The 288,358-nt window shown below is 42.0% G+C and overlaps 1 protein-coding gene across 4 annotated transcripts; it reads left to right on the forward strand.

Annotated features, from left to right (window-relative positions):
• The first annotated feature begins 98,202 nt into the window (after positions 1 to 98,202).
• Positions 98,203 to 223,288, forward strand: trps1 (trichorhinophalangeal syndrome I). 4 transcript variants are annotated; one of them, XM_030412587.1, is made up of 11 exons: positions 98,203 to 98,745; positions 120,770 to 121,260; positions 152,655 to 153,356; positions 154,961 to 155,076; positions 160,375 to 160,987; positions 161,362 to 161,576; positions 162,032 to 162,233; positions 162,321 to 162,561; positions 168,831 to 169,647; positions 213,385 to 213,507; positions 218,872 to 223,288. In XM_030412587.1, the coding sequence occupies exons 2-11, from the start codon at positions 121,248 to 121,250 to the stop codon at positions 220,462 to 220,464; spliced, it is 4,635 nt and encodes a 1,544-aa protein (XP_030268447.1). In that variant the 5' UTR covers positions 98,203 to 98,745; positions 120,770 to 121,247; the 3' UTR covers positions 220,465 to 223,288. The 4 variants fall into 4 exon arrangements, with proteins under 4 accessions (XP_030268447.1, XP_030268446.1, XP_030268449.1 ...); XM_030412586.1 differs by lacking the exon at positions 98,203 to 98,745 and adding an exon at positions 98,757 to 99,349; XM_030412589.1 differs by lacking the exon at positions 98,203 to 98,745 and adding an exon at positions 98,757 to 99,335.
• Positions 223,289 to 288,358: the final 65,070 nt, after the last annotated feature.

Raw genomic sequence — 288,358 nt, forward strand, 5'->3', positions numbered from 1 at the left:
TTATTTTTATTTTTCAACACATTATTTGTGTCATGGTGCATTGCTGCATCATTCCTTTTGCGCACTGTGTCTTGAAGACTCCGTTTTAGCGACAGAGTGAGACATCTCGCCTCTGTTCAATCTTTGTGTGAGAGTTGACACATGCACATGACTTAATGGGCAGGACGTAGCCAATCAGAGGCAGAGTAGGGTGGGTCATGTCAAGGGAGGTAGTGTGATCTAAAATAACTGCTACAGCTGTAGCAACTGTACGCCTGCTGACTGGCTGGAGTGTATATATTCTATAATAAATATATAAAAATGTATGTCTATATGTGACACACATAACATTATATTTCTGAACTCTAAATTTCTGCTCATCTATCTGCTGAAACAAACAGAATGCCATTGCCAGTTCCTTTTCAGACTGCTCACAAGAAATAATACAAATTTAGAGAAAAGTTAGAACCAGCCTCCCCCCCCCCCTCATATTTTCTCAAATAAAAAGACTTTCTTTGTCTTTCTTATCCCTTCGGGTAGCTTTGACCTCCATTATCAGCTAACCACTGCTCCAGGCAGCTGGAAACAGTCTTACTGTGCTATCATTTATTCACTATGGTTCATGAGCTAAACTGATGCGCACACTTTAGATGTGTAATATTTCCCCTGTACCCTGGGGCCTGCAAAAGCCAGTGATCCTGCCTTCAGTCCTGCCCAGGCTAAGAGCCCTGTGGTCAGAGGTCCGGGGGCAGTTTTCCCATTGATTCGGTCAGTAATCCTTGCCAAAAGGTATTTACAGCCAAGTCCAAGCCAATGTGAGTGAGGGTGGGTGCATACTTGAATTGCCCTTTGTCAATCATGCAAAATTCCATCGATTTTTTTGAAATTCTTTTCCATCTTTCTTTCGATCTTTTCTTGTCAGAATATAATAATTTCTGTCCTCCTTTTGCCTCTCTTTACCTCTCCCTCTGGCACCATCCTGCCCCACCAACATGTGATTAACCCCAGGAATGGAAAAGTTTCCCCTGTCCACTTTGTCTAAAATTACATGCCCTTGAGATATTTTGAAGTGCAGATTGTCTAAACAGACTTGTCCGTGTAAACGAGGATTGTACGAACACAGTCCAGAGGAACAGGCTGCATTTTTCACTTTATTTTTTAACCAAGCGCTCGCAGCTATGGACTAATTTAGCAGTTGTTAAAAAAACACACTGGGATTTTGAGAGATTGGCCCACCGATTAGGTTGCCTGCTCGGTGATGAGAATACAGACATCAAAATTGTCCTCCATGGTAATAACTTTACAAACTGCAACGTAGTTTATGCACATCACACAAAGGTATCAGATGCCTTGGCACAAACTCAAAAAAATTTCCATAAAAGATGTTTGTGCTCCCAAGCCAGTGTGTGGGCTCCTGTTTCCAGAATAATAATTTAATCAGCAGTGTGTGAGTGACGGTAGCTGACTGCGATCACCTTAGATTCCATCAATTGAGCTAATTGATCCTTTTGATTTATGGAAGCGGCAGTTTTGTATGGATTTTTTTGTAACGGAGAAAAGAAACAGAAATAATAATAAAAACCTTACTATTAATCTATAATAAATGAACATGGTGGATGTCTTTCTTTAACCTTTTTTGAATTAAGCAGCACTTCAGACTGCAAGAATAGCACTGACATTCATCCTATAAAGTTGCTATGGTGACTATGTGAACAAATAGTTTCCTATTTACACATCAAACAGAGGCAGAGCAACATTTGCACTTATTTCGTGGTGTGCTTCCTCTAACCAGGTGAATTTAAGTCACGTATTAGCTCTGCTGTGGTCTCCATGAAATCCTCCATATCTGGCTCTTTAGCTAAGAAATGTTTCAATACGGGCAGGTAGGGTACAAGTTGTTGAGGTTGGTTCACCCTTGGAGACCCACTGCACAATAGTCAATTGATCCATTATTAAATTTGCTCTATGTAACAAATTATAGCAACTTATCATGTATTACTCACTTTTTTATCGGCCATATGTGAGTGCATTGTAACGTGATGTAAAAAACCAGACCTTCTCCGCCTCTCTCGGTTGCCTCCGCTGTTCACAAACACCAGGTTTTCACAGTAATTGTGACAGGAAATTACTGTAATGATCCTTTTTGCAATATATGATGAGTACTCATTTGAAATATCACAGTAAGCTGCAGTGAATTTGAATTTAAACGGCATTATGAAGTGTCCGTAAGAAAAGTAAATTTGGTACAATACAAGGAAATACTGTTAGTAAAAAATACTGTAGAGCACCATACAAAAACTGAGTAATAAGATATCGTAGTTTCACGTCAAGGTACACATGCCAACATGTCTAAAGGCTTATGACATGCTTAAAGGCTAACATGCTAACATACTAACAACAGGCTGATAGGCCTACAAGTGATCCGACAAGGTGCACACGCAAACATGCTCACAGTCTATCATGCTTTAAAGCAACATGGCTGGGTATATATAAAAACACAGTACATTGCTGTAATATTACTACACATTTATGGTAAATTTGTGTATTTACAACAGTCAAAGGATTTGACTTGATGTACGCCCTCAATTGTCCCGTCTCAGGGCCCCTCCCTGCTCCGGTAAGAGCGAGCTACAGTAGCTAACGTTAGTTTCGGATAACACAACATAACACAACACACAACAAAAAGTTCCACAGAGCACCTTTAATATAGAGAAGATTGATTAGTGCAGCTACAGGATAAGAGGCTCTCGTGCACCTTTCGCATGCAGGGCACGCTTTTGGTCCGACCGATATCTAAAAAGACCCTGTCCTTGAACTTTTCCACTATAATCTGCTTACCTTCAACTTCCATGACTACAGTTTAATTCTACAATATTTTAGCCTGAGTGCTCGTGGAGGATCAATTTGTGTGTACTTGCAATCAGTGCTGGTTGATCGATGACGTCGTGCCTACTTGGTCGATTTCTTCCTCCTTTTTGGATGTCGAATCAGGACACTTTGCTCAAAAGTGCACATTTGAGTGCAAGTCTTGAACTCTATGAGAGCATCGCATTAATTTGCCTCATGCATGAGAAAATTCAGCAAAGCACAATGATTCTTCCGGAATAAATGTTGCCAGCAGACAATGCTAATATGGCTGAGCCTTTATTCAGTATTCAGAAGAAAAAGCTCTGATTAGCACATAACAAATCCGCTATATGTGAGTAAGCAAAACATAAAGTACAACGCAAATGTCCAGATGTGCTTTCTTCAGCATGCTCAGATATCAGATTGGTTGGCGTGTACTGTATGTAGCAGTAAGAGCACACAAACAACCAAACAATAGCTCTTTATTCCCTTTAACTCTTGCTTTCTTCCTCACAGATGCTAACGCACAAAGACGTCTGTGACACACACATGTGCCGATACCCACTTCAACCCCAATCGAACAAACAAAAGGGGAAAAGAAACAAAAACACAAATCCACTTAAACCGAAATTAAACATTTTATCATGCTTTAAGCACATTTCATCCCGGCAATCACATAAACACACAAATATATTCAGGAATATTTTCCCTCTGCGAAACATTGTAACGATTATCGGATTATCGTTTCATCTTTTGTTTTGGTGGATCTGGACTCCCGATTTAAAATTCTAAACAGATCGGATAAAAGGACGCTTTGAAGTCTGATGACTGTTTCACTTTGGTTCTCCTCTTCTTCCCCCTTTTCTTTCTCTTCTTGTTTCTTTCTCTTTTTGTCTGTTTGCCTTTTTATCTCTCTCTGCGTCGGCCCGCATGTCTCGAGTTGAGGGGGGAGGCTTTTGTGTTTGGTCCAGACGTCTCCCCAGCAAGCTACCGAAGCTTCTTGTACACAGCTGGCCTCCAGAGGAGCGTTTGTTTCCTCGGTATTGATCTCTTGCAGGATGTTCTCTCCTCACTTTTCTACCCTTGACGGGTCAAAAGTCAAGATGGACGCTCAAAGATGAATATCTGATGCATTTCTTTCTTCTCTTCTTCCTCTAGCTCCTTTTTTGCTCACTTTATCGCTCTGTCTTTTCGCCGCATGCTTCCCTGCCTTTCTTGTTTTCCTCTCACATGTGTTGCGGTAGTGACGCTAATTGACCGTTCTTAAACACCCCGCAACCTAAGCCTTGTTTCTATGATGACATAATTCAATTCCATTGTCAGATTACGTAACAAACTCCTTTAAGAATGAGGTATATGCATGCCACACACACACTCACGCGCACACACACACACACACACGCACACACACACACACACATGCGCACACACATCTGCTTAGTCACTTTTCCAGTTGGCATGCTTGTCCAAATGGAGTAAATAATCAGGAACACCAAGGTAGAATCAACGTGTGTGTGCACGTGGGTGCTCGATTGTGTGTGTGTGTGTGTGTGTGTGTCCGTTTGTGTATGGGACACCGGCGTTCATGGTTGATAGAGAAATGATGAAACTATTAAATTAATTAAAAGACAGATTCTCCGGTCATGGTTTACTGGGACACTGATACAAACACAGATACAGTGAGCAGTCGCACACACACACACACACAGACACACACACAGTACTTGTTTTGTTAAAGATCCCAGGGAGGACAAAGGTTTTTTTGTCATTTTTTTTCTGAAATGACCTCCAGAGAGCTGCCGGTCTCTAGTTTAACGTGTGAAGAGAGATATACTGTACGCTGGGTTGAAATGTGACGCATCAGTGTGTGCGGTCTCTGTCTGCTCTTAACACTCCACATGTTGACAAGTATAGTGTGAGTCTCTGATGGCAGCAATGTTAAATGATCTAAGCAGAGTAAAAACAAAAACGTCATTAAATACAGTTTGCAGCGGCCGTATCAGTTTCTTATATAATAGCCCCTTTGTCAGGACAGAGCCACGCTGTTATTTCATATTAGTAAGGTTTCATTAAACCTCACTAAGCCGGCATGAATGATTTTCCCTCAAGTTCGTCCAAAAATAAAAAATTCTGTCACACTGATGCTGAGAGAAAGACTGATGGACTGTCATAGAAAAATCAACTGGGTGGGAAACAAACAAACATGAAATGGCTCCATACCGTTCATCCAGCGTAATGCAAGTTTCTGGAGGCCCAGAGATCCTAAATTGATTTGAAAAGACGTCCTTTTTACCCGTGTGGTCGAGCTTGTCGACCCACTTCCGACAGCGTCTGCGTCAAAGTCCCGTCCCAGTTCAAAGCCCTTGTGCCAGCGGTGCGAACACTAACACACCTTTTGTCCCCCAGTCTAAACCACTAGCTGCATCGCTAACTGAGCTAATTAGCTAAGGGTCGCTACAGTGAAGAATTCAGCCTTTTTTTAAAAAAAAAAACATGTAAATAACGTCTTTTCAAATCAGTTTGGAGCCTCAGGTGTTCTGGAGACGTGGATTACGACAAGCTGTATGAAACCATTTTATGCTTTTGTTTGCGTTTTTTGTATATGTTTACAACAAGTCCCCACTTCAGCTGTTGCGCAGAATGCTGCAGCACAGACTAGCTGTGGAGCTTCAGGTTTAGGTTAACTTACTTCATGTTGCTCCAAAAGATGGAAATTTAAACACCTACAAACTTTTTACAACTGGATGAACTCCTCATTTGCTGATTGATGAAGCTTTTGTATTACTGACTTTACAGTCACATCAGCATGTTCTTCTGTCTCTAATGTCTAATTAGTATTAGTATAATGTTGATTTTTTGAAATATACATTAACTTGTGATTTTTCTGTCTTTTCTTTGTATGTTTAAATCATTAAGAATGTTTTGCTTTGAGCTACATTTGTATCATATTTTATCAGTAAAATACTTTTCAAACTATATAATTGTATCTTTCTGGCTGCATCTCACTGCTCAGTGTGTGCTCCCCTGTTCTGTACAGTTTCTTCTACAACATCTTTTTATAAGTTGAAGACCTTCCTGTGTTTATTAAATTCACTGAAGATTCCCACTCAACCGAACTGCAGTCAGACACCCAAAGATTAGCCCCCCGCAGAGCAGCCTGAATCCATTTTCTCCAATTCGGCTCTAAAAAGAAAAATGCCCTAAAGTGGTATTAATGGTAGACTTTCGTAAGGATTCCTGCGGTAGCAATGATTCATTTTATCCTCTCCAACACACCCAAGTGTAATGTTTAGCCCTGATAAACCCCCGGCACACACACACACACACACACACACACAAAGGGGACACACAACAGTTAATTCGCACCAGAAACAGATTACAGAAAAGCATAATTAATGGGGCTCTTTGCTGCAGCTTTTATAAACACACCAACACACAAATGTACAAAAAAAAAATCCACAGATATTAGTACATGGTGTTTGCTCTCTCTGTGGCCACAGTGCCTGTCGCCGGTTATCATTCATGTCTACATTTCCTCTCTGTAATTTGAACGAGGGCGTGCTGCTGAAAGCCTGCTTGGAGCCCACTGACCTGAGACTTGCTAAATGACAGACAGAGGAGCCGGTGAACATAATGACACAGAGACGTGTGATAAGCCAGCCCCTGTTAAGAAGAGTATCTGCATGCTAATCAGCATCAGTGATTCCTTTATTTACCCGGCGGCTGTTTGCCAAGGGGGTCCAACCTCTTCAAAGTGTCTCTTTGCTTCACATTCACATTCACATTCGCATTCACACGGCTCGGTTGCTTCTGCTCTGTAGAAAAACACATTACCCAGCTGCTCCACCAGAGGAGCTGTGGGTTCATTTAATTGCTCAAGGGCACTTAAATGGCAGTATCTTATAATTAAACCTGCATTAGTCAGTATGTGGATGAGGGGTCGTTCAGTCTCCCAAACTGGAACTCTGTGGAGCAGTTTGAACTTCTTGTGGCATGTTGTTTTGCATCTGTGCCTGATAAAAGCTCACTAGACTCCACCTGCCCAGCAATAAGCAGCAAACACAAACAAAACAAGCAACTGGAAGTTTTTAGATAGAGAAAAGTAGACTGAACCAGGACATTAAATATTGGACTTATTGTCTCTGAAGCCCCGTAGTGGCCATAAAAATCAGTTCATATTTAATAAGTAGAGTTAGGTCTAATCCAGTGTACAAACTTCAACTGGTGTAGATCGAGAGGCCTTTTAGCATGCATTTAGTAAGTGGGAACCCCAGGATAGCCGATTAGCTCGACACTTGGGTTAAAGGTGCAATATGTAGGAATTTTAAACATTCAAAACATTAAAGGTGCAATAACTTAAAACGGTCCACTTGTTAAATTCAGACTCCCAACAAATACAAACAGCATCTTACCAGGGTAACTGCTAACTGCTGCTAAATGTATTCTGTTCTTACATCCATGACTGAAGTTGCTGTTAGCTTATTAGCTCAGTTAGCCATGCAACTGACCGGACTACCAGGGGAGTGCTTTTGTTTACACCACTAGTGCAGGAGCTTTGGACAGCTGGGAAAGAGGTTTTCAGGCTCATGGCTAGTTGGTTAGCATGCTAACTTCGGCACTGCAACACAGTGCATAGATGTCTGTGATATAACATGAAAACTGTTATTTCTTGACATTCTGTTCATAGTTTGTTCATTTTTGAATGAGCAGAATGTGATGTCTGATGTTATTTCAAAGAAATCTATGAATTTAGCATGCTAACCAGCTAGCCCCCTGAATGCCCCCACAGTTCTTGTGTTAGTGGTATAAACACCAACACTCAACCAGACTCAAGTTAGTTGAAAGGACCGCTAGGTGCACCGCTAACTAAGCTAAATAGCTAACACAGGTTACAGTTATGAACTGTTAGTGGTAACTCTGGTGATATGATGCCTCCCCATTGGTTCGGAGTATGCATTTGACAGGCGGCCAATTCCTACGTAATGCCCCTTAAAGTGCTGCTACAGTATATCACTCCAACTGACATCCTCAAGAAAAAGAGAGTTGGTCCAGGTTATACTATCGATGCTACGTGCTACAATACTTTCGTAAAGCCATGTTTTGATCCTGTCAAAGTTACTACATTATGCTGTAACCTCAACACTTCCTTTATCTGTTTCAAATTAAAAGCCCTCTAGCATTTCAGACAACTGAAACTTCATTTTGTAACAAGGCTTTCATTGTGAAACATTTGAAGGAATATACTGTGGAAAAACATTGGTTTGCATGGTTCTCATCATGTGGCACCAGTAACGTACCTTCTGGCATATTCTCCCAAGTTGCACGAGGCCCAAAGTCTAATAAGAAAAGTTGACTCAGCATTGCAAGGATAAAAGTAATGGACTTGTAGACAACAGAAATGTTGTTTTTCATCACTTTAACTAATAATACAGAAAAGATGATGCCAGTTAAAGACATATCCTGTCTCTTAAAGCAGAATGAATCCATTTTTTAGGGCCAGTGGTGACGTCTCCGCAATGACCTGAAGCTCACTCACGTTCGACATGTCATCCAAAGTGGTTCCACACAGCAAACAGCTGTTTATTTACATATCCAGCAGACATAGAGCAATTTAACCAGTCATCTGTCCCCATTCATCTTGCCATTTTACATACATAGTAATCTCACAATATTCAATCTAGCTCCGTCCTCTCCCACTCAGCAACATATGTGGGTCCTTAGATGCTAATTGTGCGACTATAATGAGAGCTGTTTTTACTAAAAACAACAGCTTGTCGCAGCTGAAGACAGCGCTGTAAAATGCAGTGAGAGCTAACCAAAACATGAAAGTTCAGGATTGGTAAAATGAAAACCCTGAGCCGACAACTGCTTCAAATTCCGACGATGATTCTCAGTGGGTTCATCATGATCGTGATTCTATTTACTTGTGACAGACATAAAAATATTGATTAGTGCAGCTTTAAATTTCTACTCGAGAAACATTTCAAAGATTGCTCCTTTTGCAAAATATCCCTAACAGTTTTTCACAGTCTCCTGCCGTACCTTTGCTGCTGTAAAATATGGGCAAATCTCAGGTTGGAATATTTGCTATAGTAACACTGACCATTATCGCTGAACTCTCTAAAAACTAAATATCATGTTGAAAAGTTTTGCTAGCCAACAATAAAGTACTTATTCAGGCAGGGTCCTCCTGCCCAGACCTTCCCAGCCTCTGTGGGGCTCTGACTCGTTGACCTTTTACCTCCCTCATTAATGTAACAAGTAAACACCAGTTCCTTAGGTCTAATGTGACCAAGAGGCTCGCTAATGTCCCTTAATAGGACTAATATGCAAATGATCTCATAATCACACTTCACACAGTGTGACGGCCGGTAGGTTTCGTAGAATCTCTGTAGAACGTCTAATTAATTCACCGCTCAAACCTCATTACCATATTTTGGGAACAAAAAATTGATTTGCATATTTTCCAGGCACCTAGCCTGAGTCCTGATGATGAGGGTTATGAGAAGGATGCAGGCTCGCATATTTGTTTACAATGATAACACACAATATATTCATATTCATATTCATTTTCAGGCACTCACACACACACACACACACACACACACACACATACACACACACAAACACAGCATCTATCTATCTATCTATCTATCTATCTATCTATCTATCTATCTATCTATCTATCTGTTTCTGATCGAATTTTGCCTTGACTCATGTATATTCATGATCAATCAGAACTGAGTGCAGTTAAGCATAGCCTATCAGATTCTACCCCGACACTCCTGGATTTACATATTTTAATTGCTGCCGCAACGACTGTATTACTGACGCATCACCTAACTCTTGGAGACACACACACACGCGCACACACGCACACACACTCTCACACACACACACACACACACACACAGAGTCTCTCTCTCTCTCTCTCTCTCTCTCTCTCTCTCTCACACACACACACACACAGGTAGTTGCCTCTTGGTAAATTCAGATGTTCAGGATCTGTTGGTTTCACTCTCTAATCCTCTCTCTCTCTCCCCTTCTCTGTCTCTCTATTTCACTTTCGCTAGTAATATCAGTAATTATTCGGCTACTTCCCAATCATCTGCCTGGAATTGAATTTAGCTATCTGTGTGTGTGTGTGTGTGTGTGTGTGTGTGTGTGTGTGTGTGTGTGTGTGTGTGTGTGTGTGTGTGTGTGTGCGTGCGTGTGTGTGCGCGCACACGTGTGTGTGTTATTGTGTGCGAGTCTCTCCCAGTGCAATTGCTTGTTAAGCCGTTTCAAAAGCAGGTGCAGTTCGTCTGAATGACTTCTCTGTTTTCGAGGTAGCTAACTGCTTTAACCTGCCAACTTATGTGAATTGTCAGTGTGTATGTGAGTGTGTGTATAATGAGGGTGACGTCAGTCATCAAGTCTGACAGTTCCCTTCCTGAAAACACACCTAAGAAAATACACACTGCCATGCACATATGTGCCGGCACACACAGGCCCCCCTCACAGACGCAAGCTCAAATTCTCACAGGGCACGGACACATGTGTACAGGCAAACACGCATGCAAACACTCTTTCTGAAAACACAACACACACCTCTTGCCGCTGACAGATGAAAAGCTGACATCTTCCAAAAAGTCAACATTTCAGTCGTTGACCTTTTCTGATTGATGGCCCTGTTTGAGAGACCACACTGTTTAGGGGATTCAGCTTCTAAAGGGTGCACAAGGGGTTTTTAAATGGATAAAACACAACAATAACAACAGATAGAGTAAGAAAAGGTTAGATTTCTATAAAACGCTGCACTTTTTTGTTTTGGAGGCAATTCAATCCACCTATGTAGTAAAAAACTAATACAAATAATTGTTGCAGAGAATACTTTTGACTTTGTAAGTGTGAATGCATGATATGTGATATAATAATGGGAGATGTGTCGGAAGGTAACAAAAAGATCGCCAATAAACAGAACTGTTCATATAGAGCCAAATTAGTTTTGTTGATTTAAAAAGTACAGCATCTGCACGCTCAAATACAGTAGGTGGCGGTATGCCTCTCTGTCTAACTTTAAGGTTGGTTCTGAAGAAGAAGAAGAAGAAGAAGAAGAAGAAGAACATGGTGTTGTTGCTGCTTCACCTGAGTACATGTTGACTTTTTTGAAATCTTGTCAGAGCTACAGAATATCAAATTGTGAAATACAAAAGTCAGGGAGCAGGGAGTTATCGACTGAAAAGAAAAAAAACAAAGTTACTAAACAACCCTAATCAATATTGTAAATAAAAACATGAACACTTGAAGGAAAAAAAAAAGTAGCAGAGAACTGAAGTAACTGAAGTAGAAACGACCTGCCCGACCGACACAAAAATCTTGCTGCCGTGGAGCTGGAGGCTGCCCTCCTTCTGAAACGACTCCTGTGGATATTTGAACCTGAACGGATCTGTGTTGCACCCAGTGGATATAAAAGGGGATTATGCACAATAATATCTGGTCACTGCCCAACACAACCACAGTCTGAACTGACGGCCGCCCGTGCAGCCCCACCGGAGCAGTTGGATGCTTCATGCCACACTCGGTGACAGCTAAATGGTCGGTAATAAGATGGAGGAGCCTCTCCAAGACAAACTGATTCTCCTCTGGACACAAGCCTGCCTACCTGCCTTTTTTCTTACAACTGCAGATATCATACCATTCACGCAACATAATATATAATGTTATGTCAAAAGCACAAATAATGATATCAACACTACATTATTTGATTTGATTTACTGAACTTACCAGTTAAACTGTACTTCCACCAGTGAGCCACCAGGTCCACTTACAGATGAAATCTCCTGCATTATGTCACCAAGTAGCTGGGTAGAATGGATAGAAAGTAAAAATAAAGATATTATGATAAAATACTACTGTAGTAAAAGTGACAGGTACCCATAGTAGCAGGAATTAAGTAAAGGTATCCAATATTAAATTAACTTTAGTAACAAAAGTCATTGTTTGGTCAATAAAAGTACCTGTCAAAGCAAATTATACTTCATATACCTGTTATATTATCAAAAATATACCATGGGTCGACAGATTATCATATCCGATTGCCAATAAAGCAAATCAATTTAAAATACTCTATGTAACTAGTAACTAAAATGATCAAACAGATGTAGTGGTGTAAAAAGTACAATATTTGTCTCTAAAATGTAAATTAGTGGAAGTATAAAGTTGTAGAAAATGGAAATACTCAAGTAAAGTGCAAAAACTGTATGTAAGTACAGTACTTCATCAAATGTACATTCCGTACTTCATCAAATGTACATTAGTTACATTCCGTCACTGTCATTGGACAAAGTCAGGCTAGCTATGTCCAGTCTTTATGCTAAGCTAAGCTAACTGGCTGCAACTTCAGCCATTGATTAGCTGTGCAGACGTTTGCGTCAGTCTTCACGTATGACTCTTAGCACGAAAGCAAATAAGCACCTTTCCTAAATGTTGAACTATTAACTGTTTCTTTACGCGACAATACACATGTTTAAGATATGTATGCTCCTTCAGCCACAACATTGCATCAACAAAAACACGAAAAAAGGGCTGCAAAGAATCACGGAAGCTGCAGTTCATCGATGTGTGACAAAACAGCATTACAACGAAGTACTGTGGTGCTAACGAGATGCCCTGGCCTCCAAATTGTGAGGAAACATCACATCCTTGTGATTTTCAAAGTTTTCCACGTAAAAATTAAACTAGTGATTCAACAATGATCATTCCTACTAATCATGAATCATACTGTAGTCGCAGTGTCTGTCACGACAAATGCAATGGGATTTTTTCCCCCAGCGTTGTGCCACCCTACGTGTTATTTATTAAAGAAAGGATCTGTTCTGATAAAGACAGAAAAAGAAGAAAGACAGATTGACAGACAGGCACACAGAGACACGGACAAATGCAGTGGAAGTATAATAGGTACAAGAGCCGAGGAGAGAAGAAAAAAAATTATAAAAAAAACAGAAAACTCTGCGCAGGGGTTCCCTGCGTTCCAGCCTGTCTCATTGTAAATTCCCTCATTTAAAAAATGGTGAAATTCATTTCTCACACAGATGGGAACAGGCAAGGCTGATTTCATTAAAATACCCCATCTGTTGGAGGGGGAGAGAGGGGGTGAGAGAGGGAGGGGGAGAGAGGGAAGGAAAAAAAAAAAAAGACAAACAAGGGTGAACCAAACAAAACAGTTCTCCTGTCCTGGAATAATTTGTTTCCCCTCCAATGATGTATGTGGTGGGTGTGTGTGTGTGTGTGTGTGTGTGTGTGTGTGTGGAAGTGATGGGAGTCAAATTTGAACAGACAGGCTGCCATTGCTAGAATTTGCAGAGAAAGACAGAGAAAAATTACGCTTTTCTAGAAGAGAGAAAGAGAAAGGCACGTAGAGAGTCATGGTACGAGAGGGCAGATGTTGGATGATCCTGCAAATCGTCGGGGCTCATTCAGGAGATAAGGTCCTGTTTTTTCATATCCAGCAGCACCAATGTTTATTTGAGTTTTTAATTTCAGTGTATGTGACGTGGTATAAGGGAAGGGAAAGATCTGGGGGATGGTTAAAATCAAATGATGGTGAAGGAATCCCTGATAGCAAAATTGTACCAGACACTAACAGAGTGGAATGATGGCACTTGGGCGGTCCACTCCTGTTTGTCAGATCTGAGCCACAAGCGGGCCATATCGCTGCCACATGTTTTGTCAAGAGCGAACTGAATAAACCAAGAACCGGCCCGGGTCTGAGCTGGGGCCAGCCCACCAGAACAGACATGAGCTGTGGCCCAGATTTGGGCCTGTTCATGTTTATAAGGTTTACTCTTGGCTGACATTCCTTATTCTTCTCCTTGTTCTTGTGTTTGTCTCAGTTTTTACATTCAGAATCAAACTAAATCATATTTATGCTGTTTAATTGTTGAACAAAATTAAAAAATGATAAATCCTGAACTTGGCAATATTAAAAAATGAAACAGTATGGCCGATCATACAGGGGACTTAACTGAGGTTTATCCAGCTGTGACTCAGCAGATCAACCAGACTGTCCGCACCAGATGTTGGCCGCCTTCCACGATTTTGTTGTTGGCTGGTTTGAAACCGATAAAGAAGAGGAGATGTTGGCAGCATTTTTTTATAAATGCGTTTCAGATGAAGATCCTTTCTGAAACAGCCCGAAAACACGAGGGCAAATTGCGTTTCTAAAACTGGCGCGTTCGACTCATGTGAGAGGATGAGGGATACATGAAATTCAATAACGGTTAGATTGATTGGAGGAGGATGAGAAGTAGCGGGGGAGACGGAACAGAGCGAGGGCACTTTACTTTACATTTGTTTTCAGATTCTTCGAGTTTTTATTGAAGCCCGATCTCTCTTGTGGGTGTGTAGCGGGGTGGTGAGAGGGCATGTGATTGATGTCCAAGTGGGAGGGTAGGGTGAGTTCAGATTGCTGTATAATTCATTGTGTTGTTCAATCTTTTATTGCGTTCGACCAACAAAATTTCCCTACAGAGGTACTAAAGTTTATCCTCCAAAAAGACATAAACTGACAAAGAGGTCTTAATGAGGGGTGGAAGACGAAGAGATGCGGACAAAGAAGCGTTATTAACATCTGGACCGGCCAACCACGCTGCACATCTGATTTCGGGGGGGGATCCAGTAGAAGTGTATAAGTTCAACGTAAACTGCAAGACGCATCTCTTCCAATGCTTTGGGGTGAAGCTGGCACGAGCTTATTTGGTTTTTCAGGCCCAGAGGAGGAGAGTTTTTGTCCCGTTTGATGTTTGTTTTTCAGTGACAAGCGATTCTGCTAAACCGCGTTTTTCCAGGTGGAAAGTGATATATACTCAGCTGCCACAGAAACATACCCGAGAGGAGAGGTCGCTGTGTTTCAGTCCGCATAAATATGCCACTCGCGAATGTACATACGACGAGCGGGTCCGATGACCTCGTGCTGATGTCATCTTTGCTGTATTTATTACTCTGTGTAATTGTGTTTGAGCTGCATATTTATTTATGTGGCTTTTTTTTGTAATTAAAGCAAATCTACTGCGGGACGAGGGCCGGGACGTGTTTCCCCACGGGGACAATAAAATACATCAGACTTTCAAATTAAAAATCATAACGAGTTACACGGAGAAAACTGCACGTCTCATTCTGATGGGCACACTGTGGATTCAACTGTATAACACAGGCATAAATCAAAGGAGACGTCACATCGTAATAACATTGAATATCTAAACCAAGTCGAGGTAGGATGGGTTGTCCAGTAATCGGCTAGTAGCAGCAGCAGCATTGATATTGATAGTAACACGGCTGTGGCGCGGGTGGTAGAGTGGGCTGTCTAGTAATCGGGAATTTGCTGCTTCGATTCTGGGCTCCCCCAGCCAGAACCAGTAGTAAAAGGCAATTGCGGTTGAAGTAGTAGGAGGTAGAATGAGTTGTCATGTAGTTATTGTAGTAGTACGACTGTGGTGTAGTTGGTAGACCAGGTTTTCCGGTAGTTGGCAAGTTGCCAGTTTGATTGGAGGTTGTGGTTGCTGATCACTGTAGGTAGAAGGAGTTTTTTCCCATGGAAACAGTGGTAGTTGCAGCACTAGCGGGTAGAATGTGTTAGCTGGCTTAGCAGTAACCGTAGCATTACGGCTGTGGCGCTCGAGGAGGCGCGTGTGGTCGCAGTAGCAGCAGGAGGAAGGAAACAACACCTGCGCCGCATCCCTCTCATTAGCCCGTCCCTCCTTCCAGTGTTTTTCCGGCTCCTTCCACTCTATCAGCCCCTTCCCCGTCTCCAGTGTTTTTCCGTTTATTTCCCTCACCCGTGTTTCTCCGCCTCACTCCACCTGCACCTCATCCCCTCATTGGTTTAGTTTAGTCCACTATTTTGTTCAGCCATCTCGGAGACATCCTGCTGTTCCCTTTCCCGTTGCCTAGTTTCTGTTTTTCCTGCTCCTGTTCAGTTTCCTTGCCTGTTCCTGGCATTGCAGCCACATTTAACCTCATCCATTGCACTGCCTGCCTGTCGTCTTAGGCATTTGGGTCCACCTTGACACCTAACCCCATTAACGTTTGGATAAAGGGGCGGATCTCGGAGTTTTTCTTTTCTCACTGTCGTTATTTATAGTCCCCATGAACAGTGGTGGCCACCCCCAAGACCCTCTCTGCCCCCCCTTATAAAACATTTCCTGGGGGGCACCTCTGCCCATGAACCGAAAGGGCTGTTGTTATTTGCTTCCTCATGTTACGTAATGATAAGTACGACGCTGAATGTAACATGCTTCAGTAAACGCATTCTTGTGGCTCCACCATCAACGCATCAGGTGAGACCGCTGGGTTCACCAGTATTTACATATCTGGAAAGCTTTTAAATCTTGCTGTGTAGGTGCCTCATATAGACTTACAGCCCCCTGATCCCATAGATTCTTTTTCAATAAAATCGGCTCCGTCTTGCTAGCTTTCCCCCTCTGGCAGTTATTATATAGAACTGCCAAACATAACCTTTGCAGCGTCCAAAACCTATGAGGGACTTGCAAACAGCCCGAATTACCTTTTACAAACATCTAAGAGGTGGGAAAAGATAAAAACTCACAGAAAAGCAGCCTCCCGGTTCACCTAAATCACTTAGCCTCACTTATGGTCGTGCTTTTTTTTTTTTTCCCCTCAGCCCCTCATTAATGATTAATTTATTTGACTTTTTGAAAGTTTGGAAGTGACACGTCTGCCTGGGAGATATCAACCCCATAACCCACGCACTTCACTAAGAATTAGAGAATTCTTTCTTTTTCCCCCCGGCAGAATTTTTAATGCCTTACGACTCAAATAAAAAAAAAAAAAAAACCCAAATAAGATACACAGTTTATAAAAATGAATTTATTGAAGTTTTCATGAGCGCAAATAGGCAGTAGGAACCAGTTAATAACATTAGTACCATAAATGTGTGTGTATGTCTGTCCTGTTATGCTGACATCATCCCACTAAGGAGACTCAGCAATAATGCCAGCACACAAAACACACTTTCTCTCAGTGTCTCAGTTTCTTTCCGTAACACACACACACACACACACACGCACACACACACGCCAGCAGCCAGCCACACAGACTCAGTGATAATGCACACTGGGCATTTATCTTTACAGTGAATTATGGCACACTGCGGTCTCATTGACTCCAAGCACAAATGTGCGAGTGTGTGTCTCAAAGTGTGTGTATGCATAAGTGTTGAGTTATGAGCCCATGCTCAGCGGTGTGCACGTACGCGCGCGTGAGTCTGCGTGCGTGCGTAAGTGTGTTGAATTGAATTATGGCGTTGCGCTATCTCATTGACTTCAACTGAGTCCCATTCATCACAACTTAACCATGGAAATAGACTTTATGGACAAAATGCTGTTTTAGCAGTGTGTGCGAGGCCTGTGTGTGCGCACGCAAGTCTTTGTGTGTGTGTGTGTGTGTGTGTGTGTGTGTGTGCGTGACCATGGAAACGCCCCTAATGAACATTACAGCGTGGGTGTGTGTCAGCAAGTGAGAGAAGGGATCAGTGTGTGTATGTGTGTGAGGTGAAAAAATAGAATGAGAAAAAAACTGTTATTGCTGTTTTGATTTATTTCTGATTCTGCATCAAGGAATTATTTTCCCGGCAGCGGTGCAATTACAGGTCCGAAAAAACCTGAAAGTGGACGCACACGCGCGCACTTGACGCACACAAACACACACACACACAAAAGTAGGCTCCCATCAGTTAGAGAGCCGACAAAAGAGGGATTTATGAGGCTGTTTAAAGTAACCTAAAAAGGCACAGGTGTGCGTGCTGCTCCTCCACATTCATACAGTATGTACAATCCATTCACACTGACCTTTTACTATAATAACATAGTTGCTATTTCTGTATGGGTGTGTGTGTAAAGGTCAGCGCGAAGTAAAAGTAAATGTGAGGGCTTGCACGCGGGCAGACAGAGGGATTCATGTTCCCTTCAAAAGGAGGCTTACAAGTTTTACACATTTCGAGGCCGGAGCTGAAAGTTTAGTGTCCTGCAAAAGACTTTAACAACAGCAATGATTTCTGCTCCTGCTAAATCATATCCTCATGTGTGTTATGAGAGATGACAGGGGCCACGAGCAGGAGAGGAGATAGCCGAAGAAAACCAGCACTTAGAGATCTCTGAGAAGGGACACGTCGGCCGCTGTTAACTCGTTCTTTTTAGCAGCAGCGTAGGGTTGGGCGGCGCAAACACACACTTTGTGGCGCTGAGTTTACCTCCGCGGTGACAGCTCAATAACAGCAGTTGTCTCCTAGGTTTACGCTTGGCAGTACAATCACACCTGCGTTTCTTTCTCTGTCGCCCGCGCCTCTACTCGCTGACTACTTTTTGAAAACGTCGAGCCGTCTCTCTCTCATCGAATCGCCTCCTCTCTCCTCTCTCTGTCTACTGCGGTGTTATATCTTGTAAACTCCCCCCGGTGCCGCCGCTCCTGCCAGCCGCATGATTGCCACTGAGGAGTTTTTATTTGTCCAGTTGAAGCTTAAGTGTCGGTCGATGCCCCTACATCTCCATCCAATCTCTTTTTCCCTGGTGTTTATCACGGCTGTTAAAACTTTTCATCCCTCTCTTTTAATCTTTGGATCTCTCCTCGGCAGGGCTCGGGATAACCTCTTGGATGCGACGGCGGTTTCTCACCGAGTGTAACTGAAGTGGACATCAAAACATGAGTTGAAGGAGAACGATTCCACTCTTTCCACATCCGAACGGTGAAAATAGTGAATCAGAACATGTCTTTCTAACTTTTGTAAAGCTGTTGTGTACTAGTGGCTTTTACAAAAATGATTGCCACTGGTAACTTGAGGGACATGGTGACATGAAATGTGTCATACCGTTACTTTGATGTGATCCAGCTGTCTATTGCAAAGGATATTTTTCATTTTCGATCCTAGCCCCCCTCTTCATAAGGATATTCTGTCTAAAGAACTGTTTGAAACTTAATAAAATCCCATTTAGTGAATGAATAGCTTGATAATTACTTATATGTCAGGGGCAGAAATCACAAGAGGTGTAAGGTAGCTAGATGGGAGCCACGTCAGGACAATCAGGAGACAAGCTTGTCTTTGAGGCCTGGCACATGGTCATCATACTCTTGTGTGTGCATTCACAAACGTCCACAACGACTTAGTTGCGCCTCCTTTGAGAGCTCTCTGAATTTGAGACATTGTGGTCTGCAGCTGTACCATCAGGGTGTGGGCCCCCTGTTGATGATTGGCTCATTTTCTGAGTGGTGCCATCAGCCAATCGCCTCCTCTTCCCCGTCCAAGATATCCAACCTATTTTTAAAGATGAGAAGAATGAGGAAGCAGAGGCAGGAATACGACGAGGACACAGTCGCTGTGCGATGGTAACATTAATGCAGTCCACAGTGTTTATTACAGCCATGGCAGGCATGTGAGTATTAACATATTGATATTCTTTTAAAATGTTAAACCTGGACAATAACCCCCCAATGTTAAAAATGTATACTAACCAAAAGTTTGGGAATCATTCCAGTATGTCACCTCCAGTGGCACGGCTGCAGTCGCTGCAACGTAATCCTTTGGCGCAACTGTGACCGTCAAAGTGCTCGCTTTACCGCTCACAGGCTGAGGTTGTTATTCTATATTGAGTGTCTGACAACATTACAGAAAGGATTCCAACAAAAAGATCTTTCAGTTGAAAAATAAGATCCGTTTTGCAACCAGACACACAACGCTCACTCTGAAATCTCTCTAGCTTGTCAAAATCAGTTAAATCAAGATTGTGACTAGTAAACTTTGGAAATAAATCCCAAACTCTCTCCAGCTCTGACTCACGTTCCCTGCGTTGTGGTCCTGCTACAACCTTGAACCTCGTGAGATTTCAGAACGGGACTTGTCCTTGAACGAGAACCCTGTTGCGGCCGCCAGCTGAGACGATCTGCTCGACCGATCCCAAAACTTTTGCTAAGTATGAACCCTGAATACACACCATAACGTATGAATATAGGGCCCAGGTGCATAAATGTAGACTTTTACTGTTGTTCGTCCTCACCAAGTATCAATCGCATCGTGAACTGTGTTCAATATCGTGTTGAAAATGCACAAAATCGTTAGTATTATACAGAAATAAGGATTTGCACTTGCACTTTGAAATCCAGGCAGCCCGAAATGTGACATTCAGTGCGACAAGGCAAGTTGAGCACGTGATGCAATTAATTGCTCAAAACCTGCATTTTGAAACACGTGACACTTTGCATCCCGAGATGCTGAACACACGCACATCGAAAAGAACAGAACACACACACACACACACACACACACACACACACACACACACAAACACTGACAAATGATGGAGAATGCTCTTCTGACCGTGCACTCCAAAATATGCTGAGTCAATGAACTTAGCCAACCGCTGTCTGTAATTATGAATGTACTGCTCTGTGTGTGTGTATGTGTGTGTGTGTGTGTGTGTGTGTGTGTGTGTGTGTGTCCGTCTGTCTTTTGTCTGGCTTTTTCCTTTGACTTCACCTGACCTCAATTTACCTGCTGCTTGCCTCCAAATGCAGCGCCACACACACACATATACACACACACACACGCACACACACACACACGCACACGCACACGCACACACACACACACACACACACACACACACACACTCACGCCCACGCTCACTGAGTCACAGATGCACACTTTTTTGACTTTCTTTGTGCACACACACACACACACACACACACACACACACAGACACAGACACACAATCCTTCATATGAATAATACATTACTCTATAAGAGCTGTCCTAAAGTCTGGTGAGGACCAGAGTGAACAAGAAGGAGAGTGTGAGAGAAAGTTTCGGTGTGTTTCTGTGTGTGTGTGTGTGTGTGTGTTGTTTAGAGTTTCTTAGTATTATTAAATGACTGACTCTGACTTTCTGCACAAAGTTGCACATAAGCTGTATACAGTGCTGCATTTATCTCTCTCCATGTTTTCCCTGCGCGTCTCTGAAGGCTGTCAGGTCGCATATGCCAACTGATGACAATCTGATCCGTGTGTACTTACGTCTGCGCTCGTGTGTGTTGGCGCTATAACCTCTATGCCAGCCCCGAAGTAGGTCCCTCCGTTTAGGGTGGTGATGGCCCGATTCGTCTTTCCACTTGTCAACTTCAGCTTCCCCAGAGACACGAGGGACAGAAAGACAGAAACGAGAGAGAGAAAGAAACAGGGGGAGAATAAGGACGGCAAGAAAACAGTGGATGTGTTTGTAAAAACTGAAACTTTGTCTGCCAAAGCACATTTTTCTGTTTGTAAATTCAAGACGTTAACAGATATCCTGTTTATTTACCCGAGCAGTCGGCATCTCGTTCAGTCGATGGAGTGGTGGAATATGTTTATTGTAATATTATACACTGATATCAAGATGAATTACTGATGTTGCCAAAAAAAGTCAGTTTGGGATCTCAGGGCTTCCAGAGACTTGGATTACGCTGAAAGAGCTGTTGGGAGCAATTTCATGTTTTTGTTTTCTTCTGTTTGTTAAAGAAAAAATAAATGTTTCAGAACGAGCCACATCTACTTCAGTTATCTATCAGAATGCTGTGGCGCTGTTTTGCTGTGAAGCTCCAGAAATATTATGTTATGGACTACAAAACATCACTCGACTTTCAATCGGCACGGCGGTAAGTAGATAAAGACTGTTTTTTTAAATGTTTTTTTTTTTGGGGGGGGGGCGTGAATTTATCATTTAAAGAAAACATAGGTAGGGAGCAATTGTTGGAAAAAATGAATCCAAAGATTGCAAAAGGATTGATTTCCCAGCTGGCAGTGCAGGTCAGGGAGCAGTCTGAATTTAAAAAATGCATCTGGTTAGTATTTTGTATAGATATAGCAACACGATGGGATTCACTTTCCAAAATCATCTGCATCAAATGTAATCAAGGCAGCAAATCTTTTTAAAAAAAACTAAAAAAAAAACAAAACAAAAAAACAAAAGTGAAATAGTGAAGATGCCTTTTTAACTGATACTCAGCAAAACAATATTAAGGCATTATCGCAGGTTTTGTTCTTTTAAAGTCAATGTTTGTATGTTTTAACTATATCTTCGTCTAAAATCAGGACAACAGTCAGGATATCATAATAATTCACAATAATCGTGATATAAAAAAAAAAGATGTGAAGTCTTGTGCAACTTTTGCCTATGAGTTTGTCGACTGCAACTGTTCATTTTGTAGTTTTTTGTTTTTTTTAAATCAATTTAGTTGCCAAAAAACAGACGAATCACATTCCAATTGCCAGCGTTTTTCTTTAAACTCAATTTCTTTACCTGTATAATATAATATTTACAAATTAGTTTTTCCAAGCTAATGATGTAATGAAAATCTGATATTGGTGACAACCTGATCTGCCGGACTGCTGACCATGTTACAATTTATGCGATGTCTGATTCATCTTTGTGACTTGTGTCAGGCAGCAATAATTATTAATTGCGGTGTCGTCAGTCATGTAACAAAATACGGCATTCAATCATTCTCCCTCGTTAAAAATGCCAAAAATACCTTAACGGGCTGTTTTTTTTTCCCCATTTCATATCACAACTTTAATTTACTTCAATCTAAATGTCTCCTACTCCACAGCAAAGTCCACTCTCAGTGTTTGAGCACCAGAGGCTTTAAATTTCCACATCACACTGGCGTACGCTGAATATCGGACCGGGACCGGCTTCCAAATATCTGTGATGTCACAACTCATGCTCGTAGCCCCGCCTCTTAAAACCTGATTTCTGATGAGCGCAGAGAAAATGCACATGTTCGGCAACCAATGTGAGAACAGCCCTGTAGCACCAAAATCATTTTAAACAGTAAAGCTCAAACATTCAATGTAGGAACAAGAAAGAAAATACACATTTTGGACCAGGAGGGGGACTTCGATTACTTGTAGCATGCAGTCCAAACATAACAGGGATGGTCCTTTAAAGAAACTGAGGCAAACAGCTGAAGAACAGGGGAGGTAAATAGGGCAACTCTTACTCAAAGTCTAATGGTTCCACTGTCTAGTATAAAGTAATAGCAGAGACTGTCCATATATCACTCCGGTATCAAACTGCCTCCACTGCCAAGTTCTGTCACCATCTGCTTCTGGTACCAAACGCCAGGGGAATTTAATCTTTGTCTCACTTCTGCTCAGCCTTGGAAGCCTGCTGTTGTATAGTATCACGTATGTGTGTGTGCATGTGTGTGTGTGTGTCTGTGGTTCGGGGGTTGATGGAGAGGGAGACTAATTGTGTTTCCATTGTTCAGGTGTCAACAACTCATGGTGGGCCACTTGTTTGCATATTGTTAATTCCCCCCGCTGTGTACAGCTCTGCATGTTTTCTACCTGATTTGCGTCTGAATTTGTGCGCGCGAGTGTGTGTCCTGCCAAGTCGGGAGGTCCCTGCTAGCTGACACTCGATTCGACAGGCCTGCTGACACTCTAGCATTTAGCCGCGCGCGTGCCCCACGAGCGCGCGTGTGCCATATGAGTGACAAGGTGTGACACACTAGCATTTGTCTCGTAAATGCCAGAACAGAGAGCTGACACCAAAGGGCAGAGGGATGGCAAAACGGGAGGGAGAGGAAACGCAGGCACGGAAAAAGGAGGGAGTGTAAGGAAGGAGAGAGAGAGAGAGAGATGAAGCGAAATTGGGTTTGCCATGTTCTCACATTTTAATTGGTTGTTCGGCTGCGTGTTTGATTTTTTAATTTTTTTTTTTAAAACGGCACGCCGCTAATCTGCCTTTGAAAAATATGACAGCCCAAAACCTGCCAAGGAATTTCTCTGGCTCGGGCACCTTTTCATTCGGGGATGTTACAAACACTTTAGCGTTTCGGAGCGCAGAAAACACTGCAGCAAAATCTCCATCCCGACGAGTCTGTTTTCCGGTCTTATTTTGTAACACAGGGAAAAGAAATCTGCCAGCGAAGACGTCTGCGTTGAGAGATCGTTTCAGCATATTTCCAATACAAGTATTTGTCAGGATTACTGAAGTGATTGTTGGTGCTCGCAGAGGCCCTGATGTGTTTGTTCTCTCGCAGCAAAGGAGCTGTCCGAGGTGCTCGTCTGCATTATAGACAGAATAAATAGTGGACGGAGCCTCTGGGTCTGACAAGCGAGGCCAACGCGAAGGCGCCTTGAACCTGCATTCTTTCTCACAGCTAGTGGGGGGTGCAAAAACACCACTGGGTTTCAAAAAAGAATTCTGATTTTGTGTAAGCTTATAGAAAAAAATGATCCTACTTCCCACTTGATGTATTACCTCGGTGAACAGTTTCCTAATGAGTTTATGATCTCAATTGCTTGTGTCAAGTCTTCTTCAACAGGGCATTATGTTCGTTCTGTAAATTATGCTCCCATCTAGAGCTGAGTAGACGATAAAACCTAGTGAATGAGTCAGATCCAATCAGGTTAGATGCAAAGCAATGTGTGACCTCCCCGCCTCCCCCCTCTTGCCTAAATATGGTTATTTCTGGCTCCATAAAACTATGACGGCAATGGCCATGACGCCAGACTGTCCACAGGCCAGTGGATGACATCATGGTGACATTTCCCTCGGTCTGCACCCTAATGGTTACTGCCGATTGCGAGTTCCAGCCAGTGACTGGTAAATGTTATCACAAGTTTGTTATGCATCTTATTGGTGAGTCTTGAGTACTGTGCATCAGCCTGACAATGGCTTGACAATGGTTGACAGCTGTGGCACTCACCACATTTATCACGTGTCTTCCTCATTTTCACGTGGAAAGATGTGGTTTTTTTTGCCATCTTACACCTAGTTTGACTTTCTCAGCATGTTCTGTGACACAAGCCCGTAAGAGTAGAGAGCGCTCTTGAAGTACAAGAGGGATGAATTAATTTCTACGACTGTGTGATCGCCTGATTTATGTTTAGCCAGATTTGGCTCAAAACTAAAACTTTTTCTTTTTATTAAAGCAAATTAAGGAGCTTTATTCACGTTTATTCATTTGAATCTTATTTAATCGGGACAATGCAGTTTAGCATGGCTTCAGTGGTCAGTATCATAAAATACATATCAACACACATATAACCTGCATCTAAGTACAGTGAATTAAAAACATATGTATAGATTGTCATGTACTCAACATTAAAAGCCTCGCACGCCCACACAGGTTTTCTACATTAGTTGATAAGGCCCCTCGCACATTGAATTAACCAATTAATCAATATAAGTGACACCTGCATAGAGGCTTTAAGTGACTGTAATAGTGTTATCACATTTTTTTTTTCACTAACATTTGCTTTTAGTGGGGGATGAGGTGTTTAATCAGAACTGCACCTCACAGCGCTAATTTTAACTCCGATGACCCATAGCTTCTGCATGAACTCGGTGATTTGAGAGCCGCGTGAATAAATATTTTAGATTCCATCTTACATCCGCCGAAATGTAGCGAAGTCATGTTGAGTCAGGGTCAAATGAGAGCGCTAATTTAACAGCCAACCATCAGGATAAAGTAGTCGAGCTCATATTTGTTTCATAGCTTGTTCCACTGCTTTGAGGAAACCACATCAGATGAATATATAATGCACAGCGCCACTGGTTGACAATTTGCATAGGAGCCCTTTCAAATGATGCCCACGCCAGCGGTGCCAGGTCTCGGGCTGTTGAAATACTGGAGCTACTGCTCAGTGACCTGCGAGCGTGTGGCTTTTTTCTGATCGTGGATGTTCTGTTTCTTTACTGTAGGTGAAACGCAGCAGGGTCAATAACTAAAACACAGAGATGAGTCAAAACATATTGATTGAAAACTGAATCAGTGCATCCCACTGTGGTTCTCTGAGAGACATCACTGAATATTAAGTTGCGGGGTTGATAGATCTTTCGAAAGTTTTGCCCTCTCTTTGAAATCTAAACAAGTCCGGGAACCTTTTGAACCTTTCTCTCTCTCCCTGCTCTGTCAATAATGGCCGTCCGTGTTGAACGGACTCGGCCGGTGCAGAAGTCATTTAAAGAAGGAATCTGTCAGATTTCAGCCTCGGAGCCGAGATGAGTGAGTGCCAGTCGCTCCACCAGGCTCCGACTCATTAAAACATATTAATTCTCCCGTCGCGTTGGGACCCAAACTGTGTAAATGCAGTCTCTCACCCTGGGACCCAGTCTCATTAAAATATGAAAGCACTTGTGTCATGTAGGGACACAGCAGACGCCTCACGTCATCCATGAGGAGCTCCGATTATAAGTAAGAAATTATGTTTGTGGTGGAAACAAGAAAACGTCTGATTCCATTGGTCATATGGGGTTATTCCTAATGGTGATTTATGAATGATCGTCTGTTGCATCAACTGTAAGCAATTCTGAAATGAAGAATCCTAAATACAGCTATGAAATGTATGTAAGAGAGTATAAAGTTCAGAAAATGCAGAAGGAGTCACAAGTTGAGAGGTAAATATGCTGTTAATCTTGGTTTGTGTCACTCACATTTTAGAAAGCTTGTGTCAATCACTGATATTTCTCTCGTGCTCTCTTGCTCCACCATACTGTTCTTAAGTTGGCTGTTAAATGGTCAAATGCCAAATGGCTAAAGATTCTTCGGAATGACTTTAGCAGGTATGAAACAGAGTGGTCAGACTCTTGTGTTGGGGTAAGGTAGTCATTCCATGGTGGTTTTGGTGCAGTGCCTGTTCCAGACCATAATTAGCCTAAATGTCTATTTCTTTCTTTAGCTCCCCCCTTCATACACAGTTATTGCTGTGCAATATGACCAAAATCAGATGAAATAGGTCATTCTATATCCAGATAATGATACATAATAATATATATATAACTTACAATAATTCAATGAATACCAATAAAAAGTATAACAGTATCTCTTATTCCATTTTGAATTATATACTCGACAAATAAAAGGAACTAACTAGAGGCTTTATGGAAACTGAAAACTTTATGGAAACTGGAGTTTTATGGAAACTTTGTAGCAAGCTTGTAACAATATAAAATATAAATTCATAAAATGAAGGGTTATCTCCCCTTTGATCAAATCCAATTTTCTTTTTTATTTCATTGTGCACAACAAGGAATACATATCAAGCCGTTGTTGGGGTTGTTTCAGTAAAATATCCTGCACAGTCTTTACTTTAAAAAAAAAAAAAGTTTTTTGTTTATTGTGAAGTTGAAGTGATATCAGTCAAGCTGGTTTTGGTTTATTCATTTTAGGAATGTTTTCATCAGTTTTTGGAAACAATCTCCTCAAATATAAACAGGTAAACACTTTTGCAGCTTTAGCTGAAAACAAAATGTTCCTAATTCAAACTGTGCCTCCGTGGATCCGTTGTGGAACTGTGTCCATGCAGCAGTAGTGGCCTCTGTTTTTAGAGTGCCTCGAAACAATAGACATTTCCATCATATATCCGATATCTACACAAACAAATGTGAATAATTCTCCAAGTCAGTTGTTTGTCTTTTATACAACTTAAAAAAACATTTTCCCATTCACTTTAACCACCACTAGATATGTGAGACCAGTATGTAAATATATATGTATCTGCGTTGTCTTTTTTAAGTCAGTACAAAATGGTTCGCATGTCTTGATTCGTTCTTACTTTTCACTCTGCTTCTCTTTCGACCTCCTCTCTGATTGTCACTGCAAACGGCCTCACAAAACAAAAATGTTTCAGACCAGGCTTTACAAACCTCAGCTGTTTTTTGAAGGAACTGATTAAACACAGACACCGATCCATGCACACCCACACACACACCCACACGCGCGTAAACACGTAGCTCGTGTGTGATTTTACAGTTTGGGTTTTACTCTCTGGTACACTAATGACACATTTTGAGGGAATATAATCAATTCATTCGGATTCAGGACGTCATCAAAAAAAGTCTGATCCCCCTCTTCTCTCTTTGTGTGCCTGCGTGTGTGCACGTACTGCGTTTTCATCCCATTGTTGGGACAGAAGTGCGTGTGTGTATATGTGGATGTCATTGTTTGAGGGGAACATGGGACAAAAAAAAAATGACGAATGGTTTTTTAAACTCGTACTGACACGCTATAGAAATGCATTGTGTGTTTTTATGTGCCTAGAGAGCAAAACAGTGCGAGTGAGAGCGCACCTAGTGTACTGTGTATGTTTTTTTCCCTGTTTGTGTGTGTGTGTGTGTGTGTGTGTGTGTGTGACGGCACAGTTCCCATGTGTTTCTTTCCTGTGTGCAGTCCCAATGGTCTGTAAGTGGGGCTTTAATTATCTTAACACCAATAAACCTCTGTGTACTGAAAACCAATTTGGCCAGCTTTGAAATAAGCATTTTCTTTCCTGCTCTCAAATATCAGGTACATGCAAAGTAAAACCCTGTTTTATAACGATTCTCCCTCTGAAAGGCAACATTATATCATTACTACTTATTACAGAGACAATTGCATTATTTCATTCAAGTGCTAAATTCACAGCGCCAGCACAAATGTATGAAATTACTGCCTTATTCATTATCTTTCATTTCATTGATTTCTATCAAAATGGCCTGAATATTTCAAAGAGCATTCGTCAGTAAAAAAAAAAAGTGTTTCGGCCTGATATTATATCCACATGCATTCAAAGATGTTTACATCTGTAAAAGAGCGCCACGATTTGCAGTAAACAAGGTCCCTCGTGTGGTGAGGACCACTTTGAATTTGCTTCCAGTTATGGAAAATGAAGAGAATGAGAATGCAAGTCTGAGTCTAGGTCTCTCAAGGCAATAAGATGCAAAACATAACCAGAAATGACTTATGAAAATGTGTTTTTCACCCTAACAGTTGCATTTATCATTATTTCAAGTCAGACTTTGTCTATTTCTTTTACATGTCAAAAACAACTTCAGTCTCCAGGATTTTTATTCCTGAAAGAAAATTAAAATTGATAGGACAAAAAACGTATTGATGTCCGTGTTTGAATAAGGTTCCCATCAATTGACACGGCGCTTTCAAGTTCAGGTGAAAATATCGGGTTACTGGATATATCTGTGCGTAGAACAATGCCTTTTCTTGGTCATCCATCCTGTGCATGTCTGTGATCAGGGTAAACAGGTAGGCTGTAACCATGGTAACAACTTTGTGACAGGGTAACAATCGGGTCAGGATCCAGCATAAGAAAATAGAACACCTGTTGAGTTTGGGTCGTGCTCGATTACTTTGCTCCTGGACTTGGTCAGGTTAAAGATGTGGGCCGAGCACACTCAATTATGTATATTTTGATATTTTCTGATAATTTAATAAGGTAGGAGTTCAGGCCAGTGTTTAACTGAGTCATGATAAGCTGTATTAGGCCCTTGTAGCAATGCATCAGGGGGGATGTTCCCTCCACTTTTTGTGATTTGGATATCCTACCGTGAATGTAACCTCTATTATTCACTACTGTAGTGTGCGAATGTATTTGTGTAAATTGAATGTAAAAACATCTGAATCTGTGAGAAACGAGTTTGCGAATGTTGTTAGTGCGACACATCATTTTGCGAGAAATGTTTCAGACAGTCGAATCCCTCAAACTTCATTTTTCATGAGAGGCCTGTGAGCCACGAACACACAAACAAAGACAAGAAGAAGAAGGAGAAGAAGAGAAGAAGAAAAGAAGAAGAAGAAGAAGAGGAAAAATCCTTATCTTCAAACACTGCGGCTTACACTCCTCGGAGATTCTTGTGGCGCCTGTGCGTGTATATGTGTGTGTGAGCCTGTGTGTATAATTTCCATGTCAGACAACGAATTCATTTTGTGTGTGTGTGTCTTCTTGTGTGTGTGTGTGTGTGTGTGTGTCTGCGTGTTGTCTGATGTGGTTTTGTTCAACAGAAAAACAAGCCTTTAAGTTTCGCAGAGAAAATCCTCAAATCCCCAAATGGATTGATAATTACAAACAGGACACGACTGATATGTGTATGTGTGCGTGTCTGTCTTTGTGTTGTGTGTGTGTTTGTGTCAGTGTGTGTGTGTGTGTGTGTGTGTGTGTGTGTGTGTCACAGGGCTGTAGCTGAACATATTTTACGAGTTTTGAAGGGAAAAATAATTACAAATTCCTGTCACAGCTCAAAGAATAAGGAGAAGGGGGCAAAGACGGAGATACAGATAGTCTGCGATTTACATCGTCAGCAGCAACCGGAGAGACGGATGGAGAAGCGCGGAGACCGGGAACGATAGAAAAACAAAGACGCAAATGTTTTTTTTTTTGTGGTCGAGAGAAAGAGGAAAGCATAAAGTTCCTTTTTATGTGTACAATATTAAATCGCTCCTGCCGCAAGATGCCAAGCCAGGATGATTTCATTTAGTCCCGTTACAAACACAGTTCCCCCGCGGTAACAAAAGCTCCTGGCCTGGCAATTAAAGCGATTCTTAAGTGGTTTAACCGTTAATACGATGCCAAAAAGCAATTACGTGTATAACCTTTTCTCTCCATACCGCGTGACATAATCCGTTTCCTTTTTCTCGATTCTCTATACTGTTTTTATTCGATTGCGCAAAGAACTCTGCCGCATTCAAAACAGCTTAGGAAATATTGTAGGTTTTCTGACAGTTGCGCCAAGAAAGCATCTTTGATGTGAAAATTAAGACACTGCCAGAGAGAGACAGCGAGAGCAGAAAAGGAGAAGGAGGGAGGGAGGGAGAGAGGGAGACACAAGAGGAGGCGAGGACGACAAAGAAAGAGAGAGAGAGAGAGACGGGGGGGGGGGGGGGGGGGAGACAGAGAGGATTGTTTAAATGAGACATTTTGATGAATGAGCATAGTTTTGGGCCAGTGGCAGTACAACTAAGCCAGAAAATTATAGACTTCCAAACAACTTCACACATAGAAAGAGAGAGAGAGAGAGAGGCCTTGAATTCAGCAGAATACAATAGAAGTGAAAGAAGAAGAAGAAGAAGAAGAAGAAGGCAGCACATCACACAATAGAATAGCGAAGAATAGAACTAAACGGAATAGAATGAGAGAAAGAGGTTTAATAATTCAGAATATAGGAAACGACAGAATTATGAAGTCATGCTATAGCAGCTCTTGTGTGATGCCATTGCCTTTCCTGTTCTGCCACACTCTGCGTCTGGTTAGTTACCGTTGGTGGTCGGGTCGGTGCGTTTAAGGCAAGAGTGAAACTGGTTGGGATTAGGGTGGGTTATATCAGTGGTAAGCCAATCAGAGGCAGCAGGATCCATAACCACGCCTGTGTGACAGAGTGGTGCTTTGAGCTAAATGCTAACCTTAGCATACCGTACTATCACGCTCGCAGTTACAGTGCTAACATGCTAATGCTAGAAGGATATAATGTTTACAGCACCGTGTTCGCCATCTTAGTTAAGTGCGATGACACCATTGATATGTTGAAACTTTTCTCCACTTTATGTTTTTTTAGGTTCAATTTTCAGTTTAGCAGAACCAGTTGGTTATGGGTGGGAAAAGATCATGGTTTGGCTAAATGACCTGTTCTTTTCACCACAGACACAGCTGGAGACTGGATGGTTTGTCTGAAGTATCTATTTTTTGTCGTCCCATACAACATATTCATCCCTAGAAACCACAAATGATTGTCATGCACAGAATAGAGTAACATTTCCTGATTAGAAAAGGGTTTTGTGTGTTTAAGTTGAGGTTGAAGTATTTGCATGATCGTCTAAGGGCTTCACTTTTAAGGGAAATATCAACCTTTTCTACAGCGGGCTTTTTGTTGCTTGAAAAAAAAAAGACTTTTGCTGTGTGGAATTGTACCGATGGGACTTTTTGAGCTGCAGATTTTAAGTGTAGAATTTGTGAGAGGAGTCAAGAAGTTCATTTTTGTTTGTCATGTCACATCATGTCATGTTCTTAGCATGTTTCAGCAATTGCGATGGTATTTTTATAATGAAAGAAAAAGAGTGTTGCACACAAATCTGTTACAAAGTAATACATATATACATATATAATAAGACGACTAATATGTAGATTAAATAGTGTGTGTATGTGATGATGCGTTATAGCTACTTGTGTGTTTGATATCTGTGTGTGTGTGTGTGTGTGTCTGATAGTAATGAACTGGAGGACATGCAGTGCAGTCCACAGCCATCTCAGTCATCATTTTCTGCCTTTCTACCACTGGAGGCAGCAATGGCTCACACACTGACTCTCCTCCTCCTCCTCCTCCTCCTCTTTCTTTATCCCTTTCTCTCTCTCACACATACACACTCATCAGCGCACACAAAACCATCCATCAAGTGTGCGAAAGATCCTTAAGGCCTTAACATTTCTCTTGTTTGGTGTGATCGAGTGCTTGACAACTCTGTCTCTTTCTCTATTTCATTCCCTCGTTCTCCCTCCGTCCTTCCCTCTCGTTTCTCCCGTCCGCTGCCCCTCCGTCTCTTAATCTTCCTTCCTCACATACATGCACCCTAAATCTCTGCAGTCCCCCTCTCTTACTCACTCCATACCTCTCCATCGGTCTCTTTTTTTTACTGCCATGCCCACTCTCCTTATCCTCTCTTTGCTCGTTTGAATCCTTACTTACTGCCTCACACACACACACACACACACACACACACACACACGCATTCACCCCCGGAAGGTTGCAGTTATCAATCATGGTGATTGTGAACTGTATCATCCACTAACATCAATGAGGGTTTTGAGGAAGATGACATCATTCATCTATACATCACCGCTAATATGGTCTTCATTTAGTGTTTCTTGAAGTGGTGGAGAGAGACAGACAGAGAGGGAGACAAAAGCTCCATTCGGATGGGATTAGTTTCCCGAACGACGTCTGAGATATAATTACTCACAAAGGGCGGCGCTGCTTTCATGTAGCCATTCAGATGTGATTAGAATCGCTGAGGTTCTTTCGGACGATATTAACGGAAAACTTGTTACAGTTTAGTTGAAGTTCTCTGAGACAAATTGAGATCCAACTGAGGCTTCCTTTGGAGACAGCCACTGTCCATCAATCATGATGTTTTTCTGTTCATTTCCCCGTAATGGGCTCCCAGCAGGCAGTGCAACTGGTAGGCAAACATCACGAGTTGACTAAAGGCTTTGGTACGACTTTCTACAAGACCTGGCACAGCGTTGCAGCATTTATGCGGTTGTGTTACAAAAAAATAGATGGAACTGTTCACAATACCGAGTCATAAATATGTTATTTTTCAAGCATAATGACAAACACAAAATCCGGGTCCAGCCTCTCGAATATGAGGTCTAGCTCCTTTTACTTTTCTTGTGTGATAGCAGACTCAATTTCGGAAAAGGTTCTGCTTTGAGAGATAGTGAGGAGCCTTTTTCACAAAACAAGAAAGCAGGTTAATCAATAAAAAAACAAAATAGCACTCACTAGAGTGCATACTTTTGCACTCACTCATTGATACCAGCCTCCTAAATATGCCATTTTTTTCAATCGAGATCAATGCATTATTTCTTGAGAGATAATCCTGAGTGTTGAAAAACGAGCCGTGTTAAAGAAAGTGAGATCAATGTTCTCGATATTTGGATCTGCACCCAAAGTTGGTGGGGTCCATTCTGGGCTGAGACCCATCCTATGGATATCTCTGCAGCAGATTTGTGTAATCCTGCCAACAAACCAACAAATAGACATGGATGAAAACACAATCTCAGGCAACAATCGCTACTCGTGGCCCTAAAAAAAAACATTGATGAGAGGACTAGACTAGGACTAGTGGCTCATGTGTATTTATTAAAGGAAATGGCCATTAAATTGTTTGCTGTTTCTTATGTTATATCAGATTGGTGTCCCTGACTGCGTGAAAGGTAGCAAGCTTTCCACCCCAAGAACAGTGCCAAAGGTACAACAAAGTTTTTTGTGTGTTTTGAACAGCTAAGACTAGAGTTAAATTAAGTTACAGGAACATATTTTTACTGTATACCCCATTAAAAGTCCCTGAAACTGGAGTAGTACTTTCCAAAGTACAAGAATTTGGAGAAGGGTCTTGCAGCACAGAATACTTCTGAGTAGTGGAGTATTAGCAGCATATGATGGATGGCCCAATGACGAAGTCCAGATGTTGTTATGTAGTCATGTGCAATGTATCATGTAAAAAAAGCCAGTCGAGGACTAATGTGCCTTATCTTTGCAGATCATTTGACTGCGGAGGAAATGCAGAAACTAACAATAACTTTGCCAAGGGAGTTCCTCGGAAAGTAGCCCCTGGGATTAAAAGTTTAGCATGACAGCTGGTTAATTAGTTAAATTAGTTCTTAGATAAATTAGTTAATCAGTTATCAAAACTATTCCATAGAAACTACAAATTTTTTCCCAAAACAGGGCAGAAAGAAAAGTCACAAAGAAAAAAATAATAATTTCAGTACGGTTGTTGAGTTCAGTAAATTCAGACTTTGGTCTCTGATTTGGGATCATTGTACGACAGTAAAAGTAATGATTTGAAAGAGAAGAAGAGGAAAACTACGATGGAGTTCATAAACAGAGAAAAAAAACAGCAGACGAGTTGCATCAGAGATGTGAGAGAGGCAGAAACAGAAAGCGGGACAGTGTGAAAGAATCAAACAAAAGTTGAAGAGAAAAGCAGCGGAGGGAGACAGGAGAGGAGGTGTGGGGAGACAGCGAGACGGAGAGACAAGAACAAATGGAGTCCTCTGTTGGGTTGTGATGGATGCTGCAGCAGTGCAACCTGGGATTGATTTGGGGGAAGGCTGTCTGTCAGCGAGCCAACCGGAGAGAAGAAATAGGTGTTGGCGGAGTTGGGATTGATTTCCATGATAAAGGACAGTAGTAATGGTCAGTAAGTGTTTGGCTGCTCTCATCCGACCTCAGGAAATACAGAATTATCTGCCGGAGCTCACGGTTCGTGTCAACGTCTTTCCATCTGTGACTGGAGAGTTCATTTTCGGGACGATTCATGGGCTTTGTGGGAGAGATAAAATGTTACAACCACCATTCAATACGTCTTAAATTTAGAGGGTTCAGTGTTAAGGTGTCATCATTTTGGCAGTCAAAGGCCTTAACTTACTGTACCTGTTAGCCTTTGAAAAGGTCTTTTTTGCATCTATTTGCTGCTATGAAAAAAAACACATTTTGAATGATTTATCATGTTTTATGTGTTTAACAGCACGGCATGATTACAAGTTTTCTGTACTGCATTGTTCCTTTTATTGTGAAAGAAATGCGTTGAGTTGAAATGCAGAAATCCTAAAAAAAAAAATCTACTTAAATTTCAGCTTGCACATTTCTTTTTTTCTTTTTAAAAAAGATCCTACTCACATGGACGCTGACCTCGAAGTAGTTCAGTGGGTTTTTGATCCTGCTCGTCGGGACTCGGAGGGGCCCTGCTGGTTTTCGTTCGAGCCAGTGAATGCAGAAATGAGTCACATGTGGGGCGGCAGGTGAATGCAGTTAACCAGGTGGTTTGATTGAAACCCAGCCGCGCTCCGGACCTGGAGGACCGACCACTGCTGACGAGCCATGAATTAATTCATAAAAACTGTGTTTTGTTGCTTTGATCTGTTTCGCTCTGACAGCACCTGCAGAGCCGAGCGCGACTGAGACCTGCGAACAGTTCGAGTTTGGCCTCTTCAGGTTGTTCGATGTCTTCGACACGCACACATGTTTGCGTACGGTTGCTGTTATATAATTAATTGTGATTAAAGCTGCAGTGATTAGTCAATCAAACTGAAATTTAGCAAAATCAATTAATTGCTTAAATGACTGATTGTTTCCTTTACTTTTGACAGGGAAAAACGGCAAACAGTTGCCGGTTCCAGCTTCTCTGTTGTTTCTCTTTGCCATTTATGACAGTAATTAATTTGTTTTCTGACTGTTGGCTGGACAAATGAAGCAATCTAAAGACGTCACTTTGGGCTCTGGGGAACTGTGATGACCATTTTTCACTTTTTATTTATTTATCCCTTTTTTTTTTTTTACATTTTATAGACTAAACGATTCATTAATAATCGTTGGTTGCAGCCTTTGTCGAATGTGTGCTGTCAAGAGCACCAGCTTTGTATTTAGACAAAGAATTACACTCAGCAACCTAATGAGAAGAAGCAAGAAACAAACATACCTGGTGATTATTTTTTATTTTTTTTGTTAGTTTGTTTGGTTCAATTGAGGAAGTTGTTCAGATTCTTACACTGGGAAGACCTTTCACCCGACAGAAAAGTCAAAAAATTAACTAACTTCTTTTTCTGTAAACAAAAATGGGGTTCGAATCAGTTGGAAAGTGAGTGGAGCTCGTCTCCACTCTGTATCCATTTGTGTGTTTTGCATTTTGCGAAGAGGCCCGCTGCAGCCCCGAGTAACATCTCGCATAGTGAGGGGAGAATTGAAACCATTTAAATTGGAGACAGAGTATTGACGATATGTAAACCACACGGAGGAAAACATCTTTCTACGGGAAAGGAGAGCATTAAAAGAGTCAAAATGGATCGACCACATCAGGCTCGCTGTTCTTCTTCTTCTTCTTCTTCTTCCTCCTCGCTGCATTCTTTAAATTAGCTTTTTCCCCGCATCTCTTCTTTTCCTTAAATCTCTGCAGTTGCATCTCTTTTTGTCCTTTTTTCTCAGGTGCCGCCTTAAATCTCTCTCCTGCCCGTGCGCCTCTCTTTTATGTGTGATGTTATCGGAGCCTACATCTTGTTCTGCTCTCTCTTTATTTACAGCATTTATGTTAATTAATATAGATTTTCTGCTGGCGATGAGATTTCCCTGCTAACTCTTTCGACTGTTTCAGCACAAAAAACAAAAAAAAATCCTCGGGGGTTTGAAGTGACGCGCACTGACATTTTTTGCGCTAAGACGTAATAAGTTGAGAACTATGGGCGAGAGTATAAAAAAAAAAAAACGTTATGGCAGCACTGAGTAAAATATGAACTATGAGCAGTCTGAAATACATGAAAAGAACAGCAAGAAACGAAAGAAAACTACGATATTGAGGAAGAAATCGAAAAAAGAGAGAATTTGAAGGCAAGGGAGTAAGTGTGAGTAAGGCTCAGAATATGAAATGCACCGTACGAAGGTCAAAGGTCATCAGCGAACGGCAACCAGAGCTCGATACGAAGCAGAGAAACAGGCACATGATGGTGGCACGGAGAGGAGGAATATTTCCCCTGGATTTCACACACAGTGACGGGAATCGTGTGTCTAGGAATGAAAAAAATAACAGTGTGTGTGTGTACCCGCCCATCAAGGAGAGCACTGTGGAAAATCCATCTGGATCGTACACACACACACCTGATGACGTCACAGACACACACACACACACACAAACGCACTCACGCACGCTCTGGGTGCAGAACCGTTTTATTTTTGTTTCTAAATTGGAAGTAAAAGTTACACAGACTAAACTCACTGAACCAGGAGGGAGGAGGGAGGGAGGGAGGGATGGACAGGAGGGAGAGAGGGAGGGAGGGGGAGGAAAAGAGAGGGGAAGATGAGAAAATGGGACGGAAAAGGCAGAGATAGAGGAGGAGAGGGACGAGAAACACGTCCGCGTAAAGAAAGACGGATGACAGAAAATCTTGCGCGCACACACCTCATCAGTCTGTATATGACCCCCCCCCCCCATACATAAATATCAAACTATGTTATGCAGGTACAACTAATCCCCTATGTGTGTGTGTGTGTGTGTGTGTGTGACTGGAGTGTAGGGGAGTGTGTGTGGTGGGGAGGGGTCCTGGCACGGCACGGCAGTCATTTCCCTTCTAGACTCAACATCATACAGATACACACACACACACACACACACACACATGCACACTCACGGCAAGCGTTGGAATATCATTACGGTAAGAGCTGCAGTGAGCAGGCCCCTGACACAAGCGGCCCTTTGTTCGATCGCAGACACACACACACGCAGCAGACCCAGACTCAGGCCTTCCATATCGCCAATATAATTACAGCTATTACATCTGACTCAAATATAACTTTACATCTCTCTCTCTCTCTCTCCCTTTGCTCTCCGTCTGCATCTCCCTCGATCGTCCCTCCTTCTCCCTCGCTCCCTCTGTCTCTCCCTCTTACTCTTGGGTACTCATGTCGGAGCCATGTATAACCATTTGTGTGTGTGTGTGTGTGTGTGGTGGCATAATGCTATATAAACATTACCTCAACTAACGAGCGGTAACTGGTCTGGCCCAAATTTTGTGTGTGTGTATGTAAGAGTGAGTGTGTGTGTGTGTGTGTGTGTGTGTGTGTGTGGCTTAACTTAATGACCTGTACAGTCAGTTTTTTGTTCGCAGAGCTTTTGCTGTGAAACGAGGGAGAGGAAAAAAAAAAAAAAAATCTCCATCCCTCGCTCTCCACCTTTTCTCTTTCTCTCCCCGGTCCCAGGCCGAACGAGGGATTGCGAATGGATGAAAGAAGGACGGACGGCGGATTTTTCTACCTCGAGGCTACTGAAACTCAACAGTTACTTTCGGTCCTCGTCAGAGAGCAGAATCATCAATCCAGATATGTAGTTTTGGAGAAGATATTTTTGATTGGAAGAGAAAGATCTTCACCGACTGAATAAACACAAGTCCTTCATTTTTATGTCTGGATAAAACTGAATTAAACAAACCGACCTTAAAGGACAACACAGTTTCATACTGTTTTTACTGTGGCGGACCCTGCCACCTTTCTCGCTTTAAAACTGTTTTCTGGGGATGTCATTCTCCTCTGAGAACAGCTTGTTTATCCAGATGTGGAAAAAAACCAAATATTTCTTAGTTTACATTAAATCAATTTTATTGTAAATATTTAAACTCTGGGTGTTAATTTCTTCTCCTAAACTACGGGTTGCCCCTTTAAGCAAAGAAGAAATCCCACAAGCCAAAGCAAAAGTGAGCTCTTTTACCGCTTTCGTCCACTTTGTTGCTTCATAAATTCAATTGATTGTCGTTTTGTTTTGAACTCTTCCGAGAATGAAGCAGTTTGAATACATTCCCTTGACCTCTGAGAACTTTAAATTTTGTGTTTTAAACAAGAAACAATGAATACATAAATCCTCCTCATCGTATAAATGTTTGTGTCGGTCTCGATTCTTTTCCCGAAAATATATAGAGATCTCTTGAACTCCGAAGGAAGAGTGAACTCGTCCAGTTAAATTATCGTACATCTATGAACACACACACACACACCAAAAAAAGTCACACTTCTGTTGAGATTGCAATAAAACTTTTGAGACCTTGTTTTGTTTGTTTGTTTGTTTTTCAAGGATCTTTCGCGACTTTCACATCGAATAACACTGAGGTTAATTAACAGAGGCTCGGAAAATTCAAAAATTCGGGATTGCTTTTGGGTTAAGAAGTGAAAACAAACTCCATTAGCAACTTCATTTGATCAAAAAATAAAACAATCGAGGGCAAGCTCCTTTTAGAGTCGAGGGACCTGAGGGTAAAAAAAAGAAAACACAGTTGTGCGCAAGGAACAACAAAGTCAGACAACCGACAGCGACAAATAGACCCATTAAAAGCAATTACAAGAGTCATAAAAGAAACGTCACATAGTAAAGCTCTAGATTTCCAACGGGAGTGAAATAATCAAGGCCGAAATTTCCATTTTTAAAGCCACGCCGCATGTTTTTGAAGCCAGCGTGACACCGTTAACCGCCGTTAGTCACGTCCCGCTCTGCAGAACTGACCGGGTAGGAGAGGTGGAGGGGAGTTTTCGCCCGGCGCACCTTTAAGGGACGGTGACAGCGTCGTAGTTAAACTCAAGGGTTCAAGAAAAAAAAAAAAGGTAACACATGCTGCACAGAGACGGCCGAGACTAGCAGCAGCTCCAGCAGCAGCTGCAGCCGTGTGTCCCCGCCTCCCAGCTTGTACTTAAAAAGAAACGTATGTCTTGGCTGTAACCCTCCTAAATCCGTGATATTTAAACATCTCCCAGGCCTTTTCAAAAGCCATTTAGGCTTCAAAAGAAAAGGGGAAGGGATTAAACTGTAGCAGTGTAACAAGGCCAAAGACAAGACTTCACTCATTTTCGGTCTTCTGAGACCGTTTGCCAACTAGTAGCCGTGACATCTGATGGTTTTCTCCCCCCCGACCGCCACACATGTGCATGTTGTTACGTCGAATGTTATTGGTCTGTTGTCTGCAACATGATCGACAGTTTAAGTTACTCTGTGAGCTCTCTCTCGTCTCCCCCCCCCCTCGCTCTGTGTGAAGCAGTCGTTTTTTTTCCGCGGCTACAAGGCCGGCGAGCCCGACTGAGTGTGTGTGTGTGTGTTTGCTGGTGACAAATTAGTGGCTCGAGCAAAAGGCCTTTCTGTAGGAGACAGTGTGGGTGGAGGACGCTAATGGGGAACAGTCATCTGCCATTATATACGCGACGCACCCACACACACACACACACACACACACACACACACACAGAAAGTAATTTGCTGTACGGCATAGACATTAGACATTAATGAATAATGTATTGAGATAAACTGTTTGCGAGAAAAGAGCAAAATGCATCTTAGAGAAAATGACATTCAACAGTTTTGATTTTGCACTTGTCCTTCCGTAAAGGAGCAGTTCACCCCGAGAAAAAGGGAAAGCACAGTCGTTATCTTCTCACCTCCATGCCGATGGAGCGTCAGGTGAAGTTTTTTTGTAGTCCTCGAAACATTTCTTGAGATTCACAGCGAAACATCGTGGCAGCAATTGAAGCAGACGGGGACTTGTCTTAAAAGTGATTTTTTTTTTTTGCGTGAACTTACCCTTTAAGTGAGGGAGAGCCCTGACTGTTTAACATAACTGTTTTGTTTCTTACTTGAAACTGCCTCGGGCACATTGCAGTTTTAATGAAAAAAGTTGAAAGTTCCATGTTGCGGGGAATTCGTCCTCACTGAACATTTCCTTCCTCGGACTGTAGAATTTTTTGTTCACCAATTACTAAACATGATTTTTTAATGCGTGTTCCGGGGCATATGTATCAGTTATAAACTTTGGACAGCTGCTTTTGTAAAAACATTTTTTTTAGCTCCTCGGCCGTTTAAAAAACGAAATGTCTTTGTTTTCATTTTTATGATGTGTGACTTTGCACGCTGATATTTTTTATTAAAGTCCAGCTTATTGTGCTCGCCCAAAGCTATACATCTTAATGCACGCGCACGCACACACACACACACACACACACACACACACACACACTTGGATTCAATTCAATACAGTAAAGTGACAACTGTGCTAAATCATTTTTATCAGGAACAGGTGTGTGTGTGTGTGTGTGTGTGTGTGGGCGTCACTGAATCGAAATTAGCAATAACCTGTGTCCATACTGGCAAATATCTTTCTTTCTTTCTTTCTGTTCTTGCTAAACTTTTTTCTTGTCTCCTCCTCCTTTTCAAGTTCAAGTTTCTCTTCCAATCTTTTTCTCCCCCAACACTCCCATAATAAAAGGAATTGATTCAGTGGATGTGGTCACCAACAGGACTTTTGCATCACTGTGCACCTCAGTTTACTCACAGATTCTGCCCGCTTTCATTGTTCTGCAGGGGCAGCGGATCAACAATGGCCGGGCTCGGAGTCGTCGTCTAATTCTTCATAAACAACGAGACAGAAACACGAACGCCAGATTCACTGCGTCGCGTTCTGCGCCCTCTCTCCGCTCAGTTCTCTGCGTCTTGAACCCTTCACTGCAGCGAAAACAGAGCTTTCAGACGTCTCAGATGTTCGCTCTAACCAAACAAAGTTCTGGTCGGGAAACCCTGCAGGTCCCGTCGCCACCACACCGTAATCCACGCGCCTCGTCCTGGTTCACACACATTATTAAAAAACGCACGAGCACACATTGCACTGGTGCATGTCTAAGAGACAGCATTGATTTTAAACGCCAATTTGCTCTAAATCTCATCCCCCCTCCTGCTTTCCTTTTGTAAAATAAGATTTCCTGCCTCACTTGTTTTGTTTGACTCTTTCCTTTGACTTTTTTTCTCTTCTAAGTCTTTTAATGCACCCTGGTTTGATTTAGTTTTTTTTAATCCAAAACAGCTCCTTGTCACCCCCTCGATTCCTTTCTGTCATTCTTTCCAGTATTATTTATCCGATGTTGGTGATGACAGGGGTCATTTCTCTAACTGCACAAACAGCTTTCACCAACACTCGCCGACCTGTGAAACACCGATCATACAGTCCGACGAACCTAACTTGGCCATGAAGACACGGTTTGTGGCTGTCTTACCTTAAACCAGCTGTTTTTGCCTCACTGCTTTATTGGCAAAAAAAAAACAACAACAAAAAACGTTCGAGGTGTTCATAAAAATCCTGAACTCTCATTAGAAACTGATCTGAATGCCACATGACGAGGAGACGCAACCCCTCTGGATCACGTAGTGAATTTGCACGAACATCAAAGTGGAACACGGGCGCCGCTACCCAATAATTTATGAGTGGCCGGTGTAAATTTTAAAACTGACTAAATTAGTAAAATGAGGAGGCAAATTAGAATGACCTGGTTAAACGTAACTCGTACAGACAGCAACAAACAGAGTTTGTCAGCAGGAGTCCAACACACGGTCTGCATATTCAGAGGGAGCCACGCAGCTGGAGCCGAGAGCAGCAACCAAATACGCCCGGATCGGTTTCTGTGTTTGCAAATTGGTACAATTGGTTAAGTGTCCTAATATAAACACCTATTTGATGGAGGAGCCAGTTTGTATAATAAAAGAGAGCCAGGATGCTTATAAATCACTTGATGTATGTAATTATGTTCTCTGTGCTGGAAGGGACGTTTTCCTCATGAAATATTGAACAATTTCCACTCATTACTTCCCCACACACATACAGTTTACCAAACAAAAAATGTCCCTTTACATGTCCCTCTCCTTTGAAAAAAAAAAGGGGGGGGGGGGGGGGTGGGGGGGTATTATAAATAGTAATTTTAGATGTTGTTAGAGGTCAAGGATAAACTTTTCAATGAGAGGTACTTATGATCAATATCACCATAACATGTTCTGCAAAATCTATTGTAAAAAAAAAAAAACATGCTGTTATGCCAAATTGCACCTAATCAGACTCCATGTGCAGCAGGGCAACAGTCAGACATAACCACTGAGTCCACTTAGAGCTGCACTGATTAATCACTTAGTGGTCATCTACTGAATGAATTGGCAGCTTTTTTGATCATCAATTAATCAGTTTTTAACTTTAAAAAAAGGAAGAAAAAAAAGTCAAATTTCTCGGCTTCCACCTTCCTCAATGTGAATATTTTCTGGTTTCTTTGCCGACAAGAGTCTTTATTCTTCAGTCTTTTATGTCTTCAAAGCCTGAATCTCTTTGAAGACATTTGAGGACATCTTCTTTGGCTTTTTTTCTGGACACTGATCATAGTTTCTCACAATTTTCTGACATTCAAAGATCAAACAACCAATCAATTAATGGAGGAAATAATCAATGGATTAATCGACAGTGAAAACTTGAAGGTTAAAGTGCAAACATCCTGCTCAAGCCCAAAAGTCCTGTATAATTCAATCAAGCCTAACCCCATATCCTGTTTGTTACTGTAAAGCAGCTGACAAAAGCCCACCCTCCATGAAAACGTATTCAAATTAGCTATATCTGGGCACTTGGCTCTTCATGAATATAAACCCATTGATAGATACCATATACCTAAATACACCAGATTCTTTTCATCATCATGCATTATTCCATGAGAAATTAACGAAAATGTCGACACTTGAAATGTTAAAGAAAGAGACAACAAATTCCTGGAATCATCCCTTTATCCGGATCGTCACCAAAAGTTAATTGGTTCTATTCTGTCCCAAAACCATCCTCCATCCAAGTTTAGTGGAAATCCATGACGTAGTTTTTGTGCAATCCTGCTGACAAACCAACTAACGAACGGACACGGATGAAACCGCTTACCCCCTTAGTTAGTTGCAGTCCCATAAGGGATTGTATGCAGACAGAACACCATGTCACATGCATGAACTGTCACAAACTGGTAGCAGCCAACAGTAAACGTAGCAAAACAAGATAGCATGTAAGCTCCTTGCTGGGCTGTAACAAAACATTTTTGTAAGTTCACCGCGGACAAGTTCCTAATTTAGCTTTAAAAGTCAGTAATTTATTCGGTCAAATAATAAAAATAATAGACTTGTGAAATAACTGGGTGCTGAAATGCATGGGAGACTCCGTTTCAGTAGAAGAAAAACTAAACAGTGCGTCAGGCCTGTGGACAGTTCAAAACTGAAGGGCCAATATTTTGCAGAAGAAGCAATAGCATCAAGACTTTTATACTACATCTGTTGATGTATGCGGTCACAGCTTTTATAACTTTACAATTCAGGAAATCTAAACACTACTCATGTTTGCTTTGCAGGACCTGTGAAATTTAATAGATTTGTACGTTTTCATTGGATTCGAGGCTTTTTCCTGGAGTTACAGCGTGTTGACAGCGGCAACAAAAATATCCCAGGCCCCCGTAAGACGCGCAGAAAAATAACATTTTTGCAAAAACATCTGAATGAAGTCCTTAAGGAACTAATTTGCAGTCAGCTGAACAAAGATATATGATAATGTTTGTTTACTGTGTGTGTTAGCGTGTGCAGATTTTTGTGAGTGTGCCTCTCTGCAGGGAGCACTGTTTAACACACACACCATCTGGACTTCTTCAAACAGTGCATCAATCTAACTTCCTCAGCATCAGCTTGTGTGTGTGTGTGTGTGTGTGTGTTTGTGTGTGTGTGTGTGTGTGTGTGTGTTTAATATGCACATACTGTATTTGAAATTTCTGTGTCTACATGTGATGGCTAAGATTTGTGCATACACGTGATCATTTGCTTGCATATTCATGTTTGTGTGTTTGTTTATGTTATTTATTGTTATTTTCTTTTGCAAGAGACTTTCAGGTTGTGTGTGTGTGTGTGTCCGTGCCTGTGTGTGTGTGTGAGTGAGTGAGTGAGTGATATTATTCATCAAAAACATTGACTGTATAAATCATAAACCGCGATCTGAAAGAGTGAAGCCGATGCAGAAGTGCCTTAAACCTGCATTCTTTCTAAAGGCCAGCGGGGAGCTCCGATGGTTTCAAAAAGAACTCTGATGGTACGTAAGCTTATGAGAAAATTACCCTACTTCACACTTGATTTATTACCTCAGTAAACAGTGTCCTAATCAGTTTACAGTCTCAATGTTTAGTTTCAAGTCATCTCCAATACAGCATGATGTTCATTCTGTAAAACATGGTCCCACTTAGAGTGAAGTGGATGAAAAAACAGGGTTTGTTTAAGGGCTTTGCTACCTTGTCACTGACACATCGCTTCCATTGCATATCCTCGAGTTCTCATCCAAGTATGGTCACTTCTGGCTCCGAAAAAAAGAAGGTGGCGATGGCCGTATTGCCAAACTTGAGGCTTTAAAGCAGAATTGTAGAAACCAGTGGGTGACATCACGGTAGGTTCACAAATAGAGAATCCTTAACTCGTGGTGACTCAGGCAAAGACAAGATGTTGTCCATATTTGTGAGAATATGCTAATTTACCAGCTCCTCTGCTACAACAGCTTGAGGATATATTTTTGGTTAAGGGTAACACTCTCATATTATCAGTGATTACACCAACAGTATCCCAGAAACTTCTTGCAGTCAAGAAGACAGAGACAGTTCCAGCTACATTTGTGGTGACAAAACCCAGATGTTTTTGACGAAGTCAGGACATCGCCAGCAGTGTTTGTGGCAACCAGAACAGGCATTTTAAGCCAAAACACTACCATCAATGTTTTCTGTGCCTAAATCCAACCAGACCATAAGCTTGGTGTTGCCCCAACAGAAAATAAAAAAAAGGAACCTAAAGGAAGGCAATTTGTTACAAAAAGAAATGTAAAGTTTCAACATACCCAGTCTTTGCAGAAACACACATTGCCAACATTTATTCTGGTGATTTGTTTTTTATCTGTGGCGCGATTCCAGACCTCAGAATCGTTGCACACATCTCTGATTTTTTTCCCAGAGATCCAAATGGAAATTCAGTCTGATTATCAGTCTTTGTTATTTATGAATGTGGTGAAAAGAAATGTACCTTGGCTGTGTTTTCTCCTTCCTGCTCACCATGTTGTGTCTCGTATTACCACAGACAGCAAACACAATGCTACTTCTTCTAAAGAGATAAAGCGTAAGCTCACTTTAGCTGTGATTTGCCATAATCAACTTTAGATCTACTTAGATTGCATTGTCGACTGAGGGTTATGTGGTTATTGTCTCAGACGGTTGCCCACATCCACAGTCTGCAGCAATTAATATGTATCAGTGTTCTTTCCATTTGCGCTAATTACATCTTTTAACCTGACGTTACCGATAATGCACATTATGCCACTCTTACTTGCACTGCCACAGCAGGTAATCAAATCTTCTATTTCCATTTTCCCCATTGCATTTCGACTTATTATTGCAGTGCTACATCCATTACACCCTTCACATCCATCCATTCGGTTGTCAGATTGTGACTGTTTGCCCACTGATTCCCCGACTGGAGAGCCAGGTATTATTAAATACGGAGTTCATTTTATTTAAACAGTCTATTATGTAGCCAGTCAATAAGTTGGTCACCCAGTCGATCAATCAACTTGGCTGTAATTCAGCTAGTCGGTCGTCCAATTGTGCATCCAGTCAGCGGGCCAACCAGTCAATCAGTCATCCAGCCAAGTGTTCAGTCAGCCAGAGAAACAAGCAGCCAAACAGTTTGCCAGCGAGCCAAATAGTAAATTACCCATTCAGCCCAGCAGCCAAATACAAACAGCCAGCTAGTCGGACGGACGGACGGACAGAAGTGTAATTAGTGATAAGTGATTAGGATGTTCCAGTCATTTAGGATGAACAACTGCATTCTGCAATTAGGGGATCTCTTATTCCCTCCCTGTTTCTCCACTCTCCCTCCTCGTTCGATACTTTCTGCTCTCCAGTTACAGTTCTATGTGTGTGTGTGTGTGTGTGCGCGGCTGGACACACATCACAAACACAAACATTAGGATTCTGCTCTTTGCTGCACTTAGAGAAACTTCCATTGAGAATCCATTAGCGGTCTAAAAGCACTCAGACTAATTATGAATATAAATTCACTGGAGCAGTGTGCAGACACACAAAAAGTTGTTTTGATAAAACAAAAATATTTCACTTCTTCCTCTCAGTTAATGCTAAATTATTTTATTCATTCTGCGTATGTCTCCTCGATGCATGAAAGTGGGGTTTTTACATCTTAATACGTAACTATGAATGATGCCGTTGTGTAAAAATTTGTTTATAAAGCCATGCGAGTTCTTAAGTGAAATGATTAGATCCGCTGATTAAATCACATTGTCAAGCTGTTACATTCTTCTCTACATGATTAACAATTGCACGTCAGTTAATTACATATTTGTAAAGAGCAACTAAACCACCTGTTTCGTTCCATTGCAGCGCAGAATGTGGTGTAATAGAGAACATTATAGATTTTTTGACTCTTTATAGGGATGTAGAGGATAGAATGCTATATTTTCTCTGGATCAGATCATGGCGTTATGAAGTGACTGCACATTGGTTTTCCTGGGGTGTCTTGCAACCATTTAAAGGAGCAATCTGTAAGATATGGCTAGAATTTCTGTTTAAAACATTAAATAATGAACTATCTTTGTCAAGACCATGTGAAAAAACAACAGTGTTGTTGTTATGTTGAAGGTATCACTGTGTTGCAGAGATGTTTACATAAGGCAAACTTTATGTACAAATTGGCATTCTGTAAATCGCCTCTGTACCTTATACTCAGTCTTCAAACTGGCATCAGTCCATCTCAGAGGCTGTGTTCAGTCCCAGTCCAGTTTCCAGCTGTGTTCATTGGGAGGCCCGTCTAATGTCAGCAACAACACACACTTCCCAACACAACAACCCAACACACTTCCCTCTTCATTTTAACATAAATTTGCTTTCAGCAGTGTACACAGTGTAGTCATGAGGTATGCTGTTCTTTAGCTGCAAGAACATTAATAACTGCAGCATTTATTTCACTTAACTGTGATCTGTCATCCGCTGTGACAAATCAATAAACCGCCTACAGTGTAAAATGAATCCAGTGGTAGTAATATTCAGCTGTTTTTACCTCCAGGCCCTCCACAAACTCGAAGCCTCGCCCCTCTTGCCTCGCTTTGTCTCATTTTCTCTGTCTTCTCCCTCGTCATGTCTCTATTCTCCAATCATGCATTTCTGTGAACCTCTTAACCCCCCTAGAGAAAGGCAGGAAAGGCTGGAATATTAGGTTTCGGCTGCTAATGGGACGAGTTCACAAAAGGCCATCAGAAAATGGCTTCTATTTTTTTCCATATTTATTGGTGCCTCGTGGAAGTGTTCAATTTCCTTTTTTCACCACGCCGCCATTAGATTTTTTTTTTTATCAGGGGTACAGTCCACGACCTGAGACGAGAAAGGATAGCTTGAGGATTTTTGACTCACAGACCTATACCTTCTGAGAGAGCAAGAAAAGATGTCTTGTAAAACAAATTATCTACTGTGTGCAAACAAAAACAATTAGGCTCAGCTAGTACTCCCCTTATACACATTTTGGTGTGATCATTGGCCTGTATCTCCAAATCATTACAGATGTACTTCACTGCTGGAAAGGTGGCCCCTTGCATAAAACTGGGCTGTTTATGCAGTAGAACGACATAATAATTTTTGAAATTGCTGCTTTGTGATTAGAGACAACAGAGAGAAGGAGCTTTGGTATAACCTTTTGCTCGCACTGGACACTCCATCTAATAGTTGATGTACTGCGGGGTCGGCGGTGCCTGGTTTTGGCCTCGGACTCCATTTTGAAAACAGGAAACAGTCAGGTGGCCAGCGGCTAATCAACAATATTGCATTACACATAAACCGTATGCTGGGATATTTGTTTGACAACATAAACGAGGATGGTGGTTCATTTTTGATCAGCGCTGCTTTGTTTCACAGTTTGATCCGAGTTGTTTCAGCCTCCGTTCTCCAAGGACAGAAGCAACATGGTGGCAAATTCTGGTTCACAATATTTCTCTCTTGCAGCTTAACAGTAAAATATATTTCTCAAAATCATTTGAAGTACTTCGGTGGAAGTGAGATTTAATTTTTGCTGTTAAAAGGCAAAATCTTGAGCTGATAATTATTTTTTCCTATGCAGCTGAGGGAATATAGTACGAATGACAGTAACTAGTGCTTAAGCAAATCCCTGTGGGCGTCGGCAAGAATGGCGGTAATCAATTATTCATCATCTACAGTTCATCATCCATAATCTCTCAAATGTACAGCAGCCACTCTATGAAAAGGTTACTGCTTCATCCTCCAAACCTGACTTGAATAATATTTTGTAAATGCTGAATTTGAATGGTGCATTGCTAATTTTGGTGCAGAGCTTTTTCAGTTGCCTCGTAATGTGACCATAAGTGCTAATCTCGAGGTTACAAGGTTGAGTCATGATTTGGTGAGGAGACATTCGGCTCATTTATTGAAACAGTCTCGGCCCCAGAAATGGCTCTGGTCTGAGGGAGGCTGCCACATCTACCAAGCCTCCGCACAGTGGTGAGGACAAATGTCCCTTTTTGTCTAGACTTGATTGTCTGAAGACTTTGCGTGGTCGCAGGAAATCAAAACTGAGTCAACAGCGGCGGCAGATTTGTGCCAGACGCAGTTGTAATGGGATCAAAGTGTCCCTGCATGAAAGGAGTTAATAATTGTTGTTTACAGAAGACAGCCGGAAAGATACGAGACAAGAGTGCATGTGACAAAAAAAAGTTGCGATGCAAATTTGACCCCGGAGAGTCACGAGCTCACAGTTTCATCTGTAAAAACCAGCAATCCCCAAAGCTTTTATACCCACTCTCTCTCTCTCACACTCCTCCTCTCAGTAACTACATTACAGCAATAACAAGATAATGTTATGTTACAGAATGAATAAAGTCATTTTGACTCAGACCTCCTCTGCGTATGCTGATAAAGAGGACGGATCCATTATCAGTGCTTTACGCTGACACAGACGGACGGACAAACACTCAATTAATAAAGAAAATCTGACAAGATGGCTGTAGCTTTCAGGGCATCAAGAGTGTCAATTTAAAGGAATTACAGTGAATGACAGGTTGTTGTTTTTTTCTATTGTGTTAAATAGCAACAGCAATAGCATATATATTTAGTGTACACTAGAATGCCCTCAACAAAGAGCATTTCGTACCACAATGAGGTTGCCCTCAATGGAACAGTTTCATGAAAAGTTGTATTGAGACAGTCAGAATTAATTGCGGTGTGTCTACGCGAGGACTTTGTAATGGGGCTTTTATACACCACGCTTTACAAGGCTTCAACGCTCTTTCAGTCACAAGTGCAGCACACAAGGTTCTAGCCTGAGCTCTGTGAGCAATCGAAGTTAGATGCCTTGCTGAAGGACCCTTTGGCATGTGAACCAGACAAGGTGGGGATCGAACCGGCAATGCTGATCATCACCGCTCTCTCCTGAGCCACAACTGCATCCCATCGCATTTCAATATTTTAGCGAATCCAACACGTGTAAGTTTGATAAACAGACTCTGCAGCTGCACTTAGATCAGTTCATTGTTTTGTTTTTTTCCAGCTTGCGACTTCGCTGTTTTCATTCACTCGAGAGGCTCTCATCAGGAATGTTTCTAGGTACACTTCCAGCCCAGCACCAGATGACAGGTGGATAACGTCAGCGACTTTAGCCGATGAACATAGCGGACATTTCTGCTCAAAAGCTGGTGGAGAAACAAAACAGAGCTAAAACGACAGTGGAGTTTGAGTTGCTTTAAATGTTACTAATGCTGCTGTGTATCTGTGAAAATAGGCAACACTTTGCTAACAAGTTCAACTTGATGTGTGATAAAGTATCAATGTATGCAGCTTGTTCTGCTGCCCAGAGTTGGAGTGTGTGTTTGTGTGTGTATAAATTGAGTCGGTCCCCCACAATATTTAAAACACTTGCATTTACACCCCACCAATAAAAGCATGAAAGTAACGGCGGAACAAAACGTTTCCACTCTAAACTGACAAACAAAAGGTTCAAATTGGTGCATAAAAAAATCACCAGGATTCAGGAAGGTAAGCGTTGGACCCTCAAAATGTCCTGAGTGAGGACCCATCCTTCATGTTCGTCCCCGTCAATGTTGAATTGGACACTTACGCCGTTGCCTTCATGCCTGTGTGCACATGTCTTTGCATCTGTCTGTCACCTGTAGGTCAACAAGAGGCCGAAAGCGTAAGAGTAAAGAGTAAGAACTCAAATACCACGTGTAACCGCCGTCGCTCGACATAAATCCCCGTTATTGTCGGCGTAGATTTTTTATTATAATGCTTATGTAAGGGACAAAGAGCAGAACAGCAGTCATTATGCTCCGGAGAGAAGAGAGAGGAGGAGTGGGAAACGGAAAGGGGGAAAGGGAGAGTAGAAAATGCAAAGTCATAATTGGGCTATAAAGAATATTGTTAGCAGTAAATGATCCACATAATGTGCTGACTCAGCAGTTCTCGGATCCCATCATGAGCCAGCAGTTTCGGCGATGGCGGCCCGTGTCACTCATGGATAGACACACAGGACTTAAGGTCAGAGCCGAACCACCTCTCGGGCTCTTCAGAAAGCAAAGTTCATCCCGGGGTTGTTCCCCCCTCGCCCCGACGGATCCGCTCCTTTTTTCTGGAGCCGAGAAAACAACGAGCGCGACGTCCAAAGCATCAGACGACCACCATCATATCTAGTCGTGGTGGGAACTCAAGCAGAGTTATACGCTGTTTTGTTTTCCCGGATGAATGAACGCACCGCTGAGTTTACTTAGCTTATTTACTACCGCCTGACTGAAAATAATTTTTAATGGGTTGCTGGGAGAACACAGGGGAAATGAATTGTTGTAGAGCGCTGTTCAGATTTCACAGCGCCACCAAATCTCGAGAAGTTACTTTTCATTTAATGTTTTTTCTTTATTTTCTCAGATGAGCAAAACCAGAGGCTCGATGTGAAATGCAAACTCTTTTCCAGGAATAAAGACAAGGCTTCTAGAGATCTGGTATGCGGAGACATCTGAACTTCATCATTGAGTATGTTTATCCCAAGTCGGTGTCCCATGTTTTATCCCGACATTACTATTTTCTGCGGGGCATGGCTGGTGGCAACCAAGCATTTCAGCTTGAAAGTTTTATTTTTCTTCTTTCTTCTTCTCCCCAATTTTTCGGCCACACTTGTTCTGCTTTGCGGATCCAGAGCTCTCAGTGTCATTTCAGCAGAGGTGACGTTAGCTGGACGCCGTGGTGTTTTCTTGAGCCGGATAAATAAGCCTTACCTAAACATGTCATTACTTGAAGAACACTGAGTCCATGTGCTCCTCCGTTGGTCCAATTTTTCCAATTTGGGAAGACGTGCTTCCAATTTCTGGTGTGTTCCTGAGCTTTTCAGTTGTGATGTGCAAGAAACGAAAACAACACATGAAGAAGATGTATTGCATGATGTATTTTGTTCCAGATTGTTGCTGCACCAATGCGTTTCTTTAAGCCGCTAAAATAACACCATCTGTGACTTGTTGTCAGGGCTAATGCCAATAAACAATTTATATGGACAACTTAATGCCATGTTATAAATTAAACGTCAGCAGAAAGTTGATATGCAATACTTGGATTAAAAAAAAGGTTTCTTGGCATTAACCAACGTCCACCACTTTCTGAAAATCTGAAAGTTTAAGATAATTTAAGCCAAAGCATGATGTCTCCATAACCCTAGCAAAATATTTTTTGTGCCTTAATATAAACAAGGGACATTTATTCTGGCGATTGGGTTGTGAATTTCTGTGACCCCGCTGACAGTCGGTCGCTTTGCGCCTCTTGGTCGGATCAGACAGCCATCGGGGTATCAAACAGCTTTGTGTGAACGCAATCAAGGCGCATTGGAAAGGTAGATTGACACGTTACAGAAGCAGACGGTATCTTTTCTCCCGCCATCATTCATAGATCTCTGGAAATATTCACTCACGGGGACTTTTCCCATTTAAAACATCCATTATCTGTCCCCCTGTGATGTTGGCACATGAAGCTGACTGGTGAAAATGACACAGAAATGACATGTGATTCTGATTAAAACGACGGGGAACAAACAGATTTCGACAGATAAGGTCGAACGGCGGGTGCACTGAGCTCCCGCGGCGCTCTGGATACAGTGTTCACATGCCACTGTGTCGGAGTGTGTTTTGGACCTACCCTCAAACCCAGCTGGAGTGTACCTAACTGTCTCTGACGAGGGTGAGATGTTTACATGGATAAACGCTGCGAATGGGATAATCAACGAACCTGACCACACTAAAAGTATGTGAAAGAATCCAGCAAGTGCTCCAAGTTTTTGGTGCAGAAGCTGACTAGACATCAGCACAGACGACAGCCCAACCTGACCTGCCTCCTGCGCATGAATCATTCATGAGACGAGTGGAGACCGTCGGGACTCTTTATGGTCTAATTTAGACCTGGCCGGCGTCCCTGCAAACCCCTCAAGTTGGGAATCTTGTCCCTCGCCATATTGGGTTTGATGTCACGACTCCATCTGGATCCATTTTTTTTTTAGGGCAGCCATCTTGTCTCGCTCCTGGCAAACATTTTGCCCATTTTACTTTGGATACGGGAGGGGATTTCGGCCCGCGTGAGGATCGTGATTAGGGCGGCAACGAGGGTGGCTGGTTATTATAGCGTGTTCGAGGGGGTCAAGCGCTCCAGTGGACTCCGGCCGGTAATCAGTTACTGTATTCGCGCTCGCCTCTGTCGTGTTTCTGGAAGCAATCGTCCGGGCTCTACAGGTGAAATCGAATACGTCGACGCTTTTGTTCCAGCCTCGCTCCTCGTATCTCTCACTTTTTGTTATTTTCATTGTCTCCCCTCTCGCATTATCCACCCTCCCCACCCTTCCAGGTCCCTCGCCTCCAATCCTCATCTTCCCTCCTTCCTCTCTTCGGCGTTTCGCCCGCTCGCTCGCTCGCCCTCCTCTCGCTCCACTTGCATACGCCGCGGAATCAGAATGGCTTTCCGTGGGGAACTGCTCTGAATATTATCTTAAATTTTTCATTCCTCATCTGCGCTGCTAGTTTTACCCTCAATTTGTTGCCCAGAGCCAAAAAGCAACATGGGACCCCGCGAAACGTGCACACGCCACAGAAAATGCGATTACGGCCTATCCATCTCTCTTTTCCGCCCGTCTCTCTCTCCCTCCCACTATCCACAACAACATGGGAATGGTGGAGCGTGCTCACACCTCCGACCGAAGCACTTCTCCCTCTCCGTCTCTCGTTTCCCCTCCTCCCCGCCTCGGCTTCCCTTTTAGTCCCTTTTATTTCATGTTTCCCTCTCGCTCGTCACGATCCATGTTATCACTCCTTCTCTCGCCACTTCAGTGTCTCTTTTCCTCCGCCTTCCCCTCCGTCTACATTTCACTCCCTCGTGCTCAGAGGTAATTCTCTCCCTCCTCTCCCGAGCCTTATTCATCATCATCACCCTCCTTTTCCTTCTCTCCTCTCTCTCTCTCTCTCTCTCTCTCTCTCTCTCTCACACACACACACACACACACACACACAGTATGCACTTACATTGACATGCACAAATCCAGTCTGCATATCAGTGTCACCGCCTCTGGACAATATAGAGGGTTGATAGCATTTGGGTGGGTTGATGTAAGGGGGGAGAGAAAGAAGAAATGATCCACAGAACACATTACACACTATATATCCTGTAAGATGAGCCACTTTTTACATTTGATTATGTGACTTCAAAATAAAGGCATATTACAAATAATAGCTACTATATATACACATCAGGTTGTAGTGAACCAGCGGATGTGAAAACAAGTTAGTTTCAGAATTATAATAACGGGGCGGACGTGTCTAAGGGGAAAAGCCAGCGTCTTGTTATCGGAAGGTCGCTGGGTCCATTCCCCTGGTTTCCATGTCGAAGTGTCCTTGGGCAAGATGCGGAGCCCAACTACTGCTCCATGATGTGCTGGTCGGCACCTTGCATGGCAGCCACGGCCATCAGTGTATGAATGGATGATTTACTGTGGGTCGCTTTGGACAAAATGCCTTAAATGTAAAAAAAAAAAAATCACCAATCACACAAAAGTAGTATATTACAACTTGTCACAAGGACGGGATAAAATGAGCCTGACGTCGGTGTAAACAGTCAAAAGTGAATACTGATATAAAAACGACACAAAAAATCAAACGATTTTGAGATCATTTTGAACTTTATAAATGCCGCCAATTCAACAAAGGCGAACACCGCTTGTCGAACATGCTCGCGTAACATTTTCAGTCAAGTTTAAACTGTAATCTTTGTGAGCGTGCGAGTCTAAATATATTTGTTTGTGGCTCAAACTTACCATTAGTCACCAGAGAGGTATTCATAACATCATTATGGAGGGCACATTTTTTACCCCACAACCTCCATTTTGACGAAACCGTTGTCAGATCCACAGCTACGCTACGTCTATGACTTCACCGACTGTTTTGCGGCTTGCGTCCAAAAACACATCTACTGTATTTGAAGACTAGACAGGATTGATAACTTTAGAAACATGACGAATTCACTTGGCACGGCAACAATCATTTTTTCCGCCGCGGTTTCGCTAACCGCTCTCTCCTACACACTGCATGTGTTCACGTTCGCCGGGTGAGTAAAGAATGAGCTGTTTTGCTCTTGTTTTGGAGAGTGTTTTCATCCCGTGATGTTCGAAGCACTGAGCACTGTATATTAAAAAAAAGTGTGAGAAAAGGATGATTATAGAGAGAATAAAGCGGCGAGACAGACTGACAGAAAGACAGCCTATTTATTGTGAATTCGGCAGTGAACGACATGAATAACAGGCTGTCTAAATGAGTCAGATATGCTTCAGCCAGAAAAAAAAGAAAAGAAAAAAGGGAATAAAGAACGGACACACACAGGCACTTTAAAAAGACATGGTTTTTTTTTTGTTCGCATCATGCACGGAGGCTGTAATTTCCCAAAGGCTCTATCTCCATTGTGAGGAAATTCTCATTCTTATTGCTACAAAGGAGAATCCTGTTAAAGTGTCAAAATGTTGTCGGCCAAGGTCTTAATCATTCGGTAACAAGAGGAGGCAAATGAAGGGTTACACACACCACGCGTGTGTTGGCGGGGCGATAATAGATTTGATTAACCTCGATTTAATCAAGGCAGAGCCGTCTCGGGCGCCGCAGTTTTCAATTTCAGTGACATTTGCTTAAGATGAGAATAAAGCGGTGGGAGACGGGAGATTCTTTTGGAAACGACAACAGGAAGCGTGATGTAGCTCAAACGAAACGCTCGGGGAAACTTTCAGCAGTGCACCTCCGCCGAAGATCAATTTCTGTTCTTTTTGAGGTTCATGAAGGTAAACAGGAGTGGTCGCTCTCGGCCAGGGATGCACAAAAGGCGGAATAAAACAAAACAGACAGGATTACATTCGTATGTAGTCCTTCAGTTGTCGCCTTAATTATGTATTGTAATCGACTTGTTTGTTGTTTCTCTCTTTTCTTAGCCCCTGGCAATGGGCGCCTGCCGTTAGCAGACGGACGATGTCTTCCTGAGTATCAAGCTCTTCCGAATTTTCAATCCGACGCCGTTGCATGTTACAGTTACCAAGTCAACGCCGGCAAACGCAATGAAGACAAGTACGGGTACAAACGCGCGGCCGCCAAAACCAGGTTTATCTCGCTTTAACACGCGCGTTTATGAAAACACAATGCACTGAGAAGGGGATTGAGGGATGAAGAAAAAAGAAACAAGAGGAGAAAAGAGAACGCTACACACACACGCACACACACACACACACACTGGGGAGAGACGATAAATTAACATCATGTGTCGTCATAGACAGTTTACCCATGTGACATTAGCTAAGATGATGGATGAGCGTGGTTTATAGACAAAAATATGTCTTTGTGTGTGTGTGTGTGTGTGTGTGTGTGTGTGTGTATCTGTATAGAAACAGACAGCGACTGAGCAGATCCGTGCCTCGGGGCCTGTGAACGTGCAAATATGTATGATTTTTGTTTTCATGTCGCGCTTCTGCGGAGACTAAACCCACTTATTGTTGTGTGTGTGTGTTTTGGTGACGTTTCCCCCCCTTCTTCTTCTTCATCCCTCCATCTCTTCTCCCTCTTTCTTTATGGCTTTGTTAAAAAATGTTTAATGGCGGGCTACATTTGTCTGACCTAAAGGTTATTTGATTGTTTTTATGCCTTAATCCATTATGTACATCAGTAACGTTGATCTTTATTAGACGAGGCAGGGTCTCAGCCCAGTGCGGAACCAGTGATAATCATCACATTAGGTCGCTGTATATACACTGCAGCACATTTGTAACCTTGTGTGTGTTTGCATGTTTGTGAGTGAATCTATTAACATATCATCATGTCCTCCAATGTGCATTTAATTAAACCCGTTTGGATCAGTGAAATAGATCAATGGGAGACTTACAAGAAACAACTGAGACAAGTATTTAGAAGAACTGGAGACAACAGTAACAGTAATAAAGCATCGTGTGATGTATTTATTGCCTTCTTGGGGAGGGGGGCGACATTTTTTGCAGAAACATCGCAGCTGCAGCGGAGACGAACAGTTGAGCAACATCTGATGTAATTCTCCCGCCGCTCCTCGGCTCCACGCAACAGCGGGGACAGCGGTGGGACAGGAGACAGGGGGACCCTCCGGTCCTGACTGCTGCTCGGTTGCATATCAACCGTCGTCCGCAGAGAGATCTGATTAGTAGCCGTTTGTTTGTAATTGTCCTGTCGAAAATGTCTGGAGGCACGGCGCAAACACATTTGGTGGATTTACAGCAGTCCTCACAGCCAAGGTTGCTGCCTCAAAGTGTGTGTATGTGTGTGTGTGTGTGTGTGTGTGTGTGTTTGTGTGAGTTTGAGAGCGGTGTGCTTTTTTTATGTGAACTGTGATTTAATCTGTTTTAAAGTACAGTTTACATCAGAAATAAAACCTGGGGTGGGTGAGGGTGAGTTAAAGTTGTGCCTTTGACTTAAAAACATTGAATTCAAGCTTGGCTGGATTTAGACAATTGTGTGACCATTGACTGTATAAAATATGGACTTCCCGGTATAGAAATAAAGGAAAGCCAATGTGGAAGTGCCTTATAATTGCATTTTTTCTGAAGACCGGCAGGGGATTGCAAAAGAAGTCAGATTGTGTGCAAACTTTTGAGAAAATGCCTCTTACTTTTCACTTGATTTATTATGTAAATAAGCAGTTTCCTAATGAGTCTATGGTCTTAATCGCTAGTTTTAAAGCAACATTACGTAGAAACTGGCATTTTGCGCAATTCGGGATCCCCCACAGTTTCTGACTGTAACAATTTGTCAGAACGTAATGTAGGTGCTCACGTCAAACAGATGATAACAATGTCGTGTGCTGAAGTAAACATGTATGTAACGCTGCGATCCTGCCCTCTAACTGAAGTTACATAGTGCAGAAACAAGTGATGTGAGTGGCTGAGACACCCAGGCGACACAACACAACACATTTTACAGCGACAACTTCTGCAGAGTCCCCTCACGCTTCCCTCTTATCTTGCTTATTATCCAACTGCACCAGTGACTGCACCGTTGACTGAGATCAGAAGTTTCAGGAGCAGAAGAAGGAACTTTTCCCACATTTATGACACCACAAGCACATAGTTTAAAGCAACACATTAAGTTTTCTCAGGATGTAAAACACTCAGCGCTATTTTTTTTTCTTAAACTGACGTGACTTTCACACACACACACACACACACACACACACACACACAGACACTCAGATTTTAAAAAAACTGAAATGTCCCAGATGTTAATAGGAGCTCAACAGGGGGCTCTAGAGTAGGCAGGATTTTCAAAATTATGGCCACCAGATACTAACAGGGAACGTATTGGGGTGGTTTCGAGTGGTTGGGATTTCAAAACAAAAGCCCCTAAATGGTAACACGATCCACTGGGAGGCTCCTTTGTACCCTAGGTTTTTAAAATAAAGATCTCCCAGTTGGTAACTGGTACTTAATTGTGGGCCATAACCCGGATTAAAACAAAGAGAAATGTCCCAGGTGGAAGCGATTACTTATACAGAAGACTTTCAAAATAAAAATCTCAACGACTGTTTTCTTCACATTAACAATTTTTACACAAAGGAGTTGACCTCAGCTGACGGTTTACCCTTCCTTCCAGTAAACACCTCGGCATATTGTTCGTACACTATTTCAAGTCCTTCAACTTTTACTCTCATTTTGTCTCCTTTTGTTGCTTTTATTGCTCATACAAAACTTTGCCACCTTCATACTTTTGCAGTGGCTCCCTCAGCAATGCACTTTAATCCGCACAAATTCTTCAGAAATTGCATTCTCCAGTTTATTTTTCACTTCTATGAAGCTGGCAGGCTCAAAAGAGACATATTTTAAAAGAATAAAAGCGTGAAATAGGTGCAGCCAGGGCAACAATTTCCTCATTTCAAGTTCCGACTTTGGCTCGAGCCTCAAGAAACCTTTTTGTTTCCGACTCTGTTAAGATAACTGAGATAACATTACTGGGATTATTGCCTTAGACTTAACTCTCCAAAGATGCAGAAGGCCCCAAACAACTATTCTGATATAGTATAAGATACTTTAGTGGTCACTGTTCGTTCTGATTTGTCCATAAAGATATTGATTCCTAACTTCCTCGTGTGATTGCGCTGTCTAAAAGCTTTTGTGTTGTTGTCTACATGGACACATTATCCATGTTTGAGGCTGCATATCAATCAATAATCACAGAGACTAAATGTTGTGACAAAATGGTCGGTGAGCTCTCTTCTCCTTCTCACGATAAATGTTTTTTATACCACATAAAAGATTTTGAGCTGCCGTAAAAAAAAATTACATAATTGTTGCATTATTCCTTATTCCTCAGCGTTAGCTCAAACATTATCGTGAAAGTTACACCATTGGAAATAAATGGGCACAAAGATCAACTGAAACAAAAAAAAGGCAGTTTGAGCTTTTCCCTGAAACCGAATTATGATTCACTGTTGTGCCAGCGGCTCTTATGAGGAAAATATGTCCTTATCCCCCAAAAGTGACGCTGGTGATATCCACGAATACGGAACAAGCTGTCAGAGATCCAGAGAAAACATGCCAGGTCTGGTTTTGGGTTAATTAACCCTTTAAATCTACTAATCGCCTCTCCAACTTGAAATGCATGACCTGAGGACTGTCAGCACTCCACGGTTGGTTGCCAGTGTGTCAAAAAAAAAAAAAGTGCAGCAAAACAGAAAAAAAAGTACAAAGTGAGAAGGCGTAGATGGAAAGCTGGATTTGATCCCACACAGAAAATGGCTTTGATAGCAATGTGTAAAAGTAGACACTGGTAGCGTGTAGACAGTTGGCACCATGAGACACACAAAGACAGAGAGAGAGCGACACATCGAGAAAGAGAGAGAGAGAGAGAGAGAGACGTTGTGGTTTTTCTTCTCATGGATATATAATCAGTTTAAGAGGAAGTTTTTTCCCCTCAGCTTTGCTTTGATGCACAATCACATTTCGACCCGCACTGTAATTCTCTGTCTCCGTCTTCATCTGTCCCTCGCTCCCTCTCTCGGCCGGTGTTTGATGTGGTGGCACCCTGGCATTGTTCTTGCTATTGTGCCAGTGTGGAAAAGAGGAACGGGAGGAGGGACATGCGAACGGGACGGAGGGAACGAGACAGAGATAGATGAAGGGATGGTATTGCAGTATTGATGTGGCATTGAGGGCCCCAGTAAAGCCGAAAATCTGGATATAATTGACAGCTACGCTGGCAGATCTGGGAATCCCATCAGAACGCAGCGGAATGTTCTAGAAGGTTCCGTAATGACCTCCGAGAACTTTTCTGGAAGGGCCAGCGGGCAGCGCGACTCGTATATCATCGCATCATCATCGCAAATGCCGAACATTCATGTTTCTAATTATTCCCCGCTGTGCTCAGTCTTTGTTCATCTTCCATTACGCTGTCCTTATCTCTCTCCTATGTGTGTGTGTGTGTGTGTGTGTGTGCGTGCAGCTTTAGATGAGTCCATCTCCGAGTGTGTTTGTGATTATGTATGTGTATACATTCATGTGTCTGTGTCTTTTTATGTGAGGATCACTGTGGTTTGGGTCCTTTCAGACAGTTTTCATCTGTGTGTGTGTGTGTGTGTGCTCTTGCGCTTCAAACTTTACGAGGGCCAGCTTTCAGACGGTGGGTGGGGCATTTGTGTGAATTCCATTTCCAATTTCTTACCGCTACCCTGTGTTTTTTGAGTGCCCCCTCGCCCCCGAGAACAGAGTTACAGTGGTTGAAATCTCCCCTATGAAATACGGCGTCTTCGGCTGCGGTAGATTTCTCCGGCATGCTATTTGCCTTTTTTTTTTTTTTTTTACTGCTGGAGACATAAAAGCATGGATGCCTGGAACTGCCATACGATTTCACGCTACCATTCAAGTCATCTAATAAATAACCTGGATGCCTGGCCAGTAACTTAGCTTTAGAGGCTAACATTAGCAACCTGTGCTCCTATCGTGCATGTTTGAACTGATATTAGAGAGTGCAGCAACCTCACTGCTGGGCTTTAGTTACATTCTGGGCATCAAAGAGGGTGAATGCAGCATTAAAATTTGTCAAAATGCAGGACTGTCGCGCACACGATTTAACCGTAGCTAGCTAGTTCCATCCCTGTTACTGGGGTCATGTAACTGACCACAACATCAAATGTTCAACTGACTTTAGCGGGAAGACAAGTTGTCGGTGTTTTTCCGGTGATTTCATTCACTCACTTGCGCCCGCCCACATTCAAAACATCCACTCTGAGGACAAAGTGGTAGCGCAGGCCGAGGTCAAAGTTTCGGGGGGTTGGCTTGAACAGGCTTTCATTTCCTGCAGGCACTGTGGATGCCGTAGAAGCTGGCCAAGTTTAACATGCTGGCTTTGTGATGTTTGTTTGCGGATGCGAGTGAAGCAGACATCACAAGAGCGAATGATGAATAGAAGGACGCTTTATAGCCCTTCAGTCTTTCCTAGTAAGCACTGCTCCCTACGATTTGATTTGAAGCTGTTATTGTCGGTGTTACTGCTTTAACCACCAAAATGTATGTGAATTTCAGCCAGATTGTGCCGACTACTTCCTCACTTTGCTGAAAAATGTGGCGTCACCTGGAGTTTTTGGGGTGAGGACCTCCTGAGAATCTTGCTCCTTCATTACCTCTCTGCAGTTTCGCAAAGGTGTACTCAAAATGGAGTGTTTCTTTTTGGCTCCGCATTGAATTTGAGCAGGATGAGTGAAACGTCCACTCCGTATAGTGCCCTTAAAAGTCCTATTTATAAAAATGTAAAAATCTGAAACATAGTTTATAAAATATATTATCATCTGTCAGTGATGACACGAAATATTGTTGACTAATAAGTGTTCGAAATCTCAATTTATTGCTCATCATAAACAGTTGGGTGTCTGCCTGACAGCATGGGAGTATGTAATGAGTTGACAAAGTCTCTGAAAAGATGGCGGTCCATGTTTTGTTCTGCATAAAAAAAAAAAAAAAGAAGAAAAATACCCATGACTTAAGTTTTATTACTATGAGATTCAAAGATGTTCACAGGAATAAAGATGTGCATGTTTTTATAGTCTTTATATGGGTTGTGGTTGTGTTTTTGTGGAGGCTTTTTGCCACTTTGATGCATTTTTGTAGGGCTCGACTCCGATGGTGTGATATTTTTGTTCTCTGCAGCCCTTTGTTGTTTTGTACGTGTCAACTTTGGTTTCCAGTCCAAAATGTGTGTTAAACCAATGAGCAGGACGTTTTTATTTGATTCGCCGAAAGACATTTTTTCGGGGGAAAAAAACGGCTCCACTTCAATACGACCTCATCTCTTCGTCATTTCGTGGTCATTTTATTTATGACGGCGAGCTGACAAATCTGCTGAGGCGTAAAAGCCCTCATCGGAGCAGTATCTTTTCTTTTTTAAAAGGGAAGTATCGCACAGCAATCGGCAGGAGAACAGTTGCACCAGCACCAGAAACAGAATGCATCGAGGGTTCAACAAGTTATTCATAACAGATCATATAATCCTGTCAGACGGAGATAAGGGGATTACACAATCTGTTGATCTAAAGTGAAGGTGAAGCACACCTGCTTCGTCTTCATGTGGTACACAAACGTGTTTCCAGTCGAGTGAGTCCGACGGTGTGCTCGAACGCCTGCAGGTGCGTGGAGTGCACATCTGTATCCTTGATAGAGTGTTTCAACTGTCCTTGCCCAGAATCAAAGGAGAAAAAAAAAGTGGTTCATTCTTTTTCTCTGTCCAAAAAATGGGCCAGGAGTGTGTTTGTATTGCCTCTTGCCTCGCTCTGAATCTATACTCATATTGGTTTGGTCATCTCACACTAATGCCAGAGTCTCCTCATATCCTCCAGCAAGATACCGAACCCCAAATGGCTCCTGATGGGCTGGCATTGGTTTATGAGACTGCGAATGTCTGATCATAGATATATGTTAGGGGGCTTTTTCAGGGTCGATACTGACAGTGATTATTAGAAATCAAGGCGACTGAATATCAATATTTGGGGACCGATATTCATCTGCAGTAAAAATGAAACTCTTTGTATCAAAATTTCGATCTCAACTACGTTTATTTGGGTGGGAGTGCACTTTGGATTGGAAAGTGCCGCATTGCTCCTGACGAGCAGGTCAGCACCTTGCATCAGCCTATGGGTGAATGTGGCAGATGTTGTAGATTTGTGTTTCTATCTACTAGCTTCACCAAGTTGTGCAGAGTCCTGCTTACACTGACCGTCGATGGAATCGGTTCAAAGTCTGACCAAATACTTCCAGGAAGGTTGTGATGACGTCAGATGGCAGCTTTCTCATCCTGTTTTCACTTTTTTAAGCAGTAAGCTGGTAAATGCCAAGCGAGGTCAATAACACCAGCCCGACAATCTGTGGTGGCAAGTAGCTGGCCGCCAACAGCTGTTGCACAGTCCGATAGTAAACGCTCTAAAGATCGCTGACTCCAACATGCATCATCAGTTAAAGACACTTCAAGTGACTTGAGGTTATGATGGAGACAGGATGAAGTGTTAAAGTGGCAAAAAAAAGACCTGAAAGTACTAAAAATGTTGATACTACATTGCGTTTTTAGCTAGTTTTTCCAGAGCTGAATACGGAAATCAATCATATGTCACCTTGATGAATCCAATCTGTCTTTGTTTAAACTTTGAATGCAAATTGAAGACCTGTGGTGGTGTACCCTTGATATTTTGCTCTTGGGGAAAATACAAAAAAAAAAGTGGAAAATGTCACCTGTACCTGTCAGGCGTGACCGTGTTGTGTGCGAGATTCAACGGTTCAGCGGCGAATTCGCAAAGCGTGTGTGAGAAAGATAAAGGGCGATGATGAGAGACTGAAAGGGAAAAGGAGAAAGAAAGAGACAGAGACGGTGCAACTGAAAGAGAACGAGCGAGGCAGAGAGGAAGGAGGGAAGGAGGGAGAGAGAGAGAGGGAGAGAGACGGGGGGAAAGGGAGAGGAGGGGAGACCGGCAGATGATTGATGGAGCCAAAAAGCCGATTTCTTGCTTCATCTGATCTGCATTACTCTGCAATCAGCAGACACTCGCATACACACCGGCAAGCACACACACACACACATAAACACACATACACACAGACACACACCTTGCAATCAACGCACATACACACCCTCAGCGTCTCTCTCTCAGACTATTAGCCTGCAATCAACATACAGGTTACTGATCAGCGGCTGTCATCAACAGCATACACACTGCATACGTATAGACAGAACACACACACACACACACACACACACACACACACACACACACACACACACACACACACTAAACACATTCGTTGGGATTGGACGTATATATACACTTGAATACCGTCCCTAACTATGATTTTGACATACTTGTACTTTGCTTCATCTGCTCCACTACATTTTGCAGGGAGATATTGTTCTTTTTCTTACTCCATTACATTAACTGACAGCTCTAGTTACTTTTTTTTAACTGTTTTAAATACATTATTTACACAACAGATTGGACTATTTTGTCGTTTAAAAGATAATATGGTTACAATCACAGGAGCCACGCTGCTGCCTAATGTGTGCTTTGATACTTTGAGTATTTTTCTGTTGCTCGTGCTTTGACAGAATGCTATTTTATTTAAGTAACCATATCTAACTTTTTCTTCCACCTCTTGCACCCCCACACACTCTGATGTAAATTGGCATTTGAAAAACAGGAACTGCAGAATATACTGAAGGATGCCAGTTTCAACACGTGTTAATGGACTTATGGCTTTTCCTCTCTCTCCCGCCGTGTTTTTACAGCTACTTTGGCATTTGTGTTTTGGACACAGATGGCCTTGCTCGCTTTCTTTTTTATTTTCCCTATTGATCCCCGAAGGACAAATTCATCTTCTTTTGCTTGCCTCCTCAACAGGAAGGTCAAACTGTAGGGTCGGCTACACAACTGCTCCCCTGGAGCTGCAGGCCTTCAGTATCTCGCTCAAGGACATCACTTTCATTTTGGCCGCAAAAACAAAATATACAGCCTGAAAACCAGAAGCCTTGACATTTTTAGCATATTAATCACATTCATGGTTGGAAACCATGCGTATTATGAATCGTGTTTAATTGCGCACTCCGGGATAATCTAAAGATAATTACTGACCATTGCATGATTAACATATTTCAATTAATCCATCATTTACATCCTAATCACCCTCGTCTTCCCAAGCAAACGATGACTGTTTATCAATTGGCAACATAAATGTCATGTAGTGTATATCAAATGTGTACACACAGTCAGATTATCATATGACGTGGACAAATACATTAAATACAACTTGAACACATTATAGTTTGAACTGGACACGGACATGCTGCCGCTGATTATGACTTTTATCTCTACATTAGAGTGAGCCTTACAGATCCAGGGAGAATTATTAACTTTCATTGGCTGCACCTCCGTTGCAGCTGTTTGGTGCCTTTCTAAGTGAATGGGCCTGAACTGACCCATAAATGAGGACAGCAACAGTTGAGCTTAGCTAAAGGGTGCAGACTTTGGGGTATTTGTGTAATAGTTTAAAAAAAAGTGTATCTTCAATGAGAACCATGCAAATTCGATGTCAAATGTTATTGCTAGGGGTGTCATGGTTCTCCGAAACCATGATTCAATTTGACTTCAATTAAAAAACAAATGTTTTAACACTGACGGCTATGCCATCTGGATTTGTAAAAGTTCAACAGATCATCGTTTTTATGCCCCAGCTACTGTCATTCACATTTCCAAATTCTTCTTTAAAAAGATAATGTTACTTTAAAAAAGCAGCTTGACATTATCCTGTGGCTTTTTGCGGGTTAAAGTTGAGCAAAGTTTAAATCAATATTCAGCAAAAATAAAGAGTCCAGAGTTCAACAACAAAAACAAAAAAAAAATAATAATCATTAGGGATTCAACAATAAACAGCAAAAGAATTACTAAGTTCGTTAACATAAATCTGACCTGAGCAAACCATCTTAGCAAGCAAATCAATAAAGGATCTCTGACAGTTTGACCATTTCAGTTCAGTTCACGCCCCAAGAGTGAACCCTCTTCTCAAAGAAATCAATAAAGGATCTCTGATACTGTCGGAGTTATCTTAGTTCCAATCTGTTCTTAGTCTTTGTATACTCAAGATAAGTGTACAAAGACAAATGACTAATCGTATGCTAGCTTTTTCGTCTTCAAAGTGTTTTTTTTAAGCATCCCTGATATTTAATAATCGACTTCGATAATCGAATCGAAGTCATTATGATGAAGCTTCGATTTATAATCAAAATCGAGACACCTCTAGCTGTCACATGTTAATGTGTTGGTCTGATTCAATTATCAGAGGTCGAAGGAGGACAGACTTTTGAAATGATGTTAGCCACACTGAAGCTGGTAGCTACCTGGTTGTGAGACCGCCATGAGACCGCCATCGAGAAGTCATTATAGAAGAGACATTATAGAAGAGACACATAACCAAAAGCATTTTATAAAAGTCTGTAACACTGGAGATGGTGTTTGTATGACTTGGTTTTTTTAAAATCCTATTTGTCTGGTGTTTCTATACATGCACATGTTTATGTCCTGGTGAAGTTATGGCTCTCTGCCCATTCATTTAGATGGAAGTCCTGTTAGTCCTCGGCCAAGATGGCTGCCGAGTGGCAAAACTTGCCTGTATGGACTTTGGTACGACTCAGATAGTATAATGTCTCACACATTTTGATGCACGTACTGTAGATAAACCTTGTTGACTCTGAATATTGACATTTTAGTTTGTCTTTGAATGATGAAACAGATTTGTCACTCCCAAATTATTTTTAGATTAAAGATTCCCGCAGAAAGGATATTAGAGAATGCAGAACACCTGTTGTTGGATTCTTCTGAGCTACACTTCTAATAATACTTCAGAGCCTGAAATGTGTTTTACATTATTGTTTCTGTAACAGGGAACTATGGGGTGGTGAAAACATACTTTTACTCATTTCAAGATTTACAGTGACATACACTCTATATATTGTACAACATACCCAGTATGCACAAACTCTACGTTGATTAAATTTGCACCAGTACAAAAACTACAACCCGCCCTAACATGGAGATGAGAAATGAGAGCGCAGATCTGAAAACATTCTAAAGTCAATGAAACAAATGTCCCTCTCGCTCTTTCGCTCCCCCCCCCCCAACAGAATGACTTATTATGAGTCTGATGTATGTGCAGCCTTTCAAAGCGAATGCATGCAAACACACACCCGTGCACAGTCCACGTGCATGACTGATTAGTAACTTAATGTTAGTGAAGCGTCATCATTTTTCAGTTGAGTGCTGGAGGTTTGTTGGTATGAATTATGACCTCTGTAAAACCATCCATCTACCACTCTCCCCGTTTTACCTCCGTCCTCCCTCCATCCCGTGTGTGCGTGTGCGTCTCTCTCTCTTTCTCTCTCTCACTCTCTCTCCTTCTTCTTCGTTTCTGTCGTCCTCCCTCGCTCCCTCTCACCGCTCATCCCTCTGCCTGCCTGATCATCATAATCAGATGTGATTTATAGTGACGCGCACGCATGCAAAACGTGCGCACACGCAGGGCCCCGCGCGCACACAAATCGTTAATCAGATATTTGTCCTGCGGTGTGTGCCATCATAATTCTAACGATAACAGAATCTCCAGGAGATTAAAAAAAAACACACGCTGCAACAAGATGCTGTCTGATAAATTACTCTCCTTGAGCGGTTTATGTTCAGATGCACGCACACTCCTGAGAAAAACACACACACACGCGCGCCGATACCTGCTTAACAAACTGCCCTTATGTATCTGAAATGACTAAATTAATTAAAGCCGACAGGACAGGCACACACACACCTATCTCCGCCATTACTTTCTCATCCACCTCTCCCGCCTCGCTCGTTCTTGATGTGCTACACACTGTCGAAGTTCAGCCGATGTAGAAAATGCTAAATGATGTCATAGTGTGCTAATGGGATTTACGCTGCGAGCATGTTAATGATCGCCGGGAGCTGATGTTAAAGGTGCAATCAGTAATATTTCACCGGCTTCGCTCTCTCTCTCTCTCTTTGCACAAAACGGTTGTAATTTATGAACGGGGGTCTTGAAGTGTGGCTGATCAATGCCAGCAGCTCAACAGCCGCCGAGCTAACCGGGGAGCTGTTGCACACCTGAAAGAGGCGGGTCTGTTTGGGAAGTTCGTATCAGTGAAATGTAAAAGTAACGACAGCTGGGGAGATCACTAGGCCTGATGTCTTGTCAACTTCTCTCGCAGGTGTGAAAATAAGACATTTTTGCGGGTCGACTTCACTGAGACTGATACTGACTTATTGAGCAAACATTACATTTTGTTGCTTTTAAAGTTTTGACTGAAGGCGGTTAACCAGCTGGACTTTTGCTAAATGGATTTTTGAGGATTCGTAAGACAGAAGCTGAGGTTTGAAGTTGCACACTCGAAAGATACCAGGGACGATTTGATCTTGAAATAAAGGCAATTAAAACTTGTTGATTCATGTCGAGCTCGGCAGAAAGCACACAGATATTTTGGTGTTAAAGGACAAGTTCACCCAAAAAGTGATAATTCAGTCATAATCTACCAACCCCATGCGGATGGAGAGTCGTGTGAAGTTTCGTAGTCCACAGAACATTTCAGGAGCTTCGCAGAATCTATCTATCTATCTATCTATCTATCTATCAATCTATCTATCTATCTATCTATCTATCTATCTATCTATCTATGTTAGATATAACATGATCTGCTCGGCAACGGTTTCCACAGTATTGGAAAAGACGCTTTTGCACGTTCGTCTCTTAAAATCAGATTTTCAATGAGCACGGGGCACTTTCAGCAGATGAATGTGGGAACAGCCGTCTCGTGTCAAGCTCCCAACAACACTCAACGCAGTGAAGTTCAAAAAACATTCAACTGCAGGATAAAGGAGGGCGGATACAGTAGAAGGAGAAAAGGAGGCGAGGGGGGATGAAAGAAAGGGAGAATAAAAGAGACGATGGGGCAGAGAGGTAGAGATGGAGGATTAGCAAATTGGACTGCGTTTTATGGAGCGCTTTGTCAACTCGGGGTTCAGCGTCTGGCTCAAGGACGCTTCAGCGTGACCCCGCTCGACCTCCTGGGCCACTGACACCCGCTAACAGGGTGGAGGTTGGGCGCACATAAGCACAGTGATAGCCTTATTGCCTGCATTATCTGCGGCGTGTAAGCGTGAGTGACGTAGAGTTCCAAACCATCCGGAGAGAGTGGATAGAAAACCAGGACAGATGGAGCACTCTCATTTTTTTTAACGGTTTGCTTTTTTTTTTTTTTATTTGTATGAGAGATGTTTAGAGTGTCCCTGCCATCCTTGCTTTCCCTCCATTTCATTCATATTGTATCTCTTTCAGACAGGAAAAGAAAGCCGTACAAGTGCATGTGAACTTAAAGAGAGGTGAAAGCGTCGAGGCAGACGGGACTCTGCTCGGAGCGTATCTGCAGTTTTCGGTCTTACAAGAGAAATTTCACTTCCACAGCAGAGCAGAAGAAGCCACCGAGCTTTATTTCATCGGTCGAAAGCTCAACATCAGAATCAGAACAAACGACCGCAGAGTGCCTCCCTGATCTGACAACATAAACTTTAGTGTTCAGTGACTCCTCATGTTAACTGCCTCATTGAGAACTCTAACTAATATTTGAGTTTTCTCCGTAGTCGCAATGATAGCTGTGACTCGCCACTGTATAATAAAGGAGAAACACATCTGTACATTGGATACCTTTCGTCTTGAGGTACGTTATCGATACACTGGTGCCAAATATCGATATTTAAAAATGTAAAAAAAAATGTGTTTGTTTTTTTTTTGGCCCACTGCCACCACCCCTCTTTGGAGGACAGCTTTATCTTTATTCAAACATGGGTATACAACCAAATAAAATGTTAAAAATGGTTTCAGTAGCTCTGAAACCCACACATATAGATATTTAATGATAGTTGTACTCAGTGTGTGTGTTAAGACGAGTCACTGTGCAATATACTCTTTGTTTACTTGGCTGTCATTCATGTGAAATTGATTGACAATGTTTTGTAATTCCTGTGAAAGGGATTCAATACAGTCAATAAATTCTGAATTTCTTCAGTGACACAGATATCGTGATGTTTTGTGGATGAAATTTCTTGCAATATATCGATTATCGCAGAATCGCTGTATCGTGATATTATCGTTATCGTGAGCAAAATATCGTGATAGTATCTTATCGCAAGGTACCTGGTGATACCCAGCCCTATTGGATACTGACGTTCATTTGTTCTTAAATGAAAGATGTTATGCATGAGACGTGAAAATGGGCTTGAAAACGGATGGTGTTGTACATCGCCACAAGATGGATATAGTTTCACAAATTCTTCAAAGAGTTGCTGTGACGAAAGCTCTTATCCATACTGGTGTGAGTCATCAACGGTGACCCTGGCGATTGTCAGAGAGCACATCAGTAATCACACACGTCGGGTGGCTGATACACAGCGGATGTGGTGACAGACGCTTGAGTTGGAATCTCTGTTGGGAAACCCTGAGGGAAGCTACAACCTTCTCATTGTCTTGCGGTGAAGATGAAGAGAGGGGGAGAGGTTCCCCTCTGCTCCCACCCAACCAGGAGGAAATCAAAAAATCTCTCCTGGCGAGACCCTGAGTTCTAATTTTCGACATTTTACTTAATTTCCTTTCCATTTCCTGTTATCTGGCGTCTCTCGCCGCGCTCTCACACATGGATGGAGTAAGCACACACAAATAAACGCACACACACACACAATGGCGCAAAAGTTTTAATTGATCGGTGTGTACGTCGATCAGAGCTGTGATTTCCCTGCGGGTCATTTCCCAGGCGCTGTGTTTCGTGTGTGTGTGTGTGTGTTTGGTTATTTAGCCTTCCTCCATCTCCTCCCGTGCAAGAAATTGTCTTTGTTCTTTGATTTGTAATTAGAAAGAGAAGCTCCCTCTACCTCCTGCCTTTATTCGTCACCTTCAGCATCTCACCTTTCTCCAACCTCTCTGTTTTTTTTTCTTTTCCATCCCTCCACCCCTGTCATCTCCATTTCACCCTCCCGTATTCATCTTTTTTTCTCTTTCTTTTTTATGCGTCTCCCCCCCGTCATCCGTAATCAGGTACTCTGTCCACCTTGTCCCGGTCCACATCTGGGAGCATGTGATGCAGTTTGATCGCGATCTCCGTTTCCATTTAGCCGCTTGATGACTTCATCTCCCTCTCATCACTGGATGTGGAATTCCTCGTGTATCACATGCCGGCTTACTCGACCGCCCGGAGGATGACTATTGGACCACTGGATTACCACCGAGCTGCAAGCATGTCATCCCTGTAGCCTGGTAACAACATCTGATTGGAGGCACCGATATAAAGCGAGAGGACTCAGTGTTTTTGATCTCACTTTTCTTGAACTGGATGACCCGGCCTCCTCCCTTCGCAGATGTGGCTGCGATGGTCTGTTCTGTATTTGTTTGATGTGGAAATGCAAAATGCATTTGAACTCATCACGGCCGTCAAAAGCAAGCTTTCTGTAAACAATACTGCTTGTATATTGTGAACCTGTCTAACCTTGGTGCATGCTGACAGCAGCAGCAAACATGTCTGTTCTTTTAATTCTATCATTCTTTTTTAACCTTAGTCTCTTGAAACAGATGAGCTTGAGTCCCATGTATTTCAAGCAAAGCCATGACATACGTTTATGAAAGTCTCACAACATTAATCCTGCTGTGTTTACAGTTCTAAGAGTTCACAGAAGCGAATTATTGTCATCATAAGCTGTCACTTTGTAATTAATTTTATATGGAAAGTTAAATAAAGCAGATTTGTTCCTGATGAGAGCATGATGGATGAAAACAAATGTTTCCTTTGCTCTTGAAGTAGTTTGTTGTTAAGTTTCTGTCCAAATGTTTATGTTTAAGCTGCAACATATTAGAAGTTTTATTATTCTGCCAGTTGAATTCAAAACAAATACAGGGCCTTAATCGCTAGAGCACACTAACCGCTAACTGCTGCTAACTGTAGCTGTCGTTAGCTAGTTAGCTCAACTAGCTGTGCAGCTAGCAGTCGGGACTCAGAGTTTGGAGAACCGAGGGAGTGACGGTGTTCATATTTCTGAGTCAGGGCTAGCTGGTTAGCATGCCTAATGCAGTAGGCTATAAATCGTTGCAACACAATACAGATATCAATATGTCAGAACTGTTATTTCTTCAGATTCTGTTGATAATTTACATGTTTTTAATGTTTTCACATATTATACCTTTAACGTGAGTGAAGTGAAACAAATGCTAGTGATTGATGGCACTAACTGTACGTTTGCAGCCAGTTAAGAGGCTGATTTAGCCAAAAGGCCATGGTGCTAATTTGACATAATGGCAAGTCATCTGTCCAGAACAACTTGTACCATGACACTTTGTTTTTATGTGTTCGACTTCTCATGATTGTAGAAGTCCAATGTGTTCATTCATTTGAAACGTGAGTATCTGAATTCAATTAATTAACTTTTTTGGTGTGAAAAAACGCTCAATAACTTGAAGGGGTATTATTGTTGTTTTGGCTTCCACTTTTTGAGATTGGAGGTGCAATAATTGGCCACCTGTCTAAATCGTATTCCAACAGATAGGGGGCAGCATAACACCAGAGTAACCCCTAGCTGCTGTTAACCGTAGCTGCCGTTAGCTAGTTGGCTAAGCTAGCCGTGCAGCTAGCACTCTTATTAGTTGACTGTGCCGGTACTGGGAACATCACATCTTGAGGTAACGGTTAACTGGTTAGCACGCTAACTATATCGGATATCTCTATCAAAATACATACTTTTATTGTTATTTCCTCACATTTTGTTGATCATTCTAATAAGATTTTGAATGGTGTGATCTAAATGTTTTACATATTGCACCTTTGAATTATGTCACACTGCAAATAAATTCACCCCATATGCACAGAACTGATCTTGGGGGGTAAATCTCATCTAAGTCCAGAGTGGATAGCCTTTTGTATTGACAACGCTGACAGCCAAGCAAGTATTTTTCAATACTTTCCAGAACATTTAACACCTATTTCTAAACATACTTATCTCTAAACTAAGTGTATTGAACCATTACTTCTTCTGACATTCAAAATGTTGAGGGTTGTACAGAAGAACTTGAACAGTTGAACCATGATGGCCCATTGGGAAAAAACATTTTTTCTTTTTTTTTTTGTTGCTGGACACAGAAGCTCTTCCAATGCTTAAGTGGAGTGGTATCCCCGTAAAAGAGGGCAGGTCGTCAGGGTCACCAAGGTTCATTGTCAACAAAGACAGACAGGGAAGGAATCGGGGAGGAAAGAGAGAAAAAACAGACAACAGCGGGGCGAAACCTCATCAAAAAGGGAAGAAAAAAAAGAAAAAAGATATACAAAGTTTAAAAACAGTTTTATGAAGACAAGAAGTCGAAAAAGAATGAGACAGAGGGAGGGAAGAAGGGGCGGTGGCCGGGGTTGATGGCCACGCATGAAAACAACAAGAAAAAGTTTAAAAGAAAGAGAAGAAACTTCACCGCAGAGGAGCCGATTGCATGTTCAGATCTTTAACTGCTGGTCAAAACAACTCCGCATGCATGCACAGCCCCGACACACTCGGAACAGGGTTATTCTAAGCGATAATGTCTTTAGCAGCGCAGAGGCCTCTTTGGATTCGGGTCCTGTGGCTGGGAAGCTCTGAACCCACAAGCTATGATAGACACTAGCTGCTTCTGAGGCATGAAAAGCCAAATCATCTCAGTCATACACTGCACAAATGATGATATGGACATGGCTTTCATTTCCCTTAACAAGGGAGAGCACATGGCCCCAATTACAGGTTAACCTCAGTTTCTTCTGGCTGCTGCTGCTGCTCGGGATGACTCTTTGCTAATCAGTCACTTCTAGAAGAGACAAGTGATGCTATAGATAAAAGTAGTGATCCCAGTGCCAACATTTCTAACATCGAACAATCACCATTGTGTAGGTTTTGAATGAACAGTTGCGTTTCTTTCCCGATTGACCTTTTGTTAGATGTGGGCCAACAGTCAAAACTGGCCATGGACATCAACTTTCACCGTTAAGCATCATGTTGGTGATTTTTGGATGAAATTTTCCCGAGATATTAACTACAATAATTTGGTAAGACTTTATAACAAGTGAATTCAACTTAATGAATGGTTATTTCACTCATAACAAACAATGAAATACTTTATTAACCACATAGTCAGCATTTTTGTTTTCTGTAAAGTTGCAACTCATGTTTATAATACTTTGTAAAAGGTAAAAAAAAATAAAATAGTGCGTCGTTGATTTACAAACATTATTTGGATGGGTGACGCTATATGAAAATCATGGGTATACTCCTGTTTTTAAATAAACTTGTATTGCCAACATTATTTTATAAATTACTGAGGGAATCCTACTAAATGTACTGTCTTTTTTATTTCATTTTCATGTTCTGTCTAAGTGTGCCTTTTTCGTCTTTTTAAAATTATGTTATTGTTATGTTATATCGTTATTTCATCGTATTATCATGGGTGTTATGTAAATTTTTGCCTGTATTAGATAAAAAAAACAAAAAACAAACAATAATACTTTCTCAGTTTGAAAGAATGCCAAACTTTGCTACCACAAATACATAACAATTTGGTAACCAATGCATTGAACGCATCAGAACAGAGGAAACTCCCCGAAATACAAAATTAACTTACAGTAATCTGTTTATCCTGCATTAATTAACAAACAGTGCTGCACAGGAAGCAGCATTTAATTTGTATTTTTAGTGGTTAATTGTGAGACCAAACATGAGGCTTTCAGAGCGACATGACAAACACACAGGCATACTTCGGTGTGAAATGCCTGATGTATTCATTTGAATATGAATTCATTCATTCTGTAACTCGTGTGTTCAGTAGCACGGCTATAAATATGAATTCTATTATTCTTTACTCTGATTTTTGGACCCAAGGCACGCTGGCCTGAACAGGGAAACTGAACGCCACCTTCAAACTGCCCTTGAGCAACACATTCCACTGTGTCTTCCATCTGTTTGGGGTTTCCTCACACTACAACACATTCGGCCTTCCTCAGCTGCAACATACTGGCTGAGAGGGGCATCTCGTCGACGGCCACCTTACAAAATAATACCAAAAAGAAACCTGCAAACACCTGGGGGAGCCCCTGAAGCAGCAGCAGACAACAGCCGGATGACCGGTGGAGATCCAGTCCGTGTCCATGAAGGTACCGGTGGAGGTGCGTCGGCCTCCGCGTCGTGGCGTCCTGTGTGTGAGGGAGCCGTTGTGTTTGGAAACTAGACTTCACAGGGAGGCCCCGTCTGTCCCCCGCGGTCGCTCCCTCGATTTTTATTCTTCTTTTGTGTCTATCAGTCGATCTGTTTGTCCGTTGTGGTCGGTGCTCATTTTAGCCTCAGGACAACCCAACTCTACGCACACACACACACATACACACACACACGCTCAGTATTTTGGCGTTTAGCTCAAACAAAACCACAATGGTCCAGCCCTTGGCAAGACGGCCGAGATGAACTGACCACTCTGACGTCCGTCTGGACACACACATATATGCACGGGCACACACACACACACAAACAGTAGTCTGAATAATGTCTGTCATTTTGTCTGTGTGATGTCATATAGGATTTCATACTGCCATCTGTTTGATTTCAGAAGAATATTTGAACACTTGAAGTATTGTTTCCGAAGATCTACTCGACTATGTCTTGTACTCTACCGTTACTGCTACCACTATTCACTCGCAGTAAATATATTTATGAATGGAAGAATTAAGATATGACTCAAACTTGGAAACGGGCCGAAGTCTGCACTTTGTCCTGGGGCTGGAGTGGGAATAAGTATTTTCTTCACTTATTGACGCTTTTGAGTGGGCACACCGCACCCTGACGCACAGACACACACCCTGTGCAGGGCCCCAGCTAAAAGCAGAGGGGACTGTTTCCTGTCTGTCCAACCACGCCCTGAGTGAAAAGGAGGAAAAGCGTACAGGGCCACTCCTGTTCTTTTGGCAAACAGTTTATCTGTGACCTGAACTTTTTTTGTTTGTTTGTTTACCTTGCCAGAAGGCGGCGCGGTTCTGTGTTACGAGAGAAAGTCAGATGCAGACGCTTGAAAAACCCTGTAGGACTGAGAGCGTGAGAAGATGAAGACCACGAGCCGAAAATGTGCCGGCCTAACAGACTCTTTCCCTTCTCCATGCCACTCTTAAATACGTGAAGTTGTGCGAGAAGAACGTCTATCACAAAGCCTTTGACCTCATCTATGATGAACACCGTGCCAGCTTTTTAGCAAGCCACCTGTCATTCGTTTCCTCCATCCTCTGACGAAGGCCACTAGACAGAAACTTTGAGATTGAGATTAGAGACTATCCCTCCATCGCGTACCGTAGTCCACATTTCTAATTTCCAAGATCGTCCGACCCAGCAGCGGTAACTAAGGAGGGCGGGACTTAGGATCAGTCAGCCCTGTACCTCAAAACGATCGTTATCTTGGACAGGATACCGTGACAGATTTGTAGTGTGGGTAACTCTGTGATTCCCTCCCATACTAACCACCACTGTCTGTTACCAAACCCCATTCAAAACCTTTCAAATGAATTGGAACACCAACTGGGTTCCGGGCATTATCACTGCACTGATGCTCTCGTAGCCAAACGGGAGTAAAAATCCCAGCAGCCAGGTTCCACCATTGATATACTTCATTTAGATGTCCACTTACTTGCGTGCATGTTGTCGTTTTCACCGTGTTCCTCCTCTGCCATTAGAGTCACTGCCATGAATGTGTGTGTGTGTGTGTGTGTGTTTGAACTGTTTGTGATCATTCTTGCCCCGGTGGTCATCGCAAGGATAAAAAGATTATGGAAATCCTTTAAAACTAAGGAAATGTGCGCATGTGTGTGTGTGTGTGACTGTGTGTGTGTGTGTGTGTACCTGTGGGTGTCTGTTTGTACATATGTAGATTTTTTGAGTTGTGTGTGTGTGTGTGTGTGTGTAGGTGTGTGTGTGCACTCAGGTACATAGTATAAGAGAAAAACGTAGCCATGTATAAAATTGGCTTCGCTGGCTGGTTGCTCATATTCACTCAACCAGCCTTGTAGCTCCACACAGAAACTATCGTTCAAATCACCTTGAATGGTGATTCTCTCTCTCTCTCTCTCTCTCTCTCCCTCCAGTTCCACAGGCTGAGCTCTATTTTAGCAGCCAGCCATACGAGAGTGGGCGAGGATTCAAATTGAAACCTGCCCATTTATGAATCAAATTTGTTCTGCGTATACATTTTCCATAGCGCGCGCGGGACTGCATCAGCCCGTGTTTGGATAAGTCTGCACATTTTGCAAGTGCGCGCGAGGGGGTTTGGGACCCTTGCTCGTAGCGCGAGGTCCATGTGTGTGTGATCAATTATGAATAATGTCATTGTTCCCCTCATCAACTTTGTTTGGAGCACTCTTGATTCAGCCCAATGCTCTGTGTGTATAAAAAGGTTTGATTCTCGCGGAGGTCTGGATTTATTAATCCTCCCGCCATTTAGCTTCCTCGGCTTCCTGGAAAACTCGTGTTGTTTATTCGGGCAGTGGTAACCAAAACGCTGCCGGGCATCAGTCACAGACCTGCTGCTCCTTTCCGACCCAGGTGGTGGACGGAGGTTAAAGTGCTCTCTCTCTCTCTCTCTCTCTCCTCATTGATTTCACCTTTTGAAAATCCACTCGAGTCGTGAAGAGGAGAGCTGAGGGAGAGCAGAAACTGACACATTGAGACTATTGACGCAGGGCTTCAAATGTACAGATCAGTTTCAGCATACAGTGTCTAAAATGGGGTATTTTATGTTCAGCGTTTTAGGACAAAACTAGTCTTTGGAAATTAGTTTTTCTCGTCTTTTTCTTCTTTAATGAAATGCATTAGCGTATACTTACAAATACACTACTACATATATGATGATTTTTTTTGTTTTTTGGTGTCATGTCCATATTAAAAGGAATTGTGGGTACTTGAATCAGTAAAGCCCAGTGAAGTCTGCACCCCAAGAAGTGACAGTTCACAAGAGCAGGGGAGTCCAACATTTGTCTGCATCTTCTTCTTTTTTTTCTTCTTATTCTTCTACTTCCTTTTCCTCTTCTTCGTCGTCATCTTCTTTTCTTTTTTTTACCTTTTCTTCTTCTTCCTTTCTTCATCTTCGTTTTATACTTCTTCCTGTTCCTTATCACCCTCCTCTTTTACTTTTTGTTATTGTTGTTGCTCTTCTTTTTCCTTTTTTTCTTCTTGTTCTTCTACAGTTTCTTCCTCTTCTACTTCTTCTACCTTTTCTCCTTCTTCTTCTTCCTTTAATTTTCTTCTTTAACTTCTTTTAATACTTCTTCCTGTTCTTTATCATCCTCATTTTTTTCTTTTTGTTGTTGTTATTGTTCTTCTTCTACCTTTTCTTTTTCTTCCTCTTCTTCCTTGTCTTCTTCTTCTTCTTCCTTTTCTTCTTCTTCTACCTTTTTCATCTTATCTTCCTTTAATATTTCTTCCTGTTCTTTAGCATCCTCCTCTTTTTCTTATTGTTCTATTGTTGTTGTTCTTCTTCTTCCTCTCTGCTTGGTTTTCCTAATCTCTGCTTTCTTGTTCTCCTCCGTTTTCCTTCCATTAACACATAAAACATTGCATGCAAGGGGAAATAACCCAGGAGAAATCTGTTGTTAAGATGTTAAGGTTAACTCCTCGTCCCGTCTGACACCAAATATAATCACGGAAATGACCAAAAAATTAGAATCATTATTCTACAGAAATTCCAACAAGTTTACTTTTCGGAGTAACTTCCCTGTAATCCAACTTGACAGATTTTGACTGTCAGAGCGCAGCTTTCAGTCAGCGTGATCATTTTACTTCCTCTCCATAACAAAGCTACCAGCGGAGCGGAGGCGTTTTAGGTTCCCCCTACATACACATTCAGCTTCTTTCAATTGCAAATGATGAACTGGGTGAGTGCACGCGCTTTGGGACTTTTTCCACGTCGACTTCAGAGTTAAAAAGGGAATTACTTTGACATACTGTAAGCATGCTGGTTTGATTAAACTTGTTTGTGAAACGCTTTTATAAATGAGGCCGCGGGGCAGATAAAATGTGATCAAACGAGCCATGAATGATTAGTTACACAATAGACTCTAACTTAAGCACATCCAATATTTAGCCAGAACAATAAACACATCTGGAACACCGCATAATAAAAATAATTTCTGAAGGCCAATTACAAAGAGTGTATTGAGTTTTATAAATCCAGGATGGCTCGTCCGGGTCTGGGTTTTGAATGTTGATTTTTTGGGCCCTTTTTTAAGAACAAATCACCAACTAAATTTCAGAAAAATTAAAACAGCATGTTGCTGGTACCAATGTGGGGAACTTCAGCGTTGTCAATCTTTTTCTAGTCTGCGCGTTCCCCAGACATCAATGTTTTCAAGCACGGCACATGGAGAAGGTTTTAAACTTTGCAAATTCTCCAGAAAGAAAGACAGAAATCAAGACACAAAGACAGAGATCAAGAAAGAAACACAGAAAAAGAGCCTATTGAGAGATAAGACGGGTTTTTTTTGGTTTTTTTAATGTCTTACACAAACGGAATATCAAAGAATTGGTAAGGGATCGCCGATTTTGAAGGCTTTAGACAGAAAAAGAATGAAAGAATGAAAGGACTGAGAGGGGAAATAGAGTCGGCTCACTCCTGTATAAATGAATGCTCCCTCACTCCTCATCTCCCCTGAGCAGAAAGAGAAGACGAGGGGAAAAAAAGAGGCAAAGCGAGCGTACATGGTGAGATGGAAAATGTGAGGAGCAGGCCGGGGCCGAGCCGGCGGTTTCACCAGTATAACTGTCCTATTGTCTGACTCAACCGGAGACTGAGCGCACAACACACACGCACACACACACACACACAAGAAGACAGAGTGCTGTAGTCATGACCGTCATCGAAAAGAAAATTCTGATGCTCATGTGTTTGTGTTTGCGTAAACCATGACCACAGCGTCGGACCGAACAGAAGACACTGTGGAAGTGATGATAATGACTGATGTCATTAACACATGAAATGCATGACACTGTGACCACTAATCACGGCATTGACTCCATTCAGTGGCGGTGAAACTAAGCCGCTTCGGACAAAAATGCTCGGACAAATTAATGTATTTATGGGAAATACGTTCATTCACTCTCTGGCAGAGAGTTAGATTGGAAAACAAATTGCAGTCCGGCAACTGTGCATTAGACATAATGCTAGCAGTTGGGCGGAGGCGATGATGGAATGTAAAGAAGTGTATTTAGTCATGTGCGCACTTAAGAACAATTTCAAGTTAATGTACTCTACTGCATTTTCATACGCGTCTTCAGAGGCAAATGTTGTACTCGACTACCGCTGTCCGACAGCTTTAGTGACTTACTTTACTTTTCAGATTATAATTGTTCTAATCAAAAACACATATCTCTACATGTGATGATTTTGAAAGTGTTTTTTTTTTTTACCGATATATGATGATCAACCTTTAACATCCTCAGGAGTAAATACAACCTACACATTAACTTGGCGGTCATATCTGTTGAGTTTTGTAAAAAAGTAAATGTAAAAAAGAGGGACGAGCTTAAATAACCACAGCTGAAGCTCCAAAATAATCACACAACAAAACTAAAACTAAACGAAGTACAAAGCTCGGTATGTACAGGGATTGCTAACAAAAAAAAAGTGGCAGGAAACACAAGAAACAAACAAAATGGCACCAAGAACTACACAGACAATCTGCCAAGAGACGGAACACACATGGACAAAATATATGGTGAACAGAAATAAAGGCAGGAATAAGACAAAGGCAGGAAGCGGAGAGCTAAACATGACGCATCAGGGATGTAATCTGCAAAATGAAACTAAACTAAATGAAAAACCCAAACACGGACATTATTCATCTCAGAAGATCCTATATAGTAGTAAAACACTGAGAAATCCTTTTTATACTGTATGTACATCCCGCGGATGATACTTACATACTTTAACTCAAGTGAGGCCTTGGATGCAGGACTTAGTGTACTGTACTGTACCATACTGAAGTAAAGGATCTAAATACCTCTTCCACCACAGGTTAGAGGTGCTGAAAGGCTTATTCAGCCATATTCAGACTGAGCCACACCGAATGTCTCCTTTCTTTGAACTAAGGTAACATGCTAACGGTTGTAGCATTATATTTACTGACATAAATCAAGTAATATAATACAGAGAAACCAGCTATTTTCCCACACCTCTCTAGGAGCAACTTCATCAAACTGACTTGAATCTACTTTCTCACTCTTGTTTGTCTTTTATTTTATCAATAATGGCCATTAACTGTGTCAGAAATGTGTTAGTGTTAACAGTCCAAAACCACAACTATTTACCTGACTATGTTTCAGCATCATTATGGATGTAATGCATAAAACTATTATAGTGAACACATGTTATCAGTGCCATTTGTACGTAATGTATCACCAGCTCCCGTCGTGTTGAATTATCATTGCTTACGTCGCCTGTCATCATGGGAGTTTGTGCCACACCGCGGGGGTGTGAGAGTTTCGGAAAGTTCAGCGCACTCGCACAGCTGCAGACAAGCGAAATGAAATAAAAATTGGATAGTTTATGTGTTACTGTTCGCTGTAACCATGACTTCCATGTGATGGTTACCCTTTCTGGAGCTAAAAATTGGACTGAGTGAGTTTCGGAAAAAATAAAGAAAAAAAAAAAACTCCCTTCATTTGGCGTAAGCTGCTTTTTCATGCACCTTTAATACCCCATCATTGAGCCTGTCTGTCACCATGAATAAACCTGTAAACAGAATATTCCAGTCGCAGCTGTGGTGTCCTGCACTCAGAGTAAACAGTCTGCCAGCTCCCCTCAACGACTGAGCGGGAGGTTCCTTCCTAATGCAGTGGAAAATAGCGATGATCCCAGCGGTGGCGGTAAAAGTCGGTGCTTATCAACAGCGTGGTTTCTGTTGACATCAAGTGGAGGTACATTTATATATACAGTACATTCATCACAACTCTCCGGTCTCATTTTTTAACAGAGAAAAAAACAGAAAAAAACTCCTAGATCTAACAAATAAAATAACAACATCGGGCCAAAACACACCGACAGACCTGCCTGGTTTAATCTTGCTGTAAAGAAAATGGAGGAAACCTTGGAAACAGGCGGTGGGAGTTTGCACAAACAGCGAAAAAACCAAACGTGGAAGGAGCGCCCTGATTCAAACTGACAGTCAGACATCCTCACTGGTTTTCCGCTAATCTAACGGTGAACTTAACTGGATTATTCACACAGAGTTATGTTACCTGCGTGCGTCCAAAGGCAGGTAACATGAGCGTCCATGTTTAAAAGGATAATTCTTTGTATAAATTTCGTGACGGTGCTGTTTCGCGCAGGTGGAGCTTCGTCGCATTAAAAAACCCAAACGTCTGCATAAACACAGTCGGTGAACTGAGAAGAGCCACTTAAACGTTCCAACATGGTGATGATGTGTTTACATGTGACCACCAGGAGCAGGGATACTTGAGCAACAGCGTTAGAGTAGCCAGTGACTGTGACGTTGGAAGCAAACTTTTGAAAATGTTGCAGTAAAGAAAGAAAGTGAATCCAGGCATGTTTCCACGAAATGGTTTGAACCTATAACATTGTGTCGTTTCGTCAGACGATGGCGGTGTACGCTGTTATACAGATCCAGGTTGCAAACTGCAAACAAAATCAGTTGTTTGCCAAACACCAATAAATCTAAATGTAGAGATAACATTGACAACCTGTGAGTGGGGATGTGGGAATTATTCTGGGAATGGGAAACTTCTTCTTTTTCTTTTCTTTTTTCTGTTCCTTTTTCTTTTCTTTTTCCTTTTTCTACTTCTTTTTTCTTCTTCTTTTTCCCAATCTTCTTTTTCTTTTCTGTTTTCTTGTCTTCTCCTTCTTTTTCTTTCCTTTTTCCCAATCTTCTTCTTCATCATCATCATCGTCTTACTTAATTTCCTATTTCTTCTTCTTCTTTCTTTTCTCACTCTCCTCATTTTTCTACATCGATAAGTATAAACTCACATTAAACCTGATTAAAACTTCGTCTTTTTTGGCCTCTTCTTCATCGTCTTCTTCTTCTTACTTAATTTCCTATTTCTTCTTCTTCTTTCTTTTCTCACTCTCCTCATTTTTCTACATCGATAAGTATAAACTCGCATTAAACCTGATTTGAAACTTTCCACGTCGCATTGAGACTAATTTTCAAAGGTAAAAAAAACAAGTCAAGCTGGCATAAAACCTTTTCTGTAAAATGAATGAGCTTCTTTTTAAAATGCGATGCTCCAATTAAGAAGTCAGTAGATAGATAGACAATAGAGTCTATTTCAGGCAGTACATCAGTTCATCCTATATTGTTAAACAGATAAGCCTCAACTGACTGAAAGGATCTAAACTGTATCTGTCAGTCTGTAGTTCTCCTCTCTGCTCAAATGACTAAGCTTTAAGGGACACAAAGGTCAACGTTTTATAAACTGTATTTCCAAACCAGAGCTCTCTTTGTCTCTCGTTGCTTAATGCCATGTGTCACTGCGGGACCCAGATAGATTTATATCTGGACTTTTACGTAAAGCCTCAAAGTTTCAAAACAACATTTTTAAATCTCATCTAAGTCCAGACACTCTCTCTTGCTCTCTCACTCACTCTGTGTGTGTGTGTGTGTGTGGGGGGGGGGGGGGGGGGGGGTGTCACTGCAGAGTGAACGACACCATGTGCAAAAAGACAGAGACGGGAGGGCAAACGAAGACCGCGGGAGGGAAGAAGACGGAGAGAAAGACTGGGTGTTGATTTGTGAGCAGAAGTGTGTATGTAAAATCTATAAATGTTGCACTGACACATGAACAGACCGGCAGCCGGTCAGCATGTAAACTGAAACCAGATTTACTTTTCGCAAGTTATGCTTTCCACTCGACAGCATCGCCGCCATTCTCTCCCTCTCGTTCACGCGTTTGCTCCCCCCTCTACCACTTCTGCCTCTCCTTCTGTGAAATCTAGTAAAAAAGAAAAAAAAAACAAAACCTTGAAGCTGCGTCACATTGTAAATTAATTTTCATAGAAATTGTCCTGGGCGAGAGGGAAATGGAAATGAAAGAAGCATTCCAGCGATATAATTAAACAAACTCTTGATTTTACTGCAGGTGAGCAGCAGATATTCAGATATGACGCTCTGTGGAACGGGTTTTTATTTGATCTGTGCATTTGTGACGGATGAGTCTGAAACTGAAACCTCTCAACGCCTTTAGACAAATGGTCACCAGAGACATAATGTGTGAATAAATACTCACTCTATACCAGTAATATATTTCCAAGGGCTACAGTATGCACACTGGCTCAGATTATAATAATGTATTGCCACTCGATTTAAAATATTATCTTCATCTGATCTGCATAATGTGAATATTGGAACATTGCAAAAAATATAATAAACATTTAGAAGTTTGATGTGTCCGTTGACTCAAAATGCAAGGAAAGGCAGTATTTTCAAGATGCTTTTTTTTTGTTTTTTTTTTTAAGTTGCATCCAACTCTTTAAAACTTGTGCAAAGTTTTGTTTTATACTTCCTAAAACAAGCAAAAACTATTCTTTAAAAAACCAAACCGAAAAACATCGCCACCGGTCACTGACTTTCTAGCCGAGTTGCTCCCATAGGTTTTGTGGTCAGAGAGCAGCCGAAAGCTGTGGTCTGCACTGCTAAAGGGCAAGTATTCATACATTCTTGGTCAAATTTGGTCAACGTAAATCTCTGTACATTCAGCAGAGCACACAGCGCAACGAAACACGAGTACGGATTTGTGGTTCGGCACCTTTTTTCCAATAAGAATATCCCTTTAAGTCGTTGAGCTGGATGCATTCAGGTCTCGTGGGGGGGGGGGGGGGGGGGGAATTACAACAACTTAAGAAATCTATATAAAGAAAACATCTTCAATCGTCCTTTTCCTTTTAATCTACTCGTAAGACTGATCAGATCATGTAATGTAACACTTGGAGAGTTCTTTTGTTTGTTTACTCACAAAACATGAACAATAATAATGTTTTAGTGTGCAGATGTTTGTTTGCATGTGTGGGAGAGAGAGGGAGCGGGATGGGGATATATCAGAAAATGTGTTTCTGTTCATTCTTGCGGCTGTGGTGCCGTTTCTCTCTCACACACACCAACACAATCACACCCACATATCCATGTGCTCAGTCCATTACACATCTACAAAAATAAGGTAAGAAAGATGTTTTACATGTTGTAAACAAATATGTTATGATTCCTGTGTGCTACTGTAACAACATTACATTCGCAGTGCTTATATATTCGTAAGTGCTTTTGGCGTTATTTTTCTTTTGCATAAATCTAAACTTCAAAAATCCCAACTGACACTTGTTGACATCACATACAAAATACAACTTTTTAATTAGTCTTTTATTTTGACACTGGAAAACAGGCCAGCATCATCTTTACTTGGTTGTCCAATTGTTATCTTTCAAAATACTTTAGTTTTCTTTATCTGCTGTCACACACTGATGTCTTTATACAGTAACAAGGAAAATAACCACTTGACGTCATGTTCTGACCACAAAATAATGAGAATATTTAGTAAAAATGATCGATGTTGTTGGATATAAAACCCCTCTGTGGGTTTTTGTGGTGCACTGAGTCACGGCTGGGTCTGAATTAGAATATTTTTTTTCGTTGTGCCACATTTTAAGTTAATATTTTTTGATGTCTCCTCTCTTCTGATATTCTTCAGTAAAAGTCACATAAGTGACCAAACTACAAACATGACAACACAAAGTTCAGTTCAACTGTTAAGTCATATTTGTTTTGGTATCCGTCACTGCGCCCTGTCTCCAAGGGGAAAAAGTCACTCATCGCTCATTACAATAAAACTTATTTAAACTCCTTTTTTAGTAAGAATGTCATGCAGAATATGTTTAATATAATACAAATGTTACATAGTCAAACTTTTTTGGAAGAATAGTGTAGTAATAATATAATAATATAATCAAATTTAACATAATAATGATATTTTCAGGAGTTGGCGGACACACAACCAGAACTGCATGGCCTTCCAGCACACAGGGAGGGTTTTGGGTGTGCCCTTCTGTCCACAGCGTCACACAAAACCTGCTCCTGCTGCTTTTGAATTGAAGAAAATCAGACTGGAGACTTACGCCTTCAAATTCACTGTTATGTACATTCATGAGCTGGCAACAGACTCTAATTATATAAGAACGAACAGTATTCCCCTGTTTGATACCATCGGGATGACTCACTCCTCATCAAACCGGTCCTCCAACAGCAGCGCTGCAATTAACATGATACTAATTTAATGATCATGCAATGTAGAGTTCAGTTTGTGAGGGCAACACACGTGAACTATACATGTATGGAAGTATATATTTGATCTCCCTGACAGGCACTCAACAGCTGCTGCTATATACACAGACAAGTCTGCATCTCTGTCACGAAATCTGAACATAAACGAACCCTGGAAGCTGGAATTCATGGATGAACTGCATTCAGGTCAGTGCACAAGCATTCGCAACAATGGCGAGAGAACCTTGATCGGGTATCTTTTTTAACCCTAGTTAGATTTACACTTTCCTATATGGAAGACGCTTTAAATCAAATATCAGCTGCGGCGTTTGGCATCGTGGTGGATTTGTAGCAGCATGGGGATCCATCTTAGTCGTTAGACTATGCGAGAGCTCTGCGTGCTCATAATGACCGAGGTCGTTTTACAAGATGTTCCATATGGTGCGAAGACTATTCCCTCAGCGTGTTACGCTTATCCTGAAACCACAAATCTCCCACCCAGACGAGGATAAAGTGAAACATGACCTCACCAATCATATCCATGGGCTTAAAAAAGGTTCTTCCATAAAGTCAATCAAGTTACTATGATTTCCAAAAGACTGAGTGTTTGGTAAATACTGGGCAAACAGATGGACAGCAGGATATAAACGTGCGCTCGCTTACAATCGTAATACTTTTTATTTGTGTGAAATTGGATCAACAATGAACCAACACCAGCTGCCACTCTCCACAAAGGAGCAACTTTTTACAGCCACCTTTAACCGTTGGGGTTAAATATTTGATAGTCAAAGAGGTGAATATTGGGTGGAGTATCAGTTGTAATGGGCAACTCCTCCCTTTATTGTAATCGACCACTTAGCGGAACACATGAGTCAGATCACAATTATTTTTTGACATGACTTGTTGTTCCGGGCGTGATTCAAAAAGGAGAAAACAGATAACACACCTCGTCCACTGGAGCGCATAATGGGAGCCACATTGTTGTTGCCGGGGCAACAATAAACGTGTTTACTTGTTTGTGCGCTGTTAGATAACTACATTTAAAAGATCTTGATGAGATCATTAGCTGACAATCAATGTCATCAAATACCGTGTGAAAATACACTGCTCAGATCAGAATACAAATAACAGAGGGAAGGAAAAATGTCTGCCAGTTTCATGGTAAATAGGTGGTAACGACCAAGTAACATATTTTAAATTTTTCTGAAATTAGCCCCAAATCTCCACATTAATTACATCAAGGTTTATTGAAAACTACCCACAACATTATTCAATGATAATATTCTGCTATTTTCCAATAAGCAGCTGATAAATAGAAACTTAAACTTGATTCTGCTTAACTCGTGCCATTTTGATTTTCAACCGGTGTCTGTCTAACTTCCCCTCAGCAGGCCACTAAACTGAAGTGAGTCGTTGCATTCTAACCAGATTAAGCGGCGTGATCAGCAGATGTTGGCCAGAAACAAGTTGGAAGTTTCCTGGAAGTGTATGAAAGAAATGACTTGCTGTATTGACTGCATACTGGAAAAAGAGCTGTGTTTTATTCGAGGTAATTTTCAATAACCTTTATTCTCAAAGCCTCGCTGTTCGGTTGGGTTTTGGCGAGAGAACTTCTTGGTAAGGTTGAGAAAGACATTGTGGTTTGGCCTGAAATAACTACATCACTGACGTAGCCTCGGTCGCTAATGAACCCGAGTTATGTACGTAAATTCAGCTATGTAATGTACGTCACATGCCCGCGTTACTACATTAGTGACTTTGTTTAACTCACCGTTGATTTATGCTTCCTCTTCACCTGACTTCCTCCTTTACTGCTGTAATATCACTAAGGTGAAAGAAACGTGAATATGTGTCATAATAAGGAGCTCTTACATGTGACCTGTTGGTTTTGGTAGTTTTTTTTATGTTTAAGACAGGCTGTTTTTATAACAACACCGCAGATGATACTCCCCTTAGTAGAATGAAGCTCCTCCAAAGGACGCTGGGTGTAACGTCTCACCTACCTTGGGTGTGATTATACTTTCTTGAAAACTTCTCACACCTCACAGTCAGTGATAGAAGCCATATCGAGTGTGGGCAGAGTCGCCATGTTAACCTCAGGGGATCGGTCTCACCGTCGGGAAAATCATTTTGTCGGGCTCGTCACACCGCTGCACAGAAGAATCAGCCCTCTTGGCCACTTCCATTTCCAGTGTTTTCCCTCTCCTCTCTTCTCCACTCAAGGTAGCCTCATCTGTAAAACTGTGAGAGATTTCAGTTGTGATGTTCCTCTCTAGTTCCAGATCTGGGACATAGTTGGGTCCTAAGTAACACATACAGTAATTATGGGTGTCATCCTACTATAGCATTGTAAAGGATTTGTGACTCATTTCTCCATCTCTTTGCACAGAAATTGTCACGTATTTAGATGAATACCCAATCAAGATGACGCCATTCAGCATTATAGCAACACACAGTCTCCAGTGACCATAGGATGAAAAAGTAACTCATTACAGGGTTGGACATCCGACTAAGTATAATACTTACTGTATGATGCAACTGCTATTACATTTGTTACACAAGCTCTGCCATCTGACAGAGCTCAGTTAGCCAGTTTGAGCACAATGGTAGCTAGTATTAAGAAAAAAAACAAACAAAAAAAAAAGTTTCCTGGCTGATTTTACACATGCACCACAATATGTCTGAAGGTCTGAACCAACTGACTGACAACATCATTTCCAAATTTTTGTCCAAAACTGGTCCGCTCGTCAGGTCCCATCGGATCCTGACAGGTCTCAAAGGATTCAGGTTGGTTAGTCATGCTCTAGGCCTCATACCTAACCACTGAGAAGGTTGATAACTGCTTTAAAGTATATATGAAGTATGTAATGGATATAGAATAATGACACCATTAGGGTTTACATTGGTTCACTGCAAACCTTGCCTCACTTGTTCACTACACAAGCAGTCGCCCAGGAAAAGGAAGGACAACTGATGATCCATTTCTATTATATACTGACTGACTGAATACATGCCCTGTATTGTTCTTATTTGGGGAAATGAGCCAGTTGTCTTTACCCACAGTGGCGCCAACAATAATATGTAATATTACATTGGTAAGTTTTAAATAACATTCACTTTTGGACATCAACAGTGTTTGTAACCCTGCCATCAGCCCTGTCATCCTCAATATGTGGACTTTACACTCACATAATCACCTGACTTCCTCCTTTGCTATGGTAAATGATGAATACGGCCACAAAAGTTTGCTGCTAAAGTAAACGTGAGTCGAAATAAGACGCTTTCCCTGTCGACATGTAATGGTCATTTTTACAATGAGGATGGGCTGACCTCATCACCAGGCAGTGCTGGTATGCAAGAATGAAGATTCATGTCTCCACCGACTGGAGAATATTCACATTTGCCAAAAAATATGGTGTAGCTGCAGTTCAGACATGTAACCGCTGGCCGCCTAGGATATCATCTTCCCTCGCTAAACCATCTGAGCTTCATCAGCCAAGATGTAGTGATGTCAGTGATGAGGGGGAATCTCCTCTGGATGTTCTGTTATGACAGCAACAGCCCATCACTTTCAGTGGAGGCCAATTTTACTGTCGCTCAGGCTCTTTGTTCGCAGATGATACAATCTCAACAGAAAGAGCCTCCTTTCACTGAAGGTCAGGTGACATCAAGATAGAGATCCCCTTGCATCTTCCACAGAAAGTCAAACACATCAGAGATGACAGGTCTGATATTGAGAGACCGTTTCACTCGTTATCCTCTATATCTTACTGACTTGCTGCCTTTTAATGGCAGCCCCAGCTGCACTGCCAAAGCTCTTGGTTTTCCTTTACATGTTTTGTTTTCTAACAAACTGGTTTATTTCATCCCTGCAGGGGTAAAAGAAAAAAAAGACCAAAAGAAAGACTTAAACACACAAAGTCTTTTCTGTGGTGATAAGGCAGAATTACATAGAAATTGTAACCACAGGTTTTTTGGCTCATTCCTTCCATTAATCGTGATGGATGTGGTCATGATCCTGGCTACAATCTCTTTGCTGGACCACCACTGCGAAAAGTCATTCTTTTGTAAGCCCATGGCTTGTGTGTTCAACCCAGCCTACAGATAAAGAACTTGGCAAGAACTGAAGTTAAAAGAAATGAGGCTTGCTAAAAAAACTAAAAAAACTAAAAAAACAAAACAAACAGCAACCATGCAGAGCTGGAGTTTCCAATCCCTCTATGACTCTTTGCAATGAAGGAATTTGTGATGAATTTAATGACGTCTTTTTTGAAACGACAGTGTCACTAACACTTAATTGTTAAAAGATGTCAAATTCTTATTTCAGTGGCAGTAAGTTGCTGCTGTGTAAAAACGGGTAACACTTTATCATAACCAACATTAATAAATGGTTAATTTATAGTTAATTAAAAGTAATTTTCACTTCACAAAAAAGAACCTAGTAAAAGTAGAAGTACCTATTCAGCTTTACTCAAGTAAAAGGCTCTGAAATGTACTCAAAGTATAAAGTGAAAGGTATTATTTATCTGAGCCAACAACTTCAAACGGTTCACTTAGGGCGATGGGCACTTCTCAAAATCTGCTCTGGCGTCATTGGTAGTGTTGCCTGATCACTTTCATCCATGTTGCTGCCTATTCTTCTCATTCTAGCCTCCCTCTCTGACTTTTTCTGTCTCGATACGTCTTTGATATGCACTTACAGGTTGAAATCAAATGTCGAGAAGGCGGTGTGCAATGACTGATAATAATTCGATAATTCCCCTCAAAAGCATTTAAACTAAAGTAACGAGCCTGTTCTAAAAATATAAGGAGTAGAAAGTACAGATGCTTGTGTTAAAATGTAAGGAGTTAAAGTAAAAGAAAGTTGTCAGATTAAATAAATACTCAAGTAAAGCACAGACGCCAGAAAAAAAATCTACTTAAGTACAGTACCAAAGTGTTTGTACTTCGTCCCTTTACGACCCTGTGAAAGTTTTTATTGTGGTATTTAAAACTTTTTACTTATATGCCCTCCTATCATTATTCAGCCTGTTGTTTCTGTTGCCAAGGTTAGAGATTAATATCATTGTTAGAATTTGGTAATGATGCCCTGAATAAACAGTGGATTTCATGCCAGAGGGAATCTAAGGGTCATGGCTGTGAATAAGTTAGAACAGTGAGAAAAAAAATAATGGATTTACCTTGGCAGACAGAAAAATGAGTTATGAGGTTAAATGACACCAAACAATGAATCTAATGTGGAAAAAGCCAGTGTGTCTTGGTGACTCAGAGGGCTAAGGTACCGACCATCTAAAAAGCAATGTCCTAACTTTGAGTCCAACCTGACGACTGGTCCCTCGCGGCCTTTCCTGTTGCTGGGTACCGCAGCGTGGCTAATAAAAGCAAAAATGCTGAAAAACACACTGAAGTGAAAAATTGAAGAAGATGTTTTGAAAAACACTCCGAATCACCAGGCAGTTGCAGAAGAAACGTGGCTGAAGGAACCTCTTTGTCTGAGTAATTGCCCACTGTCCACAAGACAGGCGTCTGCCAGTGAGCCGCACTGACCAACTGGAAAAAATCCGCAAGCTGCCTCCAGACAAACTGGTGTGGAAAGAGAATAAACAAGGTTAACCAAAGTAAGAAAGTAAGCACAACATGGTAGACTCTGGTTTAACAGAGCTAGATGGAGCACTAAAACCAAACACCATCGCACGGTACATATAAAATGCTTCAGAGGTGTTTATTGATTCATATAGAGAAGGTCATACCAGGTCATTAAACACCTGAGAGGTGACTCCTGCTGACACTGTTGTGGCCAGTATCAGTGCGTCTGTCGGCCAGTCTGTGTGTGACTATGTGTCACTCTCTCTGTTTAAATCATGGAGTGTAAAGGGGAAAGATTTAAAGGAGCATTAAGTGTCAGGTTTCAAAAGGACGGTCACGCTGGACCATTAAACACCGAGGGACAAACTTTAAGTCTGTCAGTGTCGGGGTAGTTTTTGTGGACGGGGTCATAATTTTACATAATCTCCCAGGAAAAACTCTGTGTGCCTTTTGACTTATATTTTACTGTCCGTTACCTCTTATATTCTATAAAACTGACCGGGCAGTCCACACTCCCCTGCACATTTTACCAGTTTTTAAAGATAACAGCGGCAGATACGAATAGGGAGCCTCCACCAGATTCTGTTTCTTTGTTTGTTTTTCAGATTCAGACAGATGAACGCAGCTGCCATCTGCTGCTTATATCAACACAGATCTGCCAACACTTTCACATACTTCCTGTATTTTGCACATATGTGTTGTTTGCTTTTGTGTAAACTGTTTTCCGAGCCTTTAAACAAAAAGGGATTCGATGCGTACAGAATAAAGAAAATGCACCTCTCTGTATATGCTGACTCAAAAAGCTCTTGTTCTCACAGGGATTATGCGTACTGCTGATTACTGGGATATGGTTTGTTGTTGTGTATATACACACTTATTCATCGCCCTCTTTGTATGCTGTGATTAAGGTCAGCTCCATCCAAAGCTTGGCAATAAAGATGAAAACTGCATTGATCTGAAGCTGCAGAGGATTCTCGCTATTTGTTTTTTCAGATGGCGGAGTCAAAGGAATCTCTTTATCTCTTGACCCTGGTATGAGCAAAATATATGCATCTTCTGTTTTTTTAATTTCTGAGCTGAATACTGAACATCATTTCACCGCATATTTGAGCCTCATGGGGGCCAGACTTGTGTTTTTGTATGTTTTGGTCCATTTACTAAAGGTCAGTGCTACAGCAACCATGTTTTTCCTGTACCATTTCTAGTCTGATTCCTTTTTGTTTTTGTGGTCAATTATCAACCTTAACCAAGTCAATCCTGAAAGTATACCCATGACTTTTTAAGGAAGTGCATTACCACCACGAAAGCTGATTAATTGCACACATTTTCATTTATTAAACCACAACCAACCATTGCCAGTGAAAATCTAGCTGCACGACTCGGGCAGAAATTTTCAAGAACGAGGGTTGTGTTTGAAAGTTTTATTCAAGCTATGTTTAGTCTTGTTCACCGACTTCCTTCCTCACTCTCTGATTCTCCTGGAAGTTTTGGCGACCAAATGAAACATACCGTTACCTTGAACAAAATGACAGCTTTCTCTGGGGTCTGACTGTTGGAAACATTTGGGATAAAGTAAGTGCACAACTCAACAAAGGTCTGGTCTAGATATTTTAATGCAGAAATGTTACAGATTGTATCTTTAAAATTTACTTTTAATTAAGTACAGAACTGATACCAGTTCAGTCTTTCCCTATCATTTCTATTTAAGATAGCACAAGGCCAGTTTTTGTCAGTCAGTATTTTCCCGGGATCAGTTAAATCAGATCGAAGCATTCTGAATTAAGAAGCATCAAAGAAACAAAGACAAATACAGATATAGCAACTTGGTCACTGGCCTTAAGCTTCAAAATGTGTGGAAAAGTTGTGGTTTGGTTAGATTTAGGCACATAAAATATGGGGCAAGGGATAGGTACCAAAACTGCCTGGTCAGGTTTAGGAAAAGATCCTACTTTGGGTAAAAATAAATGTGTTCGCTCTCTTAATGTAAGTAACATAAGTACACCACTCAAGAAACATCATTTCTGGCATTTATGGTTCATCTACTGGGAAGGTCCAGTGTGCAACCAATTCAACCACCCCAACTCACCCCCAAACTTAGACTTTTCTGGCCATTTATACTAATGGCTACTAATACTAGTAGTGACACTAGAGGGGATACTACAGCGTCAAACGTAGAAGTGTTGAGCCACAGACCAGGGTGCCATATTTGCCATTTTGACTATTTAAAAAATCTCCTTAGTTTATTTCTGACTACGAGAGCCACAACAGCAGCTGGTGAGATGTGACATCTATACCTTGAAACCAGAAAAAGAATCTAAATAACTAAAAGAGGTCTGTGATAACATTACTGAAGCATTTCAGACAGCAACGACAGTGACAGCACAAGACAAAAACAAAGTTTTGTGATTACGTAGAGCAGTACAAAACCAGACAGATATATCTATGTGAAGAAATAAACAGTCCAGACAGTCTGGTCCCAGGAATATTAAAAGCGACATTGCTACAATACATGCAGGGGCAGCTGACAAGAGAAACAAACACTGTCCGTACAAAAAGGGGAATATTAGTCGCAAATGAATAGAGGAAGCTATGGGTGAGTGCTAAACAGGCTCTTCCTTGAGGACAGAATTGAAGAAACCAAGGAAATGATGGAGTAGAGCAAGTAAATGGGAAATTTCAAAAGGAAAATCGATGGGAGGTTTATGTACAAGACTTCGGCTGGTGGCAGGTGTATTATTTCTCCAATGTGACTTTTTCCTCTGTGGTCCGTCCAAAGCCTGCACCACTCAGGAGGTGGTGGATCCTGCAGAGTGTATGCCTGGAGGGCTGCAGTATTGCCTTTGTTAGCAAAAAAATTCTTACCTTTGGCTTTTGAAGGGCAGTGTTTGAAAAAAGGAAACTCCAAAGTTCACAGTGGCTTCCTTCCCGTGGGGACGATGGGAGAAGAACTGTGAAGGGAAGGGTGAGATACTTAGCAAACAGCCTGTGTTTTCATACCAAGCTAACAAGAGTATATTCATTATTCATGCCATTCAGTCCCCCCTGCAAACATTCCTGTAAACTAGCCTTTGATTATTTTTTCATCATGTCCACCATAAGAAAATCTGACTGTGAGTGAGTGAAGGCGCACCACTAAATCACACAAAAGCATTTTCTATTTCACCGACATTCATCTTGTCTGTGTTGCCTCATTCGACCCACCCACACAGAACATCTGCGTGACACTGAAATGTTTTGAGTAACAGCGTTAAATGAATTATGTGATATTTAAAGTTGTGTAGTCTGCCTCCTGTGTCCAACAAGGATCACATCAAATAGAATCTTAAAACCTTAATTAAAAGAATGCACCACAAGTAGATGCTCTTGCTGGACGTCTTTGCTGAAATGATCATTTTAATGAATCCATTTACTGGCCGAGATTTTGATCGTGCTGGCCGACGTTTTCCTTTGCCCCCTGGTTAAATAGGTAGTGAAGGCAGATAAGAGTTATTAATATGTATGCACCTCTGATCTTACAGTGTAGAGGACAGACCACATCAAATTGGTTCAGATTAAACACATTAAAAAAAATAAATAAATACACACACACACACACACACACACATATATATATATACACACACACACATATATATATATATATATATATAATATATATATATATATATATATATATATATATATATATATATATATATATAGCCTGAGGTTTTGATTTAAGATATTAGTTTGGACCTGCTATGAGAGCTTTACTTGAGTTTTACAGGTGGCTGTGAAAGACTGATTTATATTTTTAAATACTTGTAAACACTTTAAAACATATTTGCATATGGATTATTGTTAAGCTTCATTAAAGGATCATCTTAAACTCTTAGCAGTAAAACAATCTAGACCTTCATGTGGATAAACTGTACACGAAACGGAAGACACACTGCAAATGGTAAAATACCAAATAAAGGGCTGATTTAGCCATAAACTACCTTGCAACATAAGTTTATATGAAGCTTCACTGCGTGTCTAATTCATCCTATTATCCTTAAAGTTGGCGTGCTGCAGGGGTATGATTAGCCCACATCAGAATTGCAAAATATCATCATATAATCCTTTGTAATCTCATATAATTCAACAATGTCTTCAGAATAAGGCCCCTTAGTTATGATATTTAATCACATTTTGCTGCTTATACTTCTGTGCATTTAAATGTGACATCCATTTTTTATAATGGTGTTTTATCATTGCATTATTTGAAACTTTTACATTACTAAAGTATGTTCATACTTCTTTCACAAGTGTGTTTCATTGATGACCACAGGTTACCTTGTGGGGTTTTAGACCACTAGTGGTGCTGTAGAGCAATGTTTTGATGAGTGGAGTCCAACGTTGTTTGTGTCTCATGCTGTAAGAGAGCTTCTGATGTTAATGTTCTCATATGTCTTGCTCGTCAGTCACTCTACTGCACTGTGATTTTAGTCATTGATTTTTACACAGTTTTAACAGTGTAATTAACTGTCTTCTTGTTTTTTGTTCACTGTAAACAGCCACATATAATCAATAAATCATTTTGTAATGCACTTAAACTAAATATACAAAACTTGAAAGAACTTGAAAGTTGTTGTTTTTTTCAGATCTCGTCAGACCTTTCAGACCACTTCACAACTTATGAACACATTTGGAGTCGTAACATTTGAAAGGATGAATTTAATGTGCGGAACTCCATCAATTCAATAAAGAACTTTTCCAAAGAAACATGAACAGTATTTACACCCCAGGCTAGCACTGTTTTGAGAGCTAAAACTCTGGAAACCAAGGTCTCTTTAATACATTATGATATCAGTCATGGTTGTTTACCTTTACAATAATGACAACATTCCTATGATAAAGGTTACTGCTGAATACAGTCTTTAAGTGTCACTTGAAGAGTCAGTGTTTTTGATTTTATCTGAGTAATGTCAGCTGATTTGCTTTAATTACTGTTATTCTACTACTGTTACGTTATTCTGAGTAAGTGCTTTTTTATTTTGGATGAGTAGTTGATTTGGTTTTAATAACCATTTAGGCTAGTAATTAAGTGCTTTTCACTTCAAGAGTCAGTGTTCTTTATTTTTCACGAGTGGTTGATCTGGTTCAATATTAACTATGTAACAAAGTGAGATTATGGTATTTGTCACTTTAAGAGTCAGCGCTCTTGATTTTATCTGAATAACATCAGTTGATTTGGTTTAATTACTCTTTAGTTAAGTTACTCTGACTCAGTGCTTTTTATTTTTCACGAGTGGAGTCAGTGTTCTTTATTTTGCATGAATAGCTAATCTGGTTCAGTAATAACTGCGTAACAAAGTGAGATTACAGTATTTGTGACATTAAAAGTAAGCGCTCTTGATTTTATCTGAGTAACATTAGTTGATTTGGTTTTAATTACTGTTTAGTTAAGTTATTCTGAGGCAGTGCTTTTTTATTTTTGAGTGAGTGGTTAATCTGCTTCAGTATAAACTGTGTAATTTAGTAAGACTGCAGAGCACGTCACTTTAAGAGAGTGTTAGTTATTTTGCACGAGTGGTCCATCCGGTTCACTATTAACTATGTAACTAAATGAGACTATCGTGTGTGTGTCACTTCGAGAGTCAGTGTTGTTGATTTTATATGAAAAAGTGCATTTATGTTATCAAGTCATTCTGCGTGCTTGTCACTTTAAGAGTCAGTGCTTTATATTTTTGAATGAGTGGTTGATCTGCTTCAGTGTTAACTGTGTAACTAAGCGAGATTGCGGTGCCTGCCTCTTTAAGAGTCGATGTTGTTGATTTTTATCTACAAAACGTGTATGGGTTGTGTTAAGTCATTCAGAGTCCATGTCGCTTTAAGAGTCAGTGTCGGTCATGTCGGATGAGTAGTTGATCTGCTCCAGTATTAACTGTGTAACTTGGTGAGATTGCAGTGCGTGTCACTTTAAGAGTCAGTCTTCGGGTGGCTTCTTGATATTAATAGAGCTGCTGTGTCTTCCTCCTCTGACGTAATGCCCACAGCCTACAGAGAGACAGGCGGAGGGGTCCTGTCACAGCAAAGCGATAACACTAGTCTGAACCAAAAAAAAAAAAAAAAAAAAAAAAAAAATTACAGATAACGAGCTGCTCTGCTTTGGTTTGCTGTCGGCCAGCAGACCCGGGCTTCTGGGCGGCAGAATAACAATGACCAATAACATCGGAATATTACTACAGAACACCAGAAGTCACTGAATCAGTCGGTTAGCAGTGTTGCCGCGAAGCCTTTAACTGTCTCTCTCTACTCCCTCTCAGACCAAAGAAAGAAACAGGGACAGCCAAGACACAGTCACCCCGTCCGACATCATCAACAAACAAAAACCCCACAAAGAGACGAACCGGCCAGCCAGCACAGCCAGCCCGCCACCATCTTAACAGGCTGCTGAAAGAGACACACACTGAGAGAGAAAAAAGAGGCTAATGCTTATTTTTTTGATCAACAGGTAAGCAGCTACCCAAAAGAATACAGCACACGAATGCACACTCACTCACAGCCCTTTCTCTTACTAGTTGGTGCAGTGACATTGTAAAAAAAAAAAAAAAAAGGAAAGAACACTCTAGAGGAGAAGAAACGGCAGCGGCGGCGGTTTGGAGTTTGTAGATGGCGAAGCGCGTGCATGGCGAGAGAAAACACGAGATTAGCTTCGCGTTGAAGGGGGAAGCTATCAAAGTGGTGTGTTTAAGGGAGACAAAACATTGCTCTGTTAGCCGCGGTGGGTAGGTTTCTTCTCTCTCTTCTTCTTTTTTTTTTACGACGGGCAGCAGTCGCTTTGCGTCTTATGTAACTAACGGCCTGAGCAGCGGCGTCGGGAAGGAAAGAGGGATCTGCTGAATGAGAGAGAGAGAGAGAGAGAGAGAGAGAGAGGGAGGAAAAGAGCAGCAGCAGCACCCGCTTTTCCAATTCACATGGCAATTTACATTTAGGTTAGGACACCCAAACGCCACACAAATACAAATTGGGGGGCTAGCTGTGGGGAACGGCTTTGATTTTTGAGACTTGAGTTTTTGAAGCCCAGCAGCAAGGGGACGTGGAGTAAGTCGCCTCAAGTAGGTTTGTCTCTGTGTGTGTGCGTGTGTGTGTTTTAAATAAGTTTTGATTTCTTGTGATTTTTTTTTTTTTTTGGTTGTTGTTGTTGACATTCATTGACTGAGCGTCCAGAAGCCGGTGCCTTCCGATTTGAGGGGAGGAGAGGGGAGGGTGGGAGATTTTGTCACTTCAAAAAAGTCTCTCATGTATCATCTGTGTGATTACTTTTGTCATTGATAACTTTTTTCATTACTATTCCGGCTGCAAACTTGATATTCTAAGTTCACATTTTTCTGGGTCCCTCCGAGTGACGCACGTCGCGGAGAGAGAGAGAGAGGGAAAGAGTTTTTTCTTCTTCTTAAAAGTGCTGAAAGGTGGACTTTGGAGGGGTTTTTTTTTAAGAAAGTGGTGGAAAGTAGTCCAGATCAGAAGGGGGATGTGCGTGTTGATCAAGTGCTTTTACAGGCGATGTGGCGATGTGTTTTTTGTTTTGTTTTTCTTTTGCACCTCTTTCATTGTTAGGAAGCTCCGAGAGCGCATGGTGGATGTGAATTGTCGTAAAAAAAAAAAGGTCCCCCCCTCTCCTCTCCCCTCACCTCCCCTCCCCTCCCCTCCCCAAACATCCTGTCTTATCAACTTTAAAGAACTTCCTAGCTCTGATATCACGCGACGATTCTGTTTTTGTCTGTCTGTCTGTTTGTTTGTTTGTTTGTTTGTTTGTTGTTGAAACTTTCCATGAGTGATGCCGGGAAGCCCTGAGTTGCATTTCCACTCAACTTTGTGAAAAAAAAAAAGTTGCCCCCCTCCTCCTCCTCCTTCTCCTCCTCCCCTTCGTTGTAAGAAACTGTGATGTTCCTTTGAGATAAGGGAGCCGGGTAGGCATGACAACTCTGTGGGGAGAGCGGAGTATGTGAAGCCAGCACAATGAGGCACACACTGCAAGGAAGCTTTTTACATAGTCCTTCACAGTTCTCCAAATCTGGCCCCCCGAAAGAACTGCTTATGTGCCGAGCGACTTTTATTCAGCAGATAACCTCGGTTGATTTTTTTTTTTTTTTTCTAAAAAAGCAGAGCAGGGCCTGCGAGACTCCGCTCTGACCTCACGCTTGTTCGCAGTTGTTCGAACAGTGGACAGTTTGTTGTTTTATTAAGCAATTTCATTGAATCATTTATTCACCGGGTGACCTCGTGAAGTTGCAAAAACTTTTGTCGGGGCTGTCTTGCAGCAGGTCTGTTGGCATGTTTGGTTCTGAGGCTTCAATGTTCGAGATCAAAATTTCTACACTGATTTGTCAGAAAGTTAAAACACTAACTTTAAAATGTACTTCAGAGTTTTTTCCCCTTTTAAGTTTTCTGTGACCGAAACAGCTTCACACACGGGGAAAAAAGGGTTACAAGCGCTCCCTTTTCGATTCATAAAAACTATGGGGATCTACTTGAGGAAAACGCAAACGGACAAAATGATTTATGAAACTTTCAAGGTTTAGTTTTGCTTCGCGGTTTTTATAGGCGGCACACTAACGCAGCTCTCATTCTGAGGCAGTAAATGCTGAGCATTTGTTTGGACTTTTTAAGAGTACAGCTTTTATTTTTATGAAGGACAGACAAGTCTTCTCTGAGATTTAGAATAGTGAGAAAAGTTTGTTTTTAACTTTTTTTGGGGTGGAAACAAAACTTCAATATGTTGTCAAAGTCAAATCAAGCTCTGAGTATTTCAGTTTCGGTTAAAGTTGAGAATCCGGTAAATTTACGTGACGTGGAGCTTCATGTGTTACTTTTTCTCACAAGTTTCCTTTGTTTTTCTTGAAATGATAGTCCTCGTCATCTGTCAAGAGTGATATTGATAATGGCACTTTAAAGGGGCGCTGTGTAGTATTTGGAGAAGCAATTCAAAAGTCAGAATTTCAATATTTACAATATGACTGAGGTAATAATACAAACAAAACAAAAAAGAAGAAATATTTATCTTTTCCACAACTGAATCATCAAGCTGTTCTCAGAGGAAAACAAGCTCCCGAGAACACTATTCGAAGCTAGAAAGGTGGCAGGGTCCGCCACATATAAACAAAGTAAAACAAAAGTGAAGAGAGTTTGTTTATGTAGTTTGTTCAAGCATAGGATGAAGATCTTCTCTGATTTTAAATTTAAAACTACACAATGCTCCTTTAAGGCACTTTTGAAACAAGTAAATCAAACTGCCATCATCTTTTAATTTAGTTGTGAATATTTTCAGACGGTCCTCTGCTATCCTGTTCCGTCCCGTCCATCGTGTCCTTCAGTGCTTTCTCCTCACTCCCCACACGCTTGCATACGACGCGCTCCGGCCTCACGTATCGTCACCCCATCACCCTCAACAGTCCAAATAATTGATTCCTATATCCGCAGATATCATGCATGTAATATGCCTTTGTTAAACTTTTTACAAACACTTAACAAGTTCCTTTAGACCGTGTAAAAACACTTGATCCAGCAGCCTATCAATCTATAACTTTTTGAAAAAACGTTCCTCTTTCCAGACACTGGATATTATTGTATCTTACGGCCTTGTTCGTAGCTGCTATTAAACGTCAAAACAGTTGACGACTTCCTAAAGAGAACCTCTGCTTGTAAAACTCTTTTTTTTTCCCGTATGTGTGTGTGAGACGGAGTGGGAGAGAGCACAGCACTTTTTCCTGTGTGTGTGTGTGTGTGTGTGTGTGTGTGCGCACGGAGACGGGCCATGGCTTACTCATATGGCTGCAATATGTGAAGTCTCTGCGGTGGAACTGGGAAGAGAGAAAGTTTTGAGAGAGAAAGACTCAAACAGAACGAGAGAGAGAGAGAGAGAGAGAGAGAGGGAGAACACATGGAGAGAGGGAAGTCAGAAATGTCCTGTTCAACTAGCTGGAATGTATCTCCTGTGTTTTATTGATGGTTTGATGTTCTGTAAGACACGAGGAACAACTGTAGTGATTTTGTGGGCTGCCATGCATTTTTCCTTTGGTCGTTTCGAGGCGAAGCGCCGCGTTAAGAGGGGGAAAAAGTTTGAGTTGGAGTGTAAAAAGGCCAGACGGCGTGGTGTTACAGACAGGGAAAGGTTTTTTTTAATGCAGCGGTTTTCAAACATTCGTCATAATTGATCATTTCACAAGTTGGGAAGGAGTTTACTTTTCATTGATAAATGCTTAATGTAAGTGCGTTTTTAAAAAAGAGAGGCACGTTACCTGCTGTCGAGGAAAATAAAAAGGAAGGAATGCAGTAAGGAAAATAGTGCCACTCGGAGTCCGAGCCAAAGTGTGTTTGACATAAAGACTAGAACGCCCACATCTTTACAAATAGTGGGTCGAGACCGTACACAGTGAAATCAATAACTTCACCCACGCTGCGTAAGAAACAATAGAGAACAAAGTTTATGGGATTGATAGAAGCTCCTCGACTTATGCCGAACTTCAGCTGTACCTCGTCGAGAGCCTTCAAATGCTGATTTCCTTCATTGGCTATTAATCTGGTCGATAACCTTCACCATCAATCGACCATTTGCTCACTCCTTAAAATGTCAGGAAAGTTAAAAAAGCGTTGGATCGCTTTCTCTCAAATGTCCTGTTCTGTCCACAAACCAGTGACGTTCAGTTTCATAGAGGAGTACAGACGCCACAAAACCTTCACATTTGAGAAGCTGAAATCAGAGAATTTCAGAGATTTTCTTTTCTGAAAAGCTGACTGAAAGCGCGATTAAGCAATCATCAGAATAGTCTGGGAGTGATTTATGAGTCGGAGACAACACGCACACCACTTGCTTTTTTTTATTGGCCAGGGAATCCGATCCCTCGACAGGCCTGCACGCATTTTTGAACCTCTGCATTGATTCATTTAAAAAAAAAAGAAGAAAAAAAAAAAAAAAAAAGGTAAATGTTTCGGTCACAGAGATGTCTGGAGAATGGTCTGAAATGTCGAGGTACACAAATGTATGCAGGAATTACTATTGTCAACTCGACCTTATCCCAGCTCTACCCTCGTCTACATGACACAGCAGAAGGTTGGGTGGGCGAGGTGAGGCAATTTATTTACATCTCCTGCTGAAATCTGTCGCTGCTGAGAAGAATGCAAGTTATTACTCCTGTGTTACTGTCTCTCTGCTTCTTGTTACGTGTCGTCTCTCAGAGTGGCCGTGTCGTGTTGCTCCTTGTCGTAATGTGTTTCAGTTGCTCGTGTCTTATTGTTGCCGCTCCATAAACTGGTATTCCGGTGGTGGATGGGATATCAACATGCTAGCAAATGAAGTAATCCCCTTTTTAAAGACCTGTTGCCCGCTGAGGGGAGAAGGAGTGTGTGGCAGCGAAACACGCGAGAATGAGTTGAGTTAAACAACTTGCATTGCTGAGACAGTTGCTGAGTGTTTCAATTGTTTTTAAAACTTTTGATTTAACAGTTTTCTTTAAAGTTTTGCTCCTGGTTTTGTTCTGATGATACGAGTGCTCGCAGCTGACGTCTCCATACGTCACCATTTAGGGTCCTGTGCTGATAAACTCAAACAAAGCAGATACCACAGTGTCGACGGGATCACAAGAGATAGGCTTTAAAAGTGTCTTCCTTCGTGTGGACGCACAGATCTAATTTATTTCTGATTTCTGATCCCATTTGTTTATGGTCGGGTACCGTCCTAACCCTTGTTGTTTCTAATAAGCAGGAAAAAGATAGCATCTATTAGAGCAATCAGCCGTTAGTCATCTCGAGCCTCGATGCAGTTCAGATAAAGGAAAACCTCCATTTGTCACGGATAGTTTATTTAAAGGAAAAAAAAAAACTTTTCGCAAGGGCTTCTGGCTCTCTTGGCTCGCTCTGTGAGTCGCACTGCTTTATTACACCGGTCTCTTGCTTTGCTCATATCCCAAGGACACAATTGTTTTTAACTTATTTTAACCGTCTGGGCACATTGTTCTGGCCCTTTCATTGCTTTATATTAGCTGCTTGTAACGTCTGCGATACAGTATTTTGAGCGTATTCCTCCTTTGAATTTACTGGAAGTCGCTCTGGAAAAGAGTGTCTGCTAAATGCCCAAAATGTCATCCCCACTCTGTCTGTGGTTAGTGCAGCCTTGTTTAGGCTCGAGTTTTGTCTCTAATGTTTTTTGGTCTTATTTTAGACTTTTAAGTCTGCCCTTTTAGGCGGCCTGCTTCAGATAACGAGCACATGGTCTTGGTTAAGGGTGATCTTTTTTCCTTCTTTTTGTAGTTCTTTTGGGACAGACAAATCCTAAATATGGGACAATTTTTCTTCCTTAGATCTGAGAGAATAAATAATCCTTTTGTCACGACACAGTGGAGAATGATAAAGTGGTGGTTGAGCAGATCGAAGCATATACTGGTAGACGGTGATGACACAGGCAGCAGGAGGAGTTTTTGTGGTAAATGTAGACTCGGAAAGGTAACTGAGTATCAGTTAAATCTCTCAAATATGCTGTTTTTTATGAAACCTGAGAGATTTGGAAGGCACTTTTGATCCTCTGCTCGACACAACTTTCCTCCTGAGGCAATTAACGAAAGCTCACTTGTCTGAGAAATCTGCCGACCTGCTATGTGATGTGATATGAGTTGCGAGTTCTGACAGATTTGACTCAGCATTGTACTTGGCACACTCGGGCTTCCTGTGCACCCAGACGTTCAGTTATCAATCACTGTTCACACACATTTTTCGACCTTGCGTAAAAAAACACAAGTGGATGATTTGCTCCAGGGCTGCGTTCAATTAACTTTCAAATAAATCAAGATCTAATTGAAAATGATGCTCGTCAACTGTCGTATTAAAGTTTACCACACAGCAGTAGTTTTTCTGTACTTCTCATATGGACGTGCTTCAGCTGACCATCATTTTCACTGTTGGTTAATCTGTTGATTATCTTCTTAATTAATCAATAAGGTGTTTGGTCGGTAAAATGTCAAAAAATGGTATAAAAAATAAAATATTTGTCAAGACCAAGAAGAAGTCAAATGTCTTGTTCTTTCCACGTTCCAGATATATTCAGTTTGCTGCCATACAGTCGTAAATGAAGCAGAACATTTGGATAGAAAAGCTGGACTAAGATAATTTTAAGTTTTTTTCCTAAAAAGAAAAAAGATTACTCAAACTGATGAATCGATTACCATAATAGTTGCTGATTTATTTAATAGTTGACAACTTATCGATTAATCGGTTAATCGCTGCAGTAGCACATTTTCCACAGGTCCCAAACACTGTATGTCTGTAATAATAACCACTTTTGTTGGACGACCCATTGTCCCAGAAATAATTGCAATAAACAGTATTGTAATGCTGTGCTACCTATATAATTATAATAAAATACTACTAATCCTAAAAATACTAACGACACAAAGAGCAGTTGACTTTTAATCGACTTGGAATTACAATCCAAAACAAATATTAAACTATTCTAAACTATGACAAAATAAATAAACATTTAAAAAAAAAAGTGCACTGTAAAAAGTGAACAAAACAGAAATCTCATCGAAAGTCATGGACATAAATTGATCAGGCGGTGGGAAATAACATAAGACATGTATGACGAGTCGACAGTGTAATTATGGTGACAGTTGCTCCTCGTCTCCCAGCTATAGCACAGGTGTTGTCCCAGGTTTAAAGGGCTTCACAAAAAGTAAATAAAAGGAAAAAAAAAAAAAAAAGATATATTGAAGACTGCATATCCTCCACATTCCTGCAAACAGTCGTCGGTAACTTTCTTGAAACGAAGCGGACAGTTACATGTGTTTTAAATGTTGGTGTCACTGAGATCCTAACAAGAACCATTTGTAAAGTTATTTGTATTCACTCTGCGCTGTAAGATGACCATTTTTACTACTGATGCTTTGTAGAATTAGTCAGCCTTTTTTTTTTTAGACTCTGACAGTGCATCAAAAGTTAACATTAAATTTGATTGATGTGGTCCAACGGCGCTGTAGGTCTTGTTGTGATAATAGGCAGTAAAAAAAGCTTCCTCTTAATGGTTTCACATTTGAAGATCAGGGGCTCCTCATTAAAAAAAGGTAAAGTCCAATTGCAACAACTTGTAATTGACAACGATAAATATTGAGCTTAAACCTGCGGGGGGGAAAAAGTCACTGACGGGGGGAATCAATTTAGCTATTGTGGTGAATTATTAGGGGGATTGCCCTTTGTAAATTTTTAATCCTCGCATAATGAATTTGAATGAGATCCAGTATTGCTATTTCTCATGGCAACAGTATTTTAAGAGGTTGCTTTAAGTGGAGTGGGGATATTTGCAGCTGTTGAATCAGGACCTCATGTCATTTTTAAACATTTGTGATTATTTCACTTCACTTATACTCTCATGTCAGTATAAACAAGGCCGGGATTATTTTGTGTATTTTTCGCTCAGATTTCTGCTCGCTGAAGATACTGGAGCTGGCTCTGCTACCTTTTAATGAAAAGCCAATGGCTGGCATTTATTTGTTTCCAGTGTAAAAAACATTTTAAAATGACTTGAAAAGGAGTCAAGAGCAAGATAATCCATCAGAGTAAACACGGCATTTTGAGTTTAGTTTTGTCAGAGATTACGTTTTGTTTCATTTCTTTACACCAGGGTTTAGTGTTTACCTATTACACTGTGTTGTGTAAAGCCCTTCCTGTCGTCTGTTACTACTGGGGAGATATGAAAGTCTATGTGAGGGTTTAAACTTCCTATAAACATCGTCACCTGAGCCACATCGATCGGTCAACTGAAAGAAAACTCATCGCCAACTTTTTGATGATTGATGAATCATTGATTTTGAGGCGATAATGTAAGCATTTGCTACTTTTCTTTGTCATTTAATGATATTAAATTAAGATTTTTTTTTTTTATCTAAACATATCACTTTAGGAAGTAGTGATGAGCATTTTTCACGTTTTTTATATTTGCAAAGATAATCAGGAATTTCCACATATGTACACAGATATATGTATTTTTAATTAGGAGGCCACTGTTGACAACGTTTCAAATATGTTTTATCACGCTTAATGTTTGTTTGAAGAAATACAAAAGAGAAAAAAGTATGTTGGAATGTATTTGGCATGCATTTGGAGAAATAAACTAGCTGTAGAAAAAAATTGACAGCGTTGCCAAGTGATTCTGGTGGACAGAACATGAATTGGAGGGGGGGGATGATGGCTTTCTTAAAGCAAATATTTAATGTATATACAGTGGAAAAGCTAACGCAGGCACGCAAATGTATAGCTATAATTACTGTATTCCTGCGGTGTGAGATAAGATGAGCCTTTATTAATCCCTCAGCAGGGAAATTCACATGCTACAGCAGCTTAAGAGTCGTAGGCAGAGGGAAAAGAACAACAGTGACAGTCTGAGATAAAAATGTAAAACAGAACAAGCAAGACAAAAAAGAATACGTATATAACATGTATGTCAGGAGATGTAATGCTATGATAAAGAGATCGTGAAGGGAGTGATTGTGACATGCATTTTCAAGCTGTTAAAAAAATCCATTTAAACTTGTGCTGTGCATTTATACACTCCGCTCACGTGTTCCCGTAAGCACGGCTCCGTCTGTAATTTCTTACAGTTTTCACACAACACCCGGACAGACAGCGAAAAACTATCTGCGGAAAATGTGACAGTGGCACAAGTGGCATGAGTTTGGACGTGATTTGTGCTGTAAGCTTCTTTGTGTGGAGGCTGAAAGGAGCCGTGCAACAGTTGGAGAGACTGCCGAACAATTTTTTTTCTGTACTGCTTTATTCAGCGAGACTTTTCTCGAGTGGAAGTGGCACTCTTTCTTTTTTTTTCTCATCGAGGAAGCTGCTAGGGTAAAAAGTTATCTCTCTCTGAAGGGTAGACACAGTCGACTGATCCCGATTGAAGGGAAGTCTTTTGATTTTGAATTGCTTGCAAGAGAAATCGACACATCCACCTGTTGATTTGCAACTGTGAGTTAACATATTTTTACACCGTTACAGGTCAAAGTTCTGTATTTTATCAACAAGTTGTTCCGTGTACGACAGATGAATGCCAAGAACACATTTCCTTAAGCTTAATCTGGGTTCTGAGTTATGTTTGATGTGGTGTTGCAGGTGATTTCAACCCCTCTGCAGCTCAATATATTTCACTAATATGGCATCCGATCCTGATGCATATCTAATAAAATCTGAGAATGCACAAATTTTCATGGTTAGTCTGCAGCACTGGGGTACTGGAGAGCGTTCATGCCAGTCAGTTCAGCGTTGTTGATAGATGCCTATCAGTCATTCTAAGAGCCTATCAGCTCTTATCTCCTTCTTCTGAGTTCAAATCTGTCTCATTGCTCGGCTTGGTTGCGATTGAACTGACTCACGGATTGTTTGTTTCTCTACTAAAGGTTAACTGTCACCAGTCAAAGCAAGAACCTGCACGCTCGCATACACACACATGAGACGTCTTAGCCGATGAATTTGTCATCTGTGTTTCACTTTTTCCTTTTTCTCTGCAAGCATCACCCTGTCTCTTTATCGCTAAATCTCTGTCTGTCCCATTCTTACTGTACCGCGAGGCAAGAGAGACTGCTGGCGTCATGTGTGTTTGATCGCACTGTAATCATTGAAATATAAGATTTACTTGCTCCCAAATTGCAGTTAAGTCTCGTTTTTTTGTGTAAATATGCGCTGACGTTTGTTTGCTATTGTGATCCTTCTCAGTCACAATAACAGTTTCTTCCTGGATTTGATGTGGCGGTCTCCTCTGTGGAGCCTCTTGCCCAGCGCATGTCTCGCAGTCATACGGCATTATCGCCAGCTACTACCACTTTTCTTCGATGCAACAAAATTAGTTAAAAATGTCATTTTATGTGTGTGTGTGTGTGTGTCTGCGTGAGTGAAATGTGAAGCCATTTGTTTCATTCATGAGCGAGTTCTCGCAGTCTTGTTAGAACCATATCCCCGCTGAGGACGGGGACTCATTTTTGCCTCTTTTAAAACTTTTGGGCTCGCTCTCTCCTCCGCTCTCTTGCGCACACACACACACACACACACACACACACACTCACACAGCCCCATTAGTATTGTAGTCTGGGATCTGGCTAAAACATCTGGCGGGCTGAGTAACTTTTCAAAGTAGTCTTTGTCCTCACTCTGTGTGCGTGTGTGCTTGCATGTGTGTGTCTGTCGGCGTGAGCAATAGCATGTGCGCGCGCGCGCGTTTGTGTGTCTGTGTAATAAGGGGCAGACTTTTTATGGCGTCCCGTCAAATTAAAACTATGATTTAAACGACTAACAAGTAATTTTTTTTCCTTCTCTCTCCGTAAAGCGAATAGCCACACCAGCCTCTGCAGATTCTGTCTGCGCGTGTCTCTGGCCGTGTGGACTGTTTAGACTGTAGAAAAAAAAAAACATAAAATAAAGATTAAGCATGGATCTGGTAACTGTAATTCTTGAGTGGCCAGTCTGGTCGGTTGTGTTATTTTATTCATGTGTAACTCTGGCCAGCTGCACCGTAGCCGAGGGAAGAGAGAGCACAGGGGGATGGGGATGTGACACCCGTCCAACTCGCCTCTGGTCCAGCTTGACTTTTCTGAAAGAACCAGTGAAATGTGGTTAGATACAGCTAACAGTCTCACCTGTTCTCTGTGTGATGGGGCTGGGCTGGGCTTGCTGATGCTGTTAAATAATCTCGCAGCAGCAGCTTTGGGCTTTGGAGGATACAGGCCTGCAGACAGTGTGAGCTGATGCCCTCAGGGCTTCTCTTCAAACCACATAAACTTTGAAAGAAGCAGGGATTCATCTCCTCTTAGAGCAGTTAGGAGTGCTTAATCGGCATATTTGAAGGTGCAGCTTCTTGGCTTGCTGCAAAAACTTTAGCTTAATGTGTGTGTCATATATAATGTCTTTGATGTCTAATGAATCATTGCCTTTGAGCTGTAAGCCACAAATATGGGCGCAGGTCGATTTTTTTTGTTTTGTTTTTGTCATTTGAATTTCAGTTGCTGCAGGCGTGATGCAAATGAACGGGTCGTCCCGGTCGTAGTCACTGGATTAGCTCAGTGGGTATATACTGTAAATGTCGTCTCACAAAGTGGGAATTAAAGACGATAGTCTTCTTGTAGTATTGCAAGTGGGGCTGGGAAATTTTTAACCTGAAATTAATATAATGATTTTCACATATACACTGGTAACTATTAAGTAAACAATAGTGCATTTAGAGCTTCCGTAGGACTCACCTTTGGTCCTGAACCAGCAGCAAGAGAGAGAGATGTGTGGATTTTGTGACCATCAGCATGTTTAAAACAATTCTCACTGAAAGGGGAAGTCTTCAAGTGGTTAACGCTGTGTGCAACGGTCCAGCAGTCCCCTTTAAAAGGACCTTGATAAGTAATATTTGTCATGGTCAGCATGTTCTTTTTTTTGTTTCTTTTTTTAAATTTTGTCTCTCACGAAAAAGAAGAAAAGTCAACTTGCTGATAAGTGTGTGTGTGTGTGTGTGTGTGTGTGGGAGTGTGGATGTGTTAACCGTGTGTTTTCGAAGTGTGTGTTTTCGAAGTGGATGCATGGATAGATGGACGACCGGAGGGAAGGAGGGAGGGAGGTGGTTCTTTTTTGAAATGGAAATGAAGGGGGCACACATCTGGGGGTCTTTGAGACTTTTGTCAAGGGGATGACGAGAAGGTGGGTGTCAGAGGCCCACAGTCAGAAGTGTGAGTGTGTGGTTAGTAGGGGGGGTGGGGGTTAACGAAGAATAGATGAGGAAGAAAAGGGGAAGAGGAAAGGGTTGCTTCTCGTTTTTAGGGAGGTAGAAGATAAGGAAAGCGGGATAAAGAAGGCAGTCTGTGGTCAGTGCTGGCCCATGTGGTGGAGAGAGAAAGAGATGGATGGATTAATGAATGGGGGGGAGGGGAGGCGAAAGGAAGTGAGACAAAAGATGAGGTAGTAAAACTAGTGATAGACATAGGCATAGAAGGAAAAGGAAATGTTTGGAACAATAAGGTGGAAATAAGAGGGGAAATAAATAAAGAAAGACAGATAGACGGATGAGGAACTCATTTGCATGGACGCAGGAGCGGGCAATGAGGCAAAGTGGGGAGAGAAAAAGGGGGCTAAAGATCACTCGCTATAGTCGAGAACTTTACGGCTGACAGTTGAATTTACTCCGGGCCTGTCTGTGTGAGTGGGCTTGTGTGCTTGTGTGTGTTGGGGTGGGTGGAAAAGCACAGCGGGGGGCATGGCGTTTGTTCTGCGACATGGCTTTTGGGCTTTTTAGTGCTTCACACCCCAAGATGTCCTCTGCCTTTTCTTTTAGAGGCCGGTTTCACCTAGATGTGAGAATCTCTTTTCTCGGAGTCACTCCCATTTTCTTTTTCTCGCTCTTTTAGTCGAGTTTGGAGCCGTTTCCATCTAATTATCAAGGGAAGTTTGGAGCAAACGCTTAAAAATCAACAGATTTTGATGAAGTCAACGGTGTGGGCTGTGTACCGCGTGGCTGTAATAAACAGAGTAGAAGAAGTAGAGGTTGCAAATTGGAAGCAAGATCAATTCTTTGCTAACTGCCACTAAACCTTTAGGAAGAAGAAGAAGAAGAAGAAGAAGAAACAATCTGGTCATCTTAATCTTCTGCTTGGGAATGTGGGAATTCATCTTGGAATGGGAATGTAATGACATTATCTGGGAAGACGCCAACAGCGGACACAGCTTCTTCTTTTCCCTCTACTTCTTCTCTCGGAGCGTAAAAAGCTCATCAGTCGAGTGAGTTGAATGTTGGCTACGCATTCAAAGAGGTGTTTCCATGAGGCACATTGGCTGGAAAACGGCTTTAAAGCCACCTCAAGATAACATACAGACGTTTCTAATATGTTCTAATTATTCACATGCTCAGGCTCCATACCTGCAAACTTAAGGCAAAGAAAAAAATATTATTTTTTCTATCATTTTGGTATCACTATGAAATCTGATCATTGAGAAATTGCCAATAAGGAATCACAGCAGGAAATAGCGGTCTCAAGACGATCGCGGGTCCTTATGCACATATGTACTAGAATGTGCATTGCAGTACTGTATGTTTGACATAGCCACAGCGAAGGATCAAGTTAAAACGAGATTACATTCCCCTCACATATAAAACGGGTTGGGAGGAGGTTGGAGAAAAACCCAGACAGATGACATGCCTTGACAGATCGACTTTACTTTTGTGATTGGCCGCTCCCTTTGCCGTCCTGTGTTCCGTCAGTTGCTTGGACAATAAGAAATATGCGCCTTATGCGTCTTTACCAGATTTGAATAAAACCTTCCGGGTATGTGTCTGTTGTGAGATGAGATAAAACAGGTGCTCTTCTTCAGGATTAGTTTGGCAAGGTGTGAATAGGGAGGTACTTAAAGCAGATTGAATATTGAAGGAATAACCTAAAACAAGTGCTGCTTGCGTTGCTTTTTTCAAGATTGGGTTCCAGTGATGTTGCACAACAGGGCAACAACTTCACACTGCCTACACATATGGGGTTATGAAGCAGCAAGTGCCTCAAATGCTGCAAGTCTCCGGCGAATGAAGCAGCTTTGACAGTTTTACAGATGAAAATGGAGGAGGTGTAGAGAAGGAGGGAGGAATAGAGGAGTTTTGCATCCTGTTGTAATTTGTTACACCTTACAATAACGCTCCGTGTGCTCAGGACCATAACCACTTCATTAGGTACACCTCTGAAATCCGACACAGCAGCTCAGCCATAAATGCCTACCTTTACAAAGACAATGATGCTCAATCTTGACTGACACTGTCAAAGACTTACTAGTTAAACTATATGTATGTTTATTAATTAGGTAACAGTAGTTTTGAAATGGTCTCTATTGTATATTTAGAGGTTTTTTTCCATGTACGATCATGATGGGCTGAAATCTTCACAGAAAGTTTCAAGAAAAACTGGCCAAGCTTCATTTTAGATTGAGCAGATATACCGATAGTACTCAGAAACACAGAAATTCTACAAGGAGAGTCCAGACATCAGCCATGGACTTACCGTCCCCCCTTTGTACTCACTCACAGATACCAGCCACGTACACCTGATTTTTTTTTTTTTTCTTTCTCATCAGGGTCCATTTATCCCTGAGAAACTAATGAAAATGTGAAAACTCATAGTGTTAAAGAAAGTGAGAACAAATCCCCCGCTCTGACGCTTTTTTTCGGATCCACAGCAAAAGTTAATGGGTCTATTCTGGGTCGAGAACCATCCTCCATCCAAATGTTGTGGAACTATCTTGATGAAGGTAATGATTTAGAGAGAACTAAACAGTTTTTTTTTTTTTTTTTTGAGAATGAGCTCAGGAGTCTGGTTGTAGAGCAGCAGCAACTTTTGTATCTCTTGTCAGACGGCAGCTGGGCGGACAGACTGTGGCTGGGGTGGGTGTTGTCTAATAGTAGCCCTTTGGCTCCGTGATGTCACTGATGCTCGGTAGATAGGTGCCAGTGATGTTCTGGTTGGTTTTTTAATCACCCGCTGTAGACCCTTCCTCTGCCTGTCCTGTGCTATGCTGTGCTGTGCATAGCCCGTGCCAGTTTATGATGTTTCCAGTCAGAATGCTTTCTATTGCTCCTCTGTAAAAGCTGACAAGAACTTGGCACGGGTCTCTAGTGTTTTTTTTTGTTTTTTTTTAAAGTTTCCTTGCAAAATATGGTTTGCATAATCATTTTCACATTATTTCTTTGTAAATTAACAACATAACATTCCTCGCCACAGTCCAGGAAAGTAAAAGCTGCCTTGGCATTCAGTCGCCAGATCAGTTTTGAAGCTCTATACAAGAATCAAAGGAACGTTAATGGCTTGGGATCTTTGATTGTAGCAAATTTAAGAATGTTATAATTGCTGCAAAAATGATCCGGCATGAAAAAACCCCCCAAAAAAACATGACTCACTGTGATATTATGATCATTTGGTTTTGAGCTTTTGATTAAAGTCCAGTTTTTGAACAGAGTCCAGCCCTGCGTTGACATCACACAGGCCCCCCGAAACCTCCCAGTCCCGCTTCCCAATGGTGTTCGACAGGGAAACGCTGCTTCACTTGGCCGGCGTGCAGATAGAAGGGCTCTGGAAAGCAATATAAAGTCAACATTGTGGGTTGAAAATGTTCCGTTGTGTGTCTGTATGCATACGCGTGTGTGTGTCTTAAGTTTGTCCAGACATTTTTTCCCGTTGGGCCGGCTGCTCGCAGGAAACGTCCGATTCTCCAGAAGTGGAAAGTGTGTGTGTGTGTGTGTGTGTGTGTGTGTGTGTGTGTGTGTGTGTGTGGGTGTGGGTGTGTATACATGGCAGAGAGAGTATAGTGTATCGGCGTGTTTCTGTCTGTGGATGTGCGTGTGTGTGTGACTGACGTAATGTTTGAGCTTACCCAGACAGACAAACCAAACCATCACACACATATCCACACACATATGCACACATACAGAGGTGTGTGTGTGTGTGTATTTAAAATCATCAGATATGCCTGGCAGACTCCGGGCAGGGTGGTTGAGATGCATGTGTGTAATGTGTGTGTTTCTGGCGGAGCTGCAGTTTGTTTTCCGTATTTTTTTGGGGGGGGGGAAAAGACAGCGAGGCGAGCGTCAACAATCAGCGTGTTGATTTATGCAGCTACTAGTTCCTTCCATTACGCCTACAACTAGCACTGAAGCTGAGTTTGTTCTCCATTATTTTTGATGTATGAGAGTCTAAGCTGCGGAGAGCAAGGTCAAAATCAACAGTCCCCTTGCTGATTTATGCAGCTCCCGGTTTCCTGCTGCTATCGTACATCAAGGCGGGGACGTTAACACCGTCGAATCCAGGCAAGGAGGGAATCTGTCTTGACTGTGGTTGGTGAGTTTGTCCCTCTCTACCAGCCACGGTGGCAGTTAACCCAACGGCAGTTTTCTGCCACTACGTTAACCAGACCAGAAAGTTTTTCTTTCCACTCCACAAACTTTAAATTTTTGATGAATCCTTCAGTCATTTGTTTTTTTTTTTTCCTCCATCACCATTCCGCTGTATTTTAGTATCCAAAACTTAAAATTTACAGCCGGGATTTCTCACTTCCAACATTGCAAGGGCAGTTTTAATTCCCTGAGGTACAGATGGTATGTAGTAATGCATTAGGAGGCCAATTTGAGCTGTTGATTTGTTTGATTTTGATAAAGAAAATTCTGTACATTATCATATTTCTGGGGTGTAGTCTTGGCCATTTAATTGCAACGTCGCCAGTCTACCCGGAGACCTTTGTTGCATGTCACTCACCCTCACTCTGTCTCCCCAAGACATCCACTTTACTTTCAACTCCTGAACGAAAGCACAATGAGCATAATGCTTCTCCTATATATAACAGTCGTCGATTAACACTCCACAGGAAATAAGAAGGACTGACACCATTAGTTTGAGAGTTTAATAGGAGCTGAGAGGCACTAAGAGGAACATATCTATTACGGGGGAAGTGGCAGTGTCTTGGTGACATGCTTGTGCATCTGTGTCAGAACAAAACTTGAAAGCGCTGGGCGTTGCTTCTTGTAATGAAAAGATTGGACCACGCCCGCAGCTTTAACCTCAACAGCTGAAGAGATCTGGTTGATCAGGGTTACTGATTTATGAAAAATTATTGGCGTGGTCCTGTTATGACAGCACATCCATTTCGAGCTACCAGGCTCCAATTGTTGGTCCTCGCTCGATTAAACCTGCCTACATTGTAGCGGACACAGCAAACCAAATCGGCGTCGCAGAGGTGGAGGTTTGAGTAGAACATGTCTAAAAAGACCTGGTTACAAATAAAGGGCACAGCAGAAGATGCAGGTTCATCTTATGTTGATAAAGTATTGTGTAGCTTAAACTTTGGGCTGCATTTGATGATTATTTATTATTTTAATTTTTTCAGATTTTCTTGATTTTCTTGAGGCATTGTTTGATCCAAAACAAAGAGGAAAAAACAAAGAAAACTTTTTCCGCCGTTAACCTGACACCAGGTTTAGGTCTTGAAATGTTTTGTTTTGTGCGCAGAACTATCCAAAACCCTCCAAATATCCCACTTCCCACGAACCAAAAGCAGCAAATCCTCACACTACAGAATTCTAACTGAGGAACTGTTGGCCTTTGTGCGTTCAAAAACAACATTGTCGCGGATTAATTCTTCGAGCTGCTAATTATTCTATTAATTCACCAATTGTTTTGGCTCGACTTTCATTTAAGCTGTAGATTTTTAGTCAACGGATTTAATTTCAACTCAAATATTCTGTGTGTAACCGAAGACGGTCGTCAGCGCACCATTTTGACGCTGACATCAGCACTTAGTGTCAGCTGCTCCTCAACTGCTGACATGTCCTCCGTCGGGAGATATCGTATTAGTATTTCCTAGCCAAGGTCTAAAAAAACTGTATTGTTTCATTCTCTTTCACACTCTTCCATCAGTCCACACGACAGAGGAGTTGTGACTAGCTGACTCAAATTGACCCTGGGGGGTTACCGTAGCTGGCAATGGAGAAGAAGACCCATTTTTTTTTTTTACTATTGTGGTTTAACATGATATTTGTGACAGAACTTTGCAAAACAATGGTTTCCCTCTAATGTAAATTTCAAGCTCATTTCTGGAACATTATAAAGGCTCCTGGCAATTTCATAGTGTATTTAAAGGTCGAATGAAGAACAGATGTATCCGCCTTTCCTGTTGTATTCGCCCGCTCCTTTTGCCTCTCATTCAGCTTTTGATGATAAATCCATGTTGCAGTAGTGATGAGTCAACAACTGTAAAAAATAAGACCTACTTCTCCGCCTGTCTGTGTAACACCAGGGGCAAATGTAGCTGAGCTGTAACTTCAGTTTCGCGCTCAGAGCGCAAACAAACAATTAGACCCAATTAAGAACTTTTTTCATACAAAAAAAATATGCAAATGGACACGTATTTTGAATTCCCCACAATGCTTTATGTATTTGGAATACAAAGAAAAGAGGCACACACAAAACAACAACACTATTCACTGTCAAGTATTCTATTTCTGCGCTGTGATTGGTCGAAAGGGAAACCCAAAATTACATAAGAATCTGCGTGCCAGTCCCCGTCTGTCTGCTTCTGATATCTGATTTCTGTCTGTCTTCAATGTTTCTGAGAACTTTTGAGCATCACGCTTTGTGAATTTAGAATACAAACAATCCAAACAACCGAACGAGGCTGTAATTATAATGTAGCTTTTTAATAAAAAACAGTGTGGTTTCCTGTCGGTCCAACGAGTAATTGATGGAATGTGGAACTGGACTCGGCCTACATGACATCTAAAAACAAACCAATATGCATCAGAAAAAGGAAAAGCCCTTCTTAACTGTCCGTCTATCGGTCTATTTATTTGCATTTATCTTAGTCTTATTAGTACATGTGAAGATCAGCACTGAGTATTTGGAACCCAAACAGCAGAAACCCGACTAAAATAATCCATTTCAGATGGAACAGTCGAGTTTGAATGTGAGACAATGTGCTCTCTGTGCTCTAATTGGTGGAACATGGAGCTTAACTCCGTCTACATAACGTCTAAAAACGCAGCAAGACACATCAAAAAGAGCCTTTCAAAGAAAATCATTTTCCCGGAGACAGAAGGGGGGGGGGGGGCGAAAAATCACTGAGAGACGAGGAAGAAACAAGCGTAATTAGTTTGACCACCATGTCATCTGAGGCGGCATTAGCAATAACAAATGAGAAAACGATAAAAGATGAGGATAAAGATAAATTAAAGTGGCTTGTGTTTCATGGTAATAATGATGAAGATGGAGTTGGAGTGTGGTCGTCAGCGTCGCTGTCCAGTGCGTTTTGGTGGCAGCTACGCAGCTTAGCGTGCGTGCGTGCGCGCGTCCGCGTGAGCAGTGGGGGGAGAGTTAGTGAGTGGGTATTTGTGTGTAATCATGTACGTCAGGCCGTCATGAATGGTGTGTTTGAGACAGAGCGGAGTGTGGAGTTCCTCGGGCTGGACCAAATTGGAAACAGAAAAACAAACATTCCCTAGGAACCCCCCCCCCCCCCCCCCCCCCCCCCCCCCCCACCTCCTCCTCCTCCTCCCACCCCTCGTCTGCCGGCTAGTGGCGCAGTCCAACCTGTCTGGGACAATGTAACGGTCTATAGTCGGAACGGACCACACACATTCGCGGAGGGGGGTCGGAGCGCAGGAGGAGGGCGGCTGCGGTGGTGGTGGCGGTGGCGGCGGGGGGTGATCTCACAATGACAGTTGGAAAAACAGACAGAAGACGCATGCGGAAATGACAGAGAGCTCAGTGATGGATTGATAGGAAAGACAGAGTGATGGAGATGGAGGAGAGAGAGAGAGAGAGAGAGAGAGAGGAAAAGTGAGATGGAAAGTTAAAAAGCTGATGGGCGGACGTGAGGAGATGAGAATGAAAGAGCGAGATAAGTCATGGTGTAGGACCAAAAATAAATAAATAAAGAGGATAAGGAGAAAAACAGAACGAGAGAGATCGAGCAAATGAGTAAGCAGCAGCTCGACTGAGTCAGAGTTCCACAGGGAAGATATTTAGAGTCACACTCTTTAAGAAAAAAGAAAACTCCTTTCTTTCCCTGTTGCGAGCACTACTAATGAGTAAGCTCGCCTGCTGGTTCTTCTTTTTCATTCTATCGCTGGTGAAGTAAACGTTTTCTCTCTGCTCTAATAGCTAATGCTATTATGTGGCCAATCATGTAATAACCGGAAGCGTGTGTGTGTGTGCGTGCGCTGTGTGCATTCTGTGGTGTGTGCATGTGTGTGTGTGTGTGTCTTTGTTTGCATTCACTCCTCATAAAGTGCTCAGCGTCCATTTATGTATATTTAAAAGCAGCACGAAGATAAAGTTCTACCTGTAACTGATATGCAAAAAAAAAAAAAAAAAAAAATCTTTATATCCTGAAAAACATGACTGTTTTTAGGATGGGCGGGTCTTTGAAATGACTCATAATTTCAGTAATGACTCATGATGTGCTTAGCTTCTCATGCCAGCAGTCCTTTTTGTATTTTTCCTTTCTTTTAAAGCAGCAGATATCCCATTTTTTTCAGATAATGACACACTCCAGCTCCCAAATAGCTGCTGTGTTAATTTTTCTATCTATAGTCGGGAAAAAGTTAGAACTGCATGTGGATGTGGTGAGGACCACACCGAACCAGGTAAACCACCGGAGAGGTATAACAGCGCCTCCTTTTTTTTTTTGCATTTAAACTCCGAATGTAGTCGCGCGACTCATAATGGAAATGTGAAGTTTATAGTTCTGTTGCGTCCCAAAGAACGACAGTTTAATATGCGCAGAAGATAAAAGAGGGGCTTTATAAGCGCCCGAGAAACAGGTTCCAAATATAGACTCCGCTCTGAAGTGTGTGTATGTGTGAAGACTTCGGACTTGTCTCCTCTACAGACACATGCACACACTGCTCAGACTGACCCAAGGAAACAGGCTTTGTATAAATACAGACTCAGATTTAGATTTGCGGTGAGAGGGAGAAAGAGGCAAGACGGATGGAAAGAAGAAGAAGGGGTGGCATGGAGAGAGAGAGTTTGAGAGAGAGAGAGAGCAAGAGAGGAGTGGTACAGACAGAAAGAGGGTGGGGTGATTTTTGTGGTTGGGGCAACAAAAGGGGGAACTGAGAGCTGTAGAGTCTTGACATTTAACACTAGAATTACCGAATAAAAGTAAAATACAAGCGTAAAACGGTCGCCGTTGGAAATTTGACACGTGAGAATGAGTTTAGTTATGAATTCCTGGAAATTGCTTGATGACGACTCTCTCGTTCTGATTCATGAGGCGATCAATATTGAAATGGAGTGAATGTTAGTAGGAACACAGAGGAAGAAGCCACTACAGTTTCCCTAATTTGAATTAATTCCTCGTGGTGTTATTAGTGCCTCTTCTGTCACCAATTTATTGGCAGCACACATTACTCAACTCTTTAATCAAATTATTTGTAGCTGACAGTGTTTTTTTCGCTTAATAGATAGCTGTTATGAGACTGCACTGATTTCTATAGTACACCCCTCCCTTTCAGTGTTTGCTATCAATAGAGCCTCCTCACTAGAAGCTTTTTAGAAAGGGGATGGTACGCATTTTTACAAAGTGGAAAAAATGACAGGTCTCTTCACTTGAGAAAAGCTGGTTGATTCTTTCCATGACACTGTTTTTCAACGTGTGTGTGTGTGTGTGTGTGTGTGTGTGTGTGTGTGTGTGGAATGCATTATCGGTGGCTTGGCTTCATCTCGTGCCCTTACAACAGTCTTCACATGTGGAAGGCTTTGTCAGCTGTCAGCTACGGTGATGAAACAAAATTGGTACAATTAGAGTGTTTGACTGGCTGGAGTCTCAGCAGGGCACTTAATATCTCAGCTTATTGTGCACCTTTTGATCAGCCAGTCAATTTAGATGTCTAAAGTTGGGGCAAAAATGGTTTCCCATGTACATAAAAATGTGGTTCCAGTAAATGCTGCAGAATGTGGTCGTTTTCTAACTTTATTTGTCCTTCTGTCATTTTCCAGGTTGTTAAAGTGATGGTGGAACCTGACAACCGAGACTGAGGACCTAAACCAGAACCAAAAAACAAAAAGAAAAAAAGTACCGGACAGCGAGAAGGGGGCCGCCTGCATAATACTTCTTACACGGATCTACAACACACTTGATCGAACTCAAAGCTGCATTGCCCAGCTGTGCAGCACAACAGGAGCAACAGCTCTGGACCAAAGCTCGCTGACGCTACATGGAGTTTAAGACCTTCTTGCTCTGATGTTCGCCAACCTGTGTGGAGTTACGTGGACCTGATAAAGAAATGATGGGATACTAGTTTGGGCCCGACACCTGGTTTCTGCTCCCCATTACTGTGCGTGGAGTACACAGAGGGACAGTAGCCGAACTGGTGGCTGCTGCTGCTGCTGCTGGACGGACCGCTGGGTCGAATCGAGCCGCTTCAACAGAGCTGATGCCAAGGCCAGGAGTCAGCCATGATGTTTTTATAACCTGATGAACGACAGAGGTAGGACAGTCATCTTTTTAATTATGAATCCCCCAATATTAAGGTTAATTACTTTAATACCCTTATTATCGCCATCACTAGCATTATATGACATAAATCATCTGATAAAATGAAAGACTTTTAATTAATTTAATATGAAATAAAAAAAATATCTATAATTTATGTGTATAAATTAGATGTCTGCTCGCTTTGGTAACAATAGGTTATTAGAGGTGGGATCATATCCCTTATATGAACCTTTTTGAAATGTTAGATCACAGTCATTAAAATATTGTATTTTTACCATGAAATTAAAATATACATCATCGAATTTATTCGTAGATTAGTCTCAATCTTTGAGCATTGCTGTCATTTATGCTGGTTTGAACTAAAAGAAAGCATGACAGAATTAATAGACCAAGTTTGGTGTGTGTGTGTGTGTGTGTGTGTGTGTGTGTGTGTGTGTGTGTGTGTCCTCACGCCCATACTAGAGCGGATTATTTTTCAGCAGCATTTTAAGTGACCAACGTTTGTTGTTTAAAGTTCAATAAAAACTAGTCACAAAACTCCAGGCATCATTTGTTGGAGGAGGAAAGACAAGAAGTTGCAGCCGGCCTCTCTGCCTCTGAGAGCTGCAGCAGCTCGCGGGGGCTCAGCAGCGGATCACTGTTTGCTGCTTTGCTGCAGCTTGATTGCAGAAAGGTGGTTTTGAGAGTAAATGACTCGCTGATAAAATGGAGTTTACGCAGAGCCACTCCGAGAAGTCTCATGAAAAAGTGCTCTTAGTCATCACAGTCGGAGGAAGTGACTGTGTGTGTGTGTGTTGCCCCGAAATGCTACCCATAGGCTGTGGTCTTTAGTTTCAACTGCTGCACTTGTGAGGGCGGAAAAAAGTGTCGGTGTGATTATTATCCACATTCAGAATTTTTCTGAAGCATGTGTCTGACCCCGTGGAGCGGTTGACGAGCGATTACTTGTTCCTTCGTTTGTTGCACCCTGGTACAGTGAGCCTCTGCATGAACACAGCTCATTAGTTCCTTACACTCAGTAAAGTTTTAGCAGTAGCAGCTCGGTCAGTTGTTTGAAGGCTAAGATCATATTCGAGTAATTGTTACCAGACGTGTCTTGTAAACTGATCCTCTCTGACACAATGGTCGATTTTTGCTTTTGCGAACGCTGCAAACATTATACTCTAACAGCGTCGATAAGTAACAGTGTGTATCCAGGAGCCGGTATGACAGACCGGTGATAGTGATAGCGAGCAATTACAGGGTGACGCAAAAAAAACTATACGTGTCCAGACTTGATAATGACGTGTAGAGCTTTATTTGTTTAACCGTCTGAATTGAAAAGGCCGGTGCTTCTGTTGCAGGCACACATTCATGCTTTTGGGAGTTTATTGTACTACAGGAAATGCAAGTACATACAGTTGAGGTTATTATGTAAGTGTGTGCGCAAAGGTGCAGTGGTTTGTGGTGAAGGATACGTTGTAATTATAGCTGTGACTATTGTTTCTGTTGGAATACTGTACGTGTATACGTTGAAAGCCAGCAGGATTTTGTGTTTGTTCAGTTGTGCTGCAGATGCAAATAAATTATTTAATCTCGTGTGTTTGTATGTGTGAGTGCACGGGATTTAGGCGGCGAGATGCCCCACATTTCGCTGAATCGGGTCTGTCATAAAACTGTGCATTAATGGTGCACAACACACACACACACTCGCACACACCCACACGTACATATACACAGACAGCTTCGTTTTTTGTTTTTTTTCCAAAGTCATCACTCGTACCAAGTGTACGCGCGCAGATACAGCTGCTGCGTTGTCCTCCTACACCTGTGTCATCACACACACCGAAGCGCTCCTCTGCCTGTTTCCTTTCTCTTTCTCGCACATGCTCTTTTTCCTGCTGCGTCGACAGTTTTCATTGTGAACGGTCTCTGACAAAGTAAAAGAAAAACAAAACGCAAAAAAAAAAAAATAAAAAGTGTTCTCACCCAAAATAACTGGGATGTTGTTTCTGGAAGGAAACAATGCGTTTTTTTCTTTCCTTTTTGCTTTTTTTTTTTTTTTTTTTTTTTTTACAAATGTCACTTTTCAAGACTTTGAAACCGATTCCACTCACTCTAATTGTATCGGGGAGGGAGAGCTGTCCCACATCTCCTTAAATAATAAATGTCAGGCTTTGTAAAGTTATTTTTTTGTGTGTCATTTAGGTGAACTGACCCTTTAAAGAGCACATGTATGCCTCATTCCTCGTGTTCATGCTGTGTTATTTCTGTGTTTTTGTACAGATACATGATAAGTGTAAGCTTTAGTACATTGCAACCGGGTACATATACGCATGAGACCTTGTGCGCACATGTGTGTGTTTGTATGTGTGTGCGTTTGTGTATGTTTTTCATTATGTGGTATGGTGGCTTTGCTCGGTGATGTTATTCAACAGGGCGGATTGCTTTGAGCTGCTTGATGCTTTTAGCTGTGGTCTGCGCGAGTGTGTGTGTCCCCACTGTGTCTATGCATGTGCCTTTTCGCATGCCTTTCAGCTGTGTATATGCACATGTGCGCGCGTGCTCAGCCGCGCATGTGTTGTGGTATCATGTAGTCTTTGATGTGCTAGTACAAGTCAGATTTGGCAGATTTCTTAGAAAAATCGAGGAATGTTGAGTGGAGACAATTCAAGTCGGGCCCACGAGCGAGTTCGACTCTCGCGCTACACACTTGCACAAACAAACACACACACGCTCACACACATGCGCCCACGCACACACGAGACATTCAGGAGTTGCTCCGCAGATGAGTTTTGCTGCTCCGAGGCAGCGAACCCCCATGCAGATTTTTTTTCTTTTTTTTTCTTCTCTTGTCTGTCAGAAGACCTTTCTTTCTTTTTTTTCTGCGTCACCTTCTGCCTCTCTGTGTATGTGTGCCAGCCTTGCCTCTCTCACACACACACGTAAACACCAAGAGTTAGAATCGGGCTCAGTAAAAAAAAAAAAAGGAACGTGTGAACGTATATATGCGAGCTACCTGCTAACCCAGTTGCATAAAATGGGTCAGCAAGTTGTACATAGTGTGTCTGATGATCTCATCCTCTCACGGTAGGATGTGCTGCTCAGAGTTCGCACACAAACACACACACACACACGCACTGACACAGGTTTTTGTGTCAGTGTTCCATTCTGTATATGTGTGTGTGTGTGTGACAGCAACAGCCGCCCATTCATCATCCTGTACAAAGGGCGTTAAACCTCTGCCCCTCCTACGTGCACCTATGCAGCGCATTTCTCTCCTCATCCCCCCCCAAAACCCCAAACAACAATTCATTCTAATTAATTCAAATTAAGGCTTATTAATTATGCAGACAAAGATTAATAAATGAGGTGTCACCAGCTGTCATGGCAATTAATGACTTAATTTGTTGGTTTGTTAATGATCGACTTGTTTAAAGGGCAAAGAATCAATCAGAGATCAAAGTGACAGATGTGTGTGTGTGTGTGTGTGTGTGTGTGTGTGTGTGTGTGTGTGTCTGTCATCCTCTGTGTGAGTTTCTGTCCAAAGTGTGTCTGTGTATTATAGTCATTTGTAACCAGTTGGAAATTTAGGCAGTCTGTCATCGCTATTATCTCGTCGGCTTTGTTGCTAACAAGTAGGGCTGGGAGGAACGGGCGGGGTCAATGGGCGGGGGATTCAACTACAGCAACCATAATGCACGGCACTATATGGACAAGTAAGTCAGAGGTTTTGTATCTGTCAAAAAGTAGGCACGATGCCGATTAATACATGTTTCACTCAATGTTGAAGAGGTAAACCCGGAAATACAAAATGTACTATGGGCATCTCCAGTTCCCAGACTCATGACAAATTCATGATGAATGACTTTACCTTGGATATGCATAACTATTAGGCCAAGTCCATGGGTGCTTGTGTCCCAAAGCTAGCCCCAGTACAGCTAACTTTAGCTCATTCACATCCCAGACCGTCTGCAGCTAAGCAGCCACATATTCGGAAGGAACAGTCAACAGCCAAGTGTGACTTCGCCTGCACTGGGCACAGTCAGCCAAACTTGGCTTCTGATCGGCTCTATGATTGATAATAAATCAGTGTAATGTTCGAGTAGCTTTTTGCCGATTAACCCCCTTCAGCTTGGAGTACGTCTTATTGCATATAGCTTGATTAAGGTAAGGTGCTTCGCTTTGCACCTTTGACGCTGCCTATATTGAGAGTTTTCACTTGAAACGCCCATGAAATTCGGTTGTTCCTCCCATCCACCTGTTTGTGCACTCTGTGTTGGACTATAGCCATATCAGACTGACATTGCTTTGCCACTTTCTGTGTTAATTTTCCCAGCTTTCCTGTGGCAGGAAAAAAATAAATAAATATCCATTAATCAGATTAAGAACGGTAACCAGGCAAAGCAGGGGCAATGGACCCAACCTAGTTTTCATGGCTTTTACTGATTTATCTTCCTCCCTGTCTGCGTCTGTGTTTGTAGAGGAGTCGGGGCTGGAATCCATTAATCAGATTGGGATAGCGACTGACCACAGAGCTAGAGGGAGACCAGACCCCAACTAGTGGTTCAGTGTTTCAGTGCCAATATACCGCAGGATTACACTCACAGCATGTTGCTTGAATGTATGTGTGAGGCTCCTGTTCTATGTAAGTCTGTGGACCTGTATGTAACATAGTGAAGTAATGCTGATACAAAACTGGTTAGGTGTAGCACCACGGTAGCACTCAGACAGACACACCTTCCGCCTCCACAACATAGATTCGCCTGTATGCGTGTGCTCCTCAAGCCATTAGACCTACATATGTGTCACTACTTGCTTCCACACCCATTCACTCACAAATTTGCGCTTTAAGGTTTGCTCGTGTGTGTGTGCGCGATGCTACCTGTTTGTGTTTGTGTGCATGGAGCTTGCGTGTGTGTGCCTTCGTCTGGGTGTGCACAGATGTGGGTGTGTGTTTTTTTTTTTTTTTCGTTCAGTTTGGCTATAGCAGTGTGTTGTAGCCAAGTGAACAAGTGTTAACAAGCTCTGTGCAGACTGTATTTATTTAATCCATATGCTGGTGAACTATACAGCTGTGTGCTGCTCCTGGTATGTCTGGAAGGAAAAATCATTCTGCAGTCGCAGCCTTGTCTGAGGTACAGAAATTTGTGCCAAGTCAGCCTGTATGTGGCTGCTTATATTGACAAAAACTTAACTTTTTTTTGCTTGAAGGAGCACTTTGCTGATATTCAACGTTCATCACCGTGTATTAGTCATACATACTGCCCTTACTGGCAGTACTTGCGGATGTTTTCTGTATCACTTTGGCAACTTTCCCCATTCACTTATATCTCCTGACTTCACAGGAACCGTTTCCATGCGCAGTGGATTTTATGGATTGCTTCACATTTTATAAAATGTTGTCAGAATCTATGCAGATTTGTGTTAGGCAGTCCACTGTTGAGGAAAAGCAACAAAGAGACAGAGGCTCAGGCGGCTGCTGATAGTGCCGCTGCCAATTCGGCAGCTCCAGGTTCGCTACCCAAGACGATAAAGACAGAGCAGCTGGGAGCTGACAGGCTAGTGGCTAGCGGTGGTGCGGCAGCTAGCAAGCCAGCGCAGCCAGCTAAAGCAGCCAGGCTGCTTGGCAGGGTAGAACAACTTTACAGAACAATAAAAGCAGAGTAGCTGGGGGCCGACAGATAGTTCCAACTGGTAGTTTTTTCAGGTCCAGGTGCCCATCAAAGCACAATACGAGCGAGTCAGTCACCACACAGCAGTGAGTTCTTCAGCAGACCGCTGTGTTTGTTTGAGTGCGTTGCCAATGCCAGTGCAGGGGGAGTGATGATCTGTGAATCAATGTGGGCACAACAGGAAGATACGAGCGTGGCCAAAAACAACAAGAGAGATGGAGAATGAGACTGTCTGTAAACATACAGTACATGTGATTCTGCTCATTGTCAGTTGATCTCATGATTGATAATGTTGGATGCTTTACGCAGTACTTCAAAATGATTTAAGCAGTTAAGAGCAGGGCTGGCTAGTGAAAAATGTGAGATTGTATTTACTACTCACTACTACTAATTAATGGAATTAGCTGGTACATCTAATTTTTGTGTATGGGAATTACTGCTGTATGTAGTGTATATTTTAAAACATGTTAAAGAACAGTTTACGTGACTGACGGCATCCAGTTGTCACAGGGACAATCGAAAACGTGTGTGATGAATAGAGATGTACCCTGGAATCTCTCTGAGGAATACATGTTTGTTTGTATAACGCTAATGTCTCTAGGTGGATGACAAACTGAACCGAAGCATGTACGTCTATTAACATAGTAACTATCAGTGGCTGGCTACTCAGCAGGCGACATACGAAAAATATGGCAAATTAAAATCCGAAAGAATGCAGCAAACCCTATTTTTCCGCCTGATGGTGCTACCTTGTGAGCAACAAATAAATAATAAAATCTGCTGAATTTCTTTATCTAAGTGCAGTTGGGAGGTAAAAGTATGTTGACTACTTGTTCATACTTTTAAATATCAGTAATGATAAAGAAAAGTAATAACGAGAAAGATTTCAGGGAACATTCACTTAAGGAGAGTTAAATTTGTCTTTCTAAACAGTGGTGAGAGAACTTGGTCTGGAGCCTCATTAAACAGAATGTTATGATGTCTCTTCCCTCTTTTATTGAAAGGAAGTTTCGCTCACGGTGAGATGACTCAGACCTGCTCCCTTTCTCTGCGTCATGTCTTACAGAAAACACTTTTTTTGGTCTTAACGAATCATTGCTGACTAAGTGGACCTGGAAAATGGGATGTTTCCGACTCCGGCTGCTTTGAGTCCGTCGGATACGTTTGACTGCAATAACAAACACTGCAGAGTTCGACTCCTGAATCCTTTCAGAGCCAATTGTCAGTAATGCAACATGAAATGTTCCATATTGTTGAATATATTGAAAGACCTGCCGTGTCTTTGACTGCACCAGGAAAATCGGACAGTGGGACATTTGCAGAGGAATAGATTTACCTTCACAGGCCGTAAAAGACAGTGGATAAAAGAAAACGTTTAATGAAGGACTGTGGGCAGCGTACCATATTGATAGAAACAACAAAGACGGCAATTAATTGATTTGAGTATAAAAGACAGCGAGAGAGACATTAGACTGAATGTATAACCACGAGTATGAAGTCATGATGATCTCAAGGCAGACTTAATAAGGAGGTGTCTGTGCTGTGTTTAGTTAAGATCTGCTCAAGTTTGGCATGTGATACTGCTTCAGGACTGCCGCCAGTTAATTTGTCACGTGGCGAAATTTGACTGAATGCTTTGCTTTTATGCTGGCGCTTGTCTCAAAAGTTGGATTTTCTGTCAGACATTCGTTGCTAAATGACTCTAATGCAGGTTTCTAAAAATCTAAAGAGTCGGTGATGGCAGTCCACAGTAAAACCCTGTAGTCAGTTGTCTCAATCCGTGGGAGCTAGATAGCAACATGCTACTTGCTAATAGCGAAACCTTTTGCCAGGGATGGACTGATTTTCGGCCTTGGCTGATGCAAGAACAAGAACCTCAACATGGCGCTTGAAGTATCGGGGTCATCATCTACTCACTGTCACGTGAACAGAAAGTCGGTTGAAGTCTGGTAGACCACAAAACATCTCTGAGCTTCACAGCAAAACAGCGTTGCAGCATTCCCCTGAACAGCAAAGTAAAAAGCATGCGATAAAAGGAAAAATAAAATGGCTAAGTTAAAAGTGATAGTGCACACCCTGTCTGAAGTGGGTACACAAACTCATCAGCACCTTGAGGGTGTACGTAACGTCTTTTCGAATCAATTTGTGATCTTTGGGGCTTCATGAGACTTTCATTACGCTGGACGAGCTGTTCCCTCTAATTCAGTCTTTTAGGAGAGTGCTGCCATGCTATTTAGTTGTGAAGCTCCAAAAATGTTGTGTGGACTACGAAACTTTGAAACTATAGCCAATCACACCAAAGCCCTGAGATCTGAGATGCATCTTCCACCTTCTGTGATAGTCGTTAGATCACTACATATATTTCACTATGGCGGTCTACAGCATTGCGAGTCTTGCGTGTCAATTGTGTGTCAGCTGTGGACAGACATGCCATGAAACTTTTGTTTTCACAATTATTTTTAAGAGCATCTTTGTCTGATTCAAAACAAGTCAGATGTTGGCTGTTCTATTAGCTGGTATAACTGGCGTTCTGTGGTTCTGTGGTTCTGAGGAGTCGCAGCTCTCACAGATATCTGCCCCAGCTGCTTAACGGAGCAGATTTACAACTGCCTCCGCTGGAATATGAAGTTGAATACCTACTTTTAGACTGGGGGAAAATAACTAACCTCTCTAATGGATAAGTGCCCCAGAATGCTTAATGCTGAGCCTCTGCGTGTGTACGCCTGTGTGTGTTTCAACGTGTGTGTGTGTGGTAATCTCTATGGCAGGTTCCTTGCCATTAGCGCACTGTTGAACAAGGCAGCAATTCATTCAGCAGGTTTAACTGTCTGGTGTGTGTGTGTGTGTGTGCGTGGCTATGTGGCAGGTTTCTAAGTGCAGAGTGTGTGTTGTTTTTAGAGAATTGTTTCCGTGCGCCTGTCTGCACCATATGGCCCAATGTGGAAAAAGGCCCCTTTAGGGGTCTGTGCATATGGGACTGTGTGTGTGTGTGTGTGTGTGTGTGTGTGTGTGTGTGTGTGTGTGTGTGTGTGTGTGTGTGTGTGTGTGTGTGTGAGAGAGAGAGAGAGAGAGAAAATATGTGTTTTTGTGTGTATGAATGTGTGTACAGCGGTCTGGTCTGCCTGTGGTGAAGCTGTAAAAACAAAAGAGAGAAAAAAGAGAATACATAGGAGCAGTGATGTCAAATACTACACCGCACGCACACACGCACGCACACACACGCACACACACACACAAAGAAAACATCCATCGTCACGTCCTCCACTTCTTTCTTTTTAACATATTTATGATCCAATTTTATCCTCTGGTTTCGATAACAGCGCTCTTCTTTTTCTCTTCCTGATTTGACGTTTTTTTGTCTTTTTCCTCGTGTCGTTATCTGTATTAGTTCTGATGACCGAGTCGAATGTGTCGCTCTGCTCAAGTGATGACTTTCGCTTCTTAGTTTGGTAATTACTTTCTTTTTCGGCAAAGCGTTTTCGCCACTTTTTTGTCATTTGGAGCTGCTTTTTCTTCTCAGATTGGTGAAAATAATCACTTTAATTTTTCCCTCAGTAATCACTTTCTCCCCTCTTCTTGTTTTTCATTTGTCTGTTTTGTTTTTCGCTTGTCGTTTATTTTGTCTAATTGGCGTAAACCTCAGGGCTGTGGTAATGACTTCTGAGGTTAACGAGCTTCTGCTAACAATCACTCACTCACTATCCACGCACATGGACAAGTACACACTTGTGCAACCGTTCACGCACTTACATGCACTCTCAAGTACGTATTTACAGTGTACACAGATGTAAGCATGTACTTACAAACAGACTGCGCAAGGGACGCGCATACACACACACACACTTACAGTACAAAATCTGCAAGCATAGACTTTATTGCCAGAAACGTGACACATTTGATTCATGGATGCCGCTCGCTGCTTCACTGTGCGTGTCAGATCTGAAGTTAAAGCCACATTTACAGGGGAAAAAAACAAAAACCTGCCAATTAGACTTAGGATGGACAGTCTGATGGTCTTTTGAAAGCAGAATTCTCTATGAATCTGGCTCACCGGCTCACTCACACACTTGCAATAACACCTGATCTACATTTCTTTGCTGCACTAAAAGTAAAATCAGGTCAGCATATTGCAAATGTAGTGCTTGTGGAATAGTCAAATAGTGTCGGAACCCTCACCCTCCAAACCTTCCCAGCACAACTACCTCTGATCGTTTTTGCTGTCCGAAGGTGACTGGCCTCCTTTTCACTGCAATGGCAGCAGAGGCTCATGGGTATTTTATTAGAGCCAGAAGTGAAGAAAGCAGTCCCAAAATCTAAACGTGTTCTTTACTTTGTAATCATCATCCATTGTTGTGAAGGTACTTCACATTTAAGGTACTTTCACCTCCAAACTGTACCCAGCTGAAGTACTTAAGTAGATCTATTTACTGTAAACGTGTTGTGTCATGTTAAACTGCACTTCACTGTCAAAAGATTCATGCTCCTCTAAACAGCAACTGTCAGTCCTGCTGTATGTTTAGCTCACTTAGCTTGTTAGCTCTTTTAGCTGTGTTTGGGTAAGCTTTCAGCCTCATTAGTTATTGGTCCGCTTCAGCTTAACACACTGGAGAACTCTGTCCAGCACCTGCTAACAGCTAACCAGCCCTCCTCCTTCTGATTTCAACACAGATATGAGTTTCACAGCGTGGCCTGGCATTTTTCACTGCGTCATTATGTTTTAGATGCGCTTTGCAGACAGGCAGTCATGGTGTTTGTCATATTCTAAATGATGGTTATGTATAATTACAAAAAAAAACATTTAGATCCAGGCAGATCTCAAGACAAGATTTGAAATAATGTGGTCTCAGCATCCTTTGTGACACTTCTGGGTTTCTGCTGTATGTTGAGGAACATTGAGGACATCGCTAGAGGAAAATCTTGAAATTGAAATCAGATTGGGGAAAAGTACTTCTGCAACCAGCAGCTGCAGTCACTTTACAAATGTCACAAATTTTGTGCAGTCTTAGACGATGTGCATCTGACATTTTTCAATATGTGGCTGCAAATCATAACGGACGGGCCAATTTCCACCGCACTGAAACAACGTTTTCACTTTCTTAACTTAAACTAAACGTGCCAGTCTCTGTGAGTACAGTGCCGTCATTAAAAAAGTTGTGATTAATAAACACAGGTGTCTGATGCATCAGACGGGTCAGCCTTTTCAAAACTTGATGCATCCCCTTACATTCAGCCACAGATTAGGGATTTTGGCTGAATGGCTCTCAGATGCTGAGCTCCACTAAGCTTTATTGATGACTGGAGTCTGACTCGATTCTTGACTGCAGTCTCTTGCTAGTTCTCCCGGTGTGAACTCTGCTTTAATCTCTCCTCCCTCTCTCTTGCTCTCTCTGGTATCTTGATATGGTCTGTGTTCTGCACTGACTTCCAAACATTTACATTTCTGCTTTCAAGTGCTGTTTATATATGACTCTTATCTGCTATCTAACACACACACACACACACAGACACACGCACATTAAGACAGGGACAGACGGTGAATCAAACCTTTAGTCGTCCTGACAGCAACTCTGTTGCTATGTCCATAATAGGACAGGAGGAGAGAGAAAGAGGAAGGCAGTAAGAGAAAAGAGTGCCACATAGACAGAAGGAGGGGGAGGCAGATAATTTGCCACCAGAGTGTTTTGTGGTGAGGTGAGGCGTGGAACTTCGGTGACTCGAGCTCACAGGCTTTTTGTGATACTCCGCTGATCCCCTGTAGCGAGATTTCTCCTTTCATCTCCCCCCCCCCCCCCCCCCCCCGAAATAGCAGCCTCCGCTATAGAACAGCACCCCTGGGACTGGCTAGGATTCGGTGTCTTGCTCAAGGACACACTGGCAGGGTGAATTCTTGCAGTCGCAGGGGAGATAACTTGGCCTTCTGGTTGAGGGATGTTTTAGTCTTTAGTCGCTCTGCCATTCTGCCCTGCTACCCTTGGCTTGTGAATGCTGCCCCATCTTGATAAACTCCTCACAAATTTCCAGTGTGGAAAACACACCTGTGGGACCAGTGGCTCCACCGTCCTCCTCAGTCTGCAGGAGAGGACAGAAAAAGGTGCTAGGGTTGCACATTATGTATACTGATGTGGTTTCCCCAACTTTAAGTGGTTTGGCCTTCATAGATAGGATAAGATAAGATAAATCAGGCACTAGTTTAAGCAACGTGATGCTTTGGGTTGCTGGACGACCAGAGACTACCGATTAGGAATTGGGCCCTTTCGCCAGCTAGATATTAGAAGATCATTCAGTAATAAGAATAATTGTTATTTGTAGCCCTTTTTAATCAGGCCACAAAGACGTTAAGTAATTAACTTGGTGCACTAGCATCTTGAGGCTGTGTTCTGAGCTGACACTAATGTGCTCACTTGCTCACAATGCAAGATTCCAACGTGCTGATGTGAAGCAGATATAATGTATATGACATGTCCAACATCTCAGTTCGTCATGGTATGATGCTAAGTAGCAATCAACAGAAATGAGCGTGTTCCGATCAGGATGTTTGGGGTTGAGCACCGATCACCGACTGCTGGAAGCAGTATTGGGAGGATCACCAAAAGTCAGTCAGGGCGACTGATGTTTTATATCTATAGAGCCCTGTCGCTAAAAAGACAACCCAAACATAGGATTTATGTTGGAAAAAGCATGTTTTTTCTGCTTTCCCCACAGTCATCTGGTTGGAATCACCTGTTTAAAAATGACTTGAGGGTTTAGATATGGTCAGTAAGTCTGTAACAGCTCCAGAATCACTCCTCGCAGCTGCTTCTGAACTCTGACCCCCCCACACACACTTTTAATCTACGGCAAGGGAAAAGACAGTTCTGTTAACCGAGAGCAGAGTATCACATCTGACAAGGACTACTTTTCATATATTCACCCAGTGACACATTGTCAGACGGCTAGAAATCAACAACGTGTTTGACAGCGCTAATCCGTTTTCTTTTATTGGGGATCGCTGAATTTATTGCTTCGGGGAGGGAGATTTGCCAGGATGATGCTGAAAGGCAGGCTCAGTGTGGAGGATAGCGCTGATAGAAAGTCCTGTTACAGTGAAATTATGGTGCGAGAGCAGAGAGGGAGAGAGCGGGAGGAAATGACACATAGGTGGAAAGAATCTCATCCTTGCTCCTGTCTCACACGAGCTTTCTCTTTCTTCGTCTCTGACACATTTGCACACTTCAACGTGCACGCACACACACACACACGCGCACACACACACACGCTCACCATAATTGAACAGTAATTGAACACTTCTTATCTACTTATCTGTCCAAAGAGGTTCAAAGTAAAGATTCGCAGATCGTATGTGTCTGGCTGTGTGTGTGTGCGTGTGTGTGTGTGTGTGTGTGTGTGTGTGTGTGTGTGTGTGTGTGTGTGTGCGTGTGTGTGCGCGAGCGCTCATGTGCATGCGCCGTGTGATTCTTATCACAGCGTTTGACTCAGAGCTGCTTTTAAGGCAATGAATTCACATCTCGTCCTGTTTCTGTCTCCCTGTCTCTTCCCCCCTTTCGTGCTGTCTTTTTAAATCTCTCCCGGCCTGTTCCTGTGTTTTTAATCTCTCTCTGTCTTTTAAAGTCAAAAAGAGCAGTTATTGTCAGTTTTTTTTTCTCCCCCCATCGCCAAACACAAAGACGGCAGCTGCGCCCACAAAATTTGACTAATAGATGTTCAATTTCCTGCGTGACATGAAATGAAATGCGAAATATGAATCGTACGTCTCTTATCTCCTGCGTCGCTTATATTTCCCCCTAACTCTTGATTAATTGACTGTATCCATTTCATTCATCTCTCTCTATCTCTGCGCTGTTTCCCACAGTCACATCTCGTCTGTTTACTTTGTAGAGATTATGTAAATTTGCAGCCAGAAACATGCGGAGATGCAGGTTCGACAGGTTGAAAGATAACAGATAGCAACTAAGGAGGAGGAGTCGATATTCTCCCCTGTCTCGTTGTCGGCGGACGTTACACAGTTTGTCGAGCTTTGGGGCAGATTTGGTGGAAGTTTTGGGGACGGACAGGCTTCTCCCCTCAGGATCAGTTGGAGACCTTTGGTATTTTCCCTGCAAATCAACGGCAGGAGATAAACCGTTCTGTGTTGTCAAGCGTGCGCAGGGTTTTTGAATCGCTGCCAGACTTTTGCGGTTTGTCATGGTTGAGTCATGTGTGACTGGCTCGTAATGGTGCAAGTGCAAATATCAAATACAGGCAACAGGTAGTGATTGACGGCGAGGGAGATAGCCGAAAGGCAGATGGAGGGGAACAGTCAGTTGTACCTCTGAATAACTTCCCCATTGATGCCCATGTATTTTTGACATTTTACAATACACAATCTGCGGTTTGGCCTCGGGGCTACAAAACATTTCCCAACATGCAGAAGACACTTTCAGCTGTCAATTGCCGTACAAATTGAAAATGGAAAAAAAAAATGGAAGAAAGTCTCACCCGTACAAAGAGCTGTTTTTTTCCCCCTTTCTTTATCATTCATCAGCGGTGTGGATCAGAGAGAGATTAGAGGGACGAATAAAAGGAGATGAAAAGAAGGGAAAGACAGAGGGAGGGGCTGGGTATGAAATAGAAGATGAAAGGATTTAGGGTGTAGTAACAGCTAGATAGGTTTAAGCAATGAACTCCGCGTGTTTGTGCGCGTCCATGCTTGTATTTGTGTGTGCGCACGTGTTGATCTTTAAGGGTGTACCAGCAGTTAGATGGGTGTGAGAACTAAAGATGACATACCTTCACTCCTATTACTGATCCACACCTGAATCGCTTGCAAATCTTTTGACCTACTTACGGTGTCCTGATCCCGTCACATGACTTCGGCAGGCACTTGAAAGAGGTTGATAAGTTCTGACAGAACAGGCAGGATAGGGTGTGTTGAGCCTTGCTATTAATTCGAGGCCTGAAGAGCTGATAGCAAACACGTATATCACACCCTCAGTAAAAAAGGTCTTCCGAGGTAAGATCGAGAGTCCTGCCAGTGTTTTTGGAAATCCAGCGCAAAGATCACCCGATTCCTCTGAGTGATAATATCAGTGTCCTTTTTTCCAGGCTTATCTTTGGGCTTCTTGCAGCTGACAGATGTCGGGATCTTCTGTATTCACAATCCTAATTCTTCTATTTGACGGGCAAATTGAATGTGCAGGAACATTGAAGGGAGGTGCAGACACACACAAAGGACTGGTTCGACCTTGCATAAAGGAAAGGCACGATACAGCAGAACGAGGAGGAGGATCAATACAGCGGCACACAACTGTGTTCCTTCAATAAGAAATGTATCTGTACACAGCACCAGTAAACCCACATAATGAACTGTGCATGTAGCCCGTATCAGACAAGTCAGGTTTAATGCCGTGCCTGCCCACGGGTCAGAATACGGCGAAAAAACAACCTGATGTGAAAGTGAATTTCCACAGCAGGTGTTTACCGGGGGCTCTGTTTGCATGCTTTTCCAGTTATTACCAAAAGTGCATTGCAGAGGCGACGCCAGCGCCTGCTCCACAATACACGATTGAGGGTCGATAACATTCTGTCAATATTTCAGTCAGAGGAGCCGTGTCAGGACAACACTCCATGAATAATCGCCATCTTCATCCTACTTGCAAAGCCTCTTCTCCCCTGTCCTCCATAAAATCATCCCGAGCAGCCCGAGACAGATACTCACCGGTGATCGATTTCAGTTTATCATGTCGAGAATGCAGAATTAGATCACATCTGATCAATGTACATTACAGCCGTCTCCTTGGTGTGTATAAGCAGCTTTGTAGTTAAAGGCGCAGGCCGCAGTAATGTAGCGATTTAGTAGATTGGCAGCGTGCTTGCCCGGTAACAATTTTAGTACCCGATACATAAAACAAAAACGCAGATATTAAGCTTGATTTGTATTTCCGTGTTGCTTTTCATTACATTGACTTGACGCATGTGGATCACGTTGAGCTGAGGGGTTTTTATAGGGCCACGACAAACCAGTGGCCATTGTTGACGGTCTGTGGCCCTAGTTAATGCGGTGTGTCGCGCACTGTTGGCAGTAGGCAACCCTTGTCAGCTGCATTTAGGCCGACTGAGCATGTGGAATCTGCGGTGGAGCCTGGCGAGAGAAATCACCCTGACTGACGTAGAAAAGAAAGGGGAAGCTTTAGGAGCATGTCATTGTAGTTTTAGCTCCGTTTTTCCTAATTGTTTGGCTACATTAACAAGAGTGGTGTGAAAACTCTGCTTTATCATAACAATGGTTTGTAGACCTGCAGTTCCGGTTTCCCTTTCTTTGAATGATGAATACAGAATATCGCCACCTGGTGGTATGTAGAGGTATTTCCTCTCACGCAGGTGAAGAACGTACGAGCTAGTCGGCCGTCGGCTGTAGTCTTTGCGGTGTGTTCGAGTGATTTTTTTTTTTTTCGTTGAGACACAGGTGACACAAGGCCAACTAGCCGACTTTTTAAGCTGAAGAGCAATACAGCAACTGCCTGAAGAGTTCAACTCAGATAAACAACATTTGGGATTTTATTTCCTATCATGTCCACAATCTTGTTGCAGTGTTTATCATAATTACTCATATTGAGTGGGGATATATTTATTTTTTCAAATCAAATCTAGAATGTTCACCTTTAGTTTATCTTGTCATGTTTATATGGATCGAACTCAGCAACTGCATCTTCGTAGCTTCGTGAAAACTCTCGACTTGATGGTTTCATTCATGATTTGAATGGTTATTTACAATCTCTCAAGGCAGCGTCAAGACTGCATTTCCTTTCATATGCATGTGCATGCAGGTGGAAATCCTGATATAGCAGACACACACGAGTGACTTTGGGTGTGAAACAGGACTACTGCATTGTCTCAATTGAACTTCACACGCGCTCATAAATATGTGTTTATGTAAACTCTTACAGCTTATGTAAAAACATAGAAAATTCAATTTACTTCTGAAAACATCTTTACGATAAACCTAAGCTAAAGTCTTAAACCGTTTGTGTGTGTGTGTGCGTGTGTGTGTGTTAAGGGGCTTTTATCTCAAACACCGATGTCGCAACGACCTGCAACTTCCCCTGTGTGTGTGTGTGTGTGTGTGTGTTGGGTGGGGCGGGGGGGTGATTAAAGATGAAGACAAGTGAGAAAAGCAGTGTGTGGCTGTAACGCATCAGAGTTGGATGATGTGCCCCCCCCCCCCCCGCCGCCACTCTTTTTTTATTTCAGGTAAACCCTCTCCATCACTGTTCCGCCGGGCGACAAAGTGGCAGCTTTAATTAGTAGAAGAACTTTTATCGCCTCTAAGAGGATGACGAAAGCTTTTCCTTTGAGTTTCTTGAGGTATCCTCCTCGTGATGAGTGTGACACTCGCTCTTGAAGAAAAGAAATATAGCCTGAAGTTGAAACAAAGACTTGACACTTCATGAAGAGTTTTTTAAGGCCCCCTGAGACTTGGACTGACTTCTTAACCCTGCTCTTATTGTCTGTGTCTTCTCTGACTTGTAGAAATCAAAGTGAAAGCTCCAGGTAACACTTTTTAGCTATAAGAAAATATAAAATGGATACATGGCAATTCACAGGAAACCTCCTCGGTGTCTTCTTTTTGGTGGTCTCTGATGGATGATGACTCCATTGCTGGGAATATCATTTTGGGTGTAATTGTGAGAAAAATTGCTTTGTTTTCTCTTTTTCACTAGTTAATTTTCATCCCAGGCTGGATGATTATCGTTCATTCGGTCTTCTTGACAACGTCCTTGATTGTTTTAATGCGGAATGAGGTTCTGAAGTAATTCTCTTAGAGCTAGATGTCTCTGTAGTCCCCCTGGGCAGGACAAAAGTCTGATAACCATCCGCTCGCTGTCTGTCTGTGTGGATCTTGTGCGTGCGTGTGTGTGTGTGTGTGTGTGTGTGTGTGTGTGTGTGTGTATTTGTCAGTTGTTATGCAGGATAGAGGAAATGAAAGCTCAGACTGAGCCCCTAGGCTTTTCTAAACTGTCTCAGTGTCCTTCACATGCATGTGTTTGTGTGTGTGCGTCTGGACCTGAGCACATCTGCTCCCATAAATGAGTGTGTGACAAACACGAGTTAGTGACGAAAATGAGGAAAGAATACATTGTCTTCCTCCATTATAATCAACCCCCCCCCCCCACACACACACACGCACACAAATGCATATGCATGCACTGTACGCACACAGTGTAAGGAAGTGATTGAATCTCAGCTTTTATTGTGAAACATGGGGCAGCACTGCCACCTCCTTCCTCTTTTTTGTTCTGTGTGTGTTTGTGTGCTCAACTGTGGTCTGTGTGTCTTGTGCACACAGATGTGTTTTGTGTGTAGACCTAAACTGTCTTTCCTTACATTGCGGACGCTGCGTAATGTATAGTGGTTATTACTTATCATTAAATACTAATAGAATTTTAATATAGTGTCGAAGAAACTATCTTCATTAAATCACTTCTCACTTAAATGTATTGCTGTTCACTAACTTACAAAAACACATTGGTTTATTTTTCAGTCTGCTCACATGACTACGACCCAGTTTGTGCGTGCATGTGTAATTTCCTGGTTGTCCCCCAGCAACCCCCGAGCTGTGATCACAGGAAGTTGAGAGGAAGTTGTCAGGTCTCCACTTTACACACACACGTGCACGTGCGTGCGCGCGCGCGCACACACACACACACACACACACACACACACACACACACACACACTTCTACCTCCTCCCACACTTTCACACTAGTAAGAGAAATGGTATTGGTGAGCGAATAAAGACTGAAGAGGGGCAAGAGAGAATGGGGGGCAGGGGGAGGAGACGGCGTTCAGGTGCGACAGTCTTTTTTTTTTTTTTTTCATGTGGGGCTCTCTTTCTTCGTAAAGTGTAAAAAGTCTGTTTCCACTCTGCTATCTCGCTCTCATCCTTTCTGTTTTGCCCCCCCACCCCTTCCTTCTCTGCGAGGCATCTGCCACCACTCATCAAACTAACGTGGCATTCACACGCAAAGACTCGAAACATGGCGGAGCGGCAGGCTGCTTTTCATCGTGAGTGGGACCTGTTGTTGCTCAGTGGCACTTCAGGGAAAAGTCGAAAAAAGCTTTACTTAATGCAAATGTTCCCCGGGGACAATGTGGGCAACAACCAGACGAGAGCCAATCACGCTTGCTATGATTTAGAAAAAAAAAAACACAAAGTCGGTCACTGCTGCAGGATGACTTCAAGTGCAGGTGTAGGACAGGATATCAGTCCTGCCAGCGTCTATACTCACAAAATAAAAAATCTACACCAATCATAGAAGAACTTCCTCACGTGTACTAGGTTTGCTGCAGTTGTCGCTGCAACACATTGTTCGGGCCTAAACCGGTTAGATCAGTTGCCCACCGCCCAAAGTCAATACTTACAGGTGACGGAGGCTGCAGCACAAAGTAGCAGGAGTGACATTTCAGTTATCACGTGATGACAGTAAAGAGACGATGACAGAGGATTTGTTGTCGAGGCACAAAGCCCAAGCACCTATTTGGCAATATCTGGGATATAGACCCAGTGTTAACAGGGAACCTGATGACGTTAATGAGGGAAAAGAAGTTGGTAACCTCGCTGAGAAATTGAAGGTGTTCTGCCTGTCGCTGGCAGCTCTTAATCCGACTGCTCATTCTTGTTCCATTACTCCCACAGAATATATAAAACTACTGCCTGTCATATTTCAAACTGATCCACTGTCAACAGATGCTGAAAATGGCGGTTGTTTTGCTTCCTTAGATGCATTTTTGATTAACGATAGCACTAAAATGCTAAACTCACTGAACACATGGCATTTCCTGGGACTGGCCTACTTCCTAATAAAAGTCAACTTGTGTGTTCACCAGTTAAAAGCTTTTAATGCGAAGCTGCAGTGGTAGTAAGTGTTCATTCTGCATTAGCAGTAAGTTAACACAGTGCACTACAGAAAGCGAACATCTTTTCTTGTAAATTGGCTGTTTTTTTATCGTTAACTCTGGTGTTATTATGAGCTTATTAGCCATTGGAAAAACAGTCCTTCAGATACTGTGTCAGAACACACGATGAACAAAACTCGCTACTCTGTAACTGTATGTGTGAACGCAACATAAGAAAGAATGTGTTTGCGTTTTAGTAACCTGGTTATCATCTGCTCTCTTTTCGAGTCTCCTTAATGAGACTGGAGGAAGGGATTAAAAGAAGCCAGGCTAACAAGCTGTATCTCAGCTGGAGAAACCTAATTTTGTTGCTTTCTAATGATGCCTTAACATATACACATGCCGGGAGTGGGAGATATGGTCCTAAACATGACATAGCAATATCTTTAGGCTGTTTTGAGTTACACAAAATATATCTCGATATATGGAAATTGTTGTGATGACTGACAAAATATTAATAGAAAGAGATATTTTATGAATAATCATCAATAACATGGCTATAATGAGAATTTGAACAAGTAGAGCAATCTCAAGTTCACAAGTTCAGAAAATTGCATGCAAAACGACCAGGACAGGGACAGTGTTGCTCGACAGCACCATGGTGAAATGAACGAAAACATCTTTTTTTCCAAAATAACTTCTAAAAAGTAAAAATAATTCGGATTCCAAAGCCGAACTACAGATTATCTGTAAAACCCAACAATTGATGGTAGAAAAAAACCCGACCCACACACGGGATAAAGCTTTTCACTGCAGCTGCCGAACAGCATGCTGTGTCCATTCTTTGTGAGCGGAATCAAACCGTTTCTGGCTTCATGACTGTTGCAGCCAGTGTTTGAGAGCTGGTGCGCCCTAAGTGTGCGGAGTTAAACTGTTTCTGATAGTTACTCAGTAAATCAATATCCTGAGACAGACTCCATCGTCCCGTCTTTGAACACAAACGTAGAAAAGTCAGAGCCCGTGTTTGGGAATTCAAAGAAATATCACTGTGCTCTTTAAAACAGTCGTTTCAGGAAATTTAGATACGTCACATGTTTTGTGTATTCGTCAAATCAAGCTGAATACGTTTCCAGGCAAAAAAGGGGTAATTGTTATAGTAAGATTTTCATATTATGGGCTGTTCTTTATTTGATATCCATATTTTCTTGTCATGTTGAGTTTTATTTGTGGTACCACCATGAAAGTTTTCTCTCTTTCTTGTTTCACACAGTATTTTGTCTTTTTTTCACTCTTTGTTTTAAATAGAGGCTTTTCAAAACAGACGTGTCTTTAATGCAACAGTCTTCGGATTTGGAGGACGTCCTTTAATTATTTATCAGACACCGCTTTTGATGTGTTTTTTCTTTTGTGAGTATATAAAGTGTTTTTATTGTGTATCTCTGTATACTGTCAGCGTGTTCCCTTTGGTATTAAAGGCCGTGATTTAATGCTTTAATCGTAAAAGCGTAAAATGCTTTTGTTTTTGGTTTGAAGGAATCCAACGCGCCCAAAAAAAACCAGTTTGTTGTTTACTTGGTTTGGTTTAAGTGCAGCGACAGATTTCAACCTTGTGATTGTTGTGTGTGTGTGTTTGTCCACCGTGTGTGTGTGTGTGTGTGTGTGTGTGTGCGGTGCTTGAAGAAACATAATGGGGATTTGATTAAAGTTTTGATTATTTTGAAATAATGCGAATGATTAGATGCAAATGGTGGAACTAATCTAAATTGTTTATGTTAAAGTGTTTTATTTTAATTTTTTTGAAAGATGGAGATGTAATTGTTGATCAATCCCCGTGTGGATGTGTGTGTATTTGTTGTATTTCCTCTGTACTGGAAGATTTGTTAAAGGGGCGCTGTGTGGTTGTGGAGAAGAAATTGAAACTCAGTTTTGACAATACTAATTAAGTAATACAAACTAAAAAAAAGTCCATAAAAAAACAAACTTATATAATATAATGATTAATTAATTACACTCACAAACATGCATACACACTCCTCATAGTCGGTCCCTGTGTGGGTGTGTGTGTCTTTTATCATCCTGCGTTTGTGAAACTGCTCTTACGTGACAGCTATATGATTTATCCTTTGAGTTATAAATGCAACTCCACACACACACACACACACAAACGCACACATAAATACACACAGACACATGCGATGTATAGCTGCTGACCACAATTCGCGCGCCGCAAATATCGGTTAAGGTGACATCATCAGGGAGAGACAGAGAGGGATCCATTTTTAAAGGAGCTCTCTTAGACGTGACCACACACACATGGTATGCTCCACACACGCATTCACACACAGACAGAGTAGACTCTAAGGACCATAGCAGGGGAGCTTTTTTGTGTGTATGTGTGTGTGTGTGTGTGTATATATAAAGTTAAAATCCAGACAGTCATTCCAGAGGCCAGACTATTGAGTCTTATAAACTCTCAGGTCACAGATTATTGAAATAGCAGAAGAGATATATAGTCTGCCTCTGTGTGTGTGTCTTCTGTTACACTATTTGACTAAAAAAAAATCACAAATTGCTGAGAAGAAAATGCAGAAATCCAGACGTACGCATGAACACACACCTGCACACGTGTGTGTTCATGTGAATAAATGTCGGATTTGATTATAAAACACAGGTGCGTGCGTGCGTGTGTGTGTGTGTGTTTGTGGGTGTGAGATTTGGATGCAGTGTGAGTGCCTTTGAAGTAGCAGCCTGGATTCATGCGTGTGTGTGTATGTGTGTGTGTGTGTGTGTTGTAACACATGATTTATTTCAGCATCGTTTATAGCCCCATTGGGAACTGAACCAGCAACCTCTTGGCGGCTATTTCACTGTAATAGTCTGACATGCACACAGACAGTCTATTGTGTGGGCTCATCTAAGAGAACGTACCTTGTTTTAACCTGCTAACCTCCACCGATTTGGCAAGAGCAAAAAACTTGAACAGCACAATAAGTTCAAATCTGTTCCTTCGGAGAAACTGAGTAACCTGTTTTTATACTCCTCTGACCCACCTGTGGGCCTCGACACACACTTTGAATAAAGTTTTATAGACTGTGAGTCCCAGGGCGTGAGCGCAGCGCCTTCGAATTCGCCTTTCCAGTTAAAAAAAACAGCTAGTTTGTGCAGTGTCAAGCAAGTCACAGTTGATAAAGTGGGTTTCTATCACCGGTCACATTTTCTGTTTCACTGTCTTTGGTGTGTGTTGTTAAAGTTTAACGAGTTAATTGAGCTTAAAGACAAAACAAATCAGCTGTTTCAACTTGCAGACCAGTTAAAAGAGACACTCTTCTCTTTCTCAGCAGTTTTTTGAGTTGCACTTGAACGGCCCCAGAGCGATCGGTAGCCAAGAGACCATGGTTATACTGGACAGCTCCCAGTTATGTGTTCATGTCTGTGTGTGACTGGTGTTAACCAGTGTTCTGCCCTAAAGGAGTAAACAGCCCTCCTACAGAGTATTACACACACACTTACCCATACACACACTGCACAGTGCTTTCCAGACCCTGTGTGGTACAGTAATCCAATGTAGTTATTCGAGGTCAGACTCCTCTAATAGACTTTTAATAAAGTTTGTGTAGCAGGGGGTGGGGGGGGGCTGATCGAGGGTGGTGTAAGTGTGTGTTTGGGTGCATGCAACATGGACAAAGTCGTCTTTAGGGGCTCTGTCTGTGAAGAAGTGCATCTTCCACTGTTGGTTTCTGAACCAGTGTTTTCTGTAGCGTGGAGCCTGTGCCCATTGGAGTGCTGCAGGATGACATCCAATGTCCCAGGCAACTTCTGTAGTCTCGATTTGCCACATTTTTAAAGACATGTAAATGCTTTTGACTTCAAACGTGGGGTATTTACTCACATAGTTTATGATCTTGTGTTAACCACAGCCCGTTATTTTTAGGCATCTAACTGAACTCATTCAATAAAACCCACTGAGTTCAAGATGAGGGATCCTGAAGTACAAAAATGCAGGTTTTAGGACCCTTTCCTGCAGCACTTTACAGTACTTCTGTTTACTTTTACCAAATGAAAGCAATCATATCTCATATGCAGTAGGTGCAGCAATGTTGATTTAAGCTAAAATCAGAATAATTTATCAAAATAAATTGGGAAAAACTTGGAAAAGAAAGTTGTTCAACTTTTGGCTTGTTTGAGAATCGGGGAGCTTGGCTTTGCTTGCTGTTGTTTGTTCTGCACACACTAACTTTGATATTGTTGTGTGTAAATACAGTTTAAGATATTAAGAAGTATATTTCCCTCATGTATTATTTGTAAAAGTCTTGAAATGAAAGAAAATGGCAGTCGTTGCATTTGCACACACTTGTCGAACATGCCTTTGAATAGATGCCCATCTGTCAGTCACTTGGGGTGATTAAAGCTGTTGTGCTGTCGACACCTACACCTACACAAACACCCCAGATCCATGCGAGGACAGCCCAGAAGTAAAGGGAGAAGAGGAATTGAGATTGAGAACGAGACACCAGCAGAGAGGAGGGAAGGAAATATATGAGGGCGAGAGGGAAGCAAGAGATTAACCGAGAGAGCTACATGAAAGATGGACAGATAAGGAGAGGAGCAGACAGGGGGAGGTGTGTCCCCCCATATCTGTTTTTTGTGTGTGTTGGTGAGAAAGAGACATATACAGAGAGTAGAGGGCAGCTAGAAGGAGCGAGGGATCAGAGGGAGGGACTCTCAGAACAAGAGAGAGCGAGAGAGAGGTATTGAAATGTGAACCCCTGATTAAGTTTGACATTTAAGATGACATATTTTGCATGCTGTTACCCCATTACAAATGAGTCCTACACTCTGTCAGAGTGTGTCTGCATGTGAGTCTATACGTGTGTGTGTGTGTGTGTGTGTGTGTGTGTGTGTGTGTGTGTGTGTGTGTGTGTGTGTGTGTGTGTGATTTGCTTGATCCGTGGCAGGAATGAATTGGGGGGCCCTGCTACACAACAGATGAAGAGTGTGTGTGTGTATAAGTAAGAGTTCTGGCATTGATTAGGGGCCTAGCAGGCAACTGAAAGCTTTTAGTCTTAAAATGGCAGGTGGACCCCGTCTTGCAGTGATTTTATGTTGTCCCCCCCTCTCCGTCTCTCCCTCCTTCTGTTTCTCCCCCCTCCTTCCTCCCTACCTTCAATTAGACTCCTGCCTCTGCAAAATCAATTCCAAGCTGTTTCTTGTCCATCCCCCCTTCCCAAAAAAAGAGAGTAACCCCTAGAAATGCTACCTTCGGCCGACTCTTTGCCCCCCTCCTTGTACCCTTCGCTCACATCCAGCGCTCACAAGCGGCGTGCACTTGTGGCAGATTCCTATTATTATCCCACCGCTCTAAATAGGCTTGGTTTCACGGACTGATCTGTTTTGTCTGTGCGGGTACTAAAACGGTCACGTGCGCGCTTTCATTAATATTTTCTTCAGCTGCTTTCATTCACCGCGACACGTAACCCAAGGCTACAAGCCATTTCAGCGTGACTGCCATTTTGTGCATCAGTGGCCTTCCTAGAAGTAATAATCTGTGACATTTTCATAGGAATAAATGACTGCTGAGTGATACACCGCAGTCCTGAAAGCTTTGACACCTCGCAACAACAACAACAGCTGGTGTCTAGCAGGTCCTTTCAGGGAAAATGTTTTTTAGGAACAGGAAGTGTCTGTGTGTTTCAGGTTTCTGGCAGCAACCTCCGTGGTATTTATTTGGAGTGAAATGCAATATTTCAGCAGCAGACCCTGGCTGTACACAGAAAAGATATGAATGCAGTGGCTTTTTAAATTGAAAGCCCAATGAAAATCACATTTTTGTTGTGCCAAATTATTGGACACATTGACTGTAGAGAGGAAAAAACTTTACAAACTGATCAATCAGTCAATCCACAGAAAATTAATCTGCAGCTGCTTTGTCAGCCCATCAATCAGTTGAGTGTTTTTCTTGCTTAAATGACCAAATGATTAATCGATTTGTAGCAGAAAAAACAAATAAAATCTATTTAAATGTTGGTTGCAGCCTTAATTGACTTGCTTATAAGTAATTTTGGGTATCTTGAGAAAATTATCGGAGCTCTTTACATGTTTCATCTTGCATACCAGGGCTGGGCGGTATGGCCTTAACATGACAATGTGATATTTTTAGACAATATTGAGATACACAATATTTATCTCCATCTCCAAATATCGATGCTTTATTAGCATGGACGAGATGCTGTAAGTGTGATTGATAAAGAGGCACTAAGCTAAGACTCTTCACTTTTTATATATAATTTCATATTGAATTCTATTAAAAATATGCAGTGAGAATTAAAAGATAGTGTGGCGTATCATTAGATGATTGCCTCGCAATGTATTGACTATCACAGAATCACGGTATCGCGATACTATCGTTATCCTCATTTCCCTACACGTTTCTATCAACACCTATGCCGTATAACAATATCCAATGTATAAAATGATATACTGTATAGTCTCAGATCACAGTAACGATATACTGATATATTGCCCAGCCCTATCGTATTTTGAACCCCAGTTCCAAAGTCATCATATGCTAACAGACATTGAGCATTGATGCTTAAAAATACACTGCCAATATCAATCTTACAAATCATATGAATACAAGCTTAAAACTGCTCACACATCCAAACTGCGGATTGAAAGGAAATAAACGAGGAACTATTTTATTAATTCAATTTGCTTAACTTAAAGTGACCACATTTAACTCAGTGTGCCATTAACCCTAACCGTAACATATACACACAAACTTGCTGTCAGTGGCTTCCATTCTTAAAATTCCTCGTCACTTTAAAAAGAAAAGGAATTCAGAAGAAAACATCTGGGAAATTATTTATTTGTGAAATAAAAATATTGGCAAAATAAACCGAGAACCCCCCGCTGTGTGCTGCTGCATGTTATTTGAGGGACGACCAGCTGGATGCCTGACCCGATGCATGACTCCATCGTCGTGTTTGGGACAAATTAGGCCCAAACTGTGCTCGAATCTGTTGAAAAGTTTAAATAATGGGAAGTTATTTCCGTTGTCCCACAGTAACTTTGAAGCGGGAGGAGAGGTTGCGTATGAAGTGCCCCGCTGCGGAAGCCCGACTGTGGCTAATAAACACTGTGCTGTTTCCAAAACTTCAACTCACTTCGGAGACTTAGGAAGTTTTAAAGTAGATGTTCTGAGGATGCTCGTTAGTATGTGGGGCTCATCTGCTCTTTGCCTCCTATCTTTTTATTCTCTCCTCCTTCACTCCTTCCTTTGCTCCTATTTCTGTCTATCCATTTCCCCAGACAATCTCTTTTTTTCTTTTTAAATGAAGAAAAATATTCTCTTTACAATTTAAAGCCTTTCCTCCCCTCCTCCCATTTACTTCCCTCACACTCTCCCTCCTCTCCTCAATGTACTCACACTTGTCCACAAATCTGTCTATCATTTCAAAACCTACAAAGGACATCATGAAGCAGAGGAAGATGCATTGCAGTACAAAAAGTTAGGACAGATGATGAGGAGCAGGAAACGTAGGGACAAAGACTGAGAGAATTATGAAGACACGGAATGACGCAGATCAAGAAAAGCTTTAGAGAGATCTCTCTGTGCAACGGGACCTTGCCTTTGGCGTTATTTCTTCATATGTTGCACATTAATCCTCTTGTTTATGAAAGATGGAGATGCCAACTACAGCTGTCCCACGGGGAGGAGAGGGGCAAAGCTATCTGAGAGCAGAAAAATGTGTGACTGAGATTCTGTATCAGTGACTTAATGATACGCATTTGCGGAATTACGGAAAAAAAACCCTTTTATTTGGTATTATGTGATGATCCATGACATGATTGCGTTGGAGTGGCACAGTATCGACGCAACTTAAAGGACACCTATTGTGCTTTTTATTCAGTTTATGATATGTCTTCTTATACATATACAAATGCTTTGAAATTTAAAAAGGCCAACAGAAGCTCCCCTATCCCACAGAAAACACTGCTCCTGAAATGCCTCATCAGTAGTCGAGCCTTTATATCTGTGACTTTGTGACATCGCACTCCGTCACCATGTCACACATTTGCATGATTTATGCATAGCAGGTAGTTTGGCATGAAAGAATTAATTTAGCACAGCCGATCTGTTGCAGTAAGCAATGCTGTCTCGGGCGTGTGTGAGCTGACCAATCAGAGCAGATTAGGTATGCAGGAAGATGGGCCTTAAAGACACAGGAGCCAAAACAGCATTTCAGACAGAGGGGGGATTTCAGCATTAAAGCATGTAAACCTGTTCTAGTAGTAACCCAAAAAATGGAATATACCTAAAAAGCGGCATAATATGTCCCCTTTAAATCTTTTAAGTGCACGACAAAAGATGGTAGAAGTTTGACATGCATTGTCATTTTGGTGCTGCAATGAGTTGTTGATCTGAGAATTCATTCCCACGATTTTTTTGTCCACCAAATGTTAAAGTTACCAAACATAAATGTCAAACATCTGCTCAAATGTGTTTTGTTGCTGTATTTTTGCAAACTGAGTGAGATTCAGACTGCCGGTTGGACAAAACAAGCAAATTAAAGACAACATCTCGGGTACATGGATATTGCAATAGCCAATTTCATTGTTTTCCGATATGTTACAGACTAAATGATGGTTGGACAAATGACTGATTCATTGATATTGAAATTTTTTTGTTGTTTTTGCAGTCCTAGTTGTTTACTTAGGGTCTAAAAATCACAAGTCTGTGGACAATGAAACGTTATTTGGTTATATCCAAAACTCTGCCAAGATGCAATTTGGATTCAGTTCAAACTTAAATGAGACAATATCAAAAAGCTGAGTGTAACAGCTGACCACCCTTCACAAAAGGCAAACAATGTGCCTTTTTCCTTATTTGCAGTCGGTCCCTGTCGGGAGATACCGGCATTGATCAGCTTTGGTTCGGACCCATCAGCAGCACAGCCCGACCAGAAGAGTTGTAACTTCTACCTGTGACATTTAACCTGCTTTAAGAACAACAAAACTAGGGGATAACACCACAATAATATACATTGCTATTTTGATAAAAGTTGCTGAACACCGAGCTACAAACATGTAACGCAGATTCAGCTCTCCAACATGTTTTCCCTTGGCCAAACATACTACCCACACCGCTCTTGGTACGTCCTTCAACAGGTCTCTGGGGGTGATTTTTGGCAATTACAGATAAAAAGCCTCACTGGCGTTTGGGCTAATTGTAGTTGATGGAAATGATTAACAGACACATTTATCCTGACGATGGCATTGAGGCCATTGTGGTGTATAGGCTTTAATTGTAGCTAGTAGCAGTAGTTGTTATGCGGTATGTTGTGGTGGGTTGTACCTAATTGTAGTTGATAGTAATGGTTCCAGTCTGTGTATACAGCCCGGAGCAGACAAAGGGCTGTGCTGCGACACTGACACACACACTCACACAGAGAGAAAGAAGAAAGAAAAAAGAAAACATACGGTACAGCCTTTCAACGCACACCTCGTCTTCTCGCCCCACGTCTTGGGGGCGATGCAAGCAACGCGCATTAGCCTGATTGTTGATTTCACGCTTCAGCGAAAATCATTCGTAATTTTTGCCTTATTATCGCTTTGATTAACTTTTCGCAGTCCCCGCGGAGATCGTACGGGGCAGATGGAAACACAGTTAGGTCAGTCAGTGCTTCTTAGGTCGGGATTTCAGCCTCATTGCTCTACCACAACGATCTGTAGTTTTCCACTGTGCGTGTGTGTGTGTGTGCGAATGATGAATTCTGACTGGGTGTGGTGAACATCAGATGAGATTTTCCTCCGCTCCCTGCGCTCGCTCACTCTCCCTTGCGCGCACACACACACACACACACACACACTCATGCAGACACACAGTGTGAGTGCCAGGGCTGGTCTAGGCGTGGGCCCTCGCAGACATAAATTGCTTGAGTTTAATAGTTGTATGGTAGAGAAAGGCGAAAGGAAAGAAGAAAACGTTAAAACACCCGAAAAGACGGAGAATTGGATTCGACAGAGAAAAGCAGCTGTCACTCGGCCATTGGCCCTCTCTTCTTCTGTGTTTGTGCGCGCGTTTTGTTTTCTCTTTTCTTTCCTAATCCACTAGATTACATTACAGAATATGGTCCCTTTTAATATGTTTACGCAAATCTTGATCTGTTTGTTTGCGTCCAGTTGATTATCCGCTTTCAGCCGCGTTCCCCCTTTCCCTCCTGAAGAGCGTGTGTGTTCTCTCTCTCTCTCTCTTGCCCTCCCGCGCTTTAACTGTTTGCAGTTTTAGCTATCAGGAAACAACAATAAGCGATTATCTCTGGCACTAACTAACAGAGCTGTCTCGCTGCCACGCACGTCATCAAACGCGCATTACTCACACACACACACACATATTGCATTGATCTAAAAGTGATCAGTTTCTGGCGTCTATCAGGCGTCTGTCGGGTTTCACTTGTGTTTATTACCAAACTCACACACACACACACACACACGCACACACACACACACACACACACACACACACTCATGCACGCATACAAACAACAGCGTATGGGTCAATGGGTTGACTGTGTTTACGACCGAATATGAACTGAACGACCACAAATAAACACGCACACACACACACATGCTAGGAAAGCACACACACACACACACACACACACACACACAATATCTCCGTCTCTCTGTCATGACTGTTGTGAACAATACGACCACAATTGTTCTCTTTTCAAACAAAAGGAACATTATGGTTTAACATAAAACACATGGTTGGTTATTTGATGGCTTTGTATAGTGATTATAAGGGAGGGAAGGGATGGTGGGAGGAAGAGGGACGACGAGGGGGAGGGAAGAAACAGAAAAAAAAACATTTAATGACGGAATTACTGTTATTGTTGCAATTATTCTCACATGTGAAGTTAAAAAAAAAAAGACTACAGAACATCGCGATAAGGAGCATAAATGAGCACGGTGGCGAGACGAGTTGAGGGAGAGCAAAAGGAGACAAGGAGGGGGTAAAATTAAGCAGGGAATTTGTTTAAAGGAGAGAGAGAGGTGACACAGGAGGAGCACGAGGGACGGTGAGAGATGAGAATTTGGGGAAAGCCAGAACGTGATCGAAAGAGACGCAAGAGACGAAAAGGGGAATTTGGAGGGCTGCAGGGGATGAATCGCAGTCCGCCGCCACCCTCATCCATCTTACTGATATGGGATGTGTGGTTTGATGTGGTCGTCTGTTAGCCATTCTCCCCGTCTCCCTCTCTCTCTCTCTCTCTATCTCTCCGTCTCCCCCCTGCTTGCCTCACCCGCTCCCTCCCAGCCCTCTCTGATATGGTTTGAGTTTTGATGTGGTCATGTGTTGAAGATTCTCACGGATGGTTTCCATAATGATAAAAAAGATTCACTCCCTGGTTTACAAAAAGGATAGAAAGTTGCACGTAAGGATGCTGCTAACACACACACACACACAGACACACAGACACACACACGCACACACACACATCCCAGAAAAGAACTCTCTCACAGCTGAGATGTTTCTGATTTGTTGGGGCTGTTTTTCTTTGACGAGGTTTGTGGTTGAGGATCGTCACAGATTTCAGCTTTCAAAGACAATTGTAAATTGAATCAAAGCGACTCTGTACACACGCATCATTGTCAGAAAAATTGTATTTGTGTGTTTTTGAGTTCTGCAAACACCTTGTATCTCTTAGCGTCTTGATTTTTTAAAGGATTCTTTCAAATCTGCTTGATATTTTCATCCCTCAGTTCCCTCATGAATGCATAAACAATACAGAGTCTACATGCTTTAATGTCAGCGCATCACTGAAATCTTTTTTCTGCCTCTTATTTGCCTTATCAGAGATGGTGAGGAAGAAGAATCCCCCTATCCGGAGTGTGGGAGGCGAGGAGGAGGAGGAAGAAGAGGGGAGGAGGCCAGCAGGAGAGGAAGAGGAGGAGGGAGAGGAGGAGGGGAGGGTAGGAGCAGAGGCCGAACGAATAAACCGACCCTCTGAGCCGGAATCCTCTGACCGGATCAGAGGAGATGAGGAGCAGGACGAGGAGGAGGGGGAGAGCGAGTGTGCGTCCTCATCCGTCTCCCCCTCATCCGTCAGCGAGCGCTACGGCAACGAGGAGAGAGGGGGGAGGAAAGGAGGGAGGGCAAAGCAAGGAGGTGCGACGTCGACCGACAGACCTGAGAGCCAGTCGGAGGCCGAGGATGGGGAGAAGGGGGTAGAGGAAGGAGAGAGGGGCGAGAGAGACAGGGGGGAGGCCGATCATCTCACAGCTCCTCTCCTCTCTGCTGCCCACCTTCTCCCCAGACAGGAAGGAGGGGAGGAGTCGACAACTGACACCCCTCCACTGTCCTCCAGCCCCTCTCCCAAACTCCAGGACTTCAAGTGCAACGTGTGTGGTTACGGTTACTATGGCAACGACCCCGCCGACCTGGTGAAGCACTTTAGGAAGTATCACCTGGGTCTGCACAACCGCACGCGGCAGGACGCTGCCCTCGACACACACATCCTGGCCCTCCACAACATGGCTCCCCAACACACACCTCTAGGTAATTACTCTGCTCTTAAACAGAATTTCAGTTATTTTTTTAGAACCTTTAGCCTATGTTTACATATTTTGTTGTGTAAATTACTAATAGGTACATAAAATGATGGTATTGGTCTGGTAGATCACTACAGGTGGCAGCTACAAGACAGGCAGCAAGTGCCTGTTTCTTGCCGCTGACAGGCTCCTGTCTTGTCTTGGTTTTTATTCTAAGCGTCTGACAACATTGAGGGAAGGATTCCTACAGAGAAAGACCTTCATGGTCAAGACTAAACCCCTTCATTCTTAACCAGAAACAGCCACTTTATCGCCCTCTTTAAAGCCACCAGACAAAAACAGTCATTTTACCGTGGCGATCACCATAAAACACACTTGAGACTCGACAGAAATGAGGACCTTGAGTCGCCCCAAAAGGATTTAGCTGCTGCCATTGCTGCCTGTTTCGCCGCTGGTGGCTGAGGCGATCAGCTGGATCAGTTCCAAGACTTTTTTGTACCCATTTAGAAAGAGAAAAATAGATATAGGGCCCTGGTTTCATAGTACTGGAATTACTTGTTAAATTGTTAAACATGTGCTGGAACTTATTGATTAAAATAAATGGAAGATATCATAGACCCATGCAAAAGGTCAAGAAATAAACACCACTGATTACCGGGCTTTGGGAGTAACAGAATGCATGAAACAGGATTATGTAATCAGCATACAGTTCAGATACATTCATTAACAAAGGGGGATTTCTAATAGGATTGCACTTTGAGAATAAAGAATGATATACACATGACAACAACAGAGAACGCAAGAACACACCTGTTATTTAGATTAAATAAACGTCAACGTATTGATATTCCCTGTCTTTGTTTGCATATGTTTGGTTTAGAGCGATCCAAAAGTAACAGAGGGTAATTGAGTTGCATTACTTTAATGTTTTGGTACTTGGATTACGTTAGCAACTACACTGTTAAAGTATCAGAATACATTTTTAAACTAAACCTCCCAACCATGCTTATCATGCTTTGGAGAAGCGTTGCAAGGGTTAGTTATTTGCCACAGAAAAAAAAATCTCAACCATAACTGTCCTATTGCCACCTCATTATGTATTAACATACATGCTTGAACCCTTCTAGGTTTATTGCAGAGTGACTAAGTTATAAAATTCAAGGAAAAACCGTGCTTTTCAAAACAAGTCTTTAACACACAAGTATAGAAGTTCAGATTTGTTTGATGAAGTCCTTTTTCTAACATCTTGAGTGCACATTTTTGATTTTTTGTAAGGTATTATTGTGCCATTTTTTTCAGTATGCTTGTAAAACTTAAACAATCAAAAATACTACAGGTGTTAAATTTCATTATTCACACCTATTTACATGAAAACACCACACGCAGAAAGAATAAATCACACGTCACATAAACAGCTTGCAAATAGTTCCCGGTGTGCGCAGGTGGCAACAGTTTCTAGCAACAAGAACTTGTTGATTGTTGATCTAAAAGTTTCTCCTCCTTCCCAGAAGTCAGACATGTTTCCTGGATGTTTGTGCCTCTGGCAGCCTGACCCGTGTTTGTTTGTCTGCTCCTGCAAGTCTGACCTCCTCCTTGTTTTTCTGCTCCCAGATATACAGGCAGGACAGGGGCAGAGGAACCAAGCCAAAGAGTTGGGGAAGACCAGACCAGATGTGCACAATCAGCAGCACAGGACGGTAATGATGAACGGCACATATGACGTACAGGTGAGCACAGGCCAAGGTCAAGAAATACAAATAGATGTACGTGGCGACGGTGCCCAACCTTTTTCATTCATACACTGAAACAACATGTGTACCTTTGAAATGACATGGAGCCGGCAGGAAAAGCTTTATGTTACCGACATCACTTCGAAAAACGTTGATCCAAAACAGGCGACGCGCTGATTCAGTTAACAGTTCAATATAAGCATTGCTCCTAAATCTGTAAATCCTGGCCCATAACTGAACCGACTAATTTATTGCTTCGAACAATCTGCAACTGATTTCTTACAAAAGGGTGTGTGTGTGTGTGTGTCTGTGTGTGTGTTTGTTTTGGACAGTGAGGTATTGTGCTGCAAGTTATAAAACTTTATAGACTGACAGATGGAAAAGCACAGAAAGGCAGACCAACAGGGCACCAGGCAGACAGCAAGGCCACACTTGTGTGTACTCACAATAATCAAGCAACCGCACACACTGGTACAGGTACACAGTGGTTGCAAATCACGCAGAGGCAATGCATATGTACACATGCATGCGTCTTACTGTGTGTGCATCATTGTTCGTGAATAAATAAATGTGTGTCCCGCACTAATAACTCATGTTTGCTAACTATGATCGTTGCAGCAGCCAGACAGTAGCTTAAAGAAAACATTAACTGCAACCCCAACATTCATTTACCTGCCTAAACAACTATGATGGATTGCAGCACGCTATGTTTTATTGTGTGTAGACTTCAGGAAGAGTAGCCGATACCTCAGTTGAAGCTAATTGGGATCCAAATAAAGAATAAACACGATTCAATGTTCAATGTGTAAACATCTTAACAAGGGTGATAGTGTCAGGTGTGAGCCTCTTTGCTGAGGAATTGCAGGATGAAGGCAGGAATGCCGCAAACTTAACGTTGCAATGAATATTTCCTTCTTCAAATGTTGTCCATGTAATGAAAGACGATTGAGGTTTACCTTGTAGTTATACAACCATCAGACCACGTCAAAAGTCATACTTAATTAACATCAAAGATCAGCCAGTTAATTCTAGGATTAAAAAAAAATCCCCTTCAACTATTAATATCACTTATTATTGCACTATAAATCAAGAGTTACTTTACTATCAGTGAAATCAACAGCTGTATACTGGTTAGAATAGAAAAAACCTGTAAAACCTGTGGTTTATCGTCCTTGTTATTGTAGACACGACTGTCTCCCGAGGCAAGTTTATTTATATAACACCATTTACAGTTTATACAATTGTCTCAGACACCAAATGCTTTACAGAGACATAGAAAAGCATTACAAAATAAGACATTAACAAAATCTTCTAATTGTTTTTTGATTAGCAAAATATTGTTATGGATGAAAAATATGTAAGTGACAAATAAGACAAAAGCAAGCAAATAAAGAGTCACACACAAGTTCTGGATCAAATGATTTAAGCCACAGTAAGGAGTTTTTTAGTGGACTTCAGGTATTTAGGAAGCTTGTCTCACAGGTGGGGAGCGTGGAAACTGAAAAGCTGCTTCATCTGGCTTGGTTTTAATCCCAGTGAAGCGACATGTAATGCCTCGGACACAAGTGTGTACACGTCTGCTACAAAGCTGGCTTTTTTTCCATCATGCACATATTATTAATTGCCTCGTAAACTTATGTAGATCTTCCTATGCTACTTTTAAAAGACTAGACATACTGTAGTTTTGTTCTAAAAAAAAAAAAAATCACATTTCGTGTTTTGAAGTAAATGTCTCTTTTGAACGCCCGTATTTAAATATAACCCTTAATATGGGTATTTTTGTGAGGCGGCAGGGTGTTATTTTCAAATGACCTTAGCTGAGACGGCGCTCCATCAGGTCACCAATTGTAAATGAGGCAGTCATTAGTGCCAAACTTATGTAGACGTTGAAATGCCATCCAGTTGCTTTTATAAAGCAGGATGATGAATCCGCAATTAGACCTCATCACATTTAATGAACGCTTACAAAGCTGATATTTCAAGTTTTATCGCAATATGGTCTGCGTTACTCTAATTCCATGTTTTTCGGGGGTGTTTGAGAAGCTGTCACATTTCTTAAAAAGTCACATTTTGAACAATATGCCAATCAAGAACAGGGCAAAAAAAAGCGTACATGAATTTCAAGTTTTTAAAATGGGCTTCAACTAAATACAGAGGAAGGAGTTTTGATTTTCAGATTTTCATTCTGTACGGTGCAGGTGTATATTTTCAGCACTTGGCTACGATTGTAAGGTTCTCTTTGAGTGATTCAAAGGAATGATTAATGATGATGAAGAAAACGAAGAAAAGATCTTTAATCGTTCCTTAATTAAGCGTTTTAGAATTTAGAATTGGAAACAACTCCAGTTTTGTTAACAGCTGGGTCGAGGATTAGGACTTTTGGTGTGCGCGAACAGTAGGGTTTTGTCTGAAAAAGCTTTCGACAAGATGATCTAATAAACGTAGCGTTTGTGTATGTGTGTGTGTGTGCGCGTGTGTGTATGTGTGCGTGCCCATATGTGTGTGTGTGCGGAGTTTCATTTCACTTTAACCAGGAGTCTGTAATGGCTGTAAGTCACGTAATGGACTCAGAAACACACATAGTACACACACAGTAGTCGAGCACCACACACATGCACGCGCGCGCACACACACACACACACACACACACACACACAGTCAGAAATAGAAAATCCAGTGGGCTTAAGTCGTCATTATGAAGAAAAAGTGAAAGTATATGTAAAAAAAAAAGCGAATGAAAGGGGTCTCTATTCTCTCCATCCCTCGCTCGCTTTTTCTCTCTCCCGCCCACGTTTGGAAAATTCCATGCTGTCATTTGCTAAGAGGAGATGTCCCGTCGACCAATGAGATTTCAGGAGAAAAAAGACTCTGGGAGGAGGGAGAGACGAGGGGGAAGAAGAAAAGTGCAAGAGAGAGAGAGAGAGGAGATGGAGGAGGAAAGAGGAGAAGGGAGTGGAGGAGACAGACAGAGAGAAAGGCATTGAAACCAGTAGTTATAATCGGCTGTTAGGCAGCGTAATGAAACAGCTGTCAGACAAGTTTAACTTTCTTCTTCTCCCTCTGTTCTCCAGTTGTCTCTCTCATCATCTGTCCCTCTTCCACCTTCTCCTTTGCCCTTTGCTCACTCTTTCTGACTTATTCCCTTTTTTTTTGCTCTTGCTTCTAAATCAGATTTTCATTCATCTCTCACCTCTTTCTTCTGTCCCTTTCTCTCTCTCCACTAACACACTCGTCCCGCTCGTCCTCTGCCTCTTTTCTGTCCCCTTTGCAGTCTTTGTGTCCCTCTGTCCATTCTGCTTGTGAAAATGACTTGATGCTTGGCTTGTGGCTCTTCTCAAATTGCCTTGGCGGGGTCTGTGCAACGCGAAGATTGGATGATTGCTGTTGTGAGATCACAGGCAGTAATAGATCTCATTTAGCCTTCTGAATTTATTCTCCTCAATGAAGCCAAAATGTACTGTCTCACATTTAAATGACTTCTCCTTCTTATGTCGTAGCACATATACATGTTTTAGTTTGTCCTTTTCTGCCAGTTTCAGATATTTCTGCTGAAGCAATAGCTCTCTATGGATGTAACTTCCTCATCTAAAAGAGACAGATGTTTAATGAGGGAGTTTTAATTGCAAAAAGGGAAAAAAAAGCTATTTCTACTGTGGTATTCTCCAAATCTGAGTCTCCAAGATTTATCGTGAGAATGCATTCGTATCCAAGTTCGTACAATAATGACAGAATCATCTGCACTGAAAGAAAACAAGCCAAATGCTTTATATTAAAAAAAAATCAAACCATACACCTTTACTCGCTTAAAGTGCAGCCTACCAGCTGCATTTTATTCTTGCCAAACCTCCATTACAAGTCTGCCAACAGTCGGCATTAAACCGCAGATCCGTGAAAAGACAAATCCATATTGTACAGTAGTAAGTCTAATGTCACTGTAAGACTTGCCAGGTTGCCTGCTCACCAGTATAGCCAGAAGCGCTCTATAATCACCTACAGTCGACGGGCCAACCTAATAAAAACCAGACGAGTGTCAGGTTGCTCGCTCAGTAATGCAAAATCTTGGCCGCTTCCACTGGATACTACAGTCGAGCCTGATGGATCTGTTATTGGTCAGTTAGTTTGACTTTCAGCAGCCTTTTAATTATCTACAGTTGCATACAAAAATGTTGGAATTGTGCTGTTTAGTGCTAAGAGCAGGTAAAGCACACTTTTCCATATTTGCAGCAGTCCAGCTTTATGTTTGAAGGATCATGTTACCCAAATACCTGCTGCTTAGAAATGAAAAATGACAGTGGTGGATGTATTTTGACTTTTACTTTTGAATTATATAAGTTATTGTAGGTACACTACACCCAAACATACACATCACAGATATATAAACGTATGATGTAAACTATAATAGACTAAACTATTGTCTAATGTCCAATTACCATTGGTATACTATAAAGTTTAAAAAGTTGAATTTACTTTAAAAAAAGTAAAAAAAAAAAACTGCTTATGGAACACTTACTGAAATAGACTCTTTGATTTAAGTTGTACAGGCTAAAACGACTTGAAATTATTAGTCTACTTCAGTTGGTAATCAATAATCAGTTTCCTCTATATTTTCTATACTCTATAAGGAACTTTTGCATATTTCACATTGTAGGTCCATCTTTTAAATATTAAAGATGTTTGGTTTGAGTCGAGGTTTAGTAGCATTTTATTGAATCTAAATCTTACACATAACTAAAACACAAAGATTCATGTTTCAGCAGAACCAGAGATATCACCTTTTTTTTATTCCAAGTGCTCGTCTTCCTTTTCAAAACATGGTGCCTACATTACCCACAATGCAACCTCGTCAATGAGTGAGGGAGTTACCCTCAAAGTGGTGTGGCAAAAATGAAGACACCAGATTGCAGAGAACACATGAGTCAGAAGTTTATTTTTATAAGCTGTTAGATGAGTATGTAATTAACTACAGCTGATATAATCTACCAATGGTAATGTTTGGAGTTAAACTAGCAAGAGTCAGCTGTCGGCAAATGAGACGTTTTTGACATTGCTTTGCTTTGAAAAAAGGGTTTGATAAGAGATTTGTTAGCGCTGTAGCTCAGTAAAAGTTATTATGTCGACCGGGAAATGGATCCAAATGGAACCAGCTGTCTGTAATCTTCCTTGTCTGTGGTAGCACTAAGCAAGGACCTGCTGATCTTCAAGTCTTAACCACATATGACTTATACAGAAATTGACTTTTAGTATTAATGTAACAAAACATTTTTGTCTTTTTCTCTCTTTTCTGCTCGGCAACAGGTGATGCTAGGTGGCACGCTAATTGGGATCGGCCGGAAGACCTCTGACTGCCAGGGGAATACTAAGTACTTTCGCTGCAAATTCTGCAACTTCACATACATGGGCAGTAATTCAGTAGAACTTGAACAACATTTCGTCTCCTCGCACCCAAATAAAGTCAAAACGCCGCCAACCACACCCCTGCTGGCGACCAATAACCTGCCAACGCACGACAACCAGATGAAGGAGCGGGGTCAAATCTTAGACGGCGCGGAGCAAGTCGCGGTTATAGCAGATGACGATTCTTTGGTCGGGTACTCCATCCCGGTAAGGGCGTGTTCTGATACGCCGAGCTGGGCGGGGGAGTCGGGTCGAGGTGCCGTGCAGGCATATTACTGGTGCAAGTTCTGTAGCTGGAGTTGTGAGTGGTCGGGGGGCTCGGCGAAGCTTTTAGAGCACTATGAACAAAGACACAGAATGAGCACGGGAGGCACCATGAGCCCCAGCAACTCTAATCCTGGGGGCATGGACAGAGAGAGGGAGAGAGGAGGGAGAAGGGAAGGAGGAGAGAGAGACCACATGGCATCCAAAAGCCGCAAAGATCCATCATCCAACACATCCACCACCAGCCAAGGTAATTAAACGGGAGAAAGTATGTTGAAATGTGGTGGTGAATTGTGTTGCGCATTTTTCAATAGAAGGTATCCACTCTAATGGGCCAAGATTAATGATCATGGGTAAAAAAAATTAAATAGTAATCTAATGATTTTTTTTTTCTGGTACTATAATGCTGCTTGACTTTGCTTTTCCTAGAAATTCGACTGGCCTCTACTTATTTCGCTGTAACAAGTTCCATAATCCTGCCTGACCTCTTCCTTTTTATTGTTTAGAGTTTTATGATGGTACTTGACCCTCTTTGTTATTTATCTGACACGTCCTTGTTTTTCCACTCCAAGGCCCAAACTGTTTTATTTAACAGGCCTTCGCTCTGCTTCCTCTTCTTCCCAGGAGAGCCAAACAGCAGCGACTCAGAAGCGGTCGTGACCAGCTACAACTGCCAGTTGTGCGATTTCCGGTACTCGATGGCCCACAGCGCCGATGTGATCGTCGTGGCGCCATTGCTGCTGCACTACCAGCACAACCACTCCATCCACCGATGTTGCATCCAGCACTGCATGTACTGTCCACAGGGGCTCTGTCAGCCGCATAAGCACCTGGGGGAGGTGAGATTAATAAACCATTGGAGTGTTTATTTCCTTGATGTTGTTTGTATTTGCTTGGCAGTCAGAAGGAGCAAAAAAAACATGAGCAGTTTTTGTAAGCGTTAGAAAGTGAGCTGGAATATGAAGAAATCTTAAGCTAATTGTTCCAATTTTCAACCTAGTTAAAATTCCCCTTGCTTCGCTCGCTCCACCCCCACACGCTCCCCCACCTTCCCGCGTGCCAGCTGCCAAACAGTACCGATGCAGCTGTTTTCAAATGCAAAGAGGACGGTTAGCAGCCAAGATTGCTGGTGGCGTCGTTGAGTTAATGATGCACATTTACCTCCACAGACAAAAACACAATTACATCAAAACTGAGATAAACATCATATGTCTAAATTCACCCCATTTGCACAGTTGCGTCAGTGAAACTTGCTTGCTTCTCGTTAACGAACGTTGTCTGATTTGTTTTCAAGGTGTCTCACCCCTTCGCTTGTCGGAAACCCACCTGCCCCAAATGCCCCTGTTCCAAGTTCCCCCAATCCACGAAACAGCAAGACGCAGTCAGCTCAAAACCGACCACCGCCACCTCACCCAGCCTGACCCCTCCCAATCCTAGAGGAGACCCCGGGGTGACTCTTCACCCCTCTAACCCCGCCCATCCTGTCGTCACGAAAGGTAATCAAAGGCCTACTTCATTTGCAACTTTTTATTTGCATGTCAGCATATTTCCCACAACATGCTCCTATGTTTTCTGATCCCCAGGCGTCACCCACTTGTGCGACCAGTGTGCCTTCGCCACCACCGACATCGACGTGTTGCTCCAACACTACGAGAGCTGCCACAGCCTGATAAACCTGAAGGGGGCACCCCCACATGTGAAGGCTGAGGATGAGGTCGGGGGAGAAAAGGAAGGTGGGAGAGGAGGAGGAGGAGAGAGGGAGTACTCTTGTACCAAGTGTCACTTCATCACGGAAGTGGAAGAAGAAATCTTTAGACACTACAGGTAAGAGAGTCTCCGCATGTAACTGATTAAATACTGGTGATTATTAGTACTGATATTGTGTATTCTTAGACATGAAAGGGTATTTAAAGGCTATAAGGTTGTAAGATACACAGGATTTCTGCCTTTCAGCCAACACAGCTTTTGTAACAGCTGAGTGTTACTTTCAATGTTACGATTGAATGTTCCAACGACTAGATGACGATGAGTATTAAAAAAAAGTCAGTCAGAAAAGTCAGAAAAAGATAATAAAGTATTGCTTGTGCCAGGATTCAAACCCCTTAATGATCTTTCTTTCCTTTTTTTCCAATCCCAAATTACCCAGTAAAGGCTGATCAGTCCCTAACTTACATATTCTTAAATAGAGTGATTTTAATTTCGAAGATGTAAAATCCAAAGAAAACAAGCTTTTAAAATACAAATCCGAGAACATCAAAATTAGAATTTAAAGAACAGTAAGCATTTGAAAAGTCAAAAATCCAGCAACACGTGTAATATAACAAACTATTGTTGGACCAACATGTGTATTTTGTTTTTATGGTAACGTGTTGTACAATGACCCACAAGCAGGAACATGTTGATCTTCAAGTGAAGTGGTTCTTTATAGTCCAAGTGTTGCCGGTGTTAAGACTCTCCGTGCGCCTTGGAAGCAGGTGAAGCTGAGCCAGAAATCCCAACTGAGCGATGAGCTTCATTGATAGATCCTGAAATAGATATTTGTTTCTTTTTCTGCTGTTTATGGGTCTCAGGAACAAGATCAGCACAAGGACACCATGACCCGCCGAGTTATCACGGCCTTAATCCAATCTTGGCATCAACTCTGTGAGAATCTAGTTATGTTGAGGACCTTTAGAAAAAATTATTTCAGCAGATGGGCGTTGCATCACTACCTTTTAAAGCTATTGTTTTCCTGTGGAACTACCCTATTTAGATACACACTGCTGTGTGTTGCCATATTGTTAATCACCTACATGTAAAAGGTCTATAAAAGAGTACTCTGCTGATTAAGCACTCCTACATTAACGTTGCCAGACTCACAATGGACAGTTTAAAACAAAAAAAAAGGGATCAAAATCGATGTAGCAGAACAAGATATATTGTGTTTTTTTTAAATTCCAGTCACCAACTTCTGTGTTGAATTCAGGGATCTTACACTACCCAGAGTGCAGCTCGCTCATTACAGTTCCTTTTGACATTTTAAGTGTGCTGTGCCAGTAGTTGAATTGTAGTTTTTAGTTTTCCCCAAATGATCAAATGATGCAGATCCTTCTGGAGCAACAAAAATACTTCATACAAATATGTCTAGCATACAGTAGTACTTAAAAAAAGATCTGTAAACAGACTTTGAAGTGTTTGTAACTGCTCTTTGCTGACTGTCCTTCGTTGGACAGCTTTCTCCTGGAGGATCTGCCTGGCAATACAAGACTTTGAGTTAAAGGTGCAGTATGTAAGAAAAGGACACTAATTCATACGTATTCATACGTAATTCATTCATACGTAAAACAAAGAAGGGGCAGGAGATTATTGGAGTAACCGCTAAATGCAACTAACTGGGACTGCCATTAGCTAGTTAGCTCAGTTAGCTGTGCAACTAGCTGTTTGGACTGGAAGCCTGGGGACCAGGGGTGTGTTGGGGTGTAAATCCCTAGCACAGGACTGATGGACCGGGGCTAACTGGTTAGCATGCTAACTTCAGTAGATATGTCTGCAAAAACCACACATAATTTCTTATTAGAACATCAAAACTGTTTTTGATTAAAAAAATGTTTGATCATTTTCAACTAGAATTCCCACATGTTTTGTACATGTTTACATGTTCCTACATGTTTTGATTTTTTTAAAAACTTTTTTTAATGAGACAGTAAATCAGTCAAACTTTTTTTTGCTTGCACATAGACATGTCTGTGCACAGCATGTGTACACCTGCTGAATAAGACATAAGCTCAGTTTCACAAATTGTTAAAGTCTGTATAGGTCAGTCTAGACTACCAATTTGCCTACATACCACACACAGAAACACACACACAGACACACACGTGTTCTCAAGGTTTTCAGTGACAGTGCCTGAAAATGACAGAGAAAGCTTGAGTATGTTCGGGTGGGGAGGGAGAGGGGTGGTGTGGGAAAGTTGCGTCTGAAGGCTGAGAAACTGAGAGATGGTTGTGTGAAATCATTTTGGCTATTTCATTATTGATCTAGATCGCCCATCTGGATTGCTTCTCGAGGTTTGCTCGCAAACAAACTCACAAACACAAAGTTACTCGTTCTCTCGAACACACACACACGCACAAACATAAAATTACAATCTGACGGAGCCGTCTCAGCAGGACGTCTGCCACAAATCAATGACAGATTAAAAAAGTTTGATTCATTTCAGGGTGAGAGCGGGGAGAAAGAGAGAGTGAGAAGAAGAAGGGATGTAGTGGTAGAGAGAGGAAAGAAGAGGTGAAAAAAGAAGGAGACTGCGTGGGGGAAGAAGAAACTGAGAGAAAAGCAGGGAGGAAAGTGTGGATAGAGGGTGACAAAGCGAGGGAGACAAAGAGAGAGTGGAGGGGATTTAACAGTCCACTCACGTCCTTAACAAAATCTAAGCTCTGAATCTCGGAGCTCAAATCAAATAAAACTGAAATAAAGCCAGAAAGTTTCACACCACCACTAAAATCAACCAGACCTAAAAGGATTCTGAGGCCAAGTTTTAGAAAACAAATCCAGGATTTAATTACAGGGTGCTCAGAACAAAGGCACGTAGTGTTTTGGGGGGGAAAAAAGTTACCAGCTGAGACCAACTAATCAATCTCCCTTATAGCTTCCACAACGTAACACCCTCGCCGAGGCTTTGACAAATGTTGTGATTGCTGAGAATGTGCATTATGCAATTACAATGCCGGTATTTTTCAGGCTATTTATGACGAAGCTCCGAGGGCTTAAAAATAAGATGCCAAATGAGTGTTTTCGTGCACAAACAGAACTTCAAACATTTTATTAAACAGAACAAACAGACTTATAAAGCTTATTCTCAAACGTCTTTATGTTGCAGAAATACCGCCATGCTCTGACTGGAATTATTAACATTTGTGTGTGCGTATGTGTGTGTGTGTAGACTCACAGGCTGGTGCTGACCTCAGCGCATATAAGGGTTTGTGACCGGTAAGACAGATTAGTTAGTTGAGAGACCTTGAGACTTTCAATGTAAAGTCCACAAACATGCAGGCTCTTTAGTCATCAATGCATTTAAATTGGCTTCCTTGGCACCAGTAGCAGAATGAAACTCTCATCTACAAATGTGAAGCTGCAGTCGAATATATTAACAAATTTAATGTGCGCTTCCATCATCTACATAGTCAGTTGCTGAAAAAAGAGACCTTCTGTACCAGCTACAGGCCTCGGCCCTGACGTACAGTTTATTGACTTCACATGTTGTATTGGAGAAATAAAAGTGAAGAGTTTTTTGTTTTGCCCTGAGCATTGCTAAGCAGTTTTTGTCTTCAGGATATTTTTTTGGACCATTTTTCCAAACAAATAAATTACCACGAGTGAGTTTCCCATAAACTCCTCATACTTTAGTAATGCCAGGTTACTTATTATTCTGAAAGACTAACTTTTCTTGGTGTAACCAACAAATAAAATAAATCTGACAGATACAATTTTACTTTACCAAAAACTTAGAAACATTTAGTAAAGCTCTTAAAAGCAGTGCATTCAAACTAGGTTTTTAACGGTATGAGAGTAAATATCACAACTTCACTGTGTCAGGATAATTGGTATCACACTATTATTATAATTGTTATTTTCCATTAAAGTATAAGTTCACCCAAAAATGAAAATCAAGCCATTGTCTGCTCACCCTTGTGCTGATGGAGAGGCAGCTGACGTTTTGTAATCCGTGAAACATTTCTGAAGCTTAAGAGCAGCATTCTCCTCGTCAACATGAAAAAAACGAAGCAAGAGAAATCATAAAACGGCTCCATACAGCTTGTTTGACATAATCCAAGTCTTTGGAAGCCCCTGTGATCCAAAACTGATCTGTAGGTGATATTTTCACCCTCAGCACACTGTCCTCAGGTGGAGCACGCACTAAACAACGCTTTTAGCTCTAAGTGAAGAGTTTGTCTGCTGAAAGGGTGTAAATATCATCTTTTCACATCAGCTTAGAATCTTGGGGCTTCGAGATACTTTACATCACGCTGGATGAGCTGTAATGAGCCATTTTAAGTTTCCATCTCCTTCAGTTTTTTAGGATAAATGCTGAAACGCTGTTTTGCTGTGAGGCTCCAGAAGCGTTTTGTGGACTGCAAAACTCCCACCGATTTTCTATCTGCAAGCGAGTGAGCAGATAATGACGCAATTTTCAGTTTTCGGGTTGAACTTATCCCTTAATGGCTTGAAAACAGACTCTTTTTGTGATTGACCCAACGCTTTCTTATAATTTCACAAAATGACAGACATATAAGCTTTTATATTTTAAAAACAATAATAGGGCAGAATTCTTAGCAGGGTATACCTAGAAAAGAGTGTACAGCTGCAGCCCTAATTCAGACGGCTTTGGCATTTATCATTTCAACACAAAATGAAATGTCCTCTCTGATTGTCCGAGGGGAAAAAATACTTGATTTTCTGCATGCGGGACAGATGCAGCTGTTGGTGGTTCTCAGGGTAGAGGCGCATTAGATGAGCACATATGATGAATGATGATTATCATGAATATGTGTGAGAGAAAGAAAGAAACGGTGAGTAAATGAGTCTGTGAAGTGCGCCCGTCCATGTGTGCATACACGTGTGGCATGAGTGGTGATGACAAACAGAGGCCGCTGTGTCTTTGTTCAGCATCTTGAGATATTTAAGTCTGTAAGGTACAAGGTGTACTTTACTCATACACACATATATTTTTCTACAACATGCCCGGATCATTTTGATCTGCTCAACTGGCAGTTTTTTTTGTTTTTCATCAGCTGATAAAGGGCAGCAGATCACATATTCGGAGAAAAAGAGGTTTAAAACAATGGGGAGAGACGAAGAAGAGATATTTGATTAGACCTGCATGCCATTAACACTTCAGTAGCTATCAATCTTGCAAAAAACACATCAGTTGCAAGAGGGTAGGTGTGATCTTAAAAGTTATATACCTGGATATGTCCTTAATATTTGTGTGGGTGTGTTTTTCTTTCCTCTCTGCGTGCAGAATAGTTCTGGCAGGTTCCTGAGCAGAACCCAAAGGGCATGACAGATGCCGGAACAGAAACACGGAAATTTGATTGTTCTTTGACGTTTTTAATGACATTTTTGACACTTTCCAGCGTTATAAATGAGCAGTTGTGGCAGTAATGAGAAGTCGCCGGTGAGGAATACGCAGGAGGAGAAATGCTTTATTTGTTGTTCTGTTATTTATTTTCAGGAAGATTTATATTCATGTGTTTGTGAATGTATATTTTGACAGCTCCTAGTTAATGTTTTTCCTGTATACCTAAATATAAAGAAGCTGCCCATAGCAGGCTCCCCCAAAAGCCACTGCAAACGGATCCAAGTTCTCGGTATAGATGCCCGATTGATTTTGCTCGCTGGCCCGCACAAGAAGCACCAAAACAGTCCTCTGAGCCCAGAAAAAACCCAGATGCTGTGTACCGTATATATTGGCGGTCATTCAGGGCCTTGCCAGCAGGAAATGAAGGTGGTTTGTTGATGGCTGATACATTTCATGTCATTCAGATTCATTTACATTCCCCACAGTTTGGTCCTAATTCACGGTGATTCAGTGGAATACTGAGTCACTTACTGGCAACGGGCTGGGTGAAACTTTACCTGAGTGTTTTTGAGGAAATGCACTTTCAATTTAGTCATTCAGGGAGTGGGGTTTTTCTTTTTGGAAATGTGATCAATTTAGCCACTTTTTCCTCATCTCATATACGGCCCAATAAAAGCTATTAGAAATGAAAACAAAACCAGGTACTTAAATCGTAATACTTATGCTCAGTCTCGTTAGTTTTACTGTTCTGACTTCAGTGTGACTCACTCTCTCATTGACAATCACCTCTAATGAGCAAATCGTTTTTTTTAGGAGGTCACGTTGGCGTCGTCGACAAACCTGAAATAACTCTTTTTATGTATATGTTTAAACGGTTTTATAATGTCAATTCATTGCCGACCATTTCCAAAATCACAATGAAAGTAAACTTTTCCGACTCCTTTGTACTTTTTTATATATATCGTAGTACAGCATTTAATTATTCGTGATCAAGTTGGATAAATCACTCATGGCTTTTTTCCTCTCCTTGCAGGCGTGTCCACGCATGTTGCCGTTGTCGACGCTGTGACTTCACGGCTCCTGATTCGTCCGCCCTCCTCGACCATTTTAACTCAGCCCACTGTCACGAATCCTCCCCCTCGTTGAGCTCACTGACAACGACCTCCTTACCCACCTCACTGACGCCATCGTTAACACTCTCGGCCAACGGCTGCTCAGCTCCCTCCACCTTAGCCATCAAGGAAGAAAGCAAGGGGGATCTTCGCCTCCTCTACTCCCTCGCACCACCCGAGGGACGGCTGGCAGAGGGAGGCAGAGAAGAGGCAGGAGGGGTGGTAAAAAGTGAGGGAGGTGAGGAGAAAGAGAGAGAGCGTGAGAAAGGCTGGGTCCTCGGGGAGACCAGAGGACTGGGTGAAAGAGGAGGTGAGCAGGCCCATGGTTTACTCTGGGTGCCCAAGGAGCGAATGGGACCCGAGAGAGGGGTAGAAAGAGGAACAGGAGGTGGGAGCCCTTCTCTTTTCCCCTCCCCCCTGTCACTGTCGTTTGTTTCAGCCAATCACGAGGCCTCGCAGCAGAAAAGAGGCGTGGCCTCACCTAGCATGGTTTACCTGGGAGACACCAAGTCGTTTTTGGGAGATACCAAGTCGTTTTTGGGAGACGCCAAGCTCTACGGCGGTGGGAGGCCGGGAGGAGCTGCTGCAGGTGGAGGCGGAGGGGAGAAACAGGTCCAGATGGCCCCTCAGCAGTACACAGGAGGAGGAGGGGGAGGTGGCGGAGGAGGTAGCGGAGGCGGAGGAGGACAGGAGACGAAAGGAGGAGGCGCAAAAGAGGAGTCCCAATCCCTTCTACGGGTAAGGTGGAACACGTGCACCCCCCTGCTTCACATTCAGCTCATTTCTCTGATTGAGCCTAATTTTTCTTCATTTCCTCTCTCACACCCCGATTTTAGCCTCTGACTCTCTGAATGAAGACCTCTGTATCTAGATCTCTGTAAGCAGATCTGACCTGCTGAGAGCATTAGTCGTCATAGTGCTTCTATTAATACGCCCGTATCTTCCTTTCCTTTGAACCACATGTGAGGATTAGACCTCATGCAGAGCGCGGCGACAATGAAATCTGTAATTCTTCCGTCATTTAGACCACTTATGCAGATTCACGTTGGCCAGAAACGTGGGTGCGAGTGTGTGCATATCTGTGTGAGTTTTTGTCCGTGTGTGTGTGTGTGTGTGTGTGTGTGTGTGTGTGTGTGTGTGTGTGTGCTTCCATGACATAATTTCCTTTCCCATAAGTTGCATTCATCTCTTTTCTAAATTAAATTTTAACTCGCAAAACTGAGAAACTTGCCTGTTGCTATGGCAACGGAGAGGCAAACTGAAAGTTCCCATGGTTACCACCTGTCAGTCAGCTCCCTCATCCCACTTTGTGGCCCACAATGCTTTTCACTTCACAGTGATGTCATGGACTGGCAAGAACAGACTATGGTTTGCCAGCACCGCAGAGCTTATTGGCTATGATCACATTAGATCAGAATAGACTGAACTGTGTGTGTGTGTGCGTGTGTGCGTGTGTGTGTGTGTGCGTGTGTGCGTGTGTGTGTATGTGGGTGTGTAGTGTCAGGGCACTGACATGGGTCTGTGTAACTGGTATTATTGAGTGTGACAGCGGTGTTAGTGGTGTGTGTACGCACATATCAGTGTGTGAGTTGAGTGTATGGCTTCTTTGTCCAAGTTGTAGGTTGGTCTGTTCTCTGTGTGTGTGTGTGTGTGTGTGTGTGTTTGTGTGTGCGTGTGCGTGTCTGTGTGTGCATGTCTGTGTGTGTGCATGTGTGTGTGTGAGGTGTTGGCAGTAACTTGGCAGACTGGGCAGGGTGGGGCAGCAAGAGGTTTGCTCATTATCGTGGGTGGGGCAGCGTATGTCTGTGAGAGAGTGAGACTGAGTGAGAGAGAACATGCATGAAAGAGAAAGGGGAAAAAAACTGAGATGAAGAACGGAAGACGGAGAGAGTTTGATGGAGATAAAAGTTTAGAATTAACCCCTTCACGTGCAGTTTTCCCATTTGTTTGCCTCAAGGAAAAAGAAGTAACCAAAATTTAGCTCCCTCTAAGGTCCCAGATTGTATTTTTTTACTTTTCTTTTTGTGTACAGATGAAACAGCTTAGTTGTACAATGTAAATGAGGTAGCTTTATCAATGTGTTTATTAGAACAGAGTCAGGATAGCTGCTGCAGAGCTTCCTTTCTTTATTCTGAGAAGAGCTATTAGTCCTGACTCTAACTGGGCAGGAAGCAAGGGAGCATGTTCCCAAACTGTTAAACTATCCCTTTTAAAACAAAAAACAACAAAAACATCCCATCCCACATCCTCTGACAGTGTCATTCGAGCTGTTTGCCTGAAGTGAAAGTTACTAAACAATGGCTGCACCATACAATTGAATCGGATTTTCCCCCCCAATTTACATGAAAATATTTGGTATCTTTGGAAACTTTTGGATCTGTGCTAAAGTTAAGTGAAAGAGAAAAGAAATGTTCTGGTATCCCTGCCCGCTTTATCCAATCAGGACAGAGCAACTCCATAAAGGGGGCGGTCCTGTCTGCTCGTGCATGTGCAGAGAGCAGGATCCTCCTGTTTAGCTGCCAAGTCTGGCGATTACCGCTGTGCCTTCATGTGGTGATGTAAAAAGGGAGGGGATTGGTAACTGCAAAAAACGGACAGGAAGTTAGCCAAACTGCTACAACAACGCTTACAGCTGCTTTAAAATAATGTAGGTGAAGAGGAAGTAAGAGGCGGACGAGACTAACAATTTATTAGAGGAGAAACACCAACATGACTTATTAGCTTCATGAGATATGGCCTCTGCTGCTATCGTTCTCCCTCCTCTCCCTACACAATATTTATTCTCAGTTTCCATGGCATGCACCGACAAGTCTAACACACACTCGCACGCACGCGCGCACATTCACACAGGCTTAGGTTGACTCATCACTGGGCTGGGTAAGGGAGGGGCGCTAATGCAAAGGATCATCTGAAATAACTTAGCGCACACACGCACACGTTTAGTTCGATTTAAATGCAGCGTTTGACGCAACAGGGCAGAGTCTGAATTATAAAAAGGTGAAATCGGCCCGAAATACAAATTGACTCTTTGTAAATGGCAAGTGAGAGAGAGAGAGAGAGAGAGAGAGAGAGAGGGAAGAGAGGAAGGAGGGAGGGGTTGAAGGAAGAGAGGGAGTTAGCGGGAGGGATGTGAGGGATTATAAGAAGACAAAAGCAGAAACAACCCTTCTGTCACGTTCCGTCCAAGAACGTGAATGCGTGTGCGTGATTTCTCTAAGTTTCGTGCACTTGTGTGTGTGTGTGTGTGTGTGTGTGTGTGTTTCCCTTCATTCAGACTTATTCTTTCTGTTCTCCCCTCGCATCGATCTGTCCCTCTTCTCCCTCTCTTTTCACTCTTTTTCTTTCATTTCCCTTCTTATTTCCTCAAAGGACAACTCACCTGATACACGGGGGATCGATACACACCTCGCACACACATAAAGCGTTCAGGCGTGCACACACACACACACAACACGCAAACAGCCACGCACGCACACAGTTCTTGGTATTCTGCTATTGGAGGCTTCTTGCTTTGTAGAGAGGGGAGAATATTTTCTTTTGAAAAGGCCTGATCTATAATTGCTGTGCAGTGTTGAGACATTGCTCCTCTATTGGCTTTGTTTTGTAGCTTTGTAGTGATTTATTGCATTGAGGACATTTGCTCAGTCTGAAATCTTATTCTCAGTCAGTTTTGACTGACTGCGCGAGGCAAAGATGGACTGTTTATGAGGGTTTAGAGATGAAATTCAACTAAAAGCCTGCTTGACATTTCAGTTTATAAATGGAATTGGACATACTTTGAGTAATGGTGGTTTCTCTGAGTTAAGTGGGGCTGAGAGAGGTCCACCTCTGAGCCAAACATATGTGAACGCATGTGAATGTACCCAAACACATGTGAATTGACCCAAAATTTAGTCCGTCTAATACATTCCAGACTGTTTTTTTCAAAGGGAATTCCATTTCAAGGACAACAGGGAGGAGGAGATAAATGGACGCACGCAGAGGAAGAAAAAAATGGTGGATGCGACCTTACGAACACAATATGATTGTGTTCATCTTATGTGGTCATAATGCAATACTGAAACGTAAACCTCCAGGGTTTTATAAAAGTCCCATGCGTGACATTCAATTCCATTTGAGTCGAGAGACAGACGGAGAAAATAGAGACGGACTGAGAGAGATAAACGGGAATGTGTGCTTTCAGCAGATCAGAGAAGAGTTTCATTAAAGTTTTTCTCGTTTACATTTCTGCCCGACGGAGCTAATTATGTTTAAAACACACACGCGCATGCACGCATACACACACACACACACACACACACACACTCGCATAGCTGTATTTCCATAAAGCTGTCATTACTTTGCATTCTATTTCCCTTCTTCCCTCTTTCTTCGGGTATATTCTTCCGTGTTGGTGTACATGTGCATCTGTGCGCACTCTCCACTGCTTGTGTGCTTAATTATGTGCAACGCGTGGCTGCATTTGCATTCTGTCTGTGCGTGATTGTGTGAGAGCGAATGTGTGTGTGTGTGTGTGTGTGTGTGTGTGTTTTGTGGGGAAATTAAAGCATGAATTGAACTTATTTTCCCTGCTGATAATTTAACATCGCTTTATATCCGCTACAGGAAATTATGGAGCTTATGCTCCAGTCAGTGTGTGTGTGTGTGTGTGTGTGTGTGTGTGTGTGTGTGTCATTGTGTGTGTCATTGTGTGTGTGTGTGCCTGATAAAGGAAAAAAACTTAAGCTATTTAATGTGTGAATTGTGGGCCTCAGCTGTTGTGCTGTTTTATCTGCATGTTGTCTTTCTATTTCTAGGTCCTTTGCACTCCCGCTGTAATCTCATAAAAAACAGACACTTGTAGTTTTGAGAAAGATCTTGATTGACTGATTTCTGTTATGCCTAAAACGCTAAACTTTGTTTATTGTCATGACTGAATAAACTAGATAAACAAGCTGACCTGAAAGGACAACACGATTTCATACTGCTTTACTTTGTTTATATTTGGTGGACCATGCCACCTCTCTAGCTTCAAACAGAGCTCTTGGGACCTAGTGTTCCTCTGAGAAGAGTTTGTGTTGTTGCCTCATTAATATTATATATAATAATGTACTAAATTTGGAGTTTTAATTTATTTTCCAAAACTGCATAGTACCCCTTTTAAAGTACTTTTCATGTATGATTTGTGTGGTTTTACATTTTCCCCTTTACTGAAAAGTGCATTTTTCATTGCAAAAGTGTCTCTGATTGATATGTGTATATATTGAATAGACCTTTTTTAGACAACCTCACAGCTGGCAGTGCACAGTGAGGCATTATCTCGACTCTTTCTAGTCATCACTGAGAGACCTTGGTTGCTCTACTTCTCTATTTGCTGACGTGGTAGATTTCGCCTTGGGAGACAATAAGAGTTGCCGGTAAGCTGTATATGCCAATAAGTCCTTCAGTGCCAGCTATGAACAGCAGACATTAATCGTCAACGCAGAAGTTTAAAAGCTGCGTTTGCTACAGACGTCCTTATAAAGATGGGAATGCTCCGCTTAAGCTGTTAGCATCTCATGTACCGGCCTTATGGAAAACGAGCAGAGTGCTGCCTTTATTCTTTCTAGCTGCTGCGGCACGGTTAGTATGTGTGTGTGCGCGCGCGTGTGTGTGTGTGTGCGTGCGGGCGTGCGTACATATCTGTGTGTGAGCGTCGGAAAAAGGGAAGACCCACTGATATTCATCAAACTGCACTCCCACTCTCTCCCTCCACACACACACACACACACACACACACACACACTCAGACAGAGTTGTCTGTTCTGGGCCGCTCAGTTTGTTTGTGCAGCAGTCACATTTCCCATCAGGACACAGACTCAAATAAACACAGCCATGCTGGAAAGAAATATAGTGTGTGTGTGTGTGTGTGTGTGTGTGTGTGTGTGTGTGTGTGTGTGTGTGTGTATGTGTGTGTGTGTGTGTGTGTGTGTGTGTGTGTGTGTGGTAATGTGCCTGGTGTATAAAATCCAGGCTGTGTTTAGTGTAACAGAAACATAATCAGACGACCTGTTTGCTGTAATTTTGACCCGTGCGTGTTTGTGTGTCTGTCTGTGGAAACTGGCCGGATAAGCATGTGTGCGCGTGTGTGTCACAGCTATGACCCGCGTGTGGCTTAACGCTGTGTGACAGTCCACAGCAGCCTCATTGTCTGCGAGGAATATTACATTTGGCTTGAAAAACAAATTACACCATTTTAACCACATTCAGACCCGTTTTGAGTAATCCACACATGCCACTCACACACACACACGCACATGCACACACACACACACATATCACAGCTGACGACGCACATAGAAACAAGGTGACAGCTTGGCGTTTTTGGCTCACGCTAATCAAGAAGTAGCTTATTTGCTCGACTATAGCTTGGCTCAGTGTTTGGATGTTAATCCTCCTTTCAAGTGGGCTTTGAATTTGTCTGATTGATTGATTCTGACTCGGGTTGGAAAAAAAAACAAAAAAAAAACACGACAAGTCAAATGTTCCTTGTCAACCTGCTCGGCAAACATGACTTTGTACCACATCAAACCACTTCTGAAAGTGTAAAGTCGGTCATCAGTCATAGAAAAGTACACTAAATTGACGTTAAAATCTCAGGATTTGCCAGTGTGGTTAGTTTTTTGGCAGTAGGGTGGCGTAGTGATTAGTCACATGTCCCTCGGCTGAAAGCGCAGGCTCAGTCCCCTCTGCCTTGACGAACTCTCCCCAGCTGTAGTGTCCTTGAGCAAAGAATCCCCATTTGCTCCAGGGCTGCTGCTGGGTAGCTGACCCTGCAGTTAACCTTCGTGAGGAGGAGAGACGAGGAGTAACTCCTTCTGGGATCAGAGGAGTATAATAGACACTTTCCTGTGATTGTCTAAACTTTTATTGCCGCTCGGTGAATCGTTCTATTTATGCCATACCGCACCGATCTGGCACCCAAGTAGGAAAAACCATTTAAAGTATTCGAATACATCTTCCACCAACCTTGAGATTAAGCGCGATTACACAAGAATGTTGATCCGAAATGCATTTGTGCAAAAAGACGGAACCAGCCGCCTTTACTTTCTTGTGAATGATGCAGCGGTCGCTCTCATAATATCATGAAAAATGATATAATTAGTTCGAGCTGAGCCTAACATTCTGATCTATTTAAATAGCTTCCATTTCTACTCAGCCTTTCATTGGTTTAGACACATGCCGCTCACACACATGGCCTTTTCATTGGTGGAGCTGGGCGCCCATGACACACATGTTCCACCCTCCCCGCCAGTGAACCAACCAGGTGTTTTTCATCATGTCGACATGGCAACGGTAAAACACAGTGGTTATTTTAGCTCCTAGCTGTAATTTAGACGTTTACATCAATTACTGTTACAATCAGCTTACCCACACACTACTGGAAGTGTGTGTGTGTGCGTGTGTGTGCATGTGTGCATATGTTTGTTCTTTTTTATATTTCTTGATTTTTTTTTGTTTTTTTTCTGCCATGGCTTTCACATCCACTGTGTGTTTCTCTTTGTCTCTCTCTCTCTCCCTCTTTTTTGTGTAAGGTGGGAGCAATTCACCACAGGCTGCGTGTGTGTGTGTGCGTGTGTGCATATGTGTGTGCATGCAGGCGTGCATATGCGTGTGTGTTCACACATGGAACCAATATTGGGGCCAGATGATCATTCTGCTACAACAAGACCTCTACACGCAACGCTAGCCAGCTACACACACAGGCGCACACACACACACACACACAGAAATGTATTGGGTGCCCCGTTCTGGCAGCACTTGTGTAATTAGGAAGCTGATTGGTTAGATTAAATGTCCATCTGACCCCTGACCAATAGTTAATTTGAAAGCCCTGCCTGCCTTCCCCCGCCCCTCTGTCTCCTGGCTCTCTTGGCCCGTCTCTCCTCCCTCGTCTCTTCTTTTAATCCGAGGTTCTTTCACACAATCAGGACTTTTTGCCTCGGTAATAGTGACTGATGTAATTTGAAAAACTAGAGAGAAGAGGCTGGAGAAAATGGTTGTAATGTAAAACTGCTTCCAGCAAATGACTGAAAGTAGACTACTGTTTTTATCAATCAATGTATCTGAGCCACAGAATATAAAATGTCATACTGAGTAGAAACGCCGAATGAAGAACAACCACGCGTGTTAAACACATCAGTTTAAAGAATTTCTTGTCTGAACTATCATGCCTTTTTTTTCATTTTCCTCTCCTGTATTGTTTTGTAGAGATCATACAAAGTCTTGAAAAGTAATTTTTTTCCAAGGTAAGGTTATGGATATGCTTGCGTTTAAAGATACCTCTTGAAATATGGTTGATTTTCTACGTAATCTGGTGTTTCATCCATACTATCACTATTTCTTTTAATTAAATGATCCCAATGTCATTATTAATTGTTGTCTCCTGGCATCTGAATACACCTAAATAACCCTTGAGCTTGACCTATGGGTCGGAGCACGACAGTTTTGAGTGTCGATCGACAGAAATGTTTCTGTTCTTTTTTTCTTTCTTCTTTTTATCATTGATGTATTTCAACAGAAACAAGGATCAATGGTCATTCTTTCAGGGCTCCACAATATGATAAAAAAAAACAAATGTGATTGTAATTATTTTGACAGATATTGGGATATGATTCATGATTAGTGGAAATTGTCATTTTTGTTTCACAATTTAATATTTTTGCCGAAAAGAAAAATCTAAAATCATCATGCTGTGACTTTTGTGGGTGGTCTGTACTTTTTTACTTGCATGTGCCAGGGCATCTCTGCAGCACTACAGTATTTCATTGTAATGTTCTAATGTCACAAGTTTTACCTTAATCAAAAAACTGCAGCTTCTTGCAATTTTGATGATGCATCATATTTTTGATTAACTGTGCGGCCCTACTCTCCTTTCATTCTGGGCGCTTGGACAGAGTCATACTTTTGATGCCGATGTGAATCCAGCCCACCTTTTTGTGGCTGGAGGATAGAGTCTGGTTACCACAGGGGCGACTGAAGCCAAAGCATAAATTAAAAACATTGCAATGCTCTTTAACTACAGTTGAGTCACAAACATCATTAAATAATAATGATGAGAACATACAATCTCTACCTTTATTTTTCACAAATGCCTTCATTGTATATTGTTTAAATGTGATGATAAAGGTTTCAAGAGTCTGGAAAAGTTTGATTTAAGTGTTTGAATTTTACTCCTAAAAAGCTGATCAACCCTTATCTTCATCCTCTTCTTTGTTTTGGACCTTGTGTCTCAGTGGAAGGGTATGCCTTGTAGCATCGAGGCGAGCAGGGATTCGCTAAAGCAACGCAGTAGATTGTGTCATGTCATGCGACCTTCTTAGATCACCTGCCAAACCGCAACAGCAAAAACAATGAGCAATAAGAAGCTCAGATGAACCAATCTGCACTCCCACCCACATTTTAGCCGCTGACATCTCTCCTCCCTCGTGACGCATCTCGCATCTTGAGCGTGCCTCGCATTCTGGCCAGAGTTGGAGTGTCTGTGAAAGATGGGACCCATCTTCGCAGCAGCACACCTCCCTCACTGCAACCAGAAAGCAGGTTTGGTAAAGAATCTAAAAAGTGCAGCACACGTATTCACATTCACGTCACATAGGCACACACACACACACACACTCGGGCCACACACACACATTCTCAAACACACGTACAGTATTATGTGCGCAAACACGCACGCACATTGGCTCGACCAGTCATTTTGACACTTTAATCCACTTCACTTTAGGACATCTAGTCACACCTTACTTTGGTGTGTGTGTGTGTGTGTGTGTGTGTGTGTGTGTGAGTGTGTGTGTGTGTGTGTGTGTGTGAGTGTGTGTGTGTGTGTGTGTGTGAGTGTGTGAGAGAGAAAGGGATTGCGAGAAAAAAGGGAGAGAAAGTGTGTGTATGTGTGTTTGTGAGAGAGGAATGCCATGGCAACCTTGGCGATCCAAGGACCTCTTGGCAAGGTAGCAATATGGCTCTGGACACGTGCGCGTGCAGCACACTCTGCCATCCCTGTGTGTGTGTGTGTGCGTGTCTGTGTGAATGGAATGTAGATTGGAGATTTTTTACTTTTAACTCCTCTCAGTGGAAACGCACATCCACCCTCAAACTTAATACACGATCACAGTGTCATGCATACTTAATCTGGGGGTGAAAGCTTGAGGAGTATATCAGTTTTCTGTCTCTCTTCTTTTTCTGTCTGTCTCCCTCTCAACTCCTCCCTTTCTCTCCGCCCGTCTCCCCCCTCCGTGTCCCCTGTGAGGGCTTCACTCATTAGGAATTCTCCACCAGTTTGTGCGTGTGTGTGTGCGTGCGCGCGCGCGAGTGTGTTTATGAATTCTGCTCCACTGGCATGATGCATCTTGTATACCCGATTTCCCTTAAGACTCTTTTCTCTTTTGTTCTCTTTCTCCCTCTTTCTCTCCGTATCTGGCTGTACGACACAACGGGATCCGACACAACTCAGCACAGCGTCAACCGCTCAAGACACGTTCTCAGAGTGTATATCGACTCGTATTGTGTTTCTGTGGGTCCCACGTAGCTCGGTGGATCGAGCTAAAGACATTACAGTCCAGTTGTGCTGTAAGAGTCTTGTTTTTGTTCTCTCTTTACGGCTGAGGCAATTTGATGAGAGCCATAGAGAGGCTGAGTGTGCTCAAGTTGCATTGTATGGAATCCATTGCCACTGCTTCTTCATTACACCTATAGTATAGGTGCAAATGGATCATGATACTGGAGGTTCTGACATCAGAACAATACCAAGGGAAATATCGCTACATTGCAAAAAGTAGACGCAGGTCAATGACTGCAATAAACAATAAATATAAAACTCTCTCAAACATTTGTTGTTGGTTTTTTTTGAAGGGTTTATCATTTAAATGAGAGTAGTTGGTTCGCCTTAAAGGTCAGTCAATCTTAGTTGAGCCTGGGATGATGTTGTCGCTATCTCACATTTGTTAAGATCTTGCTTCTGTCGGGTCATGTTGAGAGTGTTTGACTTGGAAATCTGTTTCTTATGTGTGTGTTTGTGGCTCGCACGCACACTTTTCTTTCTTTTTTTTTACTGACAGAGAGGAAGAAGACAGATCGTGGTAAGAGAGTACTATCTGTGTCAAATATCAGTGTAATATTGTGTTATTCGTAAAAGCGCGAGTAATGTTACTTGGGCTGTTAGCTGAAGGTGCGTCACTGCTGCAGATGTTTGGACACAAACACACACGCGCGCACACACACGCACACACACATACACACACAAGCTCTGACACAAACAATCACACAGTCAGGTCCCCTAGTCCCATCTATCCTGTTCCTTTATAGACCAGGTGCAGCCTAACAATGGGTGTGTGCATGCATGTCCCTATGTGTGTACTTGTGTGTGTGTGTGTGTGTGTGTGTGTGTGTGGATGTAGTGTGTGTCACTCTGAGCTACCGTTAATCTCACATGTCCTTGAGCATTTTGTTTTCTAGTTGTCTTAATGAGTTATGCTGCGTAAACATTCTGCAAGTGGATATAACTTACAAAAGGAGATCTCACACACACACACACAGCACTCATACACACAGCACTCACACACACACACACACACACACGCATGCGCGCATTCACTGGCACAGCGTCTGTACTCTACGTTTGTTTCCCATGAGAAGAAAACATAGCAACTGGCCCTGCGTGTCTACCCGCACCAGATCAACACCATTACGACACTGTTATCTCCTCTCTTCTCAGAAATGTTGGAACTGCGATCTGTCCATCCAACTGCAACAGGATATTCCTCTGTTATTCACGCCAAGTCTGATAGCATCCACTTCCAGTCCTACATTTATTTTCTGCATTTTGGGTCCAGGTCACTGATATAGCCAAAGCCATTTTAAAGAGAAAATCCTCTCTGAAAGTGGATCCATGTTGCTCCCTTTGATCTAACACAGCTCACTGATTAAGAACAACTCTCTCCCTCTCAGTCAAAGCCACAGACCTGAGAGTCGCAGCGTCAATGTGCGGTGCTGCCAAGAGGCTTGTGGACCACGCTGACAGTAAATAGGCGACTGACAGAAATATTGGAGGGTAATGGTGGAATTTCTTTCCTATCTGTCTGCTGGATCTTAAAGGATAATTACAGTTTGTCAAAGTTAGATCTTATTTTCATTGGTTCGAGCGCCATTTCTGTCAGCAACAACACTGTAATTCTGTAACAGCTCATCAGATTAATTCCTGAGATCTTAGAATATGGCAGCATTATTAAAGGAAGTCAAACAGGTCAAGAAAAAAGAGTCAACAAAATTTAAATAAAGCCCTTAGTTAGCCAAACCAATACCTATAGTTATTACTCAAACCATTGGCATTATGTAAGTTTTTAACCTTAAAACAACAACTTCAATGTCATTTTGATGGTACAGTGTCTTGTAATGGGGTGAATGGTGTCTCTGTCCCAGCCACTAATGTCTGACAAATTGTTACAGACTGGGGGTTTGTATTTACTACACTCAGAAACTGTGGCGGGCCCCAAATCGCACAAATGTAATTTTCTACACAATGTTGCATTAAACATCCCTCAAGGTTTGCAGCCCTTGTGGTTTAACTTTGACCTACCTTACATGCTGAAGTTGTGCCACAACTTTCAGTTTTACCTTCTTAGATTAAGCAGTAAATTAAAGCTAAACTGTTGCCTTCATAATCACTCTTCTTGCCATGGATTTTTTGTAGCGATGTTGGAGTTTTCTCAGATCGCAGCGATTGCTTTGATGAGAACTCTGTTGAAGTGGCCAAAAATGTAAAACTGGGTTTTTCCTCTAACCTCTCAATCATTTTCCGATTGGTGATGTGGTGCGAGATCAGTGCACGATACGTAGAAAGAGAACAGGGGACCAAACCATAAAAACAACACCCACAGCGCTGCCAGCTTAGTTTAAAAAGTTACAGGCAACCACACATATATGAGTAAACACGAAGCTTGCACACAGACGCACAACTCGCAAACAGATGAACATATGTGAAAGATCACCATTACGTAAAGCCCCCTATTTGCAGATCAACCAGGAAACAAGTGTAACATTACCTCAAGACCACCGAGACAGTAAGCAGTAGAGTAGAGAAAGGAAGAGAGGGGGAGATAGAGAGAGAAAATAAAGCACCAAAGAGACAAGAGTAGGAGTCAGAGAGACAGTAGGAGCAGAGAGAGACGACAAAGACAGAAGGATGAGAGAGAAGACTCGGGGAGAATGAGTGAAGAGAAATAAAGGCACACAGAGAGGGAAGGGAGCAGCTGCCAAGCTCTGAGTGGGGTTAAGCATCACCACAAGTACAACCTAATAAGGTCTGAAAGTGTGTGTGCACACGAACACACACATACACACAGACTTGGCCAGTGTTCAGAATCAGTGTTTCTGCAGTAAGCAACAGTAAGCAGTAACTAACATCTGCCTTCAGAGCCTCCAGAGATGGATACTGTTCTGATGTGTAATGTTTTCCTGACTTTAGACTACATGATATTTAAAGACTCTTCTAAGTCTAGTAGAATCACTCAGACAAAGCTGTCTTACCAGCCTTTTTCCATCTCTCTGTTCTACGACAAATCTACTCCCACTAGGTACCAGTGTCTATTCTGTGTTTTGTGAACATGTGCGACCTGCAGAGTTAAGATAGTGATGACTCCATTCAGGTTCTACCCAAAGTCACACAGCGCTGGTCACAGGATGCGTTGCAACATCAACATGTATCCTGTCTGCTGTGCTTTTTTCTGTGTTAACTTGCTATCTACCACGCTACACTCAAGCTGGAGATTGCTATCTGTCTCTCGTTCTGACTGGGGTGTGTGTGTGTGTGTGTGTGTGTGTGTGTGGTCTGTTGTGTTTCTCTAGACCGTCTACACTGTAAATCTATATTCTAAAGTTTCTTTTTCATCTGTTTTGAAATGCCATAGTGAGAAAAAAATCTTTAAGAAAGTGTCATGTATAATGCAGGCTTTCAAGTCTTCTTGTGACTGATTGTTACTAAATGGTAGAGTGTCAGGTTAAATGTCCTTCAGTTTATGTCAGTTGAGTCTGTTGATTCAAACAACTTCAATGATTCCACGATTTCTCTTGTTTGTAGCCTAACGGTCAATTCATGTCCCCTACCCATTTTACATCAAAAAGTGCAGTATCTCAGGTGCCAAACGGGTGCAAATTAAAACCTGTCTGTCACAGAAAAGTATTTAAAGTATCCATGAAATGGCCACTGGAGTGCTATTTGCCTCCGCATAGTAACATGGTTCCTGTAAAAACAGGCAGTCAGAGAGGGATTTATTGCTGGTATTGATTGGCATTTACAGTAACCAATAGCACTAAATGTGCTTTATGACCTACATCGATCCGGTCCGCCAAGTCAACTCAGACCGACAGCTCCCAGTGAACACAGCTGGACTTGGATGAACAATACAACCTCCAAGTAGACAAAGGCCAGTCTGACGAGATGTTAAGCAGTACTAAGATTGGTTAGTTGGTTTGTAGGTTCCTGGCACCCTGGGGCTGAGTCAGCAATTAGGGCCACTAACTAGCTAACAGAAACTTCGTTTAGCACCAGGAAGCAATCCCTTTATCAGCTAAGCTAGCGGCATAAGTTGATTGAAAACTCTGTAAATTGCCTCTGTACTTTACCTGGCCTTGGTCATTCTCATAGGCCGTGGACGGTCCTGGTCCAAAGGTGTTCATTAGCCTTTACTTTATCAACAGGTATAACTGTCTTTCTAGAGTTGAGGCAGAGCAGCCAGGGGACTACAGAAACTACATTCTCCATGATATATGATCCAGTTTCAACCAAATCAATCAATAGAATCAATTCCAAAGTTGTTTGAAACACTCAGCTCTGGCAGTTTCCTTTTTGTTTAAACATCCATTGCGACATCATAAAAATGATTAGCAATCAATTAGTACATGCTCTCGAGTGCAGGGTTAGTCATCAACATTTTGTATTGTTTTCCAGGAAGTTAAAATACTCTAAACTACCATTTAAAAATACCGACAAAACAACTTTTTTGGCCATTGCTAGACCTGAGACTGGCTTATATTTGAGATATAGGGCAAAATATATGTGAGAAAAACACTAACTTAATGGGAAATTTAAGAGACAGCATCATACAGTTTTAACAGCACTGACATCAACTTACTTTGCCATTTGACTTTCACAAATATTGGTATTGACTTTTGAAACAAGGCTTAACAAGTTCAACGTATATGCATCAGTCATCTACTGAAACACATAAAGTGGCTCATGCCTTGAGGACTTGAGGTAGTAGAATGTGCATCTTTGTCCCCCTCTTTAGTACTACCAATTTGTTTAAACATCATTAAGCCGAGCAGCAATTCACACCTGTTAGACTTAAGTTGAAACCAATACTGTAGCTACTCCATAATTGGTTACAAATCACATTCTCTGGTCTGAGCAGTGAGTAGTGATCAAGTTTTGAGGCCAAATGCGAGAGAAAGACTATCAGGGATTCTCCGTTATTGGGCAGTTCTGAATCTATTTAAAAGTTCTCTTTGTTTCTGTGTCTGTGTGATTTTTAGATTGGTGTGTCTCGTGAATTTAAAAGTGATTTGATAAAAAGTTATTGGACAAAGGATTAGATTTGACAGCCTAAACTAGGATGATGAATTCATGAAAAATAAAAAGGACTTCCACGTTTGCACGTTATTCCAGCATCCATGTGCTATTTTTCTTGGACGAAAAACACTTTAAGGCAACTATAAAACAAACATGCATGTCACAGAGGCTGCTGAGTTGCAAATTGGACAGCAGCAATACTGTGGAAGGTCTAAATAAACTCAGCAATTCAACTATTCCAAGTTGAATAATACCCGTTTAGTCCATAGCATGCTCTAAGTGAGGAATGAATGTTGACATGACTGCCTACAACGCAGCTCTCCTAAGTAACTTAAGAGGCCAAAATGAAATTCGTCAACTCCCACAGTATTCAGACAATAAAAATTAAATCACACACACACACACACACACACACACACACACGTGTAAACCAAAGTAGACAACTCCTGCTTGCTCTGCCCTCGTCTGCCTCGGGCGGGGAAAAAGCAACAGAGCCCTGCAAAACAAAATGAATAATGGGAAGATGGAGAGATACAGGATAATTCTGCGTGTCCCCCCCCCCCCCCCCCCCCCCCCCCCCTTTTCTCTGAGTGGTTATCACTTTCTCCCACTGAGTGCCTCCGTGTCTCTCTCTCTCTCTCTCTCTCTCTCTCTCTCTCTCTCTCTCTCTCTCTCTCTCTCTCTCTTTTTTTTTCTCTCTCTCTCTCTCTCTCTCCCTTCCTCTCTCTCTCTCTGTCCCCCTCTCTGCTGAATGGAGATTAAAAGCTGATAGGAGATTGCAAAGACATGTTGCACTCCTGTTCTGACACACACACACACACACACATGCATACAGATGGTAACATTAGCTCTTGTATAGCTGGGAGCTCTTGATGTAAAACACATGTTCCTGCCTCGGCAGTGTGTGCCGGTGTGTCTACGGCTGTTTAAACCAACTTTATCGCTCCATCAGTTCAGAGACAAGGAACGATTCATTCAGAGAGAGAGGGGGGGATGGTGGAGGGGGGATGAAGGGTAGGGGGGAGGAGTTTGTATGTGTGCGAACCTGTGTGTAGATGTGTGTTTTGGAGACAGTGATTGACAGAATTTCTCCTTTTGGTACTAATCAAACCTTTAGAATGTCAAACACAGTAATATTCCGAATGCAGGTTATCCCAAGAAATCCACAGTCGTCCTAACACGATACCTTTTTCTGGTTCTTTTTAAAGATAGATGACATGGGGTTCTATGTGGAGTAAAGCAGTTTGACAGTGTTACAGGCTGTGAAGACCGACTGACAGGAAATGTTCATCTGTCAGTGGTTCCATAGATTCATATTCACACTCAGGGTGGAAAGCTCAAATGTTAAACTGATGTGTATCATGTAACAAGTCGGGAATATGCAACTTCCTATCGTTTCATTGCCCCCTGGTTTGATCAGCAACTGAAACGACAATGGATAGTTCAGAAAATCCAGAGGTATGCCGAGTCGCATCAGCATATTTAGACAACAGCTAATGTTAGCATTTAACCACTTTCTACTGTAGCTTACATTACTGTTTGGTAGGAAAGAATGTCAGTTAGTTCTGAAGTATCGACGCACATCTTGGACACATTCATTTAAGCCTGGAAGCCACACACTGGACGTGGGCCTGATTAAACAGCAATGTTAACCAGGAAGTGGTCTAATGCTAACATTAGCTATAGGGTTATTCGTTATCAATGGACCATATTCACACGGTGGCCATTTTCCTCTGATGTCACAGTCTGGGTGGAAAACTGGAATGCTACTGTGTTCCAACTTGTAAATCATATAAACATAGGTAATTTGACAAATTATTATCATTGCACAAGGACAGCAGGCGGTATTACAAGTTAAAACAACATATTTGATTTGATGAGCCATTAGCTAACTTAAGTAATTAACCACTTCCTTGCAAACATTTAATTACATGCAGGTGTGTTTCACTTCCAGGTTTAAATACATGTGTCTGAGATGTTAATGTGAGCTAGGGAATGGTTGAATGTTAACATTAGCTGTTGTCTAACAGAAGCTTATGGGTTATCAGTTTGTCTTTCCAGTTCCTGACAAATCAGAAAGTGGGGAAATGATGGTAATATGTCAGACTCCCTGCATTTATATAACATGCAGCCTGGCATTCAAACCTCCTACCCTTAGGGGAAAATGGCCAACGTGTGACTATGGTCTGTTGTTTTCAGGCAAAAGTAATAGAGATAAAGTTTGAATCAGTTCTGAGCATTGTTTGTGGTTCTTTTGCGATCAGCTCAATCAAAACTGTCTTATGCCAACATATCAACCAATATTACCCTATTTGAGAAGTATTGGCACGAGCATGTATGCACACGAAACAGCAAGGAAATAGTGTTGTCATTACATAGAATGAGTTTAGTTCCCATAGCACCATAGTACCTGGAACTATTCAATCAGAACGGGTTAGAAGCTGATTCATGTCTGAATTGTAACTGTGAAGCAGGTCTGAAAAAGAACAGCAGCACCATGTCTGCTTTTGGTTAACCACCAATATGGGTTTAGTCTAGTAGAAAAAACACAAAAATACAGGTGACTTCAACATACACATACTTAAAAGTACACATATTTTACTCTCTGCACTCTGTGTTGCATCAGACTTCAAATTATCCCGAACTGTTCCCAACGAGAAAGGAAAGAAAGGAATAACAGAGACAGCTACTTGCTTGAAAGGTATAATCCATCAAAGACGAATCAGCAAATGAATGTATGAAGCACTTTCTTTCTGGCGTGTGTTTACGTGGTGCCCTGAGTTTAGTTCCATTTTTATTCTCTGCAATTTGACACTAGCATGGTACCGAAGCACTGGATCGGAACTGAAGTCACGTTTGCAACTAAGCTGCAGAGTGCACTGAAATTAAAACGAAACACACATGTCGATAACATTTTGTTAAACCGATTGATATTATGGTCGAACACACTGAGTCAAATAGCAGAAAACAAATAGATTTGCTTGATAAAGGTTCCTTCTTGCCGCCAGTCGTTCTAGCAGACTGAACTCATCTACATTTAGATTCACCGGCCCAATGTGTGTGGTCATCCGTGCCTTTTAGTTAGAGTGTGGGTATTTGTGCGTGTGTGTGCAAGTCTGTGTGTGTGTGTGTGTGTGTGAGCTTTATTGACCACCAGATGAAGGGTGTGTGTGTGTGTGTGTGTGTGTGTGTGTGTGTGTGTGTGTGTGTGTGTGTGTGTGTGTGTGTGTGTGTGTGTGTGTGATGAGAAGCAGGCGACCAGATGGACTTATGGGAAATAAAAAACCTTTTATTTATTTATACAATTTGATTAAATGGCATTTGTTTCTGTCTCCCAGTGTGTATGTGTGTCCATGCGTGGTTATGTGTGTGGTTGTCTGTGTGTGTGTGTGCGCCTTGTATTTAATGACAAATAGAATAGAGGGATCAGAGCAATCAGGTTTGAATGATTACTATGGGAACGAGGGAGAGAGACTGATCAGGAGGTAGAGAAAGGGAAGGAAAAGAGACAGAATAAACTTATTCTTACACGTCAGCACACTACAGACATGGTTCCTTCTGTTTGTTGATCTCTGTCGTTCATCCTCTTTTTGTTTTAAAAGTCAATTTTTTCATCTGTGTGAGATGCCTCATGTCCTCGCTCTCTCTTTTTCCTATCAATATCTTCTTATTGTGAAAGCTTTTTCAATATTGCCCCCGGATATTTTTCTATTATCTGTTATTCAAATTAGTTTCTCGACCGTTTTCCAAGAGATCAGATGCATGAAAATGATATTTTTGCAGTTCGGATGATGATTATGTTTGTTATGGATAGATTTATTGGCTATTTTTTGATCAATGAGCCAATGATTTTTTTCTACAAAACTTTCAGACAGCCCAATGTGTCGTCCTCAATTTGTTGTTTTTTATCTAACCATCTGAAGCTGCAGTGAACGCTTAGTTTTATCATCAATTAATCTGAATATTTTCTTGAGAAATTGTTTGGTTGATAAACATCAGAAAACGGTTGCTGTGTGCAAAAAAAAAGCCTGTCACAATTTCCTCAAGTTCAATCTATTATCTAAATCTTTTCTCTTCCTCCTGACGCTTTTATCTGCAGAGACTTAAAAATAATTACATTCAACCATGTGGATACATCCAAATAATTCATAATAATCTCGTTTTGTGCGACCAAAAGGTCCAAAACCCCCAAAGCAATCAGTGTGCCAAGGAAAGCAGCACATTTATATTTAAAAACTTGGACCCATCAAATATTTGCAATTTTGGCTTAAAAATTAACTTTAATGATAAATCACTTTTCAAAATTGTCAGTAAATCTTCTCTCAATTAGCTAATCAATGAATTGACTCATTGCTGCATCTCTACAGCCAACACCTCGAACGATATTAAGATATCAAAAGATATTTAATATTGTCTATTTAGATAACTGACTTGAAAATGAAGGCAACATTATGTAGAAATGTATATTTTGTGCCACTTGTCGCCCCCTACAGTTGCTGAGTGCCACAGCTCTGTCATAAGAAAGAATCCAAGGTCTGTAACAGGTTGTCAGATGTAATGTAGGCGCTAACTACATACAAAACTCATTACGTCAGAACAATGTTATGTGTTGAAAACTTGTATCTTGTATGTGACGCTGTGATCCTAGCCTCTCACTGAAGTTACACAGTGATGGAGGGCAGATTGGCTGAGACAGAGACACCATTCACCCTATCACAAGACATTGAACCATCAACATGATCCTGAAGCTGTTATGTTCAGGTGACAAAGTTACACAATGTTGCTTTAACTGAAACTGTTGCAGATTACCTTTTTGGGCTTCAGCTTATGATCATAATGGGTGCTCGTCCACACATAAACAGTACTTACCGCAGTGCTTTCCCACCTATGGTCCGATTTATTTTACATTTTCTTGTGCTTTGCAGTCCAGCCTCCAAAGGTCATTGTTGCCAGTTCATAAATATTTGGTGTAGGTTAATTCCAGCTTGGGAGTATTGGGATGTTTGTATTGGATCATTGCACCTTCCTCTTCAGTGTGAGTCAGGCTGTAACTGAGATTTAATAGGAAGCGGAAAATGTGCTGTCATCTTGCAGAGATTTAATTCCGAAAATATACATTGTGATACTTTAGGAGTTGAGACAGGGGGGATGCATTACGTACAATTGAAAGTCATATAGTTTGGTAATCAAAACATGAATTTTGTGATCCAAAATGTTTTAACGTTGTCTGATTTACTTTGGCTGTATGTTCGTATTCTGCTGTATTTAGTTCAGAAGCTGTAACACACACTGCGTGTCTAATAGGCGACATTTTTCATTTCAAAAACGGCACGATGAGCATAAAACTACCCGCAAATACTTGTGCAACTCAACTAGAAACTTTGCACGAGTGTTGAAGTCAGTGTGGTCCTTGAGTAATGTCACAAAATATCACAAAAACACAGTGATGATCAAAGTAAAAACAAACATTAAACCCCCGAAAGAATTGGGCTGGGCGTATTTGTTGTTTGATTGTCAGAGGAGGGTTTTGCGGTATTCCTTTTGTCTTGGTTGATTTTTCTCATTAAGATCATTTTAGGTTGGATGCTTTTCCACAAACGTTTTCTGGATCGCAGCTCAAAAGCTCTAGAAATGTGGCTCCCCGGAGGAGCTGAATGTATCAGCCTAGCCTGCCAGTATCCTCCGTGTGTGTGTGTGTGTGTATTGTGTGTGTGGTTTGCGTGCAGTACAGTGTCATGGCTGTAGGTTACAGACGATGCAGTGTGTGAGTGCACAATGTGTATCTGTCTACTGTACAGCCGACTAACAACCTGCAGCTTTGCTCGACACACTCGGCTAAAGAGTGTGATCTGTGCGCGTTTGTGTGAGTGTGTGCTGGTAAGAGCGAACGAAAGACGAGGAGTGTCTACATATGTTCCAGCACAGATTCCAACCTCATAAATCACTTCAACTGGTGTTCAACAGTCAATCTCTGTCTCTCTCTCTCACCCTCTCACTCTCTTTTCGTCTCCCTCCCTCCCTCCCCCTCTCCCTCTCTCTCTCCCTCTCTCAGTAGAAACACGCTGTTCTTCCTCTGCCAACAGGGAGATTTGTGTTCTGTGTCTCTGTCGTATAGGATTAGAGAAGAGACAGAGAGAACAGAGGGAAGAATGAGAGAGTGGGAGAATGAGGAGGAAATAGATAGAAAGAGGAGAGAGAGGTGGAGAGAGAGAGGGAGGAAAACAAGATTTTTTGCCTTTTTCTTGGCAATGTGTGAGTGTGTGCTCTCTCTTTTGGCCCGTCTCTCTCCTCCGACATCATCTCTGCACTTCTCGCTTACTCTGCTTGTGTGTGCGCGTGTGTGTGTGTGTGTGTGTCTTTATCTGTGCCTGTGTGTCCTGATGTTATCCAGATGTGCAGCTACAGTGGGCTGTAAAACTCAGAGTTATTGTCATAACATTGTTGCTCACTGTGTGGGTGTGAGTGTGTGTGTGTGTGTGTGTGTGTGTGTGTGTGTGTGTGTGTGTACGGGGAGGGTCGGCTGGTTAGTGCACATGCGTTGCTTCCTGTCCTCGTCCTAACACTTTATTACCGTGCTGATGGAGAGCCAACACATGGACACACACACACACACACACACACACACATTCTACGCACACGTGCACATGCCCTATAAGTAAACAGTGTGATCTGTTCTATCATATATTTACAGGCTCGTTACCTCATCTGTGTCCAGGGTGTCCAACTCCTGCTCTATTTGCTCATCTGTGTTGGTGGATTTAAAGATAACTGGCCGTGATTTGCAGTCGGAGGGTGCATGTAGTTTGCCGGCAAATTAGCCATCAAGACTATTTTGATTATAACTTGTATGTCAGTTACATGGCTGTCAGCTCAGTTGCGGTCTTGACTTCACGAGCTGTAACGGCAACTGTCGCTGGTGATTTTGCTCAGCTGTAGTTCGCGAATTCAGCGACTTGGCCAAACAAACCAAAAGAATACATGCATCTTCATTGCTCGAACGCTCTGCTAGACGGTAGACGATATCTTCGTGGCGGCTAGATCATTTTCATTGGTCACACCAGTATGCCTGAAATGTAGCAGTTCATGATTTAAACAGTTGAGGTGACCACCATTTCTTGTTGCCTGTCAAATTAAATGCATTATTGGATGAAACTAAATTATGTGCCGGTGCACCAAAATGAAGGGTCCAACCAGCGACCACTATAAAAAGTAAAAAGTTAGCCTTGAGCCCCGACCACAGTTTGATATTCTGAGTTTTGAGAAAAAGTAAGGGCTTCACAGAAGGCCAAGAGGCATTTTATACATAGAAAACGCATCTATGCATATGTAAGTAGCAAGTTGCCTGGCAGCTGTCGAGTGTAAATGCCAGGTGGTGCTCAGAGTACTCAGCATCTTTTACTCAGACACATTTAAGAACATGATAACACCGTTTTAAGTGAATTACTGAAAAATCTCTGAACTGAGACCTCTGAGATTCAAAGCTCTCCTGTAAACTAACGTCAAGGCTGCGTTTCGACCAAATCCTGTGCTGCAGCCAAAACTGCTTGTCCTCCCATTCATTTGAACGAGGGTAAAGTGTTTTTCTGCTGTAGTGGCGTGGAGCGCAGAGCTGGGTCGAATAACGTTTCAGAGGCAAAATTAGCTGAAACCAACGTCATGTCACAGCATGAATGACAGAAAACATACACAATCAATTTGGAAGTGTGCACCAGTTTGAAACACTTTATTTCACTTGTGGATGTGGACAATCACTGAAGGACCAGCATTCTTAACCTGCTATAGTGAAGACATGACCCGCCGATCAGAGGCTGAGTAGAACGGGTCAGTTGCAGGGGCACGAGCAGCGTGGCTGAACACTGAGCTACAGTGCAGAGTTATCAGCAGTATTCATGTCAGTAAATATTCTTAGTGGGAAGGGATTTCCCAGTGTATGTCCCTTTCCCTATTCACTTCAGAGATAGTGTTACTCAGAGGCTCCTTCAGAGGCTCCTGAGGGCACTCTTAGGGTCAGATGCATCTCCAGGAGCAGGGTAACCTCTCCCCCCCCCCCTTTAGTAATAGTTCATTCACAGTCTGAAAGGAAGGACAGTTGTGATAACAGCTGAGCCAATAAGGTGGAGCCGTCTCCGAGGCAACCAAGGTTACATTCCAGCTCGCCTAGAGTTTATCGTCCTCCTCGTGCCCCGGAGAGAAGACGGACCGCCTCCTTTCAAGCCTTAACTACACATGTTGTATTAATCACGACTTAGGTACGCATATCTTCATTTGGAGGCAAACTAATAGAGTGTTAGGACATGTTTAATGGAGAAGGATAGCCTCATGTGGGGATATATTGTAGTCTTTGCTGGGGTTAAATACCCAGAGACCAGAAGTGTCCTTCAGAATCGGCTGTGCATTTACATGTACCGCTGTGCTGGTGTAAGGCATGTAGTCTCCATCTTCACCTGAGTTGACCTGATTTAAGAAGGTCTGATATCAAACCCACTTCTTCATATCACACACGATGAGATCCGCCCACAGCAGACTTTCAGAAGAAACCTTTCTGCCGCCTGCATTCATGTTCATTATGAAAGTCTGCGATGACTAATAGTCCAACACACAAAGCCTTAAGATGTGGTTGTGTTTCGGTTTCAGCCAAGTTTTTTTTTTTTCTTTTTTCTCTCGTCTTTTCACAACGCCCAGCTCTGCTTACTGTCAATCACCTGACAGCTGTAGGAAGAAACGTAAAAGCCTCTGCCAGGAAATAATCCCTCACTGATGTATTACCTTTAAAAAACTGTATCGCACATTCATCAGTGACATTGTTCCAAACGTGAGCAGTTAATCTCAATTTAGATTTGCCACCCTGAAAGCTGTGAAGTCACATATATTCTCTAAAACAGAAAAAATCAGGGAAAGTCACTCTGATATAATGTCCCGGTACGCGTTTTTTGAAAGTCGAGGAAATTTGCCCCCACGTCGCCTCGTTTAATGTGCTGAGCTGTGTGTGTGTGTGTGTGTGTGTGGGAGGAGGCGGCTCTTCGTCTGTGACATCTCCAAGGGAAGTTCTGAACCACTAGAGGGAGCAACAAGCTGTGGCTCCTTGCTCACATGTTTTAAAAAACTAATTCCCCGTGTTCACAAGGTTGCACTTACTGTGTGGATAGAGACGACAGAAACAACAGAGGAGCTAGGGTGATGTAAGATGTGTTTTCATCTCTCTCTCTCTCTCTCTCTCTCTCTCTCTCTCTCTCTCTCTCTCTCTCTCTCTATCCTCTCTGTTCTGCTTCACTCCTGACACCAGAAGGAGTGGACACACGCTCCAGCAGGGCCCGGCTGTGTTTTTTTAAGTTTTTTTATTTCAGCCGCGGTATAAAACATATTCGGGGGGTGTCTCTGTGTTTGATATTACCTCATCCCTCTGCGTTTGTGTTCCTGTAGGAAACGATCGGTATCTCCCCCTTCCAGTCCCGTACCGTTTACACCCTCTCCAACCTGTGGCATCTCTATTGTTTTTTATTTGTTTTCTCGCTGTGAGGAGATGGGGAAAAAGATATAGCGGGAGATGAAATAATGAAAGTTAAACCCAAAAGGAAAAAAAAAAAATAAAGGAAGTCGAAGCTGTATACCCATCTCCTCGTGTCTCTCTCTCTCTCTCTCTCTCTCTCTCTCTCTAACCTTGACTACCTGTGTCTCGTCCCTCTCTCCATTCTTCCCTCCCTCTGTAATGACTAGGTGCTAACTATCGCTTTGAAGGTGTCGGTGTTTGCCAGCTGTGTCCGTCTTTAGAGAGTGTACAAATGTGTGTGTCTCATTATGAGAGTGTGTGTGTAGGAGTGTGAGGAGAAGAAGTCAGGCCCTCAGGCTGTATCCGCATGAATGATGTGTGAGTGTGGGTACAGTGGATAATATGAAGCCGTTAGTACAAAATCTTACTCACTAGCAGTGATTTGTTCACGTTCTTTTTTCTTCCACTGTCCCTCCTGCTCTCTCCCCTTCTCCATGTCTTTCTCTTTCTTTTTTCTTCCTCAGACAGATTGCCTTCTGCAGGGGTGGTATAGGGAAGAAGAGATAGACATTGAGAAAAATTGAGATTCCTCGTCCTTGACTGACCCAGTTCCATTTCTCACTGAAAATGAAAAAGTCTGCTTTGTAGTTCTCTCCAACCGCCGCTTCTGTTACAAGGATTTTTGTTATTGGCTTTTTGAATGTAATAAATCTTGGACAGGTTCCTTTTTTTTTTTTTTTTACCTCCCTTGAGTAATGCAAACAGCCAGTATTTCCATGCTTTTCAGGGTTTTTCAGGTGTATTATTCCTAACCCTAGTAATCATGACTGGTGAGTCATGTATGTAAACTAATTTACAGTACATCAGCACACACATTTGACACTCCTACATAATAGTACAATGTGTAATCTGTTTATGTCACATATTAGACCATATTTAGTGTGTTTTTTTTAACCTTTTGGGATTCATTTGATTTGCTTTAGGGATAAAAGAAAGCTATTTGATTTTCTTTAGTGGGGTTAAAAATAAGTTTAAAGGCATTTAAAACCATTTGACACGAGAAAATTCATCAAGGTTGGGGACATGGCGTCAAATGCGTTGACGGTTCTGTCATTGCCATGGTGATCAACATCCAAATCTGTTATCAAATGCCTTTTTTCAGGAGACGGTGCGTCAGCTGCACCAAAAAAAGAGGCAGAAGACTGATTAAAAGCGAGTAATGGTGCTCCTCTATGGTGCACATAAAAACCTCCAGAGAGAGCGTTTCTGCTCCGTGTGCACAAACGTGAGCTTGACCCTCACAACTACTCAACACTTTTGAGACTCGAGGAATACACGGGGGCTGATGTCTCACCTTCTGCTCTGTATCTCATTAGACTTATAATTACACTAATAGCAACCTCCTCCCCTCCCTCACCAACACTCGCAGTTGGAAGTTTCATATATTCAGGGGAAATGAATAAAGTGGTATTCTGGACAGCCTTAATGTTCACTCACAATCATGTTATTGATAAAAACACTGCAGGTTGAAGAGATACAGTAAAGTAGCATAAAGGGAGCAATTGACTCAAATGTCGCTCAGGATTCTGGCCTCGACTAGCTTTAGCACGCTGCCTTTGGAGGCGTGAGAGCAGAGCCCAGTGCAAGATTTCAAACCTGTTGTTAGAGCTGACTGTGAAAAGACCCCTTTTTTTTAAAAGTCCAATTAAAACCTCAGATAAAGTGACAGGCCCGATAGGATACCTTTTTGTGTTGCCGCTGTTTTTCTCTGTGGATGGAAGGCTGTTTGAAGCCCAGCATGTAAAAGCTCGACATAAAGGACTTCGAGTGATATTCCCTAAGAAACCATTTCTCTCTCCCTCTCTCTCTGATAACATGGGGGTTATCATACATGGTGCTGTCTGGAGCAAATAGAACAAAGATGAGACATCGATTACACACTCACACGCACACACCCACACCCACACAGTCCTTGGAGTGCAGCTGATCAGTTCTTTCTGACAGGTAGCGCACGGCCATCAGCACCCCAAATGTGTGTGCGTCTGTCTTCTGTTTGAGCTTGGGTTTGTGTGTGTCCGTGCACAGCCCCACTGCAGCAAAAGGAATTTGGGAAAGAGAGAGGGATGACGGAAGAGAAGGGCTGGAGAAGGGTTCGGAGTAATTCAGATATTGATGTGTTAGGCTCCAGCTCCACCCTGAGGGCCCGTCAAGGTGGAAAATGTCAAGCGGGCCCCCGGATGGTTACACCACTTAGCATCGCTGGAGCCCTCAGTGGTGATGCAGAGCAGGTGTACACAGAGATAAAAAGAACTGGATTCAGTCATACATTCAAATATATAGATTTATTGAAACATATGAACACTGACATTCGCTTTAACCTGCACAAAAATAGGCACACACACTGATATGACAAGTTTTCACTGTGTCAGTGTATTACAATTTCCAAATAAACTTCTCAAACCACTACTGTAGAGTAATTCTCTACCACACTATTCATATATTTACGGAGATTAGTGATTAATTGACTAAATAATAACACTAAATGAATAGACTAGAACTTTAATTATTGATTAGACAGGCAACAGTGTGCTAAATTCATATTCATTCATATTTCTCACTCTCATAACCCCCTCTGTTTTAGCGTCTGTCTCTTTAAACACCCAGTCCCCTCTGATTAGTCAGCTCACACATGCCTGATCAAGCACCGCTAACAACCACAGAACTGCTAGCTGGGCTTAAGTTATGCAAATGCTTAATGTGTGACATGGTGACCTAGTGTTACGTCACAAAGACACAGAATTAAAGGTTGTACCATTTATGAGGCGTTTCAGGAGCAGTGTTTTCTGTCGGAGAGGGGAGCTTCTGTTGCGGACTCGTGCCTTTTTAACTTTCAGGATCTTTTTTATGCACAAGAACCTATGCAACAAGCTGAAAGAGAGGTAAAAGACAAAAAGGCCTTTCTTGACTACTGGATAGACTTCCATGAAAAGTCATACAGACATTCAAGTTCCCTTCAGGAAAAAAAGGCTGGTGACGTTTTATGACTAAATACCAGCATTCCCCTCTGCCTCATTTGTACTTTTTTTGGTTAAACTTTCGTTATTTTGTCTCCTGCTATTTTTAGCGTGAAAACAAATTAAAACAATGCAGACAGCACAGCAGCCAGTAGTCCTTAACCTCAGTAGGATTAACATCATGAGTATGTTGAGATCTTGATGTCTGTTTTTAGCCTCTCAGAACTGCTAGTATGGCTGCAGCCTCTTAATCTTGGTATAGAATAAATGATACGTCAGAATATTAATCAGATTAGTCAATAATGATTGTTGTGATTTGCAGCCTGACTCAAGTGTCCTATGCTCTCTTCTAGTGCTTGTTTTAATCATAACTTGCCAACTGTTGTTTTCCTCCACTTCACTCTTTGCTTGAGAGTTTCATTGTGTCTGTGTATGCATAAAGCAAGGTTTTCTCTTTCTCCTCAGTAGCAGGCGTAGTTGTGTTAGCAGCAGCTCTAAGTCCCTCCCTATAATTAATGATACAGCCTTAGTTTTGCACACACGCAATGCTACCTTTCTATGCATTCATGCATAAATGCACATAACCTGGTGGACCATACAAAGCAGAGCCTATAAAACAAACCCGTCTTCTTCAGCACTGACACTGCTCAGAGACAATGTCAGCATACAGTCAACAGCACTCTGCTATATTTTGAAGGGTTGCTGGTTGTTGTGGACAGTCATATTGAGGCTTGCTTAATGCAATGCTACAGCGTTGTCAGTCCCGCAGTAATGATGGTTAAAGGTCTTAGTATTTCATTAATTTCAGGCACCCTATATCACAGGCAGCAGTGCCTCTGGTGTGAATTGTGTCTGCTGCTGACTGAACGCAGAGGAACAACTGTGTGGATGGAGATGGAGCCATCAGAGGACACAGAGAGAAAGATATCCAAAATGACAGGGTGAAGACATGGACAAAAATGTTTTTTCACCGTAGATTTTTTACCATGTTTTCTAAAGTCAAAATATTTGGCTCAGAGGGAATTTTTAATTCATAAATTTCCTCTCATTCGAGGAATCGCTAGGTCCTGCTCCCATTATTCTGTGGAAGTATTGTTCATTTGTTTTGCTAGGAGTCCAATGTGGCCTCTGCATTTTGATGTGTGGGCCTTAATGAGATGGCTAGCCTTATCATTTGTCCTTTTGGCTTCAATTTGAAGGTGCACTTTGAAGTTGCTTAACTGCTCAGTGGGCTTTGGGACATACAGATATGTCTATTCTTCATTTTTACACCATCTTTGTAAAATATAAAGTCAAGTCTTTAGGTTGGGTTGTCTGTTTCATCTGTCTGAAATAATAGGCTATATTACCTTATCCCTAGTAGGTGACATGTACTTTAACGGCCGTTAATACACCTGCAAGTCTATGTGTGGGAAACACTATGCCTGAAAATTTCAAATCAATATGTGGTGGACAATTTTGATGTGGTGTATATACACATTTATGAGAAATCCATAAAGATCCATATCCCAAAAATGTAAAACTGTATGCCTACCCAACAAAGGAAGATCCAAATAGTTGTATTTATCGTATGTAGTCGTCAAGCCCTAGTGCATACATAGTACAATTTATATGTTTTTTGTAAACTGGTATACAATACTGTACATATACTATATACTGGTATCGGTATAGGTATTTGTATGTTTGACGGTGTGTGTGTGTATGTGTTGACCTATGCTGCAAAAAGCATTGGTGGATTCAAAATTAGTTGTACTGTCCAGCACATGCTGCTCTGTCTGTGTGTGTGTGTGTGTGTGTGTGTGAGCACGCGCGTGTGTGTGTGTGTGTGTGTATCCGTATCTTCCTCTTGTCAGTGTTCACCTTGACCTCTTTGCCCACCTAGTGTTGCTCATTTCCCACTGCAATGACCTCTGACACTAACACACATGCTCACACAGAGGAGAAAAAAAAATACATAATTTGCCATCGGACAGACTTTGAAAATGTTCCACTTCACTTCTCTCGATCTCTCGTGTTCGATCTCCGTCCGTCGCTCTCTCTCTCTCTCTCTCTCTCTCTCTCTCTCTCTCTCTCTCTCTCTCTCTCTCTCTCTCTCTCTCTCTCTCTCATACATTTATCGACAGCACACACAGAGAAACAGGCAGGCAGGTCGCCAGTTGGGTGAATAGGTGGACAAACAGCCGAACCTGGGCGCCAGGCAGATAAAGTGACTATTAAGTGTAAAAGTACAGACAATAATTCGTTCCCCAGTGTGGGAACATAAATTAAAAGCTATCAGGAGGAGCTTCTTTGAAGGACCTCTCTGGAATTTTAAATATTACGAATGTCAGTGATGTGATATTTCCTTCTCTACTTGTGGATTCACCAGTGTCTCCTCACCACCCTGGCCTCCTCCTCCTCTTCTCCCCTCCATCCGTGCTAGGGCTAATTGGGGAGATAAAGTCATTTAGCGTGTGCAGCATGGTGTGTGTGAGGTCATTTAGAGGAGTAGCACTCTAAAGTGCCGTCCATTACGCAGTTTGGTTGGAATTACACCTCCTTTGCTTTTTTTTTTTTTTCACTCTCGGTCATTTTTGTACAACTTCCTGTGTCTTTATCTCCCCTCTTCTCTTTCCTGTCAGATGTCGTTTGGCAATTAAGATGCACCGCCGTCCTTACCCTGTTCAAATTACAACAATTTAAGATATTAAGAAATCCAGCTGTTGCCATCAGTTCAAAATGGAGATTTGGAAAGTGTTGGAAACGGGTTGTTTTTCATGTCAGCGTTAACTGAGAGAAATGTGTTTGTGCTGGTTTGTGTCTTTTTTTGATGTGTTTCTCAGTTTTTCTACTAACACAGTTTATTGCCTGTCAAGTAAGCTTACCGCATGTACATTTTATGTCTTTTTTCATTAGTGCGTGTAAAAATGTGTCCGCTCTGTAGAGCCATTACTTTACCAACTGAGTAAAATGGTTTAACTAATCACCAAATCAGACTACTCTGCAGGTTAGCACCATCATTACCTGAACATCATTAAGGGATGTTGATAATTGTAACAGAGCTTGAGAACGTGTCATCTGGTTAATGAAGCTGTTGTTTGAATCAGGAGAGACTTCGCCGATCAAAATCTTCTTATAAAGAGAGCGTCTACGAGAGGATTTTTCTCCAGCACTCCTGCAATCAAGAACCTGGACCCTTGTTATTTTGCAATTCACATTAGAAAATTCAGTAATCGAAGACCCTGCTGTATCATGAGGGTTCAGATCATTATCATCCCATTTTTAAACGTTTTTTAAATATATATATTCTCATAAACTTCACGGTCATTATCTTGTTATTACGGTGGTGCAAGTGGGACATTTGGATTATTAATGACAAAAACTAGACAGCCCCAAAGCTGTGGCTCCACACACTAAGATATCTGAGGTAAATGCATCCATAGTTGGCGTAAATATATAGCAATTAAATTAGCCACCTTTCAGACACAAAGGCTGACGGTTCTTAACTGAGGGAAATGACCAGGAAGTGTCTGATTGGCTGCAATGATGAGAGCTAGGTTAAAGCTGTAGAACCTGTAGAAGGGTGCTAGGATACACTGGCCATTCTTTGACAGAAAGATAGGTTGGTATGGAGCACGGTCAGTAGGTAGGAAGAACGGGAGGGAGAAAAGTATGAAGGTAAGAAGGTAGGCAGGAGCTTTTTTGATCCCGAGGGAAATTTAGGGTAGAATTGTGATACCCTTACCATTGCAGTTGTCTTTTCCTCCCTCCTTATGAATCCTCCTTCGAGCCTTTCCTTGACCTCATGGCGTTTTCCATCGAGAACGATTGACACGTGACTTTCCTTCTTTATTTTACTGTCCTACCACAGCCCAAACTTCCTCCTGTACCTTCACTTGGATCAGCGATCATAATAATTCATTCAGAGACGTGCAATATTATCAAAACTGTTTCTATGTCAGGTGTCAGTTCAAGTTAACGTCGGATATAACGACCTGAATTTAGGCTAGGAGATGAGCTGTTATCCCTACTAAGAGGGAGAACCGATCATGCAGTCCTCAATCATTCATAAATTCCCATTAAAGGGGTATATTTTTACTTAACTAGATGGGACAGTTTAGTGTTTTTAGGTTTCAGTTTGACTCACAGTAATCTAAGCATTTTACACAAGCGTTTTACTGTGTAGCATTACTCATGAGTTAGCTTCTTGCCAGCCAGTACCTGAACAGGTCATGTGGGTCCGTGTTGTGTGGGAATCAGCCCACTGAACTATTCTCAGATAAACAGCAAAATACAGTCTAAGACAGTTAATAAGACACTTAATACCAGCGGATAAGACTACAGGTATTAAGGATGCACATTATAATAACTCCTCTCTCCCTCTCTTTCTCTCTCCACCTCCCCCCCCCCCCCCGTTCTCTCTCTTTTCCTTTGGGCAGTGGTGTGAGTTAAGATTTCAGTGTCCTGGTTTCCACACCAGATTATGTGTGAGCCATTTGTGCCGCAGTGCACGGCAAAGTGTGCTGATGTCGACCTACGGGGGGCCTTTGCATAGAGACACACACGCACACACACACACACACACACACACACACACACACACACACACAACACACACACACACACACAAACACACACACAGACATGCATTCTGATACCCCTCATACAGAAACACACACACATGCACACGTACACACTTGTGCATGCAAAGACACACACATGGTGGTTTGCTGGTCAGTGTGAAGTGGGTCACCGCTCTCAGACACAAATATGAAAAAAGTTTTTCTAAGGAAGGAAATATAATTTTAGATAAGGAAAATAACTTCTAACCACTGAAATGCACATGTAGCGTTTTAATGCGGAAAATGCAGATTTAAAAAAAATACAAATTATCATTTATGGTGGATAAAGTAAAGCATTTTTACTCATAATGAGAATTTGGCTTAATTCCTTTTAATTCTTTATTGAATATCACATGCAGATTAATAATCCCTGATTATTAAACCGCTCGGCTTAAAAATAAAAAAAAACTTGTACTTGGACCTCTCAGCACAGGTTGTGGCCATAGTTTGACATGAGTCATGAGCAGTTTAACAATACTTGAATTAAAGATAATACTTATCAGGACATTATGGAGTATTTAACATGCATACAAGCAAACAATAGAGTGATGTTTGAAAAATAAACCGGAAAAAAAAAAAAAATCAACAGTTTTTATACCTCCGAGCCAGCAACAGCCTTGACCAAAAGTCAAATATCAAGGTCATTGTGAGCCTGCAGTGCCCAATTCTAATGAACACGATATTTCAGAGACGCAAATGTCTGTTATGACTGAAGGAAATCTGGTACAAGGATGAACTGATTGGAATTCTGTGGTCAGAGGTCAGGGACTCTATGACCTCACAAAACCTATTTTTGGCCCTAACTCAAGAATTCTTACTATAGTTGGAAAACATTTTTCACACAAATGTCTAATAGGATAAAACATTATACATTCTCATGATAACAACACAAAGATTATATTTTATAACCAAAAGGTCAGAAGTTAAATGCACTGTGGCATCATAACATTCTGCAAAGAAAAAGTGATCTTCCTGCATTCAACGCAGCTCAGGAACAGCAGGAGGCATACAGCCACTATGCGGTAATTACATTTTTTCCTTTTCTTTTTCATCATCCGCTGACCCCTCAGAATCATCTCTTGGTCCCAACTTCAAGGTTTGGAACCCCCCTTGCTCTCGATGAGTAATTCTCAGCTGTGTCCGTTCGCCGTCCTTTCCACACAGTGACAAGGTGTAAACACAAACAATTTCAGTGCTGATTGGTTTGTGTTTCAGGTTAATTATTTGAACTTCAGGCAGAAAAAAGAAAAGAAAAAAGGAGCTCTGTGGCCTGGCCTCTCTGTTTCTCATTGTTCTCGGTATATTATTACATGCTCTGTCACCGCACAAAGAAAGTACAAGGTTGAATCACTTCTTTTTACAGGAAGAAGAAAACACACGTACATTATATTGTGCTATCTTATCAAAATGATAAGTTTTGGCTTTATAGAATTAGGTGCTTGGTAAAACCGAAGCCCATACAATTGCATATCAGGAGAGAGACACATAAATACACATTACCACTCAGACACACCAGTACAGCACAACAAGCGCACACATATGCAAGCATGGTCTCCAGGTCCATGGACTCCCCAAGTCTGCACACATCAAGGCCGTTTATCAAAATTAGATCAACTTGGAACAATTTCCTTTTTGTCTCTGTTTGTTAATGTACTTCTCCCACTCTTTTCCTCTCTCTCTGTCTCCCTCTGTTTCTCACACACAGTTCACTAGTTATCAGGCTTTTACTCGGAACACATAACTGCGAAGTCGATGCGACCGCGATCGTTTATCAAAATTAGATCAATGAAAATAGGTTTTGCCTAAGTGCGGGCACGGTCTGTGTTTGCGTACGAAGACGTCGTCGTGCACGTCTTTCTCTGCACAGGAACTCAGATTTTCTTTGCCGGTCTGCAACAAAAGACTGCAGCTACTGTAGGACACTGAAGCACTGGAGGGATGAAAGGAGTGTTGCAGAGAGGGGAAGAAGAAAGGGCCGGAAAAGAGTGATAGCAAAGGGTGGAAGGAGGTTGAAAGAGGGAAGTGGGCCACATCTGTGTGTGTGTGTGTGTGTGTGTGTGTGTGTGTGTGTTGTGTGTGTGTGTGTGTGTGTGTGTGTGTGTGTGTGTGTGTGTGTGTGTGTGTGTGTGTGTGTGTTGTTGTGTGTGTGTGTGTGTGTGAGAGAGAGACAGAGAGAGAGAGAGAGAGAGAGAGAGAGAGAGAGAGAGAGAGAGAGAGATTGACCTCACTCATCTTTTGTGCCAAGTAGGGATGTATGTGTGTGTGTGTGTGTGTGTGTGTGTGTGTGTGTGTGTGTGTGTCATGGTGATGTCATCTTGTTCCGGTGCTTTCTGCTGCTTTTTTTTTCTTTGGACACTCAGCTGACACTCTTGGTTTCTAACTCTTACCCAGATCCTTTGTTAATAAGACACTACAGCACACACACACACACACACACACACACACACACACACACACACAGGTAGACACACACCCAGTATGACAGGGCTGTTGTGAAAGCTGACATCTTCTATTTCACTCTCACAAAGAGTTGAGCGTGTGTGTGTGTGTGTGTGTGTGTGTGTGTGTGTGTGTGTGTGTGTGTGTGTGTGTGTGTGTGTGTGTTGTAGTGTCTTATTAACAAAGGATCTGGGTTGTCGTGTCTTCCACTCTCTTATCCAGCCCCTCTGCTGTGCGAAGCCGCTCATTGTTTTTCTTTTTTCACGTTCACAGAGCAGTCGCCACTGTACAATAACAACATTCTCATTACAAAAACTGTTATCGCAACCCAGCACCTATAACGCACTTATCAAGTTTCAGTTTCAACTTTATTTCATCCCACTGGGCAATTGGTCTTTGCAGCGGCTATTTAAAGGCACCGTGCCTAAAAAGCAAAAGACTTAAGAGGCAAAGACACTGACAGACCCCCGACACAAGGTGTTGATAGAGCGTCTCAGGACGGCGTAATAGGACAAATCACCATCTTCATCATTATCACGGTCTCCGCGGCCATCAACCCTAATCGGTGACAGGCGATCATCACTTTCCTCCTGCTCATACCGTCACGTAGAGGCCTGGGGCAGGATGGATAAAGAGGTTGTTACACCTGATTATCCTGACCGCAATGAAACTCTCTGTCTTGCAGAGATGTGGCCTCTAATAAGTTTGATCGTTTAAGTTGAATTCCCTCTGGTTTGCGTGTCATCTCCAGGGAGCTGCAGTTGTTTAGAGAAAATGCTACAGTCACTTCTAGGCTTCGTTGGCTTCGCCGTTGCATCGCCGTCGTGTATGTACAGCATTTATAAGGGGTAATACCTGATCCGATGTTATTGCAACAGATGACTACAAATCGGGAATCCCAACACAGCACAAGAACCTTCCAGCTCCTCTGCTGCTGCTGCTGCTGCTGCTGCTGCTGCTGCTGCTGCTGCTGCTGCTGCTGCTGCTCAACATGCATGGCTAACGTCTGAGGTTGGATCTTATTAAGCGTTTGCCCCTTACATCAGCCTTCGTTTTAAAACAGCCTCGTATCATCTCTCAGTTTTTCCTTCATGACCTGAAGTTGGATATTCTCTGAGTTCCGTCACCACGGCCTCCGAAGAAGGGGGAGATACTGCTGAATGCACTGCATTGATATGGTTGTGGTGGGAGTGCGAGAGCTGCTGGAGGGGACTATTGAAGGAGAGCTGCAGGCCGTGTGAGGAGGGCAGCTCAGAGCAAGTGCCCACTGAGCTGAAGGTCACGCCCCGTGTGATGGGGCAGAAGGTGCTGTGTTAGGACACGGCCGGCCAACTAGCAACAGTTTCCTCCCTGCCAGCTGTCTTTCAGGCTTTTCTCCATCATTCTCACGTAGCATTGCAGTTTTACTGTCACAGAAATCCTTATGATTTTGATTCGTTGATACTCAGCTACAATAATCGCTGGCTGACAGTGGCGCTGAACTGTGAAGCTTCTCATCTTTTTTCCAGCTGTATTGAAAACAGTCATTTTATTCGTTAATTTATGTTATTACACTTTTCACATTCATGTTTATTGAGCTAACATTAGCAAATGGTGTGACCTTAGTCATTAGCTGTCAAGATTGAATTTACCAGCAATGCTGCTGTCGATCGTCACTCGCCTATTAGATGATCAATAAGTCTGTCTGGGCCGGAAACACTCTTGCCATTTTGACTTTTAGCCGTGTTAAGACAGTAGGATGCCTTCAAACTTCTCAAACTTCTATGCGACTTTGTTGACTTGTTTGAACAACTTGTTGTTTTGAGCCTTTTGGCAAACAAGGTGTTCAACAATCTTAATTCCTTTAAGAACTCCAACAAATAAGTTGTATCAAGGTTTACAACACCTCTCTCAATCTGATTGAAAATGGGGTCAGTTGCTTCCAACTGAGGTGTTTTACATGGGGCACTTTTGTTCTGATTAGGCGTTCAGTCTGATAGTTAGTTGAATATCAGGGTCCATGTAAACACAGCTATTGAGAATTAATTGGAAGGGCTCTGCATTAGCAGCACAGCAGGTTTGTTTTGCTACAGTATGTTATCATTATCCTCTTTTTCTAAAAATGTCTGACTCCTGAAGGGATAATTAGTCGTTTGGTTGCACCCCCTTCACAGAGTTTCTATAGGCAGGGGCATTTTTTTGGAAGTTTGCTGCTATACTAGTGTTTCCCCGCCTCATTGCTAATGTCATCTGAGGAGATCATCAGCAGGAGATGCCGCCTCCGTTGCAGGTCACAGTTGGACTGTGTCCGTTTTTCCGACTGGAAAACAGCCTGTCTCTGCTCAAAGTGAAAGAGAGGTTCAGTTCCCCAATCGTGTTTTCTCCAAATATCACAGATTAGTCCTTCCCGCTGAGTCAAACAGTCTTCAGCTGGACTTCTTGATTATCTAAGTGGCTGTGTACCATTTCTACCTCTGCTTCTCAAGATTCTCCTAAACATTGTTTGTGATTAGTATAGGCGTTGTTTATTGAGCTACAATAGTTAACCCATGAATCAAGTAGATGATCAAACAAAAACAAGTCAACAGTTTTGATAATTGATCAATTGTTTAATTCGGTTTTCAAGCAGTTTTCTGGTTCTAGCTTCTTAAAGGTATTTGGATAGATATGCTGCTTGTCTTTGTTATAATGATATAATATAATAGACTAAATGATAAATCGATTAACTGTATGCATCGAAGTTGAAGACAGCCGTTAGTTGTGGCCCCTAGTTGCTTGTTTTTTGCTTTTCCTTGTTGGGTAAGATTAAACAAGCAGAATAAATTAATTTAGAGTCAGTTCAACTTTGATTCATTCAACTCAAACCCAATTATTCTATTAGGAGAAGCTATTTAAATGCACACAGTAGTCTGAGAGTAAACCACACAGATGGACCTCTGCAGCCACACACACACACACACACACACACACACACACACACACACACACACACACACACACACACAAGAGCACCTATAGGGAGGGTCTCTGTAAGATTGGTCCCAGATGCTTCTGTGTGTGTGTGTGTGTGTGTGTGTGTGTGTGTGTGTGTGTTAGAAGGATTCATTTGGTGAATCTTTATCTGAAACTACCCCCAGTGCACAAGTCTATTTCCCCTCTTTTTTAACATCTGTGTGTGTGTGTGTGTGTGTGTGTGTGTGTGTGTGCACATTAGAGAGAGAGAGAGAGAGAGAGAGAGAGAGCAAGGGACAGATCCAGTGTATAGGATATTGGACCTGGCAGTATGGAATTTAGTTAATTCCTTCAGCTAGTCTTCTAGCTTGATTAAATAATCGCTGATTTAATGCAAGTCAGTGCGTGTGTCAAATTAAGTGTGTTGGTGTGTAACCGTGTGTCTGTCTGTGTGTGTGTTTGCGCGTGTGTGTGTGTGCATGTGTGCAAAAAGCAGGTCTGATTTACTCCATAAGTGAGTTAAATGTAATTTCATTTTGAAAGACTTTGTTTGGAAAGCCCTCTTTTTAAATTTATTTTAGACCGCAGGGCGCCTCAATCTATTTCTTAATCTCACATTCTCTCTCTCTCTCTCTCTCTCCCTCCCTCCCTCCCTCCCTCTCTCTCTCTCTCTCTCCCTCGCTCTCTCTCTCTTTTCTCTTTTCTCTCTCTCTCTCTCCCTCTCCCTCTCTCTCTCTCTCCAGTTTCCTGTCTGTGTCTTGATCTCACTATTTTGTCACATAACTTCAAGGTCAGCAGCACGTTGGTATTTAGGTTTGTGTGTTTACTTTTTCTTTCACCATAAATATGAAAATCAGCGTCTTAGGTTGCAAAATGAGATTTTTCACCATTATAAAATGTTTGGGTAAAGTAGTACAAATTCAAGCGAGCAATGGGACAGAATACCAGGAAATGTTGTCTCACTCTGTAAGGGTTGTTTTTATGGGAGGTAAGAATTGACTCGAATGTTGTTTTTTTTAAAAATGCACGTAAAGCATTTTCTAGCACAGCAGCTGATGTGGAGGCCACCAGTCTGCCTCGCCAGATTATTTCAAGTGAAGCTACACCACCAGAGTTTAAAGATGCCACCGCATATTGGTTGCAGATGGGAGCTGAAGTACATTTTAGGGACCCAATATTACTCCAAAACCTAAACCAGTGGATGCTTATCTATTTCGGCCAGCTCTTCTATAAAGATCTAAAAGACCGAGCCGTGTAAACAGTTTGTATAACATCTGTAAATTTATGGCTTCAGGAGAATCTCAGAGTGGATTCAAAGCCACAGCTGAAGGGTTCAGCCACTGTGTGGTTACACCATATGTTTTGATGTTGAATAAAAATCGGAGTCTCGAGAATGAAGTTATAATTTATTAGTGCACTTTATGAGCAGAGTCACGAAAAAAAAGTTACAGGGAAACAGCTCATAACTTTAAAGGAAAGCAATCACTTTAACCCATTTAATGGAAAGTTGGCTTTGCGGCGCAAACCCCATAAAAGTCCAAAAACAAAATTAAAATTGGAGTTTCGGAGTTGTTCAACAACACTGAAGGGGGGAAAAAACATGTAATATAAAATGTTGCCTTTTTTCCCCCCAAACAAGCAACAGTCAGGTCATGTCGCCTCTTTTATGCATTCTTGCATTAAATCTACTGCCACGAGGGAAAACAGGCCCTCTGTCAGAGCTGTTTGTGCATTAGAGCAGAGACTGACCATACTGATTGTGAAAGTTATTAAACCAATAAATGCCGTTTTATGTGCAGCCTGCCACTGAGTGGATTGTACTCTTTATTTCTGCCGGCCGTTTCACGAGCACTATGAGAACGATAAAATCTGCAAACATTGTCTACATGGCCGGGGTATATTTTTGATGCAAGCTCGTTGTTTACACTGATCTCTTCACCAGGAGATTAAAATATCTAATGTCTTGTATCTTGCTATTTGAGTGCACGGGAATGAGAAAATTCCATGAGTGTGCTTTAATAATAGGGGTCAACGTTGGACACCTATCAGCTTTACTGAGAATAAGGCCTGGGAAAAAAAGAAAAACTTAACTTTGTAAACAAACTAATGTTTATTTGTTGGTGTGGCTTTGGCTTGATTAAGAGGAAGTTGATAAAAGCTTTAATTTCCTGACTAATGAACGCATCCATGTGTGTGTGTTTGTGCCCTCAGCATGCATGTGCTGCAAGTGTGTGTGTGTGTGTGTGTGTGTGTGTGTGCGCATGAGCTTGTCAGAGGGCGTTGTCGGCGGTGCTAATTGAACGGTATCATAGGCCGCAGATAAATAGATGCCATTAAGACCCTGCGCTCTAATTACCTGCAGTCCTCCTCCGCAGGCTGAGGTGAGTGGAAGAGGCCAGGTATCAGCAATCAATCAGATAAAACACGCAGTGGCACACACGCATTCTGTGGACACACATGAAAAACTCCCAACACGCAAACAAGTTATAGAACTCTGTGTGTGTGTGTGTGTGTGTGTGTGTGTGTTTGTGCACATGTAAACGTCCACATTTCCATGCACGTCAAGCCAACCAGCCAATAATTGAAAAGGAAGTGAGAGATCATGAGCCAAATTTTGTGTGTGTGTGTGTGTGTGTGCGCGCGCGTACACACACATGCACATTTTGACAGGTGGTGGGGGCTATGTTATGCACTTTCCTGTGCAATTGACACTTGAACCTTTCAGTCACACAATCGCACACTTGCGAACACATATGCGTACACACACACACTGCTGTATCCTCGTACCGTGGTTTTCAGGGTAGCCAAAATACCCTCCACACACACACACACACACACACACGCATACATACACACACACACACACACACACACACACACACACACACACACACTTCTTGGATTGCTCCCTCTCATCCAAATCTTGCATGCCTTCATTAGTTAGTGGAAGCAAATATTTTCAGGTGTGTGTGCGTGCGTGTGAATACGTGTGTGTGTGTGTGTGTGCATGTGTTGCGATGAGGGGCAGCTGTGGGGCCATATGTGAGTGATTTGGGCGCTCGGAGGGAAACTGAATTCTGATGACAGATGCAGTGTTTGGCTTGCAATGTTAGACACACACACACACACACACACACTTGCACACAGACGCACACAGACACAGGAAGCGCACATCAATCAATCACCTGGCTCTGTCTCTCTACATGTGGTGACCGTATGGTGAGTGTGCAACATACACACAGAGGCAGGCACACACACACAGACTCTGGCTCTGCGTACCGCAGAGAGGAGTTGATCATGTAAGTGTTCTGCTGTCTTGATGTTGGAAGGACGAAAACACATGTACCATAAAGACTCTAATATTAGCTCAGGTGTTTATGGCACACAGCAGTACGGGAAAACAGGGACAAAGTTTTTTCCAGCACAAATAAACACGTCCGTGGTGTTTCTGTGTGTTAAATCTTTGAACAATGTAAGTTTGATTTTCTAGCCTGATCCGGATGGTATGAATAATGTCATCGTAAATGTGTGTTTATGAGCTAAAATTTGCGGCAAGGAAACAAAAGAGCCATTAAACCACTTTTCATTGGCAGTAGGATTTGATGTTTAATCTTTAAACACTGTCTAGTGCAGGTGTTTATTCTCCTCCTGGCCAGCTGCTATTTTGATGGTCACATTGATCATTTTTCTCTTCTTTAAGGGGATCTAACCTCCTTGTATGTTTGCACAAAAGCAGCAAATGTACTTTGGAGTCATAAATGGTCAATTTGACTTTTAGTGTTATATTTGCAGTACTGATGAATTCTTTTCCAAAACACAACACAAAAAGCGGCAGTTCTGTTCTTCAGCTGTGTCTGCATTGTATCTCTTAGGGCCATACTGTATATGTGCTTGTCTGTTTGTGGTGTGCGTTGCCAGAGAAATGTGAAGTGGTTTTAATTGTGCTGTGATCCTTGCAATACACTAGATTGCAAAAATAAACCGAGCAGCGCTGTGCCCACTGGGCTCTGCTGCTTTTAGCTGGCAGCACGAAACAGATGCTCAGTGGAAGTGCTGGTAGTGGCTCCATCTGTAGCTGTGAGACTACAGAAAGCCTGATTGAAGTGTAGCGCTCTTTTGTGAAAAGTTTAAATGTTTTAAACTTCCACCACTGGGTGCTCGGAGCACCCCCCCCCCCCCCCCCCAAAAAAAAAAAAAAAAATTAAAAAAAAAATGCTAAGCTCTTGGCACTTTCATGAACATAAAACAACAAGAAGCCGGCGCTGAAAGGAGAAGGTCCCGGTGGACATGGAGTCCATGATGGAGGGAGAGCGAGAAACAGATCTGGATGACGGAGAGAAAACAAGACAGGGAGAGAGAGGGGAAAGACGGCAGACACACGCTGCATGATATGGATTTTAGTAAGCCATAGCTTTAGGCACATACAACATACAGACACTACTAGTACAACTAAAGTGAGCTCATCAATGACATGTGATAGTGCTACTGTGCTATCAATCAAACTTTATTTGCACTGCACCTTTAATACACAGTATAAGACAGAACAAATGTCGACCGTAATAGAGTTAAACAATTTATTCTTTCATCATTCCCTGAGAAATCCACGAAATGTTGAAAAAAGCCCTATGTCACAATATTAAAGCAACGTGTAACTATATGACCGTAAAATAACAGCTTCTAAGTCATTGTGATGGTCTTGTAATAAGGATGAATGGTGTCTCTGTCTCTATCACTTGTTTCTGCACTATGTAGCTTCAGTGAGAGGGTAGGATCACAGTGTTACATACGTGTTGACTTCAACATACAAGTTTTCAATACATAACATTGTTATGACGTAATGAGCTATGTTTGCAGTTAGTCTGACAAACTGCTACAGACCTGGGATTTGAATTTACGACAGTGGTGTTGCGCTCAGAAACCGTAGGGGGCGACAAGTGACTGAAATGAAAAGAAATCCTGGATCCGCACCAAAAGCTAATGGGGTCTGTTCTGGGCCGAGACCAGTTCTCCATGGAGTTTTCGTGAAAATCTGTTCATTAGTGTTTGTGTAATCCTGCTGACAATACAACAAACTAACTAACAAACAGACAAGAGTGAAAACATAATCTCCTTGGCGGGGGGTAAAAATGATGACAGTGAATTTAAAAGGCATGATGATTTAAAAGTCAACAACAGACAAAGCATGTAAAAATTAAAGGACTAAAATGAAGCTCATAATGTCTATTAACCATTTTTAATCCGAAGCCAAGTTGAAGATTTCAACACCTCCAGCTGCTCTGAAATCCTCAGACGGACTGTCTCAGCTGCTCGGAGCATAAAAGCTAAAAGCTGCCTCACAAAAGGTTTTAGTGCTGTTCTTCTGTAAGAGCCAGAAGCAGAAATGCACACAACACACAGGCCCGTGAAGAAAAAAAAAACTAATTACATGCTAGATTTACTTATATTCAAATCAGTAAACCTCACCATAAGAAGTCAAAAACTACAGCGAGCACCAATCCTGGGGAGGAAAAAAAAAACTTAAAGAAGAAAGAATTAAATTGTTGATAGACAGGCAGGTAGAGAGAGAGAAACACAGTCAGCCTGGAGAAAGATGAGGTATGCTGTCCTCTCAGGGTCATAAAGGTGGTGAATGGGGCCAGAGACTTAATGGGATGGAGAAACGTTGTGATTGGCTCATTACTGTGATGGAGCACGTTGCCACGGCAATTGGCCTTTTCACCCCCACACCCTTCCTTGCACACACTACTTTTCTATGCACCACTGCTCGATGAACTGCAGAGGTGTGTGTTTGTGTGTGTGAGTGTGTGAGTGCGAGGAAATGCACACTAATACTGTAAAAGTCAAACACTTTCCTGTAAAGCACCTCCTGCCGTTCAGATAAACACTAAAACACTTTGTGCTACAAGGTGAAAGCATAGCTCTCCTCTTTCCATATCCGTCGAGTAGCACTTGACAAAAAATTACCGCAGTGTCTCACGTCTCCCTCACAAGAGATCTCTCCCAGAGACACGTACTCATGTGTTTAAAACACACACAATTTGTTCCGCTCAAGGAGATCATTTTCCTTTCGTTGAAGTGTATTTTCTGTGTTTTTATTAACCTTGCTCAACTCAGAGAAAATCAGTGCAGAGGAGAACAATGTTCTCAATAGGATTTCCCATTAGGCGTGATAAATGAGAGCACATCATCTCTCTGCCACCAAACCAATCTGTTTCCTCTCTCTCTCCCCCTAACCTTACTGCCAAGTCACTGTTCTTGAGTGGTGTGAAAATGAAAAAGGTATCAAATGTTAAGTCAACATTTTCTGTCTTTCCTTTTTTTCTCCATGACTTTGCATTTTTCTTATCCTCCCAAAGATTCTTCATCGAGCCGTGTTTTTCACCTCCCTCTCTAATGTTTTCTGTTTTTCTCCGTCCACAGCGGCGCAGAGGCAGCGGGGTCTTCTGTGCCAACTGTCTGACCACCAAGACATCGCTGTGGAGGAAGAACGCTAACGGAGGCTACGTCTGCAACGCGTGTGGTTTATACCAAAAACTACATTCGGTAAGTCCCACACGGACAAGTATGTGTGCAGGACACACAGTGCACGAGACAGAACACTGACTTGCTGGTGATGAATAGAAACAGCTGGACCAGACTTGGAGCTTCTGTGTTTAGCTAACATTAGTTACTGTTGCTTTCTGTTAGTGGCGCGGAGAGAGGCAGTTGATAAACGTGCACAAAGTCACATCCTTTGGAATGTTGCGGAAAGATTCAACCATAGCCCTTCACAAAGAAGTCACAGTCCAGCATCGATCAAACAAGATAAACAAATCATCGAAAAGCATCCAATAGACAACCGAAAGTAAAAGTTTTTATTTTACCTAACAATACGATCACATATGGCAAATAAAATAAGTGATTAATAAATGTAAATTCCCACCTTATACTCACTTTTAGGTACAGATTTTTATAAAAAAAAAAGCTCATATTGTCCATTGCTGCAGCACCTTTATTCACCCTGTGTTTTAACACTATGTTTAAGTCCCTGTCTCTTTAAGACCCCCCCCCACCCACCCACCCAGCCCAGTCGGCTGTGATTGGTCAGCTCTCACAGGCCTGAGCAGGCACATTCCAACTCATCAGCTCCATCTTTGTTGTTGCAGCCATGGGGTGGTGACTGTATAGTGTTGACATCGCAACCTCGCAGAAGGCTCGTTTGAAGGGCGAAGTTGTTGAAACAGTACTTGATTAGAATCGAAAAGGTATGGAGAACGTCATAAACAATATGGGGCCTTGAAGTTTTTAGATTCTATACGTTTGTGATCCCAATTATTCCAGTTTCCTTTCAAATTAATTACAAAGAGACAAGGATAGAGTTTTAATTTAGCAAAATTCAATTTAAAGGAAGAGAGAAAGGAAAGTGTATTGTTAGCTACAAGAACAAAGTTAATTTCTTAGTGCTCCCCATCCACTCATAAGAGACCTACGTGTGCCCACTCATAGAGGTTGTAGTGGATCAGGAACCCTGTACTTTAACTTATTTTATGACCGTGCTGCGTTTGAGTACATCAACAGGGCGGCCCTGGCCACTAATTACCATTCTCCTACGTGGCCGATTAGCATAGGACACTAATTAAATGCTGCATGCTGCGGTTCAAATTCTTGCATATATTCTGTGATTCCCACTGTGAAAGTAATATTGTGGATAAAGTCTATTTGATTTGGTGGGTGCTGGGAGTCACAGACCATTTCAGCAGTCACAGCGAGCCAGTTCCATGGAGTGAGAAATATGATGGAATGAATCAACTTTACCATCTAAGCCCGGGGAAAGTCTATGGAAATCCCAAATTTAATTAGACCGCATGAATTACAGATGAGATAAAGAGGCCAGCCTGGAATTTAGTTGACTTCGGAATATTGAGCTTTCTCACCTCAGATATGTTTTTTATGGAGCTTACACTAATTTCACACTTGAATATACCTATTTAACTGAAGGGTTTACAAATATTATCAGTGTGGAACGAGCCTTCAGGGCTTCAACGTATATATAAATAGAAGCTGAATTCATGTTCACATATTGGCTTTTTAAGCCTGGCTTGTAAAAGTGAACAAAAATGTCCCACTGTAATAAATCTTACTTTTAATAAATGCACCGGGGGGTTGACCATGTTACAACCCCGGAGCGCCGTGCTGCAATTATCAAATGGAGTTTTAAAGACCTTTTAGAGGATGACAAGCTACAGCAGTGCACTCCTTCCTGCCCCTGCAGTTGTCCTTGGTTCAACCTGTTCATCTCATCTGCCACTCCAATCACGTCCCGGCCCCCCCTTCCCTCTTGACAATCCTCACGACAACCGTATTTTATATCCCATAATAAAAGTTTTATATGCTCTACACACATTATTAGAGAGGATAGCAGCTAGTAAAACACTTCAGAGTGAGAGAGGGTGAGGAAGAGTTATGAATAAAGAGGTGGAAAAAGGTAGACATAAAAGGGAGGGAGGAGGGAAAACAAAGAGAGGAAAAGGGGAGGAAGGTAAAGAGGGGGAGGGTGTATGAAGAGTTGGAGATGGAGAGATTAGTGGAGGCATCCAAGAAGAGACAGAAAGAGATAGAAGAACGGATAGATGGAGAGAGAATTGTGTCTACTAGCAGTTACCCAGGACCACAAAGGTGTACAACATTACAGATATCTGTGAGTGTAGTTGGGTGTCTTCAGCAGGGTTGGAGACAGAGAAATGCTGTAAATGTTGAGCATCTCACTTTTGATGAACATATAGAAATAATTCGACTAACCACAAAGTATACAGTGTCAGTTAAATTAAAACACAAGTCGCTGATTTATGTGTGAAGTTAGAAAGAAATGTTTGATTCAAAGAGCTAGTGATCAGTTTTCTATTTGGAAACTCGCGTCAGAGTCTTCGCAGTATCCAGGGTTCGGCAGTCAATCATGATGTTTCACCTCCCTTTTTATTGCATCAATTAAGTCATTATAACTATACTTAATAGAAAAATGAATCCTTAAAGCCCCACACTGCCATTCTAGCAAGACCAACAATGTTGGCATGGATCAACAATTGTCAGGAAAGGACAGATTAAGAAATATATTGGAGTGGGGCTTAAAAGATACATCTGTGTGACAAGGCCGACCTAAAATCGAAACCATCTTTGGAAAAACTTCTTTTTGAGGTGTACTTTGATATTTTTGTTTTGGGCCGTGACTCATCTGCTAACGTGGAGGAGGTAGCTTTTAGGAGCTATGCCGCAGCCAGCCACTAGGGGGCAATTTAAATGTTTTGTCTTAACTTTGAATAGCCGTCATGACATCCGTCTTTATACATGTCGATGAGCAAAACATGGCAAACTTCTCTCCAACGTAGTGACAAAGAGCAACAAAAAAAAAGGGCAGCGAGAGAAAATGTGCCTGAGCGTAGGGCAGAAAGCGCGTCACACACTTGAGCACACTTCTAAATCAGTGTTTTTCATAGTATTCATACGCACTGTTTTGAGTTTGCTTTGTTTTATGACCTTGCCAGAGTGAATGGATAAAAATCCCACCCAGAATGAATATGCAGTGTGAAGTTGGCTGTTTCCACCATGGAGGTCACTGTTTCTTCAGTGCTTCCCTTTTCTTTCCTCCTCCTGTATTAACTCCTGTCTCTCCCAACCTCCTTTTTTCTCTTCCTATTCATTTCATGTCCCCTCCCTCAACCTCATCCTCCTCCATCCACAATATACAGTATTACTTTTCCCCGCTCTCATTTATCTCCTTCATTCCCGTCTCCCATGTACTCGCGTCTTTTACCGTTTCTTCTGTCATTCTCCTCGCTCCTCTTTAACCTCTTGGAAAACACAAAAAACCTCGACAGTGACTGATAGACCCCACCCGGGGGATGACAGTGTCTTTGCCCATGTCACGCGCACTGACACGCATGCGTAAGCTTTTCTACACAGACCTGTAGAGACATACATTTTCACTCACAGACATAGGGCTATCCACATACAGTACATATACAGAGGGATGATTCATTCTAAGGGGATCACATCGAGAAAGCATCAGAGGGTTATTGCTTTTTTCCCCCTTTTAAATAGAAGCCTTTCTAACTGCCTTTCATCCACTTAAAGACCTCATTCATTCATCCATGTTGCTCTATCACCATTTCTCACTGTCTCTCTCCTCTCTGTGCATCTTTTTCTGATTGTTTTTTATCTGCCATGATGCATGTGAAGAGCCCTGCAGCACTTACACAGAGACACAACGGGGAGTTTCTAGAGACGTACAGAAGGCACATGGATGTACATAATAACAAGGCTCTTTTCTTAATATTTCAGTGCACAGAACGTCTAATAGATTAAACCTGCGTCTCAGTGTACATTTGAATAAACAGAAATGGTGTTTCTGATGCTCGAAAAAAGCTCTTCGCGTTTTCCCCAGTCGAATTTGAATTTGTTGTCAGTTAACGCTGCGTGGAGATCACTACTCATAATATATATTTAGACAGGAGGCCTCAATGAAGCCCGTTCTTCAATAGGGAAAAGGACAGCGAGTCATTACTTCTGAGCTGAAGTGTAAACACATTAAAAGACACTTTAAACCATTCAGCTTATTTTACTTCCAGGAAAGAAAATATTTCACCTATTCGTCTGGAAATGTTTTCGACTGTTTGGATTTTTTGGCATGTATTTAGGAAGGAAACATCCAAAAAGTTTCATCAGTCATTATTCCAGTGGGAAATGAAATTGGTTCGGAGTGCTTCAGAAATTGTTGATGTTACTGGGCAGTTTGTATTCCGTGTAATTCTGCTTGTCTTTAGCCATTTTCAACCCAAACACTGAGTTCCTGTGGTAAGTTGTACTGTGGTGTAAATGTTTTGTTTTTTTATTGTTTGGTGGTACTTTTATTGGTACCCGATAGACTTGCACAATAGGTAAAACACTGATGAAGAGGTATGTTCACATGTTTGTGAGGGGTCTGTCAATGAAGTTAAGGTTGAGTCTTCCAAACAAACTCCATTTACATCAGATGTAAGTGCTCCCCCTTGTGGTAAGGGCAAAAACCGCAGTCTTAGGAGGGCTGGATATTTGCATGTCAGCTAATTATACACAAGTTAAGCCTGTACGAGCTTTAATCTAATATTGTAAAGTTACTGGGAAAAACGTTTTTATGTCAAATATAACAAAGTCATCCTTATATATATATCGATTTTTACTGTCCTTCCTATTAGATAGAGTAGCTGCAGTTTTAGATCTTCAGTCAGCAATAGTGCAACTTCCTTAGCATTATATTTCACCCAATATAGGCAATGCTAAAAAAATGTATAATCGGTTGTAAGCTCCAAATATGGTCCAAATGAATACTTTACATTGACTCAACTGTCACAATGCAGTGCGACTCATTTAATAGTCAATGATCATTGTTAAAGAGTTTACTATGAAGCTTTTTTACAGGGTTATATCCAAAAAAAGGGACGGGACTCTTTACACCTGGAATAGAAGTTTAGAGGAGCAAACATGTGCTTTGGATGTAGGCCTACTTTTAAAGCAATATGTTCACATTTGTATTTGTTAACATCAAAATGCAAAATGGGCTGTCTATTTTGAGTTATGGTGGAGAAGAAAAACAGCCTTGCCCTACAGTCCTACAGTTAAGACTATAGGACTATATATCAGCACTGTGCCAACACAAACTACTTTATAAGCTGCCTTCACAGTCGACCTATATGGTTGTTTTTCTAATGAGGGCAGGCTGAAAAAGTTACACACTGCTCCTTTAGTCATTCTTGCCTATGTATGAACTTTAATCATTCATGGAAAAATCCACATCGTTAGTGTTTAAACAGAATAATAAATTATCACTAAATGTATTATTAAAATATTTTAACCCCTTTCTCTCTTTCATTCTTCTTTGTCTCCTCCATCTCATAGACACCCAGACCTCTCAACATCATAAAGCAGAACAACGGCGAGCAAATAATCCGGCGGCGAACCCGGAAACGCCTCAACCCCGATTCGCTGTCGTCTGAGACCCCCGCCCCCAAGCAACAGCGCATCACCAGCGAGGAGCGTATGAACGGCGAGGAGTCCGACCGAAGCTGCGCGTCGATTAAAAGCCAGCAGCCCTCCCCTCGCTCACGCTCGCCCAGATCCACTCAAGCCTTCCTCGCCAATCAAACGTTGGAGATCCACCGACGCATGCCTCCTCTGCTCCTGCCTTCGCACCCGCCCTCATCGTTGGTAGCTGAGGCCAACGGGGGAATCGTTGAGGGAGGGATAATATCAAAAGTAGAGGGAGGTAAAGGAGGAGGAGGATCAGAAAGAGGAAGTCCGATCGAGAAGTACATGCGTCCGTCCAAACCGTCGAGTTATTCGCCCCCTGGTTCGCCCATTGAAAAGTATCAGTATCCCCTTTTCTCCTTACCTCTCCCACTAACCCTCTCGCCTGATTTGACCCCTGAGTCAGACTGGCTACGATTCTGGACCAAGTATAAGATGGCGGCAGCCTCTGGGGTTCCCGGTAGCATCAGTAATCTAAGCAGCCCCGGTAGCCTCGGAAATAACGCTCATTATCTCAGTGCAATGGTGACTCCGGTGCAGCATCATCAGCAAAGCTACACGGTGCCTTACTGTGCCTCTCCCTACTCTCCTCTCCCCCCTCCTCCAGCTCCTCCTCACTATCCTCCACCTCCTCATCATTCCCAGACTTCCTCCTCTTCATCGCTAGAAAACGAAGCGCCTTTGGATCTCGCAATAAGACAAAGAGATACAAGCGCTGCGAATGCGCACATGTCGACAAATGGCGCAGAGAGGAGAAGGCAGGAGTCGCCTCTGGCTGAGAGATTGAGAGAGAGCTGGAAAGGGGAGAAAGAGGAGGAGGATAGAACAGATGAAGGAGGGAACCAAAGGGAGGAGATGGGAAAGGAAGAGAAGCATCATTTGGCAAAAAGTCAGTCAAGTGTTCCATCAAGTCGTGCCATGGTCGAAGCGTCCACGCAGGACGACCTGAGCAACCGTTGCGTCCACTGTGGGATCTACTTCCTAGACGAGGTCATGTATGCCCTGCACATGAGTTGCCACGGCGACCAGGGACCATACCAGTGCAGTTTTTGCCTTCACGTGTGTGTGGACCGCTATGATTTCACCACACACATACAGAGGGGCTTACACAGGTACACAGACAAAACGTCACAAAACAGGGCTCACATGCAAGACGGCATCCTTCAGAACGTCACAGTGATGTCAGAGGAAAAATATGACGGAGATCGCAGTGAGGTCACAGACAAAAGCAGTGATGTCATAGGAGTATGTCATGACGACCAAGCAAAAGAAATTACAGGCAGTGACGCCACTGACAATGAAACAGAGGTTGAAAAGGAGGTTGGAGGCGAGGTTAATGACGTAGCAGACCAGGAATTGGAAGACAAGATGGCTTCAGATAGTAGCAATGACATCACACAGACCACAGAGGTCACAGCTGTCGCTGAATCTAAAAACATAGATGAGGACACGGAGAGTAATTAATCAGCTGCGTTTGACTCATGCAAACCTTGAAGAACGTGTTTTATTGGATGAATAAGCTGTAAATGTCTCCACGTTCCTGGAGGCGAGCTCATGTCAAAATGGGCCTATGCCGGGCGCTAAATGGAACACATCCTCATGCTGGAAGCACTCGGCTGTCAAAATGGTCAAAAATCATTGTAGGATCCCGCTGAACTGCTGCAGGGACAGTTTGGAGAAAATAGCCCGAATCCTGTGTTGAGTGACAGTCACTTGACAGCTCTGTGGCAACTATTCAACAGCACAGTCCGGGCATGCCGCTGAAATCACCTTTAATAAACAGCCACTTCATGTGCTTTCCAAATAAGAGGATTGGAAGCTCCAATGAAAGTTGGACTGGTCTCATTGAGAATGAGTTTGAGGAGCTCAGCACTTGCACAGCCACCATACAGCAGAGCAAAAATAAATAAATAAATAAATAAATACAAAATGCTCGAAGTAAAACACCTAACTGAACTGAGCTGGTCGGTTATGCACCGAGCTGAACTGAACCCCCGAGCTGGTCCAAACTGGTCTACTGCATCATTCAGACTGTTCTATGTTGGTACAACCGGATCTGATCTGGTCCCAGAGCATGTGTTCTTGACTGTTTCAATGGATGCAAAACCAAAACTTTTTTTTTGACTCTTTGGAAACTGGTCAGTGTTAAACCAGTTTGTTCCAGTTCTGGTGTAGCCTTGGTACAAATAGGATCAGCTGGTTTCTTTCACACGTGCCCTGTTGTCTCTAAAACTGATGGTGCAAAAAAACTGCCACCGCTGCAAAAGTGGCCCACAGTGGGAGACCAGTCGGGTTTGATTTGACTTTTTGAACTGCTAAAAACCAGTCTCGGCTGGTTCCACCGGAGAAATTCCGGACCGAAGTGTTCTCTTCATCCATACGGATCGAACCAAGTGACATTATTTTCTACCTTCCTCCGTGCCATGATACTAGCTACGTGCCTGGCTGCCTGCCTAATAGAACAACCATCTATTAACCTGCTTAACATTTATATTAATAATAATAATGGTAATAATAATTATGATGATGTTATAGTACAAAACATGCAATTTGCTACACTTTCCTATATATAATATGTTATTTTGTAAAGACAAATAATGCTTTTTTGCAGGAAATGGTACTATAAAAATTAGTCTATTTGAGTTTTGTTTGTTTCTTTTCGAGCTATTTGTCGTTTGTGTTCTTATGGAGACTTGTTACATTGATAACAGCCGTCTAACAGAAATGGTACAGCAAAATGGGGGGGGGGGTTGTGTGTGTGCGTGCATTTGTGTAATTGCGTAAATGTCTGTAAGGAAAAAAGGATGTGTCCGTCCCCAAAACGATGGTGTAAAAATAATGAAGGCTTGCGCTCGGTATTTCAGTCCTCAGGGGTCACATGTGTTGCACACCAACCCGCCTGTTTCACAGCATGTGACGCATCATTTTTACATGTCAAAGGTCTATTGGTTTGAGCATGTTACATACGTTTCTCATGCGTGTATGTTCGTATGTGTTGAAAGGTCAAAACGGTCTGAGTATGTAACTTTTTTTTTTCTTTATGTATTTCACATGTTGTTTAGGTTACGTGGTTTTATAGAGAGACTTAGGATCATTGGGAGGTAAACCCTGATTTTTATCATACGGATCAATTATTTGGGTTAGCTATATGAACCTTTGCTCTGTGAGTCTACAGAGTTTTCTTGCCTACAGTGTTTTTATTCAGCCTGTCTCATACTTCTGAGAGTTTGGTAGATTACCTCTATGTAGCATGTTAGCATCGTATACAAATCTGCAAAAGTAAGTTGCCTTTTGTGTGGATAGGAACTGTTACATGTTCGGCCCAATTAATACTGAAAAAAAAAAAAAAAAAACCTGAGATAAGAGCGCACAGTTACATTTTAGTGGAGTGGAGTGATCGCGTTGCTTTCAACTTCAACCCTCATGAATCGGCCTTTTAAACACTTAAAGACCCACCTGATACCACAACCGAGTCTCTCTTTTAACCAAACTTTTAACAGCTCTCATCAGTGATTTTTCGTCACAACAGTCTGGTCCTTTTGTTCCCCCTACTCTTCAGAATGGAGCAACGCGGCGGCCATCTTGTTTATTTTTATAAAGAGAGAATCACTTCTCCAGCCTTGCTGCCTTAGTTGCTAGAAAACAAAAGAAAAAAGAAACAAATCACCAAGGGACTCCTTTGAAGGAAATAATAATAGGCTGAAAGAAAATAAAAGACAGGAAAGAAAGAAAAGAACAAGAGAAAGATATTTTTCTATGCTTATCCAAAAAACATGAATGAAAAAGTATTCCGCCTAGTGCCTGGTAACTTGTACAGTTTTTTCTAAAAGGTGTGTTTATCTGTGTCAAAACGTTATGTAAGTTATGAGTCAGGCAGAAGTTGGGCAAACGGACTTCTGTATTAATTCCAATGCACCGAGTCATCAGAGTCATCTGTTCTGATACCCTGCTGTCTGTCAGATACTTGTTTCACATGTTTCAGCCCGTAAGACAGACCCACATGTGCTTTTGAAAAATGAAATCGGTCGCCTTTTATTTTTGCATGTATGTGCACGACTTCAACACACAGCATAACTTTGTATGAAAGAGATTCATACCAAGAAGATGTTCTCGACTGTGTATTTGGTTTATTTGGAGAGGGAAGTTGAATTAGGGCTCATATCGTGGTAGAGGTGTTATTGTTCTGAAGAAGAGTCTTTCATTAGTATGTTTGAGGTTAAAAGGGCACTGTGTGGATTTGGAGAAGAAAATTCAAACTCAGCATTTTAACACTTCCAGTATTAACAAGGTCATAATACAAATTCAGAAAATATGTATGATTTCCATAACTGAATAAACAAGCTGTTCTCAGAGTAAATTCCCAAGAAACACTGTTTGAAACTAGAAAGGTGGCAGGGTCCGCCAAATATCAACAGTATATTAAGTTTATTCAGTCATAAAAACAAAGAGTTTGTTTATTTGGTTTGCTTAAGCATAAAAAAAAAAAAAAGATGTTTCTTCAAAATGTCTTCCCCAAAACTACATAGTGCTCCTTTAAGTGTCGACAGTTTGTGGCAGCAAAAGGTCAAATTTCTTTTTTTTTAATTTTCTTGTGAAGACGAGATTTCTTTCTTGCAGAAAGTTCAAGACAGCAAACGGAACAAACTATACAATCATACAAATTCCACACTCTATTTAGCACTCATATGTATTGAAATGAACTTTTCGCCAGAGCACCAATGTGTTGCCGAGTGCTGGTGTGGTGCGAAAGAATGACCTTGTGTACTCCGTATGTTCGGGCATACAGATTTTCCAGTCTTTTGAATAATTAAATATGACATATCGAAGCCAGCTGGAACCTTTGTTGAGGTTCTGTTGGAATGTTGAAGGTAAGTTGCATCCATGTTATATAACAGCTGAATTAGTCTGTCACCCGCACGTCACCGAAGCAATCGACATGTCAGATTCAAACACTAAGGAACCTTTGAAGGCGTCAGTGCGGTGTATTCACACTGGAATTGGAAGTCTTGCAGTTTAATGCAAGGAAATCAGTCAAACTATTTATGACCTCTGCAGAGTTTAACACCTTTACCACGTATGGCCCCTTTGATCACATCTTTCACATGAAGGCTAATTAACTGCATTAATAACATGGTGAACAGGTTCCATCATGCTGTAAAAAGACTGATGAGGACAATTGTCTTTATTCTAGGAAATCTGTAAAGTTTTTAAATTTACCTTTTTTTTATTTTTATTATTTTAAGTTATGGGCATCTCTTGTGGGGCTGCTAGCTTAATAAAAAAAAAATGTTTACATTTGCAAATGTAGCAAATTAAAAAAAAAGCAAAGGATGATGCTTTGTTAAAAGACAGAACAAAAAGGAAGGACCGAGGGACACCTGCTGAGACGGAGAGACGGGTGCCTTCGAAGAATATATGGGGAGGGAAGATGAATAGAGAGACATCGGCGCTCGCTTTTGTTGTTTCCCCATCTTCAACACATGTTAACGATATGTTGTCTAATTTGACGCACCACCTCTCCATCTCTCTGTTTTTGTCTCTCCACCTGCTACTTCTCACCTCTGTCTCTTCTTTTTTCCCTCCACTTTCCTGCGCCCCTTCTTTCAATAAAGGTTGATAGATCGGTCGAGGGAGGTTTTAGATGAGAGGTCGACACAGAGCTAACAGAAAAACTGATTACGTACAAAAGAATCAAACGAGAGGTAGAAGCAAAGTGGATTTACTCAGATATAGGTTTACTCATTTGCCAGTGGGAATCACATCCGTTGGTAAAGATTTTCATGCTAGGAAACAGTAGGACAAAAAGGGATTCGATTAGTTGTTGTTTTGTTGTTTTTTGCCTTTTTCTCTTTGGTTAAATTTGGCGTACATCTCATCGTGATGAGGACGTCTCAGTGAGCTGGAGACAAATTGTGACGTTTCAGCGTGAAAGCAGAAAGAACACAGCCTTGATAATTGAAAAAAAAACAAAAAAAAACTTTGCTCATGCACATTTTTTTGTATTGTAAGTGCTCTGCAGAACCATTTCCTATCCAAACATTTTCTTTGCCAGCTTATCATTGCCTCCGAGGAGTCACTTAAGGATGCTGTATAACTAAAACATACATAGATATCACGATTGACAGGACTTTTTTGGGAGAGCGGCCACTTAGGGCTAAAGAATAGGCAATTTTTTGGTAAGAAATGAGGTTCTGCAGGACACACGTGACTTGATCTTGTTTTACTTCAATAATGAGTTTATGTTTTTAGATTTGATGGCATTTCACATCAGCGTTTACATTGGGGAGCCTTAACAAGTGTTTTTTTTTTTCAGTCTTTGTCAGAATGTGTTATAGAAAAGTTATGCTGTTGCTTGCACTCCATTTATTATGTTCTTATTGCCAAGGAAGGGACAACACACACAAAGACACACACAGGCGACGGTACGGATCGAGTGTACATTATGGGATGTACAGTGTTAACCATGGGAGAGAAGGGAGCTAAAGGCCAGTTGAATAATGGTCGGACACACACACACACACACACACACACACACACACACATACACATGCATGCATACACACACACGCACATCAACTATGTACATTTAACCAATATATTTTTAGTAGAATTTTGTCTCTATTCAGTTGAATGGCTTTTATAGAAGAAAAATGATTTTTTTATTTTTTTTTAGGTTTTTTTTCTTTCTCATGTTGTATTTTATTCTGCTACCTTTTCTGTACGTTATTTTGTTTTTAGGTTTTATTTCATGCAAAAGTGATATTTCAACAACAATATTTTGACAGCCAAGAAAAAGTTTGTTACACAGCTAAACTTGAAGAATAATGTTGATGATGATGATGATGACGATGATAATAATTAATAAAAGTAATAACAAACATACCGAAAATGGACTGTTAGTGTTTGATTCATTGGTGACCAGTTACTTGTTGATAAATCACAAAATGCATGTTATTGTAATCTCTTACAGTTAAAGGGGCACTGAGAATTTAAAGCTGCAGTTTGTAACAATCCTTTTGTTATATTTGCTAAAATTATCATTATGATCTAAAGGTATACAGATCAGCTGTGTAAAGATCCACTGTCTGTGGCTCCATCCAGTGGCCCTAATTCGATTTGCAAGAATCCACCGCTCCCTGATCAACATGACCAATCAGAGCCAAGGGGCATGTCTGAGAGGCAGTGCCCCTCCCCCTCCAGTGTCTTACCTGGTCTGATGCGTTCAAGCTCAAGCACAAACTGTAAATAATGGCGGAGAACAGACAACAACAACAGAGCCAAACTATGCCCCATTGCCCATGTCAAAGAGAAGAAATAAGACTGACAAAGAAAAGCCAGAGAGAAAACAAGGAGAAATATTGGAAATATTGGAGCACTCAAGAGTGACACAGAGTTTGACGCTTTTCTGCTGGACAAATAAGGACCCCTGCTTGATATATGTTTTATTCTATGTTTTAACCACAAGGCTATGGTGTCAGTGGTTACACTAACAGTTGCAATAGCACATATTGCTGTACGATGTTGCAGTCGAGCTACGTAGCTTCTGGCTAAATCTAGCTTGTAGGCTTGTATTCTAACTCCGGTGTTAAGCTTTGTCTCTATGGCTACTGGTTAGCAAAAGTGTCTTTCAAGTCACCGGGCAGTTTTAACATTAGTTTGTTTTCAGTACGCTCTGAAGTGGTTGAATTGGTTTAGAGAAATAAAGTTACTCAAATGTTGCACCAGGTAATGATTACCTGGTAACTCTGTCTACCACAATGTGAGGAATGTTGTTTGTTACTTGGGTTAATACAGTGTCTCGGCATGAGGCACTCATCATTGTAATTTAGTTGTATTGGTCAGAAATTGACATATTTTCTCATTTTGTTGTTTTTTTGAATGCGCCATCTTGGTTATCTGGCGTCCTCTGTTACAGTAGTTACAAGCCTGCTCGTGCACAGCAGGCTCCTCTGTGGGGAGGGGCTTTGAAGGCAGGAGAGGAAGAAGGAGGGACTTTTCAAAAAAGTCTGCAGTTTTAACAAATTCAAACTCAGAATTTTAATATTTGCAGTATAAATGGGCTAATAACCTTTCCCATAACTGAATAAACAAGCTGTTCTCAGAGGAAAATAAGTTCCCCAGAACACTGTTTGAAGCTAGGAAGTTGGCAGGGTTCGCCACATATAAACAAAGTAGAACAGTATGAAACTGTGTTTTCCTTTAAGGTCAGTTTGTTTATTCAGTCATGAAACCAAAGAGAGTTTGTTTACTTTATTTCTTAAGGCATAAAAATATCAGTCTATAAAGATCTTTCTCTTCTAATTCAAATGTCTTCCCCAAAGCTACACAGTGCCCCTTTAAATGTGTGTAATTAAATGACAGTTACTAAACAAAATGTTTGTGATTACAAAGGGGTTTCATCCAGATATATTCTTCTTGGTAAAATGCTTATATGTAACATTAATCCCACTTTTCACTGTGCTGGAACAGCTTCTTACAGCATATTTTTCAGACAGCACGGGTCATCAGAGCCGTGGGGACAAAGTTGAGTGTAACTTTCAAAGGTATAACGGCTCAGAGAGGTGTATATGTCTAGACAGGCTCCGTTCTTCAGGCAAGTTTGTACGTCGTGACCTCCGTCAAGGCGGTCACATTTTCGTCTGTGTCCGTTGGTTGGTTGGATTCTCAGCAGGATATTTCCACAGAACTTGGGTGGAGGATGGGTTCCATTGACTTAAGTATGGATCCAGACAGAGCGACGGATCTGGGAGATTTCTCACTTTCATCAGCATCGTGAGATATGGTGTTTCTTTTTAGTTAATTTCTTAGGTAATAGAGCATGGACTTGCACAAAAAGCCTAATGGCGTATTAAGGTACACCGTTGGTGATTAACTGTGAAAAGGAGACGAAAACAATGCTTTTGCTCTATAAATCCTCTGTCAACAAAACCCACAAGCTGCAGTATGTAAATCCTTCCCATAATGTGTTCAGAGTGTGGGTTCTAATCTGACACAAACCGGAGAGGCACAAATGTGGTGGCTGTGAACTGAAAAGATGCAATTTCTTTAACACAAAGCCTTCATACCAAGTCAGGTGACATATTTCAGAAAAGATTTGCAGTCGAAGAAAAACGTGTGAATCCGCTCAACATGCCCCCTGCTGTGCTCTGAATGTAGCCAGGAGCTCCGCAGCCATCGCGCATTTCTATTCACATCTGTTCTGCTCTGCTCTTGCCATGATACTTGCTTGCTTTTTCTCCCGATACAAGTATCATAGTGTTTGTTTATTTAGTACAAATAACATGCTCTTGAAATCAAACTGTCTCCGAATAAAAACAAGTGTCAATGAGCCTTAATGTCACTCTGTCAGTCCTGCACATCCCTGGTCCTGAATGAGACATTTGGAGCTGCTCAGACAGCCATGATATTTTGTTCCACTCTTTATGGCTCCCGGTGGAAGATTCCATATGGTTTTTGTCAAGGTCAGATAGATAGTTTTGTAACATAGCTCGGGGCGAGACCCTGCAGGGCTTTAAACACATTCAGAAAGAGGAATCTTTTAAGGAATTGGTTACTGAATGAGGAGCATGTGCAAAAATGCTTGTACAGGCGTAGTATGTCCCCCCCCCCATCACAGTTTAAGCTGTGAGTAGAGATATGTTTGACACAAAAATATGAGCAGTTAGTCTTGAATATATACAAGAAATATAAGATATATTCTCAATCTTGAGATGAGAAAGTCCTGATATTAATAATAATTTGGGGATGGAAAAATGTAAAGCTCCAACATTGCGCTCCTTCTCAGGTTCATACTTAAACATTGGGTGTCTATTTGAACGTGTTTACATACATTAATGTTAAAGAAACATATTTTTTTTCTCACACTGTCCACTATTGCAGCTTTTCTATTCATATTCGCTCTGAACGCTCCTTTTTCATGCCTGTCTCTTTAAGAAACGGCTTCCGAGTTTGCTGAGTTTACCCAGTTTGCTGATTGGACAGCTCACACAGACCTGAGCAGGCACTAGCCACCATTTTTCTGGAAGTTTCGCCCCCCCCACCCCAGTGTTCATGCAACCATGGCCGTGTTGGGGGCGTGGCTGAGGGCAATGACAGCATAGTTGTGACTTTGTGACATCACGATCTATCAAAAGTCCTGACAGCCCATTTGAAGGCACAGTTACTGAAAACACAATATATATTTCTCTGTGGATTGAACGCCTGTACCTGCTTCATTATAATAAAAAAAAAAGAAAACAGCAATTCTCACTATATACAATATGGGACCTTTAATTGTAGAAAATTATTAGTCATGGATCATTTGATACTAGGCCTGCATTTAGTGAGGGAAGTCTAGTTGTTGAGTTGAGTGGGAAGGAAAAGTTAACATTCAACAGTGAAATAAAGTATTGTGTTTCTGTGAAATAATATCAATAAAAAATGTATTAGGGGGCCAAGGACTGAGCTTTGAGGGAGTCCACAGGAGAAATACGCGGGGGCTGGAGGCTGAATTAACATTCAAAGAAAAAGGTCGTGTTTTTGTAACCCTGTAACCATTTATCCAGTGCCAAAACTAAAGTGGAGCATTTCTGCAGAGTCAGCGCTTTTTTGTTCCGCGACAAGGTTGCCTGAAAACGGATACGATTTTGCTGTAAACATCAATGGCCGCCAGAGGATACTTTTTTTTTTTCCTTTTTTTTCCCCCCTCGTGATCATCCGAGCTTTCTATCGAGACCGCGCTCGAGCCAAGACTTCAATTTACAGACAAAAAAGTAAACAAGGATCCTTGGACAGTGTTTGAGCTCTTTCTCCTTTTGATCCACAGCCAGGTCAAAATGTTAAGTTCAAACAGAAGAGTTTCACGATGCTGCTGATTGTGCTGACCCCGCGCCCTCCCGGAAGACTCGAGATATTAAGCCGCGCTAATGTTCAAACGGTGAGGTTAAAATGGCAATATCGGATAATGAAGCGCGGCATTTTGCAATCGCTGTTCGCTATGACGGCATGTTATTTACCAAACTTCTCATGGCAGAGACCTAATAAAGCACTGGCAACTCAAACGGAGGCGCGTTTCTCTCCACGCTGACATCATTGGAGAGCACGTTTTAATATCATCATAAACCTCCTTCGGGTCAAGAACTTTGACTAACTCAATCAGCGGTGCAGCTAATCTTTGTTTCATATTATGTTTAGAATCATCAGGTTTATCTTTGTAGTTTATAACGTGGACATTGATCGGAGTCGATTAACACCGCTTTAGATCCTGCAGTGAAACTATGAGGCAGCGAGGGTTGTCGTTCAAATTTGTGTGTGTGTGTGTGTCTGTGTGTGTGCGAGCGCGTGTTTGTGTGTCTAGCGTTGTGAGTGTGTGATGATTGGCCACAGAGAGTCGATGGCAGGCCAGAATATTAAACACCCTGGTGTCTACTGGAGAGGTCAACACGCAGACACATGCAGCTGCACATAATTATGAACCTGTTCAAGGCAAAGAGGCAGAAAAAAAAAAAGAAGAAAAAAACAATCCATCAGATGAATAAAAAGCAAAACAAATGGAAAAAAAGAAAGAGTTATTACAGCATGCAACAATTCATGGGCACGTTTAAATGCTTTGTGTGGTAGAAAGGGGACACAAAACATCAGATGGCAGATGTATGCCCGCCTGCACACACCATTCATCTATTTCCCCGCGTCACGCTTGCGTATTTTCTCTGTATGTGCCGTCTGCCCCCCCGCCTGCCTGTCTGTCTGCCTGTCCGTCAGCCTGCCCATCTCCCTGTTTAAACATCTTGCAAACATCATTTCTGTTTATTGTAATTCATGTTTATGTATGAGTTACCTACACTGTTGACAGAGGGGTTTGACTCTGTGTGCCTGTTTGTAAGAGAGCAACAGAGTAAGGAGGCGCGTGTGTGTGTGTGTGTGTGTTTTTTGGCGAGCAGGTGCTTATGTATGAAGCAGCAACTCCATACATAAGGGTTGATTGTCGATCGATTGATCGATAGATAGATAGATAGATAGATAGATAGATAGATAGATAGATAGATAGGTGTGAACACAATGTAGGCTGTGGGCACTTTGAATTATGAATGCGGCTCATGTTGACAGTTGTGAAGTTTGATAGTCGACTTGCGTGCAGGGAGGAAAAGAGTATGAGAGAGAGACGTGGAGGAAGACAATGGGATAAGGAGAGAGAGATGATGTAGCTTGTAGGCATATTGAATATTGAATGATTCCAACAGTGACTGCTGTGAGGTCTGTGAGCTGATTTCATATTCATATTCGGGTCATAAAACTGCAGATAGATAGATAGATAGATAGATAGATAGATAGATAGATAGATAGATAGATAGATAGATCTCGGTCCCTGCTGAAAGCATAATTACAGCTCCGCGTCGCCTCGGTGTATCAGCTGTGCATCATCAGCTTCACAGTGAGGTCCACTGCAAAGGGATTTGGTGTGTAATCTTCTTCCCTTTCATTTTTCTCTCCGCTACTCTAGTGGCTACAGTATGTTATCAATTTCTTATCTTATACATCATTTACCCAGGTTTAAAAGTTACTGAAACGGGTTGTGATTTCAGTCAAGTGAAAACAGTCAAGTAGGTCAGTGGTCTCACATGAGAGAGGAAAATGCACACGCTAAAATGTGAAAAGGGCCGGCTTGTCCATCGTCGGTAATTCTGTGCACTGGAGAACAAAATGAAGGCACTCATTTCCATTTTATGCGTCATTACTTCTCAGCTAACATAGCGGATTGAAATATTGCCCCTTTGACTCCCCAACAGTCGTCTGACAAGAGCAGATTGTAGACTTAGTTTTGAGATTGCAATTGTTCGTACCCTTCCTTTTGCAATTGATAAAACAATTCTCAATTTCCTCTTAAAAATGAATAAAGTATTTAAAGCCCCTCCTGGATTAGCTGGAAAATGCATCATCACAACACTGACGACGACACGACTGTTTTTTTCCCAGAGTTCGTGGAGAGTTGACTTCACAGAGATGTGCGTTTCTCAAGAGGACGGCAACACTTCAAACCGCAGTATTCAGTAGATACATGCGTAGATGTATAATTTACTTCTACTTGTTCTTTTGATACTTAAGATACTTTAAGACTTTTACTCAAGTACTATTCGAGTGCTTGACCTTCACTTTGAGTTTAACATGCCACAACTTTGCTTTTACTCCTGCATGTCCTTTGGGCTCTTTGTACAACACTGATCAGATCTCAGGCTATAAAAAAAAGAAAAAGAAAAAGACAATAGAAACACTTTGTGACTTCCCCAGCTCCTCTGCAGCACTGCCCGCGCCCATTAGTGTAAAAATTGTCTCGGAACACCTGGACCTTTTTTTTTAGCAAACACTACTCAAACATGACTAAATAGAGCATTTGCTGGCGACTGTGTTGAGCTGCAGATTTGATGTGCGAGTAAGTACTCACAGCAGCCAGACAGCGTGTGTGTGGGATTGAGTCAAAACAAACCGCGGCGCTTGCGTCCATCGTAATGAGGGAACAGTCGTCCAGGCGACAGTGTGGCTCAATTATGTGTTGTTTACAGTTTTTTGGAGGACAATGGAGCACACAGCAAAAAGCCATATTAGGCCTCGGCTACAAAGGCAATACTTGTTCGGTGAATATAACATTCATTGTTAGTTTTGGTGTTTTTGTGTAATATAGAGAATCACCAGGTAACATTTTCTATGAAGCCTGAGTCTATAATACATTATGGACACACTTAGATGCATGATAATGTGTCTACAGCACTGTATAATCATAGTAATATTAAAAAAACAAAGCAATGATATTCATGACATATGTTTTTATAATGCTTTACATGCTTGAAATACACTAGAAAGGGTGGCTGTGGCTCAGGGGTGGAGCCGGCGTCTTACTATCAGAAGGTTACTAGTTCGTTTCCCTAGGTTTGCATGTAAAAGTGTCCTTGTAGGGCATATAACAGACGCTCTTGTCCAAAGCAATTCATACATGCATTCATACACTGATAGCAGTGGCTGCCATGCAAGGTGCAGACCAGCACATCAGGACCAGTTATGGGGTTCAGTATCTTGCCCAAGGACACCTCAACATGCAGACCAGGGGAATCGAACCAGCAACCTTTCAATAATAAGACACTGGCTCTACCCCTGAGCCACAGCTGCTGAATGCTACACAAATGGCTGTGCAGACAGGAACATATTCAGTATGCAAATGTAGAGTGATTTTCTGCTCACATAGACAGCTTCATGCATATACATACACATATATATATACATATATGTATATATATATATATATATATATATATATATATATATATATACATATATATACATATATATATACATACATGTATATACATATATATATATATCTATATATCTATATATATATATATATCTATATCTATCTATATCTATATCTATATATATATATATATATATATATATATATATATATATATATATATATATATATACATATATATATATCATGTACACACTCACAGATACACACCTAGTCACCCACACAGTGCTTTTCCTTGGCCCGTCCTTCACATTAGAGCTCAGGAGTTCTTTAATAATAATTCCATTAATAACATCTCCTCACAATAACACTGATAATAGCATGCGTCTCCGTGTGTGTGTGTGTGTGTATCTAGCGGAAAGACTATTTCTATTTCTGAGGAGAACTCTGATAAGCTCTTGCTCAGTTTGCCTCACCTTCAACCCACCATTCACCCACTACACAACCATCCCCCCGACTTTCTTAAAAAAATGCATTTTAATTCTCTCCAGAGCACATGAGAGGACATGAGGGCAAACAGTCAGAACAGCTGACAATAAAACCCACTTTTCCATTCTGTTTCTGCTAGATTTGTTTTTAATCTGCCTTTACTAGTCGGCACCCTTATCCACGTTGCACCCTGACTCTTTCTTCTCTCCGTCTTATTCAAATTTTCAACTGTACAATTTTGAAACTTTGGATTCTGCATCGTTTATTAAACTTTCATGGGGCTCTTGATGTTTAAGGAGAGTGTTTATCTGCGTTGTGTGTTTTTTTGTTATGAGAGAAATACTGTGTGTGTGCGTGTGAATGTGCAGTTTAAACATTAATAACGCTTATTTCTCTTCAAGTCTTTCTCTTCAGAATCAAGTGGGCAAGGAAACTCACAACCAATCTGAGCAGCAGATTTTGCTGGCCTGTACTCTAAGTATGCGGTGAAGACTTTTTTTCTTCCTTATTGTTTTCATAACTTTATTGTTTATTTGCTATTTTGGTTGTGGAAGGGGATATTTGTGAAGGCAGTGATTCTTAAAAGAAAAAAAAAGAAGACATTTCCCTCAAACAGTTTGTTATGGAAGCGTGTTGGTGTCTTCACAGTGTACCTCCTGTGCTCAGCGCCCTCGGATCACTGCTCGCGCAGCATCAATGCGTCTGTTCCTTTCCGCTTTATTATCTCCCACAGCCTCCCCCTGTCCAATCATCGCTCTGCTTGCGGGGCAATGTCTCCCAAACAATTGGAATTTGATCAAATTTGGGAGACTGATGTGTTCCACCGCTGAATTCTGACATCCTCAAAATTGAAGTTATTAGGCAAAACAGTGACATAAACACTGTCGAGTCAAAACAGGATGTGTCGCGCATCCGTGACAAATACTTACTGTTGAAGCCTTCCCTGGATTCTTCGATGCCCTATCTAGGGGTCATGCTGCATCTTTTTTCAAGGGAGAATTAGATCAGTATGGGGAGTCAACATCAGAGTCCAAGGACAGGGCCATGGGCTACACAAGTACACCTGGTTGAGCTGGCACGAACAGTGTACAGTGAGCATACTCAGCGTAGACACCGACACACAAGTCCTCAAAGTGACGAAATAGAGCTAATCAGAGCGTTTCCATGGCGGCAGCATTGAACAAGCATTGTGTCTGTGGAGAGAAGTGTACTGCTGTTCCCACTGAGCAAGAAAGAATCATAAATTGGCCAGTGTGTACAGACATGTTCAGCGAGATCTTCGTTAAACTGATAAGCAGTACTTGTTTTGAAGTGAAGTGAAGTGAATCTAATCAGAACAGGACTGCGGCTGGGCGTACAGGTGACACACTTCAGAACGTAACATCACGAGAGAGCAATTGTGCGTAACTTGAAGCATCATGTCTGCTTTCAAGTACTTGCATAGACCAAGTTTCTGACCCAAGAGCTCCATGTGGTAGATTGGATTTAGAACAAAAGAATATTAACAGTAAATCTAGGTGCTTTAGCTTATAGTTTCCTGAAGACGTTTCACCTCTAATCCAAGAGGATTGTTCAGTTCTAACTAACTGGAGGGGAGCAGCAGGCTTTAAACTATGTGTGGGAGTGTCCTTACCAGAGGAGGCTCGTCCATAGAGGCAGAGGAGGTTGGTCCTCCTCTATTTTTGGGAGGCAAGAGGAAGATCCATTTTTTTTTAAGAAAGAGTAACTGGTTGAAATAAATCATTACCAAATCTCAGTATCATTTATAAAATATTATATATATATTATATCATTAAAAAAGTTTCTTCTTTGGAAGTAAATCCACCTAAAACGGTTGAACAGCGACAGCTGCAGACGGAGGAGACAGAGCAGTCTGTGAGAGGAGCAGGGAGCAGGAAGGTGGGGGCTAGAGGAGGACGGAGGGCTTCTGTCCTCCGTGGGAGGGATCTCCTTCCATTCTATGATTGGCTAAAACACGTAAAATGACGCGCTAAGGGAGGACGTCCTCCCTTACCAATCAGCAACCAAAATACAAGATTGACAGCAGGTTGGTCCAATAACAGTTCCCAAATTTCATTCTCACGTTTATACAGCCGTAAACAAAAAATACTTCTATGTACCGTATTGACCCGAATATAGTACGAGTTTTTTATTTTTTTTTTCGGATTAAAATTATATGAAAAAGTGGGGTCGTTTTATAATCGGGGTCTAACCGTTGACACATGCTGATAGTTGTCTGGGTCGCTACGCGACCGCAACGGCAGAGGGCGCCAGCTTATTGTAGAGACGTCATTGACACTGTGGCTGGATTATCTGTCAATCACAGCGGAGAAGAAGTGACAGGAGATGAAAAATGGAGAGACGTGGTGATTTTACGGAGCAAAGTGGATCAAGTGGGGCAAGTTAACAGACATCTGAGGCAGAGCTATGATGCTGATTTTAAGATAATAAGATCAACGCAGCGGAGGCGCCAAACAACTGTCAGCCAGCCAAGAAATATGGAGTTACGGAGTGTAACGTCCGAAGATGGCGGGTCCAAAAAGATCGTCTGAAAACGCTAACAGTAAGAGAAAAGCTTATCGTGGTCCTCTAAGCGGCCGCTTCCAAGAGATTGACAGGAAGGTGTGTGAGTTTGTTACTGAGAAACAAATTTTGGATATCAGAGTCTTTTCCTGAAGATTAGTCTTGAAAAGAGGGGTCGTCTTATTATCAGGGTCGTCCTATATTCGGGTCAATATGGTATTTTACAGCTTTCACTGCCCGCCATGCTCGGACAAGAAATATGGAGTTTTCAGCGATATTGGAATCGGTTTCAAAGGAAATATAAGCTAATTTCTGATAGAAAAAAAACTTTTGGGAGAAATCAGAGCGAAGCAGTCAGAAAAATAATTCATAGTTTTCGTTTCGTTCGTCCTGCTGGAGGACATAACGTTAGCGGCACGACCAGGCGATTGTGATGAGTGATGTGTGTGATGTCCTGTGCTGTCCTGAAGTATTTACATTGATTGCTGTGGTAGCACAGTGAGTAGAGCAGGTGACTGGGGATCAAATCCCGGAAGGGGTATACAGTAGTATTTTTTTTGTCTTGTATATTAGCCATTTAATAAAATGTTTTTTAAAGAATTCTTATAAGTCATTGTTTTATTGCTTAGTTTTCATTAAATATAAGAAAGTAGGGATAAGTAGTTGACTTGTATAAAATAACATGACACCGTGGACTGGTTTTCCTCCTCTCCTCCTCAATATTTTCAGTCACCAGCCGCCACTCCTTACATAGTATGGGAGTGTCCTGGCACAATGTGGGAGTGTCCTTATACAGTGTGGGGGTGTTCTTATATGGTCTGAGAGTGTCCTTGCATAGTGTGGGAGTGTCCTTACATGGCATGGGAGTGTCCTTACAGAGTCGTTAAGGACACGTGTGAGCTCTGAGTTTCAGAATCGTTAGGGCCACTTGCTGGTCGTTGACCCAACCGGCCTTTGTGTGGGTTGCTATGGCTAGGTGAGCCCAGGTATGAATGGTTGTTAAGCTGTCTGGGGTGAGAACTCCAGTACTGCATTGAGAGGTGAAACATGTAATGTCGTGAAACATCTTCAAGATGTCTTCAAGAAACTGAAGAAAACAGAAACTGGTCCAGTTGCCTACAATGCAGCACCTGGATTTACCATGACCTGGATGACTGAGAGCTTTCATCAACATTAACAGTGAATAGAATAAGTCGAAACTGAAAAACCTTTCATAACTTGATTCACACTTTTGTTTGAATTCACACATTCCCAATTTTAAGCAACTGACAGCTTACATGCACAGTGTAATATAACCATAATTATAAGTAACCCACTTGTAACCTATGCAAAGGCAGCAGTTAATCACTGCTGCGGCGTACAGAAATATGAGCTGGAGAAACTTTCAGGCGCCCTAAAACATCTCATATATCATTAAAAAACGACGAAAGAGCAGCATGAAGAAATATAGAATGGGAAAGTTTCTTTTTGTGGCATTTTACAAATTATAGATGGAAAAAGTGAAAAAGTATCTTTGCACAATCATTGCAAATCATTTTTCATCAGTAGGGACGTCTGACAATGAAACCTAATTTCGTGTGGACGAGTGGGAGTTTGGGCACAGCCTGGTTTTACTTCCTGAGAAAAAATGGTTAATTTAGTATTCGGCCTCAATAAAACTTGCCTTTTGTGAGCTCTTATGTACGACCCCACGTAAGAATCATACCTGCCAAATACGACTAAAACCAAACAAGAAATATGAAAGACAGAGGTCCTCTTTGTGTTTTTCACTGTGGCCTCATGAATAAGATAAACAAACCCTTCCTCAGAAAACACCAGCGGAGAATGTGTTTACCCCACCATGCTGTGAGAGCCCAGCGAAAAACACTGCAATGACCGACTTACTGAGTGATTTAATCTTCTATTCATGCTTATCAGACTTCCACTCGCACTGACAGAAAAATTAGCTGGTTTAAAAATCACAGCCGATGGCAATTCCACTCCTTCTCTTCACGACTGGCTAATTTCCTCGATGATGGTTCTAATAGTTCGTATACATCTTAACTCGGCTTAAGGCAACTGACACTTCACATCAACAACCACTGATACAGTTAGTGATAAATATATTCATGCTCAATAAGTGAGGACTCCGAAGGAATATGATAACTAAAAATTCATTTTCATTAATATATTCCGTCCTGCGGCCACAATCGCTGGGAGGAATGTACAGTGGGATGGTTCTTATGAATAAGGGTGTGAAAGGGTCATCCAGCTCCGGGCCATGGTGCAGCTCTGAAACACAACTTTGAGTGAGATCCTACCAAGAATAGAAGTTTTCAGTGTCTTGTTTGAATTCCACTTGGCAACGGCTGCCCCCAGCCACAAGTTCCCCTGACAGGTAGCACAAACTTTGCTTCACACCACCGTGCTCTGTAAAAAAAAAAAAAAAAAAAAAGACTTTAACTGTTGTATATAATTACCACACAGTTGGATTAATATCCACTGCATGAAAAGAACAGCAACGCCTCAACACTTTGCTTCAGAAAATGCATTATGCTATCTCAGACCAGTGCTTAGAAAAATGAAGTCGCTTTGTTTGGTCTCCTCATTAGAGGTTGAATGTACGTCAACTGGTTGTGAACAATTCAGCTGATGAGTAATTTCCCTATCATGAAAGTTAGAGTAGTTCCTGATTGGAATTGCAAGATTGGAAATGATGATCGAGGAGCACTAACGTAGTGGATGTGTGACTGCCAATCCGTACTGTCTGGGCTCTGTTTGCGAGGAAGTCCAGTATCCAATTGGAGAGAGTGGTACTCAAGCTCAGTGTATTAAGCTGTCCATCCAGCTTCGTGGGTGAGATTGTATTAAATGCGGAGATGAAGTGAAATGAACAGCATCCTGATGTGGCTGTTGTTTTTTTTCTTAAAGATGTGTGTGAAGACTGAGTGGAGGGCAGTGGATATGACATCCTCTGTGGATGTTTGAACTTCATCTTGCTTTAGAGAGGCGGAGCCCACTTGCAGTCCTTGTAGCCAAAACACGCTGTGTTCAAGAGCAGCCTGTAGCGATGCCACTGTGATCAGCTTCAACTGTGTTTTGTTTTGGTGTTCCATTGTTTTTATTATATGCGCCTGGGACTCCCCTGAAAGCAGTATTTATAATACATTAAGGCATTCTGTAATTGAACAAAGTGCATTGAACTGAAACAATGAAACTCAATTCTCAAAGCAATAAGAGATGCAAGTTCTGTAAACATTTTTGAATGACAGTTTAAAACTTTTAGCAACACTTTCTATGAAGCCCATTCTTATAACGCATTATGATGCGATCATAAAACGGTTATAATGAGGTTATAATGATTTATAATTGGTGTTATAATTACTTATACATGTTCATGATGTGTTATAATAACAATTATAAACAGATTATAATGTTTTTTTATAATGTTTTATAAGGGTTCAAGCATCATAATGTATCATAAAGTATTATATTGATTGATTGATTATAATTTATTATAAGTGTTATGTCAAATAATGGCCGTATGAGAGGGTATAATGCTTAAACAGTGGTTATAAACCATAATAAGCGGTCATTGGATGCCACCAGAGTGTCCTCACTTTACTTAAAGCATCCAGTGACCTTTTATAATGGTTTATAACCACTGTTTAAGCATTATACACTCTCATACGGCCATTATTTGACATAACACTTATTATAAATTACAATCACGTTATAAAGTATAATAATAGTGATTATAATGTGTTCATGAGAGATTAGTTATGATACTTTGATACATTATGATGGTTTAACCCTTATAAAACATTATAAAAAAAACATTATAATCTGTTTATAATTGTTATTGTAACACATCATGAACATGTATAAGTAATTATAACGCCAATTATAAATCATTATAACCTCATTATAACCGTATTATGATCGCATCATAATGCGTTATAAGAATGGACTTCATAGAAAGTGTTACCAAACTTTTTTTTTAATCAAATATTGCCTTAAACTCCCTTAGTTTTCTAGTGTGTTATTCTTTCCTTTACATACTTTGTTCTTGTTATTTGCCACCTCTTATGTTTGTGATTCATTTGATTGGGCATTTTTTTCATGTAGTATTTGCAGTTTTATCATTTTTGGCTGTGTATGTTCTCTTAAGTCCTTACTTCATTTTAAATATAGTATATTGTTGCCCAAGGATACTTCGACAAGCACCCGGGGGGGGGGGGGAGCCAGGGAACCAAACTGGCGACTTTGCGGTTATTGGACTCCCTCTACTATCAGACTGCGGAGCAGCTTCTTCTTTCAAGCTGTGAGGCTCCTGACCACTCCACCGCAGTTTGTGTTTAATAATAACAACAATAATGAGCCACAAGTGACAACGGAAAAATTAAGCCAATACTAATTGGGTTAGTAAATGCTTAAATAGCTTCTTTTTTTTTCAAAATTCGGGGAATATAAAGTGGATTTATGTTCACTCTCACCTCCCAACATGTCTGCAGCTGTCACATGCTCCCCCCTCCTCTGTTCTCCTTCCCTTCTCTGAGGTGCAGCTCATCAGGCAGTTAGCCCGGTCTCATATTTGAGCGAGGGTGGAGGCGAAGGAGCGCTTGTCTTCAACTTGATTGAGCCAGACTGTTTTAGATTGTCTCTGTCCTCAGTTGATTTTTGGGGTTTTCTTTTGAGGCTGGAGGTCTGGCAGTCCAGTTTTCACAGCTTTGTTTGTTAGTTCAGGTTATGCAGTCTTTTGTTAGTTCAGAGAGCGAAGTTCTGGGACCTATGGCCCGCTGCGTGGCTTGCCCAGACTTTCTCCATCTTTTTGCTCATTTTGCCGAGGCCTCCAGACTCCCATAAGTTTGGAATGACATGTGAATAAATATTCTTTTGCAAACACGTTCTCGAGCAGGGCGTCCTGTTCTAATATGCTGCTGGTCACAAGGCAGAGCCAGCTGTTTGTTTTTGCTGTGGCCTTAACAGCAGCAAGCAAAGAGCTGCAGAGATGGTGGGATCCGGTGTAATGTGCTGCGTTCCACTCGGATTTGACCGCACCCTCACCTGACAGGGGAAAGTATTTTTATATCATGAACATACAGAGAGCAGATGGAGTAAAAAAAAGACACTGGAGGTAAAAGAAAGTGCGAGCTGTTCAGTGCTGACTTATTAAAAGGCAAGTGTAGGTCAGGCATTTTTGGGGGGGGGAACTAACCTGTGACAGAACTCAGTGAGTAACCCGAAAGAGTATAAGTAATGAGTAACCCAAAGGAGCTTTTTTTTTTTTTTTTGCAGCCAATGTTGAGCGCTAATTAGTAATTCATGAAGTAATTACAGCCATGACATGCTCAGAAAAGCTCAGACAAGCCTGTAAGTTGACCTTAGAATATGCGTTTGATTATACCAGTCGATAAAGAACGCCAATATTGCACTGCTGCACGTTGAGGATGAGCCACCGGGAAAATCCTCCTCTTTAATTAAATCATCTGACGTCTCCATCGGTTGAGATACCACCTCTAGCTGCTGTTGGTGGGTATAAATTTCTTCCTAGCTCCCTTTGTTTACTCCTCCAGTTGTTCCCCTGGTCACCGCCGGGGAAAAAATAAATAAATAAAGAACACGAAAAGGTTTTAAAACTGCCAGTGGCGGCTATCCAAAAACCTCGCATCTCTCTCGCTCTTTTGCTTCTTCTCTTTTTTTTTTCTCTCCCTGCACTGCTGCCCTGACCTTTGTGTTCCCAGCATTGCCCGCGTGTAATCTTGGCAATCCAGGAGTTTAAGCTTATTCTTATGATCCACTAATTGAGTACATTTTTAACAAAACCTCAACTGCTGCGGAGCTATCAGCTTCAGGCAGTAAATTTTTTTTTTTTCGATTACAGTGTTTACATGGGTCAAAGCAGCACCAATTTCTCGACGGCTCAGTTGAAGTGGATCCGTTTAATAATTGATATGCACGCTCATCACTCCGGCGCACTTCGGCGCGCGATTCTGCTTAAACACAACACGCGGGGTCAAAGTGCGCCGACCTTTCGCTGCTGGATAAAGTTAAGGAGCTTTCCGCTTCTTTTGTAAATTCAACGACTGAGAATTAAAAAAAAAAAAAAAAACAATTACCATTATTTTCTGTTATTGTGACCTGACCGTGATTGCATCCACAAAAAACAAAAAACGAGATGAGACACTCACGATGGGAGTGCGGCGTTTCTCTCCCACTTGGTGTCGATCTAAGAGGAGAAGGGAAAAGGAGTGAAGAGGGCGAGTTCAGACAAAGAGAAGCATCAGGGAGAACGAGGTGAATGGCGGCTCCCACCTCTCCACTCCATCCAGCACTTCATCCATCCATAATTCAGTATACCTTCAGGTCAAAAACTCCCAGTGTCTTCTTTACATCCCCCCCTGTTTCCCCTCTACACTGGATCTCCCTCTCTGGAATCTTTACTTTCTCCATCTCCCTGTCACCCTTTTCATATTCCCCAGATATGACCTCAGGGATGAGAGACCTCGCTCTGAAATGTCAGAACTTTATTGATGTTTTTTTTTCTTTTTTTTCTTCTTTTTCAGGATTTTAATTACAGGCATAAGCACATAGATTTTTGAAGGGTAGAAGTTCCTGATAGTAAAGTGTCACTTGCTCCTCTCCTCTTTTCTCCACTTCTTCTTTCTTAATGCCTACATACAGGGCTCGATGGTAGTTTCTTTTCTTTTTTTCAGAGGGAGCAAAAGCACAAAGGGAGCGGGGCAGCCACAAATTGAAAGTGTCAAGTTTTTTTATCCATAAGCGGCCATTGCGCATTTCATTTTTTAAATTCCGAAACGTATTGAGTCAGTATCGGCCTTTGTGTGTGTGTTTGCGCGACCGATTAACACTCCTCGCAGCCCCCAGAGATACTTTTCTTTTTCCAGGTAAAATTCAGGGCAACTGTGCATTTTTAATACAGATTTGTGTCTCTTTAGATGGAGGCTCCTTTTACCATCCGCTCACAAAAGCCTGAGTTCTCTGCCATGACTGAATGGGAATTACAGCACTTGAGAAATATCAAGTTTAAGGGAAGCTAAATTTCATATTCCCGCCGCTGTGGTGGCAGTCGAGTGTCGCTCGGGCCGACGTCTGCTCTTTCTTCCCATTTCTAATTCTCATTTCTTCCGGAACTCGTTGAAAACTTTGATTGGTTCCCACTAAACACAGCACAATATGATCCTAAAATACAATGCAACATTTCAACACGTTCTCACATCCAACCTGCCAATGTGGCAGCCTGTTTTGCGGCCTTTGGCTTCAAACTATGACGCTCAACCTACCCCTCGAGCCTCAGCACGTGAAGGGCTACACGGTCAAGTTTGCTTTAATAGAAATGCAAGGTTTGGTTAGACTTTCAAAATAAAGCTTGCTGAAAGACAGTTACAGTATTATGACATGACATGACTTTTTGAATTGTATTAACAAAGTGAAATGGTTGTGGTTTGGTTAAGTTAAGAAAATGATAATACGTTGGACAAAACTGAATTTACTCTTGATATCATTCAAGTACATTAACTTTCTTACCTAACATAACGTTAAAACAAGTCACTCGACTCTTTGGCTGAGTTCAGACAGCAGGCAAAACTGATTTATATCTAAACCACATCAGAAAGATGGATTTTTGTGCCCAGACATTGGCAATATAACTGCATGGGTTGCTGAGTAACGATGCTGGTCACCAATTTCCAACATGGAAGCATTATCATCTCTCATATCACACTGTCAAGTTGCGAACACACATTTCATGTCAGCGCGACTGCCCGCGGATCGTTGTTCTCTGTGTTGTCCTCCACACCGCTCTGCTAGCAGCAGCATGGATGCTGCACAGCCGTTCCGAGGCCCCGCCGTCTTTATGGATTTGCCGACAAACACAGACTCTCCAGACTTACTAAAATCCATCTAGATATGTGGATTTGGGCCGGCAGTCTAAAGGGTTAGAATACGGTCAAACACGCTGGCATGAACTCCAGCCTTGACCACTGTATGAAACATCCAGCGACCCCAACCCTGTCCCAGTTCCCCTTCTCTTGCTCTTTATACCACTGCCCTATAGGGGTGCATCAATAAGTGATGCTAGACAGGGGTACTTACAGCGTCATGCTAGAAGTGCAGGGTCACAGACCATGCTGCTTTATTTTTGACAAGTGGAATTGAGACCGGGCTGACAGGAATCCAAAAAATAGTATTTTTGCTTCCAGGTCACTTAGATTGCGCCGCCGATATAGCTGAAGCCTTGCTTATCGTCTTTTTGGATTACGAACACTAATGTGTATATTATCTGTAAACCCATCGGTCAGCATGCTGTGCTACTTGTGTGTGATGGAAATCTCAGGCCCATTAATTATATCGTTATGCCGGGAAAATACATTTTCGTTAATGGCATTTTTTAGATAATAACTCGAGATCTCGAGAAAACAATGAAATATCACAGAAAAATGGAGGAAATAAAATGTATATATGCATGGCCCTTTACGGCTTCCGTAATTTAGCTACATTCACAGACATAAATTAGCCCCTTAAAATAGCTTTACTATATTTATGGTAAAGTGTTCAAACATATGTTTATGAAGAGCTTGTTTTTCACTCCCTCAGTTGTTGAATAGAGTATTGGGAAATAAACACAACCAGTATGCAACAAATAAAATGGTTCTGCAGGTCCCAAAACATTGCCTCTCGGAACAGAATGCATGACTTTTGACTGAACAAACAAATTAACCAGTAACAATGTAAAGTTTGTATGTCTGTAGCGTCAGCTGTGTTTTCCCTTTTTGAATCAAGTGTGGCGCACAAAAAAAAATTTACACAAGGAAAACCTAATTCAAGCATACCATACGTCCAGGTAGAGAGAGGGAAAATTAAATCCACCTGTTTATATAGCTGCAGTCACAGGTGGTAATTAGAGGCGCACTTCCTGCTTCCACTCCTAATCAGAAAGGACGGCCCAAGCAGGAAGTGAGGAGGCTGAGGGCTGTCACAATAACTTCACCTAATGAAAATTCAGTCGTCATCTACTCATCCCCATGCCGATGGAAAGTTTATGGAGCTTGACCTCAAAACAGCTTTACAGCATCCTCCTAAACAGATGAAGTAGGTGGGGACTTGTCTTAAAATGTGAATTAACAAATAAAAGAAATAAAAGAAAAGCATTAAATGGCTCCTTGTATTCATTTCTTAGCTTCTTCAGTTGTTTAGGAGAATGCCGCAGTGCTGGTTTGCTGTAGAGCTGCAGAAATGTTTTGAGGACTTCAAAATTTCCCCTTCATCTCCATCACGGCGGGGAGTGAGTAGATGATGACTGAATTCTCATTTTTTTGGGTGAACTCGGAACGTTATCTTTCAAATTACTGGATTATAATAATTGATGTGCTCATGTGTTCGTCACTTCATTTTTGCAGCTGGTAATGGTGGAGTTAATTTTAATTACTGAGTGGCTTAATCTATCATAACACATGATTTATTAGTTTAAGTCTATGTCGTGTTAATAATCTAACTTGATAATGGGTGGCATCGCCAAAGGAAAAGCATGTAAATCAACCATAAATCTTTCCACTTGTTGGTTTCTCGTTGGTTTGATTGAAAAATATGAGGCGGCTAAAATCATTCGCGGTTCGGGCCGTTGAAAAAAGCTCACCTGTGCTCGAACAAACAGTTTTCTGTGAAGTTGGATCCCTCTGTTACCTTAACACTGTACCGCGATCGCGAATTGCCATAGCAACCAAAGCAAAGTGGAATCGCTGTATGGTGCCTTGAGGTAGTTTTATATTATTTATGTGCCTGGACTGATTTCATTTGCATCAAATTGAAATGGCCATACCAGGGGGGTGGGGGGTGAATCTGGGGAATATTCATTGGGTTGACAGAGGTTGGCATGGAGAAATACAGAAATATATTGACGGCGGGTTAATTGCTGAATATTACGTATGTCAATATTTGCTTGGAATAGACCCTTAATTAAGATGTTTTCACTCAAAACACATTTAAGTAGAGCCACATTTGACAGTGTTAATTTATATTTTGAGAGTCCTTTCACAAAAGCACATGTAACATTTGTGTCGAGGTTAAGAGGCCTTAATATTGAGAACAAAAGTTTTTTTTATGGTGAGAGCAAGAGAGGAAGGATCAACTGGAGTGGAAGAAGCCTGAATGAGTGGATAATGAGAGAATGGACGCCGCGCGATTAAATATGTATACAGGTTGGGTTGGATAAAATGCGCCGAGTGTTGTAGAGATATTGTAAGGTAAGGCGAGTTAAAACCGAAAAAAAAAAGGGGGGGGCAGCGTTGTGGAGCGAGTGAGCGATTCGAATGGGACACTTGACTAATTAAGGGGAAAAAAAGAGAGAAGAGACGATTTAGTATGACAACGGAGAAGCAGAGAAAGTCCAGAAAATGAGGAGGTGAGATGAGAGGGAGGGAGAGGGAGAGAGAGACAAAGGAGGGAGCATAAATTATGAAGCAAATGGAATAGCTTGCATGACAGAGAGCCAGGGACATGAATTGTAAAGAAAATGAAAGCGCCCACCAAGTGATATAAATTGACCGTAGATTCTCTCCAGCACTAAAGGCATTTTTAGTACAAGTGAGGGAGACACGGCGGAGAGCTGATGACTGGAGTGAACAAAGAGGGGAGACGGGGGGAGGAGGAGGGGTAGGGAGTGAGACGGAGAGACGGTGAATGAGGCAGGGGAGGGAAAAGAGAGGCAGGGCCGAGAGAAATGGGGAACAAATGCATCGGAGAGGGAGTTAGAGTGAATAAATGAAGCAACAAGAGAAAGCGGGGAACGATAATGATCCTCGAGGAGTTAAGGGAGGAGAGCATTAGGAGGGAGCAAGGTGGAGATAGGCTGAGTGACGGATGAGGGGAGAGTCGCGGGAAAAAGGAAACAGAGGGAAATGAATGGTGAGGACAAGATGACAACGCAGATAGAAAGGTGGAGGTCTTTCTCTCGCCGTCTCTCTTCTTCTCTCATTTTGAAATACTTCATCACCCACTGTCATCCCATTGTTTAACGGCTTCTTTTTTCCCCTGCCTCACCCACCCTGATCGCCAACTCTTCATTTCTCCATCCTTCCCCTCCATCCTTCTGCTTCCTTTTTCCTCTTTGTTTTGAGATGGTAATTTCCCGATAATCTATCCATTAACAATTCATGGCGTTATTACAGATTATAAAACATACGCACGGAGTCAAAGCTGATCACATATGCTCTTTCGATGACTTGTTCAGGATTAAGCTGTGAAAGGAATCTTTGTTCCTTTCCCGACTGGAGCTCCTTGGGGGCCCTCAGGCGAGCGCTCCCGAGTTTTCCTACTCGCAGATAATCCATGAATAAGTTTACCTTATATCACATTTCTGTTCCCCCGGAGGGGACAGAGGAGGGAACAGAGGAAGATATTCGGCAGCGAGAGGTTACTGAGCAAGCAGTTTGTCTGTGCCAATTAACTTTAGAAAATTATAGACCAAAAATGATGAATATCACGTATAGCCTTTCATTAATAACATTTCGAGAGTGAAATGAAGAGGAATCCACTCACATTTGGAGTGCTTTTCCAGCCATGTACACAGAAGCGAAAGACGACACCCGGACACAGCCCAAGTGAAAAAATGAAGCAGATGGTCCATTTTAAGTATTTTCTCACAGGCTGCAAATCAATAGGCGCTCTTTACTATTTCAGAGAACTCAGTGGAAAATCTTTTTTTCACAAAGGCGTGTTTGCAATCTGTTCGAGCTTTCTCCCTCGCCCGGCTGTGTGATTTGTAGGAGTGCGTGAAAATGGCCCAGAATGGTTTGAATTGCGCTTAAGCGATTAGGAGAATTGGCCTTAAACATGACTTCACCGCTTCATCCACTGGAGGTCAGGCTGAAGTGTTGCAAGATAAATACAGCGGCCACACGATTGGGTTCATTTTGTAACTAGCTGGTACCAAAGGCACTCTGTTTTAGTTCTGACTTGAAATAAAGTTTGTCCATTCAGCTGCAGCGAGAGAGACTAACATCAGTATCTGTGCATTTATTCTATGTCCAACATTCTGATCAGTTTACTTGGTCAAGGCCCTTTGAAATCTTTGGGCAAGGAACAGTGTGTGTGTTTGTATTCTTTGCAGAGGCAAGTTTTTTCGCTCAATGTCAAAAATATATTTTTTTTAAGTTTAGGGTTATAACCCGCACCACCGCCAACATTGTTTACTGCACAAAAAGGGAGAGCGATCCTTTTCATCCATCCCTCAGTAGCTGCTGCCGATTCAGTCAGCTGATCGGTGCTCACCACTGATGCCGCTGTGTGGAGAGTCAAAGGTCTTTAATTACAACGGTGACCATATCACAGAGGAGATTATTGTTTTGTTGCCCGCTGAGGCTTCGCTGCCCTCGGGTCCGCCGACACACTACCTCGATTTGAGACAGTCACCTCAGATACCTTTTAGACACATAAAGAAATCAGACTTTTTATTTATTTATTTTTTTTGCAGACTGCGTGTACTGCTAAGATAACACAAAAAAAGAGGAGAAGTATCTATTATTATAATTTTTGATTTGTTTGGTCTGTCATAAGACATCAGGTCTATCACCAGTTGGTCATAACATTATCAGTTATTCACTTTCCAGACTGACAGAAGTACTTGTCCTTAAATAAAGTGCTCTGTTAGAGTTTGTGAAAAGGTGACGACCCAAACGCAGGAACACACGGGAGGCAGGCAGGATTATGAAACAAAAGGTGGGCTTTGTTAACTGAAGCTGAAATAATCTAAAAAAAAAGAAATCCAAGAAAACAAGAAGTGCAAAAACACCCAAAAACAAAACGGGGAGACACTAGAAGACACTGGAAATAATACGGGTGAGTGACACAGGACAAACTGACAAAGACTAGAGGGCGCACAAAGACTATGTACACACACAACTAACAAGGGGAAGAGGTGAAGGTGGAGTAAGGTGGAGCAACGCAGGTGAGGGAAATAAACGGCAAAAACAGGGAAGGGGGTGATGGGCTGGAAGAGACACAGGAAGAAGGGAAAGGCTAAAGACAGAGATGCAGAGGCAGGTGTGGGCAGCGAGAAAACAGGAGGGAAAATGATGCAATAGGAGAAAATGAAAAGCAACGCATGACACATGAGGGCAAAATGACAAAATAACAGAGCAAAACCATAAACTCAATACCAGGATCATGAAACTAACTATATTGTTATTTTGTTTTATTTATTTTTATTTTACTTATGGTATTAGAAATGATTGAAAAAACTGCAACACAAAGAAAGTTGATCATCAAGCTAATCATTAAAGGGTTATTTCAGTTGCGTTATCAGTCATTTGAATTTTGAGTTTGGGTTGAAGACGAACACAGACACAATTTCAGCAAAAGAGCTTGCGTTTATGCTGGGCAGGCTTTGCCGAGTGATGTGTCAGGAGCCAAATCTCATGGAGGAATTAACAGCCAGAGTCACATCAGATGCTGCTCCGACCTGAGGCCACTTCCAACAAGGAAGCCTATGGACTGTGATGTTGACTGCCAACGGGAGCCGTAGGGGAAATGTACTTTATGTTGGAAACCTACAGAAGAAATGAGGAAAAGAAGTACACAGATGTAGACACACCATCAGTGCTCGCCATTGCTTGCTAGGGTATTCTTAATGTGCTGTAGAGTGTTTTGGATTTGCAGTCAATTTTTTTTTTGCGTCAGATGTAAATGAACACATATGATGCTGCATTGAACTCAAGTGAAAGTTTACTACGGCGCCCAGCAGTTAGCACGCTGCACAAACCCACATCAGAGAGCAGCTGGGCCCGCGAGCCTTTTCAGACCGAGGTACATTCATGATGCTATTTTGCTCGTGTTAACAAGGTTTTAGCAGAGTTGTTTATTTATGTATTTATTAGACTAAAAGGGATAAGAGAGCTTGTTGAACCTTGCAAACTCACTGCTCACTCACATTTCCCAGCTGGCCAGTATAGCTACAGGGCTAGTCTGTGTTGTCAGGCATGTGTTTTGGTGGAGTTGCTTTGGAGGGAGGCCTTGAAGGAAGGGGGTTGGATATTTTTCAGTTGGATACTTTAAAATCTGGCTTGCTCTTGCTGGTTTCTCCAGTGGTACCAATCCCAGATTTAGATATACACAAAAGAAAAAACAAACCATGGGCAGGCATTTTAAGATATTCAGACAGTTTGAACCCTGCTTTTGAGACACATTTTTTTTGTGGGACTTGAGTCAAATCTGATGTGAAATAAGAACTTCAGTCAGGAAGACAAGATGGACATTATGCAGTCAGTTTTGTTGCTGTGGGCGCAGCATTTCGTGGGAGCTGAAGATGAGTACAGTATGAGCATTTGATAAGAAGAAACCGCTGACCATTCAGTCCACCAAATGAGTTTAAAAAGTTCTGATTTGTTGTTACTGTTAACATCTGTTCCGACAGTCTGTTGCAAAGGATGGCTAAAATCTGGAACCGCTAAAAACCAACTACTATTTCAGCTCCTGCTGCCCTGCAGTCAGACTCAGCAGCGTCCAATTTAACCATAATCTCTCATTAAAAATGAATGACACCGAGTCGGCGTCTCCGCTGCACCATCCCACTCTGAGGTCTGTATGTGTGTCCAGACCAGGTTGTACTGCAGATGGACAGAGACAGGATGAGGGGGAAAGAGGAGAGAAGAAGTAAGGATAGTAAGAGAAGGGAACAGATAAGGGGAGGAGAAAAAAAAGTTCAGCACAGGTGAAGTGTGAAAACAAGGACAGAAGCTGAGGAGAGAAGAGGGTAAAAATGTGGATGAACAAGAGGAGAAGTGTACCCACGCTGAGACAATTAGTCCCACCTGCTGCTAACTCAAAGTGTGAATACTTGTATGTGTGTCAGTGTGTGTGTGTGTGTGTGTCAGTGTGTGTGTGTGTGGTGCGACATTTGAATATCAGTTATTCAGTTCCAGAGAGATAAACGAAGACACAACCAGTGCGCAAATGAAAGGTAGACAGGGGCTGAGAGGAGAAAGATGAAAAGAGAGAGTGACAGAGATTGGACTGAACACTTTAGAAGACATCAGATCACTAAAGAGGGACAGGTAGCCGGGTGTGGAACTTGCTTTCTAGCCGTCTTGGCTCCGTGTTGAACCTCGGTCCACCTCCGTCCTGCTCCACCCTTCTTCTCATCTCGACAGCATTCAACCGCTGCCGGCGTGACGATCATTTCCTGCCTCGCCTCGACGAACTGAGTCGGTCCCTGCTGGCCTGTTCGACTGAAGAACTTTTGATTGTCATTATTATTTGCAGCATGTTGTGCAATTTTCTCCCTGTAACAACTACACAGCACAAATAGCCCAGGATGCTGCGTGGGCTTTTATCCCTTACTCTCCCAGATCACTTCTCATATTCTTCTCACACACAAAAATACACACACACACACACTCGCTTTGCATTTGTAAGTGATGTCCGAACCGTATATCGCTCTTGTGGCATCGCCTTGTCTGCGTAGTTATTGTTTACAATTCCTTAATGAATTTGAGCTCTAACAAAACCTCGCGGCTTGTTCCTTTGCTGTCCTGTTTTGTAAAGTGTGTTGCGACACAACACTTTAAATAGGTATGATCGTTCAAAAGTGTATCTGTGTGTGTGCATGCTTGTGTGTGTGTGTGTGTGTGTGTGTGTCTCAGAGGGACAACTGAGCCCTCGCGTAAAATCCAGCGGTTTTAAATTATTGCTCACGCAGCAACACGGTGCTGCAAAATGCGAACACACGCATACTGAATGCACAACAACGACACCCATGTTTCACATCCACCGCAGCGATTAATCTTTAGTGGGCTGACTTTGTGTTGAGCCATAAAAGAGTTTCACCTGAAAAGCGAACAGCAAAGGGCCTCAGAGGTTTGTCAAACCAAATGGCTTTGGAGCTGAATTACTCAAAACGGCATTTATGATGTGTTCAAAGGTGTTTTTGTATCATGACCCTATGAAGAGTAACAAGGGTAACAAAGCCGGAAATCACAATAAAGAACTGTTACATTAAAGAAAAGTGTGCCTATGGTATGCTTTCAAATGGTAATTCAGTTGATATACTCCACAACAAAGTCAGAAATGTGTTTGCAATTTTTGGGCTTTATTTCCATAAAGGAAGGCGATAGAGTATCCAGAGTGCCAGACTGTCTGGCTTTGCAGTCGAGGAAATGGTACAGCAATGTAACACTATTCCCATAAAAGTCCTGCAACTCAAACTCAATACATGTACAGACGTGTTAGCAGGTGACATTTCAGAAGTAAAACTATTCATTGTGCAGGACGCCTACTGTCAGAGTGTCACGTATGATATTATTAAAGTTATTAGTAGTTATTACTAATGCTTTAAACACCACTTAGTCAGTTTAGCAGCTAGTGGGGCTCTGTATCAAAACAGAACAAAAGACATTAGTGTGGGGAAGGTCAGGTGAAACTGCAAAGTATACCTGCTGCAGCTGCTCAAAGCTGACTGGAGAGTCCAGACCATCTGGAGGAATAAACACCCGCAGATCCTGAGCTGTTGTCCCGACATGAGCAGAAGTCAGAGATAACCTTTGTTGCTTTTGGGATTTAAAAATCACTCCTGTTTATCAACCTGATCTCCATTTTTGGATGTTGTGTAATGTTACCATAATGTTGACTACTGACTGGAGCTGAATGTGATATGTACTTCACTACAGGAAAAGTATTATAGAGAGGAAGACTGGGGTAAAAGGGGTGAGAAAACCTCTGGCTAGCAGCTAAACACTGCAGGAGTAACGCAAAATATCCACAAATGATCCCGCTGTCATACTCGCTTGGCTGGTGATGTAAAACCAACCGGTATTACTGAAAAAATAAAATAAATCTGATGTGGCTCAGGCACAAATGTTAACAGATGAGGTAATGTTTTGTTCATGTAAACTTTAGTATCGTTTGCTGACTTCGCTATCCCCAAAGTAGCAACAGGAAACCCCAATGAAACGTAGCGCTGCCTTGAGTAAACTTGTGTAATTCTCTGGGTTTGAAAAGAAACTTTAAGTATACAACTCAACAAAATATATAGCAAAGGTCTAGTCTTTTTTTTTTTTGTCTTGATTTCTTTGTAGAATGTATACATTTCATATCTTAAATATTTAAATGTCACAATTTATAGGGTCGGTATTTGTGTGTCACACCTGGTACCTACCAATTATAGTTCTTAGGTTGATTTATTGTTGTAAATAGCAGAAATCGCTGTGAAATGTGGGTTAAGGGTGTAAAGTAAAGGTAATCCATAATTGTACTGTAACCTGCAACCTCGGAGGAAACACTGACTGATGGACTAGCCAGCCTTCTCTGCTGCGTGCAATAGCTTTGCCTCTTCCGGCCAAATGCTCGGCTCTATCGTCTACCCACACAAAAAAACAAATGTCTCTGGTCCCAGGATGGATTAAAATTATCTGTGTGTGTATCTGTGTGTGTAGATACCGCAGGCGGATGATCAATAATCAGTGAAGCAGCCCGTGCCACAATTTACAGTGGGAATTGGGCCAGGAACAAAGATATTTATCCGGGACTCCTAAACGGTAGAAACGGTGCCCTAATGTGCTGTTGAGAAAAAGAACCGCATATAGTAGGTGTTTAAAAAAAAAAAATAGCTTGTTGGCCAATTAAAGCGTAGCCAGTACGGGAATGACAGAGTCAGCCGATGGAGAGGTTTTGGAGACAGATTGACAGATGAGCACAAGCTGAGATAGGGCACAGTCTTAAGGCAGCTTTTAAGGAGGTAGTCAGCTCTTAGGAAAAAAAAAAGTTTATCCAGTAATGAAGAACAAGTACCTTCTCCCAAAGTGTGCTGTCTCAAGCAGGTGTTTGGCGGGGGTGAGAGGGGTCATGGGAATCAGTGCTTCGCTTTTCTTACACTTTTCAGGTCTTTGATATGAGAAGAAAACAGCCACCGACTCTCTCGGCAGGACAGGGCGACACTGCAGATATCTTTTCTCAGGGGTTAGTGGAAGACAGGAGAGGCCCGGACAGTGATGGACGCCGTGCTGACGCTTGTAAAAACAGATCTTTACGCTTGGGTAAGTGTAAGTTATAACGCTTGTGGTGTTTTCAGCTGTGACAGAAAAAAAGAAAGAAAGAAAAACCTCAGTTGTGCCTTTTTTTGTTGGTGGATGGTGGGCAGAGTTTTTGGAGTGTGAGAGATAATGATCCTCGGGAACTTTAACAACACTCCCATGCGCACTGCTGGGCCTATTATTTTATAATAATGTGACGCTTTATTGATCAGCATACGGTCCCTCTGCCCCACGACTCCATTCAGGTCACAGAGCAGGGCTGGCAAAAAAACAGTTGCTCCTGTTTGAGTGATGTCTCCCTTATAACTGAGCCACCCTGCTGCCTGTAATATCTGGGAGGGGATGAGTGGGCGAGTGTGAGGAAAAGTGTGAGACCTGAATCTCTATTGTTTTCTGCACATTAAGCTCCAATTTGTTTGTCTGCACTCCACGCTGACAGCCAGCCGACCCATCTCGCATCAATGCCCGCATGGTGTCATCAGCGATTTTGAGCCTTTTGACAGAGGGGACAATGGATGGGCCATCATTTGTGTGAGCAGGGGGTGTCGGCCCGTATCCCTCGGATGCACCTGGGCTCATAATCAGGACACAAACATGCACGTACACAAACACGCGATGAATTTCTCCCCAGAAAGTGGCATTGCCAGACAACTCATCATTTGGAGAGTACTTAGTTACCATGGCAACGCACACTGTAGCTTGGCCGAGGGGCTCAATGGGAAATGAATGATCGCCAAGTGCGGGCGGGTGTGTGTGTTTGTTTTGTTCGGGGCAGATATCAATGAGCCGTGTGCGCGTGTGTCACATGGAGGCTGCGTGTGATAGGGCTGAGCTTTTGGCTGGTGTTTCTGCTCTGAAAGGAGAAAAAGAACAGAAACAAATGTAGACATTAACGGGTAGAAGGTGGATTAAAAATGAGGAAAAACATGTGTCAAGTGTGAGAAACAGCAGATTGTTTACTTCAGACTGTGGGAGTGAGAATGGCCTATGAGGCTATTGTACAGTGAGTGCACAGCGGCTATTGTTAGTACTCACCCATGTGCTCATGTGATTAAGTGTGTGTATGACACTGATTGCATCAAACACCTCAGATGGCCCAGATGAGGCCCGATGCGAGATAGAGAGAGAGAGAGAGAATGAAAAAGGAAGTTTGCAAAACAAATAGCTCTTATTGTGTCGTGTAGCATCACAATACATTTCGTTGGGTAGAGTCATTTTACTACCATGTGATAATCAGCGTCGCTCAAGGGCTCAGGCTCATTAAAACATACTGCTGTCATTAGAGGTTCAATTGGGCCTGAGCTGTCCACTACAGGCAGGGTTCCTAATGAGATTCACACACTGAATGTCTCTGCAGGAATACAGTAGAAGAGTTTGTGATCCTTAATTAAAGATGTGTGATAGAACCAGGTGAAAGAGACTAGTTTGGAGATTCAAAGGAGCTTTTAGATATACACTGAGGTCTTCCTGGAAACCAGAAAATTACAATTTTGTCTTTTTATCTCTAAAAGGCAGAATGTATGAGAATCTAGAGTTTGGCTAATAGAGGAGCGATTCTGCAGACACCAAAGAACATATATACTTTCTTCCTGAAAAGGGCCAATGTATAGGATTTGGTGGGATCTTGCTGTGAGGTTACAGATTGCAACCAACCGAATACCCCCCCTTGCCTCACCCTAACCTTCCAAGTGTGTAAGAGAAACTGCAGTGGCTGCTTAATATGGTGAAGGTCATCCCTGGAGTCAGTTTTTCATTTGTCAATTCCAGGCACCAGAAACACAGTGGACCCAGTCCTTCTATAGATATAAATGGTTCCCTCTCTAAGGTAATGAAAACACAAACCTTTTCTTGTTTATGGCTGATTACACACCAATCAAAACATAATTATACACTGGAGCGTTTGCTATACCACTATGTAGTTTTGAGAGACTTTTTAAAGTTTTAGGAGATGCTACCAACCCAGTGCATTAGAGTGGACTGTAATATAGTATATTAGGTGGTCATAGCATAAAAAAGCACTACTTAAAGTCAGTATTGAGCAGTTGATTATGCAAAGGCAGCAGGACTGTGGGCTCCTGGAGTGTGAACAAGGGCAGAAAAGAAAGTCAGAAATCAAGCTTGATTCAATACCACTATGAGCCCTCAACTAAAAAAAAAAAAAGTATTTTCTTCAAAGCTGGGGCTGGTAAGATTGTAACAACCAGCAAGAGCTAACTACATTTTAAAAGTACAGCCTACAACCCCAAAAAATCTCCTCCTTTCAGGCCTCCCTCTAGACCAGCTCATCAAAACACATGAATGCTCACTGCATGACAACATGGATACAGACTGCCCCATAGCTTTTGCTAGCCAGCAGGGACATGCGTTAGCAGCTAGTTTGCTAGATTCAAAAGGCTCTCTTGGCTTTTTTTGTCTGATGAATACATAAACAAACTATTCAGTGCCAAAATGTCACGAGCACATGAACACAAGCAAGTGGCGCGACATTTACTCCTTACCGCTGTAGGTGTGCTTTGCACTACTGGCGCTGTGCACTTTGTGCTAACATTAGCCACTGAAGGAGGCTGTTGCTGTTGCAACAGCTCTGTTCCACGGCTCAGGGACTGCGTGTTTTGTGCTACTGACTTAGCCAAGGTTTCTGCTGTGTACTGCAAGTCCAGTGAATCATTTGACATGCACGTAGCAATCCAACTACCTCATGTCTTGCTCATAGGTGAGAGATTACCTTGTAGAAGATTCTACATAGCAAAGGCTAGAGTGTGTGCAGGCAGGCTGGTGTGTAGGTAGAATGTCCAAGGTACTGCATTTCATTTTTATACTCTTACATCTTAAAATGCTTCAGAGTACTTCCCCAACCCTAGTTTACTGTGGCTTTTGAATACTTTTTGATTACTAAGAGAACCTTATCATCAGGTCCTTATTTACTTCACCAGTGACCTCTGAGATCACAAGGAAATTACCTCCCGCAATGAAATGCTACCAGTCATCTTCATTTCTCAATGCAGAGCCGGGTTGTTTTGATTCGGGCCAATGCCCCTTTAACAGGAAGGTCATTTACTGCTGGCATCAGGGGTCAAACTGATAATCAAGTGCCAAGGTGTTCATTATAGTCTTTATGTATAAAGTAAAAGTTTACGGCTCTCAGATGGTTAGTGGGCAGGTTGTCGATATCTGACACGTGCACACACACACACGCACACACACACACCGACAGCAGCCCCAGATGCATGCAAGAACACTAACTCAGACACACAATCAATATCTGACACCTATTCATAACCTTTAAATATGAGCAAATAAGCCTTTCTAACAGGGAGACACATTCGCACACACAGACATGGCTGCTTCCTGTAATTATTTGCTATAGATCTGGGCACAGCACACGTACACACAATCAGACACACACACTTGGACGCCGGAATGATACATAGTTTCAGTGGGACCATCCGGTACATATGGTTGATCTAGGGAAATGTATTCATAACCTTTAAATATGGGCTGACGTGCAATACACACAGGAGATAAAACTCACTGTCTCTCTCTCTCTCTCTCACACACACACACACACACACACACACACACACACACACACACACACACAGAGACCGAGTGACCCTGCCATTTTCTGTGATTGTGTGATTGATGAGCCTATTGATGTTCCATATGGTTCATCTCTAGGGTTATGACCTAATGTATCGATCCAAGAATGTGTGGAAGTCTTTGTGCGTGCGTGTGTGTTTTTGTATCTGCTTTGCATTAGCATGTGTGTATGCGCGACCGATCGTGCAAGCCCACGGACATCAGCCTGTCCTGATGCATGCGTACGTGTATCAGTCTGACGCGGGTGTGTGCACTTTGAGGCGTGTGTGTGACCTTCTGTCATTGATTACAGGCAGGGCGTGATTAGAATAATCACTCCACTATCAGGGGGCTCGTCACCGGGGCGTGCAGCACCTCACCTGAATCCTGCACAAACCTCTTATGAGATGTTTTGACAAGTGCTGTGAGCAGCAGGGACATTTTGACTGACTTACCAGAAAATACGCTAGATGAGTTTGTCTTTTATAAAGCTCCGCTGGAAAGGTTATTTTCTTTGGTTTATTCTTTTTTTTTTTTTTCTTTGCTGGTCTGATGTTCGTGTAACAGCGATTGAACACAGTTGCTCATTTTATTCATGTTAATTTCCAGTGTTGTGTGCGGTCCCTGGGAGGTCTCTTTCAACAAGAAGCCAAGGACAGCAGTTTAAAGACAAGAGAAAGTAAGCAAGCAGGCAGTGTGCAGTCTCATTATTTCAAGCTAGATGATTTCTCAACCCTGCCGGTTCAAAAGGCCTTTTTAGGACTTCAATCTCCTGCCAAGTGCAGCACACACTGACTTCACACCAGATGTAACATATCAGCGGTACTTGGGTATTTTTCAAGAGACTCTCGCTCCAATAGGCTACATATCGACCTCGACTTCCGTTCACTGACTAGATGCTGACTGCTCTAGTCAGTAAGCAGCAGCTGCCGAGCAGAGATGTGGTGGCAGGAAGGACAGCTCCTGACTAAACCATTGTTAACCCAAAGAAAAAACAATAAGAAACCCGACAAAATGTTTTCTTCAAGGACAAAACTACATTTCATAGGGCCACTCAATAATTACATGTTGTGCTTGCATAGAGATGCACATCTGAGTGGTTCTGTTCTTTAAGAATTCTATTCTTTCTATTCGACAGTTGCAGTTTCTAAAGTCTTTTTGACAAGTACTCAATTGAAAACAGTACAAAGACATTATATTTAATGTGTTTAGACTCATCAACTCATCAATCGTCTGTCACAAGCGAGGATGGAGTGAGGTTCACCACTTTCTCAAACACATGATTGTATAAATGGTATTACTTTAAGTGCTCTAATGTTCAATAATCACAACAAATGATAGCAATTCATTTTATTTACATTTTCCACAGCATCCCAACTTTTAGGGGGTTGTAATCTGCTAGAAAACTGCATTCAGAGTCAACATGCCAGTTGTGGAAATGAAATGTGCTGAAATGCTGAAAGCAGGACAAACAACGTAACAAGGTGTCAGCTAATTTCAGTTTTAATGTCAGTGTTTCGATGACCCTCTGCAGTCAGTGCGAAGTGTGAAGTAGTTTGGATGAGCTCAAGAAGCCCGCAGTGAAGCTACCAGAGGCCGCAGAATAAACACTTGTTATGAAGAAACAGGAACTATTTCTGGAAACGGTTTAAGGGGAAAATAGCAGCAATCACATTTACCAGAGACTACTATTTTCACAGTCTCTTAAAATGAAATCAAATGCTCCAATACTAATCAACTCCAACAATTTCAGGTCCTTCCCTGGGAATTAAAAAGCTTTTTCTGCCAAAATCTGTTCTAAACAACATCTGTAGAGTATTCTGAGAGTACAGGCCATTGATTTTGTCTTTTAATACATAAATATAGCCATTTAAGACTGATCCGGCACAATGAGAGATCTGTAAATAAAACTAACAAATCCCCCCCCCCATGATTACAATAGATACAACAAAACTACTATTACAATAATGTGCTGTTGTAGCCTGTAATTATGAAACTTTTGTTGTTTAATATAAGCAAAAATAACCTTCAGTTAATGCAAAGCCGTAATAGTCTTCAGAAAACACAACAGGACTGAAAATGCTGTGTTCTTGACCGTTCATGCAAACAGCAATTAGGCTGTTTCCAACCGATGTGTGTTTATATGTTGGGCATAAAACAGCGTGATAGCAACGCAAGTACAAACAAAAGTTTCTTTTTTTACCCCTTCTTCTGTTTTGTTGTTCTTTTTTGGGACATTTGGACCCTGCGTGGGGTTGTAAGCTCTCAGAGACACACAGTGCTGCAGCTGGAGATCACTGGCCATATACACTATAACATCGCCTAAGGCCAATCTCTACCTTTGTTTTCCCCGTCTTTTGTTTCCTTTCTGCTGAGTTTGCAAATTAGCAGCCACACGCATATTTACGGGAATCCGTATTTCACACACACACGCACACGAAAACAAAATGTAGAGTTTTATACCCTCCAGAAATTGCTGCCTTTTGACTCCATTAGAAGTTCAGGAGAATTTTGAAAAACAAAAACAAAGAATAACACTGAAGTCACACTGGACCCATCAGTCAGCTTTCATCAGTCTAAGAGCTACTTTGTCAGCCCACGTGTACTGTTTTTTCGCCTCAGCCCGGTTCTCCTCACGTATTTTCTCTGCTTTGTTTTCCACCACAGGTTCTATTCCCCCCCCCAACAAAGGTGGGATTAATAGCTGTTCGTCACAGCGGCGCCTTGCCATTTTCACTTTCCAGTTGTTGGAAAACAACAGACAGAGCTTTACTTTGGTCTTGTGAAGCTCCAGCCTACAGTTACTGCTAAACTGACAACTCCGCTGCTGAAGATGAATATGAATTCTCACCTTTTAGATTTGGTGAGGTGATACAGAAAAAAGGACACGTTAACAGGTACGATCCACAATGAAACAGGAAACAAAAAGCGGTAAACTGCAGTGGGAAAACAGCTTTTTATGAAAACCTCAGGCATACGTGAGCTTAGTTTTTCTTTAATGCTAACATTAGCATGACATAATGTGATGGCATGCCATCGTGCATTCAGTTTGCAAACATTAACATGTAGTAGAGCTCTTCTATAGATCCTGGGTGTCTGTACCGGATTTAACGGCGATCCAATCACATGTTGATATATTGCACTCTTGACCAAAGAGTTGACATCTGACCTATGAGACAAGTTGTGTAAAAACCATCAATCAGTATAATTCAGAATTTGTCACTGTTTCATGCTTTCTGTCTATCCCAACACTAAACCACAGGCTTGACCCAAATGCAGCTCCAGACATTGCGGTATAGGTTCACTATCGGCCCTTTAATGATAAACCAGGTTGGTACACAGGAGATCAATCATCGAGGCAGGGGTACAGAAATCGCCAGTCAGAAAGGCAGAAAGCTGGTCAAAACACTAAGGCTCACAAAAACTCCCACAAAAGGGATTGCGAGTAAAGAGAGACTGTTTACCCAGAGGGAGGGGAGACAACGAGACACGGGCGCAACACATTTGGGCAGGGCAGGTACGCCACATGGGAGGGAAGCACACAAGGCAGGAAGTGCAGGACCTGAAACGAGACAAGAGGTGAGTATCAACATAAAACGGGAAGTACACGAGACAATGAAACATGAGAACAGCAAAGGTAACTTAACCAGAGGGACAAAGACGCGGCGCTGTCTAACTTAATCATCTCGGCTACCTTTCTCTCTTTGGTGCTTTATCATGGACCATTTTAGAATAAAAGGTGACCGAAACTATTTTTATTTCAAACCTCTGTTGGATGCTTTTGATAAGCCTTTCCTGGCTTGCCTTCAAACTTTTAAATAATGCTCAGTGTGCTTGCCTGTTGATGTTGCAGCTCTTAGATTTGGTAATGTGCATTTTCTAAATGAGGGGCTGAGTTGTAATTTGAGAAAAATGCTAAATGGAATGCAAACACCGAGGTGATGGATACCCTGCCAGTGGATTCCTCGGGGGGAAGCTGGGGACAAGGTGCCAGGCTCAGACTGCGCAAGCGTCTCTCATCTCCATCCGGACCACATCATCTTTTTATGTTTCTGTCAGCATATCATGATGTCAGCCATGTCAGGCCTTACACATGTTGCTGCCTCAACTGTCACCAGCCTGGAAAAAAGGGGAACTGATAAAAGAAAACTGATATCTTTGGAATGTAAATGGGCATAGAGAGACTGGTGGACTGGTAGCATCGCTCACAAACCGTCAAGTAAATGAATGGCCTGTGTATATTAGACAATAAACATACTGACAGGGTGATTTATACTGTAGGCGTGTGCCAGATGAGCAGTGACGCAGCATTTGTTGTAGGTGCAGGTTGATTGGTGATGATGTTTTGGACTGAGGTTTCACAATAAAACAGACTTATGCAATGATTTCTTTCCATTAGAGCTGCAACAGTCGGACAATTATTACATTGAACAGTTGACAGGTAATAATTAGACAGCTATTGCTATATTTTTTGAAAAAAAAAACTACCTGAATTGTTGTCTAGAAAATGTTTGGCCGTTTTTGGACAACCGGAGCCTTACAATAACACATCTACGACAAATAAGGAGCTGCCGTGGAGGGGAAGTGAGCGAGAAGGTCAGGCTACCTGGTAAGTCATGGGAATATGTCAACAAAGCACAACTCTGATCGATCTGATCTCCATTCAGGGAACAAGAATTGTGAAAGTTGTTTGCTTGTCGTCTGGACCTGACGAAGCATGAATTCAGACTTTTCACAAGGCGGCATTATGATGTTATTCCCGCGTCCTTCTGATCCAGTTATTGCAGTCAGATCACAGATCACTCTTAGTTTTGGGTTCATACCTATGCCGCGTATTTTCAGCGCATTGGGTCTGAACGCGGCACAAGACTGATACGATTAATTCAGTAACGCCATTGGCACATACACCACTGGCTTGTGAAGGGTTTGTCTGCAATGTTATACTGTGCAAAATTATGTCTTGGAGCAGTGTTTTTCCCCCCTGCCCTGCATGTTTAAGATGTTTCCCTTCCCCAACACACCTCGATCAAATGTATCTGTCAATATTAGGCTGCTAGATGACGAGCTGATCACTTGAATCAAGTTTGGTATTTACGAGTGAGGACCACAACCAAAGTGACATGTGCAGGTATAGTCACATGCTGTATAATGTTTTGCAGCGGAATAGTTATTTGGATAGCCTGCAAGCTGAAGTTAACAGGGTGCTAATTCCCCGGTGAATGTTTGCTTGTTCCCTTGTTCAACAAGCTGAGGAGCACATGACGTGTTTTAATGTTTATAAGAAAGATAAGAAGGAGACTTTAGCACGAAAGCTAGTTGGGTTGCTGTTCAAGACTTTTTTTCTTGTGTTGTGTGTCTGCTCTGCTCATGACAAAAGCTGACCCCACTGCTTTATGCAACATTTGATTTGCTGTGCGGAAAGCAGGTCTCCTTCTATGAAGATGGATACCAAAACGGTACTGAGTCGAATCAATGCAAAATAGGGTGTGATCTCATGAAACCAACACAATTTAGATGTTAGATTTTTTCGTTTAGATTTTTTCCTTTTGGTTTCCAATTTTTTCAAAAATGAGAGCACAAGACGAGTGAGTTAAGAAGCTGATGTGTATGCTGTAGGAAACTTGTCATTGTTTCCTTCCACATGCCCTGTGTAGCTTGTGCTAGTCATTGATTGTGGCATAATGATATTGCTATATGCTTAATTTTAGTCGCTAGCTGTTACAGCACTGACACAGTTGGTTACTTGAAAATATCTCTGATTAGATGTTTAATTAAATTACTTTCTCACTCCTAATGTATCACAAATTATTAATCCATTTCCATTACTCTGGCCAGTGTCGTAAATATCCTCCTTCTTCGAGGACAGAGCCAGCAGCTACTGCAATCCGTCTCTGTGTGCTCACGCATGCATATGCATATGCATTTGTATTCTTGTCTTTCGGCCTAAAATTTATTGCGTGGCATCAGAGTTTCTGATTATGCTTCAACCTCTGGTTGTTCCATAATTAATGTTTCACACACAGGCACGCACCCAGAGGAAGTAATCTGTTGGCCACATTATAGCTACTCTTAGTCCCTTGGAGCTCCACGAATGGCAGTGCTGATCTGTCAGGTAGCCAGTTGTGGCTTGAGTCATATTTGTATTCTTAGATCATAATGACCCCCATAAGAAATCCTTTCTGAGTTCAGAGGAGGTGAAGCAGGTCATGTTGAGCTTGAATGTTTACCTAAATTTCTGTCATCGTTGTCACATTGATGGTCACGTCTCACAGCAACTCTCATGTTTCTGTGATGTTAACAGCCATCAGTGCAGCCTGCAAATAAGTTGTGTTGTCAAGTGTGACACCCCATCCCTGCCTAATTGTCAGGTGTGAAAGCATTTACAACCCAGGAAGAGAACTTGTGAAGTCTCAGTGTGCAGTGCAAAAATGCAAGTCCTCTAAAACTGGCTGGATTGAAATCTGTCTTGACTCAGGCGATTCAGCGTAAGGCATTGTTGCCCTTCAACTTGAACTCCTGGTCCTTTCCATGTTGAGTGTTGTGTGATGGTCCTTTGTTTTTGAGGAAACACTCTTTCATTCCAGAAGCATGCAAGTCAAGTGAACTGGACGACCTGAACTGCCCTTTGGCGTGAAAGTGAGTCAATGTGTGTCAATCTGCGTTGCTTCTGTGATTGGCTGGTGACCCGTCCAAGATGTCGTGGCGCACTCCTCTCAGCGCATACCAAGAAAGGCCGGCTGCTTAATTCCTTCAGACAACCGTTTTTGGCTGCAATGCATTGTCACAGCAGGAGAATCCAAGAACATAGCAAAACAGGATTTTGTGAATGTTTTATCTCTGTCATCAGTCAGATTTTAAGGGTCTTGCATTCAACTTTGCACATATCATCAATTGATTTAAAATGATCACGATGAAGAAAATGTGCTCTTGTTTCACCCCAAGTTTACTTGCGTGGTAAAATTGATTTCAGACTAATTTTGTCCTAAATCTTATCTCTCTTTATTAATTTGTTTTCTTCCTTCTGCCTTCAGTTCTCCACAAAGAGAAACCCCACAGAGTTGGACACACACAGTTTAAATGAGAACATTTTGTGTACTGGCTATATGAGCCAAAAGGCTGAATTAATGGGGTTGCCAGAGCTGATGATGTGCATTTCCAGATCTTGCTCAGTACACAATTAATCAGAACTGAGGGTTAAGTGGACTGTCAGGTTTGTGTGTGTTTCAACATTCTTTAATCTATGGATTATAAAAGCAAGCACACTTTTTTTCCCCTCTGCACCCTCGTTGACCTTCTGACTAACAGACTGAACTCTGGGGTCCTGCTGAGTCTGTTAATGTCAGCTGACCAAAGCAGAAAGGGGTTAATTGTCCTGCTCAAGGGCACATCCATACTAGTAATTTAACCAGGGTGAGTCTATGGTTACCTGCCCTTTCACTTAACCTTTAAGGATTATCATGGCACAGATAAAAAAAAAAAAAAGCCAAACGCTTACAGTTGTTTATTTTTCAAGATTTAAAATAGAATGTTGAACAATGGCAAACGTTTTTTAGAGAACACTTTGTTGATGTATTTAGGATACAAGCATTGGTTGTAAGCAAGAAAATATCAAGTCTTTCTCACACCCAGTTGGTGTGAAATTTTGAATGTGTGGTCAAGCTCAAAAGACACATACGGGCCACTGAATACATTGCCCTTGATTGCTGGGTCGTCTCCTGCCTTTACTTATGTTGTGAGGGGGTCCTGCTTTCAGAGTTGGCATTATCAGCTGGTGATGTGCTTGTGACACCCAAACTGACTGCCCAGGCAAAACAGGAAGTGGCACAGTTTACTAGGGTCATATGGACTACTAATAATATATTGGCTGTAGGCTCTGGCTAGTTTTGCGCTGGGCAAAATAGATTTGCCAAGGGAAGTTCCGTATAGAGGTACAACGGAGGAGAAATATAAGCTTCAGCAGCAGCCTGATCCATGCACCTTGACTTGTAAGTTTGACGCAATCCAATAGTGTCACTTTTTGAAACGTCCCTCTGGTATAAAGAGCTAGCAACATCTGAGTTGGGTGATGGCTAGGGTGGTTGGATGGTTCATACACTGTATGGTCCATAAGTAAATGTATGTATTGAGGTAACATACATGACATAAGTTATATGACTTACCCCAATGTAATCTTTCCCTTAACCTAACCAAGTGGTTTTGATCATGAAACCTAACAAGTTTAGGTCCCTAGATCTAACAAAATTGTCTTTGTCTTTGTGCCTAAACCTAACCACAATGTTAATAACAGTCCAAAAGTCATAATATGTGAAATATTTGCCAGCAAGCTCTATTTTGAAAGTGTAACTGGATGTTGCATAAGTATTATTGCAAACTTGACGTGCAAATTCATGACCAAAACTGACCAAGCTGCTGTGTTTGGGTCGGGATTCAGTATGTATTTAATGCCTCTATTATGCACTTTCTCAGATGGACACAATACAAGGACATGACTCACTGGGTGCTTACACATGTTAAATAAATGGGAAGTGACAGTTGTTCATGAGTACAAATTTATGATTGATCTGGATTCATAAGCATGCACGTGCTACCCCACAATCACCCCTACCCTTTGTATGATAGAACATAGAGCTGCACCGGACCCAGTTAAATCTCAGAGGACAGTCCAGCCACTGAGAATGAAATTCGAGAATCAAAACAGAATTCAACTTAGTGGGTAATATTGTGCAGGAAAGTTTGCCCCAGGTGAGGAAACACTGCTTGTATAACAGAGATAACCACTGAGAAAATTTTTACAGGGGATACAAGATGCTTGTTTTTCTCCCCAGTCTAAGGTTGCAAACAATGGCCAAATAGAAAAAGTCTTCAGTGATTGCCATCTGGGTAGCACAGAAGAGGTAACAATTGCAGAGGCGTGCTGAGGTATTTGTGCCCCAGCCAGGGTTCACTGATGTCATACGTACATCACACCTTGGTTAGAGTTGCTGACCTAACAATATTGTTTGCTGGAAAACAAGGTCTTAAAGGTCTTTCGGGTAGAATTGAAAATCCAGCAGTGGGAATAACATGAGCCCACAGTGACTGTAGTCTAGCCATTGTGCTTGTTCAATCCTAGTTGAAGACACATGGTTTTATGGCTGACCATTTGTAGATGAATGTCGGGTACAATATTGACTGTTCTCAACTGTTCAAGGCTGATGAACCTCTGCACTGCTCAGTAATACTGTGGAGAAATTGGCTTCCTCAGTGTATTATACTATGCAAAACATTGTTCTAGTTACATTATTTCCTTGTAGGCCAGGTGTTCTACTCTTATGTGACATGCCTGGATAGATTACATCATTAATGCATTTCTTAAACCTTAGCACCTTAATTTTGTAGTGTTTGTGTCTTAAGTTGTGGTGAACCTGACAAACCCAGGATCAAATTGTAATCAATAGGTCACTTCTAGGTTTTATTGATCTTCCATCAATTCTAAAAATGCCAATATTTTGTGTCTTGCATAACCTCGAGAATTTGCACAGAAATCTATGACATATGGTCCGACTTAAGGGCGCTTCCCTTGATGACAAATGCGAGCTATGTGTTTTGACACTGAAGTTGATGACGGGAGACAATTTGCTTTAAAGCTGAATTAATTTCCCTGTTGTTTTATATAACGTCTGAACTCAGATGATCCTAACATCCAAATCTTTTTTATCATTCAGTCTCTTTTATCCTTTAATCATTCTTTTTCTTTTGATCTTCGAAGATGACTTAATCTTTACCTTGACTTTGTAGCACTGAGGATTGTTTTGAAGGACTTGTGTTTTTTTTCCCCTTTGTTTGATTTGCTGTGCCCAGCAGGAGCAACACATTCCCTCATAAAACATATATTCAGATGTCCAAGCTTTGTTTAACCCCCTGTTTGTCTTAATGTGATACTAACTAACTTATTCTCTCCACATGTACCCGCCACAGTATTTGCAAATTCAAAAAGCGAGGTGAGTATTGAATATTTTTTAACAAATGTTATCCATTATTGTTTAATTAATTTGCAGTTTACAGATTAGAAAATGGAAGTCTCAGTCTCACTCAATCTCTAGACACTGACTGTAGTGATGTGCATTTAGATCACCATTCATTTTCTATGTCTGTGACCATCTAAGGACTGGAAAGACCTACTGCCAAGAGCAGAAAATCTGACCTTGATGTTTACCCTTTATTTTGTGAAATTGGTCATTTTTGTGTCGTTTATGTTCATTTTTATTTTTCCAGTGATGGTAGCCCATGGCCTGCTAGGTATTAATATACCATATTTGCTGTCAATATTCATACTTAATAGTCTTTCCCTTTAGCAATACCAGCTAAACTTTGGCTAGATTTATACACATGTGCTTTCTGACATTGATGTTACACATTGTTGACATGACTTGAGAGATTATTCTGTGGTCTCTTGAGCGCTATCTTCACCAGCAATTGTTTGCTGCTGTGTCTGTAATTACAGAGATTCCTATCCATTGATAAGGAATAACACAACATTACATATAAAAAAAAACTACTGCAGCACAAGGCAGAGGATGGCAACAATGGTCCATATGTCTGCAATGTGTTTTTTCTTCCTGGATGAAGATGTCGTGTCTTTTGTCAGTGAAATGAACACCTACAGAAATCCAGTCTCCCATGGCACATGGCAGCTTGATTTTGGTGTATATATATAAAAATGCATAAAAATATAAAAACCATAAAGAAGTGAAATCATTAAAGTCTCAGTTGAAGGCTTTCACGAATACCTTCCAGTGAGATGAGAATTCTTACTAATGAGGAAAACCCAACAGAAAGTCGTTCAGAGGCAACCGATGAAGCTCACTGTTAATCGGTTTCAAGCCTCACTGTTTCATCTGATACAGCTGCACCTCCTCCTGTTCCAAGGACGATCTTCAGCATGCTGTTTGTACTGCTGAGTGGATCAGATGCCTGTTCTTCAAGGGGCTGTGTGATATAACTCAAGAATGAAAGAAGGGGCTGTGATCTAAACAAGGTTTCAAGTCTGGATTTTTAGCTCACAGGAGTAAAACACCAAACTTAACTGTTAAACAGTTAAACATTAAACATTGACGGCGGATCTCTAGGGTGGATTGCTGGGTAGTCAAAGTGCTGGGTCGAGGCTATCAAACATTCTTTGCAAACTCTTGTTGGAGTTGCAATACAAGTTTGTGTAATTTCTATAGCTAGAGGACGATCTTGATGGATGCACCCATATATCTCCCCACTCTGCACTGCCTCTAGACATTTCTAGTTGACCTGACACATTATGTATTAGTAATGACAAATGTAGAGTATAATTCTCTAGTTTTTGTCTGTTCCCCCCCTCCTCAGGGTTAACAGACAAATGACTTGGCAAAAAATAAATAAATAAATATTTCTGCTTGATTGCTATGATATGTGATTTTTTGTGTTTCACTTTTTAATAAACATTAATAAACGGTACATTTCTAGTTAATTGAACTGTAGTCAACTGCAGACAAACAATTAAATGCTTATTAAACCTTTTTTTAGGCAATAGCCAAGGTTTGTAAACATCAGTTGCAACTTTATAATGGCTATCCAAGTAATATGTATGCATTAACAACACAGTATTTATTAACCATTGACAAAGTATTAAACAATCGCTAAATGAAGTCAAAATAACAATGAAATTACTATCAACTAAAGTTACTTGGGTCATGTTAAAAGTAAGAAATACTATAAATCTAAGACCAAATCATTGATTTTGTACAATACCACTCAACTGTATATGTGTGTAATTGGATGTGTTAGATTGACCTCACTCATTTAGGTTCCACCTTTGCAACAACAATCTTAAATAATGTGTTTTCATCATATTAAATGAAATACTATCAAGCTATAGATATTGTGATACCGCGTTGATATACTGTAGACTGACATGGAGAATTAAGACATCATGTTTGAATGCTATTTTATTCCTGCAGTAGAAGTAAACTTCAATTTTTGCATGCTAAATTCGGTGATATGATTATAACAATTAATGGTTTTGTCACTGTCACTCATCAGTTCTAAATGGACGCACTCAAATTTACCTGTCACTCAAGTTTTTAAAAATACACAGTGAAGCTCAGTATTTGCGCTGCCACAGCTTTTCACACATTTATTTATTTTACCTTTTTTTATTTTATTTGGATACCTCCCTCTCTGTTTATTATTTATTACTCATCTTTATTGAAACCTGGAACCTCGTGCTATTTCACGACCGCATGCTGCATCGACCATACTCTCCTCCCTGTGTGTCTTTTTGAGGATCCAAATCATTCCCGTAGATTGTCACACATAAAATCCTTGTTTGCATTTCATGACTATGGGCTCATTTTATTTTCAAAATTTGGTAGAGGAGGCCGTCATGAAATCACTTTGTTTAGCAGAGTGTGTGTGTGTGTGTGTGTGTGGCTGTGTGTGTGGGGCCATTTTCATCTTGGGATATGAGAAGAGTTTCTGCTCCGCTGGGTGCACCTGGTTCTGCAAAATGGCCTCATATTCCTCAGCCATTACACAGCCATTTAGAACAATCATCGGGCCTAATGAGTCCCACAAGATGGCCGACCGCGGTATAACAGAATTGACCCTATGTTTGGTGGCGGACAACAGACACAGTAGGCCAGATCGTTGTTCTAGCTGGCTTTCTCCACAGACGAACATGTGTAAGATTACCCAACAGAGCATGGTCAGTGTTTCTGGTGCTCCTGACCAGTCAGTAGGAAATTGTTTTCATTTGGCCACGTCGCAGACAAGTGATGAGACTCTTAATACCAGTTAGCACAGTTGAGCGAGCACTTGATCGAGGATGGATCGTACCACCATCACTACCACCATTTCAAATATATGGATAGTGGTGTACTCGCTCATCCCAACTAGGTTTTCTATTTGTATCTACACTCCGAGAGTAAATCTATACCAAATGGTGAAGTCATACAGTATTACAATAGTCTGCATTTCCAAAAGGCGTTTTAATTGTAACTCTGACCAAAAATCTAATACTGACCATAACCCAGACACTGATTAGGTATAAACGTGATCAGTGACTTCATGGGTTATTCAAATGAGCTACTCAAATGCACTAGTTAAACAGTGTAACTAAACTTGAACCACAGCTTTTTTTCGTGTACACAGATTGCTCATAAAATAATAAATAAACACTGATCAAGTTTTGCACATGAAAGACTCCCTGTGGTGTTTTTTTTTTAGCCTGTGGTAAAGATATGGAGCTGTTTTTCTGTCAGTGGGACCCTGTTTGGGTTATCTCGTGCACATGAATGCCCGACGCTATTCCCGCCCTTGCCAGTAGTTTCAGGCCATTTCGCTGATCTGCGGGTGATGATAACACACCGAGAAAGGCAAAGACAGGAAAGAGGACGACTCTCACCATGTAGAAATGCCTAATATGTCTTAGTGTGTGTCACTGTGATGTTCTATGTTGCTGATGATGATGTTAAATGTTTAGCCTACTGCCAATTAGACTGCCTCAGTAATTTCTCACATGAAGACATTGCAATTTCTTTTGATCTACTGTCAAATGTGTCTGCTGTAGGCACTTAGTAAATGTGTACATATTTACCTCTCCATGTTATGTTTGGTGTGTGTGTGTGTGTGTGTGTGTGTGTGTGTTTGCACAATGATCTAGCATGACAGCTTACTGCAGCGTGAGCCAAGTAGATTTGACTTCTAAGATCCCAACTAGGTTGATTTACTCCATACCTGTAGGAAGCTATATAGGTCAATACACTTACTGTACGCTGTGTGTGTGTGTGTGTGTGTGTGTGTGTGTGTGTTCCAATGCAAAAAAAGCAAAGTGAAGTTGTCATGTATGAAACACAATTTCACATGTAAACTTCACATGTTTCTTTGGAACTTCTGCGTGTGAAATGATGCGTTAGAGCCATGACGTGTTTTTTTTTGTGTTAAGATGGCCAGGATGAGTCTCAGTGTGAGCAGAAATACGATGCATATAGCCATTTTCCTGGTGAAAATATGAGAGCCCGGAACATGCTATTCTCTGGAGAGTCACTAACTCGTCTTAACGTTGGCGGAGCAGGTGACAGATGGCGGTTAGCCAACACGTTCACACCAAAGGTGTTCCAAGGCGGAGAGAGGGCGCAGCAGAGGCAGTTCCCCAGCTGTCATGGAGCCCACGTTGTACGACCCGGGTCTGTCTCTGTCAGGGACCATGTGGAATGTGTCTACGGACCTCATGTGCAGAAGCGGAGATGAGTGGTGTGGAAGCGCCAAGGCGAGGCCTTTAATCACATGACGCATCATAATCATCACAAAATTGATCTTTTTTTACACAAGATAGAGAGCTTCATCTGTGAAGTGCAGTGTAAAACAAGATTTCTTTGCTGCATGTTAATAGGTGGTGCATCACGTTGCTGCCGGTGTTAGTGTGTCAGATGTGCTCCCATCTCCATTTTACGGTAAAACATATACATCGACTTTAAAAATAGTGCTTGCTGACAAACATTTTTCATATTGAACAACATGTTCTGACTCTGTATGACCCATCCAACGACCTTCAACCGCCCCTGGCTCAGACTTTTCTTGTTTTTACAAACTCTACTAGGAGGGTGCTTCAAGGCGTGATGCTGGATGGGGTAACTGCAGCGTCAAACTTTCGTGTGGCCACTGAGCAGGCTGCTGTATTTGATGCGTTGGGACTGAACATGCTGATTTCTGCTTTTGAGTCCTGAACCTGCTTCTCCCTTTTCGTCAGCAACTGAACAACTTCATAACACATAAGCTTTAAGGTGTATCAACCCCCTCATTACAAGACAACACCTGATCCCACACTGGAAATAGTGATTTACACGGTAAAGGACTCCTCCAGTTGTAGTGCAGCCTTGGGTTCTCCTGGCTCTCAGGTACCGGAAAATAACTATTTTGCTGTGGACACCCCCTGACAATGCTGCTGATCATTTAGGTGTAGAGTACAACTCTAGTACAGCTGTGTCTCGCTTATTTATTCTTTTCTGGCATTGACTCAAAACATGACATTGCGGCATAAATCAAAACTCGTCACAGCAGCGACCCACTTATCCCACACAAGGCTCGTGTATTTAGCTACCTAAGCCCCCGTGACTATAGGAGATAATTACATGCACACACAAAGTAACAAGTACACACTTAAACGCACACGCGCGTACGCAGGAGAGAGAGAACATCCACTTACACGATTCACGCGCAGAACGCAGGGATGCGCGGAGAAGACAACCACTAGGAGCCCAGATGGCCATTTCTCTCCACTTTTCCCTTCCCTCATTAAATATCAAGTATCTCGGGGAGCAATAACAGGCGCACACACTCTCTCTTTCTTATATATGTCATCAAGATTTAAACCTGTTACACACTTCCACACACAAACACAGCTCTTTAATGATCAGTGCAGAAATCTCGATCCCTTATCAAACACACAAGCGCACTCGTGCACACACATACACACACGGCGTTGTGTGACTGCAGCTTCCCTTTAGTGAGTCTCGGACCTGCAGCTCAGAGCCCTGTCGTTCCCTGCTTTCCTTAGTAGAATGCTTGTGAAATGCACAGCCTGCTTTCAAGGTAATTACACATGAAATCATGTGAAAAGTGTAAAAAAGCCTTAAATAAATGACTCCAGAAGGCTGGAGAAACAACACCCTGATGTTTTGGCGGTGGCTTAGAAATATGAACAGTGGAAATTGAGCTGTTAGAGCAATTAAAAAGGCTTAAATCTGAATATTAATTATTTCAGGGATTGGTGATATCGGAGCAGTTCAGTGGGCATGAGAAGACCTTCGAAATGGCCTTTTTGAAACAGCAGAGATAATGAGCTCTGAAATTCGCTGTTTCTGATGTATTAGCCGAGCAGCATGAGCCGGTCTCGTAAACCCTGTATGACAATTTAAATATGAAACTGATGACGCCAAAGTGCTTGGAGGACAGTTAAAGAGCCGTAATGGGTGTATATTTAACAGCCCTTACAGTCACTAATTTTTTTTTTTTTTCACCAGCTATACGTATACCTGCATAAATCAAGAGGTTCAGTTTTGATGGTTTTGTTCAAACAGATTTGATCTTGTGTGGAAGTATGATGGTTTGTGGGTTCATCAAGGCTTTTCTAACTCCAAAAATGTAAGGATATTTCTCACATCTAATCATGCATATATTTCTTTTGTTTCAGGAAATATGCAAGTAGAATACAATGGACGCCAATGATGATGTCATGTAAAAAAGTCATTAGATCAGTAAGATTCATCCTCTGGGTGCTATGAATAATAATTTTGTTTCTGTGAAGTGGCGGCTTGAGGTTTGGCTCGTCCAAATATGTCATCTTGTTTTGCCCCTCTCCTCCCACAGCACCCAGCTGGAAATGTCCACCACCTACTGCTTATTTCAATTAACCAAATCGTAACAATTGCCGAACAGTACTGGAAATTAAATGGATGGAGAAGAGGTAGTTTTTAAATACCTGACATAATTCCTTCATAGGTTGGCTCATCATCAGTCTTTGCATCTCCCCTCTGGTGTCTTATTCTATCTCTGGTACAAATTTGGTACATACACAGCTAATTCGTAATGCTTTTACCATGACCCTGGATTTCCAGGTTGTTTAACCCCCTTTATTCTGTTTGAACAGCCATTTCTGAAATGATTATCACTATTACCACTAAGATACCCGCATACACCTTAATTTTGTTATTGCAAGTATAATGCTATGGGTATTTAACATCCAAAACTTTGATGACCCTAATTCACTGGTTGATGCCTTCCACTTCAAATTGCCGTTACAGTTTCAACCGATTATCCAAACACTGCTTCTTCTGTTGACTCTAGAATCAACTCGCAGATGATCACCATAAAGCTGACACTGTCGCCAAATTTTGCCAGTGAAAACATTGCAGTACGTCCATCTGCCTCACCGTAGGTTTAATGAACCAAACTGTGCACGAAACACAATTAAAAACACCGCCCCGCTGTTTCAGTTTGGATGAAAAGCACAACAATTATTGTTCTACATGTATTAGACGAGGTTGCTGGATATGCAACCTTCCATGGCTGTAGCAATGCCAACCTTCCATTTTTGGCCAAAATAACAATATGGGGGCATTGGAGAGCTCACTACCAGTTTAGACGTGTTCATCCTGCCAGTTTTTTTCCCCAGGCTTGGCACACAGTAAAGAAGCAGCTCTGATATGCCACTCAACAAATGCAATGTTGATTGGTCATGCGGTGTCTTGATACTCAGCTATAGCGCTTATAAAGCTGCAGGAATTTGCTAACCGGATGTGGCAATCACGGTAAATCTGATATGGCCTTGACAGCCGGAGAGAAAATCTTGTGCTCCCGGTTTGACTGATGTGTTTTCTGAGGAAAAGTCACTTGACACTGAGACTCTTCATCAGAAGCTGCTACATTGGATCTTTGTCATCGACTGTGGCAATTTTCATGGGTGTTTGAGATGGGAAGAATACGATTTTTACACACAAGTCCGTGGCTGTGAGAGGCTAGCATGAAATGGCTACCAGACAGCTCAGTAAAGCAGAAAAGATAAATACTGATACAGATGTCAGTGTGGAGACGGCTCGGGAGCAATCAGACTGATCAAAGTGGCACACTTCAAGATGTTGCACAGCCGGCAGAACCGCCTACCTAACCCTAACCCCTTCTCTGCTGTTTCTGTTCATGGATTCTTGATAGTACTTATTATATGGAAACACTCTCACCTGGCTGTTTTGTCTTGTTTTGGTTCTATTGGAAATCGTTCTACCATGTTGTCCATAAACAGTGTTATGGAGGTCCTTTCTCTACTGACTATTATTGAACATGTATTTTTAAAATTTTCTTTAAAGAGTTGATAATAAGATCAAATAATTTGGTCGTTCTTTATTTGAAGAGGTGTGTGTGGGTGTGTGTATTATAGAGGGCCTAATTATCAAACTCAAATAAACTATTTAGCTTTTTGTTTAGACATTTAATTAAACTGTCACTACCTGATCCGTTAATAAATTCAATAATAACCTCCGACAAGGAGGTTACATTTTCATCAGTGTTTGTTTGTGAGTTGGTTGGTTGGTTGGTTTGCTTCTCATCAGGATTATACAAAAACTACTGAATGTATTTCGACAAATGGAAAATGGCTCTTGCGCCGCACAAAACACAGACGTGGTGGGATGATTTCTAAATCACTGGAGGTCCCCAGGTAATACTAGTCCCGTGCGAAGAGCTGCATTTTCCCCGTAGCCAAACACTGGAGTGTTGCCAAACATTTTAACTCCGGCGTTATTGGATTGTTTCAGTTGATTGTGAACATAATTGCGTCCCTCACCAGCTCAACCACAACTTCAATCTCTTCGCGGTCCATCCGACATCGTTTTAATAATTCCCTGTCATTTAGCGTCTCCAAAACATTTGGCTGTGACCAGGTCTTAGCGAGTTAGGAGTCCTCTGGACTACTTCTGAGGTCCCCCAGACTTAGGTGCTACTTTTAGGCCTAAAATCTTTTGTGAATAACTCTTATTTTAAAAAATTAGGAGTCCTAAAGTTACGACTGACACGCCCATTATTTTTAGGAGTTGCTCCTAAATTCGCCGGTTAGGAGCTACTTTTAGCCTTAAGATTCCTTGTGAATACGGGCCCTGGTCTGTGAGTAGAAAGCACGAAAGGGGACTGGCCTTGTTGGAGGTATGTCGTTTATCGAGTGCCATTCTAATTTTATCATGTTAATGGGTACACTGACCATCCTATCAAGGCTTAAATGTTTGGAAAAGTACTTTTTCCTTTAAAGTTTGGGAATTTTAAGTTATCAAAATACTTTGATTCTTAAATTATTTGCAGTTGCAAAATATCTGCTGCCTCAATGCAAACAACTCTGCATTAGCACAGGTTAGTTGTTAGATTAAGGCATGCTTAAGTGCAGGACAAAGCATGACAAATGGTAAATAGAATGCACTTGCACTCTTAGTGACCACTCGAATCCCTTCATCCATTCACATACACATTCATACACCGATGGCAGAACCTTTCATGCAGGAGCAATAACCATTCATACATGCTCACACACTGATGGAAGAGCCATCGGAAGCCATTTGGCTTGATCCATTGTCTTGCCCCTGGACGATTTGACATGTAGACAGCAGGGGCCGGGGATCAAACCACCAAATCTGCATTTGGTGGACAACCTATGTGGGACCCACAGTAATGTTGGGCAGATTTATGGACAGTGTACACCCCCCATCCTGATTTATTTATTATTTTGTTTATTTTGTTTCTCTTTTGTACAGTCATACACTGACATATTGTCATTTGCAACCGCAACAATAATATTTTAGTTGATAAATGGGTGGTTATAATGAGGAATGCACTCAGGCACCTTGGGCAGCAGGGGTCCTTTGTATGTGACTCAGGTAGGCGTGTATGTTGCTCAGACCACGTTGTTATCCTGCATGCCATGTAGCCATGTTGTGCTGATGTGCCTGTTCCTCTGTATTTCAAGGTGAGCATAAGTGATGAAAAGAGGTGTAAACGTAGCAACACCAATGTACAGTAAGGGTGTAAGATTAACGGACCGTCTACGAGAAATACAGTGGAGTTTTGCAAGTTAACTGTGTGTTAAACAGTGCTTCACTGAGTACATCGCTAACGAGGAAAGCAGTAGAGTTACCACCTGTAGTATGCTAAAATATTGACTGTGTGAGTGTGCAGAATATAATCAGTGTGTATGTTTTGCATATCGTAGTAAAAGCGTTGAGTTCTGTTAATATTAGAGGAAATGTGAGCGTTAATAGCGTATGTTGCTCAGTCCACGTTGTTATCCTGCATGCCATGTAGCCATGTTGTGCTGATGTGCCCGTTCCTCTGTATTTCCAGCTTGAGAGAGACCAGTAAATGGATTCATTTTCAACTCATGCACGCCTGGGAGTTCCTCTGTCCAAGTGTGCTACACCTAACTCCTAGGCCGCAGCAGCCAGCAGGATCGTGGTGGGAATACAAGGGAAAAGAAGGGAGTTTGATTTGAGTTTGTTCTCTCTTGTAAGGGTCAATGTGCGATTTGTGTACGTCCTGCAGAAAATGACGCAAACAGTCAGGCTAATTAAGGCAGACAACCCAAGTACTGCGTCACATCCATATGACTTCTATACCCTATACAACATAGCTGTTGTCTCTCCAGCAGGGTGGTATACAAAAGCCTTCATTCCTCTGCCATGCTTGCTCGCTGCAGCGTTGCTCACCTCAAGCCTGTGCTGTGCTTGCTGTGGTCGCTTCACCGCTGTTACTTGTTGTTGCTGCCGCTTTCCATATAGCATCTCATAGAGCCCCACCTCCACAGCAACATCCACCTTCAGGCTTTCTGGATCAAAGTTCCTTGGTGCTGTACTTGTTGTGTCGTGGGTGTGAAGAGTTCAGGGCTCGCACGCTAAATATCGACTCTCGGGATAGTTTGCATTCATGTTATGGCTCACGGGCTGGCCGATTTAAGTTTGTTTAGCAGCGGTCAACGCTGAAGAGACGGCTAAAGCCTTGCGAACCTCCATTTTTCATACTCAGTAAAAGTATGAAAGAAGGTCCCCCCCCCCACCCCCGGACTCTCTTCCTCCTTCTCTCTGCGATGTCTCATTAATGTGTGAAGCAGCCCCCAGGTGTTGTCCCTCTATCACACTTTCCCTTGTTATCTCCCTCCTTAATTGACCTGTGCTCGTTATCTCCTCTAAATTGAGGACCTCTAAACCAGTGTTTAACGAGGAGGGGAAGAAAGAACAGAGTAGAGGTGTTGAGGGTGTGACCTGCGACATCGGCAGCTCTCCGGGGGCTTTGGGAGTGATCACATGCACTAGCACACACACACACACACACACACACACGGAAAGACTGAGCTGAAGAAAGAGAAAGACATTGTGCGCCCAGTATGCAAAGGCATCCATGTAAGACATTCACACACACACACACACACGTGCGCGAGCGCACACAGCACAGTGACACATAGTGACACAGACACAGTTGCCGCCACACGCAGGCGCGCAATTATGCATGGGTCAAGTCAAATCTCCCCGTGTCAAAGGTAGGAAACAAGAGGTCACACTCCGAGAGACAGAATGAGAACAGAGATAAGAAGCAAAGGACAAGAAAAAAAAATACGTTGGGGGGGAAAAATAGAAACTATAAGACATGGAGGGCGATGTTGCGGAGAAAGAGGCGGAATGATAAATGGAGGGAGGATTGTGGAGGATTATGAATTAATTATAAAGTGTAAAAACAATGTGACTGTGTGTGTGTGTGTGTGCCACAATTAGCCTCATGGCAGTTCAGTCTGCAGTTTACATTCCATCCTAACCTTTGCAGATAAAAGAAAAAAGTACCACACAACACAAGTCAAAAGTGTTGAACATGAATTTTACTTGAATAAAAATGCGTATTTGTTTGTGATTGGCTAGCTTCATCACGGCAAAGCATGGGCTGTACAAATGATGAACTTCCTGGTCTAGAAAGTTGAACTGAGGCAGAGGTGCCTTACAACCGCATTCTTTCTGGTGGCCTGTTTAGAGCCGATCCACTGGTTCCAATAGGAAGCCCAATAGTATGTAAGCTTATGAGAAAACCCTTTTCTCACTTGACTTATTATCTTAATGAGATGACTTTTCGTATGACTATATGGTCTCACTTGCTCATTTCTTGCTATAGGGCGTAAGATTTACTATTGCTTCAACGCAACACAGAAGAAGAAATACATTCAGGCACCCTTCAGGTGGCTCTTTACAAGGCAGAGGTGTATGTTAGCATGCTCGTTGTTCTACACATATTTGTTTGTCCAATGGGAATCAATCACGGTGAATTCAGTGACCTGCAGTGTTCAGTATAATTATGCCACACAGGGGGAAAAAAGACAGTTTGGCTGCAAAGTGTGAAAATTAGCAACACAAGTGCAGATATGGTGCCGCCGCTGCTCCTCCTAATGATTCATGATCTTACTTCTCCTTCTTCTGCAATTATGTTGTTTATATGTTGTTAGCAGATAAAAAGGACATCTGAGAGTCATGTGCAAACCGGAAAAAAAGTAGCGAATCATAATTACTTCCCAAATTGCAATCTCAGATTTCCAAAAACTGGTGTATGAGTCGCGTCCTGCCGCGTACCGCTCGCGCGCGCATGTGTGTGGATGTGCGAGCGTGATAAGTTTCGTGTTTCTTTGATTGTTCCCTCTCTCTGACGGCTGTGCTCCGCGGCAATCACTTTCACAGCTCAGTTGGCATCTGATTATCTCCCCCTCGCACACAGAAATACAAAAAAACAGAAATGCTCACAGATACACAACGCCGCACTATTTGCATACCGCTTCCATCTTGAAATTGTTATTTTGGTAATCAGACAGACAGAGAGGAAACATAATTATGGAACTGGCTTCCACTTAGTAACAGCAAGGGCTTGTGAGTGTGTGTGTGTGTGTGCGCGCACAAGGATGTGTGCGTGCGTGCGCGTGCGATAAGTGTGGCGTTTCATCTTCAAAATTGTGTAGCAGAAAATGTCAGAATGCAAAGTGTAGACAGAAATCGGGACTCGCTTTGTAAATTAACCTCTAACAACACGGTGTCAAGCCATCCTATTTCCACAGGTAGAACTGTGAAGTTATTTTGAGGGAGAAAACGTTTTATCAACAAGATACATGGCGGGTTGGGGGTGATTTTTTACTCTTATTATTAAGCTGTTTATTACGGTTTTTCCAAACATGGACGTCAGTCGCGGTTGGATCCCAGCAGCTGCAGAAGAAACAGGAATAATCAGATTTTTTTACTGTACATGCTCGTCTCATTCATCAGTCACACCTTCACACGCCCCATTATACACACTGCATATGCTGAAATTCTAATGGTACAGGGCATATGATTCGTTCACTGATCACATAGTCTTGGCCTAAGGGTCTGTGATGCCTGTTTGACGTACAACTTACAAATATGAACTAATTTCCTGTATGTTGGTTTGGTGCTACATCACAACTTCAAATGACCAAGAATCAGAAAATTGAAACGTACTACATGAAGTTGTAACTGTTATGAAACCGTCTCAGCTCAGCACTGATCCCTGTTCATGACCTACATAAGCAAATGATACAATCAGCAAGAAGATTGAATAGTTCCACATATTTATAATAGTTATTCTTAATGCCTGTCGCCGACATATCTGGGTCAGATATGTCACAAAAATTAAACTATGTTTTATGGGGATGAATTGAAAGGTCTCGCCACAGCCTTAAGGGAGAAGGCTGCTCTGAAAAGGCAAAGTTATTAATCTTACACGGACAGAAATAGACGCATTACCTCATCGTCATGCCTCCTAGCTGTTTTGAAAAAAGAGAATAGTATTAAAAAATATGTTGCATGTTTGTTTCACCAGCTTCTAAAACAAATGCAAAGCAGAGCCAGACCGAGACGGTGGCGGTCATACCGCTTTTGTCCACAGGGGCCGCCAGAATCAGCATCAGAATGACACAAAATCACAGGCCGTGAAGTACTTTCAGAGAAATTGGTCGCTGGAATTAGAAATTGGAGGTGCATTGTAATCCTCTCTTGCCAAAAGGTTTCGTCTCGCGAACAAGTCAGTTCGTACAATTACTGTCATGTCAGTGTTCATGTTTGGAGAATCAGTGACACGCAGCAATCAGAGGAAGGTGAACGAAGAGAGGGCCAAGCACAGGGAGTCACCTGACCTTCTTGAACGCCTCTCATGTTAATGATTACAGGTGTGTATACTTCCAAATATGGTCATTTTTACACAAGCATCATCTTCATCTCACATTGACTCGAAGGTGTCCATCAATAAAAGGGCATTTTGACACCAAACCCAACTTGTGTGTGTGTCTATGTGACGTGCATGTGTGATAGATTCCCTTTGCTGAGCCGATGATTTCTCACGGCTCATTCTCTCTCAAGGTAAACGTTCACTGCACTTCACAGACTAAAGTATGAGAGGAGCTCACACACACACACACACACACACACACACGTGCAAACACACGCACACACAGACATGTTGAAAGGACAAAGAGACCATTCCAGACTCTTTTGATGATGCAGCAGAAACTGTAATTGACAAACGGCCATAGCAAATAATGCTTAACACGCACACTCACCCACACACACACACACCCAGGACCACCGCCTGACACACACACACACACATACATTTTATCTCTTAAGTGTGCGGTGATTATGGCCATGGTTATTTGCTTCCAGAGACTGTCGTGATGGACCAATTACCATCTCTTCTCCTCTTTCTCACACCTCCTCCCCTCTTGCTTCCTCCCCTTCTCCTCTCCTGTCCTCCCCCCCTCCCCGTTTTGACAAGGCGACAACAATATCTGTCGTGTGTCCCATTGACCATTTGCTAAATTGCTCTGTCCTCCACCTCCCTCTCTCCCCCTCTCCCTCTCTCCCAGCCTGTGTCTTTATCCCATCACCCGGCTCCTTCACTCCGCATCTCCAGGCCATTTGTTGAATAATTCAGTATATCTTTCATTCAACCATTTGGTAAATATTACGCTATCTCTCTGTCATTTACCGAATGATTCAAGCAATATCCATTTGCCGGTACAACCTCATAATCATCTTCTCCTCCTCGCCTCCATTTCACCCGCTCTCTCTCTCTCTCTCTCTCTCTCTCTCTCTCTCTCTCTCTCTCTCTCTCTCTTTGCAGCCTCTCTCTCCGTTGCTCACCAAATTATTTCTTCCACCTCTCTGTCTGCTATTTGTTGTTTAATAATCATGTATCAAGGATGTGCGTGCACATCCACAGACAATTTTCTGCAGTGGTGATTGGGAAATCTATTACACCCTTGACTGTGTGTGTGTGTGTGTGTGTGTGTGTGTGTGTGTGTGTGTGTCTGTCAGGGAGAGAGAGGACAGGAAGGTAACGGCTATTTATTATATGGAGCAGTGACTGAAAGCTGACAAGCAGCTAGCATTGAATAGTGTGAATGTGTACATTGTGTGTGTGTGTGTGTGTGTGCGCGGGCATCTGTCAGTGTTTGATCACAATGTTCAGCTAAAAACTGTAAGCTAAATGAAACATAGCCAGAGTGCAGCAATATGGCCTCTGTTTTAAATCACAGATGATTGGATTTCCCTCTGAAATTTAAGTGAATTGAACGCAACGCTGACCATGTTACAGTTTATGTGTGTAAAAACTGTTTGTCTTGTTTAAGCTGAATAAAACATCAGATTCTGGTACACTACGGACAGTAATTTGATACAAAATAGGCAATTTTCTCTCGGTAATGTGTTGTTACGGGTCGAACGCGGGGCTGCGGGAGTGGACCGCCTATTGAAAAACTGTAATTTCTCTGGGCCAAGGCATCATTCTGATGCACACAAACAATGTGCGATAGTTATTTTTCGCTCTCCACAACACAGAAATACTCCAAAACAAGAGAAATTAGGATAATGGAAAACAATATCATCGACGTTATGATCATCAGCTTTACTTCTTTCACAACATCTGCAGAAAAATGCCCAACACAATGCGATTGACAACACGGAACAGACACCAGTGAATAATGTATGGAAACACAGTAGATAATATACATACAAGACAACACAACATGCAGCGCAGCAAGTGCCGCGGGCTTGAAATGTTTGTTGATGCCTAATCAGGTTCCTACATTCATATTTACAGTCGGAGTTGTTTTGAAATGTCTTCGAGCTGGTTCCGTGGCCCTGAATAATGCAGCTGGAAGCCTTTCCAATAATACATGATCATAAAGTTCTATCAATATTGGATCAAGGCCTTAGCTCATCCGCCTAAAAAAAAAAAAAGAGAATTGCGCCTCGGGGAACACATCATCCCGAGGCATCAACATGTGAATTATAGATTGGTTTCCGGTTCTTATGAAGAAATCACATGGATCCACAGACAATACGCACGGAGAAACACTCTAAAAACACATGCTCAGACAAGCACAAGCACAAAGATAGGTTAATAATAAATGGGATTTACAGTGTTCTGCAATATACCATTGTCCTTCAGCTTTTCAAAGATATTCAGTTAATGATGTAACACTGACACTAATGAGAATTGATCACATCATATGTAAGATATAGCCAGATATTTTTGTTTAAAACGGTCAAAAAATTCAAAAAATGATGAACACAATATGCAGAAACATAGGCAACCTCAGGGTTTCTGAGATAACAAGGGCACGGTGCGTGCAGAAAGTTAAGATAAGACAGGCACTTGGAAACAAACATGTCAACACCACAGTGAGATGTGCGTCGAAACGCGTGCCCCACATTGTGCAGAATCATAAGAGTGCACCCCAAGAAACTTTTGCTCTTCTGTCAAGGGGGAACAGGCGCCTTCGCGTGCGGTCATGTCGTGTGTACGCGTGAGTAATTTGCATGGAATATACGCCGCGATGCGCCACTGACATGGGGATGTCACAGGGGAGATGCCCGGTGAGTCAGTCCCAGCGCTACAGCGTTATTCTCCTCTGCATTTTATTTCTGTATGTGTGTATGTGTGACTCTGTGAATATATTGGCCACATGGAATGCAAAGTGAAATGCAAAATGAATCATATCAAACTGTCTGGATGTTCTCGTGTGTGTGTGTGTGTTTTTCTGTGTGTCCTGCTGAAACATGCAGGCTCTGCAGCAGAAGCCTGACGTTTCTCCGCAGGCGCGCCGGGTACTTACCATGTCGAAAGTCTCCAAACTCGTTTCTCTGGTCTCATTAAAAGCACGACAGTGAGGTGTGGAGCTGTGAATGATAAGGGCGACTGGGAGTGGACTTGAATGTTGATTTACAAATGAAGTACACTGTACAGATAAAAAAAAAAAGAAAAAGAAGAAGAACATGTGGAAGGATACGTCGACGGAGCAGAGAAAGCCAGAATTTGAATAAGGACATCACATTGTCCTTTGACTGCTTTTGCTAAAGGGGTCATTCTTTACGGAAATGTCTTTATTGACCAAATAATTTATTCAGTATGTTGTGTATTTATTAAGACCTGCTTCTAATTCCAAACATCAAAAGACCCTTTCTATGTTTATGTGTTGCCTGCAGTGTTTCAGCTTAAAGGTCCGGTCGCCAAAACAAATGTTAGCTGTGCACATTTCTGCAAAATCAGATATGTTTGAACTGAAAGTTCCTTTGTGTTGCAACTTTACGTTTGTTGGGGTTCGCATTTCACAAAATGGTCTTGTCACAATGATGTGATGTGCTCTGCCTGGGTTTAGTCATAGGCACCTGTTTTGGTGTGTCCATGGAAAAATGGGTCGACTTCCTGCGAAAAAAAGATAGCAATGTCCACAGGTCTCCTTAAAAATATCCACTGGTGTGACTCGAACTGCAGTTGGCTGCCTTGTCGGATGTAATAATGCCAGCGCAGATGCCATGTTTGCTTAAAAAGTCAATCTCGGATGTGCCTGTGGTTTGCAGAAACTGCTAACTTTAGATCCTGGAGACCTGGCAGGGTAATTATGGGTTTAATGCTTGGAAGCTGGTCGTCAGTTTACGTTGGCGGACTCCATTCCTAAAACCAACATAAGCGACTGTTGCTCTCTGTTAGCAGAGCGGAGAGAGAGGCACTGAGATGAGGCACTTGAGAATGTGCATAAAGTCACATGCCTTTAGACTGTTGAAGAAAATCCAACCCGAGTGCTTCACAATGAAATCCACAGTCCAGCAGCATTAAACAACTTAAACAAATCGTCCATAGGCAACCAAAACAAGATGAGGAAGGTGCAATTTTTCCATGCAACTTTACGATCCACACTCGCACAAGGCCAAAAAAACTAAAAAATGTTACACAGATCAGTACTCTATATATATCTATACATGTATATCTATATCTATCTATATCTATCTATCTATATATGTATGTACCCTTTCAGAGTCTATAATATAAGTAAAAGACATCTGAATGTGTCCACCAGCTTTCACTTCCGCTGGCAAGTTTCTGGAAATCTATGAAAATACAAATTATGCAAGCAGTCCCCTTCAGCACATCCCAGAGAGAGTATTGTGATGTTACAGTAGCTTTCACCTTTTGCCTTTTCAAATATTCCCAAAGATGTTCGGCCGGGGCTGACGTCTTGTGACTGTGAAGGGAGAGGCATGCACGTCAGCACTCTTTGCTCTTCCTTGGACTTCAAACGGACCTGGAACAGTGTCGCTGCAGGTTTAGGGGCCATTGTCCCACTGGAAAATGAATCCTTTTCCACATGATTTCCAGTCAGAAGGGGCTTGGCCTCTGAAGAATGGAGCGGCGCTTCTCTTTGGTCGGTGTGTAGTTCATCCTCTGTGAGGCACCGGTTTCTGAGAAGGCAAAACATCCCCACATCTGAATATTTCCACTGAATTTGACTGGAGGCTTTATACCTGGTTGTACCAGCCTCTCATGTCGTGCTCGGTGAAGTCTGGCCTCGCTTTCGGATGAAAACGTCTTGGATTGTCAAAATCTGCCCAGTGTGGGTCTGCGCTACAGAATAAAACTTTTTTAATTTAACTGCATTTAGGAGCTCAGATTAGTTTCGTATTATTCAGCCCTGAACAGCACTTGTTATACCATTTAAATCGCACAAAAGCTACTTCTCAGATGATAATCTTAATCTGTTTTTGAAATCATTAGCAGTTGCAGCAACGCAATTCATAGAAAGCCATGTTAAACAAGTGTGTGTTTGAAAATGAGCATACCAAATGCGATCAAGATAGACAAATTTGATATGACACATTTCCTAAGATTTAGATTTCTATCAGTTCAGAATTACATGATTAAACTGTCTGTTCGGTAAACAATGACGCCGACACAACACCACCACTGAACGTGTGGGGTATTCTTGTCCCGAGAGTGTTTTATTTATGATGGCATAATCATTTCGTAAAAGTATGAGGACGGATTTTCTCGCTCGATCAGCTTCTGCTCCTCATAGCGGAATCTCCTTATTTCCATGCCTCCCGAGTGGGTCTGGAAACTGAGAAATGGAATGTCTCACCTCTGACTCTTTGACCTGAATTTGCGGCATTGTTGTGTTGAAGAAATAAATAATAATAACAAAAAGAAAAAAAAATCCATGCCTCTACCTGTGTGTTCCATCCGAATCTTTACAAAATGGGTGGACTGCCGAGAGTCCGTCGAACACTCCCACACAGTGTCACTCCGTCTTCTTCCTGTTGCTGTTCTCTCTTCACAAAAAGAAGAAAAAAAAGAAGGACAAAATATAAAAAAATCAATGGCTTCAAAAGAGAAAATTTGACACAGAGGTTACGGATAAGTTTGAACTGCGGATCACATTGAGAATCTCATTACAATACAACGTTCTGCTGGGAAACCTTGGCTGCTGGCATTCATGTGGAGACCGCTTGATACGCAGCATCCAGCCTCAACTCTGTTGTGGCCAGAGCCGGAGGAAAGTAGTTCCATTCATTTCTTTAGGTTTATCGTCTTATAGTCTTATATCTTAATATTACCTGTTGGCAGCCGCTCGCCCGCACTTCACCCACGTACAGTAGCTGTTTCCGCTTGTCTGATTATTAGACCTCGCTTTGGAACCGTGTTGGAGTGCGTACTCTGTGCTTGATGGACGTCTCCCTCGCGCTCCTGTGAGTTTTATCACCCGCCGGGGGAAATCGTGGCCTGCGATGTTTTCACCTTGTTAGTCTGCGCGTGTGTGTTACGCAACGTGGGAAGACGTTGTGCTGAAGAACACATTTTGTAACACAGATGCCAGGTGTGAACATGTCTGTCTGTCTGTCTTCAAAGGCGTGAGTAGTAGTGATAGTTAAAGTAAAGGCGGAGTTTGGAGATGATGTGTTTTGGTTCTAGCAATGGGCGCCGGAAGTAAGTAAGGGGGCGGGAAGTAATGACCTCTCCCTTCATCTAGTTGCGCTTGAGTGCGGCGGCTTCCATCGTCCAGTAAATGCAGTCTGGTGACCTTACAAAACTCTTCCTCGCGATTCTGTCACTCTCCAACCGGAGCAGTCGTCTCATTAGGCAGACTGACACACTTGAAACGTCATAATTAATAATTGACAGGCCTACGCGGTAAACAAAAGAATGCACTCCCAACTTTAAAATATCTGCATCTGCGCGCATCCAACGGACGGTAATTACCGGCCACGTCATCGGGAGGGGCGCTGAGCGATGTCGTGTGATGCAGACGCTTGCATCACATGAATGCAATCACAAAAAAAAAGGATGTCTGAGGGAGGAGGAAAGGAAGCGAGAAACAAGTTGTCTCGAAATGTCTGAGATGTCGACAGCTCAATACTGCATCCTCCGCTCATCTTTCTTTTCCTTTGGCAAGTGTGTGTGTGTGTGTGTGTGTGTGTGTGTGTGACAGCGTGCAATGCGGTACAGCCCGGTCTTTGTGCTCTTTCACATTACATGCTCAGTAAGGGGTTGTTTGAGCGCGGACGTCCAAAAACCCATCTCAAGCTTTTTCAGTCAATAAATCTTGTTACAAACTCTGTGTGTGTGTGTGTATGCTTTTATGTGTTCGTACACACCCCTCTATCTGCGA

This window comes from Sparus aurata, chromosome 3, assembly GCF_900880675.1.
Source record: "Sparus aurata chromosome 3, fSpaAur1.1, whole genome shotgun sequence".
Lineage (NCBI taxonomy): Eukaryota > Metazoa > Chordata > Actinopteri > Spariformes > Sparidae > Sparus > Sparus aurata.

Excerpts from the sequence above, each read along its gene's own strand:
- trps1 (XM_030412587.1), top strand. Across the intron at positions 162,234-162,320 it reads CCATCCTGTCGTCACGAAAG|GCGTCACCCACTTGTGCGAC; the intron begins GTAATCAAAGGC and ends TCTGATCCCCAG. Across the intron at positions 162,562-168,830 it reads GAAATCTTTAGACACTACAG|GCGTGTCCACGCATGTTGCC; the intron begins GTAAGAGAGTCT and ends CTCTCCTTGCAG.